The 255,353-nt window shown below is 44.3% G+C and overlaps 24 protein-coding genes, 3 long non-coding RNA genes and 2 other non-coding genes across 45 annotated transcripts in view; 17 read left to right on the forward strand and 12 right to left on the reverse strand.

Moving 5' to 3' along the window:
* Window positions 1–7,369, reverse strand: part of rnpepl1 (arginyl aminopeptidase like 1) — a 13,666-nt gene extending 6,297 nt beyond the window's left edge. The window contains 6 exon segments of the mRNA XM_040130591.1: window positions 380–615; window positions 704–820; window positions 2,487–2,553; window positions 2,556–2,637; window positions 3,341–3,481; window positions 5,237–7,369. Coding sequence (XP_039986525.1) covers window positions 380–615; window positions 704–820; window positions 2,487–2,553; window positions 2,556–2,637; window positions 3,341–3,481; window positions 5,237–5,725 — 1,132 coding nt within the window. The 5' untranslated portion in view covers window positions 5,726–7,369.
* Window positions 7,370–9,474: 2,105 nt separating this feature from the next.
* abcc5 (ATP-binding cassette, sub-family C (CFTR/MRP), member 5) lies at window positions 9,475–33,379 on the reverse strand. The gene is given in 31 exon segments (XM_040130597.1): window positions 9,475–11,161; window positions 12,801–12,965; window positions 13,057–13,170; window positions 13,987–14,065; window positions 14,192–14,351; window positions 15,214–15,403; window positions 16,208–16,297; window positions 16,384–16,570; window positions 16,654–16,936; window positions 17,038–17,167; window positions 18,180–18,326; window positions 18,444–18,613; window positions 18,717–18,810; window positions 19,262–19,405; window positions 19,487–19,690; window positions 22,246–22,318; window positions 22,433–22,557; window positions 22,674–22,745; window positions 22,952–23,207; window positions 24,250–24,407; window positions 24,876–24,983; window positions 25,722–25,748; window positions 25,751–25,813; window positions 25,917–26,111; window positions 26,797–26,970; window positions 27,323–27,556; window positions 27,736–27,880; window positions 29,021–29,176; window positions 29,256–29,365; window positions 32,365–32,520; window positions 33,241–33,379. Coding segments are annotated over 30 exon segments (4,260 nt in total). The 5' UTR covers window positions 32,470–32,520; window positions 33,241–33,379; the 3' UTR covers window positions 9,475–11,059.
* Window positions 33,380–35,348: 1,969 nt separating this feature from the next.
* On the reverse strand, window positions 35,349–40,508 carry rpl35a (ribosomal protein L35a). The gene is made up of 5 exons (XM_040130374.1): window positions 40,411–40,508; window positions 38,920–38,956; window positions 38,533–38,685; window positions 36,174–36,318; window positions 35,349–35,444 (listed from the first exon to the last, which is right to left on the reverse strand). Exons 2-5 carry the CDS (start codon window positions 38,928–38,930, stop codon window positions 35,421–35,423), a joined length of 333 nt encoding a protein of 110 aa, XP_039986308.1. The 5' UTR covers window positions 38,931–38,956; window positions 40,411–40,508; the 3' UTR covers window positions 35,349–35,420.
* A 5,743-nt stretch (window positions 40,509–46,251) lies between these two features.
* lrch3 (leucine-rich repeats and calponin homology (CH) domain containing 3) lies at window positions 46,252–77,869 on the reverse strand. Of its 4 annotated transcripts, XM_040131126.1 has the most exons (21): window positions 77,539–77,869; window positions 68,612–68,756; window positions 67,888–68,014; window positions 64,113–64,218; window positions 63,815–63,951; window positions 63,589–63,698; window positions 62,710–62,803; window positions 62,521–62,626; window positions 61,394–61,575; window positions 60,934–60,989; window positions 60,750–60,795; window positions 60,522–60,650; window positions 59,841–59,885; window positions 59,172–59,225; window positions 56,074–56,145; window positions 55,691–55,721; window positions 55,493–55,606; window positions 55,211–55,329; window positions 54,221–54,358; window positions 53,969–54,046; window positions 46,252–47,030 (listed from the first exon to the last, which is right to left on the reverse strand). In XM_040131126.1, the coding sequence occupies exons 1-21, from the start codon at window positions 77,807–77,809 to the stop codon at window positions 46,866–46,868; spliced, it is 2,325 nt and encodes a 774-aa protein (XP_039987060.1). In that variant the 5' UTR covers window positions 77,810–77,869; the 3' UTR covers window positions 46,252–46,865. The 4 variants fall into 4 exon arrangements, with proteins under 4 accessions (XP_039987060.1, XP_039987061.1, XP_039987062.1 ...); XM_040131127.1 differs by lacking the exon at window positions 59,172–59,225; XM_040131128.1 differs by lacking the exon at window positions 56,074–56,145.
* Window positions 77,870–79,536: 1,667 nt separating this feature from the next.
* Window positions 79,537–93,972, forward strand: abcf3 (ATP-binding cassette, sub-family F (GCN20), member 3). Of its 3 annotated transcripts, XM_040131131.1 has the most exons (22): window positions 79,537–79,692; window positions 82,957–83,104; window positions 83,547–83,623; window positions 83,782–83,837; window positions 84,365–84,462; window positions 84,717–84,839; window positions 85,924–86,190; window positions 86,983–87,063; window positions 87,659–87,718; window positions 87,827–87,883; window positions 88,040–88,062; window positions 89,272–89,327; window positions 89,439–89,639; window positions 89,790–89,866; window positions 89,993–90,037; window positions 90,636–90,768; window positions 90,932–91,020; window positions 91,571–91,662; window positions 91,757–91,889; window positions 91,979–92,067; window positions 93,072–93,266; window positions 93,378–93,972. In XM_040131131.1, exons 1-21 carry the CDS (start codon window positions 79,620–79,622, stop codon window positions 93,227–93,229), a joined length of 2,136 nt encoding a protein of 711 aa, XP_039987065.1. In that variant the 5' UTR covers window positions 79,537–79,619; the 3' UTR covers window positions 93,230–93,266; window positions 93,378–93,972. The 3 variants fall into 3 exon arrangements, with proteins under 3 accessions (XP_039987065.1, XP_039987064.1, XP_039987066.1); XM_040131130.1 differs by having other exon boundaries at window positions 93,072–93,971; XM_040131132.1 differs by lacking the exon at window positions 93,378–93,972 and having other exon boundaries at window positions 79,538–79,692; window positions 91,979–92,070; window positions 93,074–93,234.
* A 607-nt stretch (window positions 93,973–94,579) lies between these two features.
* LOC120792095 lies at window positions 94,580–100,714 on the reverse strand. The gene is made up of 5 exons (XM_040131133.1): window positions 100,584–100,714; window positions 99,020–99,607; window positions 97,220–97,296; window positions 96,755–97,006; window positions 94,580–95,610 (listed from the first exon to the last, which is right to left on the reverse strand). The coding sequence occupies exons 2-5, from the start codon at window positions 99,600–99,602 to the stop codon at window positions 95,353–95,355; spliced, it is 1,170 nt and encodes a 389-aa protein (XP_039987067.1). The 5' UTR covers window positions 99,603–99,607; window positions 100,584–100,714; the 3' UTR covers window positions 94,580–95,352.
* LOC120792096 (dual specificity protein phosphatase 14) lies at window positions 99,883–102,791 on the forward strand. Of its 3 annotated transcripts, none has more exons than XM_040131136.1 (3): window positions 99,883–100,007; window positions 101,714–102,058; window positions 102,264–102,791. In XM_040131136.1, exons 2-3 carry the CDS (start codon window positions 101,748–101,750, stop codon window positions 102,484–102,486), a joined length of 534 nt encoding a protein of 177 aa, XP_039987070.1. In that variant the 5' UTR covers window positions 99,883–100,007; window positions 101,714–101,747; the 3' UTR covers window positions 102,487–102,791. The 3 variants fall into 3 exon arrangements, with proteins under 3 accessions (XP_039987070.1, XP_039987068.1, XP_039987071.1); XM_040131134.1 differs by having other exon boundaries at window positions 99,885–100,007; window positions 101,742–102,058; XM_040131137.1 differs by lacking the exon at window positions 99,883–100,007 and adding an exon at window positions 101,068–101,588 and having other exon boundaries at window positions 101,674–102,058.
* trnal-cag lies at window positions 100,926–101,008 on the forward strand. Its single transcript has one exon. It is a non-coding gene; the product is annotated as a tRNA-Leu (tRNA).
* Window positions 102,792–103,598: 807 nt separating the features above from the next.
* On the reverse strand, window positions 103,599–107,072 carry polr2d (RNA polymerase II subunit D). Its single transcript, XM_040129992.1, has 4 exons — window positions 106,755–107,072; window positions 105,246–105,426; window positions 105,032–105,127; window positions 103,599–103,973 (listed from the first exon to the last, which is right to left on the reverse strand). Exons 1-4 carry the CDS (start codon window positions 106,831–106,833, stop codon window positions 103,895–103,897), a joined length of 435 nt encoding a protein of 144 aa, XP_039985926.1. The 5' UTR covers window positions 106,834–107,072; the 3' UTR covers window positions 103,599–103,894.
* An 806-nt stretch (window positions 107,073–107,878) lies between these two features.
* On the reverse strand, window positions 107,879–107,950 carry trnag-ucc. Its single transcript has one exon. It is a non-coding gene; the product is annotated as a tRNA-Gly (tRNA).
* A 2,293-nt stretch (window positions 107,951–110,243) lies between these two features.
* LOC120792423 lies at window positions 110,244–114,861 on the forward strand. 2 transcript variants are annotated; one of them, XR_005707806.1, is made up of 5 exons: window positions 110,244–110,454; window positions 110,757–110,925; window positions 111,638–111,690; window positions 112,090–112,231; window positions 114,089–114,861. It is a non-coding gene; the product is annotated as an uncharacterized LOC120792423 (long non-coding RNA). The 2 variants fall into 2 exon arrangements; XR_005707807.1 differs by lacking the exon at window positions 112,090–112,231.
* Window positions 114,862–117,532: 2,671 nt separating this feature from the next.
* LOC120792420 (olfactory receptor 11A1-like) lies at window positions 117,533–121,877 on the reverse strand. Its single transcript, XM_040131589.1, has 2 exons — window positions 121,866–121,877; window positions 117,533–118,468 (listed from the first exon to the last, which is right to left on the reverse strand). The coding sequence occupies exons 1-2, from the start codon at window positions 121,875–121,877 to the stop codon at window positions 117,533–117,535; spliced, it is 948 nt and encodes a 315-aa protein (XP_039987523.1).
* On the forward strand, window positions 119,573–122,802 carry LOC120792421 (olfactory receptor 11A1-like). Its single transcript, XM_040131591.1, has 2 exons — window positions 119,573–119,583; window positions 121,872–122,802. Exons 1-2 carry the CDS (start codon window positions 119,573–119,575, stop codon window positions 122,800–122,802), a joined length of 942 nt encoding a protein of 313 aa, XP_039987525.1.
* A 9,801-nt stretch (window positions 122,803–132,603) lies between these two features.
* LOC120792252 (olfactory receptor 12-like) lies at window positions 132,604–133,545 on the forward strand. The gene has a single exon (XM_040131325.1). The coding sequence runs from the start codon at window positions 132,604–132,606 to the stop codon at window positions 133,543–133,545; it is 942 nt and encodes a 313-aa protein (XP_039987259.1).
* A 1,759-nt stretch (window positions 133,546–135,304) lies between these two features.
* Window positions 135,305–151,737, reverse strand: pgm2l1 (phosphoglucomutase 2-like 1). 3 transcript variants are annotated; one of them, XM_040131588.1, is made up of 15 exons: window positions 151,011–151,119; window positions 149,269–149,338; window positions 146,787–146,954; window positions 145,911–146,017; window positions 145,407–145,491; window positions 145,211–145,294; window positions 144,087–144,283; window positions 143,516–143,705; window positions 143,311–143,408; window positions 142,876–143,056; window positions 142,609–142,702; window positions 140,933–141,062; window positions 139,277–139,466; window positions 139,050–139,183; window positions 135,305–137,271 (listed from the first exon to the last, which is right to left on the reverse strand). In XM_040131588.1, the coding sequence occupies exons 3-15, from the start codon at window positions 146,871–146,873 to the stop codon at window positions 137,169–137,171; spliced, it is 1,680 nt and encodes a 559-aa protein (XP_039987522.1). In that variant the 5' UTR covers window positions 146,874–146,954; window positions 149,269–149,338; window positions 151,011–151,119; the 3' UTR covers window positions 135,305–137,168. The 3 variants fall into 3 exon arrangements, with proteins under 3 accessions (XP_039987522.1, XP_039987520.1, XP_039987521.1); XM_040131586.1 differs by lacking the exon at window positions 149,269–149,338 and having other exon boundaries at window positions 151,011–151,714; XM_040131587.1 differs by lacking the exons at window positions 135,305–137,271; window positions 149,269–149,338 and having other exon boundaries at window positions 139,051–139,183; window positions 139,277–139,495; window positions 151,011–151,737.
* LOC120792424 lies at window positions 150,338–153,232 on the forward strand. The gene is made up of 3 exons (XR_005707808.1): window positions 150,338–150,527; window positions 152,136–152,276; window positions 153,145–153,232. It is a non-coding gene; the product is annotated as an uncharacterized LOC120792424 (long non-coding RNA).
* On the reverse strand, window positions 152,368–157,484 carry lipt2 (lipoyl(octanoyl) transferase 2). 3 transcript variants are annotated; one of them, XM_040131593.1, is made up of 4 exons: window positions 156,898–157,484; window positions 154,457–154,816; window positions 154,251–154,377; window positions 152,368–153,372 (listed from the first exon to the last, which is right to left on the reverse strand). In XM_040131593.1, exons 2-4 carry the CDS (start codon window positions 154,763–154,765, stop codon window positions 153,113–153,115), a joined length of 696 nt encoding a protein of 231 aa, XP_039987527.1. In that variant the 5' UTR covers window positions 154,766–154,816; window positions 156,898–157,484; the 3' UTR covers window positions 152,368–153,112. The 3 variants fall into 3 exon arrangements, with proteins under 3 accessions (XP_039987527.1, XP_039987526.1, XP_039987528.1); XM_040131592.1 differs by lacking the exon at window positions 156,898–157,484 and adding an exon at window positions 155,924–156,867; XM_040131594.1 differs by lacking the exons at window positions 152,368–153,372; window positions 156,898–157,484 and adding exons at window positions 153,800–154,122; window positions 155,924–156,881 and having other exon boundaries at window positions 154,227–154,377.
* A 350-nt stretch (window positions 157,485–157,834) lies between these two features.
* rnf169 (ring finger protein 169) lies at window positions 157,835–168,668 on the forward strand. Of its 4 annotated transcripts, none has more exons than XR_005707707.1 (7): window positions 157,836–158,246; window positions 159,856–159,926; window positions 160,825–160,911; window positions 161,257–161,357; window positions 161,640–161,730; window positions 162,849–164,051; window positions 168,423–168,668. XR_005707707.1 is itself a non-coding variant. In XM_040130155.1 (6 exons), the coding sequence occupies exons 1-6, from the start codon at window positions 157,943–157,945 to the stop codon at window positions 163,977–163,979; spliced, it is 1,785 nt and encodes a 594-aa protein (XP_039986089.1). In that variant the 5' UTR covers window positions 157,836–157,942; the 3' UTR covers window positions 163,980–167,542. The 4 variants fall into 4 exon arrangements, 2 of the variants coding, with proteins under 2 accessions (XP_039986090.1, XP_039986089.1); XR_005707708.1 differs by lacking the exon at window positions 168,423–168,668 and adding an exon at window positions 168,180–168,272; XM_040130155.1 differs by lacking the exon at window positions 168,423–168,668 and having other exon boundaries at window positions 162,849–167,542.
* Window positions 162,014–169,992, reverse strand: LOC120791643. Its single transcript, XR_005707709.1, has 3 exons — window positions 169,915–169,992; window positions 169,733–169,843; window positions 162,014–162,031 (listed from the first exon to the last, which is right to left on the reverse strand). It is a non-coding gene; the product is annotated as an uncharacterized LOC120791643 (long non-coding RNA).
* Window positions 169,105–174,988, forward strand: spcs2 (signal peptidase complex subunit 2). The gene is made up of 5 exons (XM_040130157.1): window positions 169,105–169,230; window positions 170,513–170,596; window positions 171,197–171,357; window positions 171,555–171,689; window positions 172,855–174,988. The coding sequence occupies exons 1-5, from the start codon at window positions 169,189–169,191 to the stop codon at window positions 173,039–173,041; spliced, it is 609 nt and encodes a 202-aa protein (XP_039986091.1). The 5' UTR covers window positions 169,105–169,188; the 3' UTR covers window positions 173,042–174,988.
* A 999-nt stretch (window positions 174,989–175,987) lies between these two features.
* On the forward strand, window positions 175,988–195,574 carry abcg1 (ATP-binding cassette, sub-family G (WHITE), member 1). Its single transcript, XM_040131715.1, has 15 exons — window positions 175,988–176,115; window positions 178,222–178,468; window positions 185,217–185,334; window positions 185,791–185,923; window positions 186,668–186,718; window positions 186,817–186,962; window positions 188,433–188,556; window positions 189,466–189,580; window positions 189,665–189,810; window positions 190,651–190,752; window positions 190,838–191,006; window positions 191,272–191,372; window positions 193,947–194,105; window positions 194,198–194,316; window positions 194,725–195,574. The coding sequence occupies exons 1-15, from the start codon at window positions 176,053–176,055 to the stop codon at window positions 194,951–194,953; spliced, it is 2,022 nt and encodes a 673-aa protein (XP_039987649.1). The 5' UTR covers window positions 175,988–176,052; the 3' UTR covers window positions 194,954–195,574.
* Window positions 195,575–205,735: 10,161 nt separating this feature from the next.
* On the forward strand, window positions 205,736–206,698 carry LOC120792253 (olfactory receptor 11A1-like). The gene has a single exon (XM_040131326.1). It carries the CDS (start codon window positions 205,739–205,741, stop codon window positions 206,696–206,698), a length of 960 nt encoding a protein of 319 aa, XP_039987260.1. The 5' UTR covers window positions 205,736–205,738.
* A 1,648-nt stretch (window positions 206,699–208,346) lies between these two features.
* Window positions 208,347–209,318, forward strand: LOC120792255 (olfactory receptor 10A3-like). The gene has a single exon (XM_040131328.1). It carries the CDS (start codon window positions 208,359–208,361, stop codon window positions 209,316–209,318), a length of 960 nt encoding a protein of 319 aa, XP_039987262.1. The 5' UTR covers window positions 208,347–208,358.
* A 5,287-nt stretch (window positions 209,319–214,605) lies between these two features.
* On the forward strand, window positions 214,606–215,571 carry LOC120792256 (olfactory receptor 11A1-like). The gene has a single exon (XM_040131329.1). It carries the CDS (start codon window positions 214,621–214,623, stop codon window positions 215,569–215,571), a length of 951 nt encoding a protein of 316 aa, XP_039987263.1. The 5' UTR covers window positions 214,606–214,620.
* A 4,814-nt stretch (window positions 215,572–220,385) lies between these two features.
* Window positions 220,386–221,351, forward strand: LOC120792013 (olfactory receptor 11A1-like). Its single transcript, XM_040130991.1, has one exon. It carries the CDS (start codon window positions 220,386–220,388, stop codon window positions 221,349–221,351), a length of 966 nt encoding a protein of 321 aa, XP_039986925.1.
* A 5,367-nt stretch (window positions 221,352–226,718) lies between these two features.
* On the reverse strand, window positions 226,719–227,651 carry LOC120792014 (olfactory receptor 142-like). The gene has a single exon (XM_040130992.1). It carries the CDS (start codon window positions 227,640–227,642, stop codon window positions 226,719–226,721), a length of 924 nt encoding a protein of 307 aa, XP_039986926.1. The 5' UTR covers window positions 227,643–227,651.
* Window positions 227,652–231,728: 4,077 nt separating this feature from the next.
* LOC120792274 (olfactory receptor 11A1-like) lies at window positions 231,729–232,716 on the forward strand. The gene has a single exon (XM_040131350.1). It carries the CDS (start codon window positions 231,729–231,731, stop codon window positions 232,647–232,649), a length of 921 nt encoding a protein of 306 aa, XP_039987284.1. The 3' UTR covers window positions 232,650–232,716.
* A 4,746-nt stretch (window positions 232,717–237,462) lies between these two features.
* On the forward strand, window positions 237,463–239,220 carry LOC120792257 (olfactory receptor 11A1-like). Its single transcript, XM_040131330.1, has 2 exons — window positions 237,463–238,359; window positions 239,185–239,220. Exons 1-2 carry the CDS (start codon window positions 237,463–237,465, stop codon window positions 239,218–239,220), a joined length of 933 nt encoding a protein of 310 aa, XP_039987264.1.
* Window positions 239,221–246,452: 7,232 nt separating this feature from the next.
* LOC120792020 (olfactory receptor 52K1-like) lies at window positions 246,453–249,957 on the forward strand. 2 transcript variants are annotated; one of them, XM_040131000.1, is made up of 3 exons: window positions 246,453–246,534; window positions 246,874–247,052; window positions 248,386–249,957. In XM_040131000.1, exon 3 carries the CDS (start codon window positions 248,436–248,438, stop codon window positions 249,381–249,383), a length of 948 nt encoding a protein of 315 aa, XP_039986934.1. In that variant the 5' UTR covers window positions 246,453–246,534; window positions 246,874–247,052; window positions 248,386–248,435; the 3' UTR covers window positions 249,384–249,957. The 2 variants fall into 2 exon arrangements, with proteins under 2 accessions (XP_039986934.1, XP_039986936.1); XM_040131002.1 differs by lacking the exon at window positions 246,453–246,534 and having other exon boundaries at window positions 246,828–247,052.
* Window positions 249,958–255,353: the final 5,396 nt, after the last annotated feature.

The raw sequence follows: 255,353 nt of genomic DNA on the forward strand, positions 1-255,353 counted from the left end.
ACCCCTTATTTTTTCCATTAAGATGATAACAACAACAATAATAATGAGATAGCAGCTGTCAAAATAAAGTTAAAAAGTGCTTTACAAATGGAAGGAACAACATTAAAACTAATCCACACCAACATTAAATAAAAAGTACAGGAATAAATTAGAATAAAACCCAAAATACAATGAAATAAGATTTAAAAAACACAGAAAAGAAACCAATAAAACATAAAAAACATGGAGGAACTGGAAAAATAAACCTCTGGGCTCAAATTCATCAGAGGCTTTTAAAAAAAAAAGAAAAAGAAAAGTTTTACAAAATGAATCAAAAGCTTTTAGTGATTCTGTAGTTTTTCATGTGTATTTTCAGCAGTATTTTCTGCAGTACTCCTACCGTAGGCCTCCGTAGTGATCCTCCTCTGGGCGTACGTCGCCAGCCCTTCGCTCAGCCACATCTCCTCCCAGGTGGCGTTGGTGACGGCGTTCCCGAACCAGCCGTGGGCGATCTCGTGGATGACGTCGATCAGCAGGAACTCGCTGCTCTCCAGGATGGAGGCGATGATGAAGGTGAGGCAGGGGTTCTCCATGGCGACGATGGGGAAGGAGGGGGGCAGGAACACGATGTCACACCTGAGGGAAGGGTCAGCCGGACGGTGGGGGTTGTGTTACTGACGTTTTCAGTCTTTACCATGTAAAATCTGCTGGACTCTGAACTCACCTGCCCCACAGGTAAGACCCAAACAGCTCCTCGGCCACGCCCAGCCAGCGCTCCACGCTGCCCCCCAGCTTCTTCACCGCACAGGACAACAGACATGGCTCCGCCCACACACGACTCCTAAAAAGTGGAGGAGGAGGAGGTCAAAGGTCACATCGATAATCCTGATGATCATCTCCTCGCCGGGTTTAGTGAACCTATGGGATTTTACATGTTTTATAAAACTCGTAGACTCAGCAATAATTAAACCCGGACTATCTGATGTTTCTGTTTTCAGCAGAAACTAATGACACCGACATATCATCAGCTTTTGCGTCGACATGTCGAGCTTGAACCAGAAGAGTGAAGCTGTGGTCCGGACAGTTTGACAAAGAGCCGAGACTCACTCTAAAGCTCCGTAAAGCCGAGGCCTCTTCAGTTCTGGCTGACCGGCGGGGAGTCCCAGGTAATTCAACCTCTGTGGGCTCATTATCATTGGTGTCAGTGGGTCCGTTAGCGCTCCTGGCTGTTGTAACGAGGGTCGTTAGAGTTGCTGGCGTCGCCGCAGTCACCTGAGGCCAAGTCTGAACGGTTGGTAAATGTCCTGTGGAGGGATGAGAGGACAGCATTGTAGGTGGGGGGATAAGTGGTGTTGTAGACCTCCTCCTCTGTCGAGAGATGGTTTCTCTACTTGAACGTAGATCGCCTCCTTCACTCCTCTTTCAAACCACCTGTCCTCCCTATCCACAACGTGTATGTTGTTGTTGAAGGAGTCTCCCTGATCCTTTAGGTTGGGACCTGAGGAGTTGGCTGTCCTGTGTTGAGCCACGTGTTTGTTCAGTATTATTTCGTTTCACTGATCTGATCTACGTCTGTGTGCTCCTCACTGCGTTGGACTGCATCCACCAGATTACTTTTCTTGTGTTTGGGTGAGCGGTCTTTAGGATTGACCAGTTTCTGTCTGAGTGTGTTGCTGGGTTTGAAAAGCACAGGGATGTGGTGTCTGTTGAAGATCCTCCTGAGTTTCTCAGATACTCCAGACTCGTACGTGATGGCGACGATGTGGTTGCGTTTGTTCCTCTTTTCTTCACCACCCGCAGTGTTGGTGTTCATCCTGGGTCTTGTGGTCCAGTTTGCGTATCCACAAGCTCTAGGTGCATCCTTCAGGTGTTTTTGCTCCTTCTCCTGAACCTGGACACCTGTTGGCACATTATCAGCTCGGTGGTGCAGGGTTCTGATGGATCCTAGCTCATGTTCCAGTTTCTGGTTCCAGTTGCAAGTCTGTAACGGCTGCTGTTCCACTCTTTCATACGTTTGTCTGAGAGAAATTACGTTTTATTCATGTTTGTCTTCTTGTTGCATTTAAAATACTGAAATGTCCCCTAAGCTACATGTGTGTGTTTATTTTTACCTGTCTCTAAAAACAGCTCTGCAGCCTGTTTCAATAAATCTGCAACATGCACATTTGATTTTATTCTATTTGTTTTTTAATATTCTATTTTTATATATACTGTAGTGTATATCATATCGTTGTATATGCTTGACAATTGGTTGTTGCTGTTCCTGTGAGTTAATGTCTGTATTCAAACCAAATTTCCCCCACAGAATAATAATAAATAATAATAATAATAGTAATGATAATAATAATAATAACGATAACAACAACAACAAAGTGATCTGCAGCTTGACATCATTTCCTCTGGCGTTCGTTGGACACACGGTGGACAGTCAGTAGTGACATGTGACGCTGTGTGTGAGCACAGCTCCTGGGCTCAGAGTCAGACTGGGTGGTCTGGGAGCGACTGACCTCGGGCCGACATCGACGTGCTGCAGCTCTCCGGCCACCAGCGCCACCAGGTAGGATGGGACAGGAACTCCATGGAGAACTGGAAGACCCGGTCCTGTTTGGAGTAGGAGCTCCGAGACGCGCTCATAAGAACCGTCACTCCGTCTGGGACCTGGAGAGGAAGAGGAGGATGAAGAGGGTTTCTGTTTGCCTGCAGTTTCCCTCTCACCTGTCTTATACAACTTGGAGGGAAAGCTGATCTAAAGAACTGAACCTGGTCTGATGTGATCTCATAGAAACTCAGTCAAACGTCAGTGTCCACTGATTGAAATGTCTGAAGCACCTGTACCAGGCTACAGGCTGGAAAAAGACCCTCTATTCAGAAGGTAGCTCCTCAACGCAATGACACAAGTGAATTCTCACGCAGTGGAAAATGCTGAGCTGTGTGTCTTTTTGTGCCTACACCAACATGTACATTTCCAGCGAAGATCCCTCGGATCTGAGTAATGAAGGTATGTAAATGTCAAAGTCTAATTACATCAAACACTGCAGGTAATGTTCGTTCTGCATAGTATATACCAACACAGATATTTTATCCAGCATATTTTTACATACTGCAGGTGTGTTTAACTCGCCTTGAGTCTTTTAGGAGAACTCTCAGATTTTAGTTTCCAGCTCTCCTGCACAAGCTTGGATTTACTTTATATTCATGTACAACTGAGTATCTGTGGTTAACACTGAAGGTCTGAGCACACATCATGGCTTATAAAAGAAAAACTAAGGCCTGTCAGCAGATACTACATGAGTCGAGGTCTACAGCAGGTCTGACGGTGCAGTGACAGTGCAGGTATCAGGGGTCAGAGGTCAGCACTCACCCTGACGGTAGCAGTGTATGTGCTCTTGACGGCGGGCGTGTCGAAGCAGGGGAAGAAGGAGCGGTTACACACCGAGTGACCCTGAGTGAAGACCAGAGGACGAGACTGACCACAGGTCAGCTCAGAGTCCAACCACCAGATCTAACACACACACACACACACACACACACAAATCATCGTCATCGTCATCTTCATCTTCACACGGCAGCTTAAATTTAACTGTTCACTCACTCCGTCTGTGTGCGCGGTGGACATGTTGAGTATTTCCATCAATTAAAGACACGTCATTTGAAAATAAACAACAATGAAAATAATCATTCCACAATCATCACTGATTGCATTGATTATCAATCAATCTGCTGATTATTTTCTAGTTTTATTATTATCTAGTATTTCAGTATTTGATGTAAGTGTTTTGTCTAAAATGTCAGAAAATTGTTTGTGTTTCCCAGAGTCCAAGTATCTTCGAATGGACGACCGTACAGAGAAAAACAGAAAATCTGAGAATAAGTCCGGCCGAATCTAAACGATGGTGAAAAACTGAATTCAGCTTCACAAACCTGCACATTTTCCAACCTTTTCTTTAATCTCTGATGTTTTTCAAATTTGAAGACAGACAGAGAAAAAAAAAGTCAGTGTGAACAGACATGCAGCCAGTTTACGGCGGGAAACAGCTTCACGTCTTCCATTCTCTGGGTCCAGTTCTGAAATGTGTCCGATTTCCTGTTTCCATCACTGTGACTGAATGTCTTCGGGGTTTGGACTGCTGAAGACGTCACCCTGGAGTCTGAGAGTGTGAAACTATTTTATGACATTTGAGACAAAATACTTGATCAGCAGATTAATGGATCATGAAAAATCACCCGGTAATGAGCCTCTACGCTCTGATGCCGGAGTCTCACGCTGCAGTGGGTCTCACTTTGCAGAACAGAACAAATAAATCCAGACCCTCTAACAGCCTGTTATTACGATTCTTCAGTGGAAACACGCCTCACCTCCAACACATGACAGATGGGGAAAGGGAACCTCATAAAGCATAAAACTAGAGAGGCCGAGACTCTCGTTGGAAGGTTGCCTGGAGACCTGGAGGCTCCTTCTAGACTTTATGAACCACCTTAGTGTCAGTCAGAGACTGGCGGAGCTGCTGGGGAGCAGCACGTTGGAGACTGAGAAATCTCTACCTGTTATCTGTCCTGTATCTTTCAACATCAAACTTTTTGATTTTTTCGCTACTTATTTAGTAGTTGTTGTTATTTATTGAATATTTACTGTTTTTTTAATATGCTTTCTTGCTGACTCACATGGCGGGATGTTGGTGGGTGGAACCTGGGTCTTTTTTAAAAACTTTTTAACTTGTATTTGTTGAGTCGAACTGTTCCGTCAGCGAAAAACCCAATGACAAGATTTATATAAATAAATCCAAATTATTCTGTTTGTGCATTATCAGACCTCACTACATCAGTAAAATCGTACAGCTACGATGAAAATAGTAAAAATCCTCAAAAATAAATGGGGTACATAGTGTTGTTTTTAGGGCTTGGACGTGGATTATGGGTCATTTTCCAAGTGAAGTCTGGTTAAGTTTTCTGAAGCCCAATCTGACTCTTTGAGATTCTGCAGAAAGTCCTCCCGAGGCTCTTTTGTGGATCTGGACAGACCTTAGGACTCACAGACTTCCTGGGAACGCGCCCATTCTGGAACTGCAGAGTCCAGATACGTGGATTAAGAGGCAGAGAGAGACTCAGTTCTCCTGAAGACCAACTGTGTGGCTGAGTCTTTATCTTTGACATTTCTTGTGACTTATTGATAAATGATTGACATCTGTGATGAGACCAAATCAGCTGATGGCACTGGTAAGCCTTTATCATAAAGAAGTGTGTGTTGTGGTCTCCTTACCGCTGGTCCATCTGTGGTGGTATAGCGGACTGTGATCTGGATCAATCGGCCTGGTTTCACGGCTGCCGTTGGCAGGCTGATGTTGAGCGATGATCCGTAATCTGTGAAGGGGTCGACCCGGTACGTGAGGGAGACGGGCTCCTCCTGTCCAGCCCCAGGGACCTTACAGTCTATGGAGTGGATTAACAGAGAGGGGTGGGAGTCCAGGACCAGGGTGTGAATCCCTGGCTGCACCAGGATCAGATCCAGAACCAACCAGCCGCTCATTTCCTTCACTGCAAAGTTTAGCCGCAGGTCCAGGTGGAAGTGTCGCAGCTGGAAGCACCTGAAGTTTGATGCCGAGGCCACATCCACCAGGGGACACCGCGGAGACCCAGGACCTGGGCCTGTGGAGGGCCGGCTTGAGTCCCCAACACACCGGGCCCCAGAGACCGGCAGGGATTTACGGCAGCAGCATAGCGAGTTAGGAGTCTGGTGGAGCTCTGCCATCTTGAGCTAAACCTGGGACTAAACCCCACTTAGACCTGGACTAACTGCATCAAAGACCAACGAGAACCAGAAGAGGACTCTTTAAAATTTCAAAACCAATACTGACTGTCTTCACAAGGACAGAAAAGACCAGGTCTGACTACATTTAAAACCAGTTTCAAACCAGAGACTGACTGTATTAAATACACCAGACTACATTCAAAATCTGATTAAACCAAAGTCTAACATAACTTTTATATAAACAAGAAATAAGTAAGGACACTTGTGATCCAGAATCGAGCTTAAACCTAGAATATCTGCTTCTTGACCCTCACTAAACCCAGGGCAGACTACATTTCTAACCCAGTTTAGCACAGGACTAGTTTTAGCCCGTTTACTCGAGTTAACCAAACTTTTCAACCCGAGACCAAGAGGGTTGAAGTCACGGTGTAAACCGGACCTGACTACATTCAAACCCCCATCAAACAAAAGCCTAACTGAACTCAAAACCAGCAGTAAACACCAAAAAGGAACTTGGTCTAACCTTGTTTCTAGACCAGTAAACCCAGTATACAATACATTTATAACCCAGTTTAACACAGGACTATTTCAGAAAAAATAGATTTAAAGCAGAAACTAGCTAACTCTTTGTAAGCCAGACCAAACTACATTCAAAACCCCTTCCAATAAAAGGTCTAATTTAACTTTTAACCGGACATAAACAGCAATAAGGACACTTGTGACCCAACTGACCTTAAACCTGGTACTATCCGTTTCTAGATCCACATTAAAGCCGGTCCTACCTACAATTATGACCCGGTTTAACACTGGACCAGTTCACAAGCTCTTTCCTCCAGTTTGAGCCCAATTAAAACTACTTTTAGCCAAACTTAATCTACATTTAAAATCAGTTTTAAACCAAGGACTCACTGAATTCGCCCCTGTGTGTAAAACAGGCAAAACTACATTCAAAAACCTACTAAACTAAAGTCTAACTGAACTCAAAACCTGCTATAAACACAATAAAAGGAAACTTAAATCAAGAACTGAGTTTCACCCGCTTAACCCCCTTTTTGAAGCCTGGTCTGAGTCCATTTAAACTCTATTTAACCTGCTCAGACTACATTTAAAGCCAGTTTTAGCCGAGGCTAGCTGCTCTGTTAATTAGCACCTTTAGCTTTCAACCAAACTCCCTTTAAACAACAGGCACTTTAACAGACGGAGATAATGTCGGAGTTAGAGGTCAAAACAGCGACAGCGTTAATTAATTTAACTCATTTAACTAACCTGGTTAGCAGAGCCGGCTAATTAGCAGACAGTCTAATTAGCACTAGCAGCAGAGAGCGCATTATTGGTGGTTTTAAAGGACAAGCGGTTTATGTAAAATCCATCAGGACCCGGAGCAGAAGGACCAGATAAACACCGGCTCCTCCTGTGGAATCAGCCCGGCTCCCTGCTCTCTATCCCGATCACTGAATCCAGATCCTCCCGGTGCGTTTTAATGTTAGGTGGAGGTGGTCTGTGTGTCTGTGCTGAGAGGACAGAAGAGGAGACAAAGACAGGAGAGTTTTATCAAACAAAGACACAGAAGACACCGGAGGAGACAGGTTAGACAGAAGAGGATCTGCTCCCGACTAAACAGGAAGTAACAACAGCAGAAAAAAGTTTCTGCAGCCCGGGGGGGCGCTGTGGAGCTGATGTGACCAGCACCAGGTCAAAGGTCAACAGGAGGGGGTCAGGCTTCTCGTTTAATGGACCCGTACAGATCCAGGTTAAGATCCAGGTCTCCGGGAGACGATCTGAGTCTGCAGACCTCACATGAAATAACAAGTCACAGAGCTGTAACGTGTGGAGAAAGGCTCAGTCTAAAGTCTGTCTCGCCACAGGGCCGGGTTTTGGTGGTGGTGGTGCCGGGGGGGGGCTCACTGGTTCTCAACTGGCTCCTGGTTTAAAGACGGGACAGTGCTGATGGTTGGTCATAATGAACACTGGGCTGCTCAGAGAATGTGTGTGTGGGAACATTTAAGATGAGGAAATATGAATAAGCTCCTGAGAGTTATGTTGTACATCATGTATCAGTGAGCTGCAGGTCAGACCATCAGGAGCAGGTCCAACATGTGGACTGGAGGAGCTGGGGATCGAACCCCTGACCCCGTGATCAGCGGACGAACTTCTGAGCCACAGCCTCTCTGGGTCCGTCGTTTTATTTTCTGTTCCCTTTTTTTATTTTGAAATACTTTGTTCAGTCAGATGAAAACAGATTTTGTAAAAAGGATGATGCACACAGGCCGTTGACATCACACATTTAGTCAGTCACCTGGAGAGAATGAAGCTCCTCATCAGGACAAACGGTAGATAGATGGATATTTATGCTTTGAGCTGCTGGAACAGTCTCAAAGTGTTGACACCTTTAAAGCACAAAATTGAATCCCACATTTTTCAGCCTGGCTGCTGCTGCTGAAGACGTTTTGTGGTCAGTCTATATTTTTAATTTATTTATTTTATTGTATTAATGTTTAAAAATGTTTTTAATCTGTTTTATTATCAGATTTTTAACTTTTTAAAAAATCTCTCAAACTGTTTTACTGAACTGTTACTAACAGTTTGTCTGAGCTGCACTAGCCTCTATTAAAGGTGCTATACGGATAAAGTTTGGTTGATTGATTGATTGATATGTATATATGTATATGTATATATGTATATATGTATATATGTATATATATACAGATATATATATATATATATTTATATGTATATATATACAGACATATATAAATATTTATATATATATATGTATATATACAGATATATAAACACATATATACATATATATAATTTTATATATACATATACATATATATATTCATAAATATACACACATCAAAAATACACACACATATATACACATATATACACACATATATATATATATATACATATATATATATACACATATATACATATATACACGTATATATATACACACACACACACACACATATATATATATATATATATATATATATATATATATATATATATATACGCAAGTATGTATATATATGTGTATGTATATATATATATACACACGTATGTATATATATGTATATATATACATACATATGTATATATACACGTATATATATATACACACACACATATATACACATACATAATATATACACACACATATACACATATATACATATATATGTACACATATATATATATATATATACATGTATGTATATATACATATGTATATATATATGCATACATGTATATATATGTATATATATACATATGTATATATACACACGCATATATGTATACACACACATATATATATATATACATGCGTACGTGTGTGTGTGTGTGTATATATATATATATATACACATACATACGTGTATACACATATATAAACGTATATACAAACACACATACAAACACACAAACACGTACACACACACATATATATATCTATATATAGAGATATATATATAGATATTATATATATATATCTATAGATATATCTATCTATATATATCTATATATATATATATATATATATATATATATATATATAGATATATATATATATATAGATATATATATATAGATATATATATATAGATATATATATAGAGAGAGAGAGACCTTTACAGCTGAGGGTCAAACTTCCCTCACTGGATAAAAATAATTTTGAGAAAATGTGAACATACATAACATGTATATAAACTTTATTAAACTGGACAGAAACAGCTGGAATTACCACAAACTTTTCATCTTAAAATAGTTTTATTGACAATATTTCGGGGCAGACCCCCCCTTCCCCCCTTCCCTGCTAACAAGGCAGTATCGAGTCATGCTATAAGGCTTTTAGAAAAACACAGCAGACACACACACACACACACACAGATGTTTTCTACGAGGCTGTTCGAGAAACCAGATGTGATAGAAAATGGTGCTGACGTGAAAAGTCTTTCACTTCCTCTGGTTCATGAAGAGTTCAGCCTCGCTCAGCTCCTTAAAGGAAAACTGTTTATCTTCGCAACCAGGCTTTTATTTTTTTAGTTGTGTCCATCAGTTATGATGACGTCTTCCTCTGCGGTGATGCTGGAGAGACATGTGGACAAACAGGATGTCAGACAGGAGATGTCCAGACGGGTCAGACAAATCTGTCCATCTACTGAAATAAAGACCAGGCTGCAAAACAAACGTCCTGACAGTCGATCTGTCTACTCAGTTTCCAGAAACTAATTCAACACATTAAGAGAAAAGATAAAAGCATCATTTAGATCAGTAGGGTTTTACAGTGTCAGAGCAGCATCAACAAACAGAATAAAAACATTTTCCAGCAAAGAAACAGCAGCTCACAGCAAAGAAATCCTCACATTAAAGCGAACAGGTGAGGAGAAGAAACATTAACACACCTGCAGGACACACCTGAGGTTTCATTCCACATTAAACTCAATGGAAAACGGGGAATAATGGCTTTACGCTCTGACTGAGGGCGGCACGCTCGTGCAGTGGTTGGCACCGTCGTTTTAGGGGTTTTCACTCAGGGTTACATGCTTCCTACTTAAAGTCTTTTCAATCTTTTTTTTTTTTTTGCTGAAAATGAATAATATCCTACCACCATCTGCAGGACACAGGTTTGTGTCAGATGATATTGGCTCTTTGACTCAGAGCCCCTGAATCACACCTGACTCAACAGGATCGAATACTGATTCACAGTAGTTTTGGACTGTGGGTTCAGCTGAATGAGCTGAGCTGAGCCATGTTTCATTGTAAACACTACGACAGTATAAAGGTTTAAGAAGAAGGAAATCATGTTGGAAAGGTCCTTTAACCTCCTATCTGTCTCCAAACATCCAATCATACGGTGCAAGGTCACCAGTCACTCCGAATGTGTTTATGACAATAAAACAGATCATTAAAAAGAATAATAACCAAAGGCCTGGTTCATATCAGCTCATAAAAACAGACAAAAAAACACTATTAAACAGAAAGATGTCTTCACGTTGCAAAAAGGCAACAGTAGGTGAGTGAGATGATGATGAGACATCAAAGATTCAAAAGACGTCAGAGCAGACTCTGAACATACCACTACAAACAGATCTATATTCTCCCACCACAGCAGGTCTGAGATCAGTGTTTTTGTCTTTAAAATATACAGTACAGGAACAGACACAGCACCTCCAGATCAGTCCTTTAGTTTCTGTAAATGTTCTTCATCTCCTGGTTTATCCTGGTTTTAACGGGACCACTGGGACAGGGCTGACCTAACATCAATGCTTGACCTTTGACCTGCTGTGACCTCGGACCCCCCTCTCAGTCCTCAGTATGTCTTCATCCTCGGACAGAGATCTTGTTTTCCACAGCAGCCATCATTGAGCACAACCGAGAGTTCTCATTGGCCAGCAGCTTGGACGGCTCGTCAAACTCCACCACCTGGACCAATCACAACAAAGAAATTTTATTTACTATTTTGTACTTCTTCAACAGTCCCCTTTTTCCTCTGTTATGATGGTAATGAACTACGTTTTTAATGCACTTTATGAATCTGGTTTGGGTCCAACTTTAATTAAAGGAGTTTGAGTAGACGGTGATTTCTGTATTTCACCTTCTACAGACACTACATCAGATCAATCATTAAAAACTTGGATACCATCCCAGGGCAACATTCATTTTTCAACATCATAATCCTCCCTCCTGACTGCAGGCCACAGGTTTCTACGTTTGTACCTGTATCAACTGATCAGGTTTCGGTGTCTAATGCGCAGGTGTTCACCTGGTGTACTTTCTGCCTGGTATTCTCAGGTATTTTCAACTGCTGAAAACTGTAAGTTGTCGCCCACCTGGACTCTGTTTTTAGTGTACGTGTTCTGCCTCCACAGCTTTTTTTTGTGGCTGTGTTCGCTTTGTTTGTACCTGTTGTTTGTTATGGAACTGTGTCATGTCTTTTGCTTTGTTTAATGTCTGTTAACTGAAAACAAATCCAAATAAAATACTTGAAAAAAGAATAAATGATCATTTATATAAACCTTTTAGTAATAAAAGAAGAGTATGTCAAGCTATGCCTAAGTTTCCTCCGTCTCCTGATCAGTACTGAACCAACATGTGACAAGATAAAACACAAAGGTATAAAATCGGTGATGAGGAACATAAAAATTTGTTGTATGCAGATGACACGTCACTGTATATTTCAGATATTCACAATTCACTATTGTAACTTATGTGCAATAAATAGATTTACTGCAGCTCCCATCAAATCCTTTACGTCAGTTAAGCCTGAACGGTCTGAAGGGGGATAAAGAGCATCCCTCAGTGATCTTCCCAAAGTAAGTTACAACATCGTAAAAAGATTTAAAGTGGTGCAAGATATTCATTTAACATTACTGCATTAATGCAAACCCAACACTTCCTGCTACTGCAACTTCACATTAAAAGCATTTAACTGGAGAAACACCAGTTGACTTTTATTATGACGTGGTCACAGGAAATGCAGTGTGTTTGTCGGTGAGCTTGACATTTCTGGACAGCGGATTAGTCTGAAATGTTGCAGGGAGTAATGGAAGAAGAAGGAGCAGCCACGATGGCTGTTAGATGAAGAGCTGCAGGTCTCAGGCTGCACACCTCCACCTTCTCAGCCAGGTAACCAGCTCCTGTCACTGTGTCCTGCTTCTCTCTGACTCTCAGAATGAAGGAAAAAGGCCAATTACTGCCAGACTTCTTCATTAAAACCACAGTAGCTGGAATTCTGGGACCTGTAGTATTAAAACACATCTGCTTTTACCACTAGTAACTACAGGTGTCACCAAATCCACCAGGACTGAGATCCTCCAGCCTGACAAATTACAGAGGAGGTCTATATTAACTTTAATATAAAATGTAATATAAGACTTAAAACTTAAAACATTAAATATAAAACTAGACTCAAATTAACAAACATCTTCTTCCAAAGACCAAATCAAAACCAGGTCCCCAACTAAAACTAGTTTTCACTGTTTCAGATGTGTGCCTGTGACATGCTGATGTTGACTGATCGTGTGCAGGTGCTGAGCTCCTATTGGTCGGTGTGGGGGAGTACCTGTCCCTGGTTGAGCACCATGATGCGGTCGGAGGCAAGGACGGTGTGGAGCCGGTGAGCGATGGTCAGGGTGGTGCAGTCCTGAAACGAGGTCCTGATGGTCTCCTGGATCAGAGCGTCCGTCTCAGCGTCTATTGCTGCTGTGGCCTCGTCCAGGATCAGGACCTGAGACCAGAACCAGGCAATCAGATGACAGAGGCCAGGGGGAGGGGAGCATCAACCTGTCTGTCTCTCTGTAAACCTGTCTGTCTCTCACCTTGCACTGCCTCAGCAGAGCCCTGGCGACACACAGTAGCTGTCTCTCTCCCACAGAGAAGTTTTCTCCGTTCTCCACCACCTCCGACTCCAGCTTCAGGGGCATCTGGGACACCTGAGAGACAGACAGACAGACAGGTTTTTTTTCATGTGTCTGTGGTTTATCGTCCTTGCTTCTGAACATGCTGCATCAGAACCTGTGGCTCCATCAGGAAAGACATCCTGTGAGTTTTGGTCGCGTTTCCGCGTCTATTTTTACAGAAATCACAAAAAAGTGATTTTTGTGAAAAGCTGTTTCCCCGCTGAGAAAAAAAACAAAGAGCTGAGTTATCGCTTCTTTATAACAACTTGTAATTTATTCCTTATATGTGGCACAAACCCTTTACCTTTTTTGTGGTAAAACAGCTTTTTGATTTTTAGGTTTGAAAACCTTCCTGTTTGAATTTGGTCCTACGTCAGTCGGCATCAGCGTGAGTGACCAAAAGAATCACGTTACAAACTGGCAACAACAACGAGGCTTCACCTTCACAGTCCCTAAGTTTTCTCTGTATCTACACAAATCAAACGTCAGATCTCTGAAGGATTGTGTGAGGACTGGGTTTGAACTCCTGTATGTGAACTTTACACCCGCTCAGTAATCAGAAAGCCACTCTGATCAAGCAGGACCCCTCTCACCCCCTTCACCAGTCCTTCCAGTTACTGCCATCATGTCACACTACGAGGTCCCACCATCGACCCGAACAGATCAAAAACAGGCTCTGAATTCTAACCCATCAAACTGCTCTAGTTTTAGTCCTGTTTTGTTCTCGTAGATAAAAACAACGGCACAAGAAGCAGTTTTATACCTTAAAATCACTGGCTGTGTGTGATGTTTTCCTACATGTATATATGAATATGTACTGGTCTGTAGCGAGTCTGAGTTTGTACTCACACACTCCTTCATGTGACTTCTCCCCAGGGCATCCCAGATCTGCTCCTCACTGTACTGGTTAAAGGGGTCCAGATTAGACCTGTAACACACAAAACTAATCTGATCCGATGTGTTCGTGCTGTACATTCGGGAAATTGACCTTTTCGTACGACTTCCATCCTCTGAGGAGCTGTAAGTATCAGACGGTCTTCTCAGGTGCTCCTACCTGACCGTCCCGCTGAACAGGACCGGGTCCTGGGGGATGATTGACAGCTTGCTGCGGAGGTCGGCCAGTCCGATGTCACTGATGTCGATGCCGTCGATCAGGATGGATCCTCCACAGCGCTCCACCAGCCTGAACAAGACCACGCCAAGAGACGACTTCCCTGCACACACACAGACAGGCAGGGAGACAGGGAGGGAGGGAGACAGGCAGGCAGGGAGAAAGGCAGGCAGACAGACAGGCAGGCAGACAGACAGGCAGGGAGACAGGCGAGCAGACAGAGAGTAAGGTAGGCAGGGAGACAGACAGGGAGACAGGCAGGGAGTAAGGCAGGAAGGGAGACAGACAGGCAGGGAGACAGGGAGACAGACAGGGAGACAGGCAGGGAGTAAGGCAGGAAGGGAGACAGGCAGGGAGATAGGCAGGCATGGAGACAGACAGGCAGGGAGACAGGCAGGCAGACGGGGAGTAAGGTAGGCAGGGAGATAGGCAGTGAGACAGGGAGGTAGGGACACAGGCAGTGAGACAGACAGGGAGACAGCCAGACAGGGAGAAAGGCAGGAGACAGGCAGACAGGCAGGAAGGGAGACAGGCAGGGAGTAAGGCAGGCATGGAGACAAACAGGAAGTGTGACAGGCAGGCAGAGAGACAGGGAGTAAGGCAGGCAGGGAGACAGGCAGGGAGACAGACAGGGAGACAGAGAGGGACGGACACAGGCAGGGAGACAGGAAGGAAGGGAGACAGGCAGGGAGAAAGGCAGGCATGGAGACAGACAGGCAGGGAGACAGGCAGGGAGACAAACAGACAGGGAGAAAGAAAGGCAGGAAGGGAGACAGGAAGACAGGGAGACAGGCAGGGAGACAGGCAGGCATGGAGACAGACAGGCAGGCAGAGAGAAAGGGGGTAAGGCAGAGAGACAGACAGGGAGATAAACAGGCAGGGAGAGAGGTGACATGTTATCCACAGGGCTCGGAGTCTTCTTTCATTAAACTTTTGAACTGTGGAGACCAAGAACCCCGTCGAACCTGATCCGGTCCTGCCCACGATGCCGACCTTCTCTTTGGGTCTGATGGTGCAGGAGATCCTGTTCAGGACCAGAGGGAGGTTCTCCCGGTACCTCATCTCCACCTCCCTGAACATCAGCTCCCCCTGTTGGGGCCAGTCAGCCGGAGGGGCGCGACCTTTGACCCGGGCCGGGGCCTCCTGGGACAGGGACTGAGACACAGACAGCATAATGATTTATCCAAGCTGGGAAAGAGGAGGTGTCGGTGCAGCAGCTACGGTTAAAGGTGTTTATCAATCAAGACAAGGCAAACAGATAACTTCTTTAAACGTTTTTATTTGATTAGATGACAGAAGAACTACACTGGCGCTCGCAGACCTCTGCCAAGGCCAAAGAACCCTGTACGTCTGTCTCGTTCGTGTAAGAGAAAAATAAAAGCAAATAGGAAGTTGTCTGATAACGTAAAAGATTTTGGATACAACACATCTGGTTTATCAAATGACCTAAAGATCCTCAGTGGTGAGTGGTGCTGAATCTTTCTCTGGTCATCGCTCTGCAGGGAAACTGCACAACGAGGGAAGGGGGAGTTGGCTTTCTGGGTACAGTGCAGTTCCTCTCTAATCTAGACTTCATCTTCAATTATGCATTCTGGATTTTATAATCTCAGGGCGATAAAGGTTCTTGATCGCGACCTCTGCGAGACGAAGGTGAAATATCGAGAATACATCGGCTCCAAAGAGCTACATTAGTGAAGTGGAGTGTTGAACCAGCACTAAGAAACTGGAAAGCCAAACTCTGACAAGGTGGAGAAAAAACTGTTTAATTTCTGACGACCTGCAGGCACACAGCAGCCTGAATTTAGTGCCTTTTCTATTTATTGAACCGAGAATCATTCTGAATCAAACTGTGATACCAAGAATTGGATCTTGATTGAATCGAATCGTAAGATTCCGGCTCCTAATGTGAAGCCACTGCAGACCAGTTTAACCAGCAGGAAAAGAACCCGTTACCAGTACCTGTATGTAGTGGTGGATTCTCTCCACGGAAGTGAAGCGAGCTTCGGTCTCAGAGGCCAAACGGACCGTGAACTGGAACAACCCTGTTAACTGAGGGAGGGACAGGCACAGTCATGTCAAAGTGCTGGAAGGTACCCGTTCTTACAGGTAACGTAAGGTGTCTTGGTCTTAGTTACCTGCACGGCGTAGGAGATGGCGAGGCCGGCGTAGGCGGGAGGGATCTGTCCATGCATCAGGACCATCATCACGGCAGTAATGCTGATCAGAGCCATGCTTATGACGTCCAGCCGCACAGCCAGCCACCGCATCGCACAGCTGAACAGGTAGAACGGAGCCTGGTTCTGGTCTAGTAGAACCTGGTACCTGAATACAATGACACATACAGTCTGAGTGTGGTTTCAGGATCAAACCCTGTTCCCTACTCATTTTACGGTTGCAAGCCTGACCTTTTGAGGAAGTCCTGGCCCCTGCTGTAGGCCTGCAGCGTGGCCAAGCCCTGGATGCTGGAGGTGATGTGGGACATGAAGGGCGACATCGTCACATTGTCCAGACGCTTCAGCTCCCGGATGAAGACCCTGGAGACGCTGTGAAGTGCTGCAAACAGTAAGACCAGAGGACCCACGGCCACCAGGAACCATGGGAAAACACAGCTGATGACGCCCAGACAGAAGAAGACCAGGATCACGTTCTGGATGAACATCTCAGCCTGGAAGGGCAGGCGGGTGTCGACTGGAGGGAAATACATGAGAAGATATCACTAAAGTTTCCAAAAGGCTCCATGACTCTGTCAGTTAGTGAGCAGCATCTCGGACAGTGGTGTAGTCTTTCACCTTCATCCATGTCCTTGGAGAAGCGGTTGAGGATTATTCCTGTGGGCGTCGTGTCGAAGAACTTCATGGGGCAGCGGAGGATCTTGTGGAAAAGCTGGTCGTGCAGCTTGGAGGCGGCTCGCAGAGTTCCCTGCAGAGAGACGACCAGAGAAAGATTCAGCAGCACTCACCACTGAGGATCTGTAGCTCATAAACCAGACGTCTTGTGTGTTTAATGTGATGTGTGGAACAGGAAAGCTCATTGAGTGTCAAACGTAAGAGAGCGATTGATTCTGGATTGCTCATGCCGATACCGATCTGACTATTTGGGAGTTAAAACTCATATATATACAAACATCCCTTAAATTTTGTGATTAAAGAATTGATACTGACAGATACACACACGTTGACTTTTAAGAATTTAAAAATAATGGCACTTGCATGAATCACTTTTCTATGTTTCTCTTTGGGTGTGGAGATTATTCTCGGGTAATTCTGGCCAGTTTCTAAACCCTCTGCATTTAAAATGACCCCCTCTGTCAGCAGCTGCCAGTTGAAATGTTTCTGTTTAACTAAACTACAGTAACTTTACATCGTCTAAATCAACTGTACATTGAAGCGAGGCAACGTTCACTTCGCTCAGCAGCAGCCTTGACATGTCCCTGTTGTTTCCTTTGTTATGTATGTGCAGTATTTAAGCCCAGAAACGGCTGGCATTTTAATATGCGTCCACACGTGGGGGAACACCAGTGTCCTACTCAGTCATCTCTCCAGAAAAGCAGCAGTTTTATCACATTCTCTCCCCAGGTGGACACACCCTGACTACTACACCTGGATGTGTCTGCTGTGGGCTACAAGAGTCAATGACGTGTCATCAGTAGTTTAATTGCCAACCCTCTGAAGTGTGGCCGAATACGGGGTTGAGGAAGAAAAAGCATTATAAACTGGCAGGTGGCTCGCAGAAACAAGGAGCACTTGAAACCCTGGTTCAAGCCCAAAGACAGACGTAATGATGCATGAACACGTTTCAGTTGACCTCAGCCCGGTGGGAATGTTGGTGTCTTTTGGATTCTCGCTTTAAAAATTTCCTCGACTGTCGTGAGCGGGCAACATATACATGCTAAAACTGAAAAGACGCGACGAGGACGGTCTGCTGTCCTGACCTTGACGAAGGCAATGCCTCTGATGAGTTTGAAGAGCAACATCACTCCCATGGAGGAGGCGTAGACAGCGGCGTAGTGTTGCATCATGGGATTGTCCTTCATGCTGACGCTTACCGCAGAGTGGTTTCCCTGGATTACCGTGGTGTTCTGGCAAAGCCGGGACAGAGAGAGGAGTCAGGAGGAGGAGGATGTAAGGGTGAGTGGAGGAAGAGGAGGTAAGGAGTCAGGGGGAGGCGATGAGGAGGCGACGAGAAGCAGTCTCACCCCGCTGCCCTGGTTGATCCAGTAGCTGAGCCACCAGTGGCAGAAAGCGGAGCTCCCCACATTAAAAACGAACAGGACCAGAATCAGCAGGCAGGAGGCGGAGCCACCACACGCCGCCATGTACAGCCGAAACGCTGGCCAGGCCACGCCCCCACACTGCTGCTCCTCCCCTTTAATGTCACATGGCCAGACAAAGTAAAAAGCAGCAGAGTACAATAGAAAAGAAGAGAATATAGTAAAATATAATAGAACAAAAGGTGCGTTCTGTCTCACCGGTGTCCTTGACGACCGGTGCGTTCTTCTTCACTGATCCTGGTTTACTGTCTGCTGGTTTCCTCTGAGAACCACCGCTCTTCCTGCTGGGAGCCTGAAGACAAGCAGAAAGAGAGAGACAGACAGGGAGTCAGAGAGAAAGAGAGAGAGAGAGAGAGACAGTCAGAGAGACAAAGAGAGACAGAAAGAGAGACAGAGCGAGACAGAGAGAGAGACAGTAAGAAGAGAGAGAGACAGTAAGAGAGAGAGACGGAGAGACAGAGAGAGAAAGAGAGAGAGAGAGAGAGACAGTCAGAGAGACAAAGAGAGACAGAAAGAGAGACAGTAAGAGAGAGAGACGGAGAGACAGAGAGAGACAGACAGAGAGACAGAGAGAGAGAGAGACAGTAAGAGAGAAAGACGGAGAGTCAGAGAGAGAGAGAGAGAGAGACAGTCAGAGAGAGAGAGAGAGACAGTAAGAGAGAGAGACAGAGAGAGAGAGACAGAGAGAGAGAGAGAGACAGACAGAGAGACAGAGCGAGACAGATGGAGAGACAGACAGGTACCTCTATGTACGGAGTGTCTCCGAGCTGGAAGTGGTTGAACATGGCGGCGTAATCTCCGTTCAGTTTCATCAGGTTGTCATGGTTACCCTGCTCCACTATGCTCCCCTCCCTCATCAGGATGACATCATCACAGTCCACCAGGTACTGCACACAAACACACACAGGTTATCTCCATGGTAACTGTTAGCAGTAAAGCGTTCCTGTACCCGTCAGGAGGAGATTTACCTGCAGCTGGTGGGTGACGAATACGACGGTCTTGTGGCGGAGCTGCTTCTTGATGGCGCTGTGGAAGATGTGGTTGGCCACGTGGGCATCGAGGGCGCTCAGTGGGTCGTCCAGGATGTAAACGTCCCGGTCACTGTAAAGGGCACGGGCTAAGCTGATTCGCTGGCGCTGCCCGCCACTCAGATTGGCACCACGTTCCCCGATCTGATGGGTCAGAAGTAAGAACGTCTTCAGAAAGCTGTAATCTCTTAATTTCCCGTGGTAACAGTTTAAATACTGACGCAGATCAAAACACCATGTGCTGTTTTTGAGGGCGAAGACTTGAATCAGATGGCGTCCCCTGGTTTGGAAACATGACTACTGTTGAAAAGCTGACTCTGCCCCATGTGATTACATCATACCAAAGTCCTTACAGGTAAGTCTCACCACTCGGCAGCCATCTTGGCAACGGCCCAGGGCAGTTATTTCAGGCTAAAAAAAACAGGCTCCTCTGTAAATGAATGAGGAGAGAGCCATAACTTCACTTCCAACGGTCCCCACGACAAAAAAGCTGCATGTACAGAACTACCAGTCAAATCAGATTTAAAAAAAAAACAAAAAACAAAAAACACTTGAAAGTTTGACGACTTTTCCCCAAAATAAGGTTTAAAGCTCTTTTTTTCCACAGGTTATACTTCTACTACATATGCGCAAGGTTTCGCTTGTGCCAGTGCAACAACACAATTCACTTGAGGTAGTCTGACCTAAGAGGACAAAAGATTTTTATTTGATTAGATGACAGAAGAACTAGACTGGCGCTCGCAGACCTCTGCCAAGGCCAAAGAACCCTGTACGTCTGTCTCGCTCGTGTAAGAGAAAAATAAAAGCAAATAGGAAGTTGTCTGATAACGTAAAAGATTTTGGATACAACACATCTGGTTTATCTCATGACCTAAAGTTCCTCAGTGGTGAGTGGTCAGTTGTCCACAACTGGTAAAAGGCGGATTCAGGTCTCTAAGTTACTCCTCATAATGTTAATGAACCATCTGGGGTACTACTGAGCTTCCACTGCATACAGCAAGGCCCCCGATACACCCCCCCTACTTTCGTTGATTTTCAGATGTATGTAGGTGGTGGAGAAAGGCTGAAGAGAAAGGTTTGTGGATATATAACGAGCTCAGAGGTCTTGGTGATCTCTGGATGAGAACAAGGTCTTAGAGTTAATGAAATATTTCAACTGCAGGAACTTATCAAAACACAGCATAATAATGTACAGTATCCCTTGTCTCTGGTTCTGCTTTGTTTCCACGGTTCTCCTCTCGCTTTGGGGTCGAGTTCCTGGAACTAAATTTGGGCTCTGCTCAGGAGGTGATACTAAATCCAACTTCAGGAACTCTCAGGGGATGGATGCAGTGTTGTTGATGGTTGAGGACAAGGATGACTAAAACAACAATCACAACAACAGTAACCACCATTTTACTGCTGCATCTGTATGGAGCAGGACATTCAACCCTTTAAAACAGAGGAACAGAGGAGAACATTTGTTGGATAAACCAATGTTTCCAGGCTGGGAGCTGGAGTCAGAGGTTAGAAACCCAAAGGTGGACCAGTAGAATTTTCAGTCTTTGGCAGAAATGGGGATACAACACATAGCAAAACATTTATCCATCTTCCACCACAAATACAGGTGGGAGATTGCATTGGAAGGATAAGTAGGTAGTCCAGATGTCCTTTTTTCACAAGCCCCACTGTCCCTCCACCTAGTCTTGGGTTGTCCCCGGTCCGACCTGGGGTCCGATCTAGGGTCTCCTCCACAGTGAGGTATCCAGGAGGCATCCTGACCAGAGGCCACCCAACCATCTCAACTGACTCCTTTCAATGGGAAGGAGCAGCAGTTATCATCCAAGGTCCTTCCGGATGTCTCTAAGTGTTGGCACAGAAACCCTGAATAAGAAACCTTTCCGTCACTACCCAAATCTTGTGACCGTAGGTAATGGGTGGAAAGTAGATCAACCAGTAAATCAACAGCTTTACGGTCAACTTCCCTCTTCCACAAAACAGTCCAGCACAGCAGCTGCATTACATCTGATTGCATACTAATCCACCTGCGGAACTCATACTCCACCTTACCCTCATGGATGAACAAGTCCCTGAACTACCTGAACTCCTTCACTTGGGGCAGCAATTTACTGTAATCCCATCCTGAGGGGAACAGTCCACCTTTTTTGGGCAGACTAGTCCACTATGCCATGACCAGGAAAGATCCACACTGCTCCTCCTGAATTCAAGGATCAACAATCGGCATTTCTGGCACCATGACATAAGCTTTTCCAGGGAAGCCAAGTAGCGTCATACCCCAATAGTTGGAGCACACAGTCCTGTCCATGTCCTGGTCTGCCAGTTCACAGGCAGTGTCCTCAAGAAGAGTGAAGGCAAAACATTAAAACAGAGCAAGCAACAAAGACGATAAAACAAGATTACAGAAAAATTAAGGATCACAATGCTTCAGCAAAATCTGCGAAGTGGTTCAATGGGCTAGATGCTGTTTTGGGCTACCGACCAACTATGCCAGCCCAAGCAGGGACTGGTTTTAAGTACAAATGTGACAGAAAACAAATAAAAATATCAGCTGTACTTCCACTGTTGTGTGCCATAATTAGACTTCACTAAGTGCATTTTGTGAAAGACCAACTTTTTTAGCAGTGACTGCGCTAGTGCATGGGCCCATACCTGAACCTACAGAGCACGGTCTATACTAAGGTAGAGACGGGAAGTGTCACCTCTGTGAGGTCAGCGTCGGGTAGGAGGGCGAGGTCTGGTCTGAGACAGCAGGCGCTCAGCACGGACTGATACCTGCACAGACAGACAGAAAAACCTGTTAGTCTGCCCTCGTCTAGGGGCGTGACCATGCCCCGAGACCAGGCCAATAATTCCAGGATGTCCACATCTGTCATCCAGCTGTCCCACCTCTCCTTGTGGTACTCCTGTCCAAACAGGATGTTGTCTCTCAGCGTTGCGTTCAGGATCCAGGCCTGCTGAGCCACGTAGGCCAGCCTTCCTCTGACAGCCACACTGCCCTCCAACACAGTCATCTGTCAATACAACGATCAATAATCATTACCACTCATGGCACTAGAGGTAGTGATGGTGTACGGGCAGAAACCGAAGTTACAGGCTGCAGTGGCATTTTAGGTGAAGGTAATGTCACCTGTCCTAAGATGGCGGAGATCAGGGAGGTTTTCCCACTGCCGACACTGCCACAAACACCGACCAGCGTCCCCTGAACAGAGAGACAGAGAGACAGAGATAGAGACAGTCAGTCAGAGAGAGAGAGAGAGAGAGAGACGGATAGAGAGACAGACAGAGAGAGACAGTCACACAGTCAGTAGTTCAGACAGACAGAGAGACAGATGGTCGGTCAGACAGACAAGCAGACAGAGAGACAGACAGTCAGTAGGACTGAGTCGGAGTGAATCGTGGGTCTACCTGCTGGACGCTCAGGTTGATGCAGTGCAGGGTACTCTGAAGGCGTTGAGAGACAGGAGGGACAGACAGGAGGGGAGGACAAGTCTCCTCCTCCCCCTTTGCCCCCTCTGGTTCCTCTTGGCGTGAGGCCACATCTCCTCCTCCTCTCAGCAGGGAGCCAGTCACCTCCTCCTGCTCCTCGTCCTCGTCGTCCTGGAGAACAGCAGCTCTGTCTCTGCAACTGGAGATCACCAGGCCCGGTTTAGCTCTTCTTCCACTGCAGGACATGTTTTATGTCTATGAAGACTCTCAGTCATCAGTCCATTTTATATGTGCTGCTACCATGGACTGTGCCAACTCCAGCTAACTGTTGCCTTTGATTTAGCACCTTGAGATGTCGTCCCTGTTCAGGAACTAATAATACTTTACTGTACAAATTATAAATTTGAGGAGACATGTGGAACCATATATGTGTTATAATATTACTTTAAGTAACTCCAGAAATTTGAGAATGGGCCTGATTTAAAAGTTCAGTCAAAGTTTAGACTGAGGATTTCAGCAGAGGAACTTGTGAGCCACTACATGTAGGTTTTGAAAAGTTTTTACTTTGACCCAGATAACAATGCATACTCCACACTCCTAACAACTAGTCCTAACCATGTGTTCAGATCAAAAACAGCCCTGTATTTAGAAAGTGAGGGCTGTGTGAGGCGCCCGTAGCTTTAGGTACAGGTGAAATTATGAAATTTGATCCGGAAGTCCAGTTTAAGTAACAGATCCGTGAGGTTAAAGGTTTATCAGACACCAAAGCGGGTCTCAGTGGTTTATAACACATAATGACACAGGATTTTACTGCTCTGGAAAGTTATCACAGTGACAACGTTGTTATCCCCGGTCTCTGGGTAAACAGCAGAAATACACCAGGAATATGCACTTCTATATATTTGCTCCATACTGTTGCAGCAAAAGTTGAGCACGTTCAACTTTTTTGCAGACGACCCTGTGTTTTTCTGGCCTGAACCCTCCTGCTGTGTAAACACAGTGGTCCCGTTGAAATGAATGAGGGGGATGTGTTTCTCACGCAGCGCTGATGTCGGTCTGAATGTCAACACATTTAAATTTCAATTTTAAAACTGTGAAAATTTCAGTTCAACTCAACTCCCTGTCATTAGTGAACTCGCTCGCAGGTGCGGAGTAGAGATGAATGAAATAATAAAGAAATATATTATACATATCATTTATAATTATGTGTATTTGGTATGTGGTAAATAATGAAAGACTGAATCATTTTTGGACTTTTGTAGTAAAAGTCAGTTTACCTGTGCTGAGGTCTGCTAGCTGTTCGGACACATGGACTGGGCTGAGCGCTCTGGCCACCCCCCTCCCACGCCAGACTAGCCCTACAAATCTCCACGGCAACCTGAGGATCACCAGGTAACCCTCGGACACTGTCGACCTCCGGCAACAGGAAGAGACTCTGAAGAGACAGACAGATGGGTCAAACCAGATCGAACTGGTGGAGGAGCCCTTTAGTTTCACTGGGATTAGCTTTTGGCTGAAGCTTCTTCAGATCAAACTGCCCAGACACATCAGCTTTGTTTTATTTCTGTCCACTCAGCTCATTCCATCCATCCAAATCGGTCTATTCATCCATCCACCCTCCTGTTCATTATTCCAGCTATCTATTCATCCGTTCCTCCATCTGTCCAACCGCCAGGGAACAGCTGAACCCTCAAACCTCAACACAACAATCTTGACCAATGGACGTATGTCAGTACCTTATGTAAATATGGAGAAAGGTAGGTAGGTAGGTGTAGGTAGGTAGGAAGATAGATAGGTAGGTAGTTAGGTGCAGGTAGGTAGGTAGGTAGGTTCATAGGTTTGTAGGCAGGTAGACATCCTGTAATTTGTGTTCAGGTGAGCATAGTGAGTCCTTGTGTGACACCTTGAATCTCTCCACGGCCACTGAAGCTTCAGACAGAGATTTGACTGAAAACGGAGTAACCTTCAGGGCAAAGGTCATGGCGTTGAACACAGTCACCACAGTGAAGGCCTGGACACACAGAGAGGAAACGTCTGTTAGTAAACTCCCGGGGAAGGGGGTGTACAGAGGGTCAGCTCCTGACAGCTAACTGCTACAGTGCTAACAAATAGTAGCAGCCTCCTAGAGGGCTAACAGTTAGCTGCAGCCTCCTACAGTGCTAGCAGTAAGCTGCAGCCTCCTACAGTGCTAACAGTTAGCTGCAGCCTCCTACAGTGCTAGCAGTTAGCCGCAGCCTCCTACAGTGCTAGCAGCTAGCTGCAGCCTCCTACAGTGCTAACAGTTAGCTGCAGCCTCCTACAGTGCTAACAGTTAGCTGCAGCCTCCTGCAGTGCTAATATTTAGCTGCACCTTGCTACAGTGCTAGCAGTTAGCTGCAGCCTCCTACAGTGCTAATAATTAGCTGCACCTTGCTACAGTGCTAGCAGTTAGCCGCAGCCTCCTACAGTGCTAACAGTTAGCTGCAGCCTCCTACAGTGCTAACAGTTAGCTGCAGCTTGCTACAGTGCTTAAAGTTAGCTGCAGCCTACTACAGTGCTAGCAGTTAGCTGCAGCCTCCTACAGTGCTAACAGCTAGCCGCAGCCTCCTACAGTGCTAATAGTGAGCTGCAGCTTGCTACAGTGCTAACAGCTAGCCGCAGCCTCCTACAGGGGCGACGGATATAAAAAAAGACCTGTAGTGAGGCTAGAGAGTCAGCAGCTGCACACACAGCACCAACATGAGACAGGTGTGCCCTCTGAGTTTGGTACCTGAGCGGCTGTCAGGTCTCCTATCAAGCAACATGGGCGGAGAGAATGCCGCTGGCTGATGACTGGACGACGATGGGAGCCCCCCCCATGCTCTGCTCTGTGAGTAACCTATCACAAGGATCCTCCACCTCCTCTCTCCCTCACCTGAGGGAGAGACAGAACACAGGGGTCATCAGCACTGCGCACCTGTGTTACCATGGTGACAGTCCACCCAGGTGAGCGCGTGTAAGGTGAGTACGTACGGTGGACGTCCTGGGAGAAGGCTTTGACCCAGGCAAACATCTTGATGAACTTGATGTAGCTGAGGATCTCGTTCATCTTCTGGACTCGTCTGTCGGTCACGGCCACGCCCTTCCTCCTGAAGTACGCCGTCAGTCTGGAGCTGAACATCTGATCGGAAAATCAGGATCAATGAGCCTGATCAGGTGGGAGGATTACATTCTATAGGTACATCAACTCATCTCAGACATTTCGTGTGTAGAGGATATAGCATGGAAACATTTTACGGACAGACTGGAAATGTTAGGGCTACATTTACAGTACAGTTACTCACCAGACTCCATTTAAAAAATAACATTTTAAGACCACAATGATCCCAGACCTCTCCGGCCGACCAATAGTGTAACTTCATCAGTCAGTTAGCACCAGACATTCATGTTTATAGGGCTGGCCCAGCTGTTGCAAGGTTAGCATAATAGTTCAATGTGAGCCGTAGCTTGAGCTCTGTTTTTTTTTAGTCTATATTTGTTTCCATTCAGTCAAACCGTCCCGTTAAAAGCTGCCGAATCAGCTGTGATCAGCTCCTGTGGCAGCGTAGCCGTGGACGTACAGACAACTACCACTAGATCACTGTGATACTGAAGGAAACTTAAAAACAGGAAGATTCTGAATGGAGTTCTGCAGCCTCTTTTTCCTCTGGTTTCTTAATGGATTTCTGGAGCCTTATTCTGGAGGGACATCAGAGATAATGACGTCCTCAGGGAGAGGACGTAACACTGAATCATATCAACATGTGTTTCATGTCTGTGTGTTCAGATCTGAATCAGTCAGAACTCTGAGGCAGACAGTTACTGACCATGGCGGGGTAGAAGAGGATGAACACAGCTGATCCCAGTAGAGACGTTGGTCCCAGTATGAACAGATTGTAGGCCACACCAAGTACGGCCACCAGGGGCCCTCCTGCTAACAGACTGCCTACTGCTGCTGCTTCAAACATCCTCTGACCATCACTGGAGCACATGTTCACCAGCTGGGGGGTGAGAGAGAGAGAGAGAGCGAGAGGGAGAGAGAGAGAGGGAGAGAGAGAGAGAGAGAGCGAGAGGGAGAGAGAGAGAGAGAGAGAGCGCGCATCATAACATAAGAAGAGGGGAGAGAAAGACACGCGGAAGGAGAAAAGATAGAAGAGAAATCCCTCCTTTCTTTCTCGTCGGAGGAAGAAATAAATAAAGACAGAAGAGGAAAGGAGGCAGGGAAGGAAGGAAAGATAGAAGGACAAAAGAAGAGGACACGAAGGGAGGAAGAAAGACAGAAAGGAGAGGTAGGGACAGAGGGAAGGCAGAAAGAAAATCAAACACACGTCTGTTTATAAGACAGTCCAGTACCTGTCCCATGGACTTGTCCCTGACGCTGCGGAGTCGGAGGATCTTGTTGAAGGCCATGCTGAGGACGGCTCCTCTCAGCCGGGATCCGGTCCTGTAGTTCAGGGCCCATGTCAGAGCCAGAGACCAGGACCGGACGAGCTCTGTGGTGAGGAGACCCAGCACCAGCAGCAGACCGTAACCCAGGTCTGGCTCCTCCCGCTGGGTGTACTCCAGCAGACGCTTCACCACGAAGGCCTGGAGGAGGGGAGGACGTCACCGCGTTATTACTGGTGGGACTGGTCTCGTTGGTCCTACCGGTAGTACTGATATACTTGGTATACTGGTCTTACTGTTTACTGGTCTTTCGGGTCACACTGATTGTACAAATCACACTGGTCATACTGGTCTTACTGGTCTAACTGGTCCCGACTCACCGGGCCACTGAATCCGGCCAGCTGTGTGACGGTGAGACAGAGGATGGAGAGGAGGAGACGGGTCCGACAGAAAGACCAGACCGCCGAACACAGAGACGCCTCGCTGCCCTTTGACCTCTGCTCCTGCTCCCACAGAGACGCCAACCTGAGGACAGAAACACACGACCTGCTCCTATGATCTGAGAATCGGCCCAGCTGTAGATAACCTGCGTAAAACTGTCTCCACGTTGACGAACCACAACTTTAAAGCGCCTGCACGCGAATTCATCAGCGATGAAAACGCAATCATATGACCTTCTACGACAATATGGCGCCGTGGAAGGACCCAGCCCTCAAGGTCTTTCTTGAACGACATTTTGCTGACACTTCTGTACTTTTATTTCGGTAACCTTTTGCGTTCAGGGCCTCATTCGTCACACGCACAGTTCTGGTCTTAAACCACGTGCGTGCTCACTCCCACACAAAGAATCTGGTTTATCTCTTTCTTCTTGTGCTTGAAAATGTGCGCACACTTAGAAACGCCGCCGCCCAGGTGTACCAGCGAACGGGCGGAGGTGGCCGGGGGTAATCACCTGCTTCCTGAACTACACACACACACAGACCAGCTGTACACTCAGCAACGTAGCACTGAACAGAGTGCGAACCATCCTTCCCGCGTTTCTTTCAGGGTAAATGGTGCCGCCGATGCCTCGTTTGCATCACTGAGCACCAGAGGATCTGTCGATGACGGCCGGTCGGTCAATCGACTGTTGGTTGTGATGGTTTTCATTCGTCACCGCGGTGACGTCTGGTCCTCGGCTCTTCGGAGCAGAGGACGCGTGCAGCCACATCGCTCACGGTCTCGCCACATTCGTATGGAAAGCGGCGAAGCGTGGAAACCACGTGAAACCCGACAACGGCATAAGAGAGCCGTGTGTATCATCTGAACCTGGATGTCTTTACCTTTCTCCACGCTGATGCTTCAGGACTGTCAGGGGGAAGTCGTGACCTTATTTGGCATTCTGGGGGCGGTCCACGTGCTCATTTACACACAGACACGCCCCCCCCTAGGTGAACACCTCACAACGTCTTCTACAGGATTTGATTCGAGGCCTCGGGATTTTTAACGTACGGGACGTCAGCGTCTTTGTCGTTATGTCGGGGAGGAGCGAGCGAATCGGACTGAGGGTCAGAGGTCAAACCTCCAACTCCAGAGAGACACAGACCCACTGAGGCTCAGCAGGAAAATCTGAGTCTGTGTGGAGTTCCTCTCTAAAAAGTAGGTTCGTTTCTTAACTACACCCACCGCAGGCTGTTGTCATGGCAACCCTCCCTCTGCGACACGGGCCAGATGTCATCCAATAGGAGCTGTCCTTTCCTGCGGGCGTGTACGGCCAGAGGAGTAAGCCAATGAAATGTCATGAAGGAGAAAAGACCTGCGCTGTCGACCGGATGATCACACCTGAGGATACACAAACACACCTGAGCAGTGTGTTCTTCCTGTGTGTGTGTGTGTGTGTGTGTGTGTGTGTGTGCGTTACCTGTCGTTCTCTCCACCTGGTTTGCTAGGATTTTTGTCTTTAGCTCCGCCCTCCTCCAGCTCTTTACCACAGCAACCAGCTGATCTGTCCTCACACACACCCAATGCACCCTGACCACACACACACACACACACACACACACACACTCATCATGTTTAACTTTTAAAACAAGCAGCAGATCGTCTCTAAATGGAGACCTGCAGCAGGTGGACTCTCCCCACGGAGCCCCGAGCTCAGCATCCCGGAGTCAGTCCGGGACCACATGAAGGGACAGGAGACTCTGAGACAGACTGAATCCACAGAGGAACCGTGGCAGGTTCTCCAATTTGCTGTTTCTCCCAACAAACTGTCTCAGCCTCTGATCTGCATCACTTTACCCCCATTACTGTCCGTAGTTCATGACGTCTGTCCAGGATTATCAATCGTCAACGCGTTCGTCGACACTTTCAAACCTGTGACCGAGTTAAAGGAGCCGAACCATCAAATCACATGAAAGACGCAGCTGCTGACGCACGCTAAGCTAGTTAGCTTCAGCAGGATTGGTCAGCGCACAGTTTTTCATTTAGAGGGAACAAATCCGGGGAGGACCAATAACTGAACTCTAGCTTTAGCTACGGCTAGCCGCGGCTAGCTCACAGCTAGCTTCCGGCCGGTGCAGCCGCGGTTAGCGTCTTTCAGCAGCAGGGAGCAGTAACGCGAGCAGAGCTGAAACCAGCCGCTGCAGACGTTACGTCGGATATAGCCAAAGTGACGTCTCCAGGCGTCCGATTGCGTCCAAAACCCAAAGAGACGCAGACTACTGATACGACACCGAGACAAACATCAAGTCTTCACGTCTCAGAAAACACAAACAACATTTCTGCTCAAACGGCTGAAACTGTTACAGGATTATCAAAACGGTCGCAGATGCCGTTTTCACTGAAATGACGCGTTTCCGTGGTGATAATTACGTTGTGTGACGAAACGCACAGAGCTCAAACGCAGCGTTTAGAGGAAAACGATTCTTGATGAGACGTGTTTAGTCTCCACCGCTCTGATTCCCACCCCTGACTGTCGTCTCCATGGCAACAGCGGCCGAGGCTCACGGGTAACGTAGTATTCAGAGGCAGAACAAACCCGACGGTCACAGCGGCACTTCCTGCTCCGCGCTCGTCCCCCTGACCAGCAGAACGCTGGTCCAACTGGGTCAGTCCCGCAGTCGGGGTCTGCCGGGGTCCTAACGGAGCCTGAGGCATCAGTCCTGTTGCCATGGTTACCTGCAGGTCAGTACACCTGGAGCTCCGATTTACAACACTGGTTCAAGTGTTCAGTAAACTGTGATGCAGCCAATCAGAAAGCAGGATTTATTTGTATGTGTTATATGGAGATTACATTAACACTGTGTGTGTGTGTGCGTGTGTCCTCTCTGCCACCGAGCACGTGCAGAGCTCACGTTCGCTGCCTCATGATGCTCAGACACACACACTCGCATCACATCCATTCACACGGCATCAGCCAATCACATGCCTCGCAGCCCCTGGGCCTCGGCCAATCAGACGTCTGGATTCTCCTCAGCATCGGCAGGAGGCGGGGCTTCATTATGTAAACAAAGAGGTGCTGTGAGGAGGCTGCGGCTTCGCTTGGTCCTTTTGTCCGTTTCTCTCTCTACCTCTTTTTCTCTTCTAAACCTTTTTGTGAATGAAATCTTGGGAGCTGTTTAACTAGTGATGGACCAGGAGACCCAGTGTGAGCAGGACCAGTTAACACCGTGTAAGTCCGCTTACTCCTGGACGTCCTCTTCATTGCAGGGCAGATTTAAACCCACACAAAACGCACTGTGTCCACATCAGGATGTTCTTCATGGGACCACAGGAACCGACTGGACACCGAATCCTAAACATTAAACAAAGTTCACGCGAGTCACGTCCTATTTGTTTTACTTCCCCAGCGAAGACAGTCTGTCCCCCAGGTCCCCGTGCTAGGACCCCGTCGCCCTCTCAGTGTCTTCACAGCTGTCCCAGAGACGTAGACGAACTACCGCTTTAGGGCCTGTGCGCCACCTTGATACCCGACGACCCTAAGAAGGAAAAATTCCTTCTGAGACGAGGGAAATTTTCTTCTCTCACTTCTTTCTGAAGTTTGACGATCACGTCCGCTCAGCATTTTATTTCCTGTCGTGTGTTAATCAGCTGTTTCTGTAGATCAGGCTCTTGACTCTGAATCTTGGTTTTTTAAACCTATTTTAGTTTCATCTTTTATTATCACATTTTCATCATGTTTAAATCTGGTCTGGTTTCCTGTTTCCATGAGGACGAGGATGCAGAGCTCAGTGTTGTTGTTTCAGACTCAACAAACACCAAATTTTTCTACTTTCTCTTTACTTCTCGTGCAGTTTATTACCATGTAACTGACATTTGAGTATTTATTACTTGAAGATAGAGCGAGGGAACGGACAGCTTCGCCATTTCCTGGTGAAACAGCGTGGAGGCCCAGTCTGAACGGTCACAGTGGAGGCGCTACACTCCGCTCAGGTAACACACCTGCTGCTGCGAGAGCCGGCCTGGACCACCACCAGGCTCCTTTCCGGTCGGACTCTGGTGAATCTGGGTCTGAAGCTACTGTTCCTCAGAGGTGGAGCCTGAACTCCGAGGCACAGCTGTGACCACACAGACACACACATACACACATACACACACACACACACACACACACACACACACACAGGTGACAGATTAAAGGAGAAACCAGCATAAAGCGTCTCAGCTCCAGAACAGCTTCAGTTCTCCTCCTCATTGATGCCCCAAGTCTCTGGACTCTACTGGAGGGACGGACTCCAGTCTTCCTCGTCTGGGGTTTCGACGGTGGCGGTGGAGAGCGCCGGTGGACACCTCGGTCCCAGATCTCCCACGGGTGTTAAACTGGGCTGAGATCTGGCGACTGAAGGCCACAGCACACGATTCACATCCTTTTCATACTCAAACATTCAGTGACCCCTGCTGACCTCTGGATGGACACGTCGTCCTCCTGTCCCTCTGCTCGTTTCTCAGGTTTTTCCTCTCCTCTGTCACCGTCTCTGTATAAACACCATATAAAAACAGACCGAACACCTGGATGTGGACCCTGTTCTCACCTGGATCTTGACATCCTGGTGCAGTTTGACCTCTGACCCCGGCAGAGTGCTGCAGGAGGCTTGTAGAGACCCCGGCTCGCTCTGTCCAAAGTCATGTTCTCTCATCTTCTACCGGACCACATGGAGCTGTGACCTCGGACCCCCTTTGCTCAAAGTCTGACAAAGTGCGACAGAACCAGAAACGGAGACGTCAGTCATAAACATGACACATGCAACAGGAACGCGGGACCCTGGTCTCTGGTCTCCGGTCTCCGTGCGATACAGTAAAATACAGAGCAGGTGTACAACAGGACCACCAGGACCAACAGGACCAACCTACTCCAAGATTATTGGAACGCTATAGAGAAAACTTCAGGAGGCAACTACTGAGACAGAAACAAGTTACCAAGAAGAAGAACTGAACAACTAGAAATGTTACGAATAAAAATAAAAATACATCCAGAGTCTCTTTCAGAAAATCCCATGAAACACTGAAAAGCTTCATCGCATGTGGAACCCATCTCTCCTTTCCTGAACCAGGACCCTGAGCAGTCTCACCACATGGAGGGACGTGGAGTCTACGGGGTCATCAGGACGCGCCCGTCCTCACCTGCAGCCCCTCAGTGACGGGGTCAGGTCCACTCAGGTCCACACAGGACACAATACACACACACACAGTACGCACAGTAGTACTATTACAGGAGTACTGTGAAGAGTACTTCAGTAATAACCAGATATAAAAACGTCATAAAATCTTCCAGAATAAAAGAGTCACTCAAAATAAGACTCTTTCAAAATAAAAGTAAAGTGATGTTATAAAACAAACTGTCCTCGCGCTCTGAGCATCCGACGGGACATAAAACCCGGAAACTAGCAACTGGTCCGAGAGCTGCTCACCTGTCTGTCTGCGTGTCCGCGCCGTGTGGACGGACCCTCCGTCCTCCCTGTCCTCTTTCAGGTCCGCTGTTCTCAGTAAACAGCTCTTCCTCTGTAAAGCTGCAGCCCAGACTCTCAGCAGCAGCAGCAGCAGCGCGGGGCATCATGGGAAATGGAGTCTTGCCGTCACCTGGGGACCATCGCATCCCTATTGTTTCGGCCCCTCCGATGTCGTCAGTATTGACGTAAGAGCTGGGAAGTCTCAGTCCTCAGTTCAGTCTGTCAGGCTGCAGGAGCGCAACCGGAGGGAGGTCTGACCGGTCTGGGGTTCCTCGTGAATCAGACCTCAGCAGAGGTCGAGTCTGAGCAGACACCGCTCTGGGTCCGAGGAGTCACAGGTCTGGGACTCCTCCCAGGACACCTGAGAGGTGTCTCCTCCCAGGACACCAGGGACGACGCTGTCTCTGCCGCTGTGCAGCTTGGTTGTATCGGCCCGGTCTGACGTCGGCCCGGGGCCCATTTCGGGGAACCAGCAGCAGATCTTCTCGTGTCAGGTGACAGGAAGTGAACAGAAGTGACACAAGTCACAGGTAGAGGTGGAGCGTGTTGCTGCGCCCTCAGGTGACGGAGTCAGAGCCGCGGGGTTTTCTGTCAGAAATCTGCTGCAGAAACTAACCCAGGAGCCGGGTAACACACATCTGGAACAAACAGATGTCTGCTGCTGTTCTGCTCCGAAGTGACGCGCTCGGGTGCGTTCAGGTACAGATCCGGCCTCGGGTCAGGTGAAGATTCTGCTGTGGGTCACGGGTCCGGCTGCGAGGACAAACTTTACCTGAAGCACCTGAACCTCATCCCCCATGAACGTAAAGGATCCAGACTCCATCTGCCGACCCGAGTCCGGCTCAGTCCCGGTCTGACATTTTACACACTACACTTTCAACTCATCTACCTGATATAGATTCACTTTGACAAGACAGGAAGTTGTGCCTGCAAGGCTCAGCTCAGGGGACAAATCTGCCCTGTGCTGTGGGTTGGTGTTACTTTGTGATGAAGCGGCTGAGGACGGACACACACACACACACACACACACACACATTTGAGCTGCAACAGGTGAACTGGTTTAAAGGGACAGTCCGCCTGTTTGCAGAGCTGCTGGTGGACCTTTTTAAGACCACTTTGAACCGGTTTCACGGTGCCACCGTCAAGACTGACACAAAACCACACACATTTCACTCAGATGATTAATTAATGATTACTACTACTACTAATTATTACAAACACGACCTGGAGCCGCAGCAGAAAACTGAAGCACGACCCAGTGGAACAGGTGAACTTCACCTGAGCTCAGAGATCCGGTCTAAAACCAGAGACAGGGTGCAACTGCTTTACTGTCTGTAGCGGGCGAGGAGACGGATTGGAGACCTTCATCACCCCTGAACCCCGACCCTCGGTCGCTTGCTACTTCTACTCCACATCCGAGACGGAGATACAACTTTTCTCTGCCCGACATTCACCTGAAAGCTACGAGATTATTGCAAAGGAAACAAGTTGAGTCTAGAAAACGACGCTTCCTTAAAAACGAGCTGAAGTTCTTAGTGGATCGTTAGAACCACTTTTAAAAACTGAAGAACCAGGTGAGGATTTCACGGTTCCGGCTTCTCGTCAGCGAAGCTTTGCTGCTTTTTCCTCTTAAATCACAATAAACCGAATCTTCCCGAAACAGTGTGAAGGTTTCGCTTTGGGCTCCGAGTTACCGTGACGACATTTCTCACCGTTTTCTAAAGGTTTACAAACCAAATCGATCGATCGATCGAGGAAATGGCCGGCCGATGAATCCAGGACGAAAACGATCAATAGTTAGTCCTGATACACAAGAGTTAAGAATCAGCTCCAGAGGTAAAATGCTGTCGACGCATTAAAGCATCAGGGAACAGTCACAGGGAACTCTCACTTCCCCTGAAACATTTTCAGAGCAGGACCTTTTACCTGTGACAGTATTTTCACAGTGTGGTACTTGTACTTTCACTGCAGTAAAGTATCCGAGTACTTTACGACAGCTGAGCGTCGGCAGGACTCGCGGCCACTCGCACGTTTCAAAATGAGGAGGTGGAAATAAACAGACGCTGCAGCAGGTTTGGACCTGATCATTTTATTGTTTCTGTACAAACAACATCCACATCTGCAGAGACGACGGTTCCTCTTCACACTCGAGAGGGATACAGCATCTGAAACACAGGAAGTGACATCATCAACTGTCACAAGAGAAGCACAACATTCACTCTGTTCAAACATGTTCACTGGTATCTGATCTGAGAGCTGCAGAGGAGACGGTTTAATGCAGACGACCTCCGTTTGTGCGACTCCTGAAAAACCTGAACCTTTATGAACCACGTGACCAACAGACACTGCACTGTCCAGCCCGGACCACCTGGGTCATGAAGCTGCTCTGTTACCCACAGGCAGAAGAGCGGCTTCGGGTCTGGTGAGTCTGCCTCAAATGTTCCTTTCTAAACCTGGGAAAGGTCCCACGGGTTGTGGATCACTTTTCTCATCAAAGACGTCAGAGGGTTCAGTTTTTACTTCCACCCTCCGAGTCTCCTCGTGTCGTTCTGAGCTGCGGTGATGGAGCCGGAGCGGAAGCGTCGACGGCGTCAGGACTCGGAGAAACGTCCTAAAATGCAGCTTTGATCGTCAGCGTGTGGAGATTCACCGATCAGCTCTGCGTCGGGTTCAGAACCAGACACACACACGGAAAGTCTGCGACAGCAAATCCGTTCTGCTGATCTATAAAAACGTCTACTGATCTTTACCATCTGTCGCTCTACTGTAAAGTCTTTTGTCCCCGTCGGGATCCCGTAGGACCGAGGGCTCTGGTTGTGCAGTGATCTGATTGGTCAGTAGTCAGGCTTTTAGGTTAGTCCCGCAGCGACCCGACTTTCAGGGCTCCGACTCACCACTCTGACTCGGTGTCCGATGGCTTTGGCCGGCAGGTTGCTGCTGAACTTGGCTCGGACCATCCCGCTGTTACCGTGAGCTCGGGTCACCTTTCCCCAGATCACTCTGGTCTTGTTGGGTTTACCGCCCGGCGTCACCGTGTTCCTGTGGAGAGAGAACACAGTGAAGTCCACACCTGCAACACACTGGTGTGTTTCATTTACGCTGTGGGGCGAACCAGATGGGTGGAGTCAGACACAGACTCCATTCACCGATTATGTTCATGTAACCTCACATATTCGTATCAGTCCAGTCTATACTATTATGAGGCCAATGACCTAATATACACAGACAATCTTTCTGGCAACTGGCCATAGTAAAATCGTGGGGCCCAACAAGGGCTCCTGAAGTTGGGGGCCGGGGGACCGGTGCCCCCTCCCCCACTTTACCCTCCTGTCCCACATTCTTTCAGCGGCGGATCACTGTACCCGTTTCAATCATTCCCGTCCACATTGACACATTAGGTCAAATAAAGCAGGCAAACACAAAACAGGAAGAATGTTTAAACTTTCATCCAATCAGAGAGGACATTGTGTAACGAGGGGGGACGACCGCAGCCAGGTGCGCCCCATCAGATGTTCAACCTGCAGGGAAAAGCTAGGGACCGACAGACCCGAGGCTCCGTGACTCAGGAGGAGAACGTTCCAGAACCCACTCTCCGCGTCTCAGCGGTACGTTCGCGTTGGACGCCAGGTGCAGGGGAAATGAGTCAGGTGTGCAGTTCACAACGGTGAGACGTGTTTGACAGAAGAGGCATCGTTGTGCATGAAGGATGTTTAGGATTAAAGCAGGTTTAGACTCGTTTACAGACCAGTCTCCTCCGGCCAAAGGCAAAGTTCGCCCTTACACACGAGACACGTGTGGTTTCACTGATGCCACCACACGTCACTTACTTTAAAATTACAGCCGGTGGAGTTTGATCCTCACTTAAAACACACGCGTAACAAGATTTTGACTGAAATCAACAGCAGCCTTAAAGTGGTGCGGCCAAATAAAGACCATGACCTGATGCTGTAGCTTCTGAAAACAGAATTCTGCGTCTCCAAGCTGCTGCTGCTGCTGGAGACGTCATGTAGTTTGCAGACACTGTAATTTACGCCTGCTCAAGTCCAGACTTGGACCGAACCTTAGACCATCTCTGCACCTCTGTCATGTTCATCTGAGCATCTGGAGCCCTCAAACATACAACCCAACGTCATGAACACACAGCCATCATACAGAAAACTGTACCAGTGTGTTAGGAGGGGTCTGTCGTGTCAGGTCCCGGTTTTACCAGGGAGCCACGATCCGTGACGCCCCATTGGGGGACCAGGTTGGTTGGTTTGTGATGAGACATGATCGTTTTGGACACTAGATCGTGTCTCACATTGTAAAAGTAGGATTTGGTGAATTACAACAGGAGGCAATCAACGGACCGATCGTAACATACGACCTCGTGTGTCCACTGACGTCTACTAGTCATTATGCAGAGGGTTCATCTAACTAAACCTAAACTGGTTAAAACCGACTTGTACACTGATGCAGTGTTACTGGTGTAAATCACTGTGCTGCCTCAGTCACGTTTTCATCCCGTCCACCGCTCAGTCATTTCCACAAAGTCTGTTTTGAGTTTTTGGCGAAGTTGAACAAATAGTGTGGAAAACTAATAACAGATTAATGGACAGAACAGAAGAGGAAACAGGACTTTAAGAGACGAGAGAGTCACTCATCTCGTTGTTCCTTTATCGGGACCTTCATGTTTAGATCAGGACGGGATTTATGAGGCAGGGACGCGTTTAAATGAGCTCTAGCTTTCGTCTGAAGGGGCCTGGGGTGGGAAGGAGCTTTCGTTAAATCGGTGGAATGGAAAGAATCATGAAAGAGGATTATTTAAGTGTTCAGTAAAATCTTGATGTGTTCCGAAATAAAAACTGAGATTTAGAAGATTCAACACTTTAATGCTGCTCTTCAGTCTCTGTGATGCAGCTTCTATTCAAACTACCACTAGTATTGTTAGTTATTATCCTTATCATTATTATTAGAAACATGAAAACAGACTAATAAAAAGAAACAGGCAGAAAATAAAGCTTATAAAAATCAGTATCAATCAAAATATTTTTTCTGTGGCTCGGACGACGAATCACTTCAGTACAGAACGATGAAACACTTTCCGGCTGCAGAGCCACACGAAGGCTATAAACACTGTTGTGGCTACAAGATATTCAAGCCTCTTGAGACTTTTCTTGTTTTAACTCCAGATTTTTCACCAGTTCGAGTCCAAGTCTGGACTTGAGTCCTGAAGATTTACTTGTGATTCAGGCGAGTGTTGATGCGTCTTACTTCTTGGCCTTGTAGACGTATGCGCAGCGTTTTCCCAGGTAGAAATCCACCTCATCTCTGGTGTAACATCCCTCCAGCTTCAGGAGAGCCGTGTGTTCACGCTGGTTCCTCAGACCACGCTTGTAGCCGGTGAAGATGGCCTTACTCCACAGTCTGAGCAGCAACACACAGAGTTAAGAGTCAGAGCCGCCGTGACTAACAGGACTCAACACAAACAAATCAGTCGGGTCTTTAAAGCTCTAGATTCTCAGTTTACAGCAGGTGAATTATTTCTGGCAAACACAGTGAACCTCAGAGTTTTAGTTCATCAGAGCAAAGTTTTTCTTCTGTCTGGAGTTTGAATTCAGGTGTGGAAACACACTCAGGTGAGATGAATGGTCATCTTACCTTCCAGGCATCGTCAGTCTTCTCCAGATGAGTTCACCTGTATAGATACATATTTAAAAAAAAAAAAAAAAAAAAAAGATTAAAGTGTTAATGATTGGTCTGCACGTCAGATCCTGCTCTCAGAAACCTAAATGCAGTTCCTGTCCTGACAGAATCTTGTTAACACCTGATCCACTGCCTCCAATCTCAGACATCAACACCTACAGAGACGATGGTCAAGGACGTGACCTACCGTCCTCAAACAACACCACCGTTCACATTTACATTGATCTGACGGAGCTAAAACCAGAGCAGCCACAAACCGAAGTGACCCACACACACCTGCACAGATGATCCGACACCTGGATACTGTCACCAAGTCCTTGGTTAAAAGGCTCGGGACCACAGATGCTGCAGGTTACACATGAAGCCGTCTAATTTCAAATCTGGCTCCACACCAGAGTGTCCAGGTGGTTTTAGGAGAGAGCTCTGTCCAGAGAGACGCCTCAAGCACCTTAAACACCAGGCCGCACCTCCACATCCACACACTCTGGACTCAGCTGTAATAAACATCAGTCTGGGACCTGAGGCAGTTCACGGATTAATGAAAGGTCACTGACTGGAGCTGAAAACACACAGTCCAACTCCATCTGGACCACAGACTGTAAAACCTCCCCTCAGGAGGGACAGAGTACACAGGAAGTACAACAGGCACAACCTGACATGGTTACGTCCTGCAGAGGATCAAACGGGGGGAGTCGCACCAGTCCAGCAGGGTTTGGAGCCTGGTCCTTGGTTCTGATCAGATTCATTACGTGAAGTGTGAGATAAAAACGAAACACTGAAATGTTACTGATTTAACGTCGTTCCCAATAAGTGAAACTGACACAGCACCGGCTCAACACGGGACCTGGATTTATCGCAGACCTGTCCACAGGCACGTCAGAGTACAGATCACACCGCACAGACTCGGGTTGAGGTGCAACACCGGCTCTGACCGCACAGATAACGTGCTTGTCCCCAACACCCACAGAGCTTCAGCTCGGTTCCGTAGCCTTCAACCTGAACCCGGACATCGACACCAGGCACTCCTGGGTCAGACTACCGTCAAGCTCACACCGAAGACCTCCCCCCGTCCACCGGCGTGATCCTCTGATGCTAACATGCTAACACTAACAGGCGGAACCCCTGGACCACACCGACACCAGAAGGACCGGGTTTTAACGCCGCTGTTATCTGAACCAGTTCCCCGGCTCTGGTGCACACGGACCGGGTAGTGAAGATAAGTCCAGTCCGGACAGCGGCTCCTCAGCCCGGACTGCCCCCCGCTCTGTTAGCCACTGCTAGCTCCATCCACACGATATCGCCAGCATCCCTCACCCTACACTGACACAACTCGGCCGGTAACCAGAGGACGCAGTGTCCGTTAACTGCCGTTGACTATCGGTCACAAATAAAGTCCGGATTAAAGAATAAATCAAAAATCTGGGTCCGACATATTGGAGCGCTTACCGTCACTGCGGGGAAGATGGAGGGAAAGGACGGCCTCCGGGAATGCTGGGTAATTGTCGTACACAGAGGTGTCCGCGGAGCTGCCTGATCAAAACCATTTATTTTTATTTTTATATAATCTCACTTTGTTTCAACTGTAAATCATTTTTAAAGTCCGTTTTCATTCAGAACGCTATTTATTTATTTATGAAACTAACAGGTCCGCCTTATTTATTTTAATAACAACCCCGTTAAACGTATTATTGCCGGCTGCGACAGCGTGGCTGGCAATAATACGTGTTTACATACCGATTATACTGATAAATAAACCACTTATTACATCTTTATATACCGATTACACAGGATAAATGTGTTTGTGTGGTTGTTTGTGTGCATCTTAATGTAATTCCCCTCATAAGTAAAATATTGGATATGAACAATATCATGTATAATATTTCTATAATAAAAACAAAAAAATTACAAACTTTCCTTTTGGTGTCCGATTAAAGATTTTATTAGTTTTATTATTAGTCCTATTGATATTATTATACATCTTTACGTGGAACGTTTACTGTTGTGAGTTCTCTGGCCCCCCCACCATGAGCCGGGTTCTGATCAAGGTTTCTACCTGTTAAAGGGAGTTTTTCTTGCCTCTGTCGCCAAGTTCTTGCTCGTGGGGGATGTTGGGTCCCTGTAAATATAACTATAGAGTGTCCTGGTCTGGACCTGCTCTGTATGAAAAGTGCCCTGAGAGAACCTCTGTTATGATTTGGTTTCTATATAAATAAAATTGGGGTGACTTGACGGGAGTGGGGGGGTTGGGCTCGGGGACTGGAACCCACGATCTCAGGATTGGACGGGATCCAACCCTGACTGGACCACCTGCAGCACCAACATCAGTGAATAGAGTCAAATTAAAATATTTATTTAATGCACTTAAACTTAACTCAACTCTTCATACAGCTGTGTTCAAATCTTTTATACAGTTTGTCAGCAAAAATAAAACAGAGTGAAAAAATGTAAAACTTAAAACCTGTGAAACAGTCTGTTTGTCCTCCTTTTAAACACGGTGGAATGTCCTTTAAAACCACACGACCCCGCCGCCACATGACCCGTCACGACTCCTCACCACCGCAGGAGAAACACACCATGAAGAAAAACATAAAACTGTACAAACTTAAAACCATGTTCGAAAAACCTCTGAACCGGCTCACCTGTCTGCTCAGGACAGAGACACGGGATTGGACAGCACACCTGTCAATTACAGCACCTGCTACGGGGACTGTTGCCCCAAGGTCAGTCTCACAGGAAAACTCCTGATCCTCTTTCCTCTGAGCTCACAGTGATTCAGATCCCAGGTAAGTCTCTGAACACCCAAAGTCTCTGACAGCTTCTAAACTAGTATCTGATTGGTGGAGCGTTGTTGGGGGACGGGACCAGGCCTGGGAGTCTAAATTCAGGGCAGAAATGTTCTCACTTTGGTCCCAGTGTTTCAGGCTGAAACTGAAGGTCTGATGCTGTGTTCAGGTGAAACAGGAACAAACTGAAACTCTTATTTGGAAGTTTCTGGTCAAAATTGTCTGAAATCAAACTTTTTTTTTCTTGGAGCAGATTTTTAGTTTAGTTTCTTGTCAACATCTCCTGAGGAAAAACTTTCAGCATCAGTTCTTTAGAATCAGCTGAATACTGACCTGACGGACAACGACCTCGTGTCCCACGTCACCTGAATGCAGCATGGGCTCTCAGAAAGACATGGAAGTGAAAAATGAAAATAAAAAATGAGGCTGTGATGTTATTCTCTCCTCCGTCCAGTTAGTGGAGTTCACCAGCAGCTCTAACCAAAGCGCTGAGACACAGAAAATGACGCTGGGTGTTTCAGACGTTATTGGTAGATTAGATATGGATCAACTATAGGTTCAGATATTTTCAGTAAGTCCGTCAGAATGACAGGCCACTTCTATCCGAACACACATCTGAATTTTGAGAAAACTTGAAAACATACAACTTTTTAGAGAAGTTATCAAAAAACAAACAAAAATAAAAGATATGAGGGGGAAAAAAGTATCAAGAGCCCTAAACCAGAAAATGTCTGCAAACATGATCCAGAAGAGATTAACAGCAGGATTCATTTTCTAACATGATTGTTTTCTAAAGTTTTAAAGCTTCTGCTTTTGTTTTTATCAGAACAAACTGTAAACTCAACATGTGACGCATGGGCATGATCAGCAGCTGCTGGTGGGAACAGGTGATGTTTGTGGGTCATTCATCACGTGACTTCAAAGAACCGGCCTTTTCTCCTAAAGCTGCCAGATGATAAACTCCACTGTCGCGACAGGAGGAGACAGCGACGCCACGGTTTTTGGGTGGATTACTCCTTTAAAATCAGCATTGACCTGTCAGCAGAGCAGTGAACTTGAGTATCTTAACATCTCCTGAAATCCTGTCTCTGCTGACCTCCAGTGGTTTAACTTCTCACCCGGCTGCTGTGTTGCACAGGTGTACTACGGGACGCTGTGACATCACTGGGGGTGTGGTCACAGGTGAAACTTTGAACCAGACAGGACAGAGAAAACACCGCTGCTCACTTACTCATTAACTTTTAAAAAACTTCTCTCGTCCTTTGACAGACTGTCTGTCTGAGCGTCCATGGTGCTCCGTGTGTTGTCATGGCAACACACGTTTCAGCTTCATATACATATGTCTATACACACATATATGTGTATGTATGTATGTGTATATTTACAGAATATATTTGTACACATACATCTGATAAAGAGTCAGAGTGTGACCGCGGGACTCATCCTCACAGTTCACAGTGTTTTAGTGTCAGGTCGGGAGGATCCAGGTCACCTGGTCAACATGAAAAATGTCCCAGCATGCAACACAAACATGAGGAGGAGAATGTGAAGAGACGTCGTTACCACCTGATCAACCTCGTCCAATCACATCAGGACCATTTATAAAGCGAGCGCAGAGTTCAGGGAAATTTTTAGCAAAGGTTTCTGGAATATTCACGTGGCCTTAACGATAAAAACAGGAAAGTATTTTTCTGTAAAAACTAAAGTGGTTTTAAGTAACAACAACTAAGCTTATACCTGAAATAGAACAGAAAAATAATAAAAAATAGTGTAATATCTCATGTGCTGTCATTGCACAATTGATCTTTGTTAAATTACAAGTTTTATCTAAGAAAAAACAAAATAAAAAAAAAAACCCTCTCCCGACCTCAACATTATCCTCACAGGCGAGGACGTGTTTCAGTTTTCTATTTTCCTGACACTGATTATTAACCCTTTCTTTCACTCAGTGGGTTTATTAATAACTAATAACATTCCCCTTTTCTATTCTGAAAGTCAGAGCCTGCAGTTATCAAACCTCTTAAAGGTAAAATTTTGGATTCAAGAGAAAGACTAAAGTAAAAATCCTTCACTTTTACTCACAAACTTCAGAAAAAAAAAACTATTTATCAAATTCAAAAGTCTGTTAAATATCTGCAGAGAGCTGCAGAGTCTGGTAGGCTGGTTCAGAGTAGATCCTACATGTCTGCAGCTCAGAGACACTGAGTCCTGCAACGGGCTGCAGCTTCTGTCACGATGAATAAACTGAAGCACATGTATAATTCAGAGGAGGGTTCGGTAGTTTTAAGGCTTTTTGCTTTTGATTTGAATATTTGATAGGTTGTTACACCACTTTTTATCCTGTCTTTGCATTTATCAGGCGTGAAAACAACAAGAAGAAGCAGCACATATTTATTTATACACATTTATGTATATACATATTTGTTTTTCATCACCTTTTAATATTTTAATTTTCTATTTGTTCTTGGTCTTGCGCTGCTGTTAATAGTTATTCCATTTACTTTTGCTTCATTTATCTTACTTATATTAGCTTGCAAAAAACTTTGTAACATCTGTTTTGAAAAGTGCCACATAAATAAAATGTATTATTATTATTATTAAAACGTAAATGGACAGGATTGTCCACAAACTTCTGGCCATTTAGTGTACTATCTGACCTGCCGGAAAGTCTAATAAAGTTTATGAATATGTGCGTTATTGAGAGCAGTTAGATGTGACGAAGGTCCTGATCACACGTGGAGGATCAATCAGGAGGTGACAAGAGTCTCAGACAGCTGCTAACATCTGTTCAGACTGAAACTACAAACCTCCACCAGAGCTCAGAAAGGTAAAAATATAAAAACAGTAAAAATATTAACGACAGGGTGCAAAGTAAAAACAATCAAAGGCGTTCGTCCGTTGTGGGTCTAAAGACACTGACGAGCCTCCGAGTCAGAGCTCAGGGTTGAACCTCCATCAAATCAACCTCGATCCAGAACAACAGAGAAAAGAACCAAATTCTGCCTCTTTGCATGTTAAAAAAGAAACTGTCAAAGTTCGGATCTGATGGAGACTAAAAACAGAGCTGGAGATTCACCTGATTACGCAAACATGTTAGCTAACGTTAGCAGTGGGCTACATGAGCTTCAAACCTCTCGGAAGTAGTTTAATGTTAGCTAACGGCTAACTTTATGGTCAACTTTATTGTTAGCTAAAACTAGCACTTTCAGCCAACTACTGTACAGCTGTTCACTATCTTTACCTTTAATTGGCAGCGTTGGCGCCATATCTAAACCAGCTTTATCCATATTAACTAACATTAGCATGAAGCTACATTAACCTCATATCCAGAGAATGTCAGATTAATGTTAGCTAATGTTTACAGCTGAGGTGTAAACTTAAATTACAAACTAACTTGCTTCTTAATGTTAGCTAACATGAGCAGTGAGCATTTTCAAACCAAAATGTTTGTACATCTTAGTTGGTTATTTTTAGCAGTTACCAGCTTTGTCTATGTAAACTACCCTCTGCCATCAGGTACATTAGCTTCAAATTCCAAACAAGTAAATTATTGTTAGCCATGTTTACAACTAGCTGTTTTAGCTTAATCTTTAAACGAATGGACTCATAATGTTAGCTTACATTAGCAGTGAGCATTTTCAAAACAACTTTTGTTTTATTTTGACTATTGTTAGGATTTAGCAATGTTGGTGTAGTCTCTAAACCCTCTTTATCGGTATTAACTAATGTTAGCAGTGAGCTAGTGAGCATATTGATGTTTGCTAACGCTTTCAACTAAAGTTAGTTACACCAACAACATTTACATTTGTTCTCACTGCCGTAATCACCTCTAACAATAGATAAATGTTAATTAGCGTCAGTTCCAAACCAACTAAAACAGTGTTGGCTATTGTTAGCGAGCTACATTAGTGTCCTTTTTAAACTAACAACTGTATATCTATATTAGCTATAATTAGCAATTGGTTACATTAGCTTTATGTGCAAACTCACTTGATCAGGGTTTATTTATGGACAGTTTATTAGTGATATAGTTTCATGCATGGATGATATTTAACTTTAGGTTTTTAAGTTATAGGTTTTTAGTTTGGTGTCTTAATGCCTTAGGGGCATGTTGGAAACACTTTATCTTGCTTTACCATATTATCCCCTGGATTCACTCTCTTATGGAATCATAAATATATAAGTTAATAACATTAAATGGTCAATAACGTCAGATCACGTCTGCAGAAAAAAAAAGGAAGCCATCAACTTCCACGTTCATCTGCAACAGTGTTTAAACTGACTGGCAGCTTAGCCAATCACAACGTGTAAAAAAAAGGGTCTAATATCACCAGTAAGTAAGTGATAAAAAACCAGCTAGACCCAGGTAGCATTAATCAATTGTTTCAGTTATATCTTGGTATGTTTTAAAAAAAAAAAAAAAAAAAAAAAAAACACAAAAAAAGCCCCACAAACAAACAAAAAAAACAAACCAAAAAACAAAACACTTTTCTCTTTTCTCTTCTTGTAAAAAATTTAAATATTTTTGATAACTCTTTCCTGAACTCTGCGGCATACACATAATAAAAAAAAGAAAGAAAAAGAACAAAGATCATAGAAAAAAGGAGGGAAGGTGTTTGATACAGAAAAGTGAGAACATTTAATAAATACGTGCACAAATTTGGTTTCCTGGAGGAAGAGCACAAGTTTGACACTTCTTACTGTCCACAACAGCTACCATGTATTTAAGAACACATTTAAATGTTCTCACTTTTCTTTATGCTACAGCTGCCGTCCTTTGTTCTTTGTGGTGTCACTGACGTGTTTGAGAAAATTTTTCCACTGTTTGTTGTGGATTCCAGCTCATCTGTCCCATCATCTAAACAATCTGTCATGTCTCTGAAACTTTAATTTTACTAAAAGTTTGATAATTCGGATATAAAACCTGAGCTAGTGTCAATGCGTTTTTGTAGTTCAGCTCTGTTAATGTCTCCATCAGATGCCAACCTGCTGTTCTGGAGGTTTTTATCTAAAACTCGTCTGGCTGTAGGTTTCCTGAGGCTGACTGAGCACGTGTGGTGATGATGATGATGATGATGATGGTGGTGGTGGTGGTGGTGGTGGTGGTGTTAGTGTTGTCTACATGGTGACGGAGGGTCCAGGTGTGGTTGATGATGATGTTGTGGTAGTCGTCATGGTGACAGGGTGTCGGGGTGGGGCCAGATCAAGCAGAGTGCTGACGGTCCCGGCCACTTGGGGGAGCCCTCGCTCTTCCAGGATGTGAAGAGGAAGACACAACTGACTCTACAGAGACAGACACCACAGAAGAAGACGAAGGGGAGGGGGGGCAAAAAGAAAACACAACAGAGATGGGGGTCAACGGATGGTAAATTAAATTAACGGATAAAATAACTGTAACCATGGCAACAGAAAGGATAAACAAGGACCGGCATGATCCACTTAAAAATAACGAAATAATGAGAACTGATGGAGGAAAGAAAAGATGAGGAACAGATAAAGTTCAGTCTGGGTTAAACAAACAAACAAACAAACAAACAAAAATCAATAAAATCAATATTAGCTTTTTCCGGACTTTTCAATACCATCTCATGGTCTTCATCAGCAAACAAAGTGATAGTCAAAATGTTGGACCATTTCTTATCAGGTGACCAGTTGTAAAAAGCGAGACTGACAAAGACTCGAAATGTGCTGACTCACATCAAAGTTTGAAGTTAAAATCAACTGTTTTGGCTGAATGGTTAAAGTTAGTTTAAGTTAGCTCTAAGTGGTCAGAGATGGGAGGTTATATGATCAGGACTAACCCTGTTTGATCATCTAAGTACATTGTTATAGTTACTGATGGACAAAACTACAAAAACAAAAACAACTTTCCTTTAAGGTCGAGTGTTAAAGAAACACAGATGAGTCACAATGCTTTATTTAATTTTATTAATGGGGTTCAGAGGAAAAAGCATTCACCAACATCAGCACAGTCACACAGTCCGTTAAAAACACTCCAACACATCACCATCATCATCATCCTCACTTTTCATCTCTTATAAAACAAGTGCCACCTCAGGACAACATTCAAGTTTTTGATATTTTTCTTCCAGTTCCAAACCCATGTGGTTTTCTCTTTCAGCAAGAATGAAGCAAGTTCCTACAGTGGAATGAAGGGCTAGGACAGTCCCTGCCCTGCCAACACTGAAAGGTTCCTACACTTAAGTTTCTACACTTCTTCCCATAATAAAAAGGGCCAACTGCTCCACACACTCTGACAGGCAGCCAAACATAAGGCACCGGGGGCGGAGCTTCAGCAGACAGGGAACAAGCTTCAAGGTAAACCTCCAATTTTGGGGGATTGTCAAGTTTTAACTGCACCTGAGGGATCGTGTGATTCTCTATGGCTTAAAAGAGCAGAGAAGTGGAAAAGCAACTGTTTTGGCTTGTTCTTGACTATTGAGTCCTGAGTCCAGACCTAAAGGTCCCAACTCAAGGCCAGGTCAAGACCAGCAAGTCCTTAATCAAGGCAAAGACAAGACCGACATGCCCCAGGTCAAGGCCAAGTAAACACCAAATCCCAAGTCAAGTCCAAGTCCAAAGTTAAGTTTAACAGGTCGTAAGTCAAGACCAACCATTCCCAGGTCCATGTCTTCATCTAAACCATCAACCTGTCTCTTTGACCGCATCCCAGCTAGGCTGCTTAAGGAAGTTTTACCCTTAGTTAGCACCTCTTTACTAGATATAATCAATATGTCTTTATTAACAGGCTATGTACCGCAGTCCTTTAAAACAGCTGTAATTGAACCTCTTCTTAAAAAGCCTACTCTTGATCCAGATTTTTCAGCCAACTATAGACCCATATCTAACCTTCCCTTTCTCTCTAAGATCCTTGAGAAAGCTGTCGCCAACCAGTTGTGTGACTTTTTACATGATAATAGTTTATTAGAGGATTTCAGTCAGGATTTAAAGTGCATCATAGCAAAGAAACAGCACTGGTGAAAGTCTGCAAATAATTTCCTAATTGCATCGGACAAAGAACTTTCCTCTGTACTTCTCTTGTTAGATCTGAGTGCTGCATTTGACACTATAGACCATCACATCCTATTACTGGGACTGGGACATTTAACTGGCATTAAAGGAACCACTCTAAGCTGGTTTAGGTCCTATTTATCAGATTGATTTCAGTTTCTGCACGTTAACGATAAATCCTCCATATGCTCAAAAGTTAGACACGGAGTTCCACAAGGTTTTGTGCTTGGACCAGTTCTATTCACCTTATATATGCTTCCTTTAAGTAATATTATTAAGAAAAACCCCTTAAACTACTATTGTTATGCCGATGATACCCAATTCTATGTGTCAATGAAGCCTGATGAAACCAATTAGTTAGCTAAACTTCAAGCATGCCTTAAGGACATAAAGACCTGGATGACCAGCAATTTATGGGTGATGCCATTGCCCTGGCCTCCAGCACCACACTTAGAAAATCTCTGAGTTTCTCTGATCAGGACATGTCCATTAACTCCCACATATAACAAAGTTCAAGCTCTGCCTTTTTACACCTACGTAACATTGCAAAACTCAGGCACATCCTGTCTCAAAAACTAGTCCATGCTTCTGTTACTTCTAGGCTGGATTATTGCAACTCCTTATTATCAGGTTGTCCCAACAAGTCTCTAAGTACTCTCCAGATGATCCAGAATGCTGCAGCACGAGTACTAACAGGAACTAGGAAAAGAGATCACATTTTTTCTTTTAGATTCTCTGCATTGGCGCCCTGTAAAATGACTTCAGTTATCAGGTTTCTCTACTGTGGAACCTTCTTCCACCTTCGTTGGGTCCAGGAGGCAGACGCCCTCTCCACGTTTAAGAGGAGGCTTAAAACCTTCCTATTTGATAAAGCTTATAGTCAGGACTGGCTCAGGTGAGCCCTGAACCATCCCCTAGTTCTGGTGCTATAGGTCTAGACTGTCGGGGAACTTCCCATGATGCACCGAGCTCCTCTCTCCTCCTCTTCCTCTCCATCTGTATGCATTCATATCCCATCAGTGCTTGTTAATAACTTGGCTTCTTCTCTCTCTCATAGTTTTGTGATTTCTTGTCTCTCTCCTCTCTCCTCCTGTCGCTTTCTGCAGGTATTTCTGCCCTTGGTGCTGCAGAGTCTGGATCTGTGCATATAAACCACCTACTGCCCCCATGATCCTGCTCAAAACCCACTGCTTCAGTTATTATTAATTAATATTAATTATTATTATTAATTATTATTATTAATAATATTAGTCAGATTATCATTATTATTGTCATATTGTCATTTTTATTAGTGTTATTATTACAGCACTCTCTCTCTATCTCTCTCTCTCTCTCTCCCTCTCCCCTCTCTCAGGCGGCAGGCCCCCCCAGCAGGCCCATTCTGTTTCTGGGTTTCTCTTCCCTGTTAAAAATTTTTTTTTTTTTTTTCTTTGCGCTGCTCTCTGGCTGGGGGGGGGTCCCTGGTATAATATAATAATAGAGTCTGGTCTAGACCTGTGCTCTGTAAAAAAAGTGCCCTGAGATAACCTCTGTTTATTTATATATATATAAAAAATTGAAAAGACTTTGAAAAAAACTTGTTGTTTTGACTTGAAAAACTTTTTTTTCTTTCTGCTTTTTACTTATACACTTTATTTTTCTGCCTGCCCCTTGGCTGCTGGACTGGCTGCTGACTGGATGACTGATTAGGAATTTTGGAAATTTTGGTTGAAAAGATTGGTCATTGATGAGGGGTCATTCAGGTCAAAGGTCAATCATCAAATGATGTTGTTGTCAAATGATGTTTTTTCAAAGTTGAGTCTTTTGTCAAGTCTAAAGTCTTCTCTTTTCAAGTCATCTAAAGTCATCAGACTCACTGCCTGAGTCCACGTCACGTAAATCAAGTCCACACCTCTGCAGTTTAGACAGCAGGGATTATAGAATTTAACAGCTCGAGTGATTTGATTTATAAACGATCACTGTTATCATCAGTACAAAACAACTACAAACATTAAAAGCTGACCATCATTACACTCAAAAAGGAAACTGAAAGGATTTGGATTTGGTTAATTCAATATCGGATTGAGATTTGATAAAATTCGCCTGAACCCCAACTATAGGGCCTAGTTATGGCAACATGCTCTGAACATGGATCCAACATGCCAGAAGACGACATCACAAACCTGTGTTTGTTTAGAGCATTTTTCACTGGACTAACTTCAACCAGAACTAAGAGACATTTCACCTGTGTTTTCATCTCTGTACAGGTAAGATTGTGCTATACCTGTTAGCAAATGACATATCTTTCCTGTATATGTCATTAGTTGGGGTCCATCGCTTTGAGTCAAGTCAAAGCAGATAGACCATCTTGAAAGAGAAAACTATCCTGTAGTCTGATCCTGCCATACAGTGACCCATATAACTGTGTCTATCTCATCAACAATTGAGGCCATTTTCTTGGCCATTTTTCTGGTTTTGGCACAAGGAGATGATGTCCCCATTCTTAATCTCACCTCCAAAGCCCTGACTAGCTCTTGTGTTTGCCCAGTCAGGGAAACAGCTGCAGCACAACTGCAGACCTACTGGAATCACTGAATAAATTGGAAATGTCAGGCACAGTTCAGAGGGTGAATTAGAGGTCTGGAACAAGGGTAGTTAATACACAAGATACATAATGTCAATTAGCGAGCTTCAGAAGTGTTGTTAAGTGGAGTTTTCTAGAAACAGCGATCTGCTCTTTACATGTGAAGTGGTTCTGCTGACTTCATCAGACCATGGCCGCCCATGAGCACTGGGATGGTTTGTAGAGGAGTGAGAAACAGCAGGGTTGAGATTCTGCAAGTCTGAGGCCATGGTACTCTGATGGAAAACAGCGGAATACTCCCCTCAAGTTGTGAGTTGCTGTCCAAGTGAAGGAGTCCAAATATCTCAGGATCGTATTCAGGAGTAAGAGTAACATTGAGCTTAAGACTGACAGGCGAATCGGTGGTGCCGTACTGTTGTGATGAAGAAGGAGTTCAGCATGAATACAGAGCTCCATGTTCAAACCCTAGCCTACTGTCACAAAGTCTGAGTAGTGATCGAAAGACTGAGATTACAGATTAATTGATTTATTCTTATATTGGCCAAAGTCTGGAGGTCTCTCCCACGCATCCAACTGGGTGGGAGGACCTCGTGGCCCACGGAATAACATTTTAACCCTCACCTATGATCACAAGCATTGGGTAGTGACAAAGAACAAGATCACGGTTACAAGCAGCCAGGTTAAGTTCCCTTACAGGGTAAGGAACTCTGACGTCCAAAGGGAATTGCTGCTCCTTCAGTCGTGGTGGTTCAGCAGTCTTGGTGGTTCAGCAGTTCTTCATGCAGCATTCAGGATGCTGCATGAAGACCTCACTATGGAGGTTTTTGCAGGCACATCCAAATGGAAGGATATCCAAGGGTAGATCCGGAACACTAGAGAAGTTACATTTCCAATCTGGCCAGGGGATTCGTTGGCCTCCCTGTGGAGATTTTCGGGGCAAGTCCAACTGGCAGTAGACCCCAGGCGAGCCAGAATAACCGAGAGGGACTATCTATCCTATCTGGTCTGGGAAAGTCTTTTGATCCTCCAAAGAAGTCAAAAGGACTGTGATGGGGAGAAGAACACGTGGACTACCTTAGTTAGCCTTCTGCCATCTTGAGCTCGACCTGCACAGGTGGCAGAAATATTAGACCGTGTTCCAACCACCTATGGTAATGAATGCCATCGCAGATACTAATGGTCACATTTCCTTCCCAGGATGGCTGGACTCACCCTTACAGTCAGGGTGAGGGGCTCAGACATCTGGAAAGAAACTGGAGTAGAACTGTTGATCCTTCAAATTGAAAGGAGTCAGTAGAGGTGGTTTGGGCATCTAATCACAATGTCTCGTAGATGCATCCCCTGGAGGTATTCTTAGCAAGTCCCAGAACACGATGGAGGGATTATATACAGTAAATAACACCATCTGCCCTGGGAATGCCTCAGAGTCCTACAGAAAGAGCTGTAGGATGTGGCTACAGAGAAGAACGTCTGGGCTAGAACGTCAGCAGAAAACAGATGGATGATACACAGAGCAGGGCTAGCTGTTTGCCCATGCCTCCAATTTTTGTGCTAAGCAACTTAGCTAACGACCAAAAATTGAACTATTGTTTTAAATTTTGTGCTGTGAATCTTATTTTGTTACGGAGTTATTTTGGTGTGCTGAGATATTCTTGGAGAGGATATTTGTGGAATAAAATCATCAGATGTCTGTTGGGACACATTATTGTATATATGGATGTGTGTGGTATCTGGGTGTTTTGTGCTCAGGTTGGGTTCAGACGTGTGGTGCCAGGTGTACGTAGATGGCACATAAAACGGACATGACGGACAGGTAGAAGAGGGCGAAGCCGGCAAACTGGACCCGAGGGGAGGGGCTAGTTGAAGGCGGGGCCATTGAGAGCAACACGCCCAACGTCCCATAAACTCCGCCCCCTTTCCCCTCCAAGATCTCCCCCACTGAACAAAGACTGTCCTGAGGGTGTTTGTGTTGGGGTGAGATGGACATGGTGAGGAGTAAAAACGAGAAGACAAAGGAATGAGATGGAGAGAATAAAAAAGGATTAATGAAAGGCGAGAAAATGAAAGAGAAGAAAGAAAGTTGTTAGTTGAGGAGAAGTCGCTTTTTGTTTCCTGTAAGAGGAAGAAAGATGAGGAGCAGACAGTGATGTCACAGCCAGTACACTATGTTTCTGAAGGTTTACAGATCCTGGAGCGACTGATGGCCTTTGGTGAGGCCATGTAAACGCAGATCAGTTATCCCCCTTCTCTCTCTACTTTTAATCTCCTCATCTCACGCCACTGTTTCTTTCTAATGAGGAATCAAATGCTCAAAAAAATAACCTGAAGACTGAGAAAAAAAACGCTGTATCTGCTTTATTGTGAATTCGGTGAAACTGTGGCATCAATGTCCACTCCCTGTATTTTCTTCCTTCGGCAGGTTATAAAAGACAAACTACTAGTTTCAATACGGTTCATTCGTTCATTCATTCAGACTGAATCCAAATGTCCAAACTTCATCACACTTGCAGACTTGCAAAAGCTAAAGTCATAGTTAGGCATCGAATTGACCCGAAATTGAACCAAAGTCCAGAGGGCAGACATGTGGATTCAGCCTCATTCATTCATTTCAGTTAGTTCATACACCCGTCACTGTAGCGCGCGTTACCTGGGGGACTCCGATCCTGCGACACGCCTCCAGGAAGTTCTCTACATTTCGTCGACATTTGGCCATGGTGAGTTTAGGCTGCAGGACACAGATGGCGAAACCGGTCAGTACGTTCACGGTACCATCATCAGTATTATTATCATCATCATCATCATCATCGTTATTTTTAGTATTATTATAACCAACAGCAGCAGCAGAGACCCCAGTGTCTTCGTTAGTGACAATAATCTGTTTAATTAGAGCTGTTCTCACCACAGCAGGGGAGGGGACGTGGATGCTGGGGACGGACCGTGGTCTCACGTGATTGGCCAGGTGACACAGCACCACCCCATCTGTCAGAGCTGCTCCCAGGTCACTCGGCAATGACACTTTGAGACGAGCCTCGATGTTCTGGACCAACACACAGAGATTAACATACTGTACATGTTATATGTTGTGTACAGCAGCAGCAGCAGCTTCAGTCCTCTGTCAGTGATACACAGGATATGTTCAGGTAATCAATTAATCTTCAAGTCAACTTTCAACCAAAAATATTTCACGGTTCCAGCCTCTCAGTTGTGATAATTTGCTGTTTTTCTCTGCCTTACATGACAGTGAACTGAATCCCTGTTGGTCGGACAAAACAAGACATTTGAAGACATCACCTTGGACTTTCTTCACTACTCTCTCATGTTTTATAGATCCTAATCTGCCCTAATCTGAAATGATCAAAATAGAAGTGCATGTGTTTTGTCCCATTTTCGGGAGATGGATGACCAAACAGTGTGGCTGAAACTCCTCCTGCGTCTCCCTGTTTTTAATCAGCACAGTGTTTGAGGGTTTGTCCACCAGAGAGAAATGTCCTAAACACCTCAGATCTGGGTCACTCTTCTTTATTCACTGTTCTTTTTTAAAGATGTTGGTTCATGTCATGTGTTTATGTTAAAAAACTATGATTGGCCCATATATCAGTACCACATTTTTTTTTTTTTTTAAACTTTCAAATGCTAATGTTCATCAGGGTGAACAGAAAAACACGACCGTTTCAGTGAAACAACAAAACCGGAAACAACTGAAAACATGTTTAACAGTCAGAACCTGCTGGAACAGATCAGGTGTCAACAGTACAAGTGGCTGGATGTCTTAAAACAAGAGGTCATGTGACACTATTTCAAGTCCAGGTCTTCACAGTAGTTGTTCCTGTGCTGATTCAGACTGCAGGTGGAACAGGTGTGTCCCAGTGGCACAGAGGCGAGTACGAACCTTTCTGAGCTGCTCCACCAGCTCAGCATCTTCTCCAACCAGAGGAGGAGCAGCAGAAGCCCCCTCCTGGTTCTGAGGAGCAGCAGCAGCAGCAGCAGCAGCAGCAGCAGCAGCGTCACCTGGAGGACAAAGAGGTAACAGCAGCAGAAGTCATACTAGTTAATAATATTTCTGACCCACCAGCTGACAGATAAAGGCTGTATCACCTTAGACTGCCAAAGAACAATCTGGCTCAATGGCAGGGAAGAGAAATGCCAGAAAGTTAATGTTTCTGTTTCTCACCTTTCCTCTTCTCTTCTCTCTGGCCGAGGCGAAACAGGAAGCTCTCTGGTCTTAGACTAGCTGTCCGACAGGAGGACCCGCCCCCTGAGCTGGGGTAGGAAGGCGACTGATTGGCTGGAAGTGAAACCAAAATCAGCTAAAGTCAGTCAGAAAAAAAAGAACAGTGTAAAAATCAGGGTCATATTTCTGCTTTCTTACCTGTAGGAGACAGAGCTGCTCTGTCCTCTCCCTGCAGAGACAAAACAAAGGACAGTTACACACCTGAACACACCTGACAGACAGTCAGTCCCTCGGCTGGATCAGGTCAGAGTCTTGGACTGAAACTCAAAATATATTCTCTCCTTCTATTCTGACCGTGAAGTTTACAATTTAATCCGAAGTTTATCCCTTAAATTGAAACTATAATCCTGATGATATTCTAATAGTCAAAGTGTCGAGATGCACCAACACACTTTTGGTTTGAGTCTTAACATAAGATTTAATGAGGAGAAGAAAAATATAGAACAACAAGAGACGGATTCTTTCAAAACCTCCAAAGTCAAACCCAAATGAAATGAGCAGCAGCATGCAGGGTGCAGTACCTGCAGCAGACAGTAGGTGGCGCTATCAGAAGCATGAGAGCGACAGCCGTCTACAGACACTCCAGTCACAGACTGACAGACAACAGGGAGACAAGGAAAAAGGCAAAAATAGAAAGTGGCAGAAATAAAAAGATGAAGGTTTATACTTCAACAGAAATGAAAAACGGAAATCAGAGGAGAAACTAAAGTGAGTGTTTGAGGCTCTTTGTTCTAAAAACAGATCAAAAGCTTCAGACGAAGCTCAGTCGCTTTCGTTTTGTTTCTAAACTTGACCACTGAGCCCTGTGAGAGTTTATACGATAGAAACATTTGTTTGCATGGAGAAACCAAGCAAACTAATTCATCAATATGTGGTTTTATTTACTAAGTGTGTTTTTCTGACTTGTCCGTTTGTTTATGCATAAGTTTAAGCAAAGACAATTTTCTAACTGCAACGAATTTAACAAAAACCTTAAACCTTCATTAATAAATTGCGTGAACAAATTGATAAACTGATGGTATTGATTAGGGAAAATTTTGAAGTCAGACCTCTAAAATATGAAACATATCAAGTGGAGATTTATCATCTGTAATAAAATATGAAATCTAATTGTCTTTTAAGTCATTACAGTTTCCACGTTTATAAAATTCAGTGGTGGAGCTGTCAGTGACAGTCGTTCAGTCAGTTTTAATGCGCACGGCGTCTCTGACCTCATGTCATCTTACATAAAAACTATTCAATCGGGTCTACGCAGTGAGGTGCACACATTTACAGCGCTGATATCAGATCGCTGCTTTACATCCGCAGATATCCACAACGAGACAACGGTGACGAAGCAAACACACATCAGCAGCTGCTGGTTGTTTACCAGTCGACAGAAACCTCGCATGAGTCACCTGTCTGTGTAACCCGGGTCGTCTCTTTATGGTGTTTGTGTTAAAGTCGATCTCAAACACTAGAACACACTGAGACGGTTTAGACAGACAGACAGAGACAGAGAGAGTCGGGCATGGAGGTAAAAAAAGAAGGAAGAACAAACTAAAGGGAAAGTGACGAAACGGAGGAAAACAAAAAAGAACAAAGGTGAAGAAAATCATAGTTGATGGCAGGAAGAAACAAAAATAAAAGGATTGAAAATGGAGGAGAAAGAGGAAGAAAGAGTTAATGCAGATTCAGCTTTTATCTAATTAGTGGGTTAATAATAAAGAATGAATCAATCAACTTTACAATTTGTTTCCATTATAAACTGTTTGAAACGAGACCTTGAAATGTTGAATATTTCTTAAGTAGGAAAATTTAGATTCCATTTCATTCATTCCAATTTTGTTGTTTCTATTTCTCACTTGAAATAGAGTGAAATTCAGTGTGTTGCAGACAGCGCACAGGATATCCTGTCTGAACAACATAGTAAGTAACATACACACGAATAATTATCGTCTTCACATGAGTTTTATCCCGTTTGTAATCTTGTTATTATCTTGTGTCACACACACAGGATAATATCTGATCTGAACAAGATAATAACTTGTAGGTTCCATATCTGTGTGTTGCACAAATGACCTTGTTCATGCAAGATCCACAAGATGTGCACACAAGTAATGATCTTGTTTGAGCGGGATATTATGCTGTATGTTGTCTCCTGTTAATATTACTGAAGGACAGACAGACGGCTGTTGGCAGGTTTATCGTGATAAAAGGTTTCACATATCACACATCCTGAGGGTTTTTTGGTTCCAGGTGTTTACTGGTTCAGGTCTGTACTCCTAAAACCAGAATGACTTCTCTCATAAAACTTTACATTCCACAGAGGGTTGTCAGTTCATGCAGAAAAGTGAAAAAACAGAGCTTCACGATACACCTGTTAATATCTCAACAGGGATATTTGAAAGCTGCACACTCACGGCTTCATGAGGAAAACTGCACAGGAAGTGAACAAAAAAATCTCTTCAGAACAGCAGTAACTGTGTGAGGGAGGACGACGATGACAGGATGACAGGGGATAGGCTGATGACAAATGACTGACAGGAAGACAGGTGTGTTCATGCTGAGTCTTCAGTGTGAAATAAACCAGGTGGAGTCAGGTTATAGAGGAAACTGTGACGCCACATGCTGAGGAAAACCGTCCAGTTAAATGAGACCAGAAAAGCCAGAATCATTCAGATTTGTGTAACATCACCAGGCTGATGCTTCAGTCAGGTCAGTCATATCAACGTGAGTATTTATCGCTGAGCTTTAGTCCAGAGTGTCCCCGACGTACCAGCAGTCACTACTGGCCTTTTCCAACAGGCTCAGCGTCTCCGGTTTTAACCGCGCTGTAGCAAATGGTGGCATTTTTTTCTGTGTTGATACTGGCATGAAGCCTGAGTTTCAACACCAAAACCACGATACTTTTTTCAGTGCCCAACATTGAGAAACCAAATCACGGTTTAGTAAAAATCTCCTTTTTGTGTTTGTGTGCTGCAGCACAAGGCTGAAAGTGAGTCCAATGTTGCTGCTATGGAGCAGTTTAGGGAAAGGTTTGACAACATGAGCCACAGAAGGCCAGAGCAGTTGCATCACACAACACACGCACACGCACACACACGCACAAACACACACACACACACACACACACACACACACACACACACACACACACACACACACACACACACACACACACACACACTTATATAGAGACTGAAAAGTGATCAGATTCCGCTCAGGTGACAGCGACTTATCGATCACATCGCATTAATTAATCAGAGCAGCTGGACCAACGTTTGGAAAAATTCAAACCTTTGAATCTCTCAGTGAGTCACATTCCAGCAGAGATGTGAGAGGAAAAAAAACAGTCCAGCAGCAGACTGACGCGAGTCTGATCATCACCAGCTGGACATGTTAACCCAGAATGGTCTGAACTTAGTGTAAACCTAAAGACCGTGGACATGCAGCAAAGGGCCCGGGCCGGATTCAAACCCAGGCCGCTGGGTGGTACTCGCTGTACATGGTGAGCTACCGAGGCACCTGATGAAACGGAAATCTGAATGATTCGTGACCATTGGTTATGGGCTGATGAAGAAGCTTTTATTTTGTAGGCCAGTTAGTAGAAATTTTGGGGGCGGGGCCAAACTCTTACCATGAAGAGGGCGGAGTCATCAGTGTGGGTGGAGCGTCTGGAGGGGTAGACAGTCTGAACACACACACACACACACACACACATCATAGACACACATTAACAGACAGACAGAGGTGGTGTGTAGGCGAACAGCTGTGGTGATGAAGGGGTGTGGTCTAAACAGAGGGGGGAGGAGCTAAAACGCCTGATTTAAAGCCAAATTTAAAACCTTTAAGATGAGAGAAACAAGAAAAAGTCAGAAATCAACCCGGATTCAAAAGGTTTGGTCACTTTAGCGATTATTTTCACAATGACCTGTCGACACCATGTGACAGACCTGCGGAGTCTGATAACTGTGGGGAGGGTTGGAAACTATAACGCCGCAGTCTGTCACTGTGTCATCAAGGTGGACACTTTCTGACAGTCAGACTATGTATCACAGTCCTGGATCGCCATCAACTGTCATCTGGCGGCTCATAAAATCCATGACAGGAAGAATGTTGATTTCTGTTCCACTCTGCCTGCAGCGCTGCTAAGAAGCCTGCCTGAAAGTCCTGGATCAGAGTCGGTGGAAGTTCTGCTTTATGGTATGTGGGATGTGGAGATGTGGAGGAAGAGAAAATGTTTTGAAGCTGTGACAACACACAGTGACACACACACACACACACATTGTAACAAACAGACTCTCACCTCACTCTCTGGACTGGACTTTGTTGGACTCTGAGCTGCTTTATGCTGAAAAACACCAACAGCAGCTACAGTCAGAGTCAGTGCTGTTGCTTCATCTTTAACTGACACCTCTATGAAAATCATGAAAACACGTCGTACTGATCAGAAAAGCTAAACTCTACTAAAACGGGTTCCCATGTGACTGTTAATGTGGGACTTTGTCCATCTATAGCGATGAAAGGTTAGATTTATTTGGTGGCATCATCAATAATAAACAAACGCTGATGAGTGATTTTAGTCCTGAAGAGAAATTACTCCCCCATCTCTGATTACAGAGGTTTTTATTGATTAAATCGCCGATATGCTGTGATAATGAGAAAACTCTATCCCAAATAGATAATATCCTGGGGGGGCTTTTGTTGTGAAACAACAGCAGGAAAGGGAGAGTTTCATTAACAATACCTGTATTATATATTTGAGATATATATTTTTTTTTTTTTCCTCGTATGTATTTTGGTTTTCATCAAACAAGAGAAATCTAATTGGTAAACTGTTAAATGTAAAGCAGCCAAACAAGAACTTTGTCTGAAACTGGACAAATGATGATTCACATCAGGAACTATCTGATCAGATACTTTTATTTTGACAGTCCCAGCCCCGGTCCAAAGTGTACTGGTGTGTAACTGGTTAAATTGGTGGTACCTTGGTGTAACTGGTGACGCTGTCTCTTTGCAGAGAACGGTTCTTCTGTCTCTCCTCGTCGTACCTCAGAGCAGCGAGCTGAGCCTCCTTCCTCACCCTCTCCACCCCTCCTGGACCGACACTTCCTCTCTGGGGGGGCAAAGAGACAGACGGAGACACAGAGGGAGAGACAGTCAAAGCAGCTTGTTTCACTGAGGTATTATATCAGACAACAGGAGGAGGTATTACCTGGTTTTGGGAGGTAGAGGGCGCTGTGACACCATCCACCACACTCCTGAGACAGACAGGTGGACGGACAGGAAGTAGAGAGAACACACAGGTTTTTCATTGTCTGATGTCTCAGACATGAATTCAGATAAACATGAATAAAACTGAAGCGAGATGAATGGTGCGTGTGTGCGTGTGTGCGTACCTGTTTTGTCTCCTTGTGTCCTCTGTCCTGGATGAGTTGGTTTTGACTGGAGAACCCTGGACACGGAAAGGAAGTCACTCAGGGTTACTTCATGGTGGTACAGAGAGAGGAGCCAAGAAAAACAGAAAGACCTGGATCCGAGATCAGTTTAGAGCTGAAGTCTGTACAGGTGGTACCTGAACCAGACCCGGGACCTGGTGATCCTCACACGTCACTCTATCAACATGAACTCTGAACATGTTCAAGAACCACCTACTCTATTGATCAACAGTCAGGTCCTGTGTTGCTTGGCTGTTCACAAACACCTGCCACACACTGAGCCAATCAGAGTGCAGCATTCAGAATCTAACCGGACTGTGTGACCTGAGGTGACCTCAGATCAGCACAGGTTACGTATGTGCCGGCTGACACGCGTGTCCTCCATCACGTCTTTGATCAGACAGGTGGGTGGAGCTCCTACCTCTCTGGTGATGCGTCTCTCGATGTAAGCCATGAACTGAGAGCTCAGGCTGGTGCCGTTCCCTCCTCCTCCGCCTCCTCCTCCTCCTCCTCCTCCGCCTCCTCCTCCCCGACTCCTCCCCTCCTCCTCCTCCTCCTCCCCCACACAGCTGTCTATGAAGTCTATCTGCTCCAGCTCCACATCTGATGAACAGAGAGACAGAGACAGGAGAAGAGCGTCAGTCAAATCGATCAGTGCTGAACTGATCGGGTTTCAGTCAAACGGACACAAATTTGGGGGTACAGCTACCTCACCTGGGCAGGAACTGAATTAAGGGGAGACCAGTACTGTTAGGATCGGTGGTTTTAAGTTGTATGTCTGGACTCTCCATAAATGTGACGTACTGAATGATAATTCAAAATACATTGGAAAAAAAGAAGCACACAGGAATGAACTCCAGCTGTTCTGTCTAACTCTTTGTTCATTTTATTTACAGACACGTAGCAGTTATTTAATGTCTGAGCATTCATGCCATATTTTGTGATTTTCACAATAAGCTGGGCTCCTCAGAAATGCGTGTTAGTAGTATTATAAAAGTTCTAGGACAGTTTTTATTAAAAAACATGTTCAGACAGTTTGAAATTGTTGATTAATTTTTAGTCTGAAAGTCCTGAGGTTTTCATCACACAGTGAATATCAGGGTATGAATGGACAGAGCAGAGTGTCAGTGTTACTCAGTAATGTCAAATAATTCACTGATGGTACAAGAAGAAAAGTTCTTAAGGCTTTTTTTTTCTTCCTTTTACTTCTGTTTGGGGGATAATCCCGCTCTAAGTTTCCATCAAGTCATGTGAGTTAGCTTTGAGCTGCAACTTGAGCTCTGTTGCTGCTGAATCAGCTGTGATCAGCTCCTGTTGCAGTGGTTCCATGGATGTACAGACAACTGTCACTGGGTCACTGTGATACTGAAGGAAACTTAAAAACAGGAGGATTCTGAATGGAGTTCTGCAGCCTGTTTTTCCTCTGCTTTGTAAGTGGATTTCTGGAGCTTTATTCTGGAGGGACATCACAGATACCACAACCACTGTACAGAATAAGCATCAGGTTCAAAGCGTTGAACTGATCTGAGAACACAAACACAGTCTCACATGTTCCATTTGCCAGCAGTGGTCCTCCTCCCCCCGCTGGTCTCTGTCTCTGGTCTCTGCTGATCTCGGCCACTCTCTGTGGCAGCTCTGACAACTCCTCTGTGGGCTGAGGATACAGACAGGAAGTGAGGTTGAATACAGACAGGAAGCAGAGAGGGGACACGCTGCTTGTGTGTGTGCGCGTCTGACCTCATTCCCCGACCATCTCTTGTCTCCGCTGTCGACGCTGTTGAAGCCTGAATCCAACGCTCCGTATGGACGACCGGGGTACAGCTCATCAACACTGACACACACAGAAAGAGTGTGTGATTTTAATTTAGCCAAGACACAGCAGCACTTCCTGTAAGGTGCTCACAATAAAAGCCTTCCAGCGAAAGCATGACTGGGGCTTTTATCGTGAGGCCTAGTGTATGTAGGTTCCAGGCCGTGAGAGCTCTGGTCAGGTGGTTTTTTTCCCCACATGTGGACATTTGATTCTACATTTTGTTCAAGAATCAGTAGTTAAGCAGTGAAGAGCTACCAGTTCCACTGCAGGTGCTTTTCCAGGGTGTTAGGGCTTTGACTGTCTGATGACCCGGGAACTACCAGGGAGAAGTTCGCTCAGCATCTCTGATTCGACTTGTGCACATATTCGATCACACAGCAGACACACCTGAGTGGGCCTGACATGTACTGTGATGTTCACTGACTGTACAACTGGTAAAAAAAAAAAAAAATAAAAAAAATGGAAAAACCTACTGTTACTTTTATGAATGTTATCAGATTAATTTAACTTATTGTCTTGGTTCTTCAGATGAGGTGTAAAAGCAAACAGGAATGTGCAGAGGAGTTTTTTGGGTCATGGTTAATGGTTAAAGATTCACTTTACAATGATGTAAAACAGCAAATAATTTATCATCAAGTAATTAATTAACTATCACAATTGTTGTAAATTTAATTGCTATCATGTGCCTAATCAATTAACTTCTTACTTAACCAGTAACTGATGATGACAGACGCCTGATACTAATGCGAACATGTAGAGAGAGCAGCAGGATGTTTGTGTCTGAGTGTGTGATGAGTTCAGACCAGGAGCTGAAGGTCAGGGGTCGTCTGTCGTAGTCTGGGAGGTCAGGAGTCGTCTTACTGGCCTCCAGGTTCAGATATTTAAATATGTGGACCTTCCCCTTAATACAGATCTACGCAGAGAATCAGAAAGCGAAAACACGGCTCTGTGATTAACAGAAAATTCAGCTGAGTCCAAGCGACCGCAGCCTCCAGCTTCACATGATCCATGACGTCGCTGCTGGCGTACCTGTGCAGGTGGGGTCTGCAGAGGGTTGTTGTCGAGGACGATGGTCTGTAGCTGCACGAGTCGTCGGTAACAGACGGGGATGGAGGTGACTTTATTACAGGAGAAATCCAGACGCACCAGAGGGAGCTCTGCCAACTCTGAATATGAACACGGATAAAGACGGATGCGATTACAACAGTAATCCACTGTTCTGTGTCAGTTAATCGGAAATTTCACTGACCGTCCACCTTAACATGAAAAGTTTAAGGTGGTTTCACAGACACTCTCTTCCCTGGTGCGTGCGTTACTGTGCGTTTACCTGGGGGCAATCTGACGAGGTGGTTCCTCCTGATGTTCAGGTCTCGTAGAGCCTCCAGCTGACCCACTTGAGGCGGTAAAGTCTGGATCTCATTACAACTTACATCCTGCAAGGGGCAGTCCACGCAACCATCAATAACCGGTAATCAAAAACACTCATCAATAACTGATAAGGATTAGCAGATACGTGATACACTATGAGATGATATAAATTTGTTCACCTTCAGAGATTTTACTGCACTGTTGAAATTAAATGACCTCACCCTTAAATGTGACTGTAACAGTCGACTGTGGTCAGTGGTGGAAATTAATCATAAGAACTTATTTACATTAATATTTGATACTTATATGATTTAAGCATCAATGTGACGATGCACTTTGATTTATTGACGTTTCTGTCTGGTTATTTTATCTATTAACAGTTTCTAAACAGATTTTCCAGTATAATATCATCATAAATATCGATGTTGAGATATAACAATAAATATACATGGATAAAAGATTTTGTAAATTGTACTCTCGGTGTCCAGTTTATTAGGAACAACACAAGTCAAACTGCATTGGTCTAATCCTCTGCCACGTTTGGGTTCCCACTGTTTTACACAGGTGTGATGTTTTTTGTGATCACCTTTTTTAATTGTTCTTTTGCTGCAGATACATACATCATAAACCCAAGAACACCACCATCAATATAACATGAAACTTTGAGGTAACCCCCCCCCTCCCAACAGATCTTCATGTAATATTTGCAGGACACAAGGAACTAAAATTTAGCAATCGATATGGTGATTACAGCAACTCCTTGATTCTGTCTGCCATGTCTTGCCATGCTGAAGCGGGACCAGCTCCATCACCGTGCACCCTCGCAGCCGATAGCTCCAGGCCGATTATACCAATGTATGTGTTCATCCGTCGAGCCTTAATAACTGTACGTGGAGGTTTCCAACGTAAAGCCAGCATCTCTGTGGCAGCAGTGATGCCTGTTAGGAGAACACGTCCATTCAGACGTGTTACTTTTAATGAGGAGCTATCATGTAAGAGTGGCACAGAGGGAGAGCAGGGCACAGTTGCAGCCAGAGCATCAGATACAATAGCACAAACCTCACATCCTTGCATTCCCAATTCATGCGCATGTAAGAGCCAGTGAGTCCCTCTGGGCACAAGGTGCAGTTTGGAGATGATAAGATGAGAGAGCCCTTCCTCGGAGTGAGGAAAGTCCTGTGGATGTAGCTGAAACGAATCTGCTGGTGATCTGGGGTTTTAGAAGCAATGACAGTCGAAGAGCAAATCCCATACCGGTCAAGTGAATCCTCTCCAGTGTGGCTCCTTAGCCCATACATGTATAATGGGGAGAGCTTTATAGGGAGTAATCCAGAAGAGCGACTATAGTTCAGAAAACAAACCACTTTTTTGAACCTTTGTTGCCCAAGATGGCGGCCTGGGGCTGGGTGGTAAGAGTGGACTGATCCGTGGCCCTCTGTATGCTGTCATGGTCGATCGCAGCTGGAGATACAGAAAAAGGGGTGGGCTCGCTAAACTGTGAGACAGTCTCAAATCGTTTGAGTTGTGGAGCCCGTTGTCATTACAGATGTTGGCACAAGTACGGACACCGTTAGTACTCCAGACTGGATGAGAGGATGGGACATTAAGATGCCATTTACACGTGGCGTTAGATTCCTTCTCAACAAGACGCCATGCTGACAGGAGGACACTCATCACGGGGCCAAGCCGTTGGTTAGCTGGTTTCAAAGGGACTTGTTACACAGGTGTTGACTCACCTGGAGGATGCAGTTTGTATTGTGTGTTTCTATTATTTGTCCATCTCAATCACAGCAACGCCTCTCTGTAATGCCATAACAAAAAACTGAACAAAAGAACCTTCATGAAGGAGGTTTTATTATAGGACTGTGGGTTAGACTGACTCAGTCTGAGTTATGCTGTTCCTTATATACTGGGCACTGAGTGTGTGTTGTTGTATGGATAAAAACCTCTGTGATCTTGTATGTATGTATCGGTATAAAGGCTGATATGGTACATTTTCTAGAAAATCTATGAGGAAACTATCTTCGGAAAAAATAACCTGACAGAAATGTTTATTTTTGATTAATCTGTTGAATTAAACACTCAAATCAAAACTACCGTTAATCAAACGTGTTCAGTGATTTGCAGCATTACCCACAGTGGTCCAGTTCAACTAGAGGTAAATCTGCCAGGGTGAGATGCTCATTACAGATATGTCAGAATCAGTGTTTATGTCAGTAGAAACTCTGTTTGAGCTCATTGAGAAAAAGTCTCTATCACCACAGAGAACTGACAGGATGATTTTTACACTGTTCAGTGTTATGCTCAGTATGTATCTGGGTCACTAGAGAAAACCCCAAAACAAAGAAGCACAACAAATCTAAGGATCTGTATCTGTATCTCGTATATCACTAGCAGACGTTTTAACATTTAAATATCAATAGCAGCCTCAAAAATCCAGCGTCAGCCGGTCTGTATTGAAGATAGCTCTGTATAAACCACTGGTTCACTCAGACAAAACTGAAGTTATTGTACTTGGCCCTCAACACACTAGATGGCACTGCCCTGGCCTGCAGCACCACCGTTAGAAAATCTCGGAGTTCTCTCTGATCAGGACATGTCCATTAACCCCCACATAGAACAAACTTCAAGCTCTGGCTCTTTTCACCTACGTAACATTGCAAAACTCCGACACATCCTTTCTGAAAAAGATGAAGAAGAACTAGTCCATGCTTCTGTTACTTCTAGGCTGGATTATTGCAACTCCTTATTATCAGGTTGTCCCAACAAGTCTCTAAATACTCTCCAGCTGATCCAGAATGCTGCAGCGCCAGTACTGACAGGAACTAGGAAAAGAGATCACATTTCTCCCGTGTTTGCTTCTCTGCATCGGCTCCCTGTAAAATCCAGAGTAGAATTTAAAATCCTCCTCCTCACCTACAAAGCCCTCAATGGTCAGGAACCATCCCATCTTAGGGACCTCATAGTACCCTAGTACTCCAGTAGAACACGGAAGGCTTACTTGTGGTTCCTAGAGTCTCCACAAGTAGACTGGGAGGCAGAGCCTTCAGTTTCCAGGCTCCTCTACTGTGGAACCATCTTCCAGTTTGGGTCCAGGAGGCAGACACCCTCTCCACGGTTAAGAGCAGGCTTAAAACCTTCCTATTTGATGAAGCTTATAGTCAGGACTGGCTCAGGTGAGCCCTGAACCATCCCTTAGTTCTGCTGCTATAGGCATAGACTGCTGGGTGACTTCCCATGATGCACCAAGCTCCTCTCTCCTCCTCTTCCTCTCCATCTGTACGCATTTATATGGCATCAATGCTCGTTACTAACTTGTCTTCTTCTCTCTCCCGTAGTTTTATGCTTCCTCGTCTCTCTCCTCTCTCCTCCTGTCGCTTTCTTCTGGTGTATCTGACCCTGGTGCTGCAGAGTCCGGATCTGTGACTGCAAACCCCCTACTGCCCCCATGATCCTGCTCAACACCAACTGCTACGATTATTATGATTCTCATTAGCCCTATGGTAATAATTATTAGTTTTATTATTAGTCTTATAATTATTATACAGCTTTATGTGGAGCCTGTCCTGTGCTATGTTCTCTTTCCTCCTGCTATATAAATAAAACTGAATTGAATTGAATTGGTTCCCAACCTGAGGGTCAAACAGAAACAGAATCTGTGACGGTACAGAAATGATATCATCTCATGGTGTATATCACCCCCAACCCATATTCATAAATATAGTGAGACAAACCAGTTCAGTGAGGTGTCTCAGCTGTCCCAGTTCTTCTGGCAGAGAAACAAGTTTGTTGTTGCAGGCGATCAAAACCTTCAGAGGAAGACTGCAGACAACCACGGGGAGGACAGACAGCTGGTTTCGACTGATGGAGACAGAGATACAGGCAGTGTCAGTTTTTCTTTCTTTCAGATATAAGGACTGAAATCAAATGTTAAATGACTTTAGTGCCTTGTAATTTAAAGGATCAGTCTGGTGTTTTTCTAGATTTTCCTCATTGTCAACAAATCTCAGGTTTAGCCTCAGACCAGCATAGATCTTGAAAGGCACCTCACAAATTTATAGTTTCATGTTGTAAAAAGTCTCAGTAATTTTCCTAAAACAGCTGCTCACTGCAGTTTTTATTAAAAAAAACAGGAGGAAACGGTGCACTTGTCGGGACTATTTTCAGCGGCGGATTAATCCACATCTGATACTGTCGTTGAGTATTTGTGGCGGCGGGACAGTGTGTGTGTGTGTGTGACTGAGTCTAAATACACCCCAGTGTGTGTGTTCATGTTGATGAGGGAACATTTGACCCCGTGCAACAGTGTGGATCACTGATGTGTTTTAATAGTTTCTTGACGACAGTAGAGGTAAAAGACATATCGCAGCACCTGTTAGCGGGAGACAGTCAGTGTTGGACCGGGTCTAAACATGTGATCTGAGGATGAGAGAAAATGTGTGTGTATGTGTGTGTTACCTGAGGTTCAGGTAGGTGAGGGCCTGCAGGTTGAGCAGACTGTCTGGCAGAGACCTCAGACAGTTCTGGTAAAGGTTCAGACTCTCCAGAGAAACAAACAGACAAACCTCCAGAGGAAGCTCTGACAGACGGTTACGAGACAGATCTGAACACAGAGAAGAGAGAGCTCAGGTTGTATTCACCATTTCTATCAGACGTCTTTTGTCCACAGCGACCTAGGAACAAGAGCTGCAGCTCTTCAAAACTCTTTCTGCAAGTGTTTTATATCCACATAAAAGCCAGATGAGCTTTAAGACTCTTTCATTTATGCTCAGTCACATCTCTGAGTCTCTGTCGGTAACATCATAAATATTTTTTTTTCTGGTCTACATGTGAATCAGTCGTCCTCCTCCAGTCCAGAGGGAGGTGGGGATCCCCCTGAAGCCGTTTGGTCACTGACAGAAACACCAAAAGAAGAAGAACTTCTGATCTCTATCGGTTCAGTTATTCTACTACATTATTTCAATTTGTCTTGTGCCTGTGATTCATGTCATTTTTTAATCTATAGATATATTTGTTTTTTATAAACACTCAACATATTTATTGATTGCTTCCGATATGAGAAATATAATTTACATTTAAGACTGACTTTTTAATGTCTCTGTTCAAGCCCCAGATTTTCACAGGCTGGTATATTTTGGTTGACTCTGTTTCCAGCGCTGCTCTGTTGTTATTTTGAGACTAGACTTGGTCTGTGAAGTGTCGTACTGCGCTGCTCTGTTTACAACGAGGTTCTGCAGGTTAAAAAAAACAAAAGATCCAAGTCGAATCGGGGGCCTCTCTCCTGATTCATGTAGGGGGGCAGCTCTGGTAAATGTCACGTGTCTCCTGAAGAGACACGTGACATTTACACCTTTTCAACATCTGGATTCAACTTCTGGATAGGAGGACTCTCGAACCTCCTCCGGAGGTAGTTTGAACAATCCGCTTTTTTGTTATCAGGTAACTGTCTAATCCACACAGAACCATGCAGGGTTTCAGTGTAAATGAGGTCTGAGTTCAGGACCTCAGAGATCCCGTGTTCAGTCCCTGTTCCCCAAAACCGTTATCGCTGCTAGAACGACCTTGGTTCTCATGTCTGACCCACTCAGACAGATTCACTCTGGTAAGAAGGTATTTCTGAGAATGTGTCACATTGACCCACTTTCCGGGAGACATGAATAAAAGTGATGAGTAGTAGATCCGGCTTCATCACTACCAGAGAAGAATTCCTTTGATATTTGTCCTTCACTGTGAGAACTCCTTCATGCTTCAGCAGCAATATGACAATAAAGAACACTGTGTTTTTGTTTTCACTGTGTGTGTGTGTGAGTGTGTGTGTTATCACTGTGACAAACTTGTGACTGAGTCTTGAAATAGAAACCAAACCTCTAACAACAGTCTGTCTGTTTATCTGAACCTTCCTCTCGCTTCAGAGTTGTGATCCAATCAGATCGCTCTGTGGGGTTGTCATGGTTACAGCGGATGCCATGACTCACACTGATCAGCTGATCGCCTCAGTTTGACCCTACAAAACCATTTCATCATCTCTTACCTGAAACCTCTCAGTGTCAGGTGAGGTCTCAGTCCTTACCTGATACAACTGTAGTCTACAACCTGACGCACGTTACCTGCCCCCTAGTGGATTATCCCTGTAATGCAGGCCCCTTATTCTGAAAACATTTATGGTCAGGTTAAAATGACTCAAAATGAAAAACGAATATCAATATTACAAATATTTTTAGATGAGCATTTGCTGGATTTAATTACAAAGTATCGAGTCTCTCACTCTGTTGTATTATCATCGGATATTGCTGTAAATCCCTAAATCATCACTGATGTGCATTTTAAGTTTTTGTTATCTAATCAATTACAAACAACGTATGACTACGTTTTTAATCGATGATTTAATTTAAGATATTTTGACTGGAATTATGGGTATTTACACAGTTTTATAATCTGTAACAGTTAGTCAGCAGTAAAGTAAAAAGTACAAAGGAAAAAGTGGAGACAAGTAGAATCTGATTCTTCTTTGAATAGAGTAGGAACATACTTTAAACACAACTGACCCAACGAAGAATCAAGAGCTGTAGATCACATTTTGAAAGCTGTATGCAGATACTATTAGTAGAGGAGAGTAAAGAATAGGTAGAAAATCTGTACAATACCCAAGGCCTGTCCACATTAATGTGTTTTAGTGTGATATTTGTCCAAAAAAGCAGATTTCAACCAAATGTTTGTCATATTCCTGAGCAAAGAGGGGTAGTATATACGTACGTGTATAATATGCATGTAATATAACCAGATAAATAGAGTGAATGCGAATACACAATAAAAATATATATATATAAATGAAATGGGGAAAAAAACCCTGATTGGTATTAATTGACCGGGGCAGCGAGGCTCAGGTCGTTTAGTAATTGGAAGGTTCCTGGTTCAATCCCTGGCTCCTCCAGAGAACAGGTCAAAGTGTCCTTGAGCAAGACACTGAACCGCTAACTGCTCCTGATGCTGCGCCATCAGTGTGCGAATCTGCGTCACTTTACCATTTACCGTAAATAAATGGCCATAAACACCTGATGTATCACACATGATATTAACAGAAAAAAAAATAAAATCATTCATGCAAGTTGTATCATATTGCAATTCTGTCGAAAGGTTATAATTACTTGAGGCTTTACAGGGTGAAATCAGCCTCACTGCCCTCTGCTGGACCAGCAGTAGATCTTAATGTTCATCACAGCTGGATCGGCAGAGTGAACATTACTGTCACCCCCAGGCTACAATTAATTACTGTCAGCAGGAGCGTGACACATCTTTTAATACGTGATAATGCCGCCGTAAATCTCACTGTGATGGAAACAAGTGTCCTTCTGATGTCAACAACACTGTCTCGTGTTGTGTAGTGACTACATACAGCTCAGTGTGTGTGTGTGCTAAAAGTGGAAGTAAAGACGCCGCTGCTCTGCTGTGGAGGATCGGATCCAAAAACCGAACAATTGGAGTCTTGTGAAAGCGGTCTAGCTAACAGAGACCTAACGGCAGAGGAGCTACATCACACAACAAAACCACACACTCTGTCACCATCTGGTTAATAGGCTGACCACAGAACCGTCAGGATCTGTCGGAGTCAGCCAAGGTGACAACTAACAATCACTGATTAATGCGTCTAAGATCGGATGATATATTGAACTCATTCCATTAACCTGAGAACTGGGTTATTACCACGAGCACAAGAAGGTTGTTTTCAGTCCAGCAGTAGCACAGATGATAGCGGAGACATGTCCTGTCGCCTGTCACGGTCAGGGTACTGTGTCTCAGACTGAGGTCAAACACAAACAGAGCAGACGAATCAGTGTCTGACCTTTTCTGTTCTGTCTGTACCGAAACTGATGATTAAACTGACGTTGAAGTATCCAGTACTGACAGTCAGCAGCTGTGTTGGATAACGCACGTTTTTTTTCTCTTGCAGGACTTTTATTATTCTTTCTTAACAATAGTCTTAAAAATATGATGTTTCAATCAGGTTTTAGTACGAAAATAATTGATTAAAATCAGATATCGGTCCGACCTTGAAAAGAAAAGTAAGATTTTATTCTTTGGCCACATCACAAAGCTATTAATCCGTCTATTATTTTCTCTGTTGTTTGGTCTGTAACACGTGGAAGATTTATCAATTATCAAAACAGTTTCAGATTATTTTTCTGTAAATGGACTATTCATTTCAGCTCTAACTGACTGATCATCACGTCGCACATTTGCTTTGCAGTAATTCATCACCGCAGCACGTCACAATGTGAGGACAGACACAGCCTACTGAGTCATGTGGAGATGTGAGAGGAAAACCTCAGGTCACACAGCAGACTGAAGTTGGTCTGATAATAACCGGGCAGACACGGCAGGTCTGTTTACATCAGTGACTGTGATCACAGAGTTATTCTTCTATTTATTTTACTTTCATTTACACAGGGTAGGTTGGCTGGGTGTAGCTGCTCTTTTACAGCAGCAACCTGGGAACAAGCATTTAGCACAGATAGGTTGAGGTTCAGAGAGCTGGGTCCATCTTGGATCCGGTTCCCGGTCAGTAAAATACCTGGATTCGTTAATGTACTAATGTACTAGTGTATTCATGTATTAATGTTTGACGTTAACCAATCTCTTACTGAACCTTTTAATCTCTGCTGGTTATTGTTTATGTAGAAAACGGAGGAAACATCAGCAGCTTCTCATCTGTTGCTTTCTCCGGTCGACGCGACGACCAGATGACTTCGGTCTGCCGGTTAACGTCTCTCTCCGAGTCGCCGACTGGACTCGGCCAGAGATTGTTTGCGAGTGAAGACGCGTCGCTCTGCAACGTCTCTCTACGACCGCCATGGACCAGACAGGAGACTCTTCTCCAGATAAACGATCAGCCGATCGCAGCTCGTTAAATACAGGAGAGTCCCGCTTCAACCAGTAACTGGGGCTCGTTAAGCTCAGAGTTCTGGATCGGGGGCTCCGGTATCTGGATCAGGTAGTTAGTGAAGAATCAGGTGTAAACGTCGGTTCGTTCCAGCTGTTATTTCACCGTGTCACAACAATCGATATCAATCGTTAATCAATATGTCAGCTCACTTTTTTAGGTCGGAGCTACAGGTTGTCAGCATCAATCAGGTTCATTAATGTTAACGTTGATTCATTTAGCAGCTGCCACTAAAAACTGCAGGATTTGTGGTAGAACTGTAACAAGGGTTTCTATATTTATCAGTGCAGCTGTGGGGGGTAGACACCTGACCAGCAGGAAGTACATGTCACCACAGTAACATCTATTTCCTGTTGTACAGCAGCTTGTGATCTTCATTCACACACACAGGAAGTGTCCTGAAGTGACCGAAATAAAATTAAATCTCCCTTCAGAATAAATTCTCTACCGTTCAGTTTTAGATATTATGTGATATCCGTGTTCACACTAATAACCTACATTAATACAAAAACATACACTGTACATCTTGACCTCTCTAACAGTGACTGAGGTTCATTAAGATAGTTTGACATCACAGCTGAAACGATAAGCTCATTAATCAATCGATAGAAAAGGAATCAGCACTTATCTTTATCCGTTTGTTATTTTTAGAGAAAACAATTCAAATATTGTCTTGTTGAAGCGTCTCACGTGTGAAAATGTTCTTTGTTGATCAGACAAAATAAGTTTGAAGACGTCACCTGGAGCTCTGAGAAACTGAGAAGGAAACTGCCATTGTATTACAGACACGATTATTTGATTAATGAAGAACATGATGGACAAATGATTTGATCATGAAATGAATCCTTAGTTGCAGCTGTAATTCTAAATGCAGCAGATGTCTTCAGGTCCTTTCTAAAAAGGCTTTGAAGGTAACACAGGTAAAACAGAGGCAGTGATCAACCCTGGCTGGGGGGAGGGTTTCTGACAGATGTTCAACGGGGGCTGACTGTCCTGTTCATCTGAACACATATCTTTTCATCTGTGCTGCAGTGACTGATCAGCTGATCGTCGCTGGTACCGGTGACTCTGTAAGAGCAAAGTATCAGATCAGTGGGACTTTCGTCCTTTCTCGCCTCAGTCTCCAGCTGATAAAAAGCCTCAGAGCAACATGAACACCAGTGAGTGCATCATGCTCTACCACTGAGACACACACACACACACACACACACACACACACACACACACACACTGATGTCTGAGCTCCACTACTCTTTATCACACTCATTCACATGGAGCTGAGGCCCGAGGCCGCAGCACCACATAGTCCTGGGCCTGTTTTCAGGACCATGATGTCAGCATGTCTGAACAGAGCCTCCATCACATCCCGAGCTGTGATGTCAAAACAGAAACTACAGTCAAACGGTGCAAGACGCCTTTCTGACCCTCCCCCAACCCCCTGTTCCTAAGTGACCTCTAACCTCATCTGACATGTTATGAAATCAGGCAGCACATGAGCTGAAGCTGCGTTCACACATACGGATACAGCTGTAGCTTGTGAAGCTGGAGCCCTGTGTGTGTCCAACATGTAATTTACATCCTCTGCTCCAACTGGACAGATGTTTCATGACGTACTACAAAGGAGGAAGTCATTCATGTCCTGTTGCATAGTTTTTTTCCCCGTGGACAGAACAGCTTTGTTTGCGATCTGTTTTAATTTAACGTGGTACATGTTGTAGAGACTGTTTTAGAAAATCAATGATGCCTGAGCTGACAGGCTGACTGACAGGTCATTAGTATAAAGCTGGTCTTTTCTCAGCCTTCACTGTAGCACCGCTGAGCGCCTTTTAAATCTATGACTACACATACTCAACTGTTAAAACTCTGTTTTGCCGTGAAACCGATCAGCGTCCACCCTGACAGAGTCTCCAGGTGGTTTTAGCAGAGCGCTCTGTCTGCAGTCAAACACCTGGACAACACGAGAACAGGTAAGTCTCTTCTTCAAACAACAAAACTGCATCACAGCAACATCTGGTGAGGAGTCAGACAGACAGGCAGCTGATGACATCTGTATTTTCTGCTGCTGTGTTCAGATATAACACATTTGAACTGATGGATCACAGAGAAAGGTTCTCCGATGAAACCCAGTAAGAGCGGCTTTTGTGCTGGTGATAGCTAATAGGGATCCGCATGAATAAACAGATACAAAAACTATTTACCGATTAATTTGCTATTGATTGATCGATTATTCTTTCGGCTCTACTGCACATCTTAATTAAAATCACTGACCAGAAAACGTAACGTTCAAATCACCCAACCTCCCTTCGAGCAATTAGCCCCTCTAAACGGGTCTAAATAGAGGTTGGATGTTCAGTAGAGAGACGGGACAAAACGGAAATCCACCTTGACTTACAAACTGTTTTAGATCAAGCACAGACCCAGAGGAAAGCACTCAGGCGTCTCTCTGACCTCCTCGGCCGTACATCTCTTTTCAAACATCACAGTCCTGGTTCAGACACAGATCAGCGCTGAGCAGGGGAGGGCGATACTGCCTTAAAATTACATCACAATATTTCAGGATAGTTTTCCAATTATAATATTTATGACAACGTGATAAAATACTGAAAAATTCTTCATTAATAACTGCAGCCGAATATAAAATCTGTTCAGTTGTTTGGACTTGAAATAAAGCTGCGCTCTCCACACATGTGATTTCTGATTTTCTTTGTTCTTAACTCGGGGAAGTTTGTTGTGTTGCCTCCTTCGACTGTTATTTTCTTCTTCCAGTGATTACGTGTTACTGATTTGATTTAGATCTAACTCCGTATATAATCAGAGTTTTTGCAGTGTTCACCAAAATAAATGTAAGACTTTTCAGGACCTGCGGACACCCCGTTATATTCAGACCCCGTCCACACTTTCTAAGCTGCTCCCTTCCTTCACAGCAGAGCCTGCAGCCATGTTACTTTTTGACTTTCAGCTCTGTGTAATCATGACATAAAAACATTAACAATGCCATTAATATCGTAATATGGGACATTTGTAAATTACATAAAAAATATGCCGATGTCATGAATGAAGTGATATGGCACATCCCAACCACTGACACACCATCTGACAAAGACTCTGCACGACCTCCACCTGCAGGCGAGTGCAGTTCAAGTTTAATTGTTGCAGTGGTGAGTTTATCAGGTCTCCTCTGCTTGTCATTAGTGCCTCATGTCATATTATCTGCTTGTTATTATTTGGTCTTTAGTCCACTAGTTGTTAGTTGTTGTTTTTTACAGTCTCAGCTGTTTAGTTTGTCCTGTCTGATGCCTACATTTCCTTCTGTCTGTCTGCCTGCCTGCCTGCCTGCCTACCTGTCTCTCTGTCTGTCTGCCTACCTGCCTGCCTGCCTACCTGTCTCTCTGTCTGTCTGCCTACCTGTCTGTCTGTCTGCCTGTCACGAGCACTGGTAACCTCCTCAGCTCCGTTTGTTTTGTATCTCCACGCCCGCCCGTCGGTCTCGGGTGGGAGGAGCAGCCTTTCATTCACTCCTGCCTCATTATCTAATCACAGACATTAAACAAAACAAAAGCAGGTGTGTGTGTGTTCACCTTTTCAAGCTCCAGCTGACGTCAGAAGCGTGGGGTGAAGGTTCTACAGCTCAGTGATCCTGAAACCGGGACCGGTCCGTCCGGACTCTTTCCGGTCCGAATCGGTCCGAGCGGTGCAGGTTTACCTGAACGCGCTACAGAGACTAGCAGTGTGCTAACAGTATCATGTCTTCTTCGTAGTGTTTACCTTTGAGAGGCTACAAACACACCTGGATCGGGGTTAGCGTGCTAGCTGGCTACACCAACGACACCAACAACCGCCTCCCATTAATAAAACTTACAGCTGTAACGACACAAGCCGCAACCTCAAAACATGCCCCCCCCCCCCCAAGCTTCTCCCCGGCATCTTCACCTAAATTTACCACAGGAAAGCGACATAAATCACAAATACAACATTGTTTAACAAAAGTCTGACATTTTAAAAAGTGGTAAAAAGTGACAGATTTATTTTAACTGCGCTAACTAGCTGTAGTTCGCTAAAGTTATTTCGGGTTCCTGCTAAATGAGCGAATCAGACTGTAACTGAAATTATTTAGATTTTACAAGTTGTAAAAGTCTACAGAGCACTTCAGGATATAAATTAGTCTTGTGATATTTTGGTTATAACATTTCTGAGCAGCCTTTCCTCGTAAAACTATTAATAAAACCAGTGGAATCACGACAGGGGAACTTTTTTTAGGGGGTACAGTAATTGCCATAACACCGGCCCTGACGGTTTTCCCGTCCCCTCCTCTCCGGAGCCTTAAAGTTGAATTTTTAATTTCCCCGCTGTAAAGTACATAAAAAACTGTCTCTAAGTTACTTTAACCGCTCCGACAGAAACCCCCTGGCTCCCTATGTACGGTCCCCGTGCTATGCGGCTCACTCACCGGCCCTGGTGGTGTCCGTCAGGTCGTGGTTGGCGGCGCTCCGGGGGAACTCCTTCAGCTTCCTGCCGCTGAGATTCAGACACCCGGTGGCCGAGGCTTCGTCAAGCGCCCGGTCTAGAGAACGGTTCCAGGGCGCCGGCCCCGCCGGCCCCATTCCGTTATTATTCCCGACTAAAACATTCCCGGCGCCGACGCCTCCGCCGCCGCCGCCTCCTACCGTGAAGCTGAGTCCGGTGTTGTCCGCAGACCCCAACAACACCGAGGCCGCCATTATACACTCCGGCTGTTAGCTCTCCGTGCTAACGGCTAACTCTCCCACCCTAAACTCAGAGCGGAGCATGCGCAGAGCGGCGCACAAAGAGGAGACTTGACAACACATGATTAGTTTTTACTGAGAAAGCACTGAGTGTATTGTTAGTACTGCACATAGTAGTTATTACTGTATATACTACTGTTAGTACTACATATACTACTGTTATTACTGTTAGTACTACATATACTACTGTTAGTACTGCACATAGTACTGTTAGTACCGCATATAGTACTGTTAGTACTGCATATAGTACTGTTATTACTGTTAGTACTGCATATACTACTGTTAGTACTGCACATACTACTGTTAGTACTGCATATAGTACTGTTAGTACTGCATATACTACTGTTAGTACTGTTAGTACTACATATACTACTGTTAGTACTGCACATAGTACTGTTAGTACTGCATATAGTACTGTTAGTACTGCATATAGTACTGTTAGTACTGCACATAGTACTGTTAATACCGCATATAGTACTGTTAGTACTACATATACTACTGTTATTACTCCACATAGTACTGTTAGTACTGCACATATTACTGTTAGTACTGCACATAGTACTACTAGTACTTTTTATACTACTGTTAGTGCTGTATATACTACTGTTATTACTGTTAGTACTGCACATACTACTGTTAGTACTGCATATACTACTGTTAGTACTGTTTATACTACTGTTAGTACTGTATATACTACTGTTATTACTGTTAGTACTGCACATACTACTGTTAGTACTACATATACTACTGTTATTACTGTTAGTACTACATATACTACTGTTAGTACTGCACATAGTACTGTTAGTCCTGCACATAGCACTGTTGGTACTGTTTATACTATTGTTAGTAGTGTATATACTATTGTTATTACAGTTAATACTGCACATACTACTGTTAGTACTGCACATAGTACTGTTAGTACTGCACATAGTACTGCTAGTACTGTTTATACTACTGGTAGTACTGTATATACTACTGTTATTACAGTTAATACTGCACATACTACTGTTAGTACTGCACATAGTACTGCTAGTAATACATATACTACTGTTAGTACTGCATATACTACTGTTAGTATAATATGGAATGTTAGCTCTAAGTTTAATTTTTCCATATACATAGTTAGTATGTACTTATAGCTGACAGTACACAGAACAGTTAAATTCCTACCACCTCTATTTGTTCTTATTATAATTTGTCCATTTATCCTTTTTTTCATGTCCTGTAACAGGGAAAGAAAATGTAACAAAAGAATGTGTTAAAATGCAGCACTCAAGAAGAGTCCCATAAAGTCATTAAGTGAATCAAAATGAATAAATACAATGTCAGCTTACATTCTTACTAAAAAGAAGTTCACTGAATTGATCAAATTCACAAAAATAAAGAAAAAATGCCGTAGGACCTGTTAAATTAGTCCTGTGTTTATGAAATGTACCAAAAAGAAAAAATCATAAAAGATTTTTAAAAATTCACTGAAGTAGATCAATAAATTCACAACATGGTCCATTAGCAGCTGTTCTGGAGCTTTCGGTCGTACCACACGATCTTACTTAGCAGATGGAGTTTTCTGATATTCAAAGAGCGTGTGGTGCTGATGGGAAATCAATAATTAATGATATATATTCATCGTAACATTTTGTCTCTTGTCTCGTAGGCCTTTATAACGACGTCGCTACAGGAGACACAAAACCTACACTTCCCAGAACTCACAGCGCTGTCGCATATTGACGCATGCGCATCGCGGCTGTGTTCAGGGCCGGGTATCATGGCGACGTACGTGGACATTCTGAAGAGCGAGTTTCCTGAGATCGACTCGGAGGTTTTCGATTATATCACAGGTAAGACACCGGGGACAGAGCCGCCGTGTGCCCGCTGCCTGCCGCCCCGGTGGAGTGGTACTGACCGGCCTTTTCTCTGCCTGTTACACGGGCGCGGCTGCTCTGTAGCCGCAGAGCTAATGAGCTAACCCGGGTTAGGCTAACCGGAGCCGGGACACCGGGCAGCACGGCATGGGCCGGTTAGCTCCACCTAAACCCTGGTCAGTCTGAGATTTATAACCCGGTTTGACTGAAACAGCGCCGTTTAGGAAATATTCCAGTGTTATAGGAAATATTAAATGAAATATTACAAGAGTGTTATAGGGAATATTACAGGAAATCTTGTAGGGGTGTTACAGGAAATATTCCAATGTTACAGGAAATATTGCAGGAGTGTTGTAGGGAATGTTACAATGTTGAAGGAACTATTCCAGTGTTATAGGAAATATTCCAGGAAATCTTCTAGGAGTGTTACAGGCAATATTCCAGTAAAGACCACTGAAGTTTAGAGCAGAGAAAGAGAAAAGAATCATATAGTTGGTTTATAAAGAACTGGTGAGTAAGTTTCTATTGATGGATGTAAAGTGTTGTGTCCACGGAGAGTGACTCAGCTCAGTGTCACGGTAGCTGTCTGTCTTCAGCAGAGACAAACCACAAACCAGCAAATGTTCGACTGGACGTCAGTGAGTTCTGGTCCCTTGATTAATCTGAACCTGCTACATGGGATTAACTTTAAGTTCCAGTGTCACAAACTGACCCAGAGTCAGTAAGAAAAAGTGAATTACACATGAATAAAGATTACCAAGAAATGTATTCACAGTCACAACAACGTCAGACTCAACTGCACAGTCTAATCTAGCAGCATTAAAGTGGACATTATATATACATATACATACGTGTGTGTGTATATATGTGTGTATATATATATATATATATATATATATATATATATATATATATATATATAATTATTATTTATTGTTTTATTTTTATTTTTTTATTTTTTTAATGTGTGTATGTGTTACAATGTTGGACGTCCGTATTAAATGTGGCCACAGTTTCAAACAATGAGGTAAACCTACGTAGAAGTAAATCCCTGTGAGACAGAAGCTCAGGCGTCAGACTGCTCTGATCACTAGGTTTCCAACGGTTCTTTCTCTATACGGTCATCTGATCCGAGGTCAGCTCCTTCTCCTGAAACAGTCTGCCTGAGCAGTATTAAAGACATTTAATGAACTCCGGCATGCACGCGACCGACGTTGCAGGTTCACTATAGTCTATTGGCGACAGCAGAATAACATTTCACCGCCGACGTTTTCCACTCAAACGGCTTTTTAGATCATTTCCCACACGTACAACTATTTACAGGGGCATATATAGAAACGTGTTTATTTACGGATTGTGACTGAAAGACTAAATCGACCGTTATTTACAGAGTGAGCAGGTACGAGACGTAATATTTAACAAGCAGAGACGTCCTGCTGTAATCTTTGCTGCTGCGTAAATTCTTGCCGTCCACTCTCATATTCTGGATCAGATCGGGGCTCCAACGTGTTCGGATTCAGATCTGAGAAGTTCCGATTCACAGTCACTTACGTTCTGTTACTTGGTTTTACAGTTTTGCTTTCAGAACCTCCACACCGGTAAGAGGATGAGGAGGTGCTCACAAGCTGGTGCGCTGCCCCTTGGCAGGATCTGGATGTTGGTCCAATCAGAAGAAAGTGGACTTTTAAGGAGACCTCTTAAGGAGGCCTGAGCTAATAATACCCGTTTCAGTCAGAGGCTCCACTGAGGGGCTGCATAACAGGCAGTTGGAGATAAAAAGGATTTTTTTGAACTGTGAATCATGCAGAGCTACTTTGATGGAGTCCCAGAATAAAAATACAGAGCTGGAAATGAGCGTAACAGGTCCCCTTTAAAGAAGAGCTGGATGTCAAAGGTAACTGGACTTGTTTTAGATTCTTGAAAACGTTTTTCTGTCACCTGTAGATCTTGTTTTTGCTGACCCGCAGCTGGAACGATAAATCGTACACGCTCACGTGTCAGCCTCTTGCAGATCTGCAGGTATCAATGTATATGTGGTGGAATACGAATCACGGCTGTCTTTGGTGACGTTACAAGACTCGCAGTTAATCTCTGCGGGTGTTCCTGCTGCTGCAGTGTCCCTGTTGATCTGACTTCATTCACCTCAGAATGGTGTTAAAACACAAATGTTTCAGGTCAACAGTCAGACTGTTTTTATGCAAAAGTGACTCAGGTGTTTGTTCAGACACGAGACCAACATGTTAAATGACCATCAGATTCATGCAGAGAGGTGCAGGTCTGAAAGGAGCTGAAGATCCAGAGTCTCCATCGCCACAGAGCTCGTACAGTCCCACCACGACATTCACTCTACTCCACTGAGGTGTTTAAAGAGGAATTCAACACCTCCTGTAAATCTTGTCCTTGGGACCTCGGGGGGTTTAACTTTTATCTACACAGCCTCAGCATGAGCGAGGAAACGTCATGAAGCTTTTACAGATCCCAGCAGATTTCTCTCTTCATGTCATAATGTCTGTTTCCTTCGCAGTAAATGGATTATTTCATGACCCAGAACAATCCCCAGAAAAAAACCTCCAGAGCAGAAACAATTAATCATCAATCAATTAGCTGATAGACAGAAAATTAATCTCCAACTCTTTTGAAAACTGATTAAGCATTGTAATTTATTTTTTTAGAAATAATGAACAAATCTTCTGGTTCCAGTCTGATTATTTGTTTCCGTCGTCTTCTGTCACAGTAAACTGAGCATCTTTAGGTTCTGGACTGTGGGGTGGACAAAATAAGACGTCTGAAGACGCCTCTTTGGACCGAGAGAAACTGAGATGGACATTTTACGCTATCAAACAATTAATCAAGAAAATAAGGGAAGGATAAATTAACAATGAGGATAATCATTAGTTGCAGTCCTCGAGTCCAGATCAGACCTGAACCCAGAAACACTGCACGTTGGTTTCCTTTACAAGCTGCTAAAAAGCTGCAGAAACAGTCAAAAGTGGCAAAAACCAGAGGGGGAGTTGTACCATTGTGTTGGTCCTCCACTAACAAATGATTTCACCAGCAAAGAGAATAAATCAGTTAACGTCGGTATCAAATAACCCCGACTAACATCGAGGTCTTAAAGTGGATTAAACCTGATGGAAGCGGGAGATGGAGCTGAAGACGCAGGGGAGGGACCAGCGGGAGCAGAGGGCCGATGCGTTGATGAATCACGTGCATGTCTGAGTGTTTCCCTGTGCGTTTCAGGTGTTTTGGACAGCGGCGGCGCAGACTTCGAGGATGGAGAGGAGGTTTACGACGCCATCGGCGGCGTCCTGCAGGAAGTGTCCGCCGACAGTAAAAACGAGGACGACGTCAGAGACATCTGTCTCCAGATGTTCAACACTCTCAAACTGTAAGAAAGGACAGATCCTGTCTTTATCTCTGTGATTCATTTAAAGCTCCCTACAGACGTCCACTGAGCTGAGGGAGGGGGCAGTGTTCAAAGGGATATTTCACCCAAAGTCTGTCTGTTCTGTTCAGATAAAAAATACTGTAATGACGTCATGACAGGTGGAAAAACAAAAATGTCCACCGGAGCATCACCAATGAGGAAGAGCATTTTTTGCTCGTTTCCTGTGTGTAATTCTCGTTATCTTGGTTTAATAATTTCCCCTTCATGTACGGGGGCGAATAAGTTTTGACCTCTGTCCACACTCTGTCTGTTGGGACTAATATCCGTCCGCTGTCTCTGTCGGACAATAACTTGAGAATAATATTTTTGCTGTGTGTCTGTTAGGGAATGTTTTTGTTTAGTTTTTATTGGGAGTAACTTTTCTCCTCCTCCTGTTTATCAGGAACAACCATCATGGCGCTCAGAAGCAGGTGTTGTTGGACGCTCCCGTTCAGCTCTCTCAGATCTCTGCAGACACTGGTAAGAAACACATGGCACCTCAGTTTAATGATCATACCTACCACATGCATCTTTACGTATCCTGTGTACGTATACTATTGCACTTTTACCTCACAGCCAGTGTCCAGTTTCTTTGGGTAAACTGGTCCGGTTAATGAAGCCATTTTTGATCTCTTCAGTGTCAGCAGCCGTGGACGTTCAGGGTATCTGGATGATGAAACGTCCTCAGAACACAGTAAGGCTTTAATCCTCTTCCACCTGTTACACCCGCTGTTTCCTGCCGTCACTGAATTTGACTAAAAATACCTAGATTTGTGTTGTAAAGCAGCAAACTAGTTTCACATCTAGATCTACAGTTTACGGTAAAATAGTTCCCGTCGTGATGATAGAAAGCAAAGAGACAAAAGAGCAGTTTTACTTCAGTTCATGTTAATTATGTATTTTACTGTAATTTTATTGTTTGTTTTTTTAATTTAACTTATATTTAAAATAGACACTGATTAAAATCAATTTTTTTGCTTCACAAAATACTCAGACCCCTTCGCTTTCATCACATTTTGTCACTGTTTTACATACGTATATGAACCAGCACACACACATTAATACACACATGGCAAAAATAAAAGCCTTTTTGATAAGAACCTGTTTTTAGACACGAGCGTTGTTTATTTTAACGTCTGAGTTTTAACAAAAACGCACCGTGTCACACCGCTCTGCTGTGATGTCATTAGCGCATCATTTCCTGTCCCTGCGTCTTTTCAGACGGTGGACGCGAAGAAACTGGAGAAGGCCGAGGCGAAGCTGAAAGCTAAACACGAACGCAGGAACGAGAAGGACTCTCAGAAAGCCTCCAGCCCGCTGTCAGTACACAGCAGACCTCACCTGCACACGCCTGTCCTCAACCCCGCTGTCCTCCCCTCTACACCTGATCTCAACTCACCTGTCCTCACCTCTACACACCTGTACCTGTCTCACCAGTACACACCTGTCCTCGTCTCACCTTTCCTCACCTGTATACACCAGTACACACCTGCCCTCGTCTCACCTGTGCTCTCCTGTACACACCCGCACGCCAGTCCTCGTCTCACCTGTCCCCCTTGGTTGTCCCTCACAGAGTCCTGGAGGAGGCGTCGGCCAGTCAGGCCAGCAGTAAGAAGGACAACCGAGTCGACCAATCAGGGAAGAACCGCAGCTACGACATCCGCATCGAGAACTTTGACGTTTCGTTCGGAGAGAGGTGAGCAGAGGGAGGAGCTAATCGCCGGGATTAAACCCAAAGAAATAATCCCGATCAACTAACGAGATCCAAGCAGCTGTTCCAGTTTCACCAGACGTGAATGAATAAAGGAGTTCGTTGTGTCCCAGTTCAGGAGAATCTCAGGTCGCTTGGATTGATACAGTGGCTCATTTTGCTCACAAGGAACTGGACGATCGATCATTGATTTGTTGATCGGCAGCTACGAACATAAACCTGACTACGGCAGAACACCAGCGCTCTGCGTTGTTAGTAATGTAATGCAATGTTGCTAATCGTCTGAGTCGGTGGCCTAAAGGTTAGAGAAGCGGACCTGAGACGGGAAGGGTCACAGGTTCGACCCCTGGACCGTCGGGGTTAATCAGAATCCGGGTGATCTCCAGCCTGTAAAGAGTCCACTTCACAGTTGGTCCAGACAGGACCCGCCTGGAGAGCTTTAGAAATCCAACCTAATTAAAAGATTTTACACTCAGCGCTGACTTTCCTTCATTGGAAGATTTCTAAAGTCAGCTTTGACAGTATTTTTTCATACTTTCACTCATCTTACAAACAGTTTTTCTCGTTTGATAACTTTTTTAAACCAGATGAATGTTTGACTTCATGTTTTGAATATTTTATTGTCATTTATTATTTTCATTTTATTTTTCTCGAATGTAGTTTTCGTCGCTTATATTTGAGTTTTTTACATCTACAGTTGATTCAGAAGGTTTTCAGACACTTTTTTCACATTTTATGTTGAAGCCTTAATGCTAAAATCATTTAAATTCAGTTCACCATTTTAGCATAATCGCTACCAAAGGAGCTTCAGCTAAGTACTGAGGAAAGTGTCTGAATACTTATGTCAGTGTGATATATCGGGTTTTCCTTCTTAATACATTTCCAAAAATGTCTAAAATTCTGTTTTCACTTTGGGAATAAATGAATTTAAACTATTTTTACGCATAAGACTGCAACATGACCACATGTGAGAAAAGCGAAGTCGTCAGAAAACTTTCTGAGTTCAATGTCTAGTTCATTGTTTTCTCTGTAAATATTGAGTTTTTTCTTCATGTATTTTTATCTCCAGGTGTCTGCTGCAGGGGGCGGAGCTGTCTCTGGCGTCGGGTCGGCGATACGGTCTGATCGGTCGTAATGGTCTGGGGAAGACGACGCTGTTGAAGATGTTGGCGAGTCGTAACCTCCGCGTCCCGGCTCACATCTCCATCCTCCACGTGGAGCAGGAAGTGGCGGGAGACGAGACGGAGGCGCTGCAGAGCGTCCTGCAGAGCGACACGCTGAGAGAGGAGCTGCTGGATGAGGAGAGGAGGCTGAACGCTCGCATCGCCAGAGGAAAGTGAGACAGATTTAGTCCTGAGACCGAAGCTCCATGTTCATTTCACTCATTTTTAGTCATCGCTGCCTGTAGACGAGTAAAACTGAACTAAGAGCTGATTTAGAGCCTCGGGGCTTCTCTCCAAACATATGTACAGAATCTACATATGTGTAAGTACAGAACAAATTAACGAACAAAATATCCTAAAATATTTAGAACCTATGTCGGTGTGTTAACTGGAAGGCGACCCAGGGGCACGAGACAAGTCGTGGATTAACCTTATTGATCGGCAGAAACAGCCTCTGTAAATTATTTCATCCTCACTGAATCATTTTTTAGCCAGCTCTTCTTGCTTCGGTGATATTACTGCAGAAAATGATTCAGTCACCGTTTCTCAAAGTCTGGTTTATCTTTGTAATTGATTTAAAAAAAAAAAAAAAAAAAAGTTGTTAACATATATATTTTATCACAGTTTTTATTAAATAAGCAAACTCTTGCTTTCACTGCAGAGTTTAAAGGATAATTCCAGTTTATTCCATCTCTGGTCTTGTTTTACTCCGTTGTTTCTGTCAGTAATATTAACACTTATAATACCAGAGATCTGTGAACAGAGAGACATGACTGAAGAGAATGAACACGAGCCGACAGACGATCACATGGAAAGTCGACTTTACATCTGGACACAAACACTCAGGTTTAGACGCACAGACTATGACGGGCAGAAGGAGACACTCGAGACACTCGAGACACTCGAGACACTCGGTGCTCGCGCTCCCTTTGTGTTTCTGAGGCCGTTTGTCGTCTTTCTTTCAGTGCTGATGGGATGGAGAGTGTTAGACTGTCAGAGATCTACGGCAAGCTGGAGGAGATCGAGGCCGACAAAGCCCCGGCCCGGTAACTATGGCAACCACACAGCCAGACTATTTACATCCACACCACCACAGTTAAGAGTAAGACTCCAACGCGATGGAGCCATCCCTCTGTCAGTGCACGGCATAAAAAATCCAGCTCCAGGCGCTCCAGTGGACCGTTGTAACAAACGTAAAGTACCATAAATAATACTTAAAGTAGACTGGTATAAACCCAATAGTGGGTAGTGGTGAAACTGGTCCAGGAACACCAGAGAACAAAGCTAATACACATTTAGTTTTCTCCATGTTAAGTTTAATTGTGACACTTGGAAAACGTGATTGTCTTTACGTAGTTGCAGTATTGCATCATTTCCTGTTGACTTCCTGTATAGCATCACCAACACCAGTAAACTATAAAGAGCAGTAAATACTACTTCCTGTATACGGTTAGTATGCGTCTGGAACAGTGCTTCTCAACCGTTGGTTCCAGACCCTGTTTGGGCCGTTTGACATGCAGCTGGGGTCGCAGGAGATGCTGATGTTGATTCGGTCCAGATGTTAAATCGCAGACCTGCTGCAGTTTGGTATAGCAGCTGCCCACAAAGTGTTTTTGATTGACGTCTGTCTCGTCCAATCAGAGCCTCCGTCATCCTGGCTGGTCTCGGATTCTCTCCCAAAATGCAACAGCAGGCCACCAAGTGAGTCATCTGTCTCTCTCACACACACACACGTTTCACGGCATTAAAAAACAATAAGCACAACAAGAGCATGTTTGTGTGTGTGTGTGTGTGTGCGTGTGTGCACAGGGAGTTTTCAGGAGGATGGAGGATGAGGTTGGCGTTGGCCAGAGCTCTGTTTGCTCGGTGAGTTTTACTCCTAGGATGTTAACAGTTTTCAGCCTCGCGATGTTGTTGCCACGGTAAAGTTTGATGAGTGTCACGCTGCCGGATGAACTCAGACCCGCAGACAGGAGCCGGTGATCGACAGCTGTCTGACTGACTGTGTTTCGTTGTTTTCAGGCCGGACCTGCTGCTGCTGGACGGTGAGTCACTCATGACTGCGGACTGTAGTTAGGAGCAGGAGGAGCACAAGCAGAAGTGGTGGTTAGTCGTAGTCCGAGTACAAGGAGTAACAGAGGCAGGAGTAGCGGTACGAGCAGGAGCAGGGCGAGCGGTCGGAGCACCAGTGGTAGCGGAAGGAATAGAGGGAGTAGTAGACATAGCTGGAGGAGGAGTTTCAGTAGTATTGTGGGTAGGAGGAGTCGAAGTCGGGGAAGTTGAAATAAGTAGAGTATTAGGAGGAAAAAGAGCAGTTGTAGTACAAGTAGAAGTAGCAGGATGAGTAATGACGAGTCGAATTAGGAGAAGTAGCAGTTTTATGATGTAGTAAGAGGAGAATACCAGTATCAATCAGATTAGTATTACTATTAGTAGCGGTAGTGGTAGTAGCAGCAGTAGCAGCAGTAGTAGTGGCAGTAGCAGTAGCAGTAGTAGTAGTAGCGGTAGCAGTAGCAGTAGTAGTAGTAGTGGTAGTAGTAGCAGCAGTAGTAGTGGTAGCAGTAGCAGCAGCAGTAGCAGTAGTATTGCAGCAGCAGTAGCAGCAGCAGTAGCAGTAGTATTGCAGCAGCAGTAGCAGTAGTAGTAGTAGTAGCAGTAGCAGCAGGTAGCAGTAGTATTGCAGCAGCAGTAGCAGCAGTAGTAGCAGCAGTATTGCAGCAGCAGTAGCAATAGCAGTAGTTGCGGCAGCAGTAGGAGTAGTAGTAGTAGTAGTAGCAGCAGTAGCAGCAGTAGCAGCAGCAGCAGCAGCAGTAGCAGCAGCAGTAGCAGCAGTAGCAGCAGTTGCAGTAGCAGCAGTAGTAGTAGTAGTAGTAGTATTGCAGTAGTAGTAGCAGCAGTAGTAACAGTAGCAGCAGTAGTAGCAGTAGACGCAGTAGTAGTAGCAGTAGTAACAGCAGTAGCAATAGCAGCAGTAGCAATAGCAGCAGTAGCAATAGCAGTAGTAGCGGTAGCAGTAGTAGTAGGAGCAGTAGTAGTAGTAGCAATAGTAGTAGTAGTAGTAGTAGTAGTAGCAGTAGTAGTAGTAGTAGCAGCAGTAGCAGTAGTAGTAGTAGTATCAGTAGAAGTAGTAGCATTAACAGTATTAGTTATAGTATTGTGGTGGTATTCTGGGTAGTAGTTGTTGTAGTAGTATCAGTAGTATCAGTGGTACTATGATGGTACTGTGATGTATTCCTCCTGTGTCTGTGTTTCAGAGCCGACCAACATGTTGGATGTCCGAGCCATCCTGTGGTTAGAGAACTACCTGCAGGTCTGAACTATGACCCGCTGTAACGTTAGCATTCCTCACTGAAAACAATGGGAACTGTTAGCCACGAGCTAACAAGTCACAGATATTAAAGTCGTGTACCTCCTCCCGCAGACGTGGCAGTCCACCATCTTGGTCGTCTCTCACGACAGAAACTTCCTGAACGCCGTGGTAACGGATATAATCCACCTGCACTCCCAGAGGCTCGACAGTTACCGCGGCGACTACGAAAACTTTATTAAAACCAAAGAAGACAGACTGAAGAGCCAGCAGAGAGAGTACGACGCCCAGCTGCAGTACAGACAGCACATACAGGTAGTATTACTGCCGATGGCCTGGGTGTTGGCATTTGAAGTCAGTGTTTTAGTTAGATGTCATTTTTCTGATTCGTGGATAAGTTGGATGAAGGTCACATGACGAGGCCGTTTTCCCGTAACGCACTGTGTCTCTGACGCTGTGTTTCAGGTTTTTATCGACAGGTTTCGGTACAACGCCAACAGAGCAGCTCAGGTCCAGAGCAAACTCAAACTGCTGGAGAGACTGTGAGTCCTGATCCTCGGCATCTGAGAACCACCAGCCGTCTTCTGAATGTGACACTGCAACATATATGAATCTATAGAAACATATGAAATATATAGAGACAGTGACTGTGTCGTTTCCTCCTGCAGACCTGAGCTGAAGCCCATTGAAAAAGAAACTGAGGTCACTTTAAGGTAAGAAGATTCAGCCTCCGTCACGATTCATCCAAAGTGAAATCTGAATCACAGTGACCTTGGTGATCCTCTGACTTTTCATATAGCGCCATCACCAGGTCAGAACACTCGCTCACCGGGCAGAGGGAGCAACTGCCTGTCTGGGTATTGTCCTGAGTGTACGAGTATTGATTTTGGGGGGGGGGGGTTTCAGGGTGCAGCAGAGGTAGCCTCCATCTGCACAGTGGGGAGGCTGACTTCACACATTGAACTGCCAGGTTCAGTGCGTCAGCTGCTTTTTGGTCATTTCATCAGCTCTTATTGTCCTGTGTCAAAATCTAGTTCTAACATCTGTTATGAGTTTATTTTGTGCTCACATGCTGCATTATTAGAATTAAAGTTGTGTTTTATTAAATTAGCACAAACCGACCCAACCACCCCGAGAATTGTTGAGATTAAAAGGTCCCGCGAATGAAACGCTGACGCCGTGTAGATGGATGGTCGAGGTAAAGGCTACCAGACCGTCTCCAAGCAGCCGCACGTTCCCGGGACCGCGGCTGGCTGAGGCGCGTCTGTTCGGACGGTGATCGATTGATCGACCTGTCGTGTCTTCCCGCAGGTTTCCAGATAACTTTGAGAAGTTGTCTCCTCCCATCCTGCAGTTAGACGAGGTAGAGTTTTACTACACTCCAGACCAGCGGCTCTTCTCTGGACTCAACCTGTCGGCCGACCTCGAGTCTCGGATCTGCATCGTACGTGTCATCGTGACCCCTAATGACCTGGACATTTGAAAACTATTTGTCAGGGTGGTTTTAACATCAAAATGTGGAATAGAACTAATCATACTGATCAGTAATCCGGTATCAGGACTGTATTGGCTGTGAGTTGACGGCGTCCCGTCGCGTTTCCTTTCAGGTCGGTGAAAACGGAGCCGGTAAAACCACCGTCCTCAAACTGCTGATGGGAGAGTTGACGCCGGTCAGCGGAGTCAGACAAGCTCACAGGTGAGACGACGACGACCCACCGACCAGTCAGAGCCGAGGAAGCACCAGAACCCGTTTACCTGCGTCAGACTGAAACATCTGCGTACCATGACGCCCTTCATGTGCTCGTCATGGGGAACCATTTACAGGGATGGTTACCCAGAACCCTCTTCATACCGTTTATAAGGAACCATTTCCAAAGAAACCTTCATATTCCCCTCAGTGGAACCTGTTTATAGGGAACGTTTTATATACTGTTAATAGGTTTAATTTACAGGGAACATCTACATATTGTTAATGGGGAACCATTCATACAATGTCTACAGGGAACAGTTTATGTACCGTTCAGGGAACCTCTTAATGTCTGTTTAGGGAACTGTTTGCCCACTTTTTTTTTTTTTTTAAACTGGCTACAAACTATTTCTAGTGAATTGTTTACACGATGGTAATAGGAGACAGATTGTATATCATTTGTTGGGAACAGTTAATGTACTGATTATTGGGAACCGTGTTTATAGCAGCTATTGACCAGACCGAAGTCTTGTCGCTGACTGTTTTCACGTCTCATCAGGAACCTGAAGATCGGTTACTTCAGTCAGCATCATGTGGATCAGCTGGACCTGAACGTCTGCTCTGTGGAGCTGCTGCTCAACAAGTTCCCCGGTAACTAAGGCAGCGGCAAGTAACTGAAACTACAGCCGGGACAACTGCACCCAGGTGTTAAGCTCTGATTGGCTGCTGTGTATGTGTGTCGCAGGGCGGTCGGAGGAGGAGTACCGCCACCAGCTGGGAGGTTACGGAATCACCGGAGAACTGGCCACGAGGCCGGTGGCCAGTCTGTCGGGAGGACAGAAGAGCCGGGTCGCCTTCGCACAGATGACCATGCCGTGGTAACTGAGAGCGCAGGGATCAGCTGTCAGTGTGTGGTGATGGTGGTGATGGTGGTGATGATGGTCATGTCTCTTTGTCTGTCCTTCAGTCCAAACTTCTACATCCTGGACGAGCCGACCAACCACTTGGACATGGAGACCATCGAGGCTCTGGCTAAAGCGCTCAACAAGTTCAGAGTGAGTGAGAGAGAGAGTGAGAGGGAGAGCGTGTGTGTGTGTGTGTGTGTGTGTGTGTGTGTGTGTGTGTGAGAGAGAGTGACAACAAATGAGAACTAGCAGTTATTCTGTTCATTCATTTGAACACGTTGCCTTCACTGCACCTCGTGGTGCCTTCACTGCCTCGCCGAGGGACACACTAGCAGCTGATTTCAGATCTGTTGTCAGGGTAACGTCGCCGTAAACCCTGATCTTTATACAGGATTTTTCCATTTATCGTGTTGAATCCAAAATGTTTCCTCACTTACTTTCTCAGATGGTTCAGTATCGTGATTTTCTGTCTCCGTTACTGAAGAGAACAGCAGCAGATCATCGACGGATCGCAACACGACAGCCCGGCTGGATGACACCACACACACCCTGAGGCGCTTCGCACTGCAGTTTGAATTCAGCCGCGCTGTTTTACTGATCGGACATTTCATTCGATGCCTTCACGTGCCTGAACGGCGTTTTGAATTTGGCAGCTGTAGTTTGCGGTACGACCAGGAATCCGCCTCCAGCCGTTTGTGTGACCGCCTGTGTTCAGACAGCTTGCGAGGCGGATTTCAGATATACGCCGGTGGCGTAGACACGGGTGGGTGCGAACCGGCCCAGATCAGCCGGGTTCGTCTGAACCGAAGACGCGTCAGAGGGAAATGTTTGAGCTCCAGGCGAAACGAGTCTCTATGAATCTGCTTCGTAAACTAGGACAGAGACCAGTCAGAGGATGGACTCTGATCAGATTCGTGCAGGTATTTGGAGCTGAGAATCAGCTCTGGGTTCAGTCTGAAGACACCTGGGTGACGTGTTGAGGATCAGGTGAATCCGAACAGATGAGGCTACAACCAGCTGTTAAGTTGCTCTTCATACAACAAACACTCACCTGCTATTTTCCACATCTGTCTTTCTCCTTCAGAGCGGCGTATTTTCCTCCTCACCTTGTATCAATGGACAGGTGTGTCTCAGGTGTGTCATGTCATGTGTTTCAGGGGGTCATCCTGGTGTCGCACGACGAGCGTCTGATCCGGTTGGTGTGTAAGGAGCTGTGGGTGTGCGAAGGCGGGAAAGTTGGACGCATCGACGGCGGCTTCGACGAATACCGAGACATCCTGCACGAGCAGTTCAGGAAGGAGGGTTACCTGTGAGGCTCCGCCCACTGCTGACTGACCACGCTGACCACTAGTAACATAAACCCCGCCCCCTCCATAATAACACCTGACACGACAGCCAATCGGCCGTCACAGCTGACCGGAGGACGTTTTCTTCTCTGAACTGTCTCATCTCCTGCTGCAGGTGATGATCTGCTGCGAGCTGATTGGTCGTTTCTATTCACCTGGTGAGGTCACACTGAACTCTGGAGGAGGAGTCGTCGTCAACGACGACTTGGAGTTTATTTAAAAGTCGAACATCCGTCTGTCGTCAGTTTATCGTCACATTAAACCCGATTTTGTTTTGTATGGACCCGGCGGAGGTTTGATCAGTTTTAAAGGACCTGACCGTCAAAAACAGTATATTTCCATTCAGAGACAGAAACACAATAAAAACCATCAGATCATGTGTTCAGTTTCTCTTCTTCTGTCCTTTCTTAGAGTCACGTTGCAGAGGTGTGAACTCTTTCCCCGAGGTTAAGATTAAACATTATTATTTTTAAAAAGTGTCCGTCTTCAACAAACTGATCTTTACTTTCCCTGGTAACAGATGTGCTTTGAATCTAAAACTGACTGCTGCCGTGCTTTAACGTTTTAAGTTGTGTTGCATTTGGTGAACGCCACATAATGAAGTGTCGAGGACTCGAAACAGAGGTCGGGACTCGGACTTGACTCGGGACTTCGTACCCGGGACTTCAGACTTACCTTGCTCTGGACTTTCAGAGCATCGGGTCTCGTGCAGAAACACCGTTTCATTCTTCTCCTGAAACTCTGACTTTCCTGTTTCAGGTTTCTCCGTAGGGTCAGATACGTCAAACTGGTCGTGAATCGCAGGTTTCGGCCCGACGAACGTCACCTGTTCACGAGGTGCTGAAGTTTCATCATTAGCATAAACCCCGCCCCTCGACCGTCCATATATGGCCGCCTGTTCTACTCCGCTTGTGGGAAAGTTTCGTTCACAAAAATGTCTCCAAAGGGTGAAAAGAAGACTTTTCACAGGCGGAGTTCGGTAAATACGTTTGTGTGTCACTGGTCGAACAATCAGAACATATTCATAATCCAGCTGCACCGACAGAAGTGAAGAGGAGATGATTTACCATCAGGTTAGAGGCTAAGAAACGTCTTTCCAAAGCGAAGCGGTCTGGGACTGACATGAGAGGAGGTCATGTGACATCGAAACCAGCGGTGGGGCTCCTCGCATGGTTTCTTATTCACAGGAATGAGAAGAAGTGGCTCCGGTGAAGGCCACATTTCTCTCTCAACTGAACAGACCGCCTCATCAATCTGAGACGTCCTGGTGGTCTGGAGGTACCAGGTGTCCTGATCAAGTCCGTCCCCATGTCTCTCTCTGTCCCCTCATTTCACTTCTCTAAATATAAATATACGCAGCTTTCGCATTAGATGAACCGTGTTACGTGACTGAACTTGGCTGCAGCGAGTGCGACTGCGTGCACCTCGTTTCCTGGTTTCGATCATATTCAGGATTCGATGTTTATTTGGATCGTGAGAAACCCGGTTCCTCATCTCTGTTTACACGACGAGACCAGCGTCCAGGTTTCTGGACAACGTCCCAGTCGGAGAGCGAAGCCGATGGAAACAGGTGACACTCTACCATCTTACCCACTCATTTATTAAAGGAGAAGTTTCGTGATAAACAACAGGATGAAGTGATGTGTTGTTCTTACAAACGTTTCTTCTCTAAACGGAAGAGTCTGGAATCCAGAAAATATTTTTTTACGAGTGAAAAGGATCTTTGTTTAAACTGAGCTTTTTTTCTCTGGTGACAGAAAAACATGAGGATCTTTTTATCTTGTGTGAGACCATGAGACCACTTGGACAAAGTGGCAGCAAGTTCAAGTCAATGCTGTATCAGCTCACAGAGGAGCTCAGGTGACTTTCCACCTGACTGTGTGTCCAGGTGTGTCCAGGTGCTGGGGAGTTCAGCTGCATATGTATAGAAAAGTAGTAATAGTACTTTTAGTGTCTCTAAAGGCGACTCTTGAGTCGGCGTCTGTTGGGTCTGAAGACTACAAGTTTGAAAAGTAAAGAAAATCTGGTGGCGTGGAGTTAGAGAGACGTGAGCTCACCAGACCTCTGCCCCCCCAAACCCAACTGGGTCTCTACAGCTCTGGTGTCCAGGCCGCTGCTGTCTCCTGCTGTGTCTTCTCTCTGAGACGAGGTAGGACGGCGTCCCTGTAAAACACTTCCAGCTTGGACACCGTCTCCTCCCACAAGTCAGGGTCAAAGGTCACCGGGACAATGGCCGTCTCCTTCGTGGTGTAGACTATGAGGTCGGCCCGTCGCAGGCCCGTCACCGCCAGTTGACACTGGATCTGTGTGTAGTAACTGTGAGACTTCTTCAGACGGTAGACTGCAGACTGGGATAGGAGGACAGGGAGAGAACGTTAGAGACAAGGAGAGGACGACCGGGACAGGAAGACAAGGAGAGGACGAGTGGGATCAGGAAGACAAGGAGAGGACGAGTGGGGTCAGGAAGACAAGGGGTCAGGAAGACAAGGAGAGGACGAGTGGGGTCAGGAAGACGAGTGGGGTCAGGAAGACAAGGAGAGGACGAGTGGGGTCAGGAAGACAAGGGGTCAGGAAGACAAGGAGAGGACGAGTGGGGTCAGGAAGACAAGGAGAGGACGAGTGGGGTCAGGAAGACGGGGAGAGGACGAGTGGGGTCAGGAAGACGGAGAGAGGACGAGTGGGGTCAGGAAGACAAGGGGTCAGGAAGACAAGGAGAGGACGAGTGGGGTCAGGAAGACGGGAGAGGGGTCAGGAAGACAAGGGGTCAGGAAGACAGTGGGGTCAGGAAGACGGAGAGAGGACGAGTGGGGTCAGGAAGACAAGGAGAGGACGAGTGGGGTCAGGAAGAAAAGGGGTCAGGAAGACAAGGAGAGGACGAGTGGGGTCAGGAAGACGGGGAGAGGACGAGTGGGGTCAGGAAGACAGGGAGAGGACGAGTGGGGTCAGGAAGACGGGAGAGGACGAGTGGGGTCAGGAAGACGGAGAGGACGAGTGGGGTCAGGAAGACAAGGGGTCAGGAAGACAAGGAGAGGACGAGTGGGGTCAGGAAGACGGGTCAGGAAGACAAGGAGAGGACGAGTGGGGTCAGGAAGACGGAGAGAGGACGAGTGGGGTCAGGAAGACGGAGAGAGGACGAGTGGGGTCAGGAAGACAAGGAGAGGACGAGTGGGGTCAGGAAGACGGGGAGAGGACGAGTGGGGTCAGGAAGACGGAGAGAGGACGAGTGGGGTCAGGAAGACAAGGAGAGGACGAGTGGGGTCAGGAAGACGGGTCAGGAAGACGGGGAGAGGACGAGTGGGGTCAGGAAGACAGTGGGGTCAGGAAGACGGGGAGAGGACGACCGGGGCAGGAAGACAAGGAGAGGACTAGTGGGGTCAGGAAGACAGGGAGAGGACAACTGGGACAGGAGGTTGAGGCTTTTGAGGACAGCGAGAGGACAGACTGACTAAGAGACAGACTGATCTGGACAGTAAAATGTTGAGATTCATTCACCCCTCCAGGCTCCCGTCCGTCCTCATCCTGTACTTCCAGACAGAAGGCGGGGTCGTCCCTGCAGGCGTCCTCCACTCGTTTCTGTCTGTGTTTGTAGGGACACTTCACCTCCAGGCAGAGCAGCCACTGGCCGGTCCGCATGTCCTTCACAATGCCGTCAGGGCTCGCAGCCAACCAGGGCCGCTGCGCGTCGATGAAAAGGCCGCAGTCCTGAACCAAGACCGACCGACCTAACGCCGAACTCTTCAGCCTCTGCGGGACGACATCAGTAACGACATCATCGTCACACAGGTGGCGCTCGTACGTCTCTCTCTCTACTTTCAGCTCACCATTGAAACCTCTTAATGAACTCTGGAACCAGACCCTGGTCCTGTGGTCTAAACTGCTCTGGAGATAGTACTTTTTTGATGGAACCATCAGGACAGAGCTGGTGAAATGTCAGGTGATCACTGTGTTGGACCGTACCTGGTAGCTGCAGGTGACCTTGGACTCCATCTGGATCCCCCAGCTCATGGCTCTGGTCTGGACGCTGCGACCCTCGCCTGTTGAATCAGAGTCAAACTTCATTGATAAAGACCCAAGGACTCGTCTTTTCTGACTCTCCAACAAAGATCTTGGAGCCAGCTTTCGTCTCAGACCTGAATAACTACAGTCTGAAGTTACAGAGAGTTACATGCTCACATTGTATTGACCTTTTTTTTTTTTTTTTCGTGATCAATTATTTATGACTTTATAACTCGTGTCAGTAGAATACATCTTCTTGAGTGACTGTAATTTATGCTCATACAGAGTCTAAGACAGAAACCAGTTGGTAAAGGAGTTCAGCAGGGTTCGGTGTTAGGTCCTCTTTGGTTCTTCGGTTTTTAAAAACTGATTTGGACAAAACAGAAATATGGCTCCCACCTGCTGCTGTGGTTGAAGTCCAACAATCCTGGACCATGTAACAGACCTTCAGTAAATTCAAATGATTTTTTTGGCACTTTTATAAAAACATCACTTCTTGTCACACTGGTCGCTGTATTTTTACCCTTCCTGCCCCTAGTTAAAGTTTTCATGTAAAAAGTCAGTCCAGCCCTTCTGGTTTAGATTATAGCGGAAATAATTAGTTGATTAATTGATTAATGAACTATTTCGACAATCTACTGATTGTTAAAGGTAAAGTTTCAATTGAAAATAACAAAAATGACAATTTCCAAATAGGATTTACTGCTTGTCTTCATTGCACGTTGGGTCTAGACCACACGCAAAGTGCGTTTCAGGTCACGGAAAACGGACCCTCCAGGGTGAAGTTTCAGAGTTGACGTGTAGACAGGGGCTTGTGATGTCATTGTTGTTAGCCCACCAGGACCGGCTCCTGATTGGCCAACGTGGCTTTACGGTCGGGGTTGTATCGTCGCCTGGTGGTTTGGCTCTCGGCGGCTTGTTTTTGCGTTTTCACGTGGACGGAGATTTGTTTTCCGTTTTAATAAATACGTGTGGACGAGGCCTTGGTCAGAAGGGCTGAAACTAACGATTATTTTCACTATTGATTAAACTGATGATTATATTCTTCATTAATAGATTAATTACAAATATAGCAAATAATGAATTAGTCGTTGATTATGTCTAAATCTTTCTTTACTTTCATATATGTGTTTTGTTTTGTTTTAACATGATTGTCGCCTGATCTGATGAACTTTTCTGTTCATTTTGTGTGTTTCTTTTTTCCTTTTTATTTTTTAAATAGTTGAATCATTTTGTATTTATTAGTTTGGTGGGTTTTTTTCCCTTTCTTCTCTTTTTGTCTTTACTTTGGTTAAGTCGGGTCGAGGTCTGCTGTAGAGGCCTGAGGCCTCTTTACCTCTACTGACTGTTTTATTCCTATTATCTGGTTTTATGTGTGTGCTAATAAAAGACTAAAACTTAAAGTGACCATCCCAGTTTGCATCAGCTGAGGTTGACATATCAAAAGTCCAAAGCCACCCAGAGTTTACCACCACAGAAGACGAAGATTTGAGACGTGTTAGAAGTTGGACCGGATGAGTTTTTGCCATTTTTGCTTGGAGAAATGATTTAAACGATTAATCAATAATCAGAACTGTTGCTGACTATTGTTCTGTCGATCGACTGATCATTTCAGCCCCACTGGTCAGAAAAAATCAAAATTGAAGTAATCTGGGACTTTTTCTCACTATTTCCTGACATTTTATAGACCAGATGATTACTTTAAATCCCGTGGACAGAACCACCGTTATCTGTGCTCAGGTGTAGGAGGGCGTGGCCTACCTGTGATTGCAGCCAGGTAGGAGGTGGGCGGGGTTTTGCTCCTGCCGTGAACAAAGCGGCAGTGAGCGATGCGATGAGCCACGGAGGCCGTGATCCGATTCTTTCTCCAAGAGAACCAGTCCTGGTTGGTCCTCTGTCCGCGGGTCAGAACCTCCACCTCCTCCACCACACGTCTGTCCAACCGGACCGCCAGACCCCAAGGAACTTCCTCCGGTCTGGGAAGGGCTCCTGCATAGAACCGATCCGGTTTTTGAGGAGGATCTGGATCTGTGGCTGCCCTCTGAACCAGTTTCTGATTCGGCTTCTGTTTTTGGTTTTGTCCTACACCAGGACGTGGTCTCACTGCAGGAACTGGATCAGCCTGGGCGGTGCTGTCCCCATGCTGGCTCCCAGTCTGAGGGGGGCACTCGGCTGCAGAACGGCTCTTCTGTTTTTTACCGGTTCTGGTTTCAGTGGTTTTAGCGGTTTTGGTTTGTGCTCCATTTCCGGGAATCTGAGTCTGGATGCTTGGATGGTATCTGACCTGCGGCAGGACGATGTTCCGGGTCCGACCGGTCTCGCCGTTCCGATTCTGCATTTCCATGTCATCTACATAAGGACAGAAACAGAGTTCTGGATTCAGGCAGACAGACTGAGACCTGGACGTGGAGAATCTGAGGATAAAATATTTTAGTCTTCATTGGTGCGGTGGAGTGGACAGATAAAGGCCTTGCTCTTTGCTGATTGCTTTTCATGCAGAGACTCTAATACTGATCTGAACTCGGGTAGGAAATGAATCAAATTAAAACGTTTTCATCCAGAAGTAAAACTCATCTGACGCGTGACGCGTATTGTCAACATTGTGATGTGACACCTTAATGGTGAAAAAAAAAAGCTGCAGCACGGGTTCGTTACTGGGGCTTTTATTTTGAAATCCGCGGCCGGATGTTGCTTGTTATCGAAGCCTCGGACCAAAACTCTTCTGATCCGTGAAATCGGGTCTGAACAGGTGAGCTCTCCTCCGCCCCGCTGCCTGCATCACCGGACTCCGGTCAAAAAGCGGCAGAAATTCGCGTCGGCCGGACAAAAGCTGCCAGTCTGGCTCCTCGGTGGGAGCCGCTCTCGTGTTTGGCCCCAACGCTCAGAAGCAGCAACTCTACACGACACTTTCCCCATGTTTTCGTAGTCGTTCCCGTGGCGTCGTTCCAGCGAAAACGCGTCGCAACCAGGGGCATTGGGGGGGCATCCGGCCGGTCTCGAAGTTGGCGTAATGTCGCTTGAGGGCCGAATTCTTCAGAGAGGGAACTTCTCGGAGGAAACATCCTCAGTACTGTGAAGTGCGCGGGGGGGAAACGCGAGGCAGCGGGGAAGCGTTAAACTCGAACTTTTTTGAATGAAGTTTGGCGTAAACTGGCCGAGGCGTATCGGGGCGGCTCCTCTCCAGAATAAACCGTGGGACCGGCGTGTGTTTAGGTCCCGGACGCGGACTCGGTCCGTAGCTGGAGCTGCGCTGAGCCGCTGAGACTGACCGGTGTAACTGACCGTCTGTGATCAGGCTTTAAAGGGCCGAAAGAGCGGATCTTACCTGCGTCTACAGCCCGTCTGTCTGTCGGGACGAAAGCAGACGTGAAACCGAGTCCGTGTAAACCGACTGTGACGCATTGTCCCGTGACACATGCCTGAGTGTGTCACGGGGGGGCCGGACGTGTCCGGACGTGTCCCGCCCCGGTCTCAGCCGCACTCGTTTGTTTCTCGATAGTCTTTCGGTTGAACCGATTGATCCGTGTCGAAACTGGTGATCCGGTTTTATGTCGATCACGGGTCAGAGCAGACGGTCAGGTCACCGCCATGTTGGATTTGGACAACGGAGCTGAGTCGTCTTTACGTCTCTGATGCGGTTCCGCCGATGGTCCCGGGTTGTCGTCAGGTCAGGATGGCCGAGCGGTCTAAGGCGCTGCGTTCAGGTCGCAGTCTCCCCTGGAGGCGTGGGTTCGAATCCCACTTCTGACAGAGACCTTTTGATCCACATGGGCAGAGCGCTGCCGGGGACCAGGCCCCTTCCCCCGGGTCTGACGGAGACAGACAGACTTCGTTAGACCCGGTGGAAACTGCAGCAGCCACTGGTCAGTTAAAGGCTGAATTCCACTCAACAACTACACAGACTGAATAAAGGTCGAAGAAATAAAAAATAAAGCAGGAAACAAACATTTGGTGGAAGAGGTTTGTTTTGATTATGGAAACTCGGGACACTGGTTGTTCCAGTCACTTTATTTTCAGTTATTTAGAAGATTACCGGCCTCTTAAGTTCATAAAAGTGAACAACGTCAAAACTGTTCAAATCTGAATAAAAGACTGGTTCGTTGATGAATCAGATTTAAATAAAAGAGAATCATCTTTTTCCCTGGACTCTGTTTTTCTGGTCTATTATTTTTTGTCCATTTGTATTTTATTTTATCTGAATTTTAAATCTCATTGTCTTTTAATTTTTTAAAAATTGTGTTTAAATGTTGTAACACGTTTATTTAACTTTGAATTGTCTCTGTGTTGGGACGTAAACAGTCTTATAAACATTTAGCTCCAGATGCGAATCGTCCACATTTGCATTCGTTTCCCGATGTTTATCCTGACGCGTAGTTGTGACGGTTGAGTTGACGAGCTCGGACCTTGTCTATCAGGTGATGTCCACCTGGGTGAGCCCTCAGTATCGTCTTACAGGTAAAGGTGTCGTCCTTCTGTCCTGCAGCCGGTCATGTCGGTCTCTCAGGTCTCTCCCGGTCTGTTCCTCAGCGGTCTGGACTCGGCTCTGAGCCTCAGTGCGTTGACCGGCAGGAGCATCACCCTCGTCATTAACGCCAGTGGACTGGAGGACGTGTCCTACCCTCGGCTGGACGGCCTGCAGGTCCTCCATGTCCCTGTCCAGGATAGACCTCACGCCCCCCTGAGACGGTACTTTGACCCCGTAGCTGAACGGATCTACCAGAACCGGACAGGGAGGACTCTGGTCCACTGCACAGCCGGCAGGAGCCGATCCCCTGCTCTGATCATGGCCTACCTGATGAGGTAAACCGCCACCCCCCGACTTAAAGATTCACTGTTTGGTCCCAGTTTGACGGGTTTTGGAGCTGTAGTCTCTTAGCGGTTGTTCTGAGCCTCTTTGTGATTCAGGACTGAGAGATGGTTCTGGTGTCAGTGATTCAGGTTTCTGAAGTGGATCAGGTCTCTCTGGTTCAGGGTTCAGAGGTGGTTGTGGTCTCTGTGTTTGCAGGTTTGAAGGTCTCAGCCTCCGTCAGGCTTATGAGCAGGTTTTGGAGCAGCGACCCTTCATCAGACCCAACGCTGGTTTCTGGAGACAGCTGATGGACTATGAGAGGTCTCTGTTCGGCAGGAACACGGTGAGGATGGTGCGGACGTCCAGCGGAGTCCTGCCGGAGGCTCTGCGGGACTCGGAGGACACCGACACCACCGCGGCGTACTGTGTCAATGTTTGATGGGCTGCTCAGGTCCAGATTCTCCTGGAGACACAAGGTCGTCTCTGGTTTTCAGCAGCAGTTGTTCTTTAACTCGGGATCCTCTTGAACTTTGTGGTTTAGTCATGAACCCTCAGCGTCATTGAGAAGAACCACTTCAGGTCTGAAACCAAGTTTCCAGGGACTTTCATGTGAAAACAGCTGAATGGATGAAAATAAAATGACGAAGAAATGTCTGAAAAAAAGGAGGAAATCAACAAAATGTTTTAGCTGTTTATAATTAACCCCAGTAAAGGTGGAGCACTCCCAGCTGCAGTGGGCACCTGTGTATATGGTCCTGGTTTTCACTCTGATGCTTTGAACACCATTTGCATTAGTAAGGCTTTTATTTTGAAAATTTCAGCCAGATGTATCGGCACAGCTGCTTGTTTTTTAAGTTTCAGTCCAAAAAACGTCTTTACATCAATAGTGACCTCTGTTCTCTGAACAGCTGCAAACCTCTCACCAAACTCCATTCAAAAAGTGGCAGAGAAAAAACGAATGCTTTGCGTACTGGTAAAATCAGACCTGCTAGACAACGAACACTGGTATTTAGGAGCCATTCTTGTGTTTGGCATCGACGTACGACAAGGTATGGTACTAATTTACGTTTCATGTTAAAAAAAAAAAAACTGACAGAAATTGTCCGCTAAACTTCCTTTAAGTTCTGTGATTCACTAACTCTGTTTGGATCGACTCCCTTTCCTACAAGCTTTGCTGGAGTTAAATGATCCATGGATTTAATGGTGAGTTACTGCTGAGTTGTGCTGCTTGAGAGTTTTGAACTGTCAAACTGAATAAAAGGTAAATCTGCTGTAAAACCTGCTGCTCAGTCCAAACCGCTTATCGCTGTCGACTGCTCCTACCAGGTGTTATCAGGTGTAAACAGGCCATTGGTGCCGCTGTCTCCCCAGAACCTCTGGTATTAACTTGGTGTGTACAGTTTCATTGAAACTGATAGAAATGACAGACAAGACCACCGACCCGAGACCAGGTCTCAGCTCCGACGTTACCGAGTTAAATATTGAAACCGGCAGGAACGGAGGACAAAACAAAACCCAGATGTGGCCTGACAGAGACAACCGAAGCAGTGGTGTAAAAAAACAAATCAAAGTTTATTGTGACGGCAGAAGGAATTGATGAGCTGCACAGTGAACACGAGACTGACTCTTTAAGTATTCATCAAAAACTGTTCAGTCTGAACCACCAGGATCCACAGACTATAATCAGGCAGTCAGTTCAGTTCAGTCTTCCAGGATATAGAATAAAACTCCCTAGAGAGGACAGGGACCTGAAGGTGGTCAGAGCAGGACTGAGACTCAAGTCCTGCAGGAGAACCAGGAGTCACAGAGCGCAGAGAGCAGTCCTGGTCTTGGTCCTGGATTTGGTCTCAGTACTGGAAGCTTCTCTTGGTCTGGATGTCGTCCAGGATCTGCTGCAGCTCCTCGTCTTCAAACCGACCCTCCAGACTGGAAACACACACAAACACACACATTTTAAAAACACATGAACACACACATTCACCTGCTCTGATCAAAGACGTCGTCTTCGCATCAGGCGGCCGAAACGTCAAAGACGCTGGTTGGTTGATGAAACACTGGGGCCGCGACTGATGGTCGTCCTCATCACTGACCGATCCGCTGATTATCTTTTTGATTCATCATTTTATCTATAAAATGTCATAAACAATGAAAATGTCCATCTCGGCGTCTCAGGGTTCAGGCTGACGTCTCGTTTAATTCCACCGACGTTTAAAACCAAGAAACGTTCAGTTCACCGTGACGCGGGACATAGAAAAGCATCCCGTCCTCACTCTCACGAAGCTGGAACCGGCAAAGGTTTGACATTTTTCCTTGAAAAGGGACTAAAAATTAATCGATCAATTACCAGCGTAGCTGCCGATTAATTTTCTGTTGATCGATTTATTGACTAATTGCTGCAGCTCAACGCTGTTCATTCAACGTTCATTCTTAGTTTCGTTGAAACTTTAGGATGCATTTTCATACATTTGACTCTTATTGGTGCAAATTGATCTCCAGTGACGTCTACTGTTAAAAACGTGCAGTTATATCAGCTGCAGTTTGTTCTTACACTGTAAAATGTCTCGCTCGCTCAGATCTTTGCGTTTGTCTTCTCATGGCGGTTGGTACTGAGCTGTTCTTTGGGTGAAATCACGTCCATGTTGAATCTGTTATTTTTAAGTATTGTGGTTAGCATTCTGTTCCCTCCGTTACGGAGACGGACCAGGTCCGGATTAGTTCTCGGTTCTGATCACATGCAGATCACAAAGGGAGGCGGCACGATCAGTCCCACAGGACATCCACGTTCACGCTTGGATCATGATTCTGGTCTTTTTTTTGACTGGTGAAGAGTGAGCATTGACATCGTTTGGTGAAAAAGACCCCAGGAGCCAAACTAGCCCCTTCGGCCCGAACTGGAAAGGACAGGAAAGGACGCTAACGCCACACGATCACTGGTCCCGTCTCTGATCTGGTTTCTGTCTGGGTGCGATTTGGATCACACTGACCTGGGGATCAGGGCTTTAGCCTCTTCAGCAGCTTCAGGACACAGATTTGCCAAACTGGCCAACTCGAATTTATGGAGCTTCTTCTGCAGGAGGAGACTGTAAACACAACAGACAGAGAGGAGGGGGGCGGTGTCAGATCCGATCAGACCACAAAGCGCTGATGGTGTCAGGTTTGTGTGAAAACATCCAGACAGGTAAGAAAGTAAACCTGTACCTGCGTACGGCGGTGATGGTCTCTCTGTTCTTGAAGCGGCTGAATCGAGCCGTGTAGTTCAGAGTCTTCATGAAAACCTCTGACAGCTCCTGTTCGTCCTCGGCGCTCTCGTTCTGCTGCTTCCTGTGTTCCAGCAACATGTGGACCTCCGAGTTCAGCAGAGTCTCTGCGTTCTCAAACTCTGTGAAGACCAGCAGGGGGAGAATTTAGTCCCTCCTGTCAGGTCAGAAGCTGGAACCATTTATTTTGGCATTTTGCTTAAAAATTTTAACAATTAAACAATTATCAGAAATAATTGCGGACTCATTTTTAAATTCCTTTTCTGGTTGTAAAAACAACGAGACAAATACATAAATAAAACAGATTGAGGATAAAGAAGAAGCGTGCCCAGCGCTTGTGAGCACCTCCTCATCCTCTTACCAGTGTGGAGGTTCTGAAAGCAAAACTGTAAAACCAAGTAACAGAACGTAAGTGACTGTGAATCGGAACTTCTCAGATCTGAATCTGATCCAGAATATGAGAGCGGACGGCAAGAACTTCCGCAGCAGCAAAGATTACAGCAGGACGTCTCTGCTCGTTAAATATTACGTCCCGTACCTGCTCACTCTGTAAATAACGGTCGATTTAGTCTTTCAATCACAATCCGTAAATAAACACGTTTCTATATAGGCCCCTTTAAATAGTTGTACGTGAGGGAAATGAGCTAAAAAGCCGTTTGAGTGGAAAACGTCGCCGGTGAAATGTTATTCTGCTGTCGCCAGTAGACTATAGTGAACCTGCACCGTCGGTCGCGTGCATGCCGGAGTTCATTAAATGTCTTTAATACTGCTCAGGCAGACTGTTTCAGGAGAAGGAGCTGACCTCGGATCAGATGACTGTATAGAGAAAGAACCGTTGGAAACCTAGTGATCAGAGCAGTCTGACGCCTGAGCTTCTGTCTCACAGGGATTTACTTCTACGTAGGTTTACCTCATTGTTTGAAACTGTGGCCACATTTAATATGAAATGAATAAAAGGGTAATAGGTCCACTTTAAAGACTTAACGCTGTTTGAAACCCACTTTATAATTTGTGAAAGATTTCACTGCTTTTCCCACACCCAGACCACATTGGACCAAATCAAAAAGACTGCATTTAGAGTGGTCAAATGTGGACTAGATTAAGTATCGAGTCCTCATGGGTCTGAACCTCAACATGTTGACGGGCGTCTCGGCTGCCGCGATCCCATCACAGGATGGTCTCTAGTTCAATTTGTGAAAATGCAAAACAGGGACATTTTAACGTTTTTTTTTTTAACACATCTAAACCACATTGGACCCGGTCCGGTTCAAAACCCGCTATACTCGGACTGGTAAAATCTGGCAAGTCTAAACCTACATAAACCTCCACTGATCTAGACCTGGACGGTCTGGTTTCGTCTGGATATCGCCATTTCTTGCTTTCTTAAATAAAACAAACGTTTGATGGACCGGAGCGAGGCTTTAAACCCCGGGGGTGATACCTCACAGACCTTTGGGAAACAGCAGCTGTGAAGCGTCTTCTTCAACATCACCGACATGCGGAGCAGCCGCGCCGCCTCCCGCCGCCATGACCGACACAACAGCGGCTAACGGCTACCGGGTCGGCGGAGACACGAAATGGAGGGCAGTAACGCTAGCAGCCGGTCGGTGGATTCAGCACAGACTCCCGGTGAGTCCGCGGGCCTGCGGACGACCTCTGCGGGTCGGCGGAGATTTAACGTCGGAACAACGGACGTTGGGTCCAGCTCGGCGCCTTTACTCTCGTAAAACACAGAAGCACATCCGAGTCCGACACGGACCGCTTCCTGTCTGCGCTTAGCCCTTTCAGAATAAAAGCCGCGGACCGCAGCGCCCCCGGCGGACGGTAACCGTCGGTGTCACGGAGCTGCAGTACCGACCGGGACCGGGACCGGTAGAGGTGGTCGCGGTTGGTTCGGAGCACCGGCTCCTCACAGACCAACGGTTACCGACAGAAATACACGGTGGATTGAGCCGAGGTGCTTGTACTTTACTTACCACACCTCAGAGGGAAATACTCCACAATTCGTCCACTGATCGATTAGTTGATCGACAGAAAATCCATCTTCAGCTATTTTAATAATTGATGAATCATTTCAGTAATTTTTTAAAACGACAAACTAATCACCCTCTCGAATGTTAGGTTGAACTGTTCCTCAGTCAAAACGAAGAGATTTCCAGACGGTTTTTACTCTTCTCTGACATTTTATAGATAAAACCAATAATCGACGGACCAAGAATAAAATACTAGGCAGGTTATTGATGACGAAAATAATTAAGTTAGCTCTATTTTTCACTTCTCTACCTTTTATTTGAAAGCTGAAGTTATTAGTTTGCAGATGAAGGTTTTATAATAATAACATACAGAACCGTCAGTTTATGATATATGATGCGTTGTTTGCTGAAAACCTGATTTTTGAGCATTTATATGTATGTTTTATAGTCATTAAGTCCATTAGCCGGAGGCTTGGTCCTCGTCCAGTTGCTATTCTGCTCTACGCAGCTAAACCTAATCGCCATGTTTGATTACAGCTGTAAAATACGGGAGGTTAAAGTTTTCATCCGGTCCCATTCAGCAGCGGGAGGAAAAGGTATCTGCGTTGGCCGGGAATCGAACCCGGGTCAACTGCTTGGAAGGCAGCTATGCTAACCACTATACCACCAACGCCGCGGTAAACGGGGTCTCCATGGTTTAGTTCACGGACTGAGACAAGAGGACTCCGCTGCAGGACCCGCGAACTGGTGGTTATAGGACATGAGGGTTAATCGACTAAATGTTGATGCGCTTCGGTCCAGTCACTATTCGGAGAGGTTTTGGTGCAAAGAACAGATTTCAAGAATTGATCTGTTAATTTCTAGTTTTATGTATTGATTATATACCTGCAGATCCAGTATACGATCAGAATGCTCCAGATGTTCTCGGGTATAAGGAAAACAATCGACGAGAAGCCACAAAACTAAATATAATGAGCGTTTTCCCACTTGATGTAATTTGAGTTAAAGGTGCTGCGTGGTTCAACTTTAGGTTGAGATATTTCTCTGATCTGAATCCGGTTCAGTACAGCTTCATGTATTGTCTCAGCTTCTCGTGTTTTGACCGAAATTTCGTTTAAGTCGTCTCTTCAGCTTCCTTCCAGTTTGTTGAATGGGTCTTCATATGTAAAGGATATACGCTACATGTGTGCTTCAACCATCCATTTCAATGATTTATTTAAGAGCCGGTCCAACGGAAGCTCGGGTCCCCGTGTCGACGGTGCTGTAGACCACATCGAGTTGGTAAGAGCTGTAGTCGTTCCAGTCTCCAGACTCTGTTCTCTCTCTGCTCCCACTCTGGAAATCATTGCTTCTGCATTGTGAAAGAAGAAAAGCTTCCAGACTTAACAAACAGTCTCGGAGCCCCGAGAGTGCAGTGTCGGCAGATTACTGTTAAATCAACACCAGCTCCCAGGGATGACAGAAAAGATTCAGACTGTGCACTTGAAAGTTTCTTTCGGGGTCAAAGCACCTAAGCTGACATGGAGCCCGGAGGTATTGTGGGTAGTTTTACTTCAAGAGAAGAAGGGACTCTGAAATCGCCTCTTACCTAGTCAGATAAATCGATTCCAGCTCTGTTTCATGTAAATCAAATCTCATATTATCACGTGTGCTGCAGGGTCATACTCCTCTGTTCAACAGTGGAACCAGTGTTCAGAGACAGATGTTGCTCATCAGTCCAACATCATTTTTTGGAGGAATTCAGCATATTGTTCCCACACACAGTACAAAAGACATCCACCTTCGGCCTGCAACGGTTATTTTCCTTCAACCGAACAGATTCAACGAGTTCAGGTTGGTTTGCTTTAGGAAGCTGCAGAAGGGCGGATCACTGCAGTAGAATCTAGCTCTATGGCACCAAGTTGACTATAGAAAATGTTTGAAACCATCTGAGGCGAAAGGATCCGCCTCCACTCACCGGTTTGAAGAGAACCAGGCTTCGGAGTTAAACCAGTGTTTTTACTTGTCATTGGGAGCTCGTCCCTAAATGAGTCCCGTCTGGAGGTTGACGATACCAGCCGCCGACTCTCCTCCCTCCATCCCTCCATCCACCAGTCCTTGCTGAACAGCTGACTCAGCACTTTAACGTTCTCCGTCTGACGCCTGTCATGCTATCTCTGTGACGGACTGAAAATCCCAGGGAGCAGCATGTCATCACAACTGACGGTGAGAGATGGATTAAACTCCCAGTTTCAGTTGGTTGAGGAAACCTCATCCACCCTTATGGTCTGGAGCACCACGTCTATGCCAACACCTCTTGGAGGATGGCCAGAGTTAGGTTTGGGCCCATGTTAGCAAGAGTCTTGCAGTATGACCCCCTGTACGCTGTTAAAATAATCAGTGAATGGCACATAAAACAACTGCTTAAGTTCCAAGGTAACGATCCAAGGTGCTACTTTATTCTTCCCTTTTCATCTATTTATAATCACACGCGGCACTACTAGGTTTCTGTGAAACACTCCTCATGTATCGGGGAAGATATCCATATTCTATGGATCCATTTTCAAAAAAATTTTCCTTCAAATACCCACGATTTCAAACTACAATTTGTCCACTAATATGAGAATAAGATAATGAAATCCCTTAAAAAGGTCGACAATTCAATATATCCTCAATTAACAAATCAAGCTAACTTTAAGGGGAAAATGACTTTCCCCTTAATATGCTCATTAAATTAAAATATACTCTTAATTTTCAATATAATGTATAATTAACCTGCTGATAAGAAATGAGTGGTGAAAACTAACAATAATTTGATCTAATGTTCTTTTATTTCTTGTCTCCAACATGCGATATCCGCCTGGCAACACAAGCTCTGCCAGCCTCAGTCTCTGATTGGTCGCCTCCTGGTGGCCAGGCGGAGTAAGCAGCTCAGCACCAATCACAAACTGGACCTTTAATTTGCTTCTCTCATTGGCTGGTTCTCCACAGCAACTCCCGCCCTTCTGACTACTCCTTTTAATGTTACTTAGACTTAATGAATTAATGAATTAATTAATTACAGCAAAAATCAAAACAAAAAGATTAGAAACTTTGACCAGATGTGTATTTGATTGAAGAAATCCACTGTGAAGGAGGTGGCGGTCCCATCAGGATCTGGACAGCAGTTTTCCAGGGCCCAGGTCAACTATGAAAAAGGTAGGTTACGTTAGCTGGTGGCTAAGATGGCAGTTAAGGCTGTACAGTATCTGTTGCTTCACATACGTACAGTACAAATATATTATAGCATTGGCCCCTTGAGTGTCAGAAGAGCAAATAAACCAGAAAAGATTAACATGAAACAACTGAATTGTTTATATATACACAGTATACAGAGCGGGAATGACAGTGTTACATGTTTTCAGACCAGGACACGACGTGGTGGGAAAATGTGAATATAAATGTATTCAAGAAAAACACAGTACATCCAAGACTTGAACAACATTATCCGACCTAAACAGAACATACACGGAAACGTTGGTGAAATGGTCCGGCTTAGTGTATCTACTGGGAACGCTCTACTCTCCCAGGCGCTCTGAACTACCCGCGGGCTCCGTGTATCTGCTGGACCACTGGGCGCGTTGTTTGAAAGACGGGCACCTGAGTGGGGTTATGTCCGTCACTGGACAGGTAAGCGACCTGGGATTTATCCAGCCGGACACCGTGTTTAAAATACGTCCCAAACACCCAGCGGTGCTCTAGCTGGGTTTATTCAGGAATTAGCGAAAACTGCCAGTCAGGCTAACATCAACTCCAGCTTCTATGCTAGCTGGAGTCACCTGAGTCAGGTGGACACCGGAGACAAAATACAGCGCGGGATAAAGTATTAAAAAAAAAAGTTTATAGATGCTTATTTGGGTCACAGAAGCTTGTGGGACTCAAACACCACTGGCTGCAGTTTTTATGATGTTTCTTTATGGATTATGGCTCAATTTTAGAATGAAATTATTTAAAATTATAATTGAAAATGAAAAGTTTGTTGTGTGGTTACTGCAGTAGCACTGGAGCTGTTCCCTCTTTATTATTAGATATTTCTGAGACAGGCTGGTGGATGTGTTCTGTTGCATCACCACACAGCTGTACGGAGCCCTGCCGGTGTCATGGAGGAAAAAATAAAAAAACTAGTTTCTGCACAGGAATTGGGATCTGATTCATACAATGGAATTCCGTAGAATCCTTAAAATCTGCAAACAACGTCCGACCCAGAACACGTTGTAATGAATAGACACTGAAAGGTTTTTTAAAATTATTATTTTAATGTCCACAAGCTATTTGTACCCTTTTGACTCTTTAATCAAAGAATCAGATGTTTTATTAACACAGTTGATCATCTTATTAACAGATGATGAAATCAGGAAAGATTCGTGTCCATCCAAGCCTTGAAGTCACCAAGCTGTAAGTACCTCGAGCCTGTGTATAAAGGAACCCTTACTGATCATACCCAGACCAGAATTTGTTAATTTCCTTGCTACCGTCAGATGTGTTTGCGGATTTATGGATGATAAGGTGAAATATAGCATTGTACAAATCTGAAACGATAAGAAACTATTATTTAAATGTGTGGACAGAGAGATTTGCACTAAAGGTGCCTGCATGATTTTTGCACAGTAGTCAGGATGCCACAATTTTGAAAGCATACATGTGTAGAACATGTAGACAAGAGCAAGATGGTAGCGGTCAGAACCTTGGATGCTTAATCAAACTCCTCCCAGACAGTTGTATTGATAGCACATTGAAAGGCAGAGTTTTTGATCAGTGAGGACGCATGGGTCTGTTTCACACTTGTCCAAACAGCTTTTCTGGCGGCTCGGGGTATCCTGCGTTCGTCTCTTTGCTGATGATTGGCTCCTGGTCTATGTGATGTAATTGTGTACTGACACACCCAGGAGTACACCTCCATATCACTGAAGCAACATGAGACGTTCCACCACCAGAGGTCAGCAAAAACATGATTTATAGCTGCTGTTAAGTTACTCTTGAATGTTACTTTAGTAAACCACAACCGTTATTGGTAGGGTTGGGTTCGAATAGCTGGTTCCATTACAGATCTGGTTGCCAATTGGCAAGACACCAAGACCGATGTGGAAAACATGCAGGTGACGTTATCACTTTCTAGCTCTGTCCCTAGAGTTTCGAAGCTTCAGTGAGAGTTACCAGGGAACATTGAAAACTTTAACGGGACGCAACATCTTGCTGGCGTAGCTGTAACTTGTAAGTCTGTCACGTAGTCACATGTCACTTTTGCAGTGTCAGTGCTGGTAACGTCGGATGAGAGCTGTGACACACAGAGCTATCACTAAGATTCAATGTCCTTGACTGAGAATAACCAATAATAATTCATTTTGATGCATCATGGATTTCATGGGCTATCTGGGATTTTTGTGGTAATGCGTATATAATAATAATGATTTTAAAAAAAAACCCTCAGTATTTGAATACTGATTTTGGCGTCGATTACCATGGTAACGGTAGAAGCGTCAAAGATTTGAGGCATTCGGGTCAGACCTAGCAGTTTCCCTTTCTGTCAGCGGCGGTGGATTGTATCAGCTGAAGCTGATTAATGTTAACTGGGTAACGTGTCCAGTGACGCTTCAGTCTGCCGGTTAACGTCTCTCTCCGAGACGCCGAGCCAGAGATTGTTTGCGAGTGAAGACGCATGGCTCTGTAACGTCTCTCTACGACCGCCATGGACCAGACAGGAGACTCTTCTCCAGATAAACGATCAGCCGATCGCAGCTCGTTAAATACAGGAGAGTCCCGCTTCAACCAGTAACTGGGGCTCGTTAAGCTCAGAGTTCTGGATCGGGAGCTCCAGTATCTGGATCAGGTAGTTAGTGAAGAATCAGGTGTAAACGTCGGTTCGTTCCAGCTGTTATTTCACCGTGTCACAACAATCGATATCAATCGTTTATCAATATGTCAGCTCACTTTTTTAGGTCGGAGCTACAGGTTGTCAGCATCAATCAGGTTCATTAATGTTAATGTTGATTCATTTAGCAGCTGCCACTAAAAACTGCAGGATTTGTGGCCCAAAAACAGCTGATCACAGACCCGAACTTTGTCTGTGACTTTAGTTACTGACAAATGATGAAATATAAACGTAATGAGATTTGATAAGGGATTAGAAAGGAATCGGATTTTAAGAGTGGATTTGATACTGGATTCAGATTAGATAAAATGCTATTGAAGCCCAACCCTAAGATCCAAGCCAGTTAATTTTGCTGTTCAAAGTTCATGTATGACCTTGGAAACAGATGTTGGCAAGAGAATCTCAAGCACAAAGTGCGTTTAGTAGCTGTTTTGAAGCTCTCTTCTCCATCTGCTGATGAAGAGCATGTGATAAGATCAAAAGCTCCAGCATAGCTACTGAATGGACTTTGTGGTGAGATTGTTTTGTTGAGAGCTGGTTAATGGTGATAGCTGATGCTAACTTGATAATGTCATTATTATCAGAGCATTCATAGGTTATAATGGCTCTCGTTGGATGCTTTACTAAAGTATACAATTAGTTCCTCACAATAGTAGGTGTTTTAAGATTATATGTATGATAAATCTAGGTAAACGATTGATTACTCAATTGCAGAGATAATGTTGACACACTTAATATGAAGAAACTCTCCGAGTCTACTTGGAGACACTTTCATCCCTGTACTTGACGCAGGAAGTTGTGTCATCTGCGTTCCTCGTTGAGAAAACTTTACAGAAACACGTTAACTCCCAGCAGAACTCCAGGACCTCAAAAATCACCTGTTCGCAGGTAAAAACAGCCAGTTAAACGTTATTTCCCCTGCAGGTAATTTCACAGCTGTTGTGGTGGACAGAGAGTGTCAGTGGAGACACTGATGTGTGATTTCATCATTTCTACTGCATCATTTCTCAGTAATGAGCCCCAGCGGAGCTCCTCTCCTTATCGGCTTCATCAACAGCAGCTGTTTCCATCTGTAACACAACACAAGGCCAGACCCCAGACCCCAGACCCCAGAGGCCAGGGTCTGTGTGGACACTTGGACGCTCTGGCGGCGATAACCTAGGGGGCAGTGTCTCCATGGGTACGGCTGAGAAGCTTCAGGCCTTTGCTTCGGTTGTCTAAGGTCTGTTTCTCCTCGAGGACTTTGTTCTTGCGTACTGCGTCCACTCCATGTAAAGTCAGATTTCAGCTCGTGTGATTCACATGAAGCTCAGTAATCTGACGTCGCCATGGTTTAACTGACCATACACGCATTTTTAACTACATCAGCTCCTTCCCACACTCTGCTGCAGCCTTTGGCTTCAGTTCATTTCTGTTGGCAGGGTTTCCCACAGGTTTGAACTATACTCGGGGTGTGAGCAGGGGCAGGTGTAGAAACTTTTGAAATGGGGCGACCAAACTGGGGCACACCTGGCCTGTCCAGTTACTTTTGAGCCTCTGAAAATGAGGACTATGTATATAAATGGCTGTAACTCCTAAATGTTTAATGTGATATTTTTGTTGAACCCCTCTGTTGTGGTGTGCAGAGGCACAGTTATGAAAATTGTGTCACTGTCCAAATACTTAGGGACATAACTGTAAGTCGGTTGTTCTGGCCATGCAGGAAGGAAGATTAAAGTGTGTAGTGTGAGTTTATCTATATCTATATCTATATCTATATATATATATATATATATATATAGATATATATATATATATATAAACTGACAAACAGTTTTTGACATTTGATAGACTAAACAATTATTGGATTAATGGTAGAGTGGGTTAAACCAGTAATGAAAGTAGTTGTTCATTGCAGCCCTGTTTTCAACACAGATCTTGATCAAATGTTTTTTTCATTTCCAATCATACGGAGCTCCATGTAACCTCACAGTCCAACGACAGTTTGACCTTGAAGATATTTCACGCCCTGATAGGCTTGAAAGGACCCTTTTGAGATTGATAGATGATTATTTGATAATCTAATCTCAGCACAAGCTTTATTTTCTCTGGTTCATTAATCATGTCACTAAGACAGTTGTATAATATTTTAATATTGTATAATAATTTCTGATTACCTCCTATTTTAATTTGCTGTTCATACAAACTCAACACTTCCTCCACCTTAACCTGTTGTGTTGATAAATTCAGTATAATGTTCATTTCCACGGCACTAATTCATCAGTTCAGTGGCAGAGTCATATCATACCGACCGCTCTGCTGAAAACCCTTTCTCCCGTTTCCACCGTGTGACTGTCTGAGACTAAAGTTGACAGTTGTGGGAGAAACTTGGGAAAATCTTTGGTCCTCGTTCCAAAATAGTGCTCCGAGATCTCACTGTCAGTATTGGTGGCAAAAAGTGAACACACAGATCCTTTCTACTAATAACCGGGTCTGCACTTTTACATACGGCCTCCAGGCCAAAAACTCGATTCATCTCAACTCAACCGCTGCTGATACCAGCTCTCGTACACGCTCAGTGCCTACGTACATGCTGAACTGCAGCTTGCACACTGAAGAATGCTGAAGACACTGCTTGGGAACTTCGGGACTCAACTAATTCATTAGCTTATTAGTCTCTTAGCATATGGATATTACTCCTGGCTGCCTGCGTACTTTGGCGAGACTTGTGGCTGCGGCTGGGTTGATAATTCAGGTCATTTCTTATTTATGCTGCTGTCATGATACAACATAAATACATACATACATACACAGAGTCCTTTATTATTGTGTATCTGCCGATACCAAGTTCGGTACTTATGTTTACGTTGCTTAAACGTTGATGAAATTCTCTATGTGTCTGACACAGTAAAACAACAGCTGTAGACAGTTAATCTCACATGTATTTTTTATGAGCTTCTTGAGTGAAATATTGAAGGTCATGGTTCAAAAATATGAAGTTTAAAAGCTTAAATTAATGATATGATATGAGTAAAAGTTAATTTGAGACAATTTAGTCATACAGTTCCATAAAGAGGGACTTGTGAGAGACAGTTTTAAAAGAAGAAGGCCGAGACATTGTACATAATGCTGCTTGATAGCATATTTTATTAGAGCCTCTCTGCCTGGGAACAGCTAAGTCTTTCAAACTCCACACTTGGAGTTTGTAACGCAGACTTTCTGTTATAATTTTGACGTCTGCAACTCAGATTTTCTCCTACTTGACCAGGCTCTTTAGGAGCCACAGAAGACCTTATTCTCCTGTTTTCACAGGCTGAGTAGGATGTTTACATGGCATGTAAACTGATCTTGCTCTGAGCCCTTTTAAAGAAACATGAGACATGAAATCACTACAGAGGCTTTTTGTTCAGTGGATAATGAAGTCAGAGCCCTGAGCACCGGACCAAACCGGCCAGGGGTTCTATGTTTACGTTCAGTGTGAGCTTGACATCCTGGCTGGGCAGCCGATCCACAAGGCGTGAACATAAAAGTTGCAGCTTTTAGGTTTATTAACATGTTTTCCTACAGAAAAAAGCGTTTGGTTATTGACAGTTTTTGATACTTAGTGCGACAGACACATTTCACTTGGTGCCAGAAAAGTACTGGGCTTCAATACCCTGCACTAATTATGAAACATTATTATCACAGATATCGTTGTCTCGGTCTGTCACGTTAGAATATCGAATTACATCTTAATTTTAGAATCTCACCATCTGTCTGTGTCAAACACCTGATTATTCATACTAGTTGGTTCACAAGTGCATTTAAACTTGGTAGGTATCTCTCCGGGCTTGAAGTGATTGAGTCAAGTCAGAGAATTAGGTTACATTGTGAGGATGGAAGTTTTTACTCAAAAATTTCAAACAGTATACGTAACAAAGATAATTAAGCTCAGACAAGATTTTGGAGCTTTCAGTCACATCTTCAAGTCTTCCTCCTGCAGATAGACTGTGTGTTATCATGTGTCATCAACTGGATTAAAATGTTTTTAAACAGAATGATTCACTATGAGATTTAAATAATAATAATAAAAATGATAAAAATGACTGAATTCTTTTCCAAATAGAGTTAAAAAGTGCTTAATAACAGAACAGAAAACTTCAGAAAATTAACAGAAAATTTCAAAAGTAGAACAGAATAAAACAGTGCATGACTACACTGTTGTTGATTCATAGAAAACGAATGAATGATTGAAATCAACCTTTTTCCCGTGTTTTATTACAAAATGTCAACTATGCAGTCGCAGTTTGTCAAATTATATCATTATAGTTGAATATTGTTTTGTCAAAATGTATCTCATTTAATATGTTCATTTTTCTTTTTAATCGAGATGACAGATAACATTTGCAGTCACATTTTTTTCCTAAAGAGCAGACTTTTGTATGCAATGCGTATTTTGGACATTTTTAGTCCGTACAGTAAAGGATTGATGAGCGGCTGGCATGTCAGCCAGTATAATGACAAAAAAATGCGCAATATATTGGGTAAACCGTTTATATCAAATCTGCTCTGTACTATTTCAAAGAAACACCCGCAAGAGAAGTTGAGCAGAGAAGCAAGGTGAGGTGTGCAGGTACTGACGGCTTTTTGTCTGGTCTGCTTGGAACCAGAAAAACAAACTTTGAGAATCCTCGTGTAAGTGTAAAGAATCAACATTATAAGACCAAAGATAACTGTAAACATGTGAACAAGTCCAAAGATGTTATTCACTCTGGTGTCAGAACAGGCCAGTTTGACAATATAATAGTTGTCACAGTAAACTTTGTCAATAATGTTCCCACACAGCTGTAACGGGGCAGTCAGACAAGAAACTATGAATGTATTGATAAGAAAAGGGTAGAACCATATTAGAGCAGTAAGCATAGCAATCTTGTCAGATGTCATACATGTGTTATACTGTAGAGGACAACATATAGCGAGGTATCTGTCATAAGACATGACGGCTAAGGTCAGAAATTCTACACCTCCATAAGAGTACAAACAGAAAACCTGCAGGAAACAAAGTGAAGTAGAAACAGTGTGAATGTCGGAGAGGATCTGAAGCAGAAGGAATGGAAACAACCCTGTGCTACCATACAGTTCATTTACAAACAGGCTGCACAGAAACAGGTACATAGGTTCGTGTAGGCTTCTGTTCATGCAGATCACCGCAATCAGCAAAACGTTGGCACAAACAATTAGAATATAAAAGGTCAGATAACCCAGGAAATATAAGTATTTAAAAAGTCCAGTGTCAAAGTAGGCAGCAAGGGTGAAATATGAAAACTGTGTAGAGTTGATCATGATCTTGCTTTAGTTCCTGAGCAAATATTAACGCTCTTCAAGGGATGAACACATTATGTTATTATACAACATTTGCTCACAAATTTAAATGCATGATTGTGATAGAAATAATAGATAATTTCTGTAATAGGCGAAATAACACAGCAGATTCAACTGAATGAAAGCAAATGTCACAGATCTGTCAAACTTACCAATATTTAAACCTTATTTGAAGTCAATATAACACAGGTTGTGACATTGGATGAATCCTCACAGAGATTTGTTCGGTTGTTGTCGTCATAATTTGACTCCCTCCCAACTAAGCTGAGAAACTCGTTCTGCTTCTTTTAACCTCACCCAGTCAGGACGCCCATAGCAGCTGTCGGACCTCCTTATCAAATCACACACTGTTACTGATTTCCTAGGGATGTCAGAGAAAAGCCAAGACAAAAATTCTCCAAATCTTCACGAACTATAAATTCTAAAAGAACCAAACCCCTTGTACCTGAAAAACAGGGGATGGCACAGTTCTCCCATTACTATGGTCATGGGTTTTTTTAATATCAATCATCCAAAACACAACCAAACACAGCTAGATTGCTGGCATGCATCAGATCTGTTTGCACTGAGGTGGGTGGAGCTGCACCGTTGAGGTTGTGTTTTTGTCGATCAGTTTGAATAGTGCAATTGTGGCGTCCATTTTGGCAAAGAAATTTCAAAGGCGCAGTGAAATTCTGTGGCTTTAGCGGGGGCTTTGTCCTTTTTCAGTTTGCTGCAACGCTCTGAATACCCGACCTTCTTGGAGGATCTGGTCGGGGTCGTGGAGAGGGAAACGTAGCTCTGCTCGTTGACTTCAGTGTTTATTTGGGAATTGATGGATAGAAGCGGCAGGGTTTGACTGGGAGGAACAGCCTGCATAATCTGAAAAAGATTCTCTGGTCTGATGAGACAAAAATTTAACTCTTGGTGATGCAAATATATATTGAACCTGCCACAGCTTGAGTTTTGTAGCATGCAGAAGGAAATAAAGTGTAATGAAATCTTGTGTAACCAGTGGGTAGTATACACGTTATGCTCTTGTCCTGGGGCTTGTATTATTTGACTGTTGTAGTTTATTAGATGGTGTTGATGATGATGATGTGAAGATGATGAAGGAGGCTCCGCTGAAGCCGTCTTGATTGCATATAAAGGTTTATTACAAAGAAGAACAGCGTGAAATCAAGCATCTGCAGATGCTGGTCAGAGGGTGTAAAGCCAGTGAACAGCTCTGAGAATCAGCCTTGAGCACCGACTCTTAAATAAGGCCGCTGTTTTCCAGAAGAACGTCACTAACCTATGGCTTTACGTCCAAAGCATTTCCTCCTATTCAAACTGCAAGGCCTCCTCTGAGGACCTTTGACCTAGGGCCTCTGTGAAAACACATGACTTCAGCTCCACATACGTAACCGTACACCTCACCGTACGGTTATATATACAGGAACATAAAATCAATACTTCCTGAGCAAGAGGTCAATCCCACTCCCTCACGTCGTCTATGGAATATCAAATGATTCATAAAGGTGTGCTTGAAAATTCAAACCAAAACTACACGGGTGAAATATGATTGTCCTTTAAGACTCGAATGATGTGTTGCTTTTTAATTGTGTCGGCTTTGTAAATAAGAAGAGACAAAGGTAGCTCTGAGGTTAGTGTTTTCCAAGTCTATTTTCAGTATTTTCCCACAAAATCCAATCATACATTCAACCTTTCCCATTTACACACACAGTAGTTGGAAGCATCCACAGTTCTTAATGTCCAAGTCAGTGTCTCCTTGAGCGTATCACATGCTCACATGCAGAATGAAAGTCACTCTGAACCAGGAAAAGTTATCCAAAAGGCAAACAGAACTCCCCGGAAGAGTGAGAGTCAAATATATTCCACAGCTGAAGCAGCAAAAGGGGGGAAAAAAGATGCGTCTCCATTGAGTGAAAAACTGGGGATGACAGGCCTCGATAACACAGCTGAAGGGCTATAGACGTACAGGATGGAGTTATCTTATAGGGATCATGTTGGGAGTACACGTAATAGTAGTTATCCTCTGTTTTCTGACCTGGCCCAGAATTTCTGTTCTGAATGTTTGTGATGTATATTCAGGACATTTCTTGCAGGTTTACTTGAGGTTTCAGGTTTGAGTCTGAAGAGTTAGGCTTCTGCCTATAAACTGTGCTTTAATTTCAAAAGCTGCGAGGCAAAAAATCACGCAAGAGCGTCGGTGCGTTCGTGGACGTTTGACCATTTTACCGCATAGTTCTGTTCTGTACACAGTTTCTTGGGAAGGTTTGCCATGAGGGAGAAGGGGTGGGATTTTCAGGCTCTGACCAGTCTGGGTCTGTTTGAATTGCTACTAACAACACGATTGGCTACACGGCACCGTCCGCCACCTACTGGTCAGTTCGCACTCTTGCGTCCGACAGGTTATTACTCTGGCAAACTGAATAATGGCAGCTTCTTACAGGACTTTGTGGCTGCCAGTATCAACAAAATACATGAACCATTTAACCTTGTGTCGGGTGCAACGTCAACTTTTTGGATAGTTACCACTTATAAATAACACTGACGCAAATCAAATGCGCACAGTGTACAAAATTAGGATTACAGTGATAAAATTGTATTTTCAAGCACAACTTTACGAATGATTTAACCTTCAACTTTAACCTTTTACTTTCTGAAACTGGACGTGGCACAACATTGCTATGTCGCGGGTCACAGCTGAATCGGATTGAAGTCTGATTGATGTGAACAAGGAGGCATAAATTTGCCAGGAATGGAAGGTGGATTTAGTGTGACTGCACTGCTATGGATATTATTCGATAATGACATCCACTTAAAGACTGAAATGTTAAATAATGAGAAAGAAAAAGCAAAACCACTTCATTTTCTTTATATGTGCTTTCAATGAGCTTTCTCTGCACCTTGTGCAAAACAAGCAGGTTGCTGCTTTTCAAAGCCTGAATTAGAAATCGGTATCAACCGGTGACTCTTTTGATAGTGAGGTCGGTCTTGCTGCCGTGGGCGTCTCTTGATTGGAAAAGGTTAAAAGAACCAGAAGTAGAGTTTCAGCTCATTAGGAGGGACTCAGAGTATAACTGCAGAAGGTGAATGTTAAGATTCACACAGTGTCATTAACTGTGTTGTGTAATGTCTTGATTTGATGTGATACAATACAACTGGTAAATGGTTAATTTGGGGAATGTTTCCAAATTGTCTTTGTGATAATACTTTTCTTTACTGTTTGTAAATTTAATACTCGTGGCGTTTAATGCTTTGGCTGCAAACAGTCCTAAGCAGGCAAAGCTTTAGAAGTTTTACTAAACCTCTACAACTCTGTAACACAATTTTATAGTTAGTTCATCTTGTGGAGGGTTATTATTGATTTGTAGACCAGAAGCATCATGGTAAATGCAACACAGGTTTCATATTTCACCCTTGCTGCCTACTTTGACACCGGTTATTTTAAATATTTATATTTTACATTGATTATGTCTTTGTATGTTTTTATAGTCTGTGCCACTGTTTTGCTGATTGCGGTGATCTGCATGAACAGAAGCCTACACGAACCTATGTACCTGTTTCTGTGCAGCCTGTTTGTAAATGAACTGTACGGTAGCACAGGGTTGTTTCCATTCCTTCTGCTTCAGATCCTCTCCGACATTCACACTGTTTCTACTTTCTTTTGTTTCTTGCAGATTTTCTCCGTGTATACATATGTGTGCGTAGAATTTTTAAATTTAGCCGTCATGTCTTATGACAGATACCTCGCTATATGTTATCCTCTACAGTATAACACACGTATGACACATAACAAGGTTGCCATGCTTATTACCGTAACATGGTTATATCCTTTTCTTGTAGTTGTTATTGCAATCTCCTTAAGTTCCTCTTTACAGCTGTGCGGGAACATCATTAACGACGTTTTCTGTGGAAACTACTCCATTTTCAAACTGGCCTGTTCTGACACCAGCGTGAATAACATTTATGGGCTCTCTGTCGCTTTTCCCACACTGTTTGTTCCTCTCATTTTAATCCTGTACACTTACATGAGGATTCTCAAGGTTTGTTTTTCTGGTTCCAAGCGGACCAGACAAAAAGCCGTCAGTACCTGCACACCTCACCTTGCTTCGCTGCTCAACTTCTCTTTTGGTTGTTGTTGTCAAATGTTATTGAACAGGTTTGAGGGGAACGCTGCACCAAATGTGTTAAACATTTTTTTGTCATTGTACTTTCTGACATGCCCGCCTCTCTTTAACCCTGTAATGTATGGACTGAAAATGTCCACAATCCGTAACATATGTAAAAACCTGTTCTGTTGGAAAGTGTAGGTCAACTCAAAGATACTGTATATTCATCTTGACTTTGAGTTCACCTTTACAGCTGTGTGGGAACATCAGTAACGATGTCAAACTGGCCTGACTCTGACACCAGAGTGAATAACATATTTATGGGCTCATTTACACAGTTATCTCAATCATCATTCCTCTAATTTTAATCCTGTACACTTACATGAGGATTCTCAAAGTTTGTTTTTCTGGTTCCAAGCGGACCAGACAAAAAGCCGTCAGTACCTGCACACCTCACCTTGCTTCTCTGCTCAGCTTCTCTTGTGGGTGTTTCTTTGAAGTGTTAGAGAGCATATTTAATATGAGTAGTGTACCTTATAAGATGTGATTTAAAAAAAAATTTTTGATCATTTTCTAACACACCTTTACCCCTGTACTGTACAAGCTGAAAATGTCCCAAATCTGCGTCATATGTAAACGTCCGATGTGTGGTGAAGTGTAGGTCAGGCAGCAGATCCGTGCAGTTCAACTTTACATAGATGAAAAAGCAATAAATGAATTCCTTTCCTGACTTCATCAGTGTTAACAGTAATGGTGTCTCTGGTTCATAATCCGTGTGGCGAGGAACAAAGTTAAACACGCAAGTCTTACGAGACGGCTTAGGGTTGATTTTGCTCTCCAGATCAATTTCTGCACAAATATATCTCTGTACTTTGTGAAAGGTGATCTTTGTTGAGTTTTACTCGATCTGAGAGACATGGTCTAAAGTGGCTTACAAAGAGTGCATTCAACTTCCATACGAACCAAAACTAGATGCAAACAAGTGCCAAGATTTTTTTCCTTCTCTTAAAAATTCAGGTGTCAGTAATTGGGCATGGGCAGTTGAGGTGAATACTGAAATACTGAATACTCCACTCACTACAAATACATGGGTCATGACAATGACATTTAAAATTGAAATTGGAAGCAAAGTTAACCTTGTAGTTGTGGACATATACAGAACGTACTTGTTCAGGACTTATGTACTAATTATTTCTTGATTGTTTAATTAATTGTTCTGACTTTAAAATGTCAAAACAAAATAGTGAATATTCCCATCGGAAGTTTGCATAATTCAAGATGACATTTTTAAATGTCTTGTTTTGTCCGTCCAACAGGTCGGAAAGCCAATGATATTTAATATTCTAATAATATAAAACAGAGGAAAGCTGTAAATCCTCAGCATTTAAACCATTAATAAACTATGAGAATTGATATTGATTAATTGTCTGTCTATTTAAAGATAAATATTTCAAAACTAATATTGATTATGTCTGTGACACCGGATCATAATCAGGCATTTGAAATGCTCTAATGAAGATGAATAAGGCGCTTGTTTTTCATAAATCTTCAAAGTAATAAAATACATTTTTGTTGTACTGAATTTTGTGCAATTCAGAAGCACCAATACTTGATTGGGTATTTACATTTCTTAGATTTTGTATGTAAAGAGCAATGTAAGTGTTAGAACAAGTCATTAGGATAAAGGTACATTTTACAGCACCTGAGGAACTGGCTCTCCTGTGTTGTGCCACGCGCTCATGTAGCCGTTGTTTAGTTTCCCCAGTGTACAGGTCTGCGGATTCCTCGCTGCGTTGGACTGCGTAAACTACGTTGTTATGCTTGTGCCTGGGTATTTTGTCCTTAGGGTGGACAAGTTTTTGCCTCAGAGTGTTACCGGGCTTGAAATGCACAGGGATGTTGTGTTTATAAAAGATCCTCCTGGTTTTCCAGCAACGTAGGGAATGACAATGTTGTTTCGATTATTGGGGAAACTAAACAACCGCTACGTGAGCGCATGGCACAACAGGGGAGAGACAGTTCCTCAGGTCAGGACTCAGCAGTCCACCTGCATCTTAAGGACAAAGGACACTCTTTTCAGGACAGTGATGCACGCACTTTGGCCAGAGTAGACCGACGGTTTGAGAGAGGAGTGAAAGAAGCCATCTTTGTCAATCTGGAACAACCGTCACTAAACAGAAGAGGTGGTCTGAGACAGCACCTGTCAGCCGCCTACAATGCAGTTCTAAGTTCACTCCACGGACAGCTGAGCACCCATCCACACCAGGACTCATGCGACCTCAACAACTCACATGATGGCAGGGTGGGTCAACGACTCACGTGACCTCAACGACTCACAGGTGTCGCTGATCTCACCAGAGGATAAACACCTGGACCTCCCCACTAGTCGGGTAGAACTGAAGGAGCCTTTCGGATGAGAGACTAAACGTCTTCAAGAACTTCAAGCAAGTCCAGTTGCCTTGGCAGAGCACTTCCAGAACACCGTGACCTGGATGACTGAGAATCTTCTCAGTAAATCTTACATTTTGACAGTTTTGCAAAGGTGAATGTCTTTTTCTGGAAATTATGAAACCAGCAAACACACAAATAATAGTTGGTATGTAAATAGAAGAAAATCACGATCGAGAACTTCAATGTGACAAATACCTTAAAACTTAAAAAACATAGTTTATGACAGTGTGTGAATCATACCAGCTCTGTTCTAACTGAGATGAAACTCAAGACAGAAGCACCCACAGCAGCAGTGTGACCTCACTATCACACTGACTGAGTGTGTGTTTGTTTTTGATAATATATATATACTGTATATACATGTATTCGTATGAGTGCATAATGTCTAATATATGTATCATACTGTATACAAAGATACTGACCTACAAAGGTAGAGTGCAGTAACCACAGAAGCAGAAAGTTGAAAAAGTGTGACAGCGTAAAAGAGTGAAAGGTTGTAATAAAATAGTAATAACATAATAAAGTAATAACAAAATATAGAATAATAATAAAATATAGAATTGCCATAGAATCTACATTATACTTAAAAAACACGGATAAAAGGGAAAAACACAGTACCCACAACCAAACTGTGTTCCTTCAGCTCTCCTGTCCATTTTAGTTCTTACGCTTTTTAAACCGTATATAAACTTAATTTTGAGCATTTCCAGACCTAGCTCTGTTCTGATAGGAGACTAGGTCGCTAACCGAATACCCAAGATGTCAGTTCATCAAAATGGAAATCTCAGAACCAGATTTTTGTTTTAGCTTGACCCTAGGCTAGCCGTGGCTATCTAACCAGCTAGCCTTCACTTTTAGCACTCTTGCTTTAGCTAGCTAGCTGGCTGTTTGGATCTTAGCGCTGTTTTTAGTTACAGCAGATTTATAAAGTGGCTTTCACAGCAATAACACAGTTCAATGGAACAATATGTTACGTAGTAAAACAGATGTCAGAGTCAGATACAGGTCTTAACTCAATTTTGACCAAATATGTCGTTACTGCGTTTTTCTGTTGTATTGTGGTAACATGTAAATACATTAAGGTTCTGAATACTTTTGCAAATGATTGATTTCAGTACATATGCAGAACTTTCCCTGTGTCGCTGCACAGTCCCGGTTGAAATTATACTGACACCCTGAATTTAAGTACAGAATTTAGAATATCTTCAGAAATAAATGCAAATTAATCAATTTTGTATGATCAGAATATTTGATAAAACCTCCAGTTCTCGCTGTTCTGGTGATATTTTAACTGTATCTGTCAACAGTAGTATGCTAGCTAACATTAGCCTCAAGGGCTAGATTGCTTACTATTGCCTGGCAACACCGTCAGCTGCTCCGGGACTGACGTAATCATAATCGTAGTCATCCAAATTTTAACTCCTAAATATCAAACATATCTGATTTGAATTGGGGTGGCCTCGATAAGTCTGCGAGCAGTTCAAGAGGTTTAAGACCGGATCTGTAAACCCCTCACAGTACCAGATAATCTGTTAATGTAATTCTCCTGCAGTTGTCTGGAGGGATTAATCGGGATTAAATCGGCCCTAAACTCCCATAGTCTGAGCCCGGCTTTAGAGTGACCGTTGGGTTCCTGCTCACTTCCCTGACCCAGTCAACTCTAGGAATAGTCCTGCTGGTTCCAGACTTCTTCCATGTCACAGTGATTGAGGCCACTGTGCTCCTGGGAACACTCAAAGCTTTAGAACTTGTTTTATACCGTTGCCCTCATCTAAGCCTTGCCACAATTTTAACTGCGGAGGTCTACAGAGAGTTCCTTGAACTTAATGATTTGGTTTTGTCCTGACATGCAGTTTGAATTGTGGGACCTTATATACAAAGGTGTGAGCCTTTCTAAATTATGTCCAATAAGTTCAATTTGCCACAGTTGGACTCCAGTCCAGTTCTTGACTCATCTCAAGGATAATTAAAACAAAGAGGATGCACCTGACCACAGTGTGGAGCCACAATGAAGGGACTGAGTACGTCAGAGAGATTTCAGTTTTTGATTTTTAATACACTTGCAAAAATTTCTAAATACTCAAAAAAAAACAGTCTATTGAGAAATAGCATTTTTATCAATTCAAGATTAAATCTAAAACACAAAGTGTGCGGAAACTGAAAGGGTCTGGAGACTTTCTGAAGCCACTGTATACAGTATGTGTGTGTAACGTTGGTAAAGTTAGCTAACCGCAAATGGCATTTTCAGTTACAAAGTTTCACAATACCTACAGCAGGTATCTGAAATTAGGTCCCTGCATCACATGAGCAGGCCAGAACAAAAAATTGTGAATCTTGATCTGCCCAATAAGGCCAGTATGGAGACTGACATAGATCCAGTGGATCAAATCAGTGCATCCTTGGTTATAAGCTGGTTGGCGAGTCAATGGCGTCCTTGTTTTGATTTTTCTTGTTACTCAAGCTAAACAAATCACTCAGATGATCTACACTTAAGAACAAAACAGACTCACATATGTTACGGATTTTGGACATTTTTCAGTTCCTGCGGTACAGCGATGAACGGTATAATGACAGAAAGACATGCAACAACCCCAATAAAAGAAAAGTTTGACAGAGACACAAGGTGAGGGTTGCAGGCGCTGACAGCTTTTTGTCTTGTCTGTTTAGAACCACAAAAAGAGAATCCAGAGAATCCTCATGTAAGTGTACAGGATTAAAATTAGAGGAACAAAGACTGAGAAGACACTAGCAAATAGTCCGTAAATGTTATGTGTTCTGGTGTCACAACATGCCAGTTTGTCAGTAGAGTAATTCACACAGTAGACTTTATCAATGATGTTTCCACACAGCTGAAAAGACGAGTGAAGATGAGGGAAGGATTGCCAGTGCTGCCTCAGCTATGTGTGGGGCCTTTTACTATATACCAACGTTAAAAGCTGCATTCGCCAACCCCCCTTGACCGAGGTCCTCGCCCGCTACAGGCCAAGGATTCAGACGCATGCAGCCTACTGCTTCGAGGGACCTCGCATTTATCACAGTGTTTTGTGTGTGTTTGTACTGTAAACGGTTCAAGTGGTGTCATTAGATGGTTGTCCCCCAATCCTCAGACTCAACCTGGCTTGGTTGACTGCTACGAAGCAACGTAGTAATCGGCGCATGAGTATAGTAGCTGGCTAAGGAAAACTTCATTTACGTCCGGGGGGGGAAAAAGCATAAGGGAGTGGAGCCTGACCTTCAAAATAATCTTCCTCAAAAACCTGCATGCCAACAGTAAAATTTTGAACGTCCACAAGATAAGCGATGGACCTAGCCACCCATGCTGTTGTGTAAACCCAGGTTTTCCAAAACAGAACTCCCCACGTGGATTTGTTCCTTTGGAAGACCTCAAAGCTGGAGGCTCTACTGTACCTGAGCTCTTCACTGCAGAGTTGTGGGTCATTCAGAAGCTGGATTCACTCACTTGTTCACTCAGAAACCGATCATTTTCTGGGTTTAGTTTGCGGGGAGACACTATATGTTCGGGAAACATCAATACTATGATCTTTGTTTAGCAAACGTCTAGAGGACCGCCGACATTAATCCTGTAACTTCCTCAGTCCTCCTGATAGCAATACTAAAGATAGCTGACTGAAAGTAACGTCAAGTAACGTTACCTCCGCATCCACAGCATCTGATAGTTACATTATCTTCTCTCTTTATAAATGTCTTCGTGCTGCCTGCATGTTTGAGTGGTTTGTTTCGGCTGTTTTGTTGCCACTTCAGTCCATAAGTCCGTTTCTTCCAAGAACAGGTAACGTCAGGTGAAATTATCCAACTGACGGAGACATAACTTTTGAAGGTGTTCCCTATTAACAGTAGCGCACACGGTCAAGTGGCTAAATCATCTTCTGAACAAGAGATATTTTGGGAGGTGGCTAATCAGGAGCTGAAGTGTATGATTCCACAGATGCAGGGTGTTGAATAAGACTTTGCATTCCAGCTTGTCCATTCGTCCGTCTTACACATTATCGGTTAGTGTCTACTCGCTTGTGAAATTGTTGTCTTAGTTGTCGTTTTCAAAGGTTACTTTTTATTTAGTTTTAGCCTTGTTTTTGTTGTGAAAAAATAGGTAGTCAACAAATGTTTTTTGTCATAGTTTTCGTTGACAGAATTAACACTAACATTCACTCAAGAAAAGAAATGTCGCTGGTTGAACTGTCCGTCCTGATGTGTGTTGTCACAGAGGTGTCTGAGGGGAGGTCATTATCAGCCCCCTGTGGACCAGTGAAACCAGTGCTGAGGGCCGCTCAGGCTGATTGGTCTCACTGGTTAACAGCTCGGACTATAATTTGCTTCTGAGGGAATTAGTGGAAACTGTGGCTAGTGTGAAGATGCCTCGGGGACAGACATGTTGACGTGCTGAAATGACCTTTGACCTGGGAGACTTGGTACCTGATCGACACCAGCAGCCTCTGGGGGTTTACATTAACCTAAGCTTAGAGTAAAGTAGTGCAAAGGTTTTCAGTCTTACTTTTGATGCTTTGTTAGGACTTTGAGAACTTGACTGAAAGTAAAATGAGTGTTTTGGCAGGAGGTTCACTGTCCAAGATATTGTAACACTACTTCCAACATCAAATTTCAAACCTTCGCAAATGTTAAGCAAAAATGTTTTTCCAGGATTTATTCATTTGTGTTTTCTGAGTGTTTTCAAAGTTGTCCAACATCTTTTTATTTTTTATCAGCCATATGCAGCTGCTGTTGAGCGTTGTATTATGGAACAACAGAAGCAATACAAATTGTTAAACGACCACAGGACTGTCCTCCAGAGACAGTGGGGAAAAAAGGACCGGAGTAATGTTTCCCCAAACACCCCTAGAACCTCCTCGTGCCCTCATGACCTGTCAGTACCACAAACCAGCAACGATTTGTACCATTGGTTACATACCCTCACAGTGTCTTATGGTTAGGAATAATTACAGCACGTTAGTAATTTAGGAGTTAAGGGCACCAGCAGACTCTGGACCATTGCTGTACTGGTGTCAGTTGTTAAAAAGAAGGGAGGAAATGAAACACACGGTTCGCAGCATTAGAGGAAAAACATCATCTAGACGCTTCCAAAAAACTTCACAAGGATCTCTACAACCATTCCTGGGTCTCCTGGAACTTCCTCAGGGACCTGTAAGACAAACTCAGAAGCTTCGAGAACCTCCTCAAAGATGGACCGTGACCGGCTGCGTCCCGCAGAACCTCTGCAGCCAGACCTGTTTATGTGGAGTGTAACATCCCGATCCTTATTTTCGGCTACGTGAAGATTTTTGTTGTCAGCTTCTCTATTATCAGTGTTAGATTTATCAGAGAAACTGTGACAAAAATGATTATTCACAGCTTTTTTCCCATAATGAAAATAAGATCTAAATGTAAATAGAAAGTAACCTCTGAAAAAAGAAAAAAAAAAGAAATGTATTAGAATTTCTGTCAAAGAATAAAAACTGAACGATTAAGATGGATGAATGGACAAATGCACAAATTAATGTTATGATACAAAATCTCACTGAATGGTTTGAATGCATGTGTGGCGTCTGTTTTACAGTGTATAGTGTTTGGTCCTGACTGATAAAATAACACCCACTGTGACTGAAACCACTATAACTGGGATACTACATCAGACCTCAGGCCTCTGCACCGTTTTAAAAGAGATGCGTTCACGAGGCTCAATCAGTTCCTGTAGTTTGCTTGGTACCAGGTACGTCAGGTGTTACTAAATTATTTCTGATAATCTGATAATAATACTTCCCAAATGTTTTAACGCTGGGGCACGAGTTCCCTTACAAAGCTATTCGACTCCGATGGTGAAGAGAGAAGAAAAGATGAATTTGTAATATTGATGTGCAGAAGCAGTCGTCCTTTGCACACGTGACTACACACAGAAATCCCCGATGAAGGTCGCTGCAGTGAAAGGTAGCTACTGAAGAAATTCAGCGCGATACTGATGCCTGACGTGTTGACCGGGGGGGGGCGTGGCCTCAGCCTGCTCCCCGATGTCACCAGACGGCACTCGCTACCTGTCTGTCTGCAGTTCGGGTGTATAAGAGCTGCTGCTCGTTGAGTTTGGATCCCAGAAGCTCGGCAGGATTTTTGGCTCTTCGTGTAGAAACTGAATCCTGATCGATCACCGATTGAGGCCTTCGGCTCTGACAACCTGAACCAGTTTCTCTCTGATCTGATGTTACCCGCGATGCGTTGTTGTGTCTGATTTCCTCTCTTACAGGCTGAACGCTGGTTTCATTCGACTGTATTTTTATTTGCCTTTGTTTTCTTACATTTACATTCATTCATTTGCATGTTGCTCGCAAATGAGGTTCGGTCTGAGCAGCACTGTTGCTTATGTCATTGTTACTGAGTCGCTGCCTTCATTTGGCACCTAGGAACCACTTGTCGCTTTTATCAACCCGACATCACCGTAAATCTGTTTTTTTTGCCTCTGAGTGTTTCACGCACTGAAAAGCTGAAGCACGTTTGATGCGTTTTATGTGATTCTGAGGATTTCTGTCACATTATTTCTAACTACATGACCCCGAAGTGATATTCAGCCTTTACTTCGCTATGAATGCTTTGGAGTTTTCAGTCGGCAGTGATGGATGTAGTTTAATGTGGTTACATTCCAGTGAAAACTCCTCCACGAACACATGAGAAGAGACGTCAGAGGGTTTAACCGGTTTTTCTGAAGCTTCAGTGAGTCTGATGAAACTTTTCAGTCAGCGATCATTTATCATAAACACATTTCACAGTAAAACCAGTAGCTTCTATTTTTAACTGCACTGATGTCATACACAGCTTTTGCCTGTCAGTGTGTGTTGGAAAGTTTCTTTTTTGCTGTTGTTGGGTTGTCACAGTTTGACTCAGTGCAGGTTTCTGATGATAAAATCTTCAGGCACTGAACACGTCAAGCAGTTAAGTTTTCCTGTGAGCCCTGAGAGCAGACGCACAACGGCGTCTGCGGTGTGTTGATCTGCTGAATTGTTCTACACAGATTCTGTTCTCTGATTCTCGTCGGACTGAAACCGTGGAGCAGAATCTCAGTTCTACATCGTAAAACCCAGCATCAGAAAACACTGATAACTTAGATTACGTCGTTGTCCGCTGTGCCTCTGTATGTAGAGACAAATGGCAGTGGACAGATGCTGAGGTGGCACTTTTCACATTAGCACCTTTAAGGGGGCCTTATTTCACATGTAAGTGCTTTCTGAAGTGTTTGAAGTTCATTCGAAGGAAACTGTTCCTGGGTTTTTCAATCATTCCTTCATTAAAAATCCAAAAATCCTCTGATTCCTGTTCTGCAACCTGAGGATTTGCTGCCTTTTCTGTGTTTCATCTCATTCTAAACGGAATCTGTTTGTTTCTGGACTGTTGGTCGGGCTGAAGAAAAGCTGGAAGAATCTGTTTTTAACTAGAGACGGACATTTGGTGCTGCTGTTATTAACCTTTTGAACATAAAATGTTTCCGAAATCCCAATCATGATGTGTCTATGGATATGACTGCGAAGTCAGCAGCAGCTATTTGACTCAGGTATGATGGAGAATAACTCTGAGATTGTTTTTGCGCTTCAGGGTCTAAACGACTCTCTGACCAACCATCAAATCTACTTTGCCTTCGCCCTGACCTTGTACCTCTTCACTGTCTTTGTCAACCTGACGCTCATCGTCACCATCTGTCTGGAGAAGGTGCTCCATGAGCCCATCTACATCTTTCTGTCTAACCTGTGTTTTAATGGGATCTGCGGAGCGTCGAGTTTCTACCCAAAGCTGCTTCACGACCTTCTGGCCGACTCTCACGTCATTACGTACTCCGGCTGTTTGACTCAGATATTTGCAGTTTATAGTTATGTCTTCTGCGAATTCACCAGTCTGACTGTCATGGCGTACGACCGCTACTTGGCCATCTGTAAGCCGCTGCAGTACCGGGCGCTGATGACGGGGCAGAAGGTGGCGCAGCTGCTGCTGCTCACCTGGTGCTTCTCGCTGCTGGAGACGGTGGTGGGCGTCGCCCTGACCACCAGGCTGCCGCTCTGCGGACGGCACCTTCGCAAGATCTTCTGCACCAACTGGGAGGTGGTGAAGCTGTCGTGCCGCGTCGACACGACCGTCAACAACATCTACGGCTTCACGCTCATGTTCTCGCACGTCTCGCAGACCGGACTCATCCTGGTTTCCTACGGCCACCTGGTCAGAGCTTCGCTCCGGTCGCGCTCTGACCGCAGGAAGTTTGCTCAGACGTGTCTGCCGCACCTCGTCACGCTGCTCGTCTTCACCATCTCGCTGGTGTTCGACACCATGTACTCTCGTTACGGCAGCGGCGGCGCGCTGCAGGCGCTGCAGAACGCGCTGGCTGCGGAATTCCTGGTGGTCCCGCCCCTCATCAACCCCATCATCTATGGCATCAATCTGCAGCAGATCAGGTCCAGAATCCTCCAAAACTTCACCCACAAACCAGAGATCCAAAAACCACATTCATGAAAATCGAAATCACATCAATAAGAACAAAAATATGCCCAGAAACTCACGTTAACAAAAAGGAAATTCAGATTTTTACCAATATCTCATGGTAATTAAGTATTGACTCTACTGACCATTAAAATTCTGAAACAGATTCTACTGATTGTGACCCAAGTTATTCTCAGATCTTAAAACTTTCCACATTAAGACTGCCATGAAACGAAGGGTTTAAAAAACGGATCTGTTTCTTTAAGTGCTTCTCACTCTTTTACATTAGTGTTTAACCAGAGAGCTTAACGTTCATTTAAGTGTCCTGTTGGCTGAATGTACATGGTAAAAGAAAACCGAGACGTGATTAGAAAGCAAGTCAAGGGTTTATTTATAGATTACGATAAAAATGTTTTAAAGCTGTTTGAGACTTTCTGCTGAAGTAATATAAATAGGAATTTAACAAGCTCCGTTCAACTTTTTTAATAAGTTGGGTGAGAATATTTGATTTAAACTCTTTATTATTTCATGGCACAAATTTTAATTGACTCGTGAAAAATTTCACGCAGTCATCAACAAACAAGAACATTATGTTTTTTTGCATTTTTCATTTCCTCTGTAACAACAAGGACCAACAGTTTAGTCGGGTCGAAAACATAAGATATTCATAGTGTGGTAAACTGCGTAGGTGGAAAACATGACAACACTTTGTTTGAGAACACTGACTCAGTAGTAATAGTACATACATAATAAATTAGTAAAAAGTGATTATTACTGAATAAATCCTGTACATCCACACACTGAAATATTGAGTGAAATACAAACAGTATTTAACTTCACATTAAGTCTTTCATGTAACCTGCCTAAACTAGAATCAGTTTTTGTCTCGACCTCATAAGTTGTTGTTAAAAAATACGAAACAATGTAAATGTTTATTTCAAAATTGTTTTTGATCGTTTTGAGTTTACGAGTTTAAATAATAATTAATAACAAAGAAAACTACTGTTTTTTCAATTATACCAATACTCATTTACTTCTTATTTAAACTCCTGAAAACTACAAAAAAAGTGCCTACAAAATTATGAATTATTTAACTTTTTTAATATATATCTTACTGCTGTTTGGCCTTTTTCAGTCTTTGAATGTGTCGCAGGTCCACAACTGAGAATCAGAGCCACTGTGAAGAAAAACATCTTTGATTCGGAGAATAAAGTTGAAGTACTTTGAGGAAAAAAGTTGGTATTTTACCAGGAAAAACTTGTCACTTTGGTATTTTTAAAAGAAAAATAAAACATTACAAGAAAAGTGTCATAATTATCTGAGAAAAAATATATCGGTTTGTAATAATTAAAGAACAAAGTTTGAAAAACATTTTAAGAATAAAGATATAATTATATGACAAAAGATGTAGTTGTACAAAAAGAAATTAAAGTCACAACTTTGAGAGAATTAAATCATAATACAAGAAAAATGTTTGATTGAGAATAAAGACAGTCGTATAAGATTCACAGAGAAAGTGATAATTTATTCAGAAAAGAGTCGTAACTTTTCCGAGAACAGGCAACATTTAAAAACAGCTGTACTTAAAGAGCGAAGTTGTATTTTTATTATTGGAAAATTGAATTGTACAAGAAAAAAGTTGTAATCTTCGGGAATTAGAGGAAAAAGTCGTAGAACTACGAGACGTGAAGCTTCCTACTCCATCCAACGCCACAAACTTTTTACCGCCAAGTGTTTTGACTGCTCATTTATGAAGAAGAACTTTTTAATCACCAATGAATGCAAGACATTGTAAAGTTTTACTCTGCTTTATTGGTAGATCTTCAGAGTACCACGTTAACAGCATTCGTTATTTTCAACACGACTGAAGCTGCAACAGTGAAGACACAAACGATCTCTGAGCTCTACAGAGGTTTCGCTCTGTCGTCTGTTCATGCGACCAAACTGAACACAAACACAGATTCGCTTGTTTAACAGACGATCGGCAGCTTCGGCTTTTTTGACAAAATAACAGACTCCACATGGAGCTGAATGAGTCTCTAACAGCAAAGCATCACAACAACATGTGACACCAAAAACAGCAGCTCCTCACCTGTACAACATAAATATCTTTCATCTCTCGAAGTATAAAAATAAATAACATCCACAGAGTGAGAAGGGAAGCTTCAACATTCAGAAACACAAAACAAAGAAAGAAAAAGATAAAGAGCTGATTTCTGTTTGGTTAAAGGGAGAGTCCCCCTTTCACTTCTTGTATGGAAGTTCTTTGATGACAAGAAAAACAAGTGTAAAATCTGATCAAAGTCTAAAGCAAGTCTGACAGCAAGTGAGGACTCAGATACACATTTTAGGGCTACAGCTAACAGCTGTTTTGATTATTGATTCATGAATTAATGTTTGATCTATAAATTGCCAGAAAATAACGTCAAACTTTCAAACGTGATGTCTTCAAATATCGAGTTTTGTCCAAAACCCAGAGAGGTTGGGTTTACTGTCACAGACGACCGAGATAACCAGAAAATTTTTTTCTTCCAATTTTTGTTCAGCATTTTTACTTAAAACCGACTAAAAATTGAATCATTCATCAAAGCTGTTGCCCATTAATTTTCTGTTAATCCACTGGACTGTTTCAGTAGTAACCTCAATGACTGAGTTTTGGTAACAACAACTTTAGGAGACACGTCAACTAGGAATCCCAGAGGAGAATAGGACCTGGAATAGTCCTGGAAGAAAATCTTTTTACATTATCAAGTTGCATTGACATTGACAAACCAAAAGTTTTCAGTTTGTACAATGTTTTTAATAACATAACCTCATCTTGTTATAGCAGAAGATACTCTTGCTAAGCAAAATCAAAATATCTTGTAAAAAAGAAATTGCAGCGTAAATAAATGTCTTCATAACAAACTAACTTATTGTATAACGAGATGATTATTTTATGATGATACAAGGTGAATGTTACGTTGTTGTAACAAGTTTCTCGTTTAAAATTGAAAAATTGGTGGTATTAATGAGAAAAATTAGACTTTTTTCCTCCATAGTGTCAGCAACAGGCTGCCATATGAAACATGTAGCTTGATTAGTTTGTTCTCTGCACAGAGCCGTTTTGTCATTAATGAACTTCCACGTTAAATCCCTCACCTTGCGGAAAAACTAATTGATTTCAAATCTTCACAGCGCAGGAATTCTCCTGAGTCTGAAAGTAACTATTTGGTTTCACCAACAGTTTATATCTAGTTTTCTTCTTCACTTCTTTGAAAATACATTTGTAAATAATTCTTTTGTCGCTGCAGCTGCACAGCCTCTGTCCTGATAGCCAATCAAATGAAAGAAACTGAAAATAGAGAAAAATAATCACTCTTTGGCTGGACTCTGCTGTTCACTCATCATTGTCACTGCTGTATAATAAATGAAATACACAGTTCAGACCTGCAACTAAACATTGATCTAGCTTTTGATTTTTTTCCCCCCTTCCTTTAAATGAATCAGTATCATTTTCAGTCTCTAACATCCAACTACTGTCATTGTCCAAACTGGTTCTTCGGTCCGAACGTGATCTTCATCAACACCACAAAGTGAAGCTAAGGCTGCTCTGATTCGTCCACAAACACTACAGGATGTGACATCACGGGAGGGACTGGTGCGAGGAGGCGGGGTTAGACGAAGCGACGAATCAGGTGGTTTCTCTCCGGCTCCAGGAACTCGTCGAGCAGAGCAGCCGTCACCTTCCTGAGCTCCTCCTCCAGACTGGACACCTCGCTGCAACAAAGACAGCGTGACGATGTCACTGAAGCCAGGCCCACAACGCCATGATGTCATTTATATGTGACGAGTGGGGCGGGACACAACACACACAGTATAGCGCTTTTCAGTGTGATTTACGAGATCGAACGATCAAGGTAAAATAGGTTACAATGATAGTTTGAGCTCTGAATGTGGAGGAACATTGTGCAAAGTCACTTTATAACACAAGATCAGTTGGTCCAGGTCCCAGTCTGAAGTGGATTATTGAAAACACAATAGTTCTGTGGTTCTAGACCAGAGGTCAGGACTCCCACAAGAGTCACAAGATGAAAAACAAGAAAGGAAATACGACAAAACTAGACACCATCTTCTGATGCGATCACACCAGCCGCGAAGCCTGTCAGCACGCTAACATTCTGACCCGAGAGTACGCGGAAGTCGTTACTACATTATCACGAGTACTCGGCAGTCGTTACTGCATTATTACACGAGTACTCGGCAGTCGTTACTGCGTTATTACACGAGTACTACATTATCACGAGTACTCGGCCGTCATTACTACATTATCACATGAGTACGCGGAAGTCGTTACTGCATTATCACGAGTACGCGGCAGTCGTTACTACATTATTAAGAGTACTCAGTCATTACTGCATTATTAAGAGTACTCAGTCATTACTGCATTATTAAGAGTACTCAGTCATTACTGCATTATTAAATGAGTACTCAGTGCTCATGGGTCGGACCACACCCATTTACGAACTCAATTTCATTCTGATCTCAACTACACACCTGTAAAGTTTCGTGACAAACTCTGTCCACGGACAGACAGAAATAGACAGATAAACACCTGCCAAAGTCCTAAAAACGTCCTCTGTGGCAGTTACGGCTACAGTATGTGTCTCCAGAACCACATTTTGCCATGACCCCAAACACACACGCACAAACACGCACACACACACACACACGATGACCTTGGTCACTTACATAGACTTGCATTAATTTCCTGGAGACCTACCATAACCATCACCACTGACCCAAAAATTAGCCTTTTTCCAATTGAGGACATGGAATCTTCAAATAACTGGTCTTTAGTCCGAAATCTGTCTGAGGAATCTGAGGGAGACGTTTCTTCCCTTTAACTGTCACCGTTAGGACCGTGGTTGCATCTGTTGCGGTCTGCTTTGTGAGGTGGTGATTGGCTCAGTGGCTTACATCACCTGATCTGATTGGTCCTTTGACGGCTGATGGGAGTCACGATTTGAGGAGCAAAGATCTGCACCTGATGCTGCTCTTTATCTTTGCTAACGGGGCTCTACTTACTTGGAATTTGCAGCGGGTGACTGCCAGTCATGTCAGCCTCACTTTTCATGATTATTTTAGTTGGGGAGGTCAGTACTTGTGAATTGGTTTCTTTGATTTTATCGGGTGTTTTCTGTGGTTTAGCTATGCTGGCCCGGCCCAACCTGTAGTTTGGCTCCGTGGTTCTGCTCATGCTGTGTCTCGGCCGGTGTAACAGTCACACACCTCAAAAGGTTGACCACCACTTATCTGAGGTTCACTTGTATTGAGTAAAAGACAACAGCAAAGATTTTCACCGATCATTGAGTCATCAAAACAGAAATCGGCTGTGCAGAGCTCTGTTTCATTCTTCCTGACTGACGGACCCTGAAAATCCAGCTGTTACGTACCGTCTCTGGAGGTCATCCACGAGCCAAAGAACCGGGATTACATAGTTTGAAGTTGTAATGTGTGTGAGATGGACGGTAAACATTGTGTTAGAGTCAGCTGACCTTTTCCCCGGCGCGGCGCAGAACTCGGTGTAATATTTGATCTTCGGTTCGGTGCCGCTGGTTCTCAGTGTGGCCACCACACCGTTCTGTAGCGTGAAGGTGATCATCTGACTGCTCCTCGACACTGGAAGAACCTCCAGGGGAAATACACAGAGGCGCATTTTGTAACAGAAACCGAAAATCGGTGTGGAGACACCTCACACAGCTGTTTTCAGTGCACGTCTTACAGATCTGAGGTCAGCCTGGCTGCTGTCGTATCCCGTGGTAACGTCTCTGACCTGGACAATCTGGACGCCGCCGCACATCTTTGGGTACGATCCCTCGCCGTCAAAGTTTCTGATCCGACCAAAGATCTTGTGGATGGTGGGCGGGTCGTTACAAATGACGTAGGAGGTTTTAGACACATGGTAACCATACCTGGAGACAGGAAGCCGCAACAGAGATGACTGTCAAAATAAGAGAGAAGAAGTAACTCTACTTTGATTTTCACCAGAAGTCATAAAAACTTTGAAGAAAGACCAGTCATTATGACGCGATGACACTTCAATGACTCTGGTTTTTCTTCTGTGTTGAATTAAATTAATTTGAGAATTAATTGTTTGTATGAAACTGATGTTAAAAGATCTTTAGCTCTGCTGTGAGAACCTGAGACAAAACTAACATCACAGCCTCACAATACTGTACAACGTGAACAAAAATCTCCAAACTCTGTGATACATAGAAGGGTGAGGAAGTGGCTGCTGCCCCCTGTGGTAGAAGTTGTTTAATGCTCTAACAATGACATGTACTTGTGTATTCTACAGACTGCACTTTGTAAATCTGACTTTAAAATTAAATTAGATCCTTAAAATCAGACTGAATTGGTTTAAACCTAACCCTACATACAGATTTAGGATATTGAACACAAACAAGTTCTAATTGAAATCAATTCAAACTGCAAAGTTACAGGCAAAATCTGTCACGGTTTTACCACAGTATTAACATTGGCTACAGGTACAGTAATTTCACATTTATAATTGGAGTCTGGTTCCATGTCATGTGTAACAGTGGAAGACAGTCCATTACTTTGGAAATCATTTTGATTATTTTATGTGTGAATTTGGACTCGTTTTATTTCATGATACACAGTATATTTGAATCTAATAATATAATATAATATAAATCATTTTAACCTCCTGTCATCAGGACCAAGCTCTTCATGTTTATGAGATAAAAACTTCTGAAACTTTCTTTGGCAGTTTTTATCAGAATCATGCATTTGGACGGCAGACATTTGTAAAACAACATAAGTCCATATCATCCTGATGCTGTTGTGACTTTCCTTAAAGGTGCTATATGTAAGTTTTTGCTATCGCTGCGTAGCCAACATTAGCATTAAAAGCTGTTTACTCAGTCTAGAAAAACGCGAGTTCAGCGTCAAACCTCTTTCCTTTACTCGTCAAGAGCAACGCCAATGCTGACTCGTGTTTTTCTTTTATTTCTATCACTTCTCTTCTTCTGACGTTAACATGCTAACCAGCTAGCCCTGGTTCTTCCGCCTGTCTCGTCACTTTCTGATAGTGAGTCACAGCAGCGTCCAGTCTGTCCTTTGTCCAACATGAGAGGATGAAGCAGTAGCTCTGCTCAGAGGACAGATTCTAACCTCTGGCCTTGGAAACACAACGATGGCTGAAGCTCTTCGTGAGTAAACAGCTATTTATGCTAATGCTAACGTTGGCTATGTAGCAGTAGCAAAAACTTACATATAGCCCCTTTAAATCATTTCTCTGACATACTGTTGATGCAAATGCACTATTATTTTAATCACATTTAATTTGTAGACCTGTAAACCTGTAGGACAACCTGAATTATGAAATCTAAATATTTACAAACATGCAGCGTACGTCTGGTAGATGTTGTGGAGTTGTTGGTTAAGACTCAGGTTCTTGTTGTGGAGATAAGCGGCCATTTCAGCCACGACCGCTGCAGAGCTCACACCGTCTTTCTCAGGGACCATACTGCCACACAGGAAACCTGATGTCACAGAGAAAAAAGTTTCTGCAAAATTTTACTTCGCTCTGCTGCTGTTGTTTGTGGAGAAACAAAACAGACCTCACTGTTACTTGTGTTGGTCAAATCTGTTTCTCTTCAAAGAAGTCCAATAAATTTTTACTTTACTTCTGCAAAGACCAAGTCTTTGTTCAGTATGTATTTATAATAAAAGAAGGTGAAAAATAATGAGAAACTGCAGGAAATGGGTGAAATCACAAGGTTAAAGAGTTCAGTCAGTGATTCTAATCTAATACACTTTTTGCCAGATTCAGTGAACATCTCCTCACGGTCCGCTAGCTGTCCGTTCTGTGTGTACTGGGAAAAAAAATCCAGTGTTCCTACAAAGCCCTGGCTCTGTAAATAGGAAATAAACAGAGTGGCTCGGACCGACAACTCCAGCCAATCAGCACTTGGCGGTGATTGTGCTCGTGCAGAGAGACGGTAATTCCAGCTCATGCTAACGTGCTAAACAACAGAGAAGGAGAGATGGTCAATCAACAGCCTAAGAGAAGGTCTGAGGAACAAAAGTTGAAAAAGTAGGGCAATGATCAGGTGGGAGGGGGGGGGCTGGTTTAGCGGATGTGAGGTTTTCCAACGGTGGAGACTGAACGGTCGGACTGGGAAAGAAAATCAGCTATAGGAGCAGGAGCGTTGTGAGTGTCGCTGTCTGCAGCTGCTGCGCTGGTTCTGGGAAACCTCCTCGTCCTCTCTGCATGTTTAGCTTCACCGCAGCAACTGTAGCCAGAGGTCGCTAACCCACAACCAAGCTAACGTTAGTTACATTACTTGCTGTCTCGTTGTTTGCTCTGTATCACGGAGTTTGTCCGTACAACTTGTGAAGGGTTTTATAGCCAGAAGACCTGAGAACAGAAGTCTACCAGCGCAGTGGGATTATTTGGATTGATGCATAGTTTGAAATGCTATGCTAGGTAACGTTACCTTCCTTGTTAGCTTAGCTACAAACCTACAGTCCTCTCCTCTGTCACTGTAGTTTTGTAAAACAATCTTAACAACTAACTCTCGCTAGTTTTTACAAACTAACTCTCGCTAGTGTTTCCGATGCTCTGTTTGCCTGTCTTTTGTGTGATGACGTGTTTTATTTTGTCTAAGAGCCTCCACTTCTGCGCCGTACAAGACGCTCCGGTTTCCTCCATCTTTCTCTTTTGGTCAGCTAGTACCATTGAGTCTGGGGGGCGGAGCTTGTGTGAGGGAGGGGTGTGTCGGTTTTGCTGTTGAGTTCAAATATCAACAGTCCTTCTCCAGAATCACTCACTCTTCGTTTTAAATAGTGAGTCGAAGAGCTTTGTGACTGAAGGCCTGTGGAATTCATTTAACATGATAAATAATGGTCCTGGACATGTGTCAGGGTTTCATACCTCTGAGTCTTCACTGAGGGTTTACAGCACAGAAACAGAGAGCCAATCAGCTTGAGAGTTAAAACCTCCACCGTGAGGTGAAGGAGGTGGTCTGGGGATGATTTTAAATAAAGCAAATTTAAAACACAAACAAAAGAAACAAGCTCAGTTACCAATCGACTCCTCAAAGGAAAATAAGACTGTGTTTCCTGTTTTGGAGAGTTCGTGAATCCTGTTCCCGATCCATTTAAATCCTGGAAGAGTTTCCTGTTCAACACAGAGACAGGAGATATTCATCATCATCATCATCACCACCATCACCACCATCACAATCATCCATCATTATCTTCACCATCATCATCCTCCTCCTCCTCGTACCAGTATTATCAAATTCATGTTCATTGATGAGCTATTTCCAGATGTAACCGGACCCGTCTCACCTCGAAGTGGAACCCCTCGATACGAGCGAAGGCCTGCAGGATTTTGGAGGACACCGTGGTGGCCAACATGTAAACCCTTTGAGTGTCTGCTGGATCTGGATGTTTCTCCTTCCAGTTAAAGAACATCCACCAACCCAGTAGAGCCGCCAGCTCGTTACCTGTGAACACCTTCCAACCACACCTGTAAATACACATAAACACAGGTAAACTACATTTGTAACACAACGATACCACCAGTAAACCATGTCTTCATCATAGGTAAATGCTTTCAGATAAACTCCACCTGTAGCACAAGGGAATGCAGGTAAGATGACAACATCAACAGTAAACCATATCTTCATCACGGGCAAACTACACCTGCAGTGCTGCAATTTACTTTTAGCTTTAACTGACAGTCTCTGGACTGAAGTGCCTTTGAGCAAACGTCACAGTTACCCATCAGACTTCTCTGCTACAGCCAAACGGTCGGCATCAGGATCCGTTGCCAGAACAATCCGAGCGTTTTCCCTCTCTGCCAGGAGAAGAGAAAGCTCCTGCAACACGGAAGAAGAAAATGAAATAACTGATTATTAAAACAAAAAGAAAACAAAAGAAAACAAAAAAAGCAAAATCACTTAAGGAACTGGGATCTATCTCCCACCAGAACAGACTCTCCCTCCTCTGGGTTTGGGCAGCGGACGGAAGAGAAGTTGGGGTCAGGGTCTTTCTGCTCAGGGACGGGGATCGGCGGAGCAAAGCCGAAGGTCTGGAAGGCCTGCAGGACGAAGACATGTCCGACGCCGTGGAAGGACGAGTGGACGAACTTCAAAGGACATTTGATGTTCAGATCCCTGAGAGGCATGAGAGAATGGGACCAGAACAGAGAAGAACAAGGCTTAGAGGTAGGAAAGAGCAGTTCCCTTCACTGCCTTGTAGGCCAGCACCAAAATCTTAACCTGGATGTGATCGCAGCAGAAAGCCAGTGTAGTGAACGAAGAGAAAACTTGGGGATATTGAACACCAGGCAAGCAGCAGCATTCTGGACTAGCTGCAGATGTTCGGGGACGAGTTCCAGAGGTAGGGAAACTAGTTCCAGAGATCTGGGGACTAGCTGCAGAGGTCTGAAGCGTAGGGGACTAGCTGCAGAGGTCCAGCAACTACTTCCGGGGGTAGGGGAACTAGTCCATAAGGTCTGGGGACTAGCCGCAGAGGTGAACTCGACCTCCTGTTACCTGTGGAAGCAGAGGGAGGTGAGTTCGTCCATGTAGCAGCTGTTGATCTGGGTCAGGGGGTCAGTTCTCAGGGAGCATCTCTCCACCAGCTCCTCGTCCCAGCAGGAGACGCTCCAGGGCTCCGGGTGCTCCTCGATTCTCCGCAGGATCTCCTTGTCGTGAGGTGAGCAGATCTGAGCGCCGTTACACCAGTACACCTGCAGAGGGAGGTACAGATACAGACCACCATGAGTGATTTCTAGATTTACGCACATTCAGCAAAATCTTCATCAAAATGAGCGTTAATTTAGACACACTCCTGACGAGCAGACAGAAACCCCTGGTGGTAGAAAACCATTGACTACAATCCAACGCACAAGGAGTAAGAGTGGAGCGACGCGGGCGAAAACACAACCTCCTTGGTGGAGGTAACTATCGCTGCATACAAGTGGGAAGTAGTGACAAGAAAATGATCAGTGTCGATAAATTCATTTAGGACTTGTCGTCCCGTTTGGTTTTAATTAATACTTTCCATATGTTGGTGGCTATGATGGTGAATCCAATTAAACTGGATTTTGTGAGGTACTAACTTCTGCTACAGTTCTAACGTCATTTCAAACAGCAGTGACTTCATTCGTTACATGCGCCCAAGATAATCCTGACGTGTCTTCACCTTGTTGTTGGTTGAGTAATTTGTATGTAAATGTAAAGTGTTATGTAAATGAGCTCGGCTGTATGTGAGCTAAGCCACATAGTGTGGAATTCGCTGCTGAATCAGAGTTGTGCATATGTACAACGTTGTTGTCTGGACTGGTGCGACACTTTTTCTGCATTTGATAAATGAGGCCCCAAGTGTTCAACGTGGGTTCCGGTCAGAGCTGCATGGAGCTGGATTTAAGGGTGGTGTAAAACTAAAATGAACAAAATGAAGCCACTGTAAATTAATATCCTTGTAGTCAGACACAGCAGAGGATCCAGCTTAGTTGAATTGTTATCAGCATGACAGCCGGAACGTTTGATGTCTACGGGTCTAAGAAAGTAACCTTTACTGCCTCCTACCATGCAGTAAGGAACCGAAAAGAAAATTTTCTGGTTGTTTCATGTCCAGGGGTTAACGTGTAGCCCGACTTCTAGTGGTTTCTGACCTTGTATCCGTTGTCTTCTTTAGGATTATGTGAGGCGGTGATCATCACTCCAGCTGCTGCGCCGAGCTTCTTCACAGCATACGGCTGGGAAAATAAAACCACACAATTAATACTAACCACACAGCGGGTGAGGACATGTGTGTGTCAGGCCCAGTGAGACAGGTGATGGACAAAGATGGCGTCGGTGCTTCCTCACCACGTACGGCGTGGGGACAAATGTGGAGAAAAGATGAACAGGAATGTCTCTGCTGAGCATCACAGCAGCCGTCAACTTTGCCAACCTGAAACAAATAAAAACAACGAAAAAGTCAAAGATACACCCAGTGACACGTCTGTGTCCCCATGACCTCAGCCACTGCCCATCAGCAAATCACAGCAAAATCTGGGGCTGCAACTACAATCTGGATGTGTCTCTAAAGATTCGGGCCTCGTCCATGGAAATGACTGGTGTAGTGACATATGCAACTGAAGAGTTAAAGTTACACATGATCTCAATTAGTTTCCCTTAATTGAAAATGCTGACTAGTCCTGACTTTGCGTAGTCGCAGACAGCCTCTCTACGTCGCTTTGTGACTGCCCCGCTTTTTTTAAAAGGGGTAGTTTCTAAATTACAAATATAAAAACAACAAAAACTGAAGTGATTCTTGTGAAAATGAGACTGTGCTCTCACATTGGTTACAGTCTGTTCACAGGTGCTTACCGCTGACTGCTGCAGCCGCTCTCCTCCTGTCCTCTGGTGTCAAAACCAACAACCAGTCCTCTAGTGCCGAAGTCTGCAAAATACCTGGACAGGTGGGAAAACAGACCCTGAGGAGAGACCGGGAGAAAGAAAACTTGCTGATTAGTTGGTGTTCGATAAATCCAAGTTTTGTTGGCGGTAAAATACCCAGAAACATTTATTTATTTGAAGTCTGAGCCATAAAAAAAGATCTGAGTTGGTTTTGTCAACTTTAGATTTAAGTGCAAGTTGTTCACGATAAACTGTCTTACTCGCTTATTCCATCACTGCAGATAACACAAGGACACTGTCAATATTAAATCTTTATTATAATAATAATAATAATAATTATTATCTTTTTTAATGATCGACATTTGTAAAAAAGAAAAAAAAACCTTCACTGTCGACTCTGAGTAAATACAACGTTTTGGTCTTTTGGACCTTATCAAGCATTAAAGTCTCTTCTTCAGGTATTTATTCTTACGTTTTGTGGTTTTCTTTAGTTTTCGCTGTTTTCAAAAAGACATGTCAGTTATCCATTTTTTTCCAGACTCACTCTCCACCACTGAATATGCCAACCTCATTTAATCAGAATTATATTGTAATTTACACGTGTTTATAGCCTTTGTCTCCATATTTCACCAATATCTATAGTGGTTGAATTCCTTGAAATCCTGATCTGGCTGTGGAAACTATACGCTTGACCTAATCTCACTTGGATTACTCTGATCTGATGGTGCTGCATGAGGCTGGGTCGTATCAACAACTCCTCCTCTCTCAGGTGATCAACAAGCCCGAGTCACCCGAACCTGGCGTCTTAACACCAGCTCTGTTCATCACACAGGGCCACAGTCTGACCTGTGTGGACTGGATGACCGTGAGGTCGTTGATCCGGTTGAATCCGGCTCCCATCCGCGCTCTGAGTCCGGCCGTGCCGAAGCTCATCCTGCTGCAGAGTCTCGACCTCAGTTCATCCAACCGCCCTGCCGCCACCAGAGACTCCACCTGAGCCCGGGTCCTCCGGTTCTACAGCGGAGGAGAGGAAATCCATCAAAGCCCGCTATGTCTGATTCCTCTGAGCCGTAGAGCTCCACTGTTGGACTCTGGTAAACCTGCAGGTCTAGTTTAAAAATATTAAAGGTTTTTTAAGATTTACATCTTCAGCAGGAACCGGCAGGAAACATTTGACTTTACACTGGAAATATTTCAAAGGTTTTTTTGTGAGACTGACTATAACTTGTACCATGATTCTCAAAACATTATAACATCGCCACCGTTTTCTCAAAATATTTCAACTCTACGCTTGAAAATTCTGCAGGTAACATTGATCACATCTGATCAATTTGTGGTCATTAATCACAATGTCAGGAAAAAAGAAGCTCCTTTGAGTTTTTACTATATGACAAGAGTTGACACAAGCTCCACCTCCTCTGATGTTCAGTAACGTTTCATGAAGTCTTGTTTAAAAATGAAACTATATATTTGTGAAGTGATTTGTCTTCAGTAGGAACCAGAACCCGATTTTTCTGACAAGAAGAAAATAGAGCATCAGTTTCCCCTATTTATCCTATAAAGTCAGTGTATAAACATGTCACAGCTACTTTATAACAGCTGTAGCTGTCAGGGAGCGTATAAGAACATGTTTCAGTCTTTATTCGTGTCCAGTGTTCGTTCCACATATTTTCTATTGTTCCAGCCCGTGTTTCACCGTGTTGCGGTTCCTCGTCTGTTCCTCCAGCAGCCTCCGCTGACGAGAGTCCGCAGGAGGAGTTGGAGCCGGCGACGGAGACGTTAGGAAACACTGAGATCTGGTCACAGCTGCCTCAGAGTCTGTCAGACACCAGGTATTTATTTCAGTATATAGTGATTATGAAGGCTAAATGGTGGGAGGGGGGCAGCCTGAACCTTTTCCAGGCTGCTGACATTTACAGCGGAGGTCAGCAACATTCATGGCCTCTGTGACCTTTAAAACACACAGCTCTGAGGTCAGAGAGGGGGTGTGTGTATAAATATATAAATGTAATGAAACACAGGAATCCTACTAGTAGGTGGAGGAATCTCGGTCTGTCTTTCCACTTTCTGGGTGGTCTTGGTATCGCTGAGGACCCGGGAAGCGCGGCGTCGACTGTGACATTGTCTGAATGAGCATTTCTCGTCGCGGGAATTTGACATCATTGGATGTTGCCCTGTGACATCATCAACGGGCACCGCACTCGTTTGTATAAAAACTCAAGACTACAACTCGAAAACTCTCTGTACAATCTTCCTGTTTTCAGATCATTAGTTCGGCAGCAGCTTGGAAACACTGAACGGATGCATCAGCACCACCGTGTGGCAGCCGACATCTCTTTATGCTTCTGAAGTCATGGCGACTGCAGCAGGGTAAAAAAACCGTGGTCCGCCTCCACCTGATAATAACCCGCGATCTGTCATCACAATGATTAGTGGATCAGTCAATGATGAGAACAATAGTTGGTTGCAGCCCGAATTTACAGTTTGGTGTAACAACAGGCTTCCTGGCTTTAAGAGGAGCTACAAGACACAACAAGACAACTCAAAGGGCCTTACATAGGACAGACCAGGTCATAGGATAAGAGACACAAGGCGAGTAAAATAAAGACAAACAAATTAGCTAAAAGCAGAATAAGACAAATCGAGCAGTCGCATAAAACTGACAGTGCAGCCAGAGATGTGATTGATATTCCCAGAGACAAACAGGAAAGTCTCCGGTCCCGATTTAAACAAAATAAGTTTTTGAGCAGATCTGCAGTTTTCTGGGAGTTAAATAAAAACGGGACTTTTCCAGGTTGAGTTTGGAATCTGAAGGACAATAAGAAGACCTGTCCCAGACCACCTGAGAACTTTGCTCGGTTCAGGTCTGGAGTCTGGGGACAGTAAGCAGACCTGTCCCAGATCCATCTAAGTAGTCTGGGCTCTGAAGGACAGTAAGCAGACCTGTCCCCGACCACCTGAGAACTTTGCTCGGTTCAGGTCTGGAATCTGGGGACAGTAAGCAGACCTGTCCCAGATCCATCTAAGTAGTCTGGGCTCTGAAGGACAGTAAGCAGACCTGTCCCAGACCACCTGAGAACTTTGCTCGGTTCAGGTCTGGAGTCTGGGGACAGTAAGCAGACCTGTCCCCGACCACCTGAGAACTTTGGTCGGTTCAGGTCTGGAGTCTGGAGACAGTAAGCAGACCTGTCCCAGACCAACTCAGAGGTCTGGGACAGGTCAGAACAAAGCACCACATCAGAAATAAACCGCAGTTCTTTATAAACCAACAGGAGTGTCTTAAAATCAATTGTTTGACCAAAAGGAAGCCAGAGTAAAGTTGTGAGACCTGGACCGATGTGGTCTCTCCTGGTCTTAGGGAGGACTCTTGAGTCAGCTGCAGCTCTCTGACCTGAGACCTGTAAAGACAGCGTTACGGTAGTCAAGCCTACTGAAGATAAACGCATGGACAAGTTTTTCTACCACCCACTAAGACATCAGTCCTCTCAACCTTGACTTCTTCTTCAGGTGACAGTCGGCGGATTTTGTCTTAGAGTGGACGTTAATATTGAGGTCTGAGTCCAGGACCGCATCCAGATTCCTGACCTGGTTTTGGGTCTTCAACGTTAGTGACTGAAGCTGAGCTCTGGCTGTTGATCTTTGTGTTTCGGCTCATCCGGTGACCGATTCGTTCGGTGCACCTGCTCAGCGCCTGTAAGGGACCTCGGTCACCAGGTGATATCGCTGCGTGTCCATAAGCACGAATGAAGCCGCCGAGGACAATTGCAGAGAGAAAAGAAAGAAAACATGCTTCACAAAGCTCCTGTTCTCTCCTCTGAGGCCTTCAGACGGGACGTCCAGCATCGTTAGACTGCACGTTAGACTGCTGCGGCGGCCTGTTCACTGGCTTACCTCGCGTTGGCCTCAGTGTGTCACAACACAGTTGAAATCTCGTTGTTTCATGTCTTTACATTCATTGATAAATCCGGACCCTCTCTGAATTTCTATGTAGGTTCACATTTTCTTTTGAAACTTTGTTGTCCACTCCATGGAAAGTTTAAATGGTCGTAAATCAACCCGAGCTGCTTCCAGTTTGAATTTCACTGTATAAATAAATCGACCTCGTCTCGGTCTAAAGAGCCGTTTTTATGGCTCATATTGAAAATGCATCCACATGTGAACCTGGACTCAGTGCGGGAGGTGAAGGCGGCAGGCGGAGGTTGGTGGATCTGGACACCATCCAGCTGGTTCAGACTGGTATCCAGAGAAAACTGTCCCGCAGCTCAACGAGGGCCGGTCGGCTGATAGATGAGGATGGGATCGATATAATCTCATCACTGAAACTCGAGTTTCACTGACCCCACGGGCCTTTTCTGACCACTGGCGCCCACTAGAGTAAATCAGCTGAGTCACGCTGCCGTCTAATCGCTCGATAACCGACAAAGCCGAAGCCCATCACGACCCAGACATTGGCCGGTGGTCCTGCCTGCCTGCGGGCCGGCCTGCAGGTCCTCACTGCCTGCAACACACGCTCCCTAACCCCGGTGAGAGGCTGAAACCAGCCCACTCGCGGCTGTGTCGTTGTTCAGAACTCCCATTAAATACCTCGTAAGTTTGGATTTTCTTGCATATCGACACAATTAATTGCAATGACAAACGTGACTTGATAGATGTAGTGCAATGGTGATAAATTTTGCACATAAAGTGTCCATATAGCTGCCGGTAATTAAATTAAATTGTACGTTTAATTAAAACACACGCGCGCGCGCGCGCACACGCCTTGATAGCGTGAGCTTCGTGAAATTGCTCTCAAAGTTGAAGTTTAATGAAAACAGGTTCTGCTTTAGCAAATAATTTGTGGACCGATTTTACCAGACGACCACATTTATACATTAAATTCAGCATCTGAAGTCAGTTTTACTACATGTTTACCAATGCACGCAGTGTCAACTTAAAATGCAAGATTTCTCAGGGGAGTCTGGTGTGACGTTCCCTCTGCAAAGTCGTGCGCGTACAGCAGTACACACCGGACTTAAGTTGGTTTTTAAGCCGTTTCCTAACTGCCGGACGGATAGACGGACAGACACTCACCTTGTCCCAGGTTAACCACTGGTGCACCGCCTTGTCCAGCTGCGGGTCGCCGGTGCTCTGGCGCCTCAGGTTGGCGTTCAGGTCACCGTTAACTCCGTTATCGTCTCCCATGCTGACAGAGCGAGCCGTGCTAGCTAACATTCAGTGAACTGCAGCAGGGCCATTTGACCGTCGGATAAAGTAGCTAACAACAGGCGGACCGGGATACGGTGTTAGCTCCCAGCTGTTAGCGGGTCCCGGCTCCTCGACCGGACGCACGCCTCCTCTCTGTTATGGCCACCGGCGGAGAACTCCGTGACTCTGCGTGTTGCCCTTTAACTGCACGCACCGAGGCTAATGTTAGCTACACGCCACGGTTACACCGCGGCCACGGGGAAGCCGATATCAGGCCGCTCTCTGCAGCGCTGCCCAGAATATTCCTCTGTAAAGTTAGACACGACAGAAACATCAGCCACCGAACTTCATAAACATCGCCATCAAGTCCTCGGGGGGACACACTCCACTTCCGGTCTGTTGTTGAAATAAAAGCCTCTCGCACGCATTTATTTCTAAGGAAACTTAAGAACAAGGCTAGTGTTTTTTTTGTTCCACGTTAACATTGACACACGGTGTCTTTTTGCAGTATCCTCTATTAGACCTAATGTGCGTTTCATCGTTCTAAATTGATGTGTATTGTTTCAGGGACAGAATCCTCACTTCCGGTCCACTTCGGTGTAACCGAGGCAACTTTCCGCTGCGTACCGCCACTTTCCCGGGACAAGATTCTTTAAACCCGCACTAATGGGTGATTTTCCACCAGCAGGCGGCACATAACATTCCTAAACACACGATCACATGGTTCACCATCCTGTACTTAATATTCATACTCCTCTCCCTGCTCTATGTTTTTTAACTCTCAGATTTAACACAAAAAACACGATCAACTTATATGATCAATTTCTATTGATGGCGCTAGCAAAACAAAGAACTACATGAAGTTGTTAAAATTAGCTTCACTGCAGGTAGAACACAGAAAAGCCGCTTACATGTTAATGCATCAGTAACACACTAACATCACATTCTGTGTACTTTTGATGCTTAAAGTACATGTTGCCAACATTACTGATCATACTCTGTTATTGAAAGATCTGAATACCACCGGTGGATATGATCAAAAGCTCCAGAGCAGTGACTGAATTGACCTCGTGGCGAGGCTGTTTCAGTTTTAAGACCTGGACCAGTTTTGTTCTGCTGCCTAAAAGAAGAATGAAGAGAGCAGATCCGTCGGTGCGTTAACATGCTGTTACCGCAAGTGAATCGATTTTCATCAGCAATCCCATTTCTTTAGCGTAATGTAAACCAGACCAGACTGCAGGAACCGGGTTGTATGTTGTTTATTGAACAGGTGTAGAAATAGAAATGTAAAAATAAGACATTGGGGTTTTAGCAGCAGTTAGTGTTGGAGCTATTTGTTATCCTCACCTTAAAATACTATTCATCCACCCATTAATATTGATTCAATGATCGTATTTCAGTGGGAGTTTAAGAGGATGCTTAATGTATTATTAATGGATTGTAAGCTATTTTTATTTTGTGTTTATCAGCACAATTTAAGGGGTAAAAAAAAAGCCTTAATATTGGCTTTTAAATGACATGAAGGACCCTTCATCTCCATTCATTTCTATATTAAACATGTTTAGATATTTTTTATTGAGGTGAAAATTCTGGGATGGCTTTAATACTATTTGGTAAATTCAACATGTGTTTTACACCTTGAAAACCAATAAGTGAAGAAAACTCATTTATTAGAACCAAATAATTATTCAATAATTAACCCCAAATTTGGGTTCAACCCTGTAATATTTACCAAGTTACAAAGCCAACGCTGAATCGGACCGTCCAATGGAAAATTAAGGCCATTTCAAGGTACAAATTCAGAGCTGCTTTTACAGGTAATTGGTAAATTTTAAAGGGGTTTAAGGGCTTTTGACATGTCCTGTAAGTCACAGATGTGGAAAAACAAACCCTGGACCTCTTTCAGTGCTCAACAAACAGATGAAACTGATGAACATATTCCAACAGATTGTCGTATTTAGGTATACAAAGTCAGTTCGGGTCAGTCTCTACGCTGATGATCCTCCGCTGTCCTCTACAGGTTCAGGTGTTTGTCCATCAGTCAGCTGACAGTTGAACTGGTCTCTGAAGGCGTCCAGCAGGTGAGGGATGGTTTCCTCCACGCTGACGTCTCTCTGCAGCTCGGCGCTCAGCGACGTCACCCCTTTACCTTCAATACCACACGGTACGATGTGGCTGAACCACGACATGTCTGTGTTACAGTTCAGAGCCAAACCGTGAGACGTGATGTATCGACCGCAGTGGATTCCTGAAAATCACAAGAAAACAACGTTTGTACTAGTGATGTTACGTATGATACCGAGGCTCCGAAGCTCGATCAACTTCCGCTGAAGCTTCGTATCGAGGCTTTTACCGTCTTTCAGAGAATCATGTGACCGATGACAAACGGGGCCTCGGTTTCAGCAGAATCACGTGATCGTTTCGATCCAAGGTTCAAAACTCTTGGATTCTTTACGACAGTCGAGGGCGACGTACTGCAGCAGGCAGTACCAACATTTTACCCTATTTTACTGCTGTTTTAAATCTTAAGTCTTTATTACTATTTTCCCCATTTCATTTTCTCCTGTCGCTCACATGTGACTTTATTTTTTCATCTCCTGCTTTACTGCTGTTTGAGACCAGTGGAGAGTTAAAAATGTTAAAAAAGGTTGTTTCTGTTCTCTGTCAGGCTGCGTCACTGATGGATTCAAAACTTCTTTGGCTGTTGAAGCTTTAATTAATCACCATTGTTCTCCTGCTTTTCACAATGAATCCACTGGTTATCACATCTGTTTCATCAATTAATGTTATTTCAGAGTGAATTCTGCTGCTGCGTTATAAAACCTGACAGAGCACATTAAAAAATAGTTTTTACAGACTGATCTGGGAAGGATCTTTCTTCTCTTTTCTTTGGACAGAAGAGATGAAAATTGAGATATTACATTAATTCGAGTGATATGACAGGTCAGAACGAGACTCGCGGTTAATCGGTGCATGTGTTTCTGCTGCTGCAGTCTCCCTGTGGATGAAAAAGTGACTCAGGTTTTTATTCAGACACGAGAATATTAGATTCATGCAGAGATCTGAAAGAAGCCAGAGATGCAAGAACACAGTTGCACTGACAGCAGTAAAGTTGTGGTGTCGTACCGATGGCACAGATTTTGTTGTCTCCGACCCAAACTCCAGTGTGAGGAGACGTCGAGGCTTCGATACCAAAACTGCTGCAGACCGACATGATGGTTTTCTCCAGCTCGCAAACGTACCAACGAACACTCTGAGAGAGCAGAACGCAGGTTCAAAACATGTCCAGTAAGATTAAACGATATTAAACTCCATAATGAGTCAACTCAGACCTTCTTGAAGCTGCCCAGGTTCAGGACCGGGTAGCAGACCAGCTGCCCCGGCCCGTGGAAAGTGATGAGTCCTCCTCGGTTGGTTTGGTGGACGTCGGCCCCAAGCAGGCGGAGTCCGTCCAGCAGGGGGGCGGCGTAGGGTTTATGGCGGATGCCGGTAGTGTAGACTGGTGGGTGCTGACAAAGCAGCAGTGTGTGAGCCGGACCAGACTTGTGCCGGTTCACATAGACCTGCTGCAGCCGCAGAGCCTCCTGGTAGGTGACCAGGCCCAGACGGACAACCTCCACCACCGGCCTGACGCCCTGCATCCAGGACTGGAGCCAGACCAGGATCCAGGTCTGGAACCAGGGAACAACACCCTGACAATAACACACAAACTCCCAGTTAAATCAGGTGTTAACATTCTAGTTTGGTTTACATTAAGGCTCCGAAATATTTTCAGCTAACTAATGAGATTTTAAGGGAACCTTATTCAGCATTCAGATATTTAACAGGTTTATCAGATTTGGGCCAAATTAACGGAAACATTCATGGACTGGAATATATCAAGGGATTTGAGTCAGATTTTCCTCGTGAATGAAGAGGTTTTTAAGGAGTAAAATCCTATGTCAAATTTTACTAAAAAAAATTAAAGACACCTCTTAATTTTTGCCATACAAGGACCTTGATTTTTAATTAAGTTGCAAACTCAACAGAAAATTGAGGTTAAGTAGTGGTTTATAATATAGTAAGGGTTTCTCTCCATGCTCGAAGATTTCCTATCACCTAACAGTTTGCATTACATCTTCCCAGATACCCCTTAATTTGTTAATTAAATTAATGTCTTACAATATGTATGAGATTATAAAATAATATGTGGCCTTATTTTTTAACTGATTGTCTGCACGAAATAAAGGGTTACAAAAACAAACCAAAACACAATTTACACCAAAAAATTAGATGGAAGAAGTGACGGTGTTCATGTTATCTGGTCAACTTTAAGGGAGTTTTACTCCTTCAAAACTGCGCTGACTCGTGTAGATAATCCATTAAAAACCCCTAAATACGAGCAGTAAATTAGTATATTACAAATCGTTAATTCTTCCACTAATTATTCCCCTAAAATCCCATAAAATACCTCAATTAAATCTTCATTAAAGGGTAAATTGATTAAGTTTTAAAGTAAAACTACACATATATGTATATGTTAAGGGTAAATTAGTTTCATAAGTACGATCTGTTTAGTTTCCACCACACACTTAATTTCTGTAAACTAATATAAATTTAAGTATAGATTTAAATTTATGTACAGTTCGTGGAAAAGAACGAACTGACATGAAACTGCAGCGGTTTGACCTCAACGACAGATTTAATACGAACTGCGAAGACCGAAGGTGAAATCCCTTTAGTTTCATCACAGCTTCGGCACTAAACCAGTTTAAATGATTTTAAACTGGTTAATCTTAGCTGGAACCAGCGTTTTCTACCTCTCTATCTTCACAGTTCACGATTCAGAGGTCCAGCGCCGCCGCTGTTCTTCTTCTTCTCTTCTTCTTCTCCTTCTTCTTCTTCTTCTCTTCTTCTTCCACGGTCAAATCGGAGCACATTTCCGGTTTGAGTCGGTAGAAAAACAAAACCTTTTCACAATAAAGGTCTCTCGGGGGACACACGAGAGCGAGTGTTGCGGGACCCTAGCAATGCATGCATGTTATAAATTCACGGCAGTTGTAAGGTTGTTGTTTCTCTTGGGGAATTATTTGCCTATTAATAAATTACCGGCAGCAGATTAAAAAACCCAGGTTTTAACTATTATGAAACAGGTTATAAATCTATTACCGGTCCAGTGCCGCCTTCAGTGCATGTCCCAGTGTCCATGTCTGACTCATTCATGCGTAATAACGAAGATAACGTATGTTGTGTTTTTTTTCTTAGACGATACTTGATCTTTATATTCAGTCTATGTGCTTGATAAATTGTCTTCTCCCGACGCATTTATTTTGAAGGACGTATTTCTGACCAGTGACGCCTCCAGTTTCAAAAACAAAAATAAATGTCCTTACAAACGCTGCAACGTTTTAGAAAAATCTGCAGTGGTTGAAATAATTTCTGAAGCCAAAGAAAATATTTGTTTCCCTCACGATGTCCTTTTTTTGTTTCATTTCATTTTTACACACAGCCGCTCTAAATGCAATTTTGCATTTCACAGTATTTGTCCTTGTTATTCCTGTTCCTGTTATTTTAAAAGATGTTGCGGTCATAAAAATAAATCGAATATGGCCGCAAGCCTCGATTTGCGGGTTCTGACCCTTCCGCGTTCAACAGAAGGACGTAGCGCGATCGGCTGAAATCAAAGCCGCGGGCAGCGACGAGCGGGTTTCGGGTTTCGGGCTTCGCGGATCCGAGCAAAGCGACTTCAGCCAGTTCAGTCCTGTTTAAACGGGGAGTGAGACCCGTCACACACCTGTTCCACCGGTACCTCGGTGCGTATGTTCGGGAGGTAGCGCAGGAAGTCTCCGGCGAGTCTGATCGGGATCGTTCGCGGGCATCTGGAGCTTTGAGCTGATACCGGATGGGCCCGTTCGCACCCATCAATAGCGGGACTTTAGATTTCGGTTGATACTCGGCGAAATTGTCAGACCCGCGTCTGTGGCATCTGCAGCGCCACCTATGGGTTGGGCCCCAAATGCCCAAAATAGTCAACCTACCCCGAATCACAGACTGGAGACAGGTACCGAGATTCATGCGGACTGGACACACTGCTCGCGAGTCGTGGCCGGTGTTTGCCAAACCTCGCCCTTCACGCAGACATGCTGGTTGATGGCGACCGTGTTTTTCGACCGATCTCGCTCATTTACGGTAGAAACGCGCGCCTCGGCGCCCCGAGACTGGGCAGCGACGTTGGTGTCGATGAAGGGAAATTCCAAAGAGTCAGTTTCAATCCACCGACCATGGTGGATTTCGGACTTTTACGGTCCAAGAGGCTCTTTTGTGGAGCGCACAGGGAGCAGCACTCGTGTGCGACCTCTCGACGGTGTGAGGGGGCCTGGCCCTTTCAGGGCTGACAGCGCCACCATCTGGCCAATTGGGGTCACATTTCTGGGGGAGCAATTGCACGTCATTTCCCGTTATCGGGCCGAGCTTCGTGCTTTTCGCGCATTCGAGCTCCCGGTTGTTTGAGCCGCGGCAGTGGACGAACAATAATAGTCGTGATGATAAACCGGCACAAACACAGAGGAGTTCCAACCCCGAGGGGATGGAGAATAACAAAATAACTATACAGTAGTTATGTGTTAATCTATATAGAAGTTTTAACGGTTCTATGCTAATAAAGCAAATTCATCAACTCGTTTTATTCTGAAATTTAGCCCAGAGGAGACTCGGGGCTCGCGCCAGCTCCGCGGTTGGCGGGCTGCACGCGCGTCCACTCTGCGCTCGCGCTGTTCCGGCGGCGGCAGGGCGGGGTTTGTTTTGAGAGCGGACCGGAGAGAGAAGACTCAACAGGGAAGATGGCGACCGCAGGGTCCGCCGAACGGCCCGGCAAACTGGCCAGCGCCGCTGCCGGCAGGTCCCAGTCCGGCTCGGGGCCTGGAGCCGGGTGCAGGTTTGGATCCGGCCCGCCGGAGGACGAGGTGACGAAGTGCGCGGCGTGCGTGGAGGCTCAGCCCGGCGTTAGTCCGCCCTGCGGACACCCGGCCTGTCCGCTCTGCCTGGCCCGGAGACAGTCTGGCGGCGAGGAGCGGCTCCGGAGGAGGAGTGACCCCGAGAGGAGTAGCAGCAGGCCGGGAAGGAGGGACTCCGACAGCCGGAGAGGTCTGTGTGTTTACCGTTCAAACTACAGCTCACATTCCGCTGTATCAGCACTACCGTTGGGTGTTTGTTTTACGAACCAACCGCAGGACAAACATCGAAACAACCAGAGTTTAACGGCGTTCACGGTAACTTTACTACAAGTTGAGTTTAAGCAAAATTAGGCCTGAAGAGTTTATTAATGTCTGACAAGTAAAACCGAGAAAATAACGTGACTCGGTCTGTGAACAGCTGAATTAAAATATGTTTCACTCGTAGAGCCTTTAACGGCCGAATTAAAACGCGATTTATTCTAATGGAGTTTTGTATAAGGCTGCTGAAGCAGACACCTCCAGTCTACTCAGTCACAAATCAATGAAATCCTCAGAAAACCGACTCACACCAACACTGACGGTAATGTTCTCAATTCTTTTTGTTCTTATAAATGTATAGAACCTGCAGACTGCGGTTAGAGCTGAATTATTCAGTCGTTTCAGGTGACATCTGAAATTAGGTCTAGTGTTGGTGGACTAGTCCGGACTTGTACAGCTGTAGGAGGAGCTGGTTTACTACAGTGCATCCCTTTCGCCTTCATCGTGTCTTTATCTGACTGTGTTTGTGTCCAGTCTGATTCAGTGTAACTTCATCTATTCAGCATCAGCCCCTTCGAGCGTTGGTCTTTGTCATTATTGGCCTAAATAAAATTATTATTGCTGTCGTTTCCTGTTACTGCTCCTCCAGGTATTTACACTGAAATTAAGGCTGCGTTCAGGTCTGCCGAGATCCTCCTCTGTCATTTTAACCCAGTGTATCTATTCTGTTTTTGCATCCACATCAAACACACAAAACACAATCTGCAGAGAAAAAATACTTCAGATTATTTTCCAGGAAATCCGTGAATTAACCTCAAATCTGTTTCAAAGTCTGTGAGGTGACCTTTTTATAGTAAATGTACATTTTTCCATTGAAAGCGCGTCTGACAGTCGATTAACAGATTAATTGATATTGAAAATAACATTATCTACTTGTATTGTAAAATGGAACCAATGTGTGACAGTTTTCCAGTTTGCCTTTATTATTTCTTCTGCTTTGAAGTATTTCTCATCTGTTTGTTTTTCTGTGAACAAATTGCGTCTCTTATTCAGAGCCGGGTATTGATTGTTAGTACTGTTCTGGCTCAGACTGACGGGTGTCAAGTGTCTGGTCAGATTAATAATCTTGTCGGATTATTCTTTCATCTGATAGTTTCTAATATGAAATCAGCATTTTTTTTTTTCCCCCAGTTGCCAGACAACCTTAGCTTCTTTTGTTCAATGAAAACCAAAGTTTTGGAGAAAATTAGGTTTATGTTCCTCAGGCTAAGGTTTCATTTCAGTTTGTTGTTTCTTGTGTTTTATTCATTCCTGCAAGCACTTAAATAGTCACGGTTTTTAGGATAGATAGATTGTTTTAAAGTTATTTTTACACGGATTTTAAATTAAAAGCATATATTTGTTTATTGTTTTATCAATATAAAGTAATTTTTAGTGTATTTATTTAAAAATGCATCTTGTGTTGTGTGCGTTTGTGATCAGTTTCAGTCTGATGTTGGTATATTGATGATGTGGTTTCTCTTGTTATTTTGTCTCTTCAGAGCTCTTCATCTCTCCTGCTCTCATCCCAAAGTCTGCAGAGGTTTTATCGGCATCGACTGGGAAACACAAGGTGAGTCAGAGTCCCCGTCGGGACGGCTACAGGGACAGATCGTCCCGGAACAACGCAACAAACAACAGGTTATTAGTTTCAGAGCAGAGGAAGGAAGTGAACTGGCACATGATCTGCAGCTCTTGAAAAAACTTAAAAACACTGATCTCGGTGTTAAAATGTCTTAAATTATTTTACAGTGGAATTAAATATTTTTTGCATCCCGCTGTAGACAGTAGTGTCAGTTATGAGATGTTTCTGTATGTGGTTTATTATAAAGAATTACTGTTAAACTGCTGGAAGTACTGACAGAACCGACAATGAACTGGTGCATCTGGTGAATAATTCTAGGCCATATTGTCCCTACCGGTTTTCTGCCACACGTTAATACTGAGCTACAGGTGCGTTAGTGAAACAGGTGTAACATCCATTCTGCGTGGTACAAATAAGGTCTTAAATTAAACCTGGTGAACCTGCAGGAATCCTGGACTGGCTTTAGTTTTTGTTAGTCTGAGTTGGCTTTGATTTAGTTGTAAAGTGGAGCCTTCAATCGTTCCTATTTCAAAAGTTCATTCTGAGAAAGTGTAGTTTTTGAATCATCGTTGTCTTGACTTGAACTCATGTAAATAACAAGCTGAAAGTGTATTTGCACAAACGGAGCGCTGTTAAGTGAAACACTGTGTATTTAAAACACTGTGTGTATTATCATGTAATATCCTAGTAAGCGGGGGCTCTTGATACAACGACTACATAGAAGCTGACTTTTCTTTTAAAAAAAAAACTCCGAACAACGAGCAGCTGCAGTGTTTCGATCAGATTGTGTTTGTGCAGGAACAAGATAAGTTCGTGATGGTGTTTGTGATTCATTTCTATTTAGTTTGACACTCTGTAGTGTTGGTTTTTGACTGTTGTGTTTCAGCTGTTGTTGTCTGAGGACAGAGAGGAGTTCAGGAGAAGAAACACCCTGATCTGTAAAGACGAATCGGTCCGACGTGATGAAGAGACTGTAAGTCTGACCCGAGACGCAGCTCTTATATTTCCATCACTAACTGTGCAGTCGGGACGGACGCCGATATTTAACATGAGGTCTTTGATAAAGGACGATAGCAACAGGTTTTAAAACATATAAATATTTTCACTTACATTACAGTCCAGGTATCTGGGAATCATAATTCGTTCACATTTGTCCTTTAAAAAAACAAATACAGAAAGTTGAGAATGGACTCACTTTTTGAAAGTTAAATATAATATAAAACATAGGAACTTCTTTACGTCCAGCTCAGTGTTTCAGTTTGGTCCCTTCACTCTGCACTGGCTCAGATGTTTTCTTAAAACTTTTTTTTTTTCTCAGGGAGTTCTGTCAGACTCGGAGAACGAGGAGCCGATCAGCAGGAGGATCAGAAACGTCTCCGCCTTCGTCAGGAAAACCAAAAACGCGTCGGCCGTCACTGGGTGAGCGGGACGAGAGGAGCAGCTTCACCGGGAACATTATTTTCACGCCCTAAAGCTGTCAGACCGACCGATGGAGGCTCGTGTCTGATCACACAGAACAAAACAGAAACGTGTTCAACTGCAGCCGGTCGTCTCCCGCCGTGTCTTTTTTCATTCGACCACTGGGAGTCACCAGAGTCGAGCATTTTCAAGCCCTGCATGTTGGGGCTTTAACACTCTACTGTAGAAACTCCTCCATCAAACGGTAGTTCCACTGCTCTGACCTGTGTTTTTCTTCTTCAGTGTTTCCCAGAGGAGTCGAAGCTGCACTGACCCGGTGGAGGACAGAGGAGGGAAACTGAAGGTCGCCACGCAGCCAGCCATGATGGACCGGGTACGACACCAAAACTCACCCACGTTTAGAGCCTGATGTTCATAAACCGACCGGATTTCTCCTCTGTTGTGTATTAACTTCTGTCCCCGAGTCTAAAGGTGTTCAGTCAGACTGCGAAGCCAATTTTCCCCAAACAGCCGATGAACTGTCGGTGCCGACGTCAGACTAGTTTGCATCGTACACACCGACCCTCGGATCTGAACTCAGCAGAAACTCCAGGTCTTTTTTTATCCCCCTCCGGTCTCTGGATGTCTGCAGGTTTTCCTCCGGTGTCTTATAGCGGAGGTAACGAGTGCCTGCACTAGCGACAGAAAAAAATCATGGCAGCTTATGAAATACATATTTAGAGCTGCACGGATTCGTTGATTAATTGATTGGTTGATCAAAACAGAAAATAATCAGCAACAATTTCAATAATCTATGAATCCCTCCAGTCATTTCTTATGCAAAAAATCCCCGGTGTTTGCTGGTCTCAGCTTCTTGTGCGTGAGAATTTTTTACTCGCCTTCATCAAATATGATGAAGACTGTGGACGTTATAGAACAAATGAAGAAGTGCCTCTTGGATCTGACAGCAAAGTGACACCAAACAGGTGCTGCTGATGCACAGGTAGGCAGTCACTGTCTGCAGAAAAAGGGAAGTCAACTCCTGAAAGCGCCGCCGTACGCTGCTTTATCAGCCCGTTTTACTGGCTAATGACTAAATAGGTTTTACCCCGAGGAAGGCTGGTGTGCAGGCGATCGTGGTTTTGTCTCCGTTGACGAGTCCCTCCTGTGCCCTTGTATGTAATTGCGTTGTGTGTGAAATGAGGCTGCCGGGGGGGTAGTTTCTGTTCTAGTCGCGTCATCGTACACAGGAGAACTCATTTCTGGATGTTAGCAAAGTCCGTTGAACAACTTTTGAACCAGACGTTTTAAAAACCTCCTCTACTGCCGTCCGGCTGACTGAGCTAATTGGCTGCTGGAGAGACACTCGGTGGTGGGCTAGAACTGGATCCCCGTCCCCCCTTCTGATTCGGGTACTGCGTTCTGTCTGAACACGCCTTAAAAGCTGCCCTCCCTCCCTCTCTCTCTGTTGTTGTGTTTTAAACTGTGTTTGTGTTCCTCCCCGTCTGTCAGGTCGGAATCAGTCACAGCTACACAGCAGGAATCCTCCTTTCCTCTGAGAACAGTCGCTCCGTCTCAGCCCCGATCACCGCCCCTGACCGGAGGCTCACCTGGCGAGCTGTGGTCACGTCGTCGTCGTCGTCGACGACTCCTCTGGTCCTCCCTCCGCCCCGACCTGAGCGCTCCATCAGCCCCGAGAGCAACGACAGCATCTCGGAGGAGCTCAACCACTTCAAACCCATCGTCTGCTCGCCGTGCACGCCGCCCAAACGGCTACCCGACGGCCGTCTGATGGAGCCCACCATCGTCAAGTCCACGCCCAGGAATCTGACCCGCGGCCTTCAGAAGGCCACCACCTACGAGGCCAGTCCTGCCGTGCTGCAGAAGTGGAGGCAGATCGAGCTGGATCGCCAGAGCCTCAAAGTGAACTCTAAGGCCACGCTGACGAGCCCCGTCACCGAGCTCCATAACAAGACCAGCGGGGGGGAGGACGCAACAAAGACTCATCAGTCTGTTGCAGGAGACGGAGTGGTGTCCGTCAACAAGAGGAAGCTGCTGTTCGATCCTCCGGCCGGGGACACGGACACCTTCCAGAAACAGTCCGTAAAGATCCGGGTCCCTGCGATCCGCTACAGCAGCGAGGCGACTTTCAGAGGAAATTCAGACTTTGAGGCGACAGTCGCCACTCCCGAGTCCGGCAGCGGGGGAGCGTTGTTTAGTCGAAAACAGTCATTCTCGCCCTACACTAAAAACTCTGGTTTCCAGTCCTGTAAATTAGTGCCAAAGGACTCGCAGAGTCCCAGGAAGGAGTCTGACAGTAGCATCCACAACCAGTCTACCTCAAGGAGGGGCAAGAAGAGGAAGCAGAAGACCAAACACCTGGACTCAGACCGCGACTCTGACCTGAAGAGGAGCCGGTCGGTCAGCCAGGAGGCCTTCGACGAGAGGTACATCCGTCAGATCCAGCAGGAACGTCAGGACCGGGTGGTCGCCCTGAAGCTGCAGAGACAGTTCGACCTGGAGAACCAGACCGTCAACCGCAGGAGGAGCCCCGACAAGTACTTCCTGCGGTCCTGGATGTCCAATCAGAACCGCAGGAAGCGCGGCCTGAGGAGATCGCGACGGATCAACAAGAAGCACTAGAGAGGAGGAGTCGTCTGCTGACTCGGCACAAAGACGGACCGGAAGAGGTTCATATATGCAAAGTGACGAAAGGTGAAGGTTTAATGAAGAGTATGAATGTTTTTACACGACCATCGTCTCAACAGCAGTCTGACTTTGTTTCAACTGCGGTTGAGAAAAAGGTTTTATAAACCCCCAACCTGTACATTTCTTCAAAACGTTGTTTTCTTTTCACCAGCAAATAACCAAAAACTGAGCTACATAACCATCAGCTGCAGCCCGAACAGTTTTTATTTAAGGTCCGACAGGACCTAGCGGAGCGGAGGTAACTCGGAAACATCTCGCTACGACAGTCCACCGACGGCAACCACATAAACACTCATCGTGTCACAACCACTTAGATAAAGGTAACATCCGAAAACCCGAACTTTCTCCTCAGCTCAGTGCAAAGCTGGATCTGTTTGCTGACGAGACTGAAGAAACGGTCCGGGGACTCGGTGTAGACTCTGAGAACTACAGACGGACGTTTGGATTGATGTTGAAAATGTTATAGATTTAACGATGATTGACTGATTAATAAAATCAGTAGACTGGTGCACAAATGTGGGTCGTAAGGACACAGAGGGCTGATAACTAAAACCATCTGATGAAAGCTGAATGATAATTAAACAGACGGTTTCACGTTTGTCTTTGACTTCACTGTCCTACCAAACCGAGCATTAGCACGACATGGTCGTCCCGCTGTCCCCTTTCTAATGACGTTTATTAATCTGCCGGTTATTGGCAAACAGTACAAAATGCAGACCGCGATTCCCTGGAGCCCAAGTTGATGCCATGAAACGTCAAATCCCCAAATATTCAGTTTACTATCACGCAGGACAAGAAAAAGCAGCACATTTTCACATTTGAGAAGCTGAAACCGTCAAATGTTTTTGCATGTCTGCTTGAACAGTGACCTAAACCGTTAATCGGTTATCGAAACAGCTGGCCATCGATTATCTGCCGATCGACCGATCGATTAACTGTTGCGGCTCTGATGTATTTCTGAAATGTTCTGGTTTGTAAAACGGTGGAAGCGCAGGAAGAACCTCGCACCAGAGACTCACGGGGTTCTTAAGAACTCGTTTTGTGTGGAAAACCCAGGATACGGGTTCCTGCAGTGGAAGGACTGTGGTCATGTGTATTTTTGTTTGAAACGTGACTGAAACGATCAAAATATTTGCTGATTATTTTTCCGTCGTTGGACTCGGAACCGGTCCGATACGGTTTTATCGTCCCGGACGTGTCCAGAAGCTCCTGACTTGTGCCACCACCTGCTCCTGGACACTACAAATGAATTTATACTATACATGTTGAGTCCTGCGAGGAGTTTAAAGTTCAACTGACCCTCAGGTGTTTGGACAGAACCAGCTGGGCAGTCAGGTTCTAAACAGAACCTCCTAACCTCGTACACAGTCTGGTTCTGACGGTGGGGATTTTAATCTGATAACGGACGAGACCTTCTTCTGGTTCCAACACGGACCCCTTTCACCAGTGATTCATGTTTCTGCGTCAGTCAACACCTGAGGAACCGAGGATGATGGGACGTTTCTGCGATTAAAAACCAACGGAGGCGTGAACTTGTCCCCGTACGGCTGCTGGTCCGTATCTGCCGCTGACAGTCTTCCAGTCTGAGCGTTTGTCAGACATTTCTTTGTTTTCTGGGTGTCGGCCCCCAACTTTTTGAAGCTGTGGATGGAGTACTCTCCCTGACCGCTGAGGCTCATGGGTACTGTAGTCTAGACCAAACTGAAAGAGAAGAAACCCAATTTATCTGGAGGGATTTCTGCCCGAAGACCAGAACGGACCCGAGCGGTCTGGATCAGGAGACTCTGCGGTTCGCCCCGCTACTCTCCAGGAGTGAGAAGTCATGTGACCGTCGAGCTGTATTGGTTTTTAGGGTCAGGATGAAACAGTGCGTCTGAAGAGGGACTCTGAGTGTCGTCAGTGTCAGACTTTAACGTTTAATGTCAGAAGCCGTATTCACATTGTTTGATCGGTGGAGAGACTCAGTTAAACGCTTCAGCACTTTTACCAGATCAGACTCGACGAAACCAGAGTTTGTGGTTGTTACCGGAACTGCTGTGTAGGTGTCAGAAAAAACTGAGCAGGGCTGCAACTAATGATTATCATCGGGATCAATTAATCTGCTGATTATGTTCTCAATTAATCCATCTGGTCATTAAATCGTCAGAAAATAGTCAAAATGCCTTGTTTGCTCAAATACCTGAAAATATAAAACTTACACTGATTAACAAAAACAGAGAAACAGGTCTGAGTGGCTGTAAACAGCAATTTTTTGTTATTGTTGCTGGAAAAAAACGACTGAATTAATTATCAAAATCATTCCTGATTATTTTATCATCGATCGTTGCAACTCTAACATTGAGGGATATTTATGAAAGATTTGTCTCCCTGATTTAGGCACTAAACAGTCAAATTATTGCTTATTTACTAAAGGACGACAGAAGTTTTGTGCCGGTAAAGTGGAAGACAAGCGTTTCCACTGAAAACTGCATGTATTAGTGAGCTATGCCAATGCTGACGGGCTAAAGTTAATTTATTTTGAGCTAATGAAGATGTGAAGCTGTGTGTGTTTCTGATGTGTGAATTAATGAGCCTGTGTTCAAACTACAGTGGTTTGTTTAGCTCCTCGTCACCAGCCATTGCAGATGGGGCCCAGGCTGCCACACCAAACTCCATTCAGAAAACAGGCAATTTGATTTTTTTTTTTTTTTTAGCTGTCAAAACCACACAGTCGGTCAGTAGCGTTGGTTAATTCCTAATGTGTAAGTCAGTAGACGTGTTAGTGCAGGAACCCCTCTGGCGCTTTGTCCATTTCTTTCTTTATTAAAGAAACCAGGGGGAAGCCTCACGATCTCAGCTCAGTCAGAAGTCTTTTATTTTGAGTTCTGGCGAAATGACGTTTTTGACACATCGGCATTAAATATATAAAAGCTTGTATCTAAATTGTATGTAACTACATGTAATCACTGACATTCCACCGCTGGATATCCTCCGTTGTTTTTACAGTATAATGTGAATACGGCTTCAACCTGTCACCTGCAATTCATTATTTCTTCACATTCCTGATGACGATTTTCCGGACGATTTTCCAGCTTTTAGATTATTTTCCCTCCTTCCAGGCAGCCATGAAAATGTCGTCACTTGTTGTATCTGTCATTATAACCTAATCACGTGGATCATGTCGTAACAGTTGAGTCAGGAGTTGTTGATTTCTTTATTGATTTGTTGATTTTTTTTGGGTTGAAACTGGCAGAAAGCTGCAGTTTATTTCCGCTCAGCTGCCATATGTTTCTGAGTGAGATCAATATTGTTTTATTATTAATTATTGACAGTTTGAAGTATTTGAGAGTTTCTGTTCAAGCTCTTTGCTGTAATTTTGACGGAGCTGAAGGGCTTTTGTTTTGTTTTTTACTGACGCCACAGGAGCTTTACTCTCTACAACACTGATATGCACATTTTCTAAAGTTGTACTAAAGCTTTCATCCTTCAGTTGATGCAGTCTGACAGCAGAGTGTTCAGGTGGGCTGGGCTGGGGGGTGGGGGGTGAGGGTGGGGGGGTAATGCTGAGTGCCAAATGACCAGAGACTGTCTGATGGACGATGTTGATAGTTTATACAGTAATTCCGTAGTTTTGTATGAGAGGAGGAGGAGAAGAGCTGAGGCTGCTGGAAACCAAGAAAAACTAAAAGACCTGAGACAACTGAGAACCGTGTGTCCTGTCCTCTTTTTACATTTCAGCAAGACACGACATGAATGAAACACATGATTTCCTTTCAATTCATGCATTTGTGTGAGGGAGGGAGGGAGGGAGGGAGGGACAGGAGGACGACGTGTCCATCCAGAGGTCAGCAGGGGTCACTGAATGTTTGAGTATGAAAAGGATGTGAATCGTGTGCTGTGGCCTTCAGTCACCAGATCTCAGCCCAGTTTAACACCCGTGGGAGATCTGGGACCGAGGTGTCCACCGGCGCTCTCCACCGCCACCGTCGAAACCCCAGACGAGGAAGACTGGAGTCCGTCCCTCCAGTAGAGTCCAGAGACTTGGGGCATCAATGAGGAGGAGAACTGAAGCTGTTCTGGAGCTGAGACGCTTTATGCTGGTTTCTCCTTTAATCTGTCACCTGTGTGTGTGTGTGTGTGTCTGTGTGGTCACAGCTGTGCCTCGGAGTTCAGGCTCCACCTCTGAGGAACAGTAGCTTCAGACCCAGATTCACCAGAGTCCGACCAGGAAGGAGCCTGGTGGTGGTCCAGGCCGGCTCTCGCAGCAGCAGGTGTGTTACCTGAGCGGAGTGTAGCGCCTCCACTGTGAGCGTTCAGACTGGGCCTCCACGCTGTTTATGCTGGTTTCTCCTTTAATCTGTCACCTGTGTGTGTGTGTGTGTGTCTGTGTGGTCACAGCTGTGCCTCGGAGTTCAGGCTCCACCTCTGAGGAACAGTAGCTTCAGACCCAGATTCCCCAGAGTCCGACCGGAAAGGAGCCTGGTGGTGGTCCAGGCCGGCTCTCGCAGCAGCAGGTGTGTTACCTGAGCGGAGTGTAGCGCCTCCACTGTGACCGTTCAGACTGGGCCTCCACGCTGTTTATGCTGGTTTCTCCTTTAATCTGTCACCTGTGTGTGTGCACACGTGCATACATACACGTGTATGTATGGACAATATACGCTTTTTAATAAAACTAACAAAAGGAGATCATTCAGTGATTTTTAATTTTCTTATTTTTGTTAAATAAACTTATCTATAAATTGATTTGAAGTTTGAAGCCAATGTCTCGTGGAGACTGAGATGTGTTTTAACAGGTCAGTAAAGAGCGAGCGAGCGAATTTTGAACCTTCATTGAAGATTTTTATCAGGAAACTTTGCCTTGAATAAAATGTGCTGATCGCTGTGTTTTTATGTTTTTATGCTTTTATTTTTTATTTTTTGGTAATTTGAATTTCTTACGCCTGAAGAAGGGGGGCGCGCACGCTGCTGCCTCGAGCACGCGGACGCTGTTCCGTAAGACGTGCTGGTAATTTGAATTTCTTACGCCTGAAGAAGGGGGGCGCGCACGCTGCTGCCTCGAGCACGCGGACGCTGTTCCGTAAGACGTGGCCGTTCGCTCAAATCTCGCTGACAGCCAATCAGACGCGTCCAGGTCACAGGTGCCGTGTTTGTAGCGGAAGAGAAGATGGCTGCTGCGAGGAACGGAAAGAGTGGGCTGCTGGAGAAAGTGAGGATTAAACTTTTATTGTTTGAGTCCGCCTTAGATAAAAGTTCGGGGTTTTATTGTCTTACAGAGGGTAACGCGTAGGAGCACCGGGTCGGGTGTCTGCGGCCAGGCCGGTTGAGTCTGTGCATCGGAGCAGCTGTTAGCTGGCTAAGCTAATGCTAACAGGCTAGAATAATTTCGTGTTGAATAAACCCTGAAGTCAGAATCAGAGATGAAGCTGGGTTTTTGTTTGCTCTGCGGGAAAGAGGCAGATTATGTTCAAACTGCAGCGGTTCCTTCAGTTTCCTGTCTCTAGCCGTTGGGCACAGGCGGCTACTCGAGCTGCTGCGCCAAACTCCATTCAGAAAACAATCGAGTTGATTTTATTAAGCTGTTGACACCGCACAGAGAAACAGAAACAGCGTTGCTGTTCAAGGAAGCACTGGTTCAATTAACCGGCCACGGTTTTGGAGTCACAACTACACGTGGATGCAAGAAAACCTCGTGTTTAGCCGGTTCTTACTTTGTATAAATAAATGAGGGAGAAGTCGAGTCATCTGGTGAACGAGTCTGCGGTTTCCTCCGGTGTTTCAGGTCTTCCTGCTGAGTCTGACTAACGGTTCCTCGTCTTCTGCTGTTTACACAGAAAGTCAGCAGGGTTCTAAACCAAAAACCTATAAACTTCTGAAATTGGCTTTCGCTCACCTGAGGACGCAGCTGCTGCTTTTTCCGGCCTTTTGCCGGAACTGTTGCAGTAACTGAGCATCGTGATGTTCTGACCTGCCTCCCCGAGGGTTCGTGCTGAAACGGTTCCACAGGATGCTGTTGATTCAACAGGATGTAGTTGTGTGGTGGAGTGATGACAGACCGCAGTAGTTGGAGCCGGTGACACTGCCGATGGTACCGTCTGATGATTATAGATTCTGTACCGTGGTGATGCAGCACGCTGATAATTCGTGGTTTTGCTGGTCGGTATTCACCTGCTCTTATTTGCCACAGGTGCGCTATGTCTCCTTTTACCAGGCTTTGAGCCCCAGTGTCTGAGCTCTCAGGAAAACGCCGTCAGAAACTCTCACAACACACCGTGGGAGTAGCCCGGTGTTATTTTCTGATCATCTGGCCGATCAAAGTCCAGGATGTGTTGGAATATTAATGAACGGTAACAAAGACTCATTAAGTCAGTTCTGAGAGTGTCAAACAGAAAAGGCGCAGAAACCGTCTGTAAACCTGTTCGTTGATTGGTCAGAAAGCAGAGATCAAGCTGACGTTGGTGCTAACGTGGTATTGACTGTGTGTCTTTCAGTGGAGGATCGATGAGAAGCCGGTGAAGATCGACAAATGGGACGGAGCTGCTGTGAAGAACTCCCTGGATGACGCCGCTAAAAAGGTTTTGTCTTTGCTCTAAATGTCCAGTGAATAAACGACCCTGGATTCATTGGGATCTTTTTTTATTTTCATGTTTGAACCCTGGGAACATGAACAGAATCAGAACATGGTGTCAACACCGTGTTTGTCAGTTTTTGAGCAGGAACCGATCAAAAACCTGAGAATTAGATGCCAAATACCAACCTCACGTTTTCAACCCTTCATTAGCGGCAGTTAAACCCACGACCCTTCCCTCTCTCTGGTTGTTCAACGTTGAACAGCAGAGATCAGTTTTCTGAACGGTTCCTGCTGAAACTTCACTTGTTTACATTCTGTGTATTTACTGTGTTGTTATAGAAAAAAACCCAGTCAAGAAAAATAAACCCAGTAAAATTACGTGGAGAAATTTAAAAAAAAAGCAAAGACAAGAACAACAACATGAATAAATACATTATTGCAACTTGTCCTCGTTTTCCTCGAGGTAATTCCACACTAAGCCCCACATCTCCTGGATTTTCCCTTTTTCCACGACGTGGGGAAAACGTGGCATAATTTCATAGAAATCGATGATGAAGCTTAAACCTTGTTTAACCCTGTTGTCCCGCTGCTGCGCCCCCTGCAGGTGCTGTTGGAGAAGTACGGCTACGTGGAGAACTTTCAGCTGGTGGACGGTCGTCTGTTGATCTGTACGGTTTCCTGTCTGTTCGCCATGGTGGCTCTGGTCTGGGACTACCTGCACCCTTTCCCCGAGTCCAGACCGGTCCTCGCCTGCTGCGTCATCTCATATCCTTCTGCTTATTGATCCCCTCTGCGGCGGAGCTGTCAGAGTTAGTTACAGCAGAACCAAATCGTACTCCAGAGCCAGACCTTAGGATGGACGGGATGCGGATCAGGTAGAGTCCGCGGAGGGTGGGGGGCTGTATTTTGTGTGTGCGCCGGTTTGAAATGTCCTCCATGTTCCTGAACTCGTCCTCCATCACGTACTTCATCATGATGGGCATCCTGACTCTGTACACCTCCTACAAAGAGAAGAACATCTTCCTGGTGGCCCTGCAGAAAGATCCCGCCGGGATGGATCCGGACCACGTCTGGCAGCTCTCCTCCTCCCTCAAACGGTCAGTCCCTGCTACCGGCCACGCTACGCCCGACGCGATAAGTCCCACGGTAGGACAGATCCGCGTTAGACAGGAGGAGACACACGGTCCAGCCGGATCGCTCTTTTCTAGGTCTGACGGTCGGAGGCAGAAGCACCCGAATCAGTTTAAAATTCGAATCGCTTTTTGTCTTCTGTGTACGTCCGGACCCTTTGGCGACTTCTCTTCACAAAAGCGTCGAGCGACAAACCTTAGCGACTTTCCGCAGCAGAGTCGTCAGCGTTGCTGGTTAACACGTGGTCTCAACGGGCCACGTCTCAGTCACTGTTTCACACTCGCTCCGTCGTCGACAACAGGAACAGAAAAACATGTCAATGAGAAAAGCTTTGTTCGGAATTCACCTTTTTTTTTTGTTCTTAAACGAAGGACGAAAGAGCGACTTCTTTTTCACGCTCGCAGAGAATTCACTAGTTTAATGTTTTTCCTGTAAAATGGAGAAAAACAAAACATAATTGAAACTTTGCATTTTTTCGCTTTTCCTGACAGGACAGTCGATCAAGTCCGTCGTCGTCATGCGTGTTTAGAAAATACAGGTCACAGAGCTAAAGACACAGTCGCAGTAGAGAACAGAAGAGTCCAGACTGTTCCCTGACCAGTCAGCTCCCATGACTTTGCCTCATCATCAAACACAGACAGACCTGGGATCAGTTTGCAGAAGCTTTTTCCAGCCTGTTCCTCCGGCCTCTGTCCCCCACATCAGCTCTGAATGACATGACCTGTTTGTGCTCGTTGTAATAACTCGATTCTTTTTCGCCACACGGACGCTCGACACTTTATTCAGATGAAGTAATCAGATTACTCTGCCTCCACACCTTGGTCCATACACTCGACGTGAAGTAGTTCGTCTGCTGCTTTTCCCCGAAGGTTTTATTCCATGAATGTAAATGACCTCAGCGTCGTTAGCAGACGTTTTCCACCTCCGCCACAAAACCCAAGATTTTCACTCTTGGGCTTCAGGCCCATGGACGTTTGTTTCTGTCCTTCTGTCCTTCAGTTGTGCGTCCGTGTTCAGTCAGAAACGTGTTTGTTTGTAGCTGTAGAACTAAATCAGCCTGGGGAGACCGGTGACCTGGAGGCGAGGGTTTATGTCCCCCGTGTTCAGTCCTGACGGTGGTTCTGTTCGCAGGTTTGATGACCAGTACACCCTCCGAGTTTCCTTCACCGATGGAAAGTCCAAGAAGTCGAGGGAGACGGAGTTCACCAGGTCCGTGTCGGCGTTCTTCGACGGGAACGGGACCCTGGCGATGGACCAGTTCGAAAAGTGTGTCTCCAAACTCCACGACACGCTGGCCGCGGACAAGAAGACCAAATAACGCCGAAAAAAGTCAACAGTTTGTTTTTGATACGGCAGGAAGATTAGAGCGTCTCCTCTCAGCGGCAGAGTCCTTCCCTTCCTTTCAGTCACTTCACTGGTTTCCGTTTTCATTTCTTTAAAAATCCACCTGCAGAGCGATGATCCGTCAAAGTCCCTGACGCGTCGGCTGTTTTTTGTTGCGCTTAAAACTGCGGCATCTCGCAGCTGAAAGTAAAGTCGGGTCTTTTTATTCCAAGGAAAGATTGAATTGACGTTGCTCAGTTGTCAGAGCAGCGCAGTGTGTTGGTGTGTGTGTGGGGTTTTGGTTCGTTACATCTCGGCTGAACCTCAAACTGTAGCAGCTGCAGTGTGAGTTTGGCCTCGTGTCCTGATGATCCTGCTGAATCACATTAATGAATAAGATTCAACAACATCGTCAGGACGAGAGATTCTGCTGAATCTGGTTTTGGAAAAATAAACATGAGCGTTGTCAGTTTGGCTCCAGAGAGCGCGGCTGCGATTGGTCGTCGCATCCACATCTAATGCTGATTTATTATAAATGTAACTCTAAACGTCGATTATGTTCCCAGATGTCGGTGTGTCAGTGAAGGCAGCACCGGGCATTGACCGAACCGTCTCCGCTCTCGAACGCATCACCACATCGTGATGAAGTTGCTGCGACAAAAATACGAGTCCGGTTGGTCGAGAAAATAATCAGCAGATTAATAAATGATGGAAATGGAGACATCTGCTGGCCGACGAGTCCAGTTCAGGCGAACCGGTCGTTTTCATCCTCCAGTACCGCGACGGGTGGAGAAACCGGTCTGTGTACCGAGGGAAATGAGGAGGGACGTAATGCAACCGAGGTCTCCGGACTCCACCTGCCCCCCCCGGGTACTGGATTTTCAGTGTGTTCTCCGTCGATGCTGAGAGTGTAACGTCCGTGCAGGTTGATTTTGATTGATTGAGATGAACTGAAACCAATGAACTGCCTGAAAGGAGGGAAACCAGTCATTAGTCAGACTTTCACTAGTTCTTACCAAGATAATAAGATATGGTTGTTATTGTTGTTATTATTAATGTTATTGTTATTTTATTATTATTATTTTATTATTATTTTTTATAATTATTATTATTATTATTATTATTATTATTATTATTATTATACTAAGAGGACATGAGAATCATTAACATCTGGTTTTCTGTTGTGAGCTGTTCCGAGTGAAATGGTCAATATTTTATTTGATGGTTCAGGATTTCATCTGATCGACAGTGTCCGAGCTCCTCGTCGTCGTCCAACGGTTTTATTTCCACTCTTCCCTCAGATCGTCGCCTGTCTCTCTGCCTCGTCGGTGCTTCTGTATTTTTTCAGACCAGGTTAAAGGAAACATTTAGGAATATTCAGCAGCTCATTGGATAAACTCTAAAAACTGATCAGTATTAACAGACGTTTTTCTCCCTGGTTAAACTTCCTCAGCAGCTGGATCAGTCGTCAGAGTTCTACGTGACGGTTTCCGTTTCTCAGCAGCTTAAAATAACATTTCAGCTCCGCAACGGGTCGTGTTGAAGGTTTTAAAAACCCTCGGCACGACCGATGGGTGGAGCCATGTGACGCCGACCGAAGGGAAAAGAAACACCTGTACAGGTAGCATGTGATGATGGTGGAAAAGGAAAAAGTAAAGTTTCTAAAAGATTCCTCCTTTAGTTTTTGTTCCTCGTCTCAGTGTCGAACAGTTTTCCAGTCGGGGGTTTGACGTAGACACGTGCTGATAATCCGTGAAGTTCAGACGACGGCGGTTTTCTTCTTCATCCCTCACTGACGGACTCGTTGATGCCTTACACCAGGAAGTGGACTGAATGTCGACTTTTGTTTTGAATGTTTTGTACTGTTATTGTCTCGGAGCCTTATTCCCTGTAAGTTCTGTCAGTGAAAACATTAAAGATGGAAACTGTTACCGAAAGACGACGAAGACAATCCTGAGTGAGTTTCTGAATGTGGATTTCTCCGTCTGCGTCTTTGTGTGTTCGGAAAACCAGCTGCAGGGAACCGGGACCGAGTCTCCAGCTCGGTTTCCCTTTTTGTCTTTATTGTCACACGACGGAGGAAAAGTCGCCGTCGCTTCACGGTGAAACACCATAATTACAAAGACGGTAAAGAATTCCTCCTCCTGAGAGGAATTCTTTACCAGACCTGGAACCAGTTCTCAGTCTGGTTATGAACCAGAGGGACATGAGACAAACCGTGAAATGATCGACTGCTCTGTCGTCTCAGTAAAATTTCCCGATTCGTTGTTTTCACGTGCAGGATACTGGTCCCCAAAGTTCTGGTTGTAAAGTCTGTTCTGAACCAGCAGGAGACGAGAACGAACTTTAGGTCTGGAACGATAAGAAACTCTCACCCGATTCACTCGGGATGTAAAACCACTTGTGGATTTTCGGCAGAATCTGAGAAGAAAATCAGCAGAAGCTCGAAACCAGGAGCAGGCACGAGGACTCCTCCGGGCCTCGGACCTCAGACCCTGCATCTGAAAACACGCTGACCTCTGTTCCTCCACTGCAGTGGATCTGATAAACTGACTGTAGTGGAACAGGTTGAGACTCGAAAGGCATCAGTCCTGAACCACTGACATTAGTCTCCTCCAGCTAATTATATCTCAGCTCATTAATGCTTTACTAAGTAGAAATGAACCGTTTATTGATGAAAGTCACATGTGGTCCCCGCGGCTCAGGCTCAGTCTCAGTCTCAGTCTCAGTTCAGTTCAGTGTCTCGGTCTCTCGGTCCTGTTGTCTGAGGACGAGGATTTCACACCGAATCAGGATTCTCCGAACAGCAAAGAGTCATTTTAAAACTGACTCTGGCTCAACTGCAGGTTTTTTCTTCTTCTACACAGAGGGTGGGGTCATTGTCTGGGGGGCGGGGCCAGTGGCAGGGGGCGGGGCCAGCAGTCAGTGCTGTCGTGTGTGTCCCTGAGACGGGGATCAGATGTGTGTGAGAGAGGCAGAGTGTCAGAGCGGCGCTGTCTCTCGGCCATGGCCTGTCTGATGGCCGCCTGGTCCGTCCACAACCCCTCCGTCACCAACTCCATCATCATGGTGAGTACTCTGGACACACACACACACACATTAGCCCGTGAGACATCAGAGTGGGCGTGCAGTGGAGACGCCGGGTCTGAGGACAGAGGGAGTCATAAAGGCAGATTTGTGATTAGATATTGAGCTGTATGAATAAAACTGTATCCCCAGTGGGGACACAGTTGGACACACAGTGGACAGACATAGTGGAGTTACACTTGATATAAGGTGGACAAACAGTAGACGCACAGCAGATGAAAAGCGGAGACATGCTGGAGACGCAGTGGACATTTATCAGGCCTCAGCCCCAGTTTGTCAACGTTGTATCTGATCGTTTAACCGATTTTCAGAGCAATCAAAATAAAAGCCCTTTAATCCAGGAAGTGGTTTTATTTCCTGAATCCTCAAAGACTCTTTAATGTTCTGTTTGTGCAACATGAACAAAAATAAAAATGTGTTTGATCAGTTGCTTTGGTCGACGTTGCTGATTCTCTCCAGAATTTTATATTTTCCTACAAAATAATTCCCTCAGATTTTGCTCCTGTTGTACAAAAAGAACAAAAGTCTTTTCCAGCGACTCGATAAGAAATAAAGTCACAACTCGAGAAACAAACTTCGTGGTGCAACAGACACGTGAGAGGAGCAAACTGTATCTGGGACCAGGAGACGCAGTGGACACACACTGTAGTGGACAGTGTTTACTTGGTTTCATACATGTCTGTGTTTGAAGCCGCTTTGGGTTTAGTGACGTAGCGGAGATGTGGGACGATCAGGATCAGGGGAGGACCGTGTCAGTCCTGTGGTGGGCCGACGCCGGCGAGGCCGCTGCTCCTCTGCCGGATCGCGGCAGCGGCCCGGTCGGGTCGGTATAAATTCTGCAGTCGGGATGATTTTCAGCTCGGTGACTAAGCTCCGCTCTGTCCCACGGCCACGTCCGGCAGATTAGTGTCCCATATGGGAGCTGGATGCTCACGCACCGTCCCACATACCCAACGTGCACTGAGGCAGCTGACAGCTAATCTGACAACATCTACTGCTCTACATCTGCCGGCAGACCGGTCCAACTGGCCCGCCTCAGTCCTCCTCACCAATAAGGACAATCCGGGTCCCCGTGGACATCAAAGCATGCGGGCTGTGGACAAAATAATGTAAACAGCTGTGGAAAAGCAGTAGCTGTGCCTGTCTCAGTCCGGGGACCATGTTTCACATTCTCCCCCTGTAAGGTGGACTCTGGACCAATATCCGGTGTTCACCCCCCCACCACACGCCGGAGTCAGCGGGGACACCTGAACCCCACCTGCTGATGCCGAGGGTCTCGGCCAGTCAGCGAGTCCCCGCCTCTGGAAACAGCCTGTCGATCACTGTGTCCTGGTGATCAGCTGCGTTGAACTCGTTAGAGTTTAAACTCAGCTGAGACGGCGGTGCTGTCGACGGAGGGGTCATCAAAATAGTCGCCTTTTAATTTCCTGTCAACTAATCGATTAACGACTTAAGCGATCAATTCGTCGACCTGCACTGGACGCGTGTCTCCACCAGGATGTCAGTGTGAACCAGGAGCACATGTAACCAGTCCCGTATATTATATCTTTATATTTCTGTTTCATATATGTCGTATTTGTCCAATGTTGCTGACTGAGTCTGTGAATGTAAACAAGCCAACGTTGGGTTTTATGCACAAAAGAATCTACCTGAGTCCAGAAATCCACCTAGAAACCAGAGGAAAAGGAGGCTGCAGAACTCCATTCAGAATCTTCCTGTTTTTAAGTTTCCTTCAGTATCACAGTGACCCAGCGACAGTTGTCTGAACGTCCACGGCTGCGCTGCAACAGGAGCTGTTCACAGCTGATTCGGCAGCTTTTAAGGGGACGGTTTGACTGAAGGTGAACAGATAAAGACCTAAACAGGGTTCAGGTTGTAGCCCACACTGACTCCATGGCAACACATCTCCCCTCGTAGTTACAGAACGCACACGAAGTAGGAATAAGTCGGAATAATGGTCGAAGTGAAAATCTGTAAAATGTCTTGTTGATACTACCGGTATTTTTTGACATTAGAGTGGATGGGGGGCGGGACGGGGGACAGTGTTCTAGTCCTGGTTCTCACCTCAGCTTCTGATCTAACCCTCAGAACACTAACGGGCCCCCGGACCTGATGTTGGACCCCCGGACGGTGTGCGTTTGTATGGACGAGGTGGTCAACAAGCGGCCTGCGGGCAGCCGGCAGACCCCGCTGCTGCAGGGACACCTGAAAAAGGTGGACAACCACCTGACGGAGGCCCAGAGGTTCTCCTCCTTGCCACGGAGGCCGGCGGTCAACATCGAGTTTAAAGATGTCTCCTACTCCATCAGAGAGGGACCCTGGTGGAGGAAGAAAGGTACTGACCCACATCTGATACAGAATCTAGATCCCACTGGTCTGACCAGGACTGGACATCGCGGGGCAGAGATTTAAAAGAAACAGCCCAGCAGTTTTTAACTCCTCTTGTCCTCTGTCCTGCTCAGCTTCATCAATAACATACATGTAACATCACGTGTGCTTTCTGGAAACTGCCCTCAGTCCCCGTGAGACGCTTTTATCAGGGTTTTCCTTAAGAAATCCGACTCAGTTGAGAGGAAGGTTGAGATATTTAAATCAGAGTTGACAGGCGAACCGTTACGAGCAGAAGCATCAGGGGGGAAGGAGGCAACAACACCGACGTCCTCGGGCAGATGAGTCTTTCGTTAATTATGTAGTAGACTGGGGAATTTAGACAAATGGCATAGAAACGCAACAGCTACGAATCCTGAGGTGAGTGACAGAGGGTCGTGGTGGTCTAACTAAAACCTGAGCTGCTTGGCTACTCTGACCCTGACCTGACAAAACAGAACACGGCCCCCGCCCGTTGGACGCTTCCTCCGGCACCGTGAGGTGACAAACTGAATCTAAAACCCGCGGCGCTGGTGCGTACCCGACACGAGGGGCTGACGGGAGTCCCTCCGCAGACACCTGGGGTCTCCCGCGGAAATCGCCGCCGCAAAGCTGCGTCCAGCTTCAGTCAGCCTCCCCGCGGCGACGGCGTGCGGCACATGCGTTCATAGAACTAGAGTTACATCAGGTGACTTCGGTTTCGTCTTCGTTAGACGTGTGTGTTACATGGAAACCGGGAATTCACCGAATCCACCGGCCTCAGAAACCTGAAGGACACAAACAGCTCAAGCTGACCAATGGCAGGCGGCGCTGCCTCCATTTGGTATCTCTGCTTACGAGGAGGTTGACGACCCCCCTTTGTTTTTGAGAAAATGCTAATGGATCAGAGATCAACCAGGTGAGGTCCCGATGTAACCGCTGCTGGGGGGTTGTTGTTGATTCTGAAGCAGGTGATCAGGGTGTCCTTCAGGTTACTGCCGGTCAACCAACTGCAGTCGCCTCCCCGCGCTGAAGACAAAAATAGGCCGCCTGTAAACTCCACCTGGAGCTCCGCTATTTTCACGCTGAGGTGGAAAAACCTGACGACGCAGCTTCTTCAGAGCCCGCCGACGTCGTACGCACCCCCCAGAGTGGAAAGACGTAAAGCTTCAGCTTTTCATCGACTGGCTCTTTATTAGCTTCGGTTGTCACCTGCTCACCTGATGCCGGCGTCAGCGCCGACCCGTTTAGTTACTGCCACCAACTGAAGGAGCGAGCAGGACCTTTTCACCACGTCTCTCCACCGAGCCGGAGGATCGCTCTAGTTTTTCCACTGATTTCTATCTGATTCTGTTTTAGCCTTCGAGGGCTTCAACCCTCTGGTCAGTGGTTAAACAGACACGTGACTTTATCGCTGGTGGGAAACGCACTCGCCTTCAGGCGGCTGTGGGTTTTTCTTCCACACATGAAATCATGGGTTTTTTACATGTGCTCTGCCGGTCGGGCACCGCGAGCAACAGTCTATTATTATCAGAGTCTGATTTGGGAGTCAGCGCGTTTTTCTGTGTGTGCGTGTGTGTGTGTGTGTGTGTGTGTGTGGGGATTATCAGGCTGTAATCTGTTAATCCCCGTCAGGGTCTCCTGCTGTCAATAGCTGCAGGTCAGATTAGAAGCAGGTCCGTCTCTCAGCGCCGAGAGACAATAAAACACAAACCACGGTAAAAGGAACCAGCAGCTGCCGGTGACGAGGACGCTGTCGCTCCTCAGTCTGAATAAACTCTGTCTAACCTACATGTCGCTGTTGACGCGGCAACAAACGGAGACACCAGAGGACACGGTGGCCTCGGAGCTGTCCCACCCAAAGCCGAGCACCGGCCAGATTTTCTCTCTCCCCGTCCACGCTGCTGACGGCGCGCTGGCCTCTCACCAGTATCTGAAACATTTGAGTCACATTTATACACATATGTGTCCAATATGCTTCAGAACAGGGCAAATCCTGTTTTCACCTAATTTATATCGAAAGATACTCATTAGAAATCCGTCCACCCAGTCGTTGCATCAGGACCAAATCAAACAGGTTCATGTTTCACGTCTTCGACGCGATGGCTTGCCGGCGCCGCCGTACGACCCCAGGGGGGCCGCAGGTAGAGGACGTAAATCTGGACGGGACACCTTCGCGTCGTGTTTCGGCTTGTCGGGACAAAAGAGGGACAGCTGCTGGAACAAAGAGTCCGGGCTGATTCTTTCAGCCTACGGACGTGAAATCTGACCCGAGTCCTGCTGTTGTCGTGACAAGTGTAACAGGAGCCGTATCCACCCACAAGGCCGCCCGCTGCCTGCTCGTCACGTGGCTTGTATTTCTAGAGCCCCACGCGCTTCGGTACCTATTGACCGTCCGTCGATGCTAAAACGCGTGGACGTAGCCAGATAGTTCGGTCTGGTCGCTGGCAGGAGACTGGACGGACACCATGACCTCAACTTTACTTTGCTTAAGAATATGTGAATATTAGCCGTATATGTTATTACCGACCGTGTGTTGACACTGTGAAAGTGGGACCTGCTCATACAGGTGGAAAAAAGGTCCGTGTTCACTCGGTCAACGCCTGAGGGGAGTCCGGCCCGTCTCTCCCTCCACAGACGGACTCAGAGCCCGTCCAAACTGGGCCGTGGCTGGCGCTCGCCTCCCGTCGGTGACGGTGCCGCCCGCGAACTGCCTGAATCCCGCAGCGTCACCGTTACTGTTGTTGGTCTCTGTTCAGCTGCTGTTTTGTCGTCTTAAGTCTGTAATGAGATGCTGTCAGAGTCTTTAACAGATCAGATTCCCTCCGAGCAGCAGCTGAACTCTTTGTCCCGATTCGGATTAGAAAACCAGAGTTTCACTGAGAACCATTCACACCTGCTCAGGTGTGAGGAACACTCCTCCTGATCATGTTGTTGTTCAGGTGAACAGCTTTCAGAGCTGCTGCCGCCGAGAATATCAGAGTCTCAAACACTGAAAAAGTGAAAATGATTAATTAATTATTATGTGATGAAAGGTGAGGCACAGGTTCTCGGCCCTGATGCATCGTGGGTATTCCTCGAGTGCAGCTCTAGCTGAGCGACCGAAGGCTGATGAGTGTTTTAATGAGGTCACCGCAGTGCATCGTCCCTAATCCGACTCCGGGGCTGCTACGGCTCATCGCCCAAACCTCAGGTCACTGAATGTTCCTGGCCACCGCTGAACCTGACAGTCGACACCGAGGGAGGACAGGGCCCCGCCTTCATGTCGGAGGCATCCTGAAGAACCTCCCGGGGACGGGAGCCGGCTCCGGTCTGGGATGTCCAACGTTACACTGCTGGTCAGCGCACTGGTAGAAATCACTGCCAACCTCCGGAACACTCAACACTTCACAATGAGATAAAGGCTCTGCATATTTTTGATTCAGTCAATAATATATTGTCAACAAAACCCATCTGATCCAAGTGTGCGGCAAGATACACGAACCTTTCAGAGTTTACAGGTTGCATATTTAACTCTCAGTGGAGCACAGACCTCAAAAAGACGTACGCCAGACTTCAGAGAAAAAAATTCAGAGCCGTGGTAAATGATCTGGATCTGCCCCATAATGTAGCAGGTCCTTCCCCGGTCCCTGGTCCATCCCTCCATCAAGTTCGGTACGAATCGGTTCAGCAGTTTTAATCCGGCTGACAACAAACAAACGCAGTTGGCGGAGATGACGAGGTTTTACATGCATCCTGCCCATTTTTTGTATCTTTAAATCTACAAAATTTTAACAATGAGTAAAATCACCCCAAACAGCTAAAAGTGCAACATTTTTTAAGCTGCAGCGCCACCATCAGGCCTTCAGCTGTCCCCATTTGAGTTTTGGCAAAACTGCTGATTATATCGTTCGAGAAAGTTGAGTTTAACAAGAAGAAAGAAGAAGATACTGAGTGTGAAGGTCCGTTCTCAACTCTGGTGTTAAGTGGTTCCGATGTTTTCCAAGATCTAACGCAAGTGTCAGTCTCTGCACCGCTTAGCAGCCTAGTCCGCGGTCCAGTCAAGTCCAGCTGGTCAGGTTTGTCCGAGGTTTACGCGTTGGGTAGCGAGAATGAAAACCTTCCCCGGTGTCTCTGATCACCGAGGCAAACTAATACCGAGGGGGGGGGGTTCAGCGAGTTAAAGGGATCTCGCCTCCTGCTAGAACGTGGTCAGCGTCTGACCGAGAACCACGGCACAGGTCCAACCCTCGTTGCCTGTGGTGGCTCCCGCCCCGACAACACCGCTCCCGCGCCTGGGGGGGATAGATCACCATACCCGGCGTATTAGAGAACAGTTACCGCAAAGTAGTTTGACGTAGCCCCGGACCACGGACGGGACAGGTCCCGGAAGATGAAAAGGATTCTGCCTTTGCTTCTTAGGATTATTCAGCACAGCAGCCAGAGTACAAACTCTTACAATACAAAAAAAGATTAAACGTGAATGACAAAGAGAAAAAACTAAAAACGAATAAATCCCCGTTAAAGGAGTCAATTCCTCGTTGAACCAAGGGCCTGGTTCTTCCTAAAAAGCCTCCGAGCTACGATGTTCCCTCCTTCGTTCAGTCCTCTTCAGTCTTCGCTCTGGGGTCTAACTAAACTCTACCCATCCAGACACTAAAAAACAAGCCCGGAGGCTTATGAGACAAAAACAAAAGTTTTCAGCTGCTTCTCAAGGTCTTCATCAGTCCCCATATTCCACCTGTTACTGAGTGACGTCAGGTCCACACGGTTGTCAAGTGAGGACAAGTTTCTGTTTGTTTCCTCAGTAAATCTTAAATAGTTAAAGTATCTGTCTCAGAACTGACACTACAGGTGTCCAGATGAGTGATTTACAGGTCAGTAAGTCTTAAGGCCGGATGTGGCTCCGCTGCTCGAGCAGGGTGTCCACCGAGCGCAGTGGCGGCGGTTCAATCCCCGGCTACTCCTGTCCCCGGGCGAGACACTGAACCCGAGGTCGCTTGGGCTAAAAACTTAGGTGTTTTACGCGTTAACGGAAATGTTGGGCAAACTTGCTAATTCATTTCAGTATGTGGGTCGGTTTCCTTTTCTTTTCTCTCACTCTGACCCAGACTCAATGAACCGTGTCTGATGCAATGTGCTGGAAATGAACCGTCAAAATTCAGCCCAACGCAGACACAGCATCTGAAATATCGCAGGTTTTTTGGTCCTGCGTTACTGCAGTGTCACGTGTTTTACTGCAGTGTCACGGGTTTTACTGCAGGACAGCGTGTTTTACTGCCGTAGAGGTTACTGTCGGTCAGAAAGGATTAAATCCGATTCAGCCAGATCAAATCTGATAATCTTATTAAAGCGCGTTCGGCCGCCATCAGCAGATAAACACTGCAGCGGTTACTGCAGGTTATCTTCATCGTCGTCCTCCACCTCTGCGGTTTCCACGGTAACCCCATTTCTATAATTAATGGCGGTAATGACGCAGTGACGTTTTCTGTGGTTAGATTCTTCCACTGAGGCGACGGACGGACGCTTCAGTCCGTTTCTCACCTGTCTGACAGGTTTGTTTAGTGTTTGAGCTGCAGCACAGGATCATCGGGGTCCAGAGGAAGGGACAGGAACAGCGACAGGTGCCGGTTAGATTCAGAACAATGACCGGTGTGAAGGTGAAAAAATAATGAACCTTGCATCTTCACAGTCTCTGAAACTTCACAGTAAAATGTCTCTTTTCGTTGATATTTAGGGAAACGTAGTAAACCACCAACCAGACGTCTGTGCAGCTTCTTGTTTTCTTCAAATGACAACACACACACTTGTCAAGACGTAGTGTGTGTGTTTAACAGCGGGTCACATTTACACAAAACAATCAACACAATGACCTGATTCCCTCAGGACGTTTATTTATCCTGTATGATCGTCATATAAAGACGCGATACCTGGTGTCTGACAGACTCTGAGGCAGCTGTGACCAGATCTCAGTGTTTCCTAACGTCTCCGTCGCCGGCTCCAACTCCTCCTGCGGACTCTCGTCAGCGGAGGCTGCTGGAGGAACAGACGAGGAACCGCAACACGGTGAAACACGGGCTGGAACAATAGAAAATATGTGGAACGAACACTGGACACGAATAAAGACTGAAACATGTTCTTATACGCTCCCTGACAGCTACAGCTGTTATAAAGTAGCTGTAACATGTTTATACACTGACTGTATAGGATAAATAGGAGGATTTAAAGTAAAGCTACTGATTAAGATGACAATTATTTTCTGGATTAATCGATGGATTGTTTAATTCATAAAATCAGAGAAAATACTGAAATGTACCCGTTAACATTTGCCAGAGTCCAAGGGGACATGTCCAAAACCCAAAGACTCTCAGTTACCTGACACTGGAGAAACAAATATTCAATGATTAGAATAGTTGCCAGTGAATTTTCTGTTGATCAGCTAATCGATTAATTGACCACAGACCACCTGCCGAGCTTTATGGTCTGAGGTTTCATGATAAGGGTCTATAGCGTGTCTCCTTTTGGTCTGATACTCTGTTCAAACTTTGTGCAGAGAGGCGGCAACTCATAAAACACGCAAACACATGATCTACAGCACATCAGTGAGAGTTCGTGTGAATGTGAGCAGATCAAAGCGAAACCAGACTGGCAGAAAAACCCCCAAGCTGATCTGAAATCTGACTCGTGGACCTGCGGACAAAGGCCTGTTCTCAGACCGGCTGGGAACCCGCAGACTGATTGTTTCTTTCCCGTCTCAGGTTACAAAACTCTGCTCAAAGGGATCTCTGGGAAATTCACCAGCGGGGACCTGGTGGCTATCATGGGGCCCTCAGGAGCCGGAAAGTCCACCCTCATGAATATCCTGGCCGGGTACAGGTGAGGTCTCTTGGTCTGCGGGAGGGACAGTGGTGGGGACTAAAGTAGCAGCTATGGCCTGATTTTAAAGCCTCATCTTAAGGAAAATGGGGCGTGAAGTGTGAAAATGTCAGCGTTTCCGTCTGCTTTCATCAAATTTGAATATTCTGAGATGGCGTCGTTAGAAAAGCGCCTCCTGGACTCTGACTCAGTCTTTATGTTTCAGAGACCAACACGTTTTATTCCTACAGCCCAGAATCACAAGTTCGTCTCAGAGTTCTGCAGAGTCAGTAGATCAGATAAGATCCTCAGAGCCGCAGTTAAGATCAAGGAAAAACCATAGAAACCTCAGGAAGATGAGCAGAGGATGGATCCGTCTTCCAGGACGGACCAGCTGGACCAGGATCCTGTATCTGTTGTCAGGTCCTGTCTCAGTGATCCGGTCCTGTATCCGTGTGTTTCTGTGTTTCTAAACAGGGAGACGGGGATGAAGGGGGAGATCCTGATCAACGGTCAGCCCAGAGACCTGCGCTCCTTCAGGAAGGTTTCCTGTTACATCATGCAGGACGACATGCTGCTGCCTCACCTCACCGTGCAGGAGGCCATGATGGTACAAACCAGAGGTGGACTCTGTAGGGGGACGTAAACTGAGATCTAGACTCTGATCCGCCGTCACTGACTGGTCAAGGGCTGTGTGACTCTATAATCCATAATCTGTAAAATACGATACCTCGGAGGGAAGTTTATTAGAACAGCAGTTCAAAGAGTCACCAGATGCTTCGAGACCAGATATGAAAGAAAGACAAGGTGACGTAAAAAGATGAAATCACCAGGATCTGGAAACAGTGAAATAGAACTTTAGAAAGAAGTGAAGTGACAGCGGATTTGACTTTCTTCTTCCACCGAGCCTGAATTTTTTCTAGAGCTGCAGGCAAACACACGTGTCAGAGAACTCAGGTTATACCGTGGGGTTACTCAAAGTGGACCCACACCTTCCGGCCAATCACACTTGAGGATTTGCAGTTGCCATTGTAAAAATATGGTATCCGCTGGATGATGGTGGTTCAGTTAGCACCAGCTGGTCCACCAGAGTCCACTCAGGTCTCTGCATTGACTCGTGCTTCCTCTAACACTCACCTCACTTGCAGGTGTAGTCTAGTGTAGGACTTGGGCAGTTTTGTACCAGAGAAGACAGAAGACTCGAGTCTAGTTCTGTCTAGTTTTGTGTAACTGAGCCTGTGAAGGTTTACGCAGCCTGATTTACTGAAGTCTGCTATAGATTTCAGTCCAGTTCAGGCTCTGCGATCCAGTCCTGTGTCAGATGCTGCAGTGTTACGTCTTCTTGTTTCTGCAGGTATCAGCCAACCTGAAGCTGCAGGAGAAGGTGGAGGCTCGCAGAGAGATGGTGAGTTCTGACCCCTGGCCAATTCCTGGTTCTGTCGTTGATCTCAGAGGTTAAACGGCAGGTCTGTGCTCTGGTCCCTGGTCTCTGTGTGCCTTCAGGTCCGCGAGATCCTGATGGCCCTGGGTTTACTGGACTGTGCTAAAACCAGGACGTGTCACCTGTCGGGGGGCCAGAGGAAGAGACTGGCCATCGCTCTGGAGCTCGTCAATAATCCACCGGTCATGTTCTTCGACGAGCCCACCAGGTCAGAACAATAACACGGCAGCAGAACGCCGCTGGTTCGTGGACTGTAGCAGAGGGTAAACCTCAGGGTACAGGGTCGAGGCGGCTGCCCGTCTTGGTGGGTTCATTTTGGTGCCTGGTTTTGATCTAGTTTTAGTCCTCTGACCAAAATATTTACTGGTTTTAGCCAAATGTTTGTTGTTTTATCCAACAAACACTGAAGTCATTACAGTCTAGTTTTCCTCAGTGATACTATAGTCTCATGATCTTCTCATCGTTCGTTTAGAAAGAAAACTGTCGAACGTTCCGTCAGTCTGTTGTTTCAAGGTTTGCTTTTTAATTCGTTTCAGTCTTGTTTTTCCGTTTTTCTGTTGCCAGTGAACATTTTTTGTCATAGTTTTTGTTGATGAATTTAGAGAGCCCTGGTCGACCCTTCTAGGGGGCCTAACGGGGCCCAAAGGGGGCCCCTGGGCCGTGGCACTCCAGGCTCACTCTTCTGTAGTTTACAGTGTAATGTAGTATATAGCATATAAATACATCTGGCTGAGTTTTGGGGGAATGTGTATAAAATTGTGCAGACATAATAAACAGGGAGTCTGTGATCTTGCAAGTGAGACCTTGACCTTGGAAACAACAGTTTGACAAAAGAATTTCAACTCAAGATCCATTGAGTAGCATGTTCCAGGGCTTTCAGCTGCATAAGATGTTCTTCATAAGCTGATGGAGTTTTGTTAAAAGTGCTCAGAAAAATGTAAAACGACTTTGTTAGTTGGTTTATCGTTTTATTTTGACAAAGGTCCGAAGTAAAGTCCAGTGACAACTGAGCAAACTCCACACGCTGATGATGAAGACCATGTTAGAGTTTTGGGTTTGAGTGTTTCAACATCGTGCAGCTTCAGTGAAGAGCTGGAAAACGCTGGTACCGAATATTCTGTAAATGATACGTCAGCGTGGATTCACGTGACACTTAAGGGCAAACGAAAAACTGGATGCTAAGGGGTTACGCAGGACCAGGACCTGTGCAGCTGGTAGAGGACTGACAGGGCTGCTCTTCCTGATGGCTCTGGTATTGGTTTTTTCTCTTAGATGGGTTTTGGGGGAGTTTTTTCTCATCTGAATCAAGGGTCTAAGGATAGAGGGTGTATATGTTGTACAGATTGTAAAACCTTCTGTGACTTGAAAGTAAAATGAAATGTCTCTGACTTGGCTGAGCTCCGTCCTGAGCCACCTGTCCTCACGCAGAACAGGTGTGTCCTGGATCTGAACCGGCTTATGGTTCAAGCCAGGATGTGGGGTTGACGTGTGCAACGCGTAATCTGGAAACTTCGAAAACTTGATCAGAAATGATTCTGTTTACACAGATCTCCCTTCGGTCTCAGTCAATTTTCCAAAAGCCAGTGTGAGAAAAATTGTAGCAGTGAAAACAACAACAGCAACAACGCAACCCAAACACCGACTGTCTTCCCTGTCTCTCTGTCCCCTGGCGTCTCAGTGGGTTGGACAGCTCGTCCTGTTTCCAGGTGGTGTCTCTGTTGAAAGCTCTGGCTCAGGGAGGACGAACCGTCATCTGCACCATCCACCAACCCAGCGCCAAACTGTTCGAACTCTTCGACAAGGTGATCGGTCTCAAATAGACACAACACGCACACACAACTACATCTGTGTTGTAGTTCAATTAGAGACGCTGCAGGACCACCTCGCTACACTACAGTACAAACTCACTCGGGTCCCAGATCCAAGCCCTGAACCGTAAATATCAAGTCCTGAGTCATCAGGATCCATAATATCAGACCAAGGTTCAGTTGAATTCTTGCTTCCTTTACAGAACAGCAACACCTGGGATCACATCCTGCCACATCTCCTCGTTAATCTCAACATCAAAGTCTCTTTGCCAATTAATCTCAGCTTTAAGAATGTTTTTCATGAAACTCTGGCGCAGAACAGAATAAGCCAGGAGAGTTTAGTCCGCCGAGGCCAGTGTCAGACAACACACGCCAGACTTCAGAGGAAAAAAATTCAGATTCGTAGCAAGGGATCCGGATCCGTCCGGGTTCTCCCCTGGCCCGGGTCCCCTCCCTCCACCAGGTTCAGTGAAAATCGGCTCAGTAGTTTTTTGTGTGATCCTGCTGACAAACAAACCATCAGACACGGGTGGAAACAGAACCTGCTCGGCGGAGGTGATAAAACTGTAAAATACGGTGCATGTCATAGGAAAATGAGCAAAGTGATGCACTTCACAAACGACACACACACTCAAAGAGAGAAGCAACAAACAGAGCATTTGTTAAGGAAGAAAAGACGAAAGAAAAACGTAAATATCATTGAAATTAACAGTAAATAAAATTATGATAAATACTGTGGATGACGTTCTCAGGGAAAAGGAAGTTTGAGACCTGGAGCGAGGAGGAGTGAATGTGGGAGGATCCGCAGACCACATCGATCTGTTTGGAACCGCATCCGAAAGTGTTCATCAGTTTTAGCTTATTACACGTGATGAACGTGACCTTTGTTTGTGTCTGTTCCAGCTCTATGTTCTGAGTCAGGGCCAGTGTATCTACAGGGGGAAGGTCTCCAGTCTGGTTCCCTACCTGAGAGACCTCGGACTCAACTGTCCCACCTACCACAACCCCGCTGACTTCGGTAAGAACCACCCGGCTGAACCCCTCCACTCACGCTGATTTGCCTCCACTGCCGCCGACTCACTAACGGGCCTCTGCTCCACAGTGATGGAGGTGGCGTCTGGAGAGTACGGGGATCAGACCGTCGGACTGGTGAAGGCTGTTCAGGACAGGAAGTGTGAGAAGGACTACCAGACTGAGCTGAACGGAGACACGAACCACCACCCGTTCCTGTGGCAGCGCACAGAGGAGGTGAAAAACAAACACGCCCCGACGGTCTGAGAGATCTACAGGTGTCAGATTCACCAAAACGTTATCAGCTCACATTTTAAACTGCGCCACGGTCCTTCCCAAAATAAAGGTTGTGAGAAACACGGCTGCTCGTTGCCAAATCACTGTGGTTAAAGCTGGGACGTAGCGTTTGAATGTGATTTTATCAGCTTTAAAGTTACTCTGACAACAAAAGGTCTGCGTTGAGCAACGAGGACGTCGCGTGAAGCTGGTTCGGTCTGTGTGTCGTTTTCAATCCAGCCTTTAAAATCAGACACCGAGACATTGTCCAGATGCTTCGCTGTTTAAGGTGTGAGCTCTCACTGCAGAGTTGATACTGAGACACATCTGCCTGTATTCTCTCTGGGTGCATTAGACCACTGTAGACTGTCCTGATTTTTGACAGATTTTTCACGCCTGTCTGTTTTATTTCATTTTCTCCACTTAGTATCCAGAAAACTGACTTGAATCACGACTGTAAATCAATATTAAATGACATATTCTCTGACAGAGGCTTTAATCTGTACAGCTCATTCATACTTTCAACAAAAAGTGTCAATTACAACTGGGAATTTTGTTTTACCCTGAAAGCTCTAATACACCCAGCTTGAAATATTGAGACCAAAAGATCTTTGTCTATTCAGATCCAACTTTTTCCTCGATATAAGTAAATATCCTCGTTTTTTAGATCTTAGCAGCGTTTTCAAAACATGATCTTTCTGAACCTTTGCTTACACTGGAAGTGGTTTTGTATAGATATGAATGCAGCATACAAGTGTCCGCATCTTCATCGTCACACACCAGTGTGTCCTTCTCTCCCAGGAGTGTTCGTCGTCTGAAGGTTGTCACAGTTTCTCAGCCAGTTGCATGACCCAGTTCTCCATCCTGTTCAGGAGGACGTTCCTCAGCATCCTCCGAGACTCGGTGAGAATACACAGCAGCACCTGGTGGACACTTACAGTCACTGCGGTGACGGTTGTAGTGAGGACTGTTGTCATTGGTCGAGCAGGTGCTGACTCACCTGAGGATCTCGTCTCACATCGGGATCGGCGTTCTGATTGGTCTGCTGTACCTGGGAATCGGGAACGAGGCCAAGAAGGTTCTGAGTAACTCGGGGTTCCTGTTCTTCTCCATGTTGTTCCTGATGTTCGCTGCGCTGATGCCCACAGTGCTCACATGTGAGTCCGCCATGTTTTATACGCAGCCTGGTTTCTATGAAGCATCTCCAGCCTTGACACCAGAAAAACGATTTAAAGTGGTTTTCATTTCTCCTCTCGTTTCCCCAACATCAGACCGTCTCTGTCTTTCACCAGGTTCCGTCGGGCGTGAGATCCATAAACTGGCAGGTTTACTGGATTTGCTCTCCGCTGTTTATCTGTGTTAGGAGCTGTTTGATTTGGTATTTTTGCCTTTTAAATGACAGGTTGCCTGTTTGTGTTTCAGTTCCTCTGGAGATGGGAGTTTTTCTGAGGGAACACCTGAACTACTGGTACAGTCTGAAGGCTTACTACCTGGCCAAAACCATGGCCGACGTCCCCTTTCAGGTAACCTTATTCTGCCTAACGGTTCAGAAACGCTCGTGGTCAGGATTATTTTGGAAACAGGCAGTTTCCCGCCGCTCCTCCGTAAACGCTCCAGTATATGAGGGAATCCTTTAAGAATACTCGTCACTTTTCAAAATCAAGTTTACAAAATGCTTCGCAGACATAAAACCAAAACGTTTCAGAAAAGTCGAGTTCATTCTGGTGTGTTTCGCCTCCTGTTGCGGATTAGTCTGCTTTCAATCTGTTAGTTTATCGCAGTATTTGAATAATGTTCCAACAGGTTTTCTGTTCATACATTTACAGATTTGCGTTCAGGCTGAAAACTCTCAGTTTGAGCTGTTTGTTTTCACGAACTGACTCAGTCAGACTCAGAAACCGGCTCCCCTCTCCGTGCGTCCTCTGCCTCCGTGAAGCTGAGTTCCCCAGATTCAGGAGAAACTTGGTCTTGTCGTTGAATTTGAGACATTTTGTCATGTGGATGTCCTCACTTTTTTTTCTTTGGCGTTTTGCCTTTATGAGATATGTCAAGGTGAAGATACAGACAGGAAACACAGTGTCTGGGGTGTCGAGAACCAGGACACACCTGCAGGCAGACGATCACAAACCTGGGCACTGTCCTGATCAACCAGGCTTTTCATTTTCCACGTAAACGCCGAGAAATACAGGATAAGGCTCAAAACCAGGACACTAATGCACAAACGCTGTCGTGGTGACAGAGAGGAGGAAAAATGACATGCAACAAAGATCCACATGTGAAATCGAATCGGGGATGTTTGATCTCGTGATATGCGTCCTGAAATTCCCCTGACGTGGAGTCCGAAAAACCTCTTGAATCAGACAGAGGGACGTTTTATAATTTGACCACCACGGAAACAGGGAAGCCTTTTCTACTCAGTCTCGTTACATTAGTCCGCGGCAGATCTCCAGATGACGAACATTCAACAAAAATTCAACAAAGTCAGTTTATTTATAGAACAAATATAAACACAGACATAAATAAGAGGATATAAGTAAATGAATCAAAGAAAAGCACATCTGGATAAAACCCTAATGGAGCAGTTTATGGCCGACAGCTGAAAACGCTCGATCACCTTTGGATTTTAACGGGGCTGGGTGGAACGGAGAGCAGTGATTGGTCAGCAGGTCTGAGGGGTCTGGAGCTGGTCTATGCAGAGCTTCAAAAAAGAATAAAAGCATTTTAAAAAACCAGTGAAAAGAGGCCAGTACACCAGTACAGGTGACGCAGCTGCAGGTGAGATGAGGCTGACTCACTGTCGAATCCAAATCCACTTCTGCTGATCCAGGACATAGTGAAATGACCAGAACAACTATACTTAATAAACAGTATGAGACCAATGTCAGCCGAACTGCATAGACCAGGACTCTGGCTCCTACTGATAGTGTTCCTGAGGGTGTACTGAGCTCTACTGATCTCTGCTGAACTCTGCTGAACTCTGCTGAGCTCTGCTGCATTCTACTGAGCTCTATTGATCTCTACTGAGCTCTACTGAACTCTGCTGAACTCTACTGAGCTTTCCTGAGCTCTGCTGAGCTCTACTGAGCTCTGATGAACTCTGCTGAGCTCTACTGATTTCTACTGATCTCTGCTAAACTCTGCTGAGCTCTACTGATTTCTAGTGATCTCTACTGATCTCTGCTGTGCTCTGCTGATCTCTACTGAGCTCTACTGAGCTCTACTGAACTCTGCTGAGCTCTGCTGAACTCTGCTGAGCTTTCCTGAGCTCTACTGAGCTCTGCTGAACTCTGCTGAGCTCTACTGATTTCTAGTGATCTCTGCTGTGCTCTGCTGATCTCTTCTGAACTCTACTGAGCTCTGCTGAACTCTGCTGAGCTCTACTGATTTCTACTGATCTCTGCTGAACTCTGCTGAGCTTTCCTGAGCTCTACTGAACTCTGCTGAGCTCTACTGATTTCTACTGAGCTCTACTGATCTCTGCTGAGCTCTGCTGAACTCTGCTGATCTCTACTGAGCTCTAGTGAACTCTACTGAACTCTGCTGAGCTCTACTTTACAATGGAATAACTAATCTATGGTAACACTGTAGATTCTTCTTCACTGCGAGCTTCATGAACAGCCCACTGTAAATGTCACTAGAATGTCCCCCTTTCTTTTGACTTTATTTCTAATGTGTTTATTTACATGTACAGTGTCCCTGCTGTTCGTCCTCACCGTTGTCCTGGATGGTTTTTAACAGTGTGGTGAAGCCAAAGACAACAAAGTTCCTAAAGTTTTGCACCTGTAGACTTTAATTCTGTAATTCTCTAATTCTCTAATTCTAGGTTTCGAAAGAAAAGGTTCGCTTAGGTTCAGAAACTCAAATGTACAGACTCTCTCCAAATCTAAATGGAAATCAGTTTCCTGTTCCAAGAGTGTTTTCTCCGCTCACAGTTTGTGAAAAGAAGCTGGAAGCCGAACGTATAAACTTGAGTTTGAGTTCACCGAATGTTCAGACTTGAAACACGAAGAGTTCGAGCACAGACCTGAAGCGTTTACAGGTAAGAACGGCTTGTGATACTTCATCCTGTCCTGTACCCTGTATCCTCTGTTGTACAGGTGGTATTCCCGGCGGTGTACTGCAGTATTGTGTACTGGATGACGGCTCAGCCTCCGGACGCCGGCCGGTTCTTCCTATTCCTGTCTCTGGGGGTCCTGACCTCTCTGGTCGCTCAGAGCCTGGGTCTGCTGATCGGAGCCGCCTCTACCTCCCTGCAGGCCAGTTTATCTTTGTCTTCGCTCAGCTGTGTGACCTCGCAGACGGGAGTGTTTACCTGCTGACTCCACTCAGGTGTGTTTGTTTCCCGCAGGTGGCGACGTTCGTCGGTCCGGTCACAGCGATCCCGGTTCTGCTGTTCTCCGGGTTCTTCGTCAGTTTCGACACCATCCCCTGGTACCTGCAGTGGATGTCCTACATCTCCTACGTCAGGTGTCACTCAGTCTGTTTCTCTTTGGTTTTATCCAGAGCTGCTGTTACAACAAACACAACAGCAAACACTTTTTATACTGACTTAGAGTGGACCAGGTGGACCAGGTGGACCAGGTGGACCAGGCATGGACTGGCAGGTGGACCAGGCATGGACTGGCCAACACCTGCCTAACGAGGCTGACAAAACAAAAATTCAAATGTTACATGAAATTATTTTCTCTATCATTCTTTGAAACAGAGAGCAAGGTCGTGTCCTGGGCAGGTTTATAGAAAATGTACTGAACTGGTCTGGTTTTTCATCACAGTATTTCTGGTTAACCTAAATGTCCAGGGCCCCAGACCCTCATCTTTCCCCTCAGGTGACCGCATTCTAAACGCGTTTCCTCTTCCTCCTCCGTTGTGTTTCAGATACGGTTTTGAGGGCGTCATCTTGTCCATCTACGGCCTGGATCGAGAGGATCTTCACTGTGACGAGGACGACACCTGTCACTTCCAGAAGTCTGAGGCCATCCTGAAGGAGCTGGACATGCTGGACGCCAAACTCTACCTGGACTTCATCGTGCTCGCCGTCTTTTTCTTTTCGCTGAGGCTCATCGCTTACTTTGTCATGCGGTACAAGATCAGCGCTGAGAGGTAGACCGGGACCAGGACTAGCAGGAGGACAGTGATGGAGAGTCACAGAGCGTCCCGCGTTTAGGCCAAAAGCCTTTAGGCCAATGTTAGCGTGTAGTCGTGGAGTTGTCTACATGTGAACACTGAATCTGATTTGGCTCGCTGTTTAAAAAAGGACACGAAGAAGAGACGATGTGAGCAGACACGATGGAGCAGCAGAGTCCAGTTCAGTCTTGAGGGGGGTGTCAGAGGTCTGCAGATGTAGATTTGATTCGGTTGAAGGCGTCAGTCATGAGAGGACGAGCTGAGGACATTCATGTCCTGCAGGAATAGGAGCTGGCCTCCTGACTCCTGAAGCTTTCACTGTGCCACAACCTGAAGGACCACAACAAACCGTCTGACAGGACTGGAGAAGACCTGATGTTTGTGTCCAGCTATCAGAATAAAACCTGCTCCAGTGGACAGACTCCGTTTGTTAAAATCTGGCTCTGGACGCTCATGATCAGTATGTTTTTAAAGATTCTGAGTCTCAGACAGAGACGACATTTATGTTACTTTAGTTCATTGTTGTGGTCGGGGTCAAAGGCGAAAGCAGGACGAGGACAGACCCAGACTGACTCTGTATCTAACACCGGTTATGAATAAAGACGTTTCACCTCTCGAATAAAGAGCTCCGATTTCTTTAACCGAGCACGGGACGAATCACAAAAGAATACAAAACCAGACCTGCTCCAGAACCAGAGCGGCCTGAAAGAAAATCTGCAGGTGTCTGATAGTTTATCCATTCTCACAGTCTCACCAGCCGTTCAGCGAGGAATCCATTCAAATTAGACAGCAAAAAGGCAGATAAAGTATAAGAATATGTCAGTTTCAGGCCATAGTCACAAGTTAAAAAGAAAAAAGGAGACTGGAAATGAAAATGATCGATTAATATTGTGAAACGGCAAAAATGAAAAGCGAAATTTAAAACCCGATGACGGAAAATGCAAAAGCTCAGTTTGAAAGGTGTAATTCAAAAGGAAAATGAGAAGATATGTAAGAAAATGTGAAGGTGAAGGAGACGTAAGAGTTGGTGGAGTCATTTCATTGGTAGATTTCATCAGCTCTAGAAAAAGTCACAGTGAAAAACATTTATTAACCTCGATTTCTTTAGAACAGGAAAAGTCTGAAAACACAGCACACCTTCCTCTTCCTGGTTCTACCGTCACTGCTCCTTATACTGGTTTCTGTGGGGGACGAGAACTGGACAGGGTGAGTGGCCTCATGACGTCATCACAGGTGTGTGTTTGTGTGGGGGTCAGGTCTCAGGTCTCAGGTCTCAGGTCTCAGGTCTCAGGTCTCAGGTCTCAGAAAAGGAGAGTTTGATGGAAACAAGACAAACATGCAGGAGAGAAAAAATGGGACACGCTGGAATCAGAGGAAATGAATTAAACTCACAGCAGAAGAAGAGTGATGAAACAGGAAGTGACTGGTAGGAAGCAGGACACAGAGGAAGAGAAGAAGAAGCTCGAGATTCAGATGAAATGAAAGTTTAACTTTCGTGATGTTTTCTACAGATCTGACAAGAACATGCAACACTTTCCCGCTCCTGATCATCTCGATCTTATTGAATTACAATCAATTTTATTGATCACCGTCAATGTTGTCAGTTTAGATTTAGGGTCGATACGCACCAGCAGGTGGCGCTAGTACAGCGGCTGGTTATTTAAAAAAAAACATCAAGAAGAGGAGGAAGGTTTGACATTTTAGCGGATGCCACTGTAACAATCATTTGTTTCCGGTCAGTTTATTGATCACTGAAAATATTCCCGTTCACATAATCAATCACATCCAGCTCGAGCTCATCACGATTTAAAGGCCGACGACATCAGAACCGCCCGGGCAGGTAAGACCTGGTCACAGTTCGGCCCGACGTGTGTCACCTGTCACCGGAGGCGCGTCAGCCCGTGGGTTTCACCTGCTCCGCGTCCTTGATCTGACTGATCACCGATAAGACCCGATCCGTGGTCTGAGGGTCCCCAGACTCAGATCCGAGTTTTCATCAGAAGCAAAGTGTCGCAACCTGAGCAGCAGTGACATCACAAGACAGCCACGCAACACCTGGTGATAATGGAAACACACTAGTACAGATGGACCCATCACCACACGCTGTCTAAACACGCCAGCACATCTGGCACATCTGGCCTGATGCGCGTCGTCATTAGTCATGAAGCCTTTTTGTTTGTAGTCGGACAGAAACGTTTCCGCTGGGGTTTTGTGAAAATTACGATCGACACAACGAGCACGTTCGCTCCTACAGATCAGGAGGTGAAGGTCGGTGGTTCGATCCCCGGTTCCTCCTCCTTGGGCAGGGTACTGAGCCCTGAGTCGGGCCATCAGTATGCGTGAGTGTGTGGCGTGAAGCTCTTTGTGCGGCCGACGAGACCTGAAGGTCTGTAGAAGCGTTGAGTTAACGAACCATGGCTGAGTTTCCTGTGCTTTACAGTGAGGACTGTGCCACGGTCTTCGGGAACAATTGTACGTCGTCAGTCAACAGTCATTAGTGAAGCAGCGTATCTTTAAAGCGGGAAGCTTTAAATATGTCGGTGATGCTACGACGTTAGTTATCGTATCACTGACGTAAAGAGGCTCTTTCATGCTTGGGTCTGCGCCGGTTCGTCAGACGACATGAAGCCAACAGCTGCAGGCCATAAAAGAGTCTCTCATTTCCTTCACAGTGTTTTAGTTCGACGATACGATGACGCGCCGTTCAGTTTTGATCAACCCTGTTGTTTTTACAGCTCAGACTTTTACTGGTGTTGGAGCCTTTTGCCTGCATTTCTCTGGACCTCTGGACCTGACATTGTGTAAAGTTCAATTGTCTCCGTTACACATGTGAACTCATCAGTTTCTTCTGCATCATTTCGTCAGGTAAACTCTGCTCACCCGAGTCAACGTGGAACCAACACCCGAAGCTTCAGGATCTCAGGAGAGCTCCCGAATCGTTTATGGAAAATTTAAATCCTCTGAACACTGGACGTGGAGGACCCGGACCCGGACCCAGACTGGGACCCGGAACGACCTGACTAGTAGTTACAACTCTACAGTAAAAGAGCTGCGGTCTGAGTCTGAGCAGTGAGACGCATTCATCAGCCACTTCCTCCTACTTAGAGCCAACACTCAGCTGATCACGTGATTGATCAGAGAAGCAATAACCAATCAGAGAAGTTGTTTCATTGCGTGAAACCTTTAAATCCGCAGGAGAAAAACAACAACAGTCTGATTTCTTTATAACGTGTGAATATAGAAACAGGGATGAGGCGCTCTGCCGCCGGTGGACGAGGTTCCTCAGAGAAACCAGATCACGAGGAGAGTTTAGCTCCACGCTGACGAGAGCAGACAGAGGAGACGATCAGAGACTGTTCAGAGACTCTCTGTGCTGCAGTCCTGGAGGATCTGGTCCAGCTCTCTGACATTTCACAGACTTTTGAAGCCAAATAGATTTTAATCTGCAGGATTTTTACTTTTATCTAAGTTCAAAATTGCCCCAGTGTTTGAGTGAAGAATCGGCTCTGTTGGCACTTCAGGTGTGCATCAGTGGGCAGGTGTAGGACCAGCGCGCACCTGGGAGGGTCTGTAGTGTTTTACCAGATCAGTGAGGCAACCTGGTTGATTTTATTCTGGAGAAACTAGAGAAACTCAAGTCTCGGTTTCTGGCCTTCAGCCGTCCTTGGCCTGTATTTTCATCTGCACTCAGAAGATCAAACACGAATTCTGAGCATGATCACACCACTTATTTATTAAAATTTCTCTGATGAAATACTTTTATGAATCACACACATGAATCACTGTTTCCCAGAGTACAAATAATAAATGAACCGTTCTTCAACTAATCAAACGTTGTGATGAAGCATGTGATTTACTGTGACAAGCCTGTTTTTTTCCTGCCGCAGTCTCAAACCTTTACCATGTAAAGAACCTTTCAGAAAAAAATCCCGTCATCATCACTTTTTTTATTGTGTCTTTATTGTGTTAACGTTTTATGTTCTCCTGCTGTGGGATGATAAATATCTGAACTAAACATCTAACAGCGTTAGAAAACCTTAAAAAGTTCAACTTCATCTCTGCATTAAAACGACTGCGCCTTTTAAATCTTTGTGTTTATACAAATCAAGTTCATTCCATTTATGTCACTATTCACTGAGCGGCCTGAGTTCTTTACAGTCGCTGGGTCAAAACATCTTAGTTACCTTTGCTCATTCTTCTTCTTCTTCTTAATTGTAAACACAAGCTTTTGTAGTTCACTGCACATCTGAGCATGTGACAGATAAATCTTTAACCGTTATGTCATGAAACGTCTGTAAACTGGGTAAACTTGAGTAAAAACAGCTGCCTCCATTTTTTGCCTCATGATTTAAATGTCACACACGTCCTCTATTTGATCCGGTTCAGTACAAAACAGAACATCAACCTGTTTTGAAGTCGAGGTTGGATGATGCAGGTGACTCTACAGGTTGGTTTGCTGCTTTGATTACAAACCTTTAACAGTACCAGAAAACATGACTTCTTCTTTGGGGTTGGTCTCAGCATTAATAAAGACAGTTCCTTCCAACCCTTGTGTTTACACAGGTCAGGTAGAGTTGATTTCTTATGAAGCCCAATATCCAACACCCTCTGAGCCTAGAGCCTGGATGGAGATAAAGAAAAACTGAAAGAGAGAAACCCTCTTCCACATATCCCTTCTCCAGAGTGGACCCGGGAGGACAGTTTTAATCTTAATGTACCTCTGAATTCAAAGCCCGGTCAGTCAGTTTGTGGCCGATGACCTACTAGACGCAGCCCTGAACGTTTGAGTCGTGCTTTACATTCAGGTCGCAGCCTGCTGTTTGAAACATTCGTCTGATGTTGTTCCTGATGTCCGGCAGTTTGAGGCCGTGGAGCAGCGGGTCGGGCAGCGGCGGCGGCAGGAAACCCTCCATCGACATGATCACTCTGAGCACGCGCGGGAAGGTTTTACTGGCCAGCGCGTAGGTCACCAGGTGAGGCGTGCACGTGGTGAGGCGTGCACGTGCGCCTTAGTGGCTCTGCCGCCTTTAGACACCTGGAAACTGACAGCAAGGATCTTTAGGCCTCGCTAGTAGGCCTCGCTCAACTCGACTACACTTTAGAAGTTTGAAGTTCTTCTGTCCTGCATCCAACCACTTCGCTTGTCTGTGGATCCATGTTTGTCCTCTTACGAGACAAAGCCAAACTGCCGATCTACAGTCCTCGGGCTAAGTTGTTTTTCTACTTTAGTAAAAAGTTGGTTGTTCTCAGTCTTTGTTGTTTGCTCACCTTTTCTGCTTCGTCCTGCCTCACCAGAGAACATTTATATGATTAGAGAGGTTCTGCAGACTTAAACATGCTTTTTGAGCTGTAAACTAACCATGAGACTGTACTGACATGAAACACATCAGTGCTGCTGTTGATGGGTTGAAAATGGCTCAACACGCCATCTGCTGTTTTAGATCATCCTGAACCTTGCGGGGCCAATGCTGACACAGAGTCAACGTAGAGTTTGGGACTTAAAAAAAGACTGTTGACACCCTCTAATCAGAGGGGGGCGGTCTACCTCCCCCAGCACCCGTCCTTCATTCACAGGAGTTTACGCAGTTTTTTTTCTAACCTTCTACTTAGTATTTTTCAATTTTGGTGCAGTGGTTCGAACTTGTGCTTGTGACGGCTGTAGAAGCGCCACCGGACTGCAGTCAGACCCTCATCTGGCTCAGTAGTGGCTGCAGATGGCAGCAGGTCCATCGGTGGCAAACCGCTGACTCGTACATTTGCAACCGGCATTCTTCACAATAGCGTTATTGTTGACCCTTTGACTAGAGAAGTAATTGGTGAAACGTCTGAAACCCCCACTGAGGAGACTGGAAAAGGGCTGGGCCTTCAGACAGCGGAGGTGATGATCAAGGATCCTGTGCCGGCTCGACCTCACACCACCTGTCTGTTTACGGAGGGATCGATCCTCCGACCCCAACGTGTTTTTTGAGCAACTGACAAAAAATTGAAGAGAAGTTTTTGAATAGTGGCATGATGAAGATGGCCGTGCCCCTCCAACACTCACCTCGGGGTACCCGTGAGTTTTGAGGACCGTCCTAATACGTCCATTCAACTTCTGTACCTGGTAATCCTCCTCAGGATTCCAGGGGGCTGGGGGCCATTCCAACTCACATTGGGCATAGAAAGGGGTAAATGTGTACAGGTCACCAATCTGTCGTGGGGCTAAAAGACAACCATTCACACTTCTGGGCAGTTCAGTCTTATTTTCACCTGCATGTGTTTGGAACCGGAACACCGGTAAGAAACCTACAGGACACAACAAAACTGAGTACACCCTTGTGCCATATCACTAAAAAGTTACATGATTCAAAACAATAATTGTATTGTTTTTCAGTTGAAGTGTCGGGTATTTGATCTTATGTATAATTAAAAGCAAACAGGTTCAGTAGACAACATTGAAAATTCTGGCCCCAAAGTCCAACCTCAATACAACAAAAAGCTGAGTACACTTACGATTTCCAGTTAAGGTTAATTGCATGAACAAGGTAATAAGATAACCTCAGCATCCTCAGTGCTGGTCTGGGTTGTGTCTAATGCACCGCGGCTCCACATGGTGAGCAACTGCCTGAACAGTCAGAAACCAGACTGTGAGACTTCATAAAGGCGGAGAGAGTTCAGGAGCATCAGTAGGCGACTGAACATGAAAAACAGCTGCAGCACTGGTTAGGAAGTACAGGATGAGCCGTAATACCAATAACAGGGGGAGGAGTGTCCGTCCTCAAAAGAAAGGACGCCACACACAGTTCACTGTCTACACAACCTTGAACTGAAAAACAGACATAAGTGCTTCTGACTTGGCTCAAGGATTATCTGAAGGAAACTGGTGAAAAGAAGCCTAATGAATGCTGGCAGCACACTCTGTAGTCAGATCAAACCAAAATAAATTAGTTGGGATCAAATGGGGTCCAGCATGTTTGGTCTAGACCTGTTCAGGACCACCACAGTGATCGCTCAGTGCCGACCATGAAACATGGAGGTGGGAGTGTGCTGATAGGGGGCTGCATGACTGCAGAAGGTGTCGGGGAGGTGACATTTATAGATGGCACTATGAATGCAGGTTTGTACCCAAATATTGAATGAACAGTTTCTCCCGAGTCTCAAGAAGTTCAGAAGGAGAGCAAGAATTTGTTAAGAAGAACAAAGTGAAAACTACAACCAGGACAAGTTTGTCCCGGGAGTTGAATCAATCACCCGTGAAGAATGACAACATCTCATCACATCATGTGGAGAGTGGCCATTTGGATCCAGCCCAGGATCTGAATCCCAGCCTGTCAGAGAACTGTTAGTAAACACCGGTGTGTGAGGACATTGCTGCCCAGTAGCGCCCCCTCCTGGAGGCAATGGAGGCCAGGAACCACATTTGCAAATGTCTCTTAAAGGGTGTATAATATATAAATATATATATATATAAATAAATATATATTTTTTTAGTGACTTAAATCCCATTTTGAAAGAGTACAATTTTTCTGATCCCATGAGTTAAGTTTTTACATCAATAATGTTGGAACAGGCTGTTTGAAAAGAAACGTTTAGTCGGCAACCAACAACTTCACCAGCTGTAGAGGCAACTGTCATTAACGTTAAGTCTGTGAGTGTCCAGACTACCTTATGCCTCAAACCCTATCTCATCTAATTATTAGTGATTATTTTAAAATCATAATAATGATCAGAAAAATCACAATACCATATGAGCTAATTCTACAAGCTTGATAAGCAGGAAATAACAGTAAATTTTTCGTGAAACCCAAACAGGAGCTTAAAGAGTCTAAAAAGCAGCAGGATTGGTAAGAATTCAAAACTAGATGTGTTAATATGAAAACATGGATTCTGCAAGCTTTAAACTCCTGACAGACAATCTAAATTAATCACGAATAAAAACTTTTGCCTGTCGTGTCCTCAGGTGTTAGATTACTTCATCAAGCTAGACTTCATTAATGAAGTCTCTCAGGTCAAAGGTCATTTCAGCGCGTCAACATGTCTGTCCCCGAGGCATCTTCACACTAGCCACAGTTTCCACTAATTCCCTCAGAAGCAAATTATAGTCGGAGCTGTTAACCAGTGAGACCAATCAGCCTGAGCACCCCTCAGCACTGGTTTCACTGGTCCACAGAGGGCTGATAATGACCTCCCCTCAGACACCTCCGGATGGACAACATGTGAGTCTTCCTCAGCATCGGAAAATATCAGTTTTAGTGGTCAATAACTTCCAGATTCTTTCTAATGTAGAATCTGAAGACACTATGAGCTGTCACTGTTGGGTTTATCCTTGCGTACGTGTGCTGTCCTGAAGATTGTCTTTCGTTAGTTACTTACCATGACTCTCTGAGTCAGGGGCTCCTATCATGTTCAGCCACCTGTCTGCGATATATGTTATACGTAAGGGCTGGACCCTCCATCTGCACCTTAGCAAACCTGCTTGAATGGATATTCTGAGAGGTTGTCAAGTCTGTGTTAGATTTTTTTTGTTTTGGCATTTGGCATTCTGAAAAAATAACATCTGAACGTTCAGTGACAGCGCCCTCTAGCAGCCATAGGAATTATGACTCTTGGATGACGGGAAGTTGTTTTAAAGAAATGAAGTCCACAGAGGTCAGGGTCAAGTCAAGTCAAGTCATTTTATTCATATAGCGCTAAATCATAACAGGGGTTATCTCAGGGCACTTCTCATGTAGAGCAGGTCCAGACCAGACTCTTTATAGTTATATTTACAGAGACCCAACATCCCCCCATGAGCAAGAACTTGGCGACAGCGGCAAGAAAAACTCCCTTTAACAGGTAGAAACCTGGAACAGAATGGAGCTATGACTCTGTCAGCCTGGCTACAGAGCTGAAAAGAAACTGAGGGTTGTTTTTATTTTCCTCTATTAGAGATGAATAATAGGCTGCTCTGGCTTTACAGAGGCCCTTCCTATATGTTTAAAGACTATCATGCCAGGCTAAGCTGGATTCTTCCAGTTTAGTCGAAAACCATATCCTTTCAAGTTTTCAAGTAGCTTGCTTTAATATGCTGGTTTGGGAGTTAAACCATGGAGCTAACCTCCTTTGTTTTATTATCTTCTTTTTTAGAGGGGCAATAGAGTCGAGTGTCATTCTCATTGAGCCTGCAACAAGATGGTCAATTTGGGAGGAACTAAAGTCAGCATAGGAGTCCTCTGTTATAGTGAAACATGGCGGTGGATTAAACGCTGATGGAATCAGTTCCTTAAATTTAGCTGCCGCACCATTAGATGGACATCTAGACAAGACATTTCTGCCTAATGGTGTGTAGTCCAGTAACAAGAATTCAAAAGTTACCAAATAATGGTCTGATAAAAGAGGATTCTGTGGAAAGACTATGTGTGCAATTTCGATGCCATAAGTCAGAACAAGGTTGAGGGTTCGGTGAAAACAGTGGGTGGGTTTATTTACACCCCGAGCGAAGCCGATTGAGTCTAATAATGAGATAAACACAGTTCTAAGGCTCATTATCAACATCAGACCTTAACACCAGAGACGGCTGTTTGCTTCTTGTTTCCTATCAACAGTCAATGATTGACCACCACCATTCTTTAACCTTAACTACGTGGTTAGTATTGCAACCATGACCCATGAACCTACCCCGAACCTTAGCCACAGCGTGTAGGAACATAAAACACATTTATTTAGACCCAATCGGTTCTATTAGATGAAATTTGTTCAGTAGGTTTGTATCTCGTCTATCAAACAGAAAATTTACAGTTTCTGTTGATGCTGCTGAAGTATGGAATATCCCAAGGGTATGTTCTTGGAGCTTTTTATTTTCTTTGTATATGTTATCCCAGGGTCTTTAAATTTAACATTTTCATGTATTGTTCACCCTTATGTTTATCTTGTGAGATTTATGGCATCAATGTCGAATAACCCTTACAGAAAAATGTGAGACCACTTTTTAATCATTGGGACCTACTATTTTTGGCTTGTGACCCTTTAGAGCCAAAAAATGCCAACTGGCAATCTCGTCTCAGGTTGCTTTTGAACTGTCAGCAGCTGAACCAAAGACTGATGTTTCCTTTAAGATTGTGTAATTTTAATAGCTTTTCGAGTCAAGAGGTAAAACTGTCTAGTTTTTCACAAGTATAAAGCAAAAATCAGTAAAAGCCTGAAAAAAACAAACAAACATTTTCACATTTTGTGTAGCAGTAATTATTTGTGTTATTTCCTGTCACATTAATCATCTTCCACAATCTAACCATACTTTAATAAAGTGTCTCTTTAGATTTCAGAAGAATTTCCATTTCCATTGAAATTAAAGCAATAAGTGAAATCATTCTTCACTATTGTCGCCTACGTAACAAAGGGCTGGCCTGTTTGGTTTTTCTGTTCTGAAAGGGTATAAAAGAGCAAGTGTTGCTGCAGTTGACAGTTAGAGGTGACTGCAGCAGGCTGCAGCACAGCAGGTGTCAAACCCCAGCAAATTCTGATTATAGGTCTTTAAACAATCATTAAGGGTGGGGAGTTTATGTCTGGGTAAGTTCCCATTGCATCTGATTACGTGTATTTTTTTTTCATCTTTACACTGAGTCAATTTAAAATACAATGTCCATGAGGCAGTGCTGATGCCAGAATGAAGCTCAGCCAAACAAAAATAACTTTTTCAGAATGATGCCTTTCAGCGAAAGAAATTATTTTCTTCGGCGGGGAGGGGGGTGTGGATGAGAAACGTTTTTAATATTTGTACACTGTGCTTGTTTTGTCACTTAAAACAAAAATGATGCTAAATTCAACCTCATCAACTTTATCGTACTTTATTCTTGGAACTTATTTACACATTGGAAACTTACGATACTTGTATTTCATGGTAACAGCTTTGCTTTACATTTTTATAGTTATTTTGAACTCATCCCTGATTGCGGTGATCTGCATGAACAGAAGCCTACACGAACCTATGTACCTGTTTCTGTGCAGCCTGTTTGTAAATGAACTGTATGGTAGCACAGGGTTGTTTCCATTCCTTCTGCTTCAGATCCTCTCTGACATTCACACTGTTTCTGTTCCCTTTTGTCTCCTGCAGATTTTCTGTTTGTATACATATGGAAGTGTAGAATTTTTAAATTTAGCCGTCATGTCTTATGACAGATACCTTGCTATATGTTGTCCTTTACAGTATAACACACGTATGACGTCTAACAAGGTTGCTGTCTTGATTGTTGTGGTATGGTTGTACTCTTTTGTGAAATTTCTGGTGACTTTATCCTTAAACATCCGTTTGCCGCTTTGTGGAAACATCATAAACAGTTTGTATTGTCATAACTACCTAGTTGTTAAGTTGGCATGTTCTGACACCAAAGTGAATAACATCTATGGACTTTTTGGTGTAGTTCTCAACATCGTGGTCCCTCTGCTTTCAATCCTTTTCTCTTACACGACAATTCTCAAAGTTTGTTTTTCTGGATCCAAACAGACCAGACGAAAAGCCGTCAGTACCTGCACACCTCACCTTGTGTCTCTGCTCAACTTTTCTTTTGGTTGCTGCTTTGAGATACTTCAGAGCAGATTTGATATGACCGGTGTACCCAGTGTGCTGCGAATCATTCTGTCTCTGTACTTTCTCATCATACAGCCACTTTTGAATCCTATCATGTATGGAATGCAAATGTCAAAAATACACCAAACCTTTAAACATCTCTTCTGCTATAAAGTGTTGACTGGTCATAGAGATACTGTGTAGGTACAATAAAGTGTCAGCAAATTATTCACAATGTCGTACCTTGAAATGTGCTGATTACTAAAATGCAACTGAATGGGAAAAAACGTCATCATTAAAATGTTAACACTGTTGTATGTTTTTGATATAAGTTAACAGAAGTGAAGGGTGAGTTATTGAGTGTTTTGATCAAATGGTTCATTGTGATTAAAACCTAATTTTTGAAAGGGGATGGAAATACAATTTCCTTTTCTCTGCCGAATATTTTTCGGCAGCCAGTTACACAGTAACCGTGTTGAGTGGTTTCTTTGAATACTTCCAGAAAGTCTTCACTCAGTTCCTGCCGGTAATAACTGAGGTTAAAAAGAGCAGGCTGATAAACAAACCTGCTGTAACTGCTCCAGTATCCTATACTCTTCCAATACACCCTTCAAATACCCGGGAGACGAAGCAAAAAGCCTTCGACAAGTCCACAAAAGACATTTAGATTTGATGGGAAAACTCCCACGACCTTGCCTGTATTCCAGCGAGAGTAAATAGACTGAAAGTCCTTCTCCCTGTCCTCCCTGAACTCCTACATCTAAGTGTTTGCTTGAATGGTCAGAGAAGCCACAGCCTTTCTGGCCTACTAATACCTGCTTACAGAGTGTCCTGGGTCAACAATGTCTAAAAGGACTCCGTCTCTATCTTAACAGCCTCCTTCACTGCTGGCGTCCACCAACGGCTACTCTGGTTGCTGCCACAACAGGAACCAATGACCCTCTGACCACAACATAGAGTAACTGCCTCCATAATGGAGGCTTTGAACATGGCGCACTCAGATTTCATGTCAAAAACCCCCTTTGGGATTCAGGGAAATTCTTCTGGAGGTGGGAGTTAAATAGCTCGTGGAGGCTGAGGTGTCTCAGTTAGACATTCCCAGTTCACTCTTGTTGCTTGTTTGGATTCGCCAGGTGTGTCTGGCGGCAACCAACTCGCCACCAGGTGGTGATCAGCTGATGGTTCAACTCTTTTCTTTACCTGAGTGTCCAAGACAACGAAAATGTGACTTTTTCCTCATCATAGACGCGGCATTGCACCTTTCTAGAACCAGATTTTCTCGTCTTGGGTCAGCACACCAGGACCCCTGCATTTGCTTGCCTACCGGATGCAGCGTGTTGCACATGGTAGGCCCACAAGGCAGCGGCCCCGTGCCATCCCTTCAGGCTAAAGTCACCCAGGCCCTATGGTGGTTGATGCAACCGCTAGGTGTAGCCAGCAAACGCCAAGGTCAAGTGAAAGAATCGGGCTTGTTGTTGGCTCATGAGGCTTCTGGAATCTCTATTGGTCTGACCTGTCACCTGGGACCATTTTGCCTTGGTGACTCTACCAGGAGCTATCTTCCCCAACAACACAACTTATAGGTTCATGGGGGTAGGGAAGTTGGCGATTCGTGGAGGGGTCGCTGAATGTGTGAGCCCTGATGATAAAATGGGACTGGCCTGTTGCTATTCCTTTGTTCTGAAAAGGTGTAAAGCAGCGGGTGTTGCTGCACAAGACAGAAGTGACAAATACTGAACTGTGTGTAATGTGATTACCTTTCATTTACAGATTTAAAGGTCCTTAAACCTTCAGTGAAGGAGGGAAGTAATTGGTAAGTTTAGGGCTGTTTTGTTCATTTGTAGTTATTTTTTCATCGTAAACAATGATGCGGAATTCAACTTCCTCAACATTATCTTTTTTCATTCTTGGAGCTTATTTGAATGTTGGAAATATGAGATACTGGTATTTCATGATAACCGCTTTTGTATACATTATAATCATTATGGCCAACACATCCCTGATTGTGGTGATCTGCATGAACAGAAGCCTACACGAACCTATGTACCTGTTTCTGTGCAGCCTGTTTGTAAATGAACTGTATGGTAGCACAGGGTTGTTTCCATTCCTTCTGCTTCAGATCCTCTCTGACATTCACACTGTTTCTGTTCCCTTTTGTTTCCTGCAGATTTTCTGTTTGTATACATATGGAAGTGTAGAATTTTGTAATTTAGCCGTCATGTCTTATGACAGATACCTTGCTATATGTTATCCTCTACAGTACAACACACGTATGACGTCTAACAAGGTTGCTGTTTTGATTGTTGTGGTATGGTTGTACTCTTTTGTGAAATTTCTAGTGACTTTATCCTTAAACATCCGTTTGCCACTTTGTGGAAACATCATAAACAGTTTGCATTGCCGTAACTACCTAGTTGTTAAGTTGGCATGTTCTGACACCAAAGTGAATAACATCTATGGACTTTTTGGTGTAGTTCTCACCATCGTGGTCCCTCTGCTTCCAATCCTTTTCTCTTACACGAAAATTCTCAAAGTTTGTTTTTCTGGATCCAAACAGACCAGACAAAAAGCCGTCAGTACCTGCACACCTCACCTTGTGTCTCTGCTCAACTTTTCTTTTGTCTGCTGCTTTGAGATGTTTCAGAGCAGATTTGATATGACCGGTGTACCCAGTGTGCTGCGAATCATTCTGTCTCTGTACTTTCTCATCATACAGCCACTTTTGAATCCTATCATGTATGGAATGCAAATGTCAAAAATACGAAATACATGCAAACATGTCCTCTGCTATAAAATATTGTGTTTTTACAAGGATCGTTTGTAGGATTAATATTCTGTGTATTTGAGTTCTGTCTTTAACCATTTGCTGATCAAAGGATTTGTGACTGAATGGAAAGATCCCTGACACTGACTCTGTGTCCCTGACTAATGTGGAATGTGGTGATTTGAAATTATGTTTGAGTACAGAATTTCAAATAAACTATAAAACGCAAAAGTTCACCTGCTTGGAAGGATTCAGTTGGAAATTGAGATTATTTTAAAAATGCAGTTTTTGTTCATAAATTCTATAGTGGCTTCCAACAACATATTGATATAATTCTATTGTAGATTTGTTCAAACTGTAGGGGATGTTGAGATGCGTCAACTAAATGTTTACACACAGCAATATGATTTGCGTTTGAGATGATTGATCATTTGGTCTTTTAGAGATTATTTAGGCTGCTACCATTAACTGATCAATGTTTTTAAATAAGAGGATGAAGAAATACCAGGTGACAGCCAGGTGGAAATAAAAGTACTGATGTGATGGTACTGTCTTTTGTTCGTATGCCTGTGGTATTAATGTTTTGGTGAATGGCAGGTGCGAGAGGTTCGATAGAAATGGAAAAAGTATAATGGAGATAGTGGACATCCTTGACCAACATCTGATAACTTTTTTAGTTTCGTCTTTGACTCTCCTCACTGAAGGGCGTGTTAGTCTGACTAACTGAGAATATCCTCTGAAGAAAAAACACCAGCATCAGTTGTTCCAGCAAATCCCCAAAAAACATTTGTTTACCTTCGCATGACAGCGCCCTCTAGTGGCCGTGGGAGATTTTGCCTTTGTCCATCTGGAGCAATGTTGGACTTTAACGCAGGAGACCACTGTTTGTTCCCTGCTTCCTATTGACGGTCAATGTGGCTTTCTCTTAACCACGACCACGGTTGTTCCCTTACCTTAACCAAGTGGTGGTTAATGTAGCCATGAAAATAAAGGTCCCTTAATCTAAGCGAAGTAGTGATATTAACCTGGACCTCAATCTTTCCCTAAGCCTAGCCCAGTTGTTTTTGTAAAGGGAACCTAACCAAACCTGAACCCAGGGTATCTGCAGGTTGTGAAAAGTCTTAAAGCGCTGAATCTAGCTCCCTTTAAAAGGCCATTATAGGGAAGCAGAAGTCTTGAATTTCATTTACGAAGGTCTTGAACATTTTTCAACCGTAGAAGGTGTCATTGGTTACATGTGGCTGCTTCTCCACAGCAGCAGTGGTCTGGTTGTGACCAACACTGTCACTGCTGCTGCTACAGGAAGAAGATCATCAGCTCCGAATGAGTCAGTTTTACCAAAAACTTCAAGGAGCTAAAATTAATTAGTCATTTTAAATTGGTTGATCCACTTATCTGAGTCCAGATCATATTGATTGATTGATTGTAACTAGGAACTGCAGTATATTTATATAGAGCTGGGACGTATGGATGATAATGTGATAGAGTAAATGTCAATAGATTCATGCACTTAATAAATAATTGTAAGCCTTATTGTCCCTACTTGTTTCTATTCAATCATTTTTTGACTGGTATGACTGAAATTGCATCGTTCGTGGTGTTAAAAGGCCTCAAAAACTCTCAAATCAAAGTTGTTAACCCTGCAGAAACCCTTTTAACCACAGGGTTGTCAGATCATTAAATTAATTTATTTTTCTAACAGGGTTTTGTAACAGTTTTGAAGGAACAAACACTGTTATCCTGTTGATAGAGTGGTCAAACTGGAAAACACCTCAGTGTGTTGGGCGGCTGTGGCTCAGGAGGTAGAGCGGGTCGTCCATCACCTGGAAAGTTACTGGTTCGATCCCTCGCTCCTCCAGTCCGCATGTCAAACTGTCCTTGGTTCCAAGATACTGAACCCCAAATTGCCCCTTGTGGTTGTGCCATCAGCATGTGTGAGTGTGGCCGAACGTGGCAGTAGTGTAAAGCGCTTGGACTGGTCGATAAGACTAGAAAAGCCTCTATGTAAGTGCCGTCCAGTTACCATTTACCATAACTGACTTGTTGCACTGACCTCGAGCCATCACCAGATTGTTTGCCTTTGAGTTCGCTAAGACGCTGAATCAATCGGTGTACAGGTCAGTTGTTCGTCTGTTCTGGAGGACGATAAAGCAACGCAAGTAAAGCGACAGACGATACCGCAGCAGTCTGCGGCACAACGGGTGATAAACGCTGAACTGTGTTTGTTACGATCGCGTGTCATTCACAGATTTAAAGGGGAGTAACTGGGATGTTTGGGCTGCTTGTGGGATTTTCCGTCCTTTCTCTCTTTGGATCATTTCGTCAGGAAAAGGCCAGTGTAACGGTGTTAACGAGGTGCCAGTGTGATACCTGCAAAATATTATTATGTCACTGTTTTTCAAAAATTATGTCTTTTACAGCTAATTAATTGCCAGTGTCCAAAATAAAACACATGTAAACATCTGTTCTAAAATGGCAACTGGTCACAGAGATTTGATGTTGACATCAAAAAGTCTCAGGAAATCATTTACAATATGGGTCGAGCAGTGTTTTTTTTTTTAGTGCCGATACCGATTATTAGTAATTACGGGAACCGATAACTTATATTTGGAACCGATATACATTTGTAATAAAAACGAAAATCTTGGTGTCGAAATTTAGAATCACACACACGCAACACAAAACTACGTTCAACTGCCTTTAAGCATATGTTTAATCAAAATGAGCGTTTCAACATTATCTTGAAATAAAAAGTGCAGGGAGGCCCCATCAGCATTTTCTATAAAGTTAACGGGGATTTTAATTAATAAATAAACAAAGAGCTCCCCAACGTTTTATAAAGTAAATAAAGTAAAAATGAGTAAAACTAGTAAAACTTAGATTTATTCTGATATTTGATTGTTCATTAGTAGTCCCAATTGAGCAGCAACAGAAAAGCTCTAGAAAGCCTTTATTTGGACTGCACTGCACGTATGTGGCGCTTTTCTAGTCTTATTGACCACTCGAAGCGCTTTACACTCCTTCCACATTCACCCATTCACACACACATTCATACAGCGCTTTTCTATACATACACACAGACTCGCACACACCAATGATACGAGGACACTTGTAGGATCGAACCACCGACCTTCCAGTTAGTGGACGACCCGCTCTACCCCCTGAGCCACAGCTGCTTTACTTGGCTTGAAATGTTGTACGTTAACAACACGTGATCGTAGGGAACCTGTCATTCAAAACTAGGCTACGTCAGTATAATGGTTAATATAGCTCAATACGTCCAGTAGCCAGAGACGAGACTATTCAACGTGGACAGCTGTACACCCCCTATGCAGTGGATTAACACAGGCCTTAGATGCAGTCCCATTATGTCTAAGGTCTCTGACAACAATATCCTGCACCTCTCTACAAGAAACAGAGTCAGAGACAGCTTCAGGACACACTTCAGCAACGTTGCTGGTACTCGTGGGTTGAGACTGAAACTACGACGGGCCCTGGTAAGTGACGTGCTAGGAACAGCATTAGTTCGCTAGTCAGCTGGCTAAATTATGGACCAACAAATGAACTTGTTGACGTTCGCTATCGCGTTCAAGTTAGCTCCTCCACGCTCAACATTAGCTTGGGTTATTATGAGCATCGGCTACCTATAACGTGAAAACTCATACGGGCGAGTAATGATACGTTCGCATTATGGTCTCTAAAAAACCTAATAGTTTCCTGTCGAACTGGGCCCAACGTTACTCAAAGAGCAGCATAGTTACCGCTACGTAAATAAACTCTGTTATCTCGTTATAGTTAACTGTGTATCACTGCATCAAAATGTATTATTCAGGCATTTTTCACTGGGCATATTTGTCATCATAGAAATAGATCATAGGATCGTGATGTTTACTGCAACTTCTGCGATATCTGCCGCCTTACCTTCAAAACACAGCTCGGGGCGCCAGCTGGAAACGCTTCAGTCTGCCAATGCGTTTCTCTGCACCCGTCTGTGGCAGTAGCCGTCAGCGCTGATAGGCTGTTACTCGTGATGTGTCACCAATTAGATAACACACAGACAGAGGCGGCTACATCAGAGCGCATTTTTATATTGATTATATCGGCAATCCGATTAAAAAAAAAAAAAAGATTCCGATAATTGTTAAAATGCTGAAGATTGGCTCTGACGAACGGCCTGACCGAGAATCAGATGACCCCTAATTTATAATATCTTGCATTGAAACATTTGTTCATCTTTGTAAAATGTTCCTGACAGTGTCCTACTGTCACTGGATAATGTGCTATGTGGTATATGGAAATAAAATTCCAGTGATGAATTTGAAGAAAACGTGGCAAAAGTTAATCTGAAACTAGACTGGATTCAATGGGAAATTGTGAATTTTTAAAATTGCACTTTATGTAATAAAATACTAGCATAGCTTCTGATAATCCAATTTAGGAACGAACCCTAAAACTCATCAACCCTGAGCATAATTTTGAGAAGTGAAGGGTAAAAAGAGGTGGGATAAGAAGATTAAGTTATCGTAACTCTACTGCTGTCAGAGCTATGCAGAACTATACAGCTCTGTCTGACACTGGGTACGAAATGTCCCGGGGAAAAGAAGGCTCGATTCACGGCACAAAGGAAGCGCATCCTCTTTTGTTTTTTCCTGGTAGGTGTCGGTGCCTTCCCCCAGGTTTGCTTTTCTCAACACTTACTGAAGAATTTCTCCCTGCTTTTCTTCGGCTCCTCCCTCCACTCCGACGTTCCGTAGTTACTTGTTTGTGCAGAGCAATACTCAAAACATGTTATGACTCTTTATAAAAATATGGCAATTTCCAGTCACCTCCTCAGCAACACGCTTCCTTCCTCTCTCTTACTTCCAGAGTGGTGAGGATTGTTTCATGTCCTGTGTGGCTGGTAGTTGCTGGGCTGTCCCGTCAGTTGGGGCAACAGTAAAGGAAAGGGGGGTGGCTCTGGTGTTGTGACGAGGTATAAAGCTGCAGATATCGCTTCAGCCTCCACTTAGGTACTGCAGCAGTCCGCAACACAACAGGAGACAAATGTAAAACAGTGTGTACCGTGTATGTTTGTGTGTCTTTTAAAAAAATCCTTTTAAAGGTTTTTGCACATTCCGTGAGGAAGGGGAGTAAATGGTAAATTAATGTCGCTTGTGAGTTGTTTTTTTTTGTCTGCACACTTGATTATTTTTAAATAACGGCCAGTGAAGAAGTGTTGTCAGTGTAAAGCTCAGCAAATATGAAATAATGCCTGTGTTATTCAGAACAATGTCTTTAATTAGAACTAATGATTCAATTTGGGTTCAAATATGAGCAGCAAGCTTTTTGCAATTTGTAAACTGTTAACTCACTTAAAACAAGAATGATGGTAAACTCTACTTTATCTTACTTCATTCTTAGTACTTATATAAATGTAGGAACTTTTAGATTCTTGTATTTCATGATAACAGCTTTGCTTTACATTTTTATAGTTATTTTGAACTCATCCCTGATTGTGGTGATCTGCATGAACAGAAGCCTGCACGAACCTATGTACCTGTTTCTGTGCAGCCTGTTTGTAAATGAACTGTATGGTAGCACAGGGTTGTTTCCATTCCTTCTGCTTCAGATCCTCTCTGACATTCACACTGTTTCTGTTCCCTTTTGTCTCCTGCAGATTTTCTGTTTGTATACATATGCAAATGTAGAGTTTTGTAATTTAGCCGTCATGTCTTATGACAGATACCTTGCTATATGTTGTCCTCTACAGTACAACACACGTATGACGTCTAACAAGGTTGCTGTCTTGATTGTTGTGGTATGGTTGTACTCTTTTGTGAAATTTCTGGTGACTTTATCCTTAAACATCCGTTTGCCGCTTTGTGGAAACATCATAAACAGTTTGTATTGTCATAACTACCTAGTTGTTAAGTTGGCATGTTCTGACACCAAAGTGAATAACATCTATGGACTTTTTGGTGTAGTTCTCACCATCGTGGTCCCTCTGCTTCCAATCCTTTTCTCTTACACGACAATTCTCAAAGTTTGTTTTTCTGGATCCAAACAGACCAGACAAAAAGCCGTCAGTACCTGCACACCTCACCTTGTGTCTCTGCTCAACTTTTCTTTTGGTTGCTGCTTTGAGATACTTCAGAGCAGATTTGATATGACCGGTGTACCCAGTGTGCTGCGAATCATTCTGTCTCTGTACTTTCTCATCATACAGCCACTTTTGAATCCTATCATGTATGGAATGCAAATGTCAAAAATACGAAATACATGCAAACATGTCCTCTGCTATAAAATGCTGGCTGGTCGCAGTGATACTTTGTAGATGTGATATCAAAAGTGATATTTAACATTATCTTGTTTGAAAATGTTGAATTTATTAAAAAAGATCTAGAGAGGAAGAACTGCAGTTGTCTTACTTCACTGTTATATGTGGGATGCAATGAACTGAAATAAAGCTCCAGCAATGAAATTTGAAAAAACATGGACATCATGACCGGAGCTCAAACAGGAATCAGTGGGAAATGTTGAGTGCTTGATTGTTTTTCTTGTGTTTGTCAGACAACGCTGAAAACTTTAAACAAACTTCATGAGCCGAGAAACTAATTCACACCTGCCGATGCAGTAGCATTCCATAAACATAACAGATTCTTCTGTGTGTCTTTTATGATGGTTAATAACGTGCTGCATTGGTTTGGAGTGTTAGACCGCGGCCCTGAGACGGCGCCTTCTTTAGTAAGCTTTCGTTACAGTATTAGTCTTTGAACCTAACAGAGGCAGAGCCGGGCAGCCAGTGAATGCTTTCCTCATCATCATTAATACAGAGAAGAGATGGGATAAGGTGAGGATCATTTGTAGCATCTGAATCGCAAAGAACCAAGATTTGGCAAATATGCACAACATACAATATTTCATCTGACTTAAAAAAAGGTTGCACAGGGCCAGAAGCTTTTAACAACTTATATGCATATTGTTTAGCAGAACAGAATGAGGTGCTCTTCGAGTTGTCCAGAAAATAATAAATGAGGGTGAGGCTAAGAATGCCAAGACAGGAATCATAGGCCATCTGCCTCAAAAACCACATTTTTCTCCTGTGATGATGATGATGATGATCCACCATGTGATCAGAATCTGATAGAAAGTCCTCTTGGATCCACTTGGTTATTAGACATCCTGACACACAGGGTCAGCACTACTCAGAACCACTTTGGCCTGTGAAGACATCACGTGGGAACAGTGTGTCTACCCACAACCAAGGGTCTGCTGGTTGCATAGATGCCACAGATTGTTGGACTGCTCCTGGAAACCAAAAGGTCAGGAAAGCGAAACAGGAGCCTCATACTTACAGTATATGGTTACACATGTTTTGGGGACTGCTGATATACCCATGAAAGATTGAACTTTAATGTATGCCAGGGCTGGATGTCCTGAGGGGAGTTGACTTGTGTAGTAGACAGTCTTACTTGCCCGCCAACACCGGTCCTCTCTCAGGGGACTCTCAGCAAAACAAGCCTGACTGCAGGAATAACCCCAAAATCCCATGGCCAGTGGATTCTTGCCATTTGAGGCATCAGAAAACTTCTGGCTGCAGCTATCAGCTGACATCTCATGCACGTTTTACACATGACCCATCCAGACTTCTTGTACCTAATCTTCATTGGAAAAAAGAAAATTTCCTCTGGAGATGAGAGTTGAAAATCTTGCTGTATGTATCACAGCCTCTACCGGATGTTCCCTGGTCCAAGTCAAGTTGAGTCAGTTTTATTTATATACCATAACAGAGGTTATCTCAGGAAACTTTTCACATAGAGCAGGTCTAGACCTGCCCCCAGCCCCCTCCAGGTTGTACCCATAATAATCGTAGCAGTGGGTATTGAGCAGGATCATGGGGGCAGAAGGTGGTTTGCATTCACAGATCCAGACTCTGCAGCACCAGGGGCAGAAATACCTGCAGAGAGCGACAGGAGGAGAGACGAGAAAGCACAAAACTACGAGAGAGAAGAAGCCAAGTTATTAACAAGCACTGATGGGATATGAATGTGTACAGATGGAGAGGAAGAGGAGGAGAGAGGAGCTTGGTGCATCACGGGAAGTCCCCCGACAGTCTAGGCCTACAGCAGAAGAACTAAGGGACGGTTCAAGACCAACCTGAGACAGTCCTGACTATAAGCTTTATCAAATAGGAAGGTTTTAAGCCTACTCTTAAACCTGGAGAGGGTGTCTGCCTCCTGGACCCAAACTGGAAGAAGGCTCCACAGTAGAGGAGCCTGGAAACTGAAGGTTCTGCCTCCCGTTCTACTTGTAGAGACTCTAGGAACCACAAGTAAGCCTTCCGTGTTCTACTGGAGTACTAGGGTACTATGAGGTCTTTAAGATGGGATGGTTCCTGACCATTGAGGGCTTTGTAGGTGAGGAGGAGGATTTTAAATTCTATTCTGGATTTTACAGGGAGCCAGTACAGAGAAGCAAACACAGGAGAAATGTGATCTCTTTTCCTAGTTCCTGTCAGTACTGGTGCTGCAGCATTCTGGATCATCTGGACAGTATTTAGAGAGTTGTTGGGACAGCCTGATAATAAGGAGTTGCAATAATCCAACCTAGAAGTAACAAAAGCATGGCCTAGTCTTTCTGCATCTTTTTGAGAAAGGATGTGTCTGATTTTTGCAATGTTACGTAGACGAGAAAAGGCAGAGCTTGAAGTTTGTTCTATGTGGGAATTAATGGACATATCCTGGTCAAAGAGAACTCAGAGATTTTCTAACGGTGGTGCTGCAGGCCAGGGTAGTGCTATGATTGAGTATAATTGATTATCATCTGCATAACAATGAAAGTTTATAGAGTGTTTCATAATAATATTGCCTAAAGGAAGCATATATAAGGTGAATAGTACTGGTCCAAGCACAAAACCTTGTGGAACTCCGTGTCTAACTGTTGAGTATATGGAGGATTAATCATTAACATGCAGAAACTGAAATCGATCTGATAAATTGGACCTAAACCAGCTTAGAGTGGTTCCTTTAATGCCAATTAAATGTTCCAGTCTCTGTAATAGGATGTGATGGTCAATAGTGTCAAATGCAGCACTCGGCTCTAACAAGACAAGTACAGAGAAAAGTCCTTTGTTCGACGCAATTAGGAAATTATTTGCAGGCTTTCACCAGTGCTGTTTCTTTGCTATGATGCACTTTAAATCCTGACTGAAAATCCTCTAATAAACTATTATCATGTAAAAAGTCACACGACTGGTTGGCGACAGCTTTCTCAAGGATCTTAGAGAGAAAGGGAAGGTTAGATATGGGTCTATAGTTGGCTGAAAAATCTGGATCAAGAGTAGGCTTTTTAAGAAGAGGTTCAATTACAGCTGTTTTAAAGGACTGCGGTACATAGCCTGTTAATAAAGACATATTGATTATATCTAGTAAAGAGCTGCTAACTAAGGGTAAAACTTCCTTAAGCAGCCTAGTTGGGATGCGGTCAAAGAGACAGGTTGATGGTTTAGATGAAGAAGTCGTTGAAGTTAGTTGGTGAAAGTCGATGGAGAAAAACTGTCTAAATATACATCAGGTTTTACAGCTGTTTCTAAGGTTCCTGTGTTTGAAGATAAATCGGTGCAGGTTGAGGGCAGGAGGTGGTGGCTTTGTCTCTAATAGTTAGAATTTTATCATTAAAGACGCTGATGAAATCGTCACTACTGAGCGCTATAGGTATACATGGATCAATGGAGCTATGACTCTGTCAGCCTGGCTACAGAGCTGAAAAGAAACCGAGGGTTGTTTTTATTTCCCTCTATTAATGAAGAGTAATAGGCTGCTCTGGCTTTACAGAGGTCAGTCCTATATGTTAGAAGACCATCATGACAGGTTAAGCTGGATTCTTCCAGTTTAGTCGAAAACCATATCCTTTCAAGTTTTCAAGTAGTTTGCTTTAATATGCGGGTTTGGGAGTTAAACCATGGAGCTAACCTCCTTTGTTTTATTATCTTCCTTTTTAGAGGGGCAACAGAGTCGAGTGTCATTCCCACTGAGCCTGCAGCACTATCAACAAGATGGTCAATTTGGGAGGGACTAAAGTCAGCATAGGATTCCTCTGTTATATTGAAACATGGCTCAGCACTGATGGAATCAGTTCCTTAAATTTAGCTACAGCTCTATCAGATAGAAATTAAGTAAAGACATTTCTGCATAATAGAGACTGTTTCCCCGCCAAAGAGAAACCCATCAACAAGGCTGAGGCCTCGGTCCAGAAGGGGACCCTAGTTTCCTACATCCCGAAGAGCTAACTCAGTCCTATTCTGGCCTTACCACTGGGGTCTTCACTTTATTTATGGTCTTGCCTGTTGCCTAAGTCCAGTTTGCCATGGGAGATCCTGTCAGACGCTTTCATGGTTTTAGGGGAACACGTCAACTGTCCACTCTGACAATGTCTTGAATTTTGGAGGTTTTCACAGAGGGGCCGCCAAAGATTCATTCTGACGGTTAAGTGATGGGTGACTGATCACCCTCTCAGGATTGGTTTATAAACCGCTGAGGAAGGGAGGTCGACGCCCAAACCTGGACGCAGTGCCTGGAAGGGGGCCTACATCCCAATACTAATATCTACAGTATCAACCATAAAACATATGATCACATATTAAGTTCATATTTCTCAATGTCAGTGTCAAGAAAGTAAATATAACAAAAATACCTCTTTCTATTATTGTACTGTCTTCTCAGTATTTCAACCCATGAGTTAGGCTTTGGGTTAGGCTCAGAAGTTTGATTTTCCATCCATTAGAAATCAGCACCAATCAGTGTATACAGATAAAGGTGATGATGAGATCATTCCCTGACTTGAGAAGTCTTAAAGAAGCAGAATCTTGGTCCCAGTTCATTTAGGAGGGAGGACTGCAGCACGGCAGGACAGTACATGAACGTCAGGATTAATGCAATGTCATAAACTGTGTTTGTTTCTCTTCTAAGCATTCTGTTGATTTTTATGTAAGACAATGGGAATGGAGTACGGTGTTTGTTATGATTGCTCTGGAAAATGAATACTATTCGTTTGTGCTTGATGTTTAAGCTGACTGTCATTTAGTTTAGTTTAAATATTTATAGAGATGTAATATGATTCGTAGAATTACTTCAGTTTCTAAACAGTGTTATGATTGCTTTACAAGCCGAAAGAGGGATCATGGTAAACTCAACTCAGATTTCATACTTCACATTAAATGCCTATTTTGACAGAGGTGATTTAAGATATTTATATTTTGTGGTTATTATGTCTCTATATGTTTTCATAGTTTGTGCCAATTTATTTCTCATTGCGGTGATCTGCATGAACAGAAGCCTACACGAACCTATGTACCTGTTTCTGTGCAGCCTGTTTGTAAATGAACTGTATGGTAGCACAGCGTTGTTTCCATTCCTTCTGCTTCAGATCCTCTCCGACATTCACACTGTTTCTACTTCACTTTGTTTCCTGCAGATTTTCTCTGTGTATACATATGGAAGTGTAGAATTTTTAAATTTAGCCGTCATGTCTTATGACAGATACCTCGCTATATGTTATCCTCTACAATATAAAACACGTATGACACATAACAAGGTTTCTATGCTAATTGCTTTAAGTTGGTTATCCTCTTTTCTTGAAGTTGTTGTTTTGATATCCTTAATCATCCCGTTACAGCTGTGTGGGAACATTATTGACAAAGTTTACTGTGGCAACTATTCCATCGTTAAACTGGCCTGTTCTGACACAACAGTCAATAACATCTATGGACTCGTTGCAACTTCTCTTACAATCATCATTCCTCTAATTTTAATCCTGTACACTTACATGAGGATTCTCAAAGTTTGTTTTTCTGGTTCCAAGCAGACCAGGCAAAAAGCCGTCAGTACCTGCACACCTCACCTTGCTTCGCTGCTCAACTTCTCTTGTGGGTGTTTCTTTGAGATTGTACAGAGCAGATTTAATATGAAGAGTGTCCCCAACATGTTGCGAATATTTTTATCATTGTATTTTCTTACATGCCAGCCGCTCTTTAATCCTGTAATGTATGGACTGAATCTGTCCAAAATCCGTACCATATGTAAAAGTCTGGTCTTTGCCAAAATGTGGGATATCTAATCATGCAGATTTTGTCAGTTCAACAAGTGAGGCAAAAAGTAGGCCTTTGAATCTATTGGTAATAACGACTGTATTTATTGATTTTGATAAATGTTAAGACTCAAAACTCAAAGCAAAGTGCGCACAAATGTCTCTCTTTGTGGTCAGTTTTGGGAGATCCACAATAAGAATTTTCACCTCACTGTAACTATGATGAATAACTCTAAGTTAAGCAACTTCTCTGAAGACATATGAATTGTTTGACGCAAGCTTAAAGTGTTCTGTGTTCTTTGTTTAGGGTGGAAATTAAATTTGTCTTTCACTGGTCAACTCATGTTTTCATCCATCCATCCATTTTCTGCCACTTATCCGGATTCAGGTCGTGGTGGGAACAGGTTAAGCGAGGCAGCCCAGACTTCCCTCTACCCAGAAACGTTTTCCAGCTCCTGATGGGGGCTTCTCGAAGCGTTCCCCAACCGGATGAGATTTATAGCGTATTCGAGTTCTACCCCGGGGTCTCTCGTGGATGTCAGAGCTCCATACCCTATCTCTAAGGCTGAGTCGAGCCAACCCCCGGGGAAAAACTAATTTCAGCCACTTGTATCCTTGATCTCATCCTTTGGCTCATCGCCATCGGTGAGGGTCGGAGCGTAGATCGACTGGTAAATCGGAAGCTTTGCTTTTTGGCTCTGCTCCCTCTTCAGCACAACGGTCCGATACAACGTCCGCTTCAGCGTCGATGTTGCGCAGATCTGCCTCTCTTTCTGACGTTCCATCCTACCCTGCCTCGTGAACAGGACCCAGAGATTCTTTAAAAAAGCCGGCCCATTGTACATTTTGATACCGCCTGTGCTACTCTGAATCATAATCTGGCGTTAGAAACACTCATTAAGATGAAGTGTGAGAAGTGTGTACATTGTCATAAAAGGAGCTGAGGCATCATAAGGTACATTTACTTGTACTGTACTTAGGCTCGTGTAAAGACCCTGGTACTTGATTTTAGATGATTTATATTTGAAAGACTTGAATCACACGTGTAATTCCATCTCTAAATAAACAGTCTGACACACAGATGAAAAATACTTTTGTGAGATCGTAAAGTGATCCTTGAAAATATTATTAACTCACAAAAACCTTTAAAAGCATCAGAAAATACAAGGTGCAGTGTAGTGTAGCGTTAATCCCTGCATTACAAACCACCATATGTAGAATTTCTCGTGTGATTAGAGCATCTTTTGAATTATTCTGTAGCTCAGGTGGTAGATCCGGTTGGCAACTGATGTAGGGTTGGTCGGAGGTCCGTGGCCCCTGGTCAGCATTTGCTAGAACAAGACACATTGTGTTCATGGAAAAAATTGGAGTCACTTTGGACAAACGAATGTTATGTACTGTATATGTATAAATGCATTGTGAAAGAACAGTCGGTTTATCATTTATTTGCTTCTGGTGATGCTCCTACAGATGTTTCAAGTCTCTCTCTAAGTGGCCCCCTGACAGAGGTTTCTGAGTCCAGGGGGGGCAAACATCTGGGGCAGCCTGTCGCCTCACCATAAATGGCAATAAGCCAAGCTATGCCTGTAACTTACTATATATTTCACTTTAACCCTCAGTGTCTTGGTGTGTTTAACTGTGTTCAGAGTCTTTTGTAGATAATCTTCCACAACAGTTTGTATGTGTGTATATTCAGTAATATATATAATCATCACAGTGTACCACTCCTTTATCCCTTGAAGCTACAAAGCAGCGACTTCACATTTTTTCATCTTACAGAAATAGAGAAGCTTAGCAAAGTATTGTTTTTAATCAGGACAGGACCTTGTTTCTCTGTAAGTTTAAAGACTATGACCAACTAAAAGGCCTGTAAACAAGCTTTTACTGGATTTTAGAAGTTTCATTTACTTGAAATGTATGTATATTTCTTATAATATCATAAATTGGTTTTACATATTCATCTAGTCCATTTCATATCTTTTGTTCCCTCAAAGTTTCCCATTCAATTAGATTTGTATTCGATTGTAGAATTTCTTTGTATAATTTTAATGTGCTGCCTTGTGTGAAAAACTCTGTGGCCTGGGTCTTGAAAGTTGTGCTTTGTAAATAAATATAATGCGCTATTTTATGTTATGTATGTTTTTATCGTTCCTAATTCTGAGTGTTATTTATTTTCATCCTCCGTGAATTAAATTGCATCTCCTCTGTTATACGAACTTTACAATTTGTCATTCAAATATTCACAGATTCAAACCAACTGTAGGTAGATATTTATTTTAAAGCTTAATTTCACATTCGTTATCCACATTACACGTACATGCTATTGTCAAAGCATCAGCTTTTCAGATTTGAAACATGCGATTGAAGCTGAGAAAACAAACTACATGACTTTAAATATTAATAACTTACATCGGTACGGAGGAGAAGACATTTACATGCAATGCGTAATGTGGTCAAATTCAGTCCATACGCTACAGGTGTTGACGGCCGACCTAACTGGTACGCTGCTCATATTAAATCTGCTTTGTAATACTTCAAACAAACAACCGAAAGAAAAACTGAGCACAGACGGAAGGCGGGGTGTGCAGGTACTGAAGGCTTGTTGTCCGGTCTCTTTAGAACCAGTCAAACAAACTTTAAGAGACAACGTGTAAGTGTGAAGGTTTAGTACTGTGAGACCAATTCATACAGTGAAAATGTAAATGGGTCCATAGAGGTCCTTGACTCTAGTGTCATAGCAAGCAGAGTAGTTGTCACAGTGCATTCTGTCAATAATGTGATAATTAACTCCTTGGCAGTGGAAGGTCAGAGAATGAATAAAACTGACTCTCCCCTCCACCTGTGGACAAATAGCAATAACGTTAGCTTGTAGTAGTAGCTTGAACTAGCCCTGCTGGAGACTAACAATAAAACTTAACTCAAAACCCAACTCAATTCACCAGACCCCCTCCCTTAGGGGTCCAGCATTCAGGCCTGTACCGTTCTCCTGGTGTAACGCCACACGTGCACTCGCCCCCTTGTGGAGAATATGGTGAAGGATGAGTCATCTGACCATATCACTTTTTTCCACACCTCTGTAGACCAGTGCCTGTGGTCTTTGCGCCACAGAACTCTCAAAAGTGAATTCATCTTTGTAAGGAGGGTTCATGCACTGCAGCCCTCTCCATGTAGCTGTCAACTGACGGTTCTTCCTGACACGGTCTGATCACGTCCTGCATTGACATCCTCATTCACCGGAGGAAGATTTGCTCTTCTGTTTTTCCTCACATATCACACCAATGCTCGAGCATCACGGTCCTCGAAAAGTGACATCAAGTGCAGATGTCGCTTTAGTCACTGTTCCTACTGAAACACCGGCCAGTTGAGCAGTCTTTGCGACTGAAGCTGAACCCGCTGACGGGGTCACTCAGATCCTTTCCTCTTGATACAGAATCAGGATCAACTGGGCCTGCTCAGCATTTTTCTACCTGCCCCGGAGCGTGACGGGATGTTGCAGTGCACCTGTGCAGAAGCATCGGCATTCTCTATGTTTCTCCACTCATTTATTCAGGTTTTTCCTTTTATTTGTCACCAGTCTGTATTGTGCAGCTAAGTCTGCCGATGTCTCTCTCCTAATAGAATCTGTTGCTTTTCATGCCGTCAGCTCTGTGAAGTTTGGGATTAAAATATATAATATCTTAAAGTATTCCACTTGGATAATATTATATTTGACAAGAGTATGTTTGTAAGAGGAAGTGCATCTCTGTCTCTACCCACCCTATCATGTAGTGTCCACAGACTCTTTCCTCTGTTGTTAGCAGGACTTGTTGTGTCGTCCCCTCTCTATGGTTGGACTGTGAAAAGAGGATAACCAACTTATCATCTTTTCAGAATACAACAGAAGAGAATACCGAGTCATAATGGACTAGTCTGATGTGTGTAGTGTTGTATGGCGTTACTTTGTGATCTAATAAAGTTAAAGTGGACAGAGACGTCGCTGCGCTCTGAGGCGACACTTCTCCAATCAGAGGCTGCAGATTCATCAACATGTGATCAGGGATTTGATGAACTGGAGGAGAAGCTTTTCATAAAGAATAAAGCAGCTGTGGACAGATACTGTCAGAATTCTTCTTATTCATTTATAGATCAATGCAGATGGATTTACAGACGTTCCTAGTTTACTCACAGGTTCATTTCTTTAAAAATTCTGACATTTACTGGCTGGGACTGATTAATTAATATGATTCATTTACATTTTAAGCCTCAACGGGTTATTGTAGTGCGTTTGCTCCGTGTATTTACTTTTCTCTTGTTGGTAAAATCACCAAAGTGGATGCAGATTGACGTCGCGTGGAATCAGAAACACACGTGTTCCTGAGACGTTTGTCCTCAGCTCAAAGTCCAAGACAAATTTTCAGCCAATTGAATGAAGTGCCCTCGTGTTTGCGCCTGCATAGCTTCCCCTACCTGCGGTGGCATTGCAGTTATCTTAAAATGGAGTGGGATGGATCCATCTGAGGAGGATGGTGTCCTGCGAGGGCGCATACACCTGAATATGACCTGCTTCCTCCTCCTGGGGTTTAAGGACTTGCAGTCCAGGCAGGCATCCGAATGCCCTTCTCTGGTGGTTGCACTTTCATCTGGTTGTAATTCAGGGGCCTAATGTCCCTCACCTGTGTTGCCAGTAGCATCATCCTCTTACACTAGGGTGCGAAAGGTCCATCTGAGAAGGGTGATGTCTGTCCAGTGAGGGCACTGTCATCTGTTTGTTTCTCCTTTTTTGACAGGTCCAACTGGGAGGGAGGGGTCTTTTGACCTGGCTCAATGGGGTCATTTCCCCAAATGTCTTACCCCAGAAATCGGAGGGATGCCGCCCCCAGTGAGGGTCTAGTGGGGATGATTGTCAGGACACAGAATTCACGGGTATGACAGCCACACATTTTCAGAGGTTGCTGTGTGAGGAATAACAAAAGAGGGAGGTTGAAATCCTGCACATTTTCTCATAGCTTCACACCTGACTCTCTGGATATGATACGGGTGAACATGGTGTCTGTCAGATGATGTTCCTTTCAAATGCGTCTGGATTTTCTCTGTCCAACAGGACGGTGATATGTCCCAATTTCCCAGTGTCATGTGTTTCTTCCTCTGGACTTTGAGCAGTCCCCCAGAGGAAACAAGTGTCTTCAGATCCCAACTACATCCCTCTGCTGTGGGGGCAGCAGGAGATAGCTGGGAGACACTGGATGTTTCTTCCAGGATGGACAGACATGTAAGAGAAGTTGTCTTTACAGAGTTGTCAGCTGGACCAGGGAGGACACTTAATAAATGGAAAAATTGACCCACAGTGTTAGATAAAGTACATAAAACATGAAGTAAATATTAACTGGAAAAGGTTTGTTTCAGGCAGAGTGTGAAAGCTTACATTTTACCAAAGATAACACTTGTACATGTGATGCGGATTTTGGTGAAATTCAGTCCATACATTACAGGATTGAAGAGCGGCTGGCATGTCAGCCAGTATAATGACAAAAAAATGCTCAACATATTAGGTACATGTTTCATATCAAATCTATTCTGTACAATCTCAAAGAAACACCCGCAAGAGAAGTTGAGCAGAGAAGCAAGGTGAGGTGTGCAGGTACTGACGGCTTTTTGTCTGGTCCGCTTGGAACCAGAAAAACAAACTTTGAGAATCCTCATATAAGTGTACAGGATTAAAAATACAAGAAAAACTGTTGCAAAAGAGTAAAATATTCCATAAACGTTATTGACTGTTGTGTCAGAACAGGCCAGTTTAACGATGGAGTAGTTGTCACAGTAAACTTTGTAAATGATGTTCCCACACAGCTGTAACGGGGCAGTCAAAAATATCAAAATTAAAATCGCAAGAAATGGATATAACCATGTTACAGTAATAAGCATGGCAACCTTGTTATGTGTCATACGTGTGTTATACTGTAGAGGACAACATATAGCGAGGTATCTGTCATAAGACATGACGGCTAAATTAGTAAATTGTATACTCGCATATGTATACACAGATAAAATCTGCAGGAAACAAAAGGGAACAGAAACAGTGTGAATGTCAGAGAGAATCTGAAGCAGAAGGAATGGAAACAACCCTGTGCTACCATACAGTTCATTTACAAACAGGCTGCACAGAAACAGGTACATAGGTTCGTGTAGGCTTCTGTTCACGCAGATCACCACAATCAGCAAAACGTTGGCACAAACAATTAGAATATATAACAACATAACAATAATGAACAAAAAGTATTTAAAAAGCCCAGTGTCAAAGTAGGCACCAAGTGTGAAAAATGAAACACGAGTAGAGTTGATCATGATCTTGCTTTGCGCAGGAATAAAACAGTTGTAATAATTACTTCACATACTGGGATTAAAATTCTTCAAACCCACAGATCCACAAGTTGTACAGTCAAAATAAACTCAGGTTTTACAGTCAAATTTTGATCAAACCTACAGTAAACTTTTTTAAAACTGTATCACAAATATGTCAAATTGATTATGGCTAAATTTTCATAAAGGGATGAACAAGACATCTAACAAATTTCCAGTTGGTGGAGTGGGTGTTTTGAATTTTTCCGTCACTGTAAACATACAGCTTCAATGAAAAGCTGGAACGAGATGATACACAGAATACATGAAACTATGACAGTGTGGAACATTATGATTTCTCACCAAAGTTTAAATTGTCTTAAATTTCTTTTTTTTTTTTTTTTTTTTCTTATGTTAGACCAGCTGCATTAGCACATAACAGTTTACTGTCTGCTTAGAGTAAATGAACACAGAAAAATAAATGCGGCAAATTCCCCAAACTCACCACGCCCACTGTGAAGGTCGATCTAACGAATAGGTCTGAACAACAACACAATTTATGACTGGTGCGGATCCCTACATTTACCTGTTGCAGTGAGACTGAGAGTGTCTCCTAACTGAGCTGAAACTCGCCTCTGCTTCTTTTAACTTTTTCAAGCCAGGAGACGCCCACAGCAGCAGACTGACCTCACCGCCCTGTCTGCTAGAAACTATGTTTATATCCAACTAATTTAACAGCAAATACGTTTTGAAGGAAACGTCACTGACCTGATGACGTTTTCTATGAACATGATGAGGAAACTGTATTTTGTTAATTAACGTATTTGACAAGTCACAAATACACTGATACTAAATGTATCAGAACAATTGTTCGCAGACAACGTGTTTGTTTTCCACCAAATAATCGGAAGTTGCAGCACAACATGCACTTGTAGTGACTCCAGCATCATTAAACTGGTTTATGGTTCTGGTTAGACTCTCACAGCACCTCGTTAAGGTTCAGGAAAAATCCTGGTCCGGTTTTAAATACAGAAAAGGTTCACAGTGACTTCAGACACAAGCTGTTTATTTACATTGAACCAAAACCACCATCTTTCTCTATCCATCCATCCATCCATCCCTTTTCCACCTGTCAATCTCCCGTTCCATCCTACCCCGAGATACTTAAACTCCTTCACTTGGGGCAGAACCCCGAGGGATCCTCCGAGGGACAATTCACATGTAGACTTGATGGCCAAACTCCCATGACCCCTCAAGTATCCGTGTAAGGGTAAAGAGTTTTTCCACTGAATCAGGGCCAGGACGGAATCTGCATTGCTGCTCCTGAATTTGAGGTTTGAAGATTGGTTGGAGCCTCCTTTCCAGCACCCTGGCATAAGCTTTCCCCCAGAGGCTGAGAAGTTTGATACCCTGATACTTCGAGCACACTTGTGTTCCCTCGTCCGCCCGATGATATCCCCAGTTCGAGTCGTCAGCAGTTCTCCTCTCTCGCTGAAAACAGCCTGGGCTAAGCCCTGCTTTCCCTTTCTGAGACGCCGGATGGTTTGCCAGAACCTCCTTGAGGCCACACGATAGTCCTTCCCCATGCCCCCTCCCCCCCGAACTACTCGCACACCTGGGTTTTTGCATCCATGACCATTGCAGCTGCAGCCCTTCTGGCATTACGGGACCTATCTGCTGCTTCAGAAGACCCCTGGCCCAGGCCTGAGAGGCTTCCTTTGTCAGCTTGACGGCTTCCCTCGCCACCGGCGTCCACCAGTGGGTTCTCAGGTTGGCGCTACAACAGGTACAGAGGACCTTCCGACCACAACCCCTAACAGCCACGTGCACGTCAATGGAGGCTTTGAACATGGCCCAATAGGATTCCATTACCCAATCAAGGTTCACAAAACGGATGAGATAATAAGGACAATGTGAGCTGAAATAACAGCAGTAAATTAAAACTAAAATCATAACGCTAATGATCACAAAATATCCATCTATGCCAACCCCATAAACAGTTTAGAAACACAAAATAACGATGTTTTATCAAAAAAGGATACACAGTTCTGTAATGTAATATAATAAAGATATTTAAGTTGTGGGATAGAAACTTGTGTAGTTAGTTCAATAAGAGGCAGTTATAGTGCGAAAATGTATTTCCCATTTCCTCTATTTACAGAAATTACTTGTATAAATTGTTATGTTTGGGTCATAAAATAGTTGACAGGAAGTGGCTGGTTCAATAATTGATTTCAAGAAACAGAAGTAACATTCTCCTTTTCTTAAGTTTGTCCTTAGAAATATACCACGTTGTTATTACTCAGTGATGAGTCAAACCAGTCTATTTGATGGGAACCAAAAGATAAATAATTGTGATTAAAGATTTAAGTAAGCATCTTGTTTTCTTTCCATGTCATCTATATTTGAAACTGTGTCCTTAATGAAATGTACCTTGTCCATAGGTGGAAGAAGACTGCTGAGTCTCTACCTCTGCAGTGTTTGAACGGTAAAGACTGATGTAATAAAGGGGGAATGAAGGAAGCCACTCCCAAACAACAGTCATTCATAAATGGTGTCTTTCTTCAGCGGTTCGCACTTACTAGTAACTGGGCCAGTGTTAGTTGGTGGTTGGTGGGGCTGTGAGTACCTACCATGTTGGCAAGGTTACATAACTCCCTTGATCCTCAAAACCACTTAAAGATCAGTCACAATCTTTCCAAATAGAGGGTGCCATCAGAATTGTACCTGACCCAAGTGAAGCCAAGACCTCATTTGAGATGGAGGCCCTTATCTCTCTGGTCAGACCCTGGGTTGTTTCTTGTACTGGTGAGTCAAGCCTTCCGAGGATCCCCAGCAGCCCCCCCATCCTGCTGTTCTGCACAGACTATCATTGTCTAAAGACTGTCACCAGGAAGAACTCTACTTCTAGCTCCCTTGACCGACTCAGTGAAAATTGCCAGGTAGCATTAGCGAAGGAGGCAAGACCCTTTTGGAAATGGCTCTGGCATCCTTCCTTTTTTTTTTTTACTGCTTATCCAGGTCAGGGTTGCGGTGGCAGCAGGCTAAGCACGGTAGCCCAGACATCTTCCTCCTCAGCCACATCCTCCAGCAAAGTTTTTCCCCTGCCGGATGGGAAATTAAATCCCTCCAACATTCTCTGGGTTTGCCCTGGGGTCCACTCCCAGTTGGTTGTGCCCACCTCCAGAGGTGGGCGTTCAGGAGGCATCCTTATCAGATGCCCCAACTATGAGGTCCCTTCAGATTGTTTGGATGCTTACCCTGTCTCTAAGCCTTAGCCCAGACACCTTTATGAAGGAGACTCTTTTTGGCTGACTGCAGTGCTTTCACTTGGGGCAGCAACTCAATCCCAAACTAGAGCGAGCAGAGTACCATGGTCTCAGGGTTGGAGGTGATGTCTCATTCCAGCACCTTTACAGTCAGTTCCAAACAACCCCAACTTTGAAGTTCAGGGGAATTTCTTTTGAACTGTGCAATGGCCCTACCACCTGTCTCCGGCACCTTTGATAGTCTAAAAGAGAAGACCCTTTTTCCAGTCAAATCAGTCAACCTGGCGAGGACGTTTTCTTCATCTTCTTTAATCATCCTTTGTTTTACAACTTGATATCCACCTTGTTATTTACTGAGTGAAAGCTGGTTTTCTCTTTAAACCAACTGATCTCTGATAAATGTCTGTATGGACTCTCTATAGTAAAAATTGGTGAGTTAAAAATTAATAAGCTGCATGTTACTTTAAAGTAAAGAAGGAGAAAATTTTGTTTTTTATAAGCCTTCTTTTAAAAATTGCAAACAGTAGGTTCATTTACAAAGTTTTTTTTTTTTTTCCCTCCTCAACGTTAGAAACTAGAGTCAGGTAGTTGTTCCTTTCATAATGAGGTCAGTCTGCTGTTGTGGGCGTCTCCTGGCTTGAAAAAGTTAAAAGAAGCAGAAGCCGAGTTTCAGCTCAGTTAGGAGACACTCTCAGTCTCACTGCAACAGGTAAATGCTGGGCTTCACACAGTGTCATAAACTAACTGTGACTTTGTTATTTTTGATCTAAGCATTACATTGACTGTCATGGTAAGTTTGAATCCTGTTTATGTGAGAGGGATCATGATCAACTCTACTCGTGTTTCATATTTCACACTTGGTGCCTACTTTGACACTGGGCTTTTTAAATACTTTTTGTTCATTATTGTTATGCTGTTATATATTCTAATTGTTTGTGCCAACGTTTTGCTGATTGCGGTGATCTGCATGAACAGAAGCCTACACGAACCTATGTACCTGTTTCTGTGCAGCCTGTTTGTAAATGAACTGTATGGTAGCACAGGGTTGTTTCCATTCCTTCTGCTTCAGATCCTCTCTGACATTCACACTGTTTCTACTTCACTTTGTTTCCTGCAGATTTTCTGTTTGTACTCTTACGTTTGTGTAGAATTTTTCAGCTTATCCATCATGTCTTATGACAGATACCTCGCTATATGTTATCCTCTACAATATAACACACGTATGACACATAACAAGATTACAATACTCATTGCTCTAACATGGTTATATGCTTCTGTTTTATGTTTTGTTCCAATATCACTGAGTGCCCCGTTACAGCTGTGTGGGAACATTATTGACAAAGTTTACTGTGACAACTATTATATTGTCAAACTGGCCTGTTCTGACACCAGAGTGAATAACATCTACGGACTCATTGGCACGTCTCTCACGGTCGGATGTCCTGTAACACTAATCCTGTACACTTACATGAGGATTCTCAAAGTTTGTTTTTCTGGTTCCAAGCGGACCAGACAAAAAGCCGTCAGTACCTGCACACCTCACCTTGCTTCTCTGCTCAACTTCTCCTTTGGGGCTTTCTTTGAAATAGTCCAGAGCAGATTTAATATGAACAATATCCCCAGTATGTTACGAATATTTTTATCCCTATATTGGCTCACCTGCCAGCCGCTCTTCAACCCATTACTATATGGCCTGAATATGTCGAGTGTCCGTATCATTTGTAGACATCTGATTTTTGCTTAAACGTAGACCTTCGAAGGCTCATTCCAGAGTTGAGCTAATTTGAATTTTTGCTGTGCTTTATAAACACTATCTGTTCATTTTTCATAGGATGGAGAATAATGTAAAATCACATGCTGTGTACTATTGAAACTGTTAAGCTTCTGTAAATCCTGGGAACATTTAAGTTTGACATAACGTCATAGTAGTAATGATTATGATATACAACAGTTTTTGTGTCAGATTGAAAAGTAACTTGTATATATTACATAGTCAAGGGGAAAACAAGAGTCACTGTTAATTAGCAGGACACACATGTGGTTGATGGATGATGATTCCTTATTTGTTTTGAAAGAAACAACTTCTATCCAATAAACAGTTTGCTAATGCCTTAAGTTTTCATTCCTTTCTTCCGGGCCTTAGGGGTACAACCACAACAGTGAGGCAAATCAAGAAGACCTGAACGTTTGAACCTTAGTGAGGTTATGTGTTTCTGGGGACAGGTCCTCTCCCCTGTCATTTTATAACCATGCACTCCAGCTGCTGACAGATGGTTTTTGTTAGCTTGTGCAAAAGATAATGAGTGGGAACAATATTTTATAGCTCTCACACAACCAGATGTGTTGGTGCATCATAGTTTTAAGAGGAGGTTTTAGAAAGTCAGTAAACACGATAGACATTAAGCAACTCATTCTGTAACAGGTCAGCAACAAAGTAAAAATAAACAGCAAACTCATCTGGACCGACATCAACGGTTCAGTCTGAGCTTTCCAGTCTGGTAAAAACGAGAGCCGAGGAGTCGATAGTTGCACATGTAGCACAGCAAACCGGTTCAGTAACAGAACATCTCTAATGGTCGCTGAACGCCTGCAGTGGGTTATTGAGAAATATAAAAAATAGTGTGTACTCTGACTAAATGACTATCAGCTCTGTGTTTAAATGTCTCATGACACTTGATGAAAGAAAGACTTTTCAAGACCCAAAGTTAAAAGCCCGGTAAGGGGCTGCTAGAATATTCATTCTTGGTGCCTCTACACACAACTCCACACATTTTGAGCTTATAAGTTTCAGCACCAAGGAAGTGCTCTGACTCTGTTAGTCTGTCCTTTAAATCCTTGTCTGTACTGGAAGTGGGAGTGTGTTGCATTGTGTAGATTGACATCTGCTGCTTGTGATCACCTTACGCCTACAGAAATGACGGACTGCCACAGCCGGAAGAAAAAGAGAGACATGGTTCTACAACAGTCTGAAAAACACTGAAGGCTGCTCGCACAGTGGCGCTAATTGGATCCGTTGATTGCCACACAGTGCTGGGATCAGCGGGTCATCCCACTGTTATTATAGTCATGGAAATAGGCTAGAATTTGATGGTTATTTCTGTTTCATTATGTTAATTAAACAATATGTCAATAGAGAAGTTGTCGAGTTGAGTGTTGCCGATCAAAACGTGTGTCGATGCAATATTTCTTCATCCAAAACAGTCGCAGGGACTCAGTTAGTTATTATTAGATACAGTCCAGTTTTTCATGACATGGATATTGTGTAACAAGGAAATTATTCCACATTTTATCATCAGTAAAGTAAATATTATATATACACTGATCAGCCATGGCTGCAACATTAAAAATTGTATACTAGGAGACAAGAAATCAAATATACTGTTACATCTATATATCTATATTTACATTATATTACATTATGTATACTACATAAATGATACATAGAGATACATATCTGTACTTTAGTATCTGAGACCGTTCACCGGTCAGTATACTACTTTAACAAGGATTTGAACAACTACATTCAGTTTTCTGCACAATATGCTGTATATTTGCACAGATATTTTCACAAATCACAATCATGTATTAGACCTTAGCTCGTATAATGTACCGTATACAGGGCACACACCTTGGAATCTCATTTCATTGAGTTTTTTATCCATTTTTTATTTCTTTATTATATATTATCTATTCCTTTTCAAGCTGTTTGCTACAGATTCAGTCGGTTGTGTAACACTTGAATTTACCCTCTGGGGTCAACAAAAGATCTTGTCTTTTTTTCATTTATAGTCAGCAAATAACACATTTGTCCAAGAAGGTGTCCTTCCTTATGTATGGCACTAGACGTTTGGAGTTGCTGGGTAACCCACTCCTCTCCGGGGCTCTCAGCCATACTTTGAATTCTTCCTCTGAATTTGGGTCCTTTCCACTTCCTCTGGATCCTCACAAGCTTCTTGCTGACAGAGAGGATGACCTATCCACCTACCTTAAAATGACCCTGACTCTCACTGCTTGCCACCTACTGAGCTACGCATCTGGATTTGGATGGTACTGTGAGAAACTTTCATAGGTCCGCTACAGCATTCATAGTGAAGGCGGGCGGTTGCACCAGTTCGAAATCCACTGAATCTTAGAAGTTCCATCGGCCTTCACAGACTAACCTTGCTGTGATTGTGAGGTCCTCCATTAATACTCTAATTGGAGCCTAACAGGTGTCATTTGTGACATCTTAGGTATTCCGCTGACTTGACCTGGAGTTGTATTGCTGCTGAGAACAGGACTGTTGGTGGTTCATCAAAAGATGAGGCCTCTCCAGCCACTGCAAGTCAGGGATGAAGTTGCCTTCAGGGGAAATTCAGATTATTACCATCTTGTGTAATAAGCCACATGAAATCCAGATCTCCCTGATTCTGCTTTGCATCCTCAAAGCTTGCTGAGATGATGCTCGCCTGTTCAGTGCAATCTTGTACTCCTCGACCTTCACCTTTCTGTACTGAACCTGCCTTTGCAGATGTTGCAGGAAATAGGTCTGCAAGTTTCCAAAGAAGATTTTTCGATTCACATCAGCAGCGAGATGGTTCTGAAGTGTTTTATGTCGGTAGATGCCTCATCTTAGATAATGAAACAACCTCTGAACAAGCCAGCTCTCTTGAAGGTATCTTCTTTCTCCATGCCACCTTCTGCAGTTTCCAGAGCCAGTTCCCCTGCCTCTCACAGTACTTGTGAACATTGTTTGGAATGCCATTAGCCCCTGGGGTAGATCTTCCAATGTCTTTTTGGAAAGTCAGACACCTACTTCCAAAGGGATTACTTGTTCATCAGAGGATCAGGTTGTCTCTAACCTTGAGTTCTTCTTAAACCTAAGGCTGCTGCAGGGGTACTTCCCCTACCTCCTATTTGATGCCTTCAGCTCTCCTAATCTTTATGTCCGGAGGAGCTTTGACAGGAGAAACCTTTCCTTATCTGTGACAAGTCACACCATAAATGTCTTTCAGCCAACGTCAGTTCATATGGCTTGTGCAGAAGCCTTGGGTCACCTATTCTCTTCTTCCAAAATTGTAAGTCCCCGTGTTCAAGATTATTGTGGACCTTGCTATTATGTCTCTTGTGATACCAACCTAAAGAACTTCTGTCCCTCTCCTTCTGTCCACAGAAACCGACCAGTCTACAAGTTTTTTCACTATTGGCCCCTGTGTTTACATATCAGGAGGTTCTGAGTGCTTTGGTTGGACATCTGTCGCAGGTTCTCCACCGCCTCATCAAGTGCATGGACATGGACACCGCATCCTCGTTTGATCTAATGTTAGACCCTTTTCATTTTTCCAGACACTCCCACCTTTGCAGACTTTAGACGTTGCACAAGCCTATTCCTTAGTCAATAAATAAATAGTCAGTCCTATAGGTCGACCATCGTCTCTTTTCTTGACCAACCATTAGGGAACCTTTCCAAAGCAACTGGTTTTGAGACCCTTCTTACAGAAGATGTCTCAAAACTGTCAGCAGTCTTTCCTAGCTGTCACCATGCTTCCATGGTCATCAACTAGATTTTCCTAGTCACTGGCCTGGTCACTGTCCCCTCAGCAAGAATGTCTTAGTTTTGATTCCACATTCCATTGTGAATGCAATCTACTGTATGTCAGTCCTGTGATAGATTGTCTTGGATAAATGGGTATGAATGGATGGATAAATAGATGGCTGAAATGATCACAATTGACTGAAACACGGTCTTACACAGGTATTCAAATTAGGCGCTTTCTAAAGTGTCTTTGGGGTTAGGGTTAGCCTTTGCTAACTGCAGACTACAAAGTCTTCTTTTATGCTGACATAAATTCAGGACGAGTATCTTTCATAATGAGGTCACACTGCTGCTGTGGGTGTCCTCTGTCTTCAACAGTGTAAAAGAAGTCGAAGCAGAGTTTCAGCTCAGTTAGGAGGGACTCGCAGTTAGACTCTACAGCAGGACGACAGGTGAATGCTCCGATTCACACATTGTCACAGACTTTGTTTTGCAATTTTTAACCAAACATCAAAGTGACCATTTCTGGATCTTTTTTACAACTATTTCCATGATAATCAATTTGCTTAGCATTACTACCCTGATTTCTGTTCATGTGGGTTTTATGTTTAAGTTGAAAGTTGTGCCATACAAGTCAGAATTTAAGCTAGTTAAACTTTTACAAATATATAAGGAATGGTAGCATAATTACTGTTTTGTGTGCACAGTAGAATTGTTGTGAACCTAAAGAAGGATGATGATAAGCTCTCAGTTAGGAGGGAGACATTAATGTTAGAATTCACATGTCATCAGCTGTGTTCCGTCATTTTTAACCTCAGCATTACTTTGACTCTAAATAAGGGAATAGTAAGTTTGGAGAATGTGTCACATCTGTTTTTATGACGCCTAATTTCTGTACTGTAAGTAAACTGAATACTGCTTGTATGTTGAGTCTGTGAAAAAAAAAAAAAAGGGTCAATCTGACATTTAAAGTTGTTTGATTTCTACAGTGAAATGTGAAATTAGAAATCCTTCATCCTGTACAAACTTGTGAACCAGACAGATGATCAAGATGAACTCTTCACAGGTTTCAAATTTCACGCTTGTTGGCTATTTTGACCCTGGAAATTTTAAGTACTTATATTTCATGATTGTCCTGTCTTTGTACATTTTTATTGTCAGCGTAAACATTTTGCTGAATGTGGTGATCTGCATGAACAGAAGCCTACACGAACCTATGTACCTGTTTCTGTGCAGCCTGTTTGTAAATGAACTGTATGGTAGCACAGGGTTGTTTCCATTCCTTCTGCTTCAGATCCTCTCTGACATTCACACTGTTTCGGTTCCCTTTTGTCTCCTGCAGGTTTATTGTTTACACATGTATGGAGGTGTAGAATTTCTGACCTTAGCCGTCATGTCTTATGACAGATACCTCGCTATATGTTATCCTCTACAATATAACACTCGTATGACACATAGCAAGATTGCCTCACTTATTGCTGTAACATGGATATTTCCTTTGCTTGCATGTATTGTCATAATGTATTTGAATTCCCATTCGCAGCTGTGCGGGAACATCATTCACAAGGTTTACTGTGATAGCCACTCTATTGTCAAGCTTGCATGCTCCGATGCCCGTGTCGTTAATATATATGGGCTCATTGCATCTTTTGCCACACTCTTTGGTGCTTTAGTTTTTATCGTATTCACTTACATGAGGATACTCAAAGTCTGTTTTTCTGGATCCAAACAGACCAGACAAAAAGCCGTCAGTACCTGCACACCTCACCTTGCTTCGCTGCTCAACTTTTCTGTTGGGGCCAGCTTTGAATTATTACAGAGCAGGTTTAATATGAAGAGTGTCCCCAACATGTTGCGGATTTTCTTGTCATTATACTGGCTGACATGCCAGCCGCTCTTCAACCCTGCAGTGTATGGACTGAATTTGACCAAAATCCGTGCCTGTTTTGCTTCCCAATGCTAATGGTAAAGCTACATGTTATAGAAACAATAGTGTGCAACTTCCTGTGTCAAACCAAGAAACGAGCTGAATGTAAATAATAGAAAATGAGAAATCAAATTTACCATTGTACGTACGTAGTTATATTTTATTACACTATGTATATTACACCATTGATCCATCCCTGTCACTACATGAGTATGACTCTTAAGGGGAAGCTGCTGTTTACTACCTCAGCAAAGCCTTTGGAGCTGCACCACTAGACACATTATTTCTGCACAGATATTTTTTAAATGTGATAATCGCGCATATGGCAGGGGATAATATAATGTATATAGTGTACATAGAATTTAAAATGTCATATCATCAATATCAAGTTAGTTCATTCTTCAGTTACTTGATTTGAAATAGTTTTTGATGTTTCTACTTCTTCAGCCTGTTCCTTGAATTAGTGCTCAATAAAGATCTTGTATTATCTTATCCGGAACGATCGAGCAGCATGTGCAACACAGGTAACTGAGACAGTGTCTAAGTGGTAAAACTAAAGTACATAATAATTATAGACCAGTTTCCTCGACTCGAATCCAAGTAAAGTAATCTCCGAGGACAACAATGCTACTTTATTGGATGATTATTTATACTGTTGATGAATTAAGATAAGATTAAACATTTTATTGATCCCCAGGAGGGAAATGTAGCATAACAGCAGCAGAAAAAACACACCAGAGAGGTCAGTAAGAACAGTCCTTGAATAAGAAAAAATATATAGAGAGGACAAATATATCGAAGTTATAAACCAAAAATAGTACCGTATGTTACCCGTAGGTAGTGTGCAAAGATGTAATGTATGTGGAAATCTAAAAGTGCTGTTTTTTGGTAATCCAGATCAAAATGACACAATGAATAAAATGGAGGATATCAAAAAATTATATATATATATGTATAATTTTATCCTGTATAATCCTGTATAATTTTATCTGTTATATAATTATATATATATATATATATATATATAATATGAACATTACAACACAAATAAATCTATGAGAACAATAATATGTAAACAACATTTTAATCTTGCTGGTTGATTATTATAGATGGTTTAGTTGGATCCAATTTTAACCAGTTTATATACTGTTAGATAGTTTGATGAGTAACTATAACGCTAAGGCCGTAGCGTTGTAAAAAGAGACTGTCCGTTACGACCCATCGTTACGTTTTATCGTGCGGCGACATCTAGTGGCCGTGTGAGACCACATCAGTGTTTGCAGAAAATGCCCCAAAACAACATGTTTATGTTCAAGGGACAGTGCCCTCCAGTGGCCGTGGTAACTACGATGGGACGTTGTTAGAGAGTGACAAAGTTGGCATTAGGAGGCTGTGGTGGGTGGATGTGTCGACAGAACGTTGGACTTGAACCCGGGAGGTCGCCCTTCGTTTCCTGTTTCAAAGTGGTGTTGTTTCTTTTTACCACGGCCGTGATCATTTTATAACCTTAACCTTAATCATGATCTCTCCCTGAACCAAACCAGGTTCTTTTTGTGCCTAAGTCTAACCAAACCTTTACCGTAGCATCGTCACGTCATTAAGGGTTATTTATTTCGTGGTCATCAGTGACTTTGAACAGGGGCGCTAATTCAGGACACGCTCCTATGGGTTGTATCAGAGGGTAGGGACAAACAACCTTTATGGCCAATGTACTTATTTACTTTCATTAAAGTAGCAGCATTAACAGCTACTAGGCTCTAGGCCTTTGATTTGTATTAGTATTTAAAACGAGTACCAGAGCACAAAGCACGTCTCTAAGTCCATTTTTTGATTTGAGGCCGTTTGGAGTTTTGCTGTACTTCATATGGATGGAACACAGACTGTTAAAATATCTGTTAATCAGTTTGACAGTGTCAGCAGACTCCGACCCTGCAGGGCCCTTCTTCTGTTAACATCTGGACCAGAGATTGTCTCTTTAAGAAGAATGAAAGAGAGATGCAGCGTGGGTCACCACAGAAAGCACAATCCTTTCAACAAGAACGCACCTTTAGAAAAGTACTTTGCAGCTGTGAAGCCGTAGATGAACCACTGCTGCACTGAGCTGAAACTCTGCTTTGACTTCTTTTACACTGTTGAAGATAGAGGACACCCACAGCAGCAGTGTGACCTCATTATGAAAGATACTCGTCCTGAATTTATGTCAGCAAAAAAGAAAACTTTGTAGAAAACCTGCTTTTATGCTAAATATAAAGAAGAAGGAAAGGTTCCTATACCATAAAAGATACATGTTTCATGTATCCATCCATCAGCTTTAGCCATTTATCCAGCTCAGGGTTGTGGGGGGAAGTGGCCTATCACAGCACACGTAGGACGAGAGTCTGTCAGTCTATCGTATGTATAGACTTACAGCCCATATTTACCTTACTTATTGTAAGGCTTACACATTCACTCTCACATTAGTCAAAAGTCGCGTTACACAATTTCAGTCAAGTCAAGTTAAGGAAAACCGTAGCACCCCAAGGAAAAAACTCGCAGACATTCAAAGTCCACAAAGAAAAATCCAGCAAGCTCATGGAATCAAATCCAGGGTCCATCTTGCTGTGGTCCCACAATCATAGATAATCTATAGACAATAGATCAATGATGCCCAAAAAAAGAATGGAGGCGACATGAGGTTTTACTAAAAACATCCTGAATTCAGAAATGTCTCATAGAAGGCACTGAATACAAGCTCTACAAGGTGAGACCGCTGGGATCGTCCCATCTTCTATTACATGCGCCCCATTGAGGGGCCGGGGCCTACAAGAAGAAACCTGCCAGCCTATGGTGTTCAGAGGCTGGCAGGTTGAAACATATCTTCTGTTAGTCTGAACCAAAACCAATTGCTTTGGAAAGGTACATTGGAAGGAACGCTCGAGGTCGGGCGCGAGCGGGTCCGTAACTACAGACCAAGAAATTGGGTTGTGCTACATCTAGAGTCTGCGAACATGAGAGGTTTTGCAAAATAACAGGGGCTGTAATGTGAATCACACCAAGATGGGGTGCCCATGTCCCAATAGTTTGCAATGCAACTGGTGAGACGGCAGAGACGTTGGAGCAGGTGTCCAACCAAAGCACCCCTCTGTGACACCATGCGGTCATGGTAATAGAGTAGTGGGAAAGAGTGGGAAAGCAGCTGCCATTGTTTCCCAGAGCACAAAAACCTGACATCAATCATATTCATTAAGGAAGCAGAAGAAAACCCCCCTTTTCCTTTCCTTTTTTTAAATTCTGATTAAAAAAATCAATTAATTATTTAATTAATTAATTTTTTAAATTACGAAGCAATAGATCATCTACAAAGTTTTCATTTTTTTCCTCTCATTAATTAAGTACCATAACATCAGTGCGTCCTTTGAAGATGAGGTCAGATGGCTGCTGGTGGTGTCCGACAAGAAAAGAAGCAGTTTCAGCTCAGAGCGACTCACAGTACGAGAACAGAACGTTATCATATGAGTCCGAGGTTTGTATTATCTAATAAAGTCCTATATTGACTTTGAAAATGAAACTATAAATTTGGGGTATTTGTTATCTAGGTCACATTATCACTCTGAGTTCTACGTCTATGACGTCTCAGCTGCATATTTTGCAAAACATGTGCAACTTTAAACCAGTTAAATATTTTCAAATCTTTGGCAAAACATAATATAATTACTGGATAAGCTCAGTGAAACGGATGTGAACAAGGAGGAGGATCACGATAAACTCTACTCAGTTCTCGTACGTCACAATTGCTAAGATACAACAAATATTTAGCCAAATTACACAAGTACTTGGCGCAGACTCTCCTTCCTTGTCAAACAAACTACACGAGCAAGTAAACTTTGCCGTTAACTGAACATATAATCTCACATTATCAGCTTGCTGGAGCTGTTCTGGATAGACCTCGGAATGATAAACCTTGCAAACATGACATGAGTGCCGCTTGTGTACTGTATGTGGAAAGACCTGCGAGAACCAACTTGGCCTGAAGATCCACATGACCAACATAACGTGCAGATTCAGCAAATGAGGCAGTAACTGCGTAGCCTGAGGTGACAGGTCAGGACGACAGAAAAAAGGAAAAGGGGGGCTCACTTTGCAGACACAAGAAACAGCTGAGTGACATTTTAAGATAAAGGGGAACAGCAAGCTGCCTTTTTCACCAACTCCCTCTGGATTCGTAAAAGACCTACATGGGCAGAAGTGCAGCCAGCAGCTGATGTTCCAAAAAGGGGGACATTGACCAACACCTCCAGGGCACTAATAATAGACTGTGGTGCAAATCAGGTAAGCACAGTCCCACATCTCTTTCTCAAGAAGTGTCCAGGGCTTCACCACCATGTCTGGAAGACCCGAATGGAGATCTGGTGCAGTGGCAAGGAGGCACGCCAGGAGAAATGCACTGAAGGAGTGGGGATGCCAAAGAGGGAAATCTCCGGAGCCACTGAGCAGTGTGGAACTAGCTTGATGCTCAGCGTGGAGAGCAACATGTTCTTCAGCATTTTGTCTTTGAGGCTGACAGAGTTTCTACTCATGAAACGTTTTTACTCATCCACTCAGTTTGCAACATCTCGATGCGTAGAGTTAATTTTGTCAGTTATTTTAGTTTAAGTCTTAGTCTTAGTTCTCACAACAAGATCCCACCGCAGTTTTGTCATATGTTGTCAACATCATCCTTTTTATTTTTAGTGAATTTTTAGTCGACCAAAAACTCAACATTTTAGTTGTCTTAGTCAAAAAAAATTTTTTAGTCTAGTTTAGTCACCAGAAGAAAAAAAAACTTGAAAATGAGTCAAGATAAAAGAAAGAAGTCTGGAAAGATGCAACCATGCAGCATTTCCAGTGCAAGCAAACTCTTGCTCTATGAGTCAATCATTGCTCATCAATGATCAAACAAACCCTTCAGCCAGGAGAAAGAACCCTGTACAACAGCCCTGCAAGAAATCCCGCCCTTACAATGTTCAGTGTTGTCAGAAAGCTGTTGATTTTATTCTGTAACTTGTCAGGCCTTAGTGGCGGCGTTGTACTAGAAAGCCACTTTTTTTCATATTCCAAATCACACCATGAAGTAGAGGACAAAATCCCAAATAAATCCCTGGATTGTGGGAGTAGCTTCCCTGCCAAAGGCACAGCTGTAAAAAACGATTGTCAGAACCGCCATGAGAAAAGGGCAAAAGAAACAACAGAGAAAATACGTTACCGTAACCACTGGAGAGTTACCGCAGGATGCCGCTTTCAGCAGCTCGGCTCTGTTTACCAGCACTGTAGCCTGTAGGTATCCACTACTCTCCTTTCCTCTTAAATACCCAGTTGTTTCTCCCTTGTTTCGCTGAACCAACATTTAAGTAACAGCAGGAACAGGTAAGTATTTTATATGAACTGAATCTCACGACGAAATTACACCGAGGAATTCACGTTTAACGTCGGGAATTTACGCTATAAATCGTGGGCTGTGTTAAGTAATGTTACGGGACGACAGATTATTCCAAATTACTGAGTTGCCCGTGTTCCTCTTCCTGTTTGGGTCCTGAAATCTGATTTTCTTTAACCAGACACAGACCTGCCATTCTCCATAGTGAAAGTTATGGTAAACAACGAAAAACTGAACTGGAGAAGTCCTGTGAAAGTTTGTGTTTGTGTGGTTGCTGCAGCAACTCCAGCAGAAAACCAAAACACTATCCTTCCTGTGGTGTCACTACACAGGAGCACAAACACCCAAAGCAAAGGCCCTATCGTCTCCAGAGCGTCCAAGTGTCCACACAGACCCTGGCCTCTGGGGTCTGGGGTCTGGGGTCTGGCCTTGTGTTGTGTTACAGATGGAAACAGCTGCTGTTGATGAAGCCGATAAGGAGAGGAGCTCCGCTGGGGCTCATTACTGAGAAATGATGCAGTAGAAAGGATGAAATCACACATCAGTGTCTCCACTGACACTCTCTGTCCACCACAACAGCTGTGAAATTACCTGCAGGGGAAAGAACGTTATCATTCCCTTTAAAGAATAAAGTGTTAGTGGTGTGGCCAGGTCCTTTGTTAATTTTCTATGGGAGTTCAGATATTTCATAGAATTTAGCTTTTGAAGAGAAGCAGAAAAGACACAACAGCCACCTGCTCAATGAAATCTGCAGCCATTTGAAGAAATTATCAACATGAATGTGGCAGCATCAAGCACAGTGGCAAAAGGCCCCTCAAATAGGCTCAAAGACAAACAACATGAAGACTCAGAAGCCTTTTAGTGGTATACATGTTCATACATACATAACACAGACATATATATGTTGTGGATATTTAGTATAGGTATCAAATAATGCCCCTATTTGGGTTTTTTGACCATCTAAGCCAAGTTGGGAACAGGACGTTATTTTTATCCAAGTGGACCTTAAACCTCAAACACACAAAATTAGAGTCTATGGATGCCGGACTTTTCACTTTTACTATTTAAGCCAATAGAAATATTGATAATGGAGAATGTAAAAATGCAAATAAGACGTATTAAGCGTTTTTTTAAAACATAAACGTACAACATAAACATTTTGGTGACTCCTCCCTACATTGGATTATCAAACAATTCTGATAAAGATATGTAGAGTTTGGGACAGTCTACGGTGTAAAACAAACTTGTCATTGCTCCCAGAAGGACATTTCTGTACTGCGTTCTTCTTTTGTTTTTTTTCACGGACTGGCCAACATATACGCTGATACCGCTACGTATGACCAAGATCGGCTGATACATCGGTGTTGGTCTAGCTCTGCTCAAAGTCAAGATGAGTAAATCCTTTTTGTGTTTTGTGTGTAAATCAACATTTGGAGCATAGTCACAGCTATTTTTACCAGTAACAATGTTACATGCCCAAAGCTGAATGAACCAACCGGGCAAAGTGTCCTGGGCCCCAGACCTTTACAGGCCCTTAAGGCCCCAGTTTGTCTTTCTGGCAATCCTACAGTGGAGATTTGATTAGCTCCAAAAGGATTTGTTAAAACTCTAAAACACAATAAAAACTGACATTGTAAGGGTGCGTGGCTCTTGGATTGTTACCTGTTCCTGTATCGTGTCTTTGAGAGAGTCTGTGTCAAAATCTACTTTTAATGCTTGTAATATTTCAGTTTATATTATGCTTACATGAATGAATATTCGTTTTTTCAAAATTTGTGTTTAATTACATTTTCACCAACTAACAGACTTTCTGCAAACGTGGTGCAGGTGAGTGTTCCAGCATGGGTATACTTTTCAGATTTTAGCACAACAGATGTCTACAGGTGCTGGGTGCTGATGCTGTCAACATTTTGGCCTGGCACATGCCCTGCGGTTGCAGTCTATGTGGTTAAAGTTCATTGTTAATAAAGACATCGCTGCTCAAATTGTTACCTGCCCCTCACTTCTGCCTGTTGACATATAGAAACAGTCAGGGTCTGAAACGGGCACCCAAGTTTCAATGGTGTACGGCTCGCAGAGGTCCTTACTTCCCCTCAGGCTGGATAAGATACATAGTCTGGTGTTCAAACGTGGTCACCAGTGCCCAACCAGTGCCCAGTCCACAGGTAGCAATGGTAATGCCCATGCTGTCCAGTTGTAACGAGTCTCAACTCTAGCCAGTGTCTTTTGTCCTTGGGATTTGAGAATTCCTTTTTTTTGGTGAAAATTTACCAAACTAACCAGTGACTGGCAGTGAAGGGGCACCACACCAGCACACCAGTCCATTGGGGGCCAGCCATACCTGAATTGTACACTTCGATCAGTGCATGTCATTTTGTAATCGATCTTGGTTGGATTTCAGCATTCAAAGTGCCCAACAGCAAGGAGAGCCAGGTTACAGTGTTGACAGGACCCATTACCTTGTGTGTGATAGACAGTCTAGCCACTTATCTACCACCTACAAGAGTCTGACGTGTGTCTGATAGGAGTATGACTTTTGGTGCACTTGTGCTGAGTTGTTTTATCAGTTTGGATTCAAAAACACCTTCCTTTCAGAAAGAATCCTCTCTGGACATGCACCGGTTGTCGTCATGGTTTTGGCAATGGCTGGCAATGTTTGGTTCTCTCCCGAAGGTGGAGGACTGTCCCTTACATTGGCAGTCACCCGTCTCTGGGACATTTCGGTACTGCGGCAGCACCTGTGGCAGCAGTCTTCCTAAACTGCCCATCCGTTCATCTTCGTACACTCTCAAAGTGTGTGTGGACGTTGTCTGAGAACACACTGACTGAAAGAAATACATTACAAGTACTAATTCGATTGAGTCTTCCAATAACACTGTGGGCGCTCCCCAGTCATACAGCTACTAGAACTTGATGCAAATAATGTAAGATAAATAAGATAATGAAATAATCTAATTGGAAAATTAAGTAAATTTAGGATATTACTCTTCAGTTTGAGGGAAAAATAATTGCAAATCTCTTCACACAAATTAGAAACAATTTTACAATTCAGTTATTCAGGCTCAGTTCTGTTCTTCTTTGGTTGCATGACACTGTTGCTCTGTGGGTGTTTCAGTGCACCTTTGTCTCCGCAGCCAATGACGGCGTCCGACAGATAGTATTAAAGTGCCGACTCGGTGGCTCAGCAGGGGCAGATGGACGGGGGGATGGATGGAGGAGAATCATCAGCTGATATCGTCAACCTGCAGACGGGACATGTTTAGGAACGAAGACCCAAACACCAACAACGGGTCAAACCTGATGGACTACACTGGTAAATGGACTGCACCTCTATAGCTAATGCACTGACACAGCGCTTTTCTAGTCTTATCGAACACTAGGTGCCACATTCATCCATCTGCACAGACATGCATGCATCACATTCACACACAACATCACACACACACTCACAGCACAGCCATAGGGGCAATTTGGGGTTCAGTATCTTGGACTGGAGGACCCGGGGATCTAACCTTCCAGTCAGCGGATGACCCCCCCCACGACCTCCTGAACCACAGTCGCCCCCTACGTGAAGAGCTTAGCTCTCAACAGCTCTTCATGCTTGACTCTTCACGTTTGAGTCCTGAAATCTGATTTTGTCACACCTGACACAGACCTGCCATACTCTATAGTTAAGTTAAATCGTCTCACTCCACTGTCTGAATCTTTTGAGTAATTCTGTTCTGTTTTCAGTGTGTTTTAAGTTCTCTGTTCAAAGAAAGATGAGCCGCCTCTGCTCTTTGTGAGGTTTGTGAAAATGTTTCATGGTGTTGATGTATTAAATTTCCTTTGGCACATATTTGCTGTGGAGCCCTTTCAAAGTTAAGAGGAAATACTTGGTGTTTAATGTCAAGAAAATGTAACATGCAGAAAGTAAAGTGTAAAGTCAAGTCAGTTTTATTTATGCATGCAGCTGAAAATCGCAAATCTTCCACGGAGGCCCTTACAGTCTGAACACCCTTTATCTTTAAAGCCCCCCAATTCCAATAAAGAAAAACTCTCCCTTTTTTCCTGTTACTTCAGGATGAGCAACAGAAGAAGGATCCCTCCACCATGACGGACAGACGTGTAATATATGTCATCATCACAGAGTAGACAGCTGGACCGGCAATAAAAATACCATATGGAGAAAGACAATATCAATTTTGATTAAATGATAATAATAAAAGTGTTTGGAGTAAAGAATGTGGTCCCAAAAAAACCCCGGGATCAGGCAGCATCACCATAAACACTGACAGGCTTTAAGTGACAAGATAATCATTAGGAGTTTGGGTCTTATGTTATCAGAGCGAAGGTGTTGGGTTCTCTGCTGAATAAATCCAGAATATGGCCACAACCTTGGCAGGTGTCTCCACAGTCTGTCTGTTGCTCTCATGTTGCTGATGTTCTTCCTACTAAGGTTGATGTTTTGACCGCTCCTCTTCTTTGATAGTCAAACTACAGAAGTATAGTTAATACCAGATAATGTGAAGAGTAGTAAGCTGCTAGCTGAAGCTGAACTTTGGGCCCAATGTAGAAAATCCTGAATCACAGTCACTTCTGAAGTTATTTTGTACCTGAAGGCATCTTACAGGAACAAACCATTTGGTCTCTCTCTCTATTTTCAGGCCGATAGAAACTGAAACCCTGGACGAGGGGGTTTTAGGAAGAAGGGAGGATGGACAACATCTCCTCACACAAACATTTCATTCTGGATGGCTTCAGTGAACTCGGAGCGCTGAGGCCCGTCCTCTTCATCCCGTTCTCCGTCATGTTCATTGTGTCGCTGTCGGCCAACTCCCTGCTGCTGTACGTCGTTATTTCTCAGAGAAGCCTCCACTCGCCGATGTACGTCCTCATCGCCGCCATGGCCTGCGTGGACCTGAGCCTCCCGCTGTTCTTCATCCCCAACATGCTGCTGAGCTTCTTGTTTGACTGGAGGGGAATCTCTCTGGGCGGCTGTCTGGTTCAGATGTATGTGGTCCACTTCTTAGGGGCTCTTCAGTCTACTCTGCTGCTGTGGATGGCCCTGGACCGCTACTTCGCCATCTGTACGCCACTCTACTACCATGAACGTATGGCGCTACCAAGATTTATCAAGTTTGCGATGCCACTTCTGATCAGAAATGCGTTCATGGTCTCGCTGGTAGTGACTCTGGCAGGAAGGTTGTCATTTTGCTTCAGAAATGTGCTAGATCACTGTTTCTGTGAGCACATGGCCTTGGTGGAGCTGGCCTGTGGAAGCACCGCCATCAACAGCCTGGTGGGGATGGTCTCGGTGTTCCTGATCCCTGTGGCTGACTTCTGCTTCATCACCACCTCTTACATAGTCATATTCAGCTCTGTGATAGGTTCAGGCAAATCACGTGTCAAAGCTCTGCACACCTGTGTCACCCACATCGTGGTCATGGCTGTCAGCCTGACCATCGTACTCGCCGCTTTCCTGTCCTATCGGATCAGGAACAGTCTCCCTGCAGCCGTTCGCGTTTTCTTCAGCATCATGTACCTGTTCTTTCCGAGCTGCTTCAACCCGATCATCTACGGCGTCAGGACCGCAGAGATACGGAAGCACCTCCTGAAGACACTGACCTGCCGTCGCTTTGTCCAAACTCTCGATTATTCTTAAGCAACCATTAGAATTTGTATATTTTCTAACATGTAAAATGCCTGCGCTCCATGGAGGCCCATTTCTGCCAAAATAGAAAAAAGTAGATGAAAAGTTAAGGAAGCACGCAAGGTCAGTCAGCATTGTAATATACTAAGACAACATCTTGAATTAGTAAGAGTCCAGAATTACGACAAGTCAAGTCAAAATTATGAGACGAGTCAAAGTTTTGACTTTTAAATCAACATTATAAACTTGAGAGAGTTGATCAACACGTTGACTTTCTAATTCAACATGATGAAACAAGTCCTACATTTGAGATATTAAGTCAACATTGTGTCAAAAATTGTGACACAAATGCATCAAGTGTAGGTATTTTATTTGATAGAGATCCATCCACTCAGCTGGCTGGTGAATTCGACCCAAGGCCTTTGTGTTGTGAGGAAACAGTTTGAACCACTGCAGCAAGGCAGCAACACAAATGACCCACAATGTGGATCGTCTTGTATGTGCTTGCCTTTCAAACTGTATGTTGGCTTCAGACATTAGATTTCACTGAAGAGGTTGATGCAATGAATGTGATGAATTTCTTATTTTGCAAGAAAACTGTGGGCTAGTTACCGTATTACAATATATTATAAATTCACATTGTATGTACCACCGATATATAAAATACAGTTTTGTTAAATATATATATATATATATATATATGTACTGGTATATCTTGCGGAGTACATGTACATGCTAAAAATACATCTAAAGATTAAATTACACTTGATATTTGTTAAACATATTTCTGCAACAACTCAGCAGATGCTGGATCAAATCTCTCCATGTGGAGTGCGGCTCTCTGCTCCAGCTCAGGCAACAGCTGGACCAGTCGCTCGATTACAGCACGGAGAAACAAAATGACTCAATCGAGCGCAGACGAGAGTCAAGGCTGGATAAGAGTTATGGACGTTAGGTCAGTATCATGTGTGTACTGGAGCAGTGTACTGGAGCCTCTTAATCTTAGAACAAGATGTTTCATTTCAGATATTTTAAAACTGTATAATTTTCCTTTCCTTTTCTTTTAACCACATATCAAACAACTCCATATTAATGAGAATCTTTTACTATTACAAGAATCTATTAGGTCTTGTTATATCATGAAACTTTCTCATACTACACAAAATCAGAGTTATCTAATTAAAACGAGAAACATTTCCTCTTGTCAACAAACCAACTTTTCATGTTAGAAAGACAAATGTTTCCTGTTTGAATGAAATACGTAGATTTTGTTTTATAACTAGAAAGTCTGGTGATACAACATGATATATTGTTAGATCAAGATATACTTCTCGTTAAAACTGAGTCGTTTGATATTCAGTAATAAGGGGAAACAAAAGTTACTGTGACATGATGGTATCTTTCGTTCTGCCCTGATGTCAGAACGAAATACATACAATTATTCCAAAGGATCAGAATTCTGCTTGACGTCTGTAGATGTGACCGGTGGCCGTGAACAGGTTGTAGTGTCCCCAGTAACAGACACGCTTCTGTCAGCTGCTGTGGAAACTAAAAACGTCTTACCCGACCCACCGAACCCCAGAGCGCTCACCTTATCTCCTATTACAACACTTACTCCAATAAATGTTTCCAAGGGTTAACATGAGTGGAATGGTTTTATGGGGGGAACGATCAGCTGTTAAATTTATCATCTGACTCCTGACATCGTGTATAGAACAGATCAGCGCCACTGAACAGCCTGAGGGGTCATGGGGTCTGTCCGTCAGTAGGGGTCAGTGTGCTGCCGTCACATCTCCTCCGTGCGCTGCTCCCTCAGCCGGACTAACGGCAGTTATCTGCGACGACGCACCATCGACAGAAACGCCTGTTCGCGTCCTCGCCTGGCGCTGACTCGTTGTACATCAGGTCTGCTGTTGTTCTGTCCACAGAGCTGTTAAACAGCCCCTCGTATTTAGGGCTTGAACCTCCGAGGAAACACGTTCCTTCCTCCGATTTACTGCTAAAACGCTGTAGCGGGAGATAATGTAGACGTCTGAAACGCACTTAACCTTCGAGGTTGAAGCGGAGCACGGAGACGTCTTCCACCGTCGACAGATGAACGTGAAAACGGCCCCTTGATATTATCTCTGCACACAGTGAAACTAAACTGATTTAAAGTCAAATCCCAGTGTGTTGACTTGGGCTAAAACGTCAAGAGGACATCTGTGAGAGTTAAAACTGTTGCAGTCTGAGGGAAACACCCGAATGAATAAAGACAGACTGCACAAACACTCCGGCTGCCGAATGTTCAATTCCCGGTCAATCGAAACACGCCTGCAGGCAAACACCAGGCGGAGCTGTCACTACAGACCACGTGCTCAGGTCCTTCACCTAAGTGAGACGATACAACACCAAGCCAGAGGGATCCTCCATCAGAGCTACCTTCACAATTATACTCGCTTCGTTGCTTCACGGGGCGAAAAGAGGATCAAATAAGTTGGTCCTCGATACACGAGACGACGAGACTATATTGGCTTCTCAAATTAAACTAGTCAACAGGAACTGAAGACCAACGCCTGGGTTCCTGGAGCTGGAGCTGGAGCTGGAAGCCCCGATGTGTCAGGAGTTCCACGTGTCAGTGTGTTCATTTATTAAAACTGATGTTTTCCATCAGAGTCACTGAGACAAAAATCTCATTACAGCTGAAGCTCACCGGTCCCACCGGTCCGACTGAAAAGACTAATTAACCGGAGCAGATAATTAATCCCAGCATCCTTCTCAGAGGGAACCAAACTCTCCTGTCCTGACCTCGGGGCCAATTAGCTTCGGGGAGCGACGACAACAAACTGCCGGCTGAGATTCCTGAAGGAATGAGCAACAGACAAATTAGATCTGACAGTTCAAACCTCAGAGGAAACGTGATCCTTCCGCCGCTTTACTGTGTCGGTGCTGCAGCAGGAGGAGATTTCATCAGGCTGCAATAGGTCCCTGGTTTCAGCGAAAAACTGCTATGAAAAATACATGAACTTAACACGTGTCTTGTCAAAGTGACAGATGAGATTCAAATGAGGATAAGACGGAGACACGGAGATGAATGAGATGCAAAGGAAACACCAGCAGACAGAACAGTAATTTACTGCCAACAAACAAAAGACATACTTTCAGCGCTTCCACATAACCGGATCATCGGGCCAGAAAAATATTCATCATGACATAGAAAATATGCACTTTTTAAATTCAGGGAGATAAACTGATCAAAGCTGAAGTGAAAAAAACAGAAGGGCTGCAACTAATGGTTCTTTTCATCGTTGATTCATCCGCCGATTGTTTTCCCAATGAATCGATTAATGGTCTAGAGAATAATGCTGATTGTGATGTACAGTTGTCATTATTTTTCTCACACATCTACGGATGCCTTTGTTTTGTCTGACCAACAGTCCGGACCCAAAGACTCTTCATAAACCGCGGAGAGTAGAACACATCTGACGTCGAAACAGATCAGAGAGTTTCACGGATTCTTCTCTGATGTTCCACTTTTTTTAAGTAGGAAGTCAACACCTTGATTAAACTCCTGAGGACGTCCTCTCCTCTAACAGGCTCGGGGACGTTTAAATTGGTTCAAAGTGGCCTGAACCAATCAGAGTGCTGCTGCGTTTGGGGTCAGTCTTCCCGTGGGACGTTTGGACTTTAGCTATAAGACGAACCAAGGGGGGAACAGGGACCTTCCTGTCGACCGGCTGACGAACCACAGCAGGTAGGAAAGTTTACAGACTTTTTTCTTGTTTTATTTGATTATCGTTAGGTAAAAATTGAATTTGTTTTCAATGCGAGTCCAAACTGAAATTGATCAGCACATGTGAGTACGTCAGAGAACTCTGACCTGTGCCTGACTGGGTCATTCATTTTCCCGTGTTTACAACTTAAATATTGCTTGTGCTTACATGATTGTTAAGCCTATTATCCTGAGCTAAGGATTTAATTATGAGCTTAAATGGAGATGACGGTTACAGATTGTGGAGATCAGGTTTCATTGTCCGCAATATTCAGGATAATAGATAAATTTTCCTCAGCTGCAGAGACATGTACTATTTTTATAGTATTTCCATATTATGCTACTATATACTTCACTACTTTTCAGAGAGAAGTATTGTATATTTTCATGTATTTAGTTTACAGCTCCAGTTACTGGTAGATTAAGATTTTACGAACAAAACCTATGATCAACAAACCCACGATACTTGAAGTACGTTATGCTGATAATACTTACATACATTAACCCAAGTAAAAATCTGAACTTGGGTGATTGAGTATTTTACATTGTGGTATTATTATATTTTCTTATATGAAGTATCTGAATTATATACAATATATTTATTTCTCATTTTCCCTGTTTTATAAGTGTATTTCATCATGTTTTGGTACAATGTAACTTTCCACAACACAGTCGTGTCATATTCACCAGCCTTATTTTCTAACAACAACTGACTAATTACTTCCATTTGTTCCGCTTTGTTGTTGTTGTTGTTGTATTCACTGCTCAGCTGCTGTCAGTGAAAATCACTGCAGAGATGATTCAGATTCAAACCCTTCCAGCATCTCGGCGGCCGTGATCGCTCCCAGTTCCGGGCCGATGTCAAAGGGAAACCTCTGCATCGTGACGGGAACTTATCCCTGAACAAAAGAATGACGACGTAGAAATGACTGGAATCAGTGAGTAAGAACAACGTCTCTGTGATTTCTCCTCTTCTTAACGTTTTGGAAATGAGCCTGTGTGTGTGTGTGTGTGTGCCCAGGCAATCATCTGAACACACAGTATTAATTAAACTTTTACAATATACAGTACATGATGTTCGTCCCTCCTGACTACATTTCCTTTCACGCCGTACCTTTGTTTAAACACTGGCTTTTCCTCATTAGTACGATACGTTTAAGTGATGTGAGTCCGTGTTTTGAAACATATTGAACTTATGGACAAACGTTTTACAGCCTCCGTTCCAGGTTGACGGGTGAGGCATGACTGTTGTGTTTATATGTATGGATATATACAGTACTTTCATAAATGTGTGTGCATATGGACATGTAGTTGTGTATATGTGTCTTTTCAGGAGTATGAAATGGTATGTAAGCTTTATTTTTGTTTTATTTTATAGAACTTAATACTTTAAAGATTCTTTTTATACTGGCTTGATTTACTTTTGCGTTTTTATTTCTTGGTGTGTTTCTGCCTTTGACTGAAATTGTGATGTAAGTGAGCAGAAAGTAAATGTGAGAGACCAGAGTCAAATATCTGTTTGTGAGGTGTGTGTGAGGTGGGAAGGAAAAAGTTGGTCAAACTTTTCTGCTACTGTGAATAGTTGACTGATCTCCAGTAGGCATGAAGTTAAAGGCGAGACATTCTTTTCAACATTTTAAGCAAGATTAGTGTATTATAACAGGACAATGATCCTACACACACTTCAAGATACACAATGGGCGACCTCAAGAGGCACAAGCTGAAGGTTTAGCCGTGACCCTCGCAGTCCCCCGACCTAAACATCAATGAAAATCTGTGGATAGACCTGAAATGAGGAGTACGTGTGAGACGGATCAAGAAGCTGTGATACCTGCCAAACGGGTTGATACTAAGCACTGACCATGCAGGATCCCCAAACTTTTGTTTCAGGCCCTTTCCTTTTTTGGTGGCTGGACTGCAACAGCGGGGCCAGCCCTAGAAACGCTAATGTCTGTAAATGACTGACTGATGAAGTTACAACATTGGTCGGCCGGCTGAGGGTCGGAGTTTCCCCATTGGCGCAAACAGTTTCTATTACGTCATCGGGGTCGTTTACAGGCAGCTTTGCCAATTTAGCGCTTTTGTCGCTAGATTTAACAACTTTTCACACCCTTTAGCGACTTTTCTTCACAAAAGCACCTGGAGACAAATCTAGAGACTTTCTGGACAAACCTCAGCTACTTTCCGTAGAAGAGAGTCGCCAGTGTTGAGCGTGAGCATGAGGTCGGTTT

This window comes from Xiphias gladius, chromosome 7, assembly GCF_016859285.1.
Source record: "Xiphias gladius isolate SHS-SW01 ecotype Sanya breed wild chromosome 7, ASM1685928v1, whole genome shotgun sequence".
Classification (NCBI taxonomy): Eukaryota; Metazoa; Chordata; class Actinopteri; order Istiophoriformes; family Xiphiidae; genus Xiphias; species Xiphias gladius.

Bases quoted from the DNA above. Each gene is read 5' to 3' on its own strand.
- rpl35a (XM_040130374.1), bottom strand. The intron at 36,319-38,532 runs GTAAGACGCATC...CTCTCTCCACAG, and splicing joins TACGTCTACAAGGCCAAGAA to GAACACGGTGACGCCGGGCG. The intron at 35,445-36,173 runs GTGAGTCGGAGC...CCTGTGTTTCAG, and splicing joins TCGGACACCGAGTCAGAGTG to ATGCTGTATCCCTCTCGAGT.
- lrch3 (XM_040131126.1), bottom strand. From the start codon at position 77,809: ATGGCGGCCTCGGTGTTGTTGGGGTCTGCGGACAACACCGGACTCAGC. The intron at 60,651-60,749 runs GTAATACCTCCT...TTGCCCCCCCAG, and splicing joins CCTCTACCTCCCAAAACCAG to AGAGGAAGTGTCGGTCCAGG. The intron at 54,359-55,210 runs GTTCGTACTCGC...GTGTTGGTCCAG, and splicing joins TGGTGGAGCAGCTCAGAAAG to AACATCGAGGCTCGTCTCAA.
- abcf3 (XM_040131131.1), top strand. From the start codon at position 79,620: ATGGCGACGTACGTGGACATTCTGAAGAGCGAGTTTCCTGAGATCGAC. The intron at 83,838-84,364 runs GTAAGGCTTTAA...GCGTCTTTTCAG, and splicing joins TGAAACGTCCTCAGAACACA to ACGGTGGACGCGAAGAAACT. The intron at 84,463-84,716 runs GTCAGTACACAG...TGTCCCTCACAG, and splicing joins CAGAAAGCCTCCAGCCCGCT to AGTCCTGGAGGAGGCGTCGG.
- LOC120792095 (XM_040131133.1), bottom strand. From the start codon at position 99,602: ATGGAAATGCAGAATCGGAACGGCGAGACCGGTCGGACCCGGAACATC. The intron at 97,297-99,019 runs GTAGGCCACGCC...CTGATTCAACAG, and splicing joins CTACCTGGCTGCAATCACAG to GCGAGGGTCGCAGCGTCCAG. The intron at 95,611-96,754 runs GTGAATGAATCT...CTCCTATCCCAG, and splicing joins ACGGACGGGAGCCTGGAGGG to TCTGCAGTCTACCGTCTGAA.
- LOC120792096 (XM_040131136.1), top strand. From the start codon at position 101,748: ATGTCGGTCTCTCAGGTCTCTCCCGGTCTGTTCCTCAGCGGTCTGGAC. The intron at 102,059-102,263 runs GTAAACCGCCAC...CTGTGTTTGCAG, and splicing joins ATCATGGCCTACCTGATGAG to GTTTGAAGGTCTCAGCCTCC.
- polr2d (XM_040129992.1), bottom strand. From the start codon at position 106,833: ATGGCGGCGGGAGGCGGCGCGGCTGCTCCGCATGTCGGTGATGTTGAA. The intron at 105,427-106,754 runs GTCTGTGAGGTA...TGGTCTTCACAG, and splicing joins ACAGCTGCTGTTTCCCAAAG to AGTTTGAGAACGCAGAGACT. The intron at 103,974-105,031 runs GTCAGTGTGATC...GTGTGTTTCCAG, and splicing joins GCTAAAGCCCTGATCCCCAG to TCTGGAGGGTCGGTTTGAAG.
- LOC120792252 (XM_040131325.1), top strand. From the start codon at position 132,604: ATGGAGAATAACTCTGAGATTGTTTTTGCGCTTCAGGGTCTAAACGAC.
- pgm2l1 (XM_040131586.1), bottom strand. From the start codon at position 151,151: ATGTTAGCTAGCACGGCTCGCTCTGTCAGCATGGGAGACGATAACGGA. The intron at 146,018-146,786 runs GTCAGACTGTGG...GTCTCTCCTCAG, and splicing joins CGGTCATCCAGTCCACACAG to GGTCTGTTTTCCCACCTGTC. The intron at 137,272-139,049 runs GTCAGCTGACTC...TCTTTGTTGCAG, and splicing joins TGCGCCGCGCCGGGGAAAAG to CGAGGTGTCCAGTCTGGAGG.
- lipt2 (XM_040131593.1), bottom strand. From the start codon at position 154,765: ATGCAGGGCGTCAGGCCGGTGGTGGAGGTTGTCCGTCTGGGCCTGGTC. The intron at 154,378-154,456 runs GTCTGAGTTGAC...CTGCTCTCTCAG, and splicing joins ACCTGGGCAGCTTCAAGAAG to AGTGTTCGTTGGTACGTTTG. The intron at 153,373-154,250 runs GTACGACACCAC...TGTGATTTTCAG, and splicing joins CAACAAAATCTGTGCCATCG to GAATCCACTGCGGTCGATAC.
- rnf169 (XM_040130155.1), top strand. From the start codon at position 157,943: ATGGCGACCGCAGGGTCCGCCGAACGGCCCGGCAAACTGGCCAGCGCC. The intron at 161,358-161,639 runs GTGAGCGGGACG...TTTCTTCTTCAG, and splicing joins AACGCGTCGGCCGTCACTGG to TGTTTCCCAGAGGAGTCGAA. The intron at 161,731-162,848 runs GTACGACACCAA...CCCGTCTGTCAG, and splicing joins AGCCAGCCATGATGGACCGG to GTCGGAATCAGTCACAGCTA.
- spcs2 (XM_040130157.1), top strand. From the start codon at position 169,189: ATGGCTGCTGCGAGGAACGGAAAGAGTGGGCTGCTGGAGAAA. The intron at 169,231-170,512 runs GTGAGGATTAAA...TGTGTCTTTCAG, and splicing joins AGAGTGGGCTGCTGGAGAAA to TGGAGGATCGATGAGAAGCC. The intron at 170,597-171,196 runs GTTTTGTCTTTG...CGCCCCCTGCAG, and splicing joins TGGATGACGCCGCTAAAAAG to GTGCTGTTGGAGAAGTACGG.
- abcg1 (XM_040131715.1), top strand. From the start codon at position 176,053: ATGGCCTGTCTGATGGCCGCCTGGTCCGTCCACAACCCCTCCGTCACC. The intron at 188,557-189,465 runs GTGATCGGTCTC...TGTCTGTTCCAG, and splicing joins TGTTCGAACTCTTCGACAAG to CTCTATGTTCTGAGTCAGGG. The intron at 189,581-189,664 runs GTAAGAACCACC...TCTGCTCCACAG, and splicing joins CCACAACCCCGCTGACTTCG to TGATGGAGGTGGCGTCTGGA.
- LOC120792253 (XM_040131326.1), top strand. From the start codon at position 205,739: ATGATGCTAAATTCAACCTCATCAACTTTATCGTACTTTATTCTTGGA.
- LOC120792255 (XM_040131328.1), top strand. From the start codon at position 208,359: ATGATGCGGAATTCAACTTCCTCAACATTATCTTTTTTCATTCTTGGA.
- LOC120792256 (XM_040131329.1), top strand. From the start codon at position 214,621: ATGATGGTAAACTCTACTTTATCTTACTTCATTCTTAGTACTTATATA.
- LOC120792013 (XM_040130991.1), top strand. From the start codon at position 220,386: ATGATTGCTTTACAAGCCGAAAGAGGGATCATGGTAAACTCAACTCAG.
- LOC120792014 (XM_040130992.1), bottom strand. From the start codon at position 227,642: ATGATCAACTCTACTCGTGTTTCATTTTTCACACTTGGTGCCTACTTT.
- LOC120792274 (XM_040131350.1), top strand. From the start codon at position 231,729: ATGATCAACTCTACTCGTGTTTCATATTTCACACTTGGTGCCTACTTT.
- LOC120792257 (XM_040131330.1), top strand. From the start codon at position 237,463: ATGATCAAGATGAACTCTTCACAGGTTTCAAATTTCACGCTTGTTGGC. The intron at 238,360-239,184 runs GCCTGTTTTGCT...TGTTACCCGTAG, and splicing joins TGAATTTGACCAAAATCCGT to GTAGTGTGCAAAGATGTAAT.
- LOC120792020 (XM_040131000.1), top strand. From the start codon at position 248,436: ATGGACAACATCTCCTCACACAAACATTTCATTCTGGATGGCTTCAGT.